The sequence below is a fragment of the Paroedura picta genome, chromosome 1, assembly GCF_049243985.1.
Source record: "Paroedura picta isolate Pp20150507F chromosome 1, Ppicta_v3.0, whole genome shotgun sequence".
Taxonomy (NCBI): domain Eukaryota; kingdom Metazoa; phylum Chordata; class Lepidosauria; order Squamata; family Gekkonidae; genus Paroedura; species Paroedura picta.
The window spans coordinates 58,369,805-58,658,162 of record NC_135369.1 but is presented as its reverse complement, the minus strand read 5'-3'; the positions used below and the strand labels follow the sequence as shown (position 1 = coordinate 58,658,162).

Here is a 288,358-nt window from a genome sequence, read left to right as displayed (position 1 = left end):
GAAGCTAATCTGGTGGCTGCTTTACTAACTTCTAGGTGATGGGCTAAAACAGATCTTTTAACCTGGGTTTTTAAGTAGGAGTTGTATCTTCTCAGCTATTCTTCTAGTCTAAGATCTGTTTTATATAGCTTTTGTTTTTGCAGTTTATGTCTAATGGCTTCTTTTTACTGGCTTGCTTTTTACTGGATTGTTGTTTTACATTGGTATATTATTTTCACTGAAAATTGCCTCAAGGTCTTTGAAGACATGGCTCAAAAATGTTCTAAATAAATTAAGTAATGTTAAATGGGAATTTTGTGCCTCTCAGACTCACATGAATGCTTTTCTCCTTGTGACTAGTGTGAACCGGTAGAAGTGGTACCTGCCATTCTCTACACCAGCTGTCCCCAACCCCCGGTCCGGAGACTGGTACCGGTCCATGAATCAGCAAGTACCAGGCCACGGCTCGTCCTTGTCCTTCTCCCCAGCTACTGCCTTGGGGGTTGCCCTGCCACTCTGCTGCCAACTCACCTTTGGTGCTCTCTGGCAGCTGCCATGGCTGGGGCTCCCCCTCGATGTGGCACTATGCAGCTGCTGCTGGCAGTGCCCTCCGTGGGCGGCAGAAGTCAGGGGCGCTGGTGGGAAAGCAAGTGGATCAGGGGCTCAGGTGGCAGCGGAGACGTCCCTCAGCATAAGACTACCCCCCCCCCCGAGCCTCAGTAAAATTGTCAAGCGTTGACCGGTCCCCGGTGATAGAAAGGTTGGGGACCACTGCTCTACACAATAATGCTGGGCCTAAAAATATAGGCAATATATTATAATATTTTATGTTGTTTCCCTTTTTTCATAACCATTGATGAAAAACAAAAGAAAGAGAGAAACAATGAATTTGTTAGTGAAAGAGGAAGGAAAGGCATAGCACACCCTAACAAAAATAACATCACTGTGATTTCCAGTATGCCAGCTCATGTCAGATTTCTTCTGGCACAGCTAAAACAAACATTACCTACATATATTTTTGATATTGTTGTGGGAAGTTAGACAGCACTAGGTCACATGGGTAGGTTTTTAACCAAACAAGAGCCAGATATGTAATAGAAAAATAGCCTGGGAAAGTTTCTCTCATCTCATACATATGAGAAAGTTTCATGCATTCCCCTGTCCAGTCTATAATTAAGATGAAAGGCATATTTCCATTTGATTTGCAATTTGGTGGCATGGTTTGCATTCCATTGAGGCCACGTCATCTTGATTCTTCTAATGCACTGTAAAGAAAACAAAACAAAATCATCCTTAACGGCTTAATCGGATGACATATTGCAGAAGAGACTATTTTAAACTTGCTGTGAGGAGGGAGGGACAATTTCTTTGCAGCTCCTTTGTTGGACTGAAGATATATCCGGCTGATACTGCGAGTAGAGCTGGAGTCTTGCATCATGTTAGAAGACTATTTCAGTCCTCAACTTTGTTCCAGTAAGTTCCTTTCCCTATTGGGAAACGCAGTTCATGGAGGCTCACTGCCCTCTGTCCAGAATATACCATGTTCAAGGATTAACATCCTTTGTGGCCTTTTTCCTTAATTATCTTATATCAAGTGCTAATAATATAAAAAATTCTACTGACAGTCTGAGTTTCAGAGGGTCCCTTCCCTCTCTCACAAACACACATATACATTTACACACAGAGAGAGAAACTCCCCTCCGTTCCCCACTCCCCACTTTCTCAACCTCCTCTTTGGTTCCTCCCCCTCCCTCCCTCACAAACACAGGGAGAGAGATACTCACTTACCCCCTCCCCCTTCCCATTTACCTCCTTACCCTTAGGCCGTCTCAGCCGCTGCCATGGAGGTGGCACAGGCGTTGGCTGGGCCTCTGGGGGAAGCGCGGCTGCTGCCTTGGCCTTGGAGGTGGCACAGCCACTAGCTGGTCCTCTGGCAGTGGTGCAGTGGAGCACCGTCTCAGCTTCCTCAGCTGCCTTGGTCTCTTCTCATGTACTTCCTTGGGCGAGACTATGAACATCATGTCCATATTCATACCTGTTTGAGGAGGCATGCCAGAAGATGTTCCGAATCAACAAGTCCTATGTCCATTGGAACATACAGAAGCCTGTTCCACATACCAAAAACTTACCTCAACTTCTATGTGTTCAAGTCCCCAGTTTAGGAATTGTTCTGGGATCAATCACTCTGCACCTCCTCCCATATTACATAGTATACTGTGTTTCAAATCAAAGTCTTCCTGTTCCCACAGGTTACAGAAAGTAGGTTTAAACAGTTTTAAAATCTGAGGGTAGCAAACATCAACAATTTCATCATTGCTGGTATCAGAATGCCTCTTCACCTGTTTTTTGGTGCATGCGCCAAGTGCTGCGCAGTAACACAAATTTTATTAAATGCCTACTTTGAAAGCTAAAAATAACAATAGTGGACAAAAATAGTACTTTTATGAACTGGCAAATTGTAGTAGATAAGTAAAAATATAGAATCACAGAATCATAGAGTTGGAAGGGGCCATACAGGCCATGTCATCCAACCCTCTGCTCAATGCAAGATCATCGTAAAGCATCCTAAAGCATCGTAAAGTGTGTATCCAACCTTTGCTTAAAGACTGCCAGTGAGGGGGAGCTCACCACCTCCTTAGGCAGCCTATTCCACTGCTGAACTACTCTGACTGTGAAAATTTTTTTCCTGATATCTAGCCTACATCATTGTACTTGTAGTTTAAACCCATTACTGCGCGTCCTTTCCTCTGCAGCCAACGGAAACAGCATCCTGCCCTCCTCCAAATGACAACCTTTCAAATACTTAAAGAGGGCTATCATGTCCCCTCTCAACCCCCTTTTCTCCAGGCTGAACATTCCCAAGTCCCTCAACCTATCTTCATAGGGCTTGGTCCCTTGGCCCCAGATCATCTTTGTCGCTCTCCTTTGTACCCTTTCAATTTTATCTACGTCCTTCTTGAAGTAAGGCCTCCAGAATTGCACACAGTACTCCAGGTGTGGTCTGACAGTGCCGTATACAATGTGACTATGACATCTTGTGATTTTGATGTGATGCCCCTGTTGAGACAGCCCAAAATGGCATTTGCCTTTTTTACCGCTCCATCACACTGCCTGCTCATGTACCCCCTGCTACTCACCTCTCTCCAGTCTGATTAAACACCACTGACAACAACTCTTTGAGTGTGCTTCTCTAACCAATTCCCTATCCACCTATCTGAAAATCCAGACTGCAGTCCTTTAATTTATCCATCAGAACATCATGGGGAACCTTATCAAAAGCTTTACTAAAATCCAAGTAAACGACATTTCCACGATCCAGCAAACCTGTTACTTGGTCATAGAAGGAAACCAGGTTGGTCTGACAGGCCCTGCTGGAGACAAATCCATGCTGACTTCCTTGGATCACCAAATTGTCCTCCAGATGTTTGCAGATTGCTCCCTTTAATAATACGTAGCCGTGTTCATCCTCTAAATGGATCATTATATTAATACACTATTACTAATTTTGTATTATAAATAAAAAAATTGTTGGTTGGAGAGAGCAAGGGAGAAGATTAAAAATAATGATGGGTGATTGGAGGCTGAAAAATAGCACTGTTATACACTATCCAAATTGTATATGGGTAAAAATACATAGCTATGATCATCCCCTTAATGGATCATTACATTAATGCACTATCACATGTTTTATCATGAAGGAAAAAACCTGCTGGTCAAATAAGGCAAGGAGAGAAAGGGCTGGAGAGGGGAGAGGATTGAGGGAGAAGGTAGAAAAAAGAAAAAGGGCCATGGAGCATTTCCAAGATCCACACCAGAGAAAAGAACTATTTAAGTGGTTCGCACATGGGATCAAGCCAACTTGCAATCAGCTTGAAAAGAAAAATTGCCCTATAAGTGCTTGCAAAAAAAAAAGTGGAAACAAACGAGGAAAGACTGACATTCACTCAACATGGAGAAAACAAGTTGCAGAACAAAAAATAACAATATTGTATCATGATTACAAATCCAAAATAAAGTTCATATGCAGAACATGCCAGAGTCTGATGGATGAGCTAATTCAAATGAGAACTATGTGATTTTAAAAATCCATATATGCATTGTGCATGGCTTAACCTTACATAGACAAGAGCCTATTTCAACTGATGCAGTAAAAAAAGTTTTAGGAAGTGAGGGTAGCAGGTAAATGGACACATCCTTTAAAAAGAATCATAATGATTCAGTGAGTTGAGAATAGCATCACCAGGTTCTGTCCACAACCACTGAGAAATTTCTAGAGATGGGCCTAGAAAAAGTTTGTGTCTCATCCAGAAGTGATTTAAACTCTGGATGATACTCTGGGAATTGTCCCAATCTCCATGGTAAAAGATCTGGAGATCAGGGGGATTTATAATGTGTAACCTTAAAGTTATATCACTTCCAGGCCAGATGATGTATATACATCATCCTTCTACCACCACAAACATCAACTGAGGGAGAATATGAACACAGCAGCAGAGGATCACTTGCTGGAAACAGGCACTTGCTGTACTCAACAAGATCTCCCCTCAGCTTGCTGGGAGGTAAACGGTAATGACTGGGGAAGGCACTGGCAAACCACCCCGTATTGAGTCTGCCATGAAAACGTTAGAGGGCGTCACTCCAAGGGTCAGACATGACCCGGTGCTTGCACAGGGGATACCTTTACCTTTACCTTTAATCAGTCAAAAGACTATACCAATCAGACAATACAAGCTGTCCCCAGGATCCTGTGTTGCAGATAAAAAGGCTCACTTCATAGCTAATTGGAAGGAAGCCCCAAAAATTCCTGCTCAGCACTCCCCAAATACCACCAGATACGGTCACATTATCCACGGGGGAGGGGAAGTTGCAACAAAAGCTCACTACAGAGAGCAATAGCTTTTTCAACACCCTTTGGATTAGCTGCTCTGCACAAGAGCCAACAGTACTCTCGTGCCTTATTTAAAACTGGGACTGTCATAAATCATGACCACAGCACAATTGGCTGGGAACTTCATTAAATTAGCATGATTAAAGTGAACCTGCAGAATGACTTGCAATATGACATCTGCCCATGCTTTTTCTGGTGTGGTCACTCATCCTCTCCTGCTTATGTACCATCATTGGAGCTTCACAGTTACTCTTATACTATGCTTGACACTAGTCAGCCATGCCCATATTTAGCTGAAACATTGCTAGGGATGGGCACAAACTACATTTTGAAGGGTCATTTTGGTTTATGGCTGAACCATGAATTGAACCACAAACCAATATGAACTTAACCTGTTTTTAGCAGTGGAATTTTCATGGTGGCTCTTCAGTTTATGAATTTTGATTCATGAAACATGAACCTGCCAAAATTCATCATAAACTTATGTTCATGAACCAATTTGTGCCCATTTCTAAACTTCACTACAGTAATGAGAAAGAAGAGCAATGGCAAGACTGTTGAACAATTCCACCTCCCACTGGTCTATAAGAAATGTCCATCAATTCCCTGTTGTGGTAAATTCCATATTAATTCCACTGAGCTCTTCCTTTTGAAAGCTGTTATCATGATGCACTTGCAGTTGTTAGCCTTTACATTTACTGTTGCTAGTCTAAGAGTCTAAGTGTGTTTTTTGATGCCTCTCTAAGTATGGAGGCTCCGATCACATAAGTTGTCTGCCAGGCATTCTACCACCTACACCAAGCATGACAACCTGCACCTTACTTCTCGACATCCAATATACTTACCATGATCCATGCAACAGTCCCCTCCAGATTAGGTTACTGTAACTCACTCTACGCAGGGCTACCCTTGAAGTTGCTCTGGAAATTACAACTGATTCAGAATGCAGCTGTCCATTTATTTACTGGGACACATTGGAGGGCACATATTTGACCAGATCAGATTCAGAGTTCTGGTATTAACCTTTAAAGTCCTCAACCATGGATAGCCAAACTGGCTCTCTAGATGTTCATAGACCACAATTACCATGAGTCCCTGCCAGTGTGGCCAGTGGATGGGTGCTCATGGGAATTGTAGTCTATGAACATCTGGAAAACCACAGCTTGGCTGCCCCTGCCCTAAATGGTCTGGGACCCTAGTTTCTATGGGGCCATCTCTTCCAACATATCCCCCCCAAAACATTAAGTTCTAGCAGTCAAAACTTGTTCAGGGTCCCCCTACCTCAAAGAGGTGAAATTGTCCTCAACCAGAGCCAGGGACTTTTTGGCTTGGTGGAACACTCTACCCGAGGAGATCAGGGCCCGGGGCACCTTAATCAGTTTTGCAGGGCCTACAGTTGAGGCCTCGAAATAACATTGAGATGTTGGCTACTCACTTTGAAAGTCCACCCCAAACAAGAACTTATTTGGCCCCCTTCAGTTCTGCAACCAGCTAACTCCCACAAAGAGGAGGTCACCTGAAGGTGAAAAAGACAGGTTTGATTTTAAACTTAATGAATGTTAGAGTTTTAAAACCTATTTATTCATATTGTATATTTTAAACTTCATAAGTCAATCTGAACCTCTGGGGAAGGATGGGGTGTAAATCTAAAAATAAATAAATCCATAAAGCTCTTTCCTATTTTGTCTGCTGTTGTTAACCAAAAAAGTCAGAGTTCTAAGGGAAAAAACCTGATATACTGATTTATAAGTAGTATCTGTGCTGTAGCAGAAATAAAAATGGTATGTTGCTTTGGTACTCAAGAAAGAATCAAAAGTATGTACAAACATGTTTCTGTGAATTGAGGGCATTTGCAATCTGTTTCCAGTCTTGGGCATCTTATTAATGTGGCATGAATGCATGCACAACTGTTGAATCTCTCAGGAGGCTCTTCCTCCAGAAATCATGGAAAATAAATATACTAATGAAATTAGTTGTTTTATACTCACGAAGAATGTAAACATGAATTCTCCTAATCTTTTTCCTATTTGCCTAAAAGTTATTTTTGGTTACTGTAGCTCTTCAATTGCATTGGAGATATATAAGAGAAAAAGCTGGTGGAATGCAAACACATCTTCAGAGCACATGAGAAAATATCTGCTGTATTTACAATGTTGTGGAGGGGGTTTTTTTTACACCATAGGTCTCCAAAGAACTGGAGGGTGCCTGGAATGCTCAGATGTATAATATACATTCTGGATGAGGCCCCAAAAGTTGGGTGTGCATGTGTAAGCTTATCTGCACATATCTTGGGATTCCCTCAATTTTCTTTTCTGACTATAGTTTCTAACATACATTGAAAATTACTTTCCAGGTCCCACCTGCCCAACCTTAGCAAAATGGATGCATACATTTCTTCAGCATTTTGGCAAACAGGTATGTGTTTATCAAGGAGCATTCCTTGAGTGCCCTCCATCCACATCAGTCTACTTTCCAGAAGGCTCTGCCTACATTATATTGTAGTAATGTATATATATACATTATATATATACATTATATTGTGTTCATTTTGTCTGCAATTGCCTGTCTCCTAGCAATTTGAAAAGCAGGAGACTTCTTTTGGTGAAAGATGTATCAGCAAGTCCTAGCCATCCTAAAATGGTGTTCTAGATGCATCCAATCCAGATTTTGAGAGTTTATTTCCCTAAAAAAAATCTAGTGAGGGAAGGATGACTGCATCCGCTCCAAAAAGCAAGAGGCAATGCCCGAAGACAATGATTAGAAAACAGGGACAGTGCTTAATCAACAGAAACAGCTGGAGAGTATATTATGACATATCATAAGGGACTGTAATTGGAAGGTATGTCGTTTACATAGGAAGAATCTCTCTCCATGATATTTTGGAATCTTGGCCAAAGCTTTAAACTAAATTTAAAAAAAAAATCTAGCCCTCACCTGGAAGTCAACAAGCCTAATTTGCCCCAATGGGCCAAATATAAAAGTCCAGTATGGATGCTGTTATGTTTTAAATTATTGGTAGATAATGCTTTTGAAGATGGCCTGCCTGGCCCCTTCTAACTCTATGGGATTCCCTGATTGCTTCAGGGCCTAAAAGGAATTGTTTTTTGGTGATTGTCTCTAAGAGATTCATTTTTTTTACCTGCCTTGATGGGAAAGGGAAGGCTAATATTTAAATAGACCTGGTCAGAGTATTGTTGGTTTGTTAAAGTAAATTAGCAAGCGCCCTGAGCTATCTTAGGTTAAGAAGACAGAGCCCTACCAGTCATTCCAGGCTATCTGAACCAAGTGCCTGGTCATGGACCTCTCTCAGTGCCAGATGTCAATACCTAATCCCTAATGCTGACCTGTGGAGGGGAATGAGCATCATGGGCAGCCACTCTCAGCACAGTTTGGTATGCAGGCAAGGATCAGTGAATGTGTATGTTATTGCCCTGAACTTACAGAGGGGGATTGCCCAAATGTGAAATCCATTGGATAGTCTTTCAGGGTATCCTCACTAAGAGAAGTAAAGAATCTACCAGATGCCGTTCAGCTGTTTAAAAAATGTAATGCTTAGCTTAATCCAGTCTTCAGAGCTAGGTCTTCCTTGCGGTGGCTTTCAACAGTAGGATCAACTTAAAGTAAGCCGGTTTCCTTTTCCCCACTGTCTAGATTAGGTCAGTGTTCTCTACAAAGATATTCACATAGCCACAGCAACAGAAAGATAACCAATCTTAGATTAGAATTTAGTGCAAAGTTAAATTTAGATGCAGGGTAATTCATGCCATTACACAGAGCAGGTGATGCCGAGATTGTGATGAAATGATGACAGGCAAAGCCCTGTTCCATTTTGAAGGTCTGACTACTGAATAGCAAATGCACAATGTCATAATCGTCATTGCTGCATTTCTCCAGATGGAACAGCTGCACCGGTGCTCCTACTAACTGAGGAATTTGAGTGAGTTTAAAAGTAGGAAACCCCACTGCTCTCAGCTGAGTTTTCTGACCCAAGTCCATTGTTGGGTCTCAAACAGCTAGACACAACTCTGCTTTGCTGAAGGGGTAGAGAATATGGTGACTTACTGCACCTGTTCCTGACAGAAAGCCAAGTTCATAATTCAAGTGGAACCGGGAAATGACGAGAGTCCTTTACTCTGCCCTGTGCAGATAAGCCTTACAACAAGTGGGGGCATCAGACAAGGGATGCTCCCTCTCAAAAAACCTCAGCCTATTTTACATATTTATTAATTACTGATTAAGATATTTGAACCTCCAACATTCCCTCCCCAAAGAGAGCCTGAGGAATTCACCATTTTTAGTGATGTTTGCATTAAGGTCCTGCAGTAGGACCATTAGTATATTTTATGGCAGATTTACAGCAGCTTTGCAGCACTGTAATCAGCAAAGCACACACTTCTTTTCAATCAGTAGCCAAATGACAGTTCACGTAAAAAGACATAGGAGGAGCTAGACTCAGAAAGTGCAAACTAGAAATAGATAACTTTTGTAATTTTGTTTTTGATGACTGTAGCCAGGCCTGATCCAGGTACATGTATGTACTTTAGAAGCCCTAGGCCTCAGGTTAGAATTCCTATATCAGATCATCTCTCTTCTGACAATAAGTACATACATCTCAACAATATTTTTGGGTCATTTGGGGTATAGTCCACAAGCTGTATCAGATAATCTTTTCTTCTATTTTGAATTTTATCTATTAACTAACTTAAAATAATATAATACCATCCATTACTTCTACATAGATGGGGGCAATTACTCAAGACTATTAAAACAGCTTGATAAGCAGGTCACAAGCAATGAAATCCTCTCTAAGGAGAAGCTGAGACTGTATAAGTTCTCAAAATTGTCTTCCAAAAATACTTTCCTGTCCCACTCAGTAAGGGTAAACCCACAACTTCAACACCATTTAAAGCTATCTTTAATGGTAAACTTGCTGCTATAATAACTAGCTAAGGGCTAAGTGGGTGGAGATTGGGTGTGGCCTGTCCAATCAGCCTTGTGCAGGCCACACCCACTCCTGCCCACACAGCCGGCCAGGGGCTCTCTGCTGCCATTGCCAGCAGTTTGCCCCTGGACACTTCCCAGGACACATGTAAGTGCCTTGGGGTTGGGGGCCTCTATTCCTGTTGGGCTAAGAAGCCCTCTCACCATCTCTGCTTCTCGGCTAAATGGTACGCTGGTGGGGGGGGGGTTCCCTTCCAACTTGGGCCGAATGGAAAAATAGGAAGCCAGTGGGACAGTCCTTCAGCTCCTGCACTGTCCCCCATGCATTCTCCCACTCTCTCCGCTGCTGCTCACCAACTTTGCAGGCGGTCCTGGCCATTGTGCACAGTTCTGCCCCTCAGCCCACCATGCCTGTCTTTGTGCATCCTTCAGTGTACCAGCTCCACTCCGTGCCGGGCATTCAGTGCAGAAAAGCCCTCTCAGGTGGTGGACAAAAATCTTGATGTACATCTCCAATTAACAATAATTCTGAAGACTTGTTAGTAAGGTGAGTAAATGGTGTTACAGCCATTGATGAGTGTGTGTTGTCACTTATGGAAAAAACTCAAGTGATATCATGGAGGAAGGGCAGGAAACTTTATGGTAAAAATATTTTATAATTATAGGCCACCCATATTGGACCAGTCATCTCGGGATAGTTTACTGCAATATTATCATCACTATCACTAGACATTATAAAGTTAAACTTGTGTGCAGCCAATGCACTCCCTACCTGATTGGCTCTCCATTGGGATATGCTGCCAATAGGGAGAGAGCACTCTGACAATAAAGGCCAATGACTTTTTAAATTGCACTATGCCAATGAGGGCCAATCAGGTCAAATTGTGTGCATACAGCCATGAAAAGCCTCTACGTTTAATCATGAGTTAGGGCTAATCAGTTCAAATCACACTCCACCAATAAGGGCATTAAGATCAAATTGCATGCAGACAGCCAGGAAAAGCCACTACCTGGAAATATTTACTCACTAGAAAGAAAGCCCATTTGTGAAAATGGGCAATAAGGAGAGGTTTGGGGAGGTTGAGCGGCGGCGCTCGGGAGGGGTGGGTGGAGGGCAGAGTGTGGGGCTGGGCCGGTGTGGCGTCGGGCAGCAGGAGTCGAGCGGGTGGTCGGGGTTGGGTGGAGGGGGAGGCGCAGGAGAACCACGCATGTCTGCACATGCGTGGTTTGGCGGACTGTGGTGGGCGGGGGTAGGCTGGGGGAGCTAAGCGATGTATGCGCAGGACGGCGTGCATGCGTGGCTCAGTGTGTTGGTGTCGGGCCAACCGCGCGGTTGGCGCGGCCTGGGGGCGGTGTAGGAGCGGTTGGGAGCAAGGCGTGTGAGAACGGAGCAGTCGGTGACCCGGCAAGTAGGGCGTGTCGGAAGGTGGGTGGGTGTGTTGAGGGGGAAAGGATCGTGTGGGGGGTTGAGGGTGTAGGGTGGGAAGCGTGGCGGAGTCGAGGCGGCTTGTTGGGGAGTGGGTGTTCGCACGGACGGCGAGGAAGGAGGTGTGGGGTGTGGGGATGGGGCGGGATGTGAGGGGTGGTTAGCCTGCTTGGGCCAGGAATGACAGTCGGAGGGGCGAATCAGGAGCCGCAAAGCGGCTCCTGATTCGCCCTGCCAAGTTTTTATCATGGACAGCGTCCGCCCTAACTCCTCCCAACTTGCCCTTAGGCTTTTATTTTTAACCGCGGAGCGGTTTACAGATGAGTGAGGGCCAATCAGTTTAAATGACACTCTGCCAATGAGGGCCAATCAGGTCAAATTGCATGTAGACAGCTAGGAAAAGCCTCTACCATGGAATATGTATTCACAAGTAAGTCATGCCCCCTGCTCTGGGAATGTTTACTCTTGACCAAATCATATGATGTTTGCAATTTGCAATCTGAAAAAGAAGGAATGCTTTGGAGGAGACATCACAGGCAATTGCAGCAATGAAAATAATGCTGATGTCAGTGCAACTGGGAACCTATAGACTTTTTCTTTCAATATATTCCACCGTGTGCTTCTTGAAGGATGGGGGGGAGGGATAATAATTTGAATGAGAAGGAAGGTTCCTGTTTACCTTTGTCAAATGTTAACAGATAATTCAAAGCAAGCACGAGAGACAGAAACTGGACAATGGCTTCCCGTCTTGCTGGCTCAGATCCTATAGTAGTTTTCCAGAGCCAGCTGTATTTTTTGCACAATGGGCATTATTGATAGTTTTGTAAACAAATCATTCTAAATTACAAGGTTCTTAATTGCATTGCTCTGTTCTCACAGTACATTAAGGGGCAGTGCAGACTTGGGCACCCACCCAGGTATAGAAATGACTAGTCATGGCACTCTTAAGAAAGAGAGCTGAAGTCATTTTGCAGCCCCGTCTGTGAGCCACTGTGAGCACTGGCACAATGAGGCTTTCAACACACATCTTAGCGTAACCTTCTAGTGTCACCAGCAATAACTCAAGAGCCTCATTGATTTTGAACTATTAAGGAGCACATGATCTAAATGCATCTAAATGCAAGCTCAGCTTTTTACAACTAATATAAACAGTTGTTTGCCTCCTTGTGTTTTCCAGATTCTGTGAAAGCAGCACTTGGGGCATTAAGCAATCTCAAATCCCTTGATGGAGTCTTGGCACCAAATAAGCGTCACCAATATATAAAGCATTAATCATAAAACTATAAATATCAGATTGTTTCCATAACGTTTTACAGGGGTAATTGCAGCATACATATCCATTCAGCCTACAGACGAAAATGTTGAAACAAGAGGTTACAGTAATATGTATGAGGCTATAATCCTTCCATTTAACGCAGAGGTTACCGCAACAACTCATATGTTCCACTCCTCCTGATAATGCTGAAACTTTACCTTGATCTACTCTCCCATTCCCAATCTAGAATTTGTCCTTCCCTCCTCCTCCATCACCTCTGGTAGTCTCCTTCTTTCCTATTGAAGAAAAGCTCACATGCTGTGCACATGCTGCATGCCTTTACAACTCAGCTCTTGGTGGTAGAAGTGCTGCAGTCACAGCTCCTCTCCCATTATCTGCAGCAAACAAGTAAGTGTGAAGGGCAGGCGTGTATTCCTAAACAGTCAATAGAACCAGAATCAGAATCCACAAACTGCACAATGAAGTTCTATTATGGAATCCAATTGTCTTTTCTCAGTGATTTATTAGATGCACATAAGCAAGCATAACCATGAAGGAGCCAACACGAGTTCCCGGGTACAGTCCTCGTTTTCAGTACTTACCTCCTCAACAACGGTGACCGTCTATGATTCTGTTTGTTCATATTTAATCATTAACTCAATTCTATAAGTGTCACATTGGCATATAGCTCTTTTCAAACAGCAACTCCTAAACATACAATGGGCACACACAGGGCCCTAGGAACTCAGACTTCCCTTTTGCACTTCATATGCTGCAGCTAACAATAGTGCAACTCTGGAGTATTTACAGCAAACATGCAAATGGTTGTATGTTAATATGTCCCTTTTAATTCTTTTTAATGCCATTTGTACACTGGAATTTTTGTATGGAGTGAATGCAGAAATGGATGTCTTCAGTGGGCACATTCGTATTTGATGGTATTGAGCAGCATGTCAGAAACTGGTGTTTGTTTGTTTGTTTGTTTGCCACCCTCCCCTGGGGCTCAGGGTGGTTGGAACTGAAGAAAAACAGTACAAGTAACACAATAAATTGAACAGTAGCAATGATATTTAATCAATTCTGTGAATCAATTATGGGGCAATTGAGTTAACTTTTCATGTTTTCAATCCAAACCATTAGGAATATGCAGTACTTCGGTCTGGATAAATATTATTGTGGGTTTTTCAGACTGTCGCCAACTTTTGCATGTTCTCATGTATTGTGCTGCTTCTGACGATTGTACTTTCAATGGGATCAGTTCTGACTTACCCATTTACTCTCTAAAGCACAGTAAATGAAGCACACAGACTCTGTCAGTTATAGCCTAGCTAACATAAAGAGATCCCCCCCCCCCCAATAATGCATGATGAACTGGGCCCAAAAAAATCTCTTTGTTTTGCTTCCTTCGCTTATTTTGAGCAAAAATGGGAAGAAATGCCTATTTGACTCTAACATGGAAACCTGCTGATCCTATGCTGTGCTGTCTTCTATCACATTTAAAGCAAAGGTACTATGGAATACGGAAAACTCAACAATGGCCACATGATTGGAAAAGGTCAGTTTACATTCCAATCCCAAAGAAGGGCAATGCCAAAGAATGTTCAAACTACCGCACCATTGCACTCATTTCTCATGCTAGCAAAGTTATGCTCAAAATCCTACAAGCTAGGCTCCAGCAATATGTGGACCATGAACTTCCAGAAGTACAGGCAGGATTTCGAAGAGGCAGAAGAACTAGAGATCAAATTGCCAACATACGCTGGATCATGGAGAAAGCTAGGGAGTACCAGAAGAACGTATACTTCTGCTTCATTGACTATGCTAAAGCCTTTGATTGTGTGGAGCACAACAAATTATGGCAAGTTCTTAAAGAGATGGGAATACCAGAGCATCTTATTTGTCTCTTGAGAAATTTATATGCAGGTCAAGAAGCAACAGTGAGAACTGAACATGGAATCACTGACTGGTTCAAAATTGAGAAAGGAGTTCGGCAAGGCTGTATACTGTCGCCTTGCCTATTTAACTTGTATGCGGAGCACATCATGAGAAATGCGGGATTAGAGGAGTCACAAATTGGGATCAAGATTGCAGGGAGAAATATCAACAACCTCAGATATGCAGATGATACCACTCTAATGGCAGAAAGTGAAGAGGAACTAAAGAGCCTGTTGATGCGGGTGAAGGAGGAGAGTGCAAAAGTTGGCTTGAAACTCAACATCAAGAAAACAAAGATCATGGCATCCGGCCCTCTCAATTCCTGGCAAATAGATGGGGAAGAAATGGAGATAGTGACAGATTTTATTTTCCTGGGCTCCAAGATCACTGCAGATGGGGACTGCAGCAAAGAAATTAAAAGACGCTTGCTCCTGGGGAGGAAAGCTATGGCAAATCTAGACAGCATCCTAAAAAGCAGAGACATCACCTTGCCAACAAAAGTGCGTTTAGTCAAGGCTATGGTCTTCCCAGTTGCAATGTATGGCTGCGAAAGTTGGACCATAAGGAAGGCCGAGCGTCAAAGAATTGAGGCTTTTGAACTCTGGTGCTGGAGAAGACTCTTGCGAGTCCCTTGGACTGCAAGGCGAACAAACCGGTCAGTCCTAGAGGAGATCAGCCCTGACTGCTCTTTAGAAGGCCAGATCCTGAAGATGAAACTCAAATACTTTGGCCACCTCATGAGAAGGAAGGACTCCCTGGAGAAGAGCCTAATGCTGGGAGCGATTGAGGGCAAAAGAAGAAGGGGACGACAGAGAATGAGGTGGCTGGATGGAGTCACTGAAGCAGTAGGTGCAAGCTTAAATGGACTCCGGGGAATGGTAGAGGACAGGAAGGCCTGGAGGATCATTGTCCATGGGGTCGCGATGGGTCGGACACGACTTCGCACATAACAACAACAACAACTATGGAATACAAGGCTTAAACAGCTCTGGGCTGTAAACCTTCAACTGGTTGGCCTAGACAAAGAACAAAGATGCTTCTAAAAACCCAGCTTCTCATCAAGGCTTTATACCGGGGAATTCCAGCCAGGGGTCCAAGGACCCCAGGGGATCCATGGGAGTTCTGAACGGGGTCTATGGGAGGTCTGAAAAGGCATGATATGGGAGGGGGGAATCTGTGCTGTCTTCTCAGCTCCTACTCTTCTTTCTGCCATAGTAGTAGTAAAGGTGGAGGGAGGGAGCAAAAGGAGGGCTAATGGTACGGGTAATGATATCACTTCTAAGGGTATGGCAGGGGATGTGGCCAACTGGCATCACTTCCAGGGCTCCTTGAAATCTGCCCAATTATCTCAAGGTCTCCTCCATGGTCAAAAAGGTTGAAAAAGGCTGCTTTACACAAATTAGAACAGGTTAAATAACAAAGAAGATATATATATATACAACTTTTGCCTCAATTTAAATGGTTAGGGATGCCAGTCCCCAGATGAAACTTGAGGATCTGCTGGACTTATAGCTCATCTCCAGACTAAAGAGTACAGTTCCCCTAGAGAAAAAGGCTGCTCTGGGCAGTGGACTCCATAGCATTATACTCCACTGAAGTCTCTCCCTGCCCCCAAATCTTGCCTAGTCCCAGGTTCATCCTCAAACTCTCCAGGCATTTCCCAACCCAGAGCTGACAACCATAACCCTTAATCAGCCACTATCCAAAGCTTTCTAAACTGTGCAGCTTTACCAAACCTCTGGAAAAGTCACCATGACTTACACCGGGCCGCTGCTGGTGGCTTGCAGTGGGTTAGCATGCCCCATCTCTTACCTAGGACACACGGGAGAAGGAATCCCCCAGCACACACAGGCAACCCTGACATTGTGTGTGTACACACACAATGCCTGGGCTGGATGAGGCCATTGCACTGTGTGGCAGCTGGGGGGGGCAGGGGCATGGGGGCCACAAAGCTGACCCAGGCTGTCTTCCATTATGCATGGGGCTGCACTGGCAGGGCTGCAGATGGAGACTGCGGTACCACGGGGAATGCAGAAGTATCCACATTCCCTTACTGCGGGCCATCTGAGGCCCTGATTTGGGCTAGAGCTGGGAGGCAGTCGGGATGGTGGCGACATCATACATCAACTGGGATTAGACCCCCCCCCCCCCCGCAGCCCTGCCACTGCCAGCCCAGCCTTTCTGCCCTGTGCATAATTGGTCCATGTGAATCCTCCTGATCTCTCCAGGAACACTTTCCCAAAGAACTGAAACCACATCCCCTCCCAAAAAAGGGGCAGATGTAATAGATATGAGTGAGGACAGAGCTGGGAGAAAGCTCATCAAGATCTAAATTTGGGTATAGGTTCATACCAGGAAAGATTCTTCAGATCCCACATTATGTAATGCAACCCAACGTTGCAGTTCACTTAAATGACAACAGCACAGACTAACACTTCTAGCGCATACACAAACACACACCCAGAGCATGCAAAACATTTGTAGATGGAGGGGAAAAAATGTCCTGACCACATCTGTGGCTTGAAATGCTGCCGACCGTTTACATTTTTCAACTCAAACCTACTGCAACTGCAATTAGGGTTCTCCCTTCCTGTGCAGCGAGGTCACTTTAACACTACAAATAGTTAAATCATCCTTGGCGAGAGACTGAGCTTGGCAGCAGTTTGCTAATGACAAATCCAGATTATGAGTATTTGTAATATGAGTGACCAGCACTTAGCTGGTACCATCCCCCCCTTTCTCCTCCCATTCTAACAGCAGTGCTTTTAAACTGTGCATCTGACCAAAAGTCTTTTAACAGCTTAAAAAGTGTTTTCCAAATCTTTCTTTAAACCTAAACTATTTAATAAAAATTGGGTTGTAGGTCCTCCCACTTCCCATGACATGCCAGGTGGGAAAATGAGTGGCCAAAGCTTCTGATCCCAATTCAGAACCTAGCAGTGCAATCCTAAACAGAGTTCTACTCTTCTGAGTCAATTGAAGTCAATGTAGACCACCACCACTGACAAACTGCATTGCATTTCTGATAGCATCTCTAGGAGTAGCCCTTCTGTGACCGACCCAAGCCACCCACACTTCCTTCCAGTGGTCCCCCTTCCCAGAAAGTAATTCCAGATGGGTATCCATGTTAGTAAGTATAGTGTGACTGAGCAAACTGTTTTCCTTTATTTTCTTTTTCCAAGAAGTTATCCAGCAAGGACTTACAAAATTGAGGAGGGTTCATAGCAGCATTTGTCAGATACAATTTATCTTAGACACAGTTGTATGTGTGCAGGTACAGTACCTCCTCCACATGTAGCCAGCTAGGTGACCTTGGACCCGTCCTCTCAGAATGCTCTCAGCACAACCTTTTATTTGTTTGTTTGTTTTTGTTTATGTATTTGTTCATGTGACTTTTAGACAGCCTACTCCTCAAACAGGTTCAGCACGGTGTACAACATATGGATATAATGAAATCACATTAAAACATTATGAAACATTTTTTAAATTATGATTCTGCCAATCTACTCACACTGTTATCTTACTAGCTATTCTATATTATTATCACAGTGGGATGATATTCAAAAGCAGTGGGGAGTCTGAAATAAGTTAGGACCTGAGATTGGGGGGGGGGGGGCAAGGGAGGACACCAGTTGTTCTTCCATTGGCCTGGCCTGGCCTGGTGAAAGAGTGCTATTTTACATGCCTTGCAGAACTTTGTTAGTTCTGCCAGGACCTGGGTTTCTACTGGCAACTCATTCCACCAGGTGAGAGCCAGAGTCAAACAACAGGGTTCCAGTTGTGGGGAGAGGACAGGTTGGCGATTGTAAGCTGCTTTGAGACTCCTTTAGATAGTAAAAAGCAAGGTATAAAAACCAACTCTTCTTTATCACAGTGCCAGGAAGCATGAGAACTGCGTAAGCCTAATTCTACAGTCTGTACTGTTATACTCCAATAGCCATATGGGAAATGTGCTCATGCTTACTAGCATCAAGGAAGGCTGGTGTTATCCTGCTCTTCCTCCAGGGAGCTTGGAGCAGACCACAAGGTTCTCCCCTTTTCCTTTTGTCATCACAATTCTGTACATTAGTTAAGGCTGAGAAGTAATGGTTGGTTACTCTGCATATTTCCCCTAGAACTAATCCAGCATTCTAACCATTATACCACACTGGCTGTGACAGTATTGCACATGCAGGCAACAGTGTGCATTGATACCAAAAAGTATGTACACCCCTTTGATGTAAGGAAACTTCAGTAGTAAATATGCCTAAATCTCTGCCTGATGTCTCCAAACACCCTCATCACTGTCTCTGCCTGGATATGTTTGGGCAAAGGAGAGGCTAGTGGCAGGAAGGGACATTGATATTGATATTGAATCAGGCACACTTGGGATTCTTGATCAACACAAGCTATCATATCAAAATTTGCCATTATTGTCCATGATCATTTAAGTTTGTATTGAACACAGATTCTCAGAGAATCTACTGACTCATCTCGGCTGGGAGAAGAAACAATTCCACAGTAAAGAGAGAATTTACCCTAGACTCACTTTTCCAGTGCAGGGATTTCTTTCTTTCTTTCTTTCTTTCTTTCTTTCTTTCTTTCTTTCTTTCTTTCTTTCTTTCTTTCTTTCTTTCTTTCTTTCTTTCTTTCTTTCTTTCTTTCTTCTTTCTTTCTTTCTTTCTTTCTTTCTTTCTTGAAAACCCCAGGGAAGCCTGCTATGTCTTTAAAGGAGATGCTGTGGTATATCAGATGGCTCTGATGGCACTGTTTTCTGCCTGACACAGATGGTCCAAAAGTGCTGAGAACATGCCCAAGATTCAAAATGTGTTTAATGGGCCCTATGCACACATTCAAAGGTGTGAGGAGATGTTGCTAGTGAGTTATTGACCTTTATGGTGCAGCTTGAAAGGTAACAGCACTGAAAAAGCAGATGTTCTGTTCACAAAGATCCTCGGATTGGATAGCTGAATAATAAGAGTTAGAGCACTTGGTGACATGTCTAACATTTTGTATTATTTTGCAACATTGGTCTGTAACATTACCAAAAGTACAAAAACTGCAGAATGTAGAAGGTGGGGAGCTTTTGTAGGCCGCATGTAGGAGGGGAACTATGTTTCCTGTCCTGTTGCCTCATCTAATTTTGTTTAGGCAAAAGGGGCTACAGATGTCTGGCTTTTGAAGCCATAAGGATAATGGAGTCAACCTTCTCGTTACATCAGAGCTTCAGATGGAAAACAGTTTTCTGAGTGACTTTTGGCATGATTTTAGGATTTCTCAGAACAAATTAAGAAAAAAGAGACTATTTCAAAACCAGTTGTTTATAGGCGTTTCTCTGCTATTTTTCTCTGCACTTTACACAATTTATTTTCCTGTGTGTGTGTTAAATGCTGCAGAATGGAAAGAATGTTGTTCATTTTTAATGTTGCTCATATTGCATTGGGGTGAAGATCAAGTCCTGCTTCCGAACTGATATACTTTGATGCCGTTTACATGGGTGGTTTCTTAATATATGATCCCAAAACCAGAAGTATTGATCCCCCTCTTTGCTTATTCACGAACAGAACATTCCTCCTCTCTAAACATATACCACCCACTAAAATGGTGACTTGTAGAGTTTCATTTTAATACATTTTGTCAGAGGAAAAAGGAAGAGGAGAGTCAGAATGCTTCAGGTCACTAGCGGTCCTCAGTTCACAAATGTCTGTTCGTGCCAAGACCTGCTTGACCTCATCTTGAATATCTAAAAAATGTTTTGTTTTTGTTTTTAACCAAAGACATCGATTCTATTCTAATTCATGGTATGGTACAGTTTTTTTTCCCCACCAATCCTTTTTTTTTTAGTCACCCCACCTCTGCAAATGCCAGACCATTTTTAATAGACACACATAAAATTTAAAGGGCTGTTTGGTGATCCACTGGGTATGGGGGATGGAGGGGGGTGCATTGGGATCGGCTAAGTGGGAAATAAAGGAAACAGCCAGATGCACACATGTTATCCCCTCAGCTGGATCGCAGCCATAGTTAGCAAAGTATACGATGAGCCTTATTAAAAAGTTGTAGAAGAGGACATTTGTCTGGCCATTCCTTTTCCTCTTCCAGCCATCTCTCTCCCTCTCTATCATCATGGTATGTCTGAGAACTGTTTCTCCTTTCCTTAAGGGGTGCAACTCAGCAAAGTGTGTGGCTTCCCATTTCCTAGCAAATGTTAAGAAGCTGGGGTGTTGCGCAGGTGCCTTGTTTTCCTTTTCTTTTGCTGAGTTCTCTTGCTCTAAAGTAATACTGTGGACTCTTCTGAGCCTCCTTTTGCCTTGCTTTGATCTGTTTTCTCCCCTTTTGCATGGCCATTTCCATAGCCTTTGGCTCTGGGCTCCCCTTAGGTAGGGCTGCCAATTTCCAGGTGGCACCTGGAGATCTCCCGCTATTGTAAGATCTCCCACTGTTTTTTTTTTTAACCAAATATATTGTAAGGTTAAATGGGAAATGAAGAAAACATGCAATAGTTTGTAGGCCACTTTGGGTAGTGAAAAGCTCTCATCTTCTTATTACAATTGATGATGTCCAGGTGACCAAGATCAGTCCCTCTGGAGAAAATGGCTGCCTTGGTGGATAGGTCCCATGACATTATATCATTCTGAGGTCCCTCCCCTGCCCAAACAACAGGATCTGGACAGAGCCTCTAATCTGGAGACCCGGATTTGATTCCCTGCTTGTCCTCCACATGCAGCCAGCTGGATGGCCTTAGGTGAGTCATGGCTCTCTCCGAGCCCTCTCAACCTCATCTACTTCACAGGGTGTCTGTTGTGGGGAGAGGAAGGGAAGGCAATTAGAAGCTGCTTCAAGACTCCTTCGAGTAGTAAAAAGTGGGGTACAAAAAAATCAAACACTTCTTCCACCCCCCCCCCAAATCGCCAGGTATTTCCCAAGCCAGAGCTGGTACCCCTAACCTTATGATTTGTGGTTTCACTCTTTGCAGTTTGTGCCACTTTAGAGTACAGGTAGGGGAACCCCAGGATAAGTGCAATGTACTCTGAGAATAGCAGGCTTCTGCCTAATCACCACTCTTGCAAAAAGATGCTGTTGCATTGCAGAAAAAGGCCCTGAGGGAGATGGTGGAAGCCCCTCTGCCTGACTCATTCAGAAGCAGACCGGACAACACATTCAAGACTAATCCTATCTCTGGCAAAGAACAATTGTGCTTTGGCGGGGAGATGGAAAAGATTATCCAATGGGTCTTTTCCATGTCTGATTTCAGTCAAGGTATGTTACTATGTGTCATATATCAGGGCATGCCCAGGCCATAAACTCCCAAGTTCCACCTCAGAGTGGAAATTTTGAAGAATCGGTTTGGCCAAGACAGAGATTAGAATTTTAGTAGACGCTGGGGGTTTTATGTTCCTAATAAGATTTTCATTGTTGTCTTGTGGCATAGACTGGTAATTGTTTTGACAGCATCTTTCACAAAATGCTACTTATACAACAAAGAATGTTTAAGGGGAAGGTAATTTATTTTCTTTCCTGAATTCTTCTCTCCCTCCCCTTTGCATTCTTATGCATCTGCTCATTTTTATTGATGAATGTGAATACAGAGCACATACTTGCGCCTGAAGCAGCACAATCGGAACCCGCTTTAGAAGGGGCAGAGTTCATCACCTGGGTGCCAGCTGTGTTCGGCATGCATGCTACTTAAGACAGAAATTTCCAGACCGTGAGCCACAGCATACAAGAACATGTGTAAATCAATTATTCTGTTAATGACTCACAAGATCACAAAATATCCATTCACACAGGAGGGAACCCCGGCATCTTTGCATGATTTTGACAGCCCAGCCTAGTCTTCCTCAGTGGAGGTATAATTCTGTAATTTTTCTGGATGGCTAAATAATCTAAGGTTCCAGACTTAGCCAGCTGTTTTAGGGTGTTCTGATGTGGGGGGGGGGAGAGATTCGTGCACACTCCTGACAGTGGGGAGAGGCTATATTTCAGTAAAAGAACATGTGCTTTGTATGCAGAAGTTCCTTGCCATCTTAGGTTTTTGTTTTGTTTTTTTAAGAATCTTGGCTAGTTAAGACTGGGAAAGTGTAGGATTTGAAAAGCCATGGCCAGTGAGAAAAGACCATGGCCAGTGAGAAATTGGACCAAGAATCCATCTTCTACTATGGAAACATCATGGAGCATTATTATATGGGTAAGATTGGAACATTTGTGAGGACCCAACAGGATTACCTACCTTTAGGGATAAACGACACATTCATTTTTTTTTAAACAAATCAGACTGGGGTTCCCTGAATCTGGCATGTAATTTCCTGCAGCTTGAGAGAAAGACATATTAAAAGTCAAGGGACTCAGTTTTGCTCGGAACTGCAGTGTGAGAAGAAGCAAGACTCCTAAGTATCCCCCTACATGGCAATTTCCAAAGGTGAAATGGCCCCTGCAGGGAGTTATTTATCTAACTCAGGCTTTCGCAACTGAGGTTTCATGAAATGCTGGGGTTTCTTGATGGCCCTGAAAGGGTTTTCCAAATGGGTGGGATTTAATTATTTATATATATATATATATTTACAATTTTTAAACATTTATTGGGTGATATGACCAAATATGTTCATGTCAACCTGCCCCTCCCTTCCAAAATTGCCATTGATATGCCTGGAGGGGGTGGGAAGGGGAGGGACCCTGGGTGGGCATATACACAGCTCTGCTTTTAGAATCATAGAATCATAGGGTTGGAAGGGACCTCCAGTGTCATCTAGTCCAACCCCCTGCACAAAGCAGGAACTCACAACTACCTGCCCACACAGAGTGACCCCAATTTCATGCCCAAGTGATCCCCCCCCCCAAATCTCCAGAATCCAGTCTGGCCTGGAAGAAATTTCCTTACCATCCCACAGTGGCAATTAGCCCTGGGTAGGCAAGAAAGGGCCACAAGAGACAAACACTGGCACATCTCTTCCTGGCCACCCACTCACAATCTGTCTAAGTTCATAAAATCAGCAGTTCTGCAAATTGACTATCTAGCCTCTGATTAAAAACTTCCAAAGAAGGAGAACCCACCACCTCTCCAGGAAGGTGAGAAACTGCTCTGTCAGGAAATACTTCTAGATATTCTGCAAGGTCACACCACCTCTGGTAAAAAAAAGTTGAGAAAGGCTGGCCTAACCTATGCAAACATCTCTGCTGACCCAGTTCAGCCTCTGGGAAATCATGGAAGGTTAGACAGGAGCCGTCATCCCCCCTTCTTCCATTGCAGTTCTAAGCAGAACTGGGCTCCTATGGATTTTTTAAAAGCCAGGAAACCCCATCCCAACTCACCACAAAATATAACATGGAACTTGGCCATTAGAACTTAGTGATGCTGTATCTCTGCATGAATCGGTGCATTGTCCCAGCAGTCTTCTAAGAGCCAGCATGGCATAGTGGTTAAGAGCAGCGACCTCTAGTCTGGAAAACTGGGTTTGATTCCCCATTCCTCCACATGCAGCCAGCTGGATGACAGTTCTCTGAGGGTTGTTCTCACAAAGCATTTCTGTTAGAGCTTTCTCAGTCCCACCTACCTCACAGGGTGTCTGTTATGGAGAGAAGAAGGGAAGGTGACTGTACGCAGCTTTGAGACTCCTTTGGGCAGTGAAAAGTGGGGTATAAAAAACAACTCTTCTTCTAATCAAAAGGGATGCACAGTACAATTCACACTGGAACACAAGGAGTAGTCTCTAATGCAAGCAGCTAGCCATCCTTTAAAATAAACCTGTTTGTACAGAAGTGTGCCTTGAAACCTGGATTTTTTCATTTTTATCACATCCCAACAAGGGAATAATATTGTTTAGGGCTCCCCTCCCTAAACCCTCCCCACACACACCCGCAGTTCCAGGGCTGGGCATGGTGATGTTGTGATAAGGAACCCTCCCCCCAGTCCAACAGTGTCTTGGGAACTAGTCTGGGAAGCAGCAATGACATGGGCAGGGCAGGAGCAGCCCTTCTTATTCCCATCAGCAGTGCTGGGGCAAGGCTAGGAGTCTGCAATGGCTGCTAAGCAGAAGAATCCCTACCCACAGTCACAAGGGCTGTCATGATGGTGCTGGAGGGCTGTGGCGCTGGAGGGCTGTGGCACTGAGAAGCAGCAACTGGAGGAGGCTGGCATGAAAAGCCAGAGGCAGACTCCCCTGCCATGAGGGACCTGAAGGGAGCAAGGAGGAAGACTTGCTAGCACACCCTGATTCAGCAGTCCTTGTGGGCGCAGGCCTGGAATGGGTGGAATGGACCGTTGGCAGGAGCCCTGGAGACAGGCAAAGCTAGAGGACTGTAAATTCCCTGGGAGCAGACCATTGTAGTGCCTTGGATGAGATGGTGCCAATGGGGGAGGGGAACCCAGACGAAAACATATTGGTTCCCATGGCCTCAATATGGCTGGGGAGAAAAGCCAGTGGGTCGACCAAGGGCTTGGGGGTAGGATTGCCATGTTCTGGTTTGAAAAGGACATTTGGGGAATGGAGCCTGGGGAGAACCTCAACAGGGTATAATGCCTTACAGTTTATTCTCCATACCAGTCATTTTCCACAGGGATCTGAGCTCTGTCATGCAGAGATCAATTGTGATTCCAGGAGAAACCCTAGCTGGCAACCCTAGCTGAGGGAGGGTGCGTTAAGGGTGTTATTAACCCCCAACTTCTTTTCTGAGGCTTATGTGGGGTGTGTTATAAAGAGAGGATACTGGAGGATGTGCCCATGCCAGATATCAACCCCGCAAAAGCAGAGTCTGACAAATATCTTGGCATAGCAAGGAAAATAATGCACATGTTCCAACATGGTTTTGAAATGTGTCATTCCAGATAATTATGAAGCAGGCCTTTCGTTTTATGTTAAAAGAAAAATACATGCTGGCTATCAGACGTCTTCAAAATGTTTCCCTAGCAACTATGATGCCCCCCCCTCATGCCTGCTAAGTCTGCACCTTTTCTGTTTACTTTATTCCTGTACTTGACACGGGGGCATATTGTCTACCTTTTTAATACGGAAAACAAGGGTTTTCTCTGCTGATGTAAGTTGCTCCACAGGAATCACATCATCCACATTCATTAAGTCATCATTCAGAAAGGGGGAGGGGGAAATATATGGCTTTAGCCAAAAAGAGAAGGAGTTAGCAAAACACAGTGGTTCATGGGACTGTCTGAGACAAGCTAATCGGGATCAGATTTCATCAGTGAAATATATTCCACAATCCATCTCCTTCGTGGAATAATAGCCCCAGCGAAGACAGGTAATAACTAGAGAACCGTCTGGGTCTGGTAACATGAGGCTTTAGCAGATCCTTGTGCTGAGTAAAAGAGCCAAGTGAACAGAGCAGACATCAGGACAACTTGCGGATTTGTAGGATGCTCCTTAGAGGGCTCGATCTCATAAAGGCAATGGGAAACATCAACTTACCAAAACAAGGTCTGTTCTGACATACAGGGACACTTTTTATGACAGCCCATAATTCCAAATGATGCCTTCCTCCTGGAGTTTATTTCATTTATTTATGGAAAATGACATCCATCACTTGTCCAGCATTCATAAGGGTTCCACGTGCCATTATCAAATGGTTTGTTTTCAGAAAAGGGAGCATCTTGTTTTGTAAGATCACAAGGAAACTCAATTAACAATTTAAAAAAAAAGATGTCATAAAATATAGCCAGATACACTTGAAAAAGGCCCAGTGCAATGGAAAGATTTTGCTGCCTCTAAAAAGATCAGAGTGAGATAGCCTTCCTCATCTTTCCAGGATCTTTCTCAGCTATCATTATTTTTTGGTGGGTTGATGGAGACACCCATAGTCATTGCTGTTCTGACCTAAGACAGTGAGTGGGCACATATGGATTAAAACCAGTACTTTGAAGGGCATCCCTTTATGCACGTGGTAGTAGTTAAGCCTGCAAGTTACAAAGGCATGGCCCCTATAGAAAGGTCAAACTATAAGGCCTAAGAATCTACATATTAAGTGTAGAGTGCTATCCTTGGCAGAGTTACACCCTTCTAAGTTAATTGAAGCCAAGAGTCTTCGAAAAGTGCAACTGTGCTAAGAATGGCAGTGTTAGTAACTGTTCCCACCAGCTTTTCTAAGATCAGGACCTGGTCCAAGACTACCCATAACCACTTCACGTAGTCTGAGAGGGAGACCTGCACCCTATCAATCATACCTAAATTATCCCTTCCAGAAGAGTAACATTCACAACCAGCACAATCTCCATTTTGTCATCTTCAGTTTGTTCCGCTTATCTAAACTGAGGGATTTGGAAGAACTACTCTTTAAGATGCAATAATGACATGTCAATTTATATATTTTTAAAAAGCTGAAAGAACCCCACTGGTGGTATGAGGGGGGTGGGGGTGGCTAGAGGGGTAGAAGCAAGGAAAAAGTCACCAGTCTGCATGGGTTCTGCAGAAATGTCCATCTTTCCATCCACATGCTGTGCGAACATGCTTTGACTCTGGTTTTCCCTAGAAGGTCATACCACCCAGGTTCGTAAAAGCCTGCAGTAAAGCAGGAAAAAATAAACAAAGGGGCAAATAGGGGATGATGTCACATGGATGTTCTTTGCTGTCATTTGGAAGCCAAAATGGACCCAAACCTCTGTGTAGAAGCAGTGGTATTTTACATCTGGCTACTGTAAGTATGGCTGTGAAGGATGAACTATTCCCATACTTCTATAGTTGCCAGAAAACGTTTTGCCTTCCATATCTTCTCATCCCACGCTATGCTTACTAATATCACCCTTCAGTGAGAATAAATACTGGATGTTTCCAGTGTAAACTGACTATCCACATGCTTGTGTAAAAGCCAAATCCAATCAGAATCAAGAATCAAGCCAAAGTCAATCAGAATCAAGCAAGAGTGGTCAGAACTCCCATGTGCTTCTTCCACCTCTCTCCATGTGGTTGAATCAGCCACCACCGAAGCTCATTTCGTGATCCTCATAAAGTAATCCCAGCTCAAATGAAGTCTTGCACACAAGCCCACCACCGCATAGTCCCCTGGAGGACTGCCTAGTTGCTTGTGTGCCCATGAGTGGGGCTTGTGTACAATGGCTACGGAGGAAGGAAGGCTGTGATTTTGTCCTGAAAAAATAAGAGAGATTTACAGAGCTGGTTCTCCTTCATCAATTAGGCTGATGCTAATTGAAAGCTGTGAATGGTGGTTTCCGCAAGCATGATTTAATGGTAATAGGAGAAAACGCTTGCAAACAATATGTCATTGTTCACCAAAGGACATAAAAATAATTAATCTGTAACTTGGCCCTTGTGATAAGTTTACGGGATCCAGTTTTTCAGATATTTTATTGACAAAAATGTGTCCAATGTCTTAGCAATGTGTTTGGCTTTGGTGCCTGGCAGTAGGGAAGTTAAAATACCGAAGCCAGAAATGTCCCTGGAGCATTAAAAACAAAGTACAAGTTTGCATCTCTATTCTCACTGTAGGTCTTCGAGGTTTACAGAAAATTGGAAAAATGTTTGTGGTTGTTTTATTATTCAGTTTGATTTGTATATGAGTAGTTCTGACATTTCTGCTGTCAGACATTTCCATGTTTTACCTTCTATTACTAAAATATTACCAAAAATGATTTTCAAGAAGTTGCATCAGTTCTGGAAGCTGAAATGAATGTCAATCCGTTTCTGTGAACAAGTCATCAGGAGGTTTTCCCATTGAGTCAGCTCAATCTGCTGAGAAATTCTCCCATGAGGGAAAGAGGCCCTGTTGTGCTTTTGTGACTTTCACTTAATGTTTCAGTGATGTTTGTATAGGATTTGCCCCACATTTGTGATTTTAAATTGAACATTAGGGACTTCCTTTTTTTAAAGCCTGGGTGAGAGTTTCATGTGTATTGGCCTGTTTGCTTGTTTTTAATCAGCATTGCAAACAGCAGTATGTCTCCATGATGGTTTAAATTCTGTGAACTAGTTTGGTAATGACCTACGGTAGTCACTATTTTTTTTAAAATGTGTATATATGACAATTTGGGAGGGAAGGAGGCGTGGTGTATCCAGATATCATCACATTTTGAAAGCTAAGCAGGGTCAGTTCTTGAATGGGAGAACACGGAGGAAGGCAATGGCAAACCACCTCTCCTTCTCACTTGCCTTGAAAGCCCCTTGCTGGGGTCAACATAAGTCAGTTGTGACTTGAAAGCTGGCAATTATTAAAGAGAGCATTTAATAAAGATGATCTTTAAACAGCCCCGCGGCGAAGCGGCTCCTGATTGTCCCCTCCGAGTGTCCATCCCGGCCCAAGCAGCCATTGGCTGCTTCACCCGGCCAGGGAATCACCACATAGACTGGACTGCCAGCCGATGCGGTGAGTTCTCCGGGGGGCCGCGCCGCCTTCTCCCGGCCACTGGAGTGGCCTCGCCGCGTCGCAGACGTGGCGAGGCCGCTCCAGCGGCTGGGAGAAGGCTCACGAGAGACGCCGGTGGGGAGGGAGCCGTGCCGCCTTCTTCCGTCTTCAGGGAGGGTGGGGGGCCCGGGAGCTGGCCTTCTCTCAGCCCCGGGAGCAACCTCGCCCGCCGAGGCCACTCCCGGGGCCGAGAGAAGGCCATTTGTGTCTTTCGGGAGGGTGGAGGGGCAAGAGAACGGCGTTCGTGTCTTCGGGGAGGGTGGGGGGGGCGGGAACCGCCTTTCTCTCGGCCCCGGGAGACGCCTCGCCGTGGTGAGGCTGTTCCCGGGGCCGAGAGAAGACCGACTCCTAGCGCCCATTTTATTAAATAATAAAATGGGCTTTATTTCTAGTTTTGAATAATTTTGTTCATGCTCTGCAAGTGCTGCCCAGGTTCAAGTAACTGCATAATATATACCAGTTGGTGTAGTGGTTAAGGAGTGGCAGACTCTAATCCAGCTTGGTGAAGTGGTTAAGAGCCAGCTTAGTGTAGTGGTTAAGAGTGCCGGCTTTTAATCTGACAAGCCAGGTTTGATTTCCTGCTCTTCCACATGCAGCCAGCTGGGCCACCTTGGGCTTACCACAGCACTGACCCCTAACACATGGATGTGCCAAATGACAGGGGGGAAATTCATTAGTGACCAGTTATTAAAATGGAATAAAATGGAGAGCCAGTTTGGTGTAGTGATTAGGAGTATGGACTTCTAATCTGGCGAGCCGGGTTTGATTGTGCACTCCCCCACATGCAGACAGCTGGGTGACCTTGGGCTCACCATGGCCCTGATAAAGCTGTTCTGACCGAGCAGTGATATCAGGGCTCTCTCAGCCTCACCCACCTCACAGGGTGTCTGTTGTGAGGAGAGGAAAGGGAAGGCGTTGTGAGGAAAGGGAAGGCGACTGAAAACCACTTTCTGGTAGAGAAACGCGGCATATAAGAACCAACTCCTCCTCCTCCTCCTCCTAACGGCTTCTTCAAAACAGCTAATCCCATTACATGGTCAGACCACTATGCCCTGCAAAGTCAGGCTAAGAATACCCCCCCCCCTCCCGCTCAGTTGGGTGCCGAGAAAAATTTGGCTTGCCTACAGAGACCTATGGATCCCAACAGATTTCTGAAACCGGTGGGAAAGCAAGTGGAGCAGGGGCTCTGGCACCATTGTCCCTCGGCAAACCCCCCCTCCCAGGACTCAGTAAAATTGTCAAGCATTGACCGGTCCTCAGTGATAAACAGGCTGGGGACCACTGAGCCAGGGATTTCTTAGTCCTGGCCCTAACCTGGTGGAATGTACTCCCAGATGACATCAGGGCCCTGCCAGAGCTAAAACAATTCGGCAGAGCCTGCAAAATGGAGCTCCTCCACCAGACTTTCAGTTGAGACAAGTGAACCAACCAACAGCCACAGCCAAGAGGTTCCTCCCACCATCAACTGCACCCACAGAAGAACTGTTAAGGAATTTCAGCACATTTTTCCTAGTTCCATTACCTGCTATAGTTCTTATTGTATGAACAGCACAAAATCTATATTGGCAACTAGGAAATCAGCTGCTGTTTTAAGCCACTTGCAATTTATTTATTTATGATTTATTTGCATTTATATACTACCCTCCCTTATGTCTCAGGGCACTTTACAAAGAATGTTAGATGGGTAGTGGAATACAGTTAAATTTGGTAATTGTCAACAATTTTAGCATCAATTTTAACAACAATCATAACAGCATGTTCGATAACTGTTATCAACAAACTTAGTGTCTACAGCATGTTTCAGGGGGTATTTCTTCTGCATGTGCTTGTTTGGATAAGAGCAGGGTGGAAGCCCAGTAGATATTATCATTGGCCTCAATCAAATGCCTGGCGGAAGAACTCTATTTTGCAGGCCCTGTGGAACTGTGATAGCTTGGACAGGGCCTGGATCTCCTCTAAAGGCTTGTTCAGAATTGCCTGGAAGCTACAGGACAGCCAGTGGTCTGTGGTTTTAAAAGATTCCACTATAATTTTACAGTTTTTTTTTCAGCCCTAGCTCCAAGCTGGTAGAATGAATTGCTAGTCAAAATCCAGGCCCTGATGGAGCTGTCAAAGTTCCACAGGGCCTGCAAAATGGCAGTCTTCTGCCAAGAAGTTGAGTCCATGGCTGGCTGGGAACTGATATGGACCTCCATCCTTCTCCTTGGCTCCCCACTTTGTTTTAGATCCTTCAGGTCTGATTAGCCCAATGGAGGGTATTTAGGGAAGTGCGCATGTAGGAGGTGAGGCATTGGTTTTATCTGTATTCATTTTCATTGTAAACCACCCTGTGCCCACTTGCAAAGAGGAACAGTATATTAATCAAATAAATCAATAATAGGCAAGACAGATTTTTCTACAGAAAAATGTCTGTTTGCTGAAAAAACAGAAATCTTAACATGGGGGCGGGGCTTAACCCCAAATAATAGCAGCAATTATTGTACCTTTAAGAATGGAGGTCTCAATAATCACTATGCGAGTTGCTAGGCAACCACCACAATATTGCCAACCTTCAAACCTTTGGCCAGTAAAAGGCTCTTTCTGGGACTGTTGGCTTTTCAGTTCACCATTGCACCTCTCCTTCCTGTGTTTAAGAGAAGACTAATCAGGACCAAGACAGCAAAAACTAACAAGCAATTTGCTACCATGCAGTTTGCATGACTCGCTCTGGGACAGAGGTCACTACTTGATGACTTGATGCCATACAATATCTGAGTCCAATTCTATGAGCATTTTGTCTTATTTTGCCACTGAAACAAATACACATTGTTCCATTAGTAAGGATGGGATGCCACTTTTAGCATATCAGGCCTAAACATGTATCAGAAAAGTATTATATACATTTTGTAAATAAATAAAAAGACATTTTGTGAAAATGAAATGAAATTTTTAAACAGAGGCTGGATAGCCAGCTGACAGAGAGGCTAATTCTGTGAAGGTTCAAGGGGGTGGCAGGTTACAGTGGATGAGCAATTACTTAATCTGTACTCTAATATAGAAAACCAAAGCTTTCTTCATGGAAACCTTTTATCTGGAAGAGACAGTACAGTAGAGTTCCAGGTGAACCCTCTCTTCTAGGGACTGGAAAATGAGCAGCATGTTGCTTTCTGCCAGTCAACCGCCGCACGCCCCGCTAAATGAGGTTCATACTTTTGTGTCCTTTCTGCTTAAACTAAAGAACCATTGCCCACTGTCCCCATTCCACCCTTTTCCCTTTTTGCTTTTATTTTAAATAGAAAAATTGCTAGAGTGTTCACTTCAGATCTGAAGTAAAGCCAGCTGGATGTTAGCCTCATGACCCAAAGCCTATAAATGCCTGTGATCTTAAGGCAGGAACATTCTAGAATTCTGGATTTCCCATTATGGCTGGTCTGGTTCTGTGATGTTATCAACAAGCAATTGTTGAGAGCATTCCACCAGCCTCCGCATCAAATCTCTTGACATGATGGAAATTTATATTAGCTGTTTCCTAAGCAAAGGAATACTCAGATAATGAGAGCTGGGGTGCATTTGCCATTCGTTTCAGCTGTAGAGCAATTTAATGGATTGTTGAGATGGGGCTACATATTCCTGAGAAAAGTTGATATCCAGCTTACATAAAGAACTCCTGTAAGGCTTGTTTTCATGGCTAGATTGTGATATTGTAACCCAAAGACAATTTATTTGCCATGAAGTCACCCAGTCCTTTGCCTGGAACCCACAATAGTTCATTGGAAGAAGAGAAGAAGAAACCCTTGATTGAGGCAAAGCTGATTCAACGAATATTGGAGGCAAGATATTGGTTGGGGGTCTCCAGCTCTTAGCATCATAGAAGGGCTCAGCAAGCTGCAACAATTAACTCATTTTATATCAGGGATCCCCAGTCTTTTTGAGCCTTGGGCACCTTTGGAAATCTGACACAGGATGGTGAACACAACTACAAAATGGCCTCTGTGGGAGACAGATCCCACTACAATATAGCGATTACATGACACGGAGCCACACACACACACACACACACATACAGGAAGCCCAAGTGCAGGGAACAAGCATAATAATTTTAAATATATACTGGGAAAGAGAAATAATACAATTACTACTGTTGTTGCAATGTTGAAACAATGTTATTTTAATCTGCACAGCCAATGAGTTCTCCAATAGCCAATCTGAAGCCCTGCTGGGGCTTCTAAAACATTTGTCAGGAGCCTGAAAAGTTGTGGGCAGGTATCATGGCACCACAGGCAATGCATTGTGGAGTCTTGTTCTCTGTGCTAGAGGAAATACATTTCTATATATTTAGAGAAAGAGTGGGCATGAACATAATACTCCAGGGGTAATCTTAGGCCCATTCTGCACCATTGCAATGTGGCAAATTGGTTTTGGAAAGAAAAAATGCAATTTTAAGTAGGGGAATTCATCGTTATGCATACCTGCCTTTGTAGTGGAATCCAGTTGCGTTTCAATCGTTTCCCACAGGTTTCCGGTCTCGGCAAAAATCGCTAGGAAGGAAGCGATATTTGCCGTGCTCTGTCCCACCCCTGGCCATCAATCAAATGAGCAGCCAGTGGGCGGTTGTTACCATGCTCCGAAAAAGCCCCTTTGCCTTTAAGAACAGGTTTTTAAAAAGCACACACATGTCGCAACGAATCTGCGTTGATTCATTGCAACAGAGAGACCCATCTAGCTGGCAGGTGGTGTATGAGCTGGCGATTCATCGTTGCCACACTCCCCCGAGTGAAAAAAAAATCCCCCCCCCCATGCACGGGCACGATTTTCTGCTGAAAATAAAGGGAACTAGCAAACGGGGCTTGTGTTGTGCTTGGTGACTTGAGGTGAGCTTTAAAGAAGTTCTGTGGAGGGACTGCAGCCGGAGAAGCCTTGCTGGGTGAATGAAGGCTCGCCGGTTCATTGCTCTCCGCTCGCTCTGAGGAAAAAAAATGTCAATTGCTTTGCTGGAAGTTCCGAGGAGAGAGCCAGGGGGAGAGACTTTGCAGAAACCGCAGCAATGGGAACGCACAGGTCTTTTTCAGAACTGTTGCAGATTGCTTGCAAGAGTGTAGCGCTTTTCGGAGGGTGAATCTACCTTTTGGGATTTCCCTTTAAGCGCTACAAAGAAACGTTTTAGCTGATCGTTTGCAGGAGTGTGGCAGATTGTGTGCGACATCATGCATAACTGCAAATTAGTAGTGATTACAATTTGCCACACTCCTGCTACTTTGAACTCGTGCGGAAAGGCCCTTAGTCAAGGAGCAGCTGTCCTAAGACTCATGCTGGACATCCATGTTCATACTACAATGGGGGCGGAAGAAAAGATGAGGGCTGTCCCTTTCTTTAGCCTGAGGTAGCTCCAGAGAAAGGGGCAGTGGTAGGGGCGATTCTGGGCCCCATTTTGGCCCAGTGCCCCAGAATTACTAAGATCCCTTCCTTCCTGCTTGCAATCAACTGTCTGTGAACGTGGCACCAGTTCAAATACAGTGAAAGTGTGAATAGGTTCTGTTCCTCAGTCAAGAATATATTTTGACAGTTAGGTTGGGAAATGAGCCGATATGTGTACTTCATACTCACGATGACCCAGGGATTGCATGTGGACAAAGGTGGGGCACAATGTTTGTACTTCTGCCCCCTAAAAACACATAGAAAGCAATACATGTTTTAAGAGAGCTGCAGGCTTCCTTGGGTAGAGGGGAAGGGTGGAATCTTTAGAAATGTATGTGGTTTCTTGGCACATTTGAAACAGCTATAAGGATTCATATAAGAGGGATAACATTTATTTGTTAAACATAATTGTTAACTGCCTTCTGTTGAGGCACAAGACAGTTTCAAAACAATATACAAACATAAACAATAGTAACATCCCTTGACCATCTACAATATTTTTTTTACAAAATAACACTATATTTATTAACCCCAAAATATTACCTATTTATTTATTTATTATATTTCTATACCGCCCTCCCCGGAGGCTCAGGATAATAATGCCTAGAATAATGCCAACCCCATCCAGCTGTCAGTGAAAAGCCTTGTGAGCTCTCCTAAGGAAAAGCAAGAATGGTTGACCTTCACCTTACTTGGCAATCCATTCTATAAAATCCACCACTGAAAAAGCCTTAGCATGAGCCATGGCTAATTTCATCTCCTTAAAAGAAGAGACAGAGGGGAGATGCTTCTGGGAAGAACAGAATTGGTGCACAAGCTCATATATGGAGAGGCGGTGCTTTGCAATTACAACTCATCCAGTCATCAAACCATCTTTAGGATGTGTTCCAGTGACTGGAGGAAATATTCATTGTGCCAAAGAGGAAAACAGTATGTAAACTATTAAATGTTACTGCATAGATTGGTACGGCATCCTGACTTCCTCCCACCATGCTTATTTCAGTAACTGTATGAGCCATAAAGTTGGTGAAAGGAATATAAATCTGGCATTCCTTCTCAAGAAATGGAGTGCCCATATATGTGCACATAACACAGTTTGCCCAGCTTGTCAAAGGTTTTCAGATGTACTCTTGTGCTTTAGCTCTGTGACAGCATGACTAATCTGAAAGCCCACTCTTGATTAGTAACAGCATGCCCACTGTTGTTTTTTATGACAGCACCAGTGTTCAAAGAGAATTTTTTAAATGGCACAATACTGAAAATCATAATCACCTATTTACTCTGACACATTACAAATGTTAGACTAGAAAAATAAATCATTTCCAGGTGCAACAGGGAATTTCTTGTCATCGTTTATATGACTGTCAGGCAATTCCAGTTAAGAAACCTGAAATTACATGTATTTTTTAAAAAGTTGCACCCTAAGTGGAGCTTCATAGACTGTATGAATATTGTAAACTGTCAGTGGATTTTACTACATCAAGTCCACTGCAGATTTAGGTTCAGAGGGTAGCTGTGTCAGAGACATTTGAGTCCAGTATCACCTTAAAGACCAATTGTTTGGGTAGTATAAGCTTTTGAATGAAAAAACTATATCAGATGGATATTTAGGAACTCCAATTGCCCTAAGAACATGACAAAGGTGAAGATGAATCAACTAATGCTGACTGTTTATAGTGGCACTCAGGAACCTATGATCAAAGTGGTTAAATGTGGTATACAAATCGGTGGAGAGACTTGGGATGCCTTTGGAGGCCTGCAGAGCAGAATTACATTTGTTCAGAAATGACTCATTTCAGTCTACGGAACAAAGATTGGAAATCAGAAGAAAATGTAAAGTATACCAGAAAGATGGATGTGCAGAAATATGCACAAATCTGCCCCCCAAAATTAAGAGGGAAAAGGCTTGAAATCTCATCCTTCCTAATAGAATTCTCTAACAAGCCCCTTCCGCATAATTACTTGAATTGTAAAATTATGTGACCGTTTTAACTGCCTTCTTCAGAGGCTTAGTAATTTTAGGGTCAATATAAAGTGAAAAGTTGCCCCAATGTACACAGAGAGGTCACCCTGTTGCTTTCTGATCCAGTGTTTTCCCTCATATTTACACTTTACATATTAGACAAACATTTATAGCCATCAGATACCATGCTTTGTCTGAAAATGCAGAAAATACAAGGAGACAATTTAGGTCTAGACCTGATGAAGCCCTAGTTTGTTGCCATGCATGTGAAGAAATGTATTTTCTGTTATTCTGTTATTTTCTCAGTGAAAGTCTGAGTTGAGCATTTTTAGAAAAGTTTCTCTTTTCTTTGTGCAGACTAGGCAGACCAAACCAACTGGATTCTTGTTGTGGTTCTCTGTAAAACATAGACCTCCGCTATCTTATACATGCCATTATAAAGGAGAGTCCTAGGAAGGGAGGGAGGCTGGCAATTGGCAAGCAGCTATTCTTGTAGGGATAAACCCTGCAGTAAACAGTCCCCATTGTCGCCAAGCAGTGAGCAGTGGGAGACACAGAAGCAAGATTTAAAAAAGGGAAACTGTGATCTTAACCCTCTCATTGGGCAATTCCACATAAAGGTAAATGGTGGCAGTAGCTACCAGAGAGAGAGAGAAATCTCTGTGAGAGGTAGGAACCTCTTGTAGTGATTAGGGCGGAATAGGGCCTGCATGCCAAATCTGGCCCCTTCCACTACAATTTGGCAGAATGTTGTGATAAGGGCAAGCAGAGAACTTGATTGTCCAGGAATTGTGAAGCTGGTAAAATGTGGTATGGATCCTCATACTGTCAGGTGGATCAATAACTGGTTGACTGATCGTACCCAAAAGGTCCTTGTTAATGGTTCAGCATCCTCTTGGAGAAGAGTGACAAGTGGATTACCCCAGGGATCTGTCCTGCAGCCTGTGTTGTTCAACATATTTATAAATGATTTGGATGAGGGTTTAGAGGGGGTACTTGTTAAATTTGCAGATAATACTAAACTGGGAGGGGTAGCAAACACAACAGAACAGTGGTCCCCAACCTTTTTCTGGCGATTTCGGCTGCGCATCGCGCATGTGCACATGCGTGGCCTAGCCTCGCATGTGCGAGGCGCGGCGTGGCCCTGATTCCCTCTCCCCCCCCTCCCGCAGTAAGAAGCTTCCCGGGCCGCAAGCTTGCGGCCCGGGGAAGTTTTTTACTGCGGGGGGGGACGGGGAGAGGGAACCACGGCCCGGCACCGGGCTACAGACCGCAGGTTGGGGACCACTGCAACAGAAGACAGAGTCAGAATACAGGATGATCTTAATAGCAGTGGTCCCCAACCTGTGGGCCGCGGCCCGGTGCCGGGCCGCGAAGGCCATGGCACCGGGCCACGGCTCCCTCTCCCCACCCCCGCCCCGCAGTAAAAAACTTCCCCGGCCGCAAGCTTGCGGCCCGGGAAGCTTCTTACTGCGGGAGGGCGGGGAGAGGGAATCAGGGCCGGGCCGCGCCCGTGCGGGCCACGCCTGCGGGTGCGGCCCGATGCACGGGCACGGCCCGCGGGTGCGGCCCGATGTGTGGGCGCGGCCCGCGGGTGCGGCCCGACGTGCGGCCACGGCCCGCGGACACGGCTCCATCCGCGGGTGCGGCCTGTGGGCGCGGCCAGTGGGCGCGGCCCAATGTGGGCGCGGCCAGCGTGGGTGCGGTCCGCGCGGGGGTGCGGACCGATGCCTTGCCGGTCCCCAGCCACAGAAAGGTTGGGGACCACTGTTAATAGGCTCGAGAACTGGGCTAAACTAAATAAAGTGAAATTCAATAGGGACAAATGTAAAGTTCTACATTTAGGTAGGAAAAACCATAGATGGGTGAGACTTGTCTTGGCTGTAGTATGTGGGGAAAGGATCTAGGAACCTTAGTAGACCATACATTGAACATGAGTCAGCAGTGTGACTCATTGGCTAAAAAGGCAAATAGGATTTTGGGCTGTATCAAATGCAGTATTGTGTCCAGATCACAGGAGGAGATGGTACCATTTTACTCTGCTCTGGTTCGGCCTCACTTGGAGTACTGTGTTCAGTTTTGTGCACCACAGTTGAAGAGGGTTGTAGACAAACTGGAGAGTGTCCAGAAGAGGGCAACGAAAATAGTGAGGGGTTTGGAGACAAAGATGTATGATGAAAGGTTGGGGGAGCTTGGTCTGTTCAGCCTGGAGAGGAGACGACTGAGAGGGGATCTGATAGCCATCTTCAATATTTAAAAGGCTGCCATGTAGAGGATGGAGCAGAGTTGTTCTCTCTTGCCCCAGAGGGATGGACTAGATTCAATGGGATGAAATTAATTCAAAAGAAATTCCGTCTAAACATCCAGAAGAAGTTTCTGACAGAGCGCTTTCTCAGGCTTCCTCGGGAGGTGGTAGTTTCTCCATCTTTGGAAATTTTTAAATAGAGGCTGGATAGCCAACTGATGGAGAGGCTGATTCTGTGAAGATTCAAGGGGGTGTCAGGTTACATTGTCAGCGATAGGGTTGTGGATGTCCTGCATGTTGCAGGGGGTTGGACTAGATGACCCAGAAGGTCTCTTCCAACTCTAAGATTCTATGATTCTATATTTTTCCAAAAGGTACTTTAAAAGAACAACTGTCTCAACTCTGCATGTAACACTGGAGCTCTTCCTGCAGCTCTTGCCTTGTTATATTAAATAGTCTTAGTTCTGCTATCTTAGCTAGTCTAATCTCATCCTACTCCTGTTGACCTGGAAAAAAACATTAAACTTCCATTGCTGTTCCATAGAATCATAGAGTTAGAAGAGAAAGGGTTCCAAAGCGGAGGAAAGATAGGTTCTCAACCTAAAAGGGAAGGGACTTCTATTCATTCAGGTCAAGAAAGTCCCAGATTCAGCTATTTGGAATTGGCCCCAAATTAGAAAATGCTTTAACTGTGGAACCATTTGCAGACTGCCTTTCCTTAGTTAGAAGCAGAGACCTCTGAACCTGTTCCAAAAGCATCAGCTACCCAAAACATGAGGAACAAGTGTCTATAATTAACCACGAGTGCTTCTTTGTCATCTTGGAGCCAGCAGAAGCCTGGGGATACTACAGGGAACTGGCCCAGCTAAGATACCAATTTGTTTGGGGATAACCTGACTCAGGGGCTTTTTGCACGCCTTCAAAATAGCACAATGGTTGCCAATTGAAAACGCTACTGATTTGCTGTTTTGCACAACGTCGTCGACAATCTGCCACACACCTGAAACCAATCTGCAAAAAGCGCTTCCTTGTAGCGCTTTCAGGGAAATCCCCAAAAGTGGATTCACCCTCCGGAAAGCGATACACTCCTGCAACCAATCTGCAACACTAGCGAAAAAGACCTGTGCGTTAACATTGTTGCGGTTTCTACAAAGTCCCTCCCCCTGGCTCTCTTCTCTGATCTTCCGGCGAAGCGATCGCCATTTTTTTTTTCTCCGAGCGAGCGGGGATAAACGCACCAGCGAGCCTCTTTCAGTTTAGAGGCTTCCCCGGCTTCAGTCCCTCCCCTTCAGTCACTAAGCACACTTCAGTCACTAAGCACACTACTAAGCAGTCACTTTATTTTTTACACATTCATTCAGCCGAAAATCGGGCCCGTGAGAGGGGGGGGGATTTTTTTTTTCACTCGCAGGGAGTGTGGCAACGATCAAACGACAGCTCAAACACACCAGGCAGCTGGATGGGTCTCTCCGTTGCAACGAATTAACACAGATTCGTTACAATGGGTCTGTTTTTTTTTTTTTTAAAAACCTTTCTTAAAGGGAAAGGGGCTGTTTGGGAGCATGCTAACGGCTGCCCATTGGCTGCTTGACGGCCAGGGGCGGGACGAGCTCGGCAATAGCGCTTCCTTTCTAGCGATTTCTGCCGAGACCGGAAGCCTGTGGGAAACGCTACAAAACGCAACTGGATTCCACTACAAAGGCAGGTATGCATAACAACGAATTCCACTATTTTAAATGGCAATTTTTCATTCAGTGACCAATTTGCTACAAAGATCCCAGTGTGTAAAGCCCCACAGTCTCCTCTGTAACCCGAGTGGGGGCTCACCTAGTGGCAATATCTGATATTGTGCCCAACGAGGCACTCAGAATCCAGGGACTTGGTAGGGTTGTCCTGCGGCATGGATGCCTGTGGAATGGAGGGGGCTGGTAGGCCTCACAGAAATGGAGAACCTGCCATAGCCTGTGATAATTGACTGAGATCTCCTTGGCAGCCAGTATTCAGTGAACATGGTAACATTTAGCCAGACCCTAGAAAAGGGATGTGGGGATAAAACTGCCTTTGCAAAAACCAGTTGGCCACCAGCCAAGGGGAGAAAGTGACTCAGGCTACTGCATGAGAATGGGACCCCGGTTGACCCAGGAGGGGGAGGGCAAACCCATATCAAACCCTGAGGGAGGGGTCTCCCTAGAGGGGAAAGGGTACAGTTCTATCTATGTGTAGCAGAAGGATGTGAGTCTTCCTAGCGAGGAAGAGGTTCTGTCTTGGTCCAGTGAAGTACAGGCTGAGGAGACAACAGGGGAAGAGTGCATTTCCCCCCAGGTGCAGCAGAAGACTATGGATTTTTCTAATAAAGAAGAGGATCTGTCTTGCTTCAGTAAAGTGAAGACTGAGGAGGCAGAGGTATAAGATGAAGCCTTTGAGGGCAGCAAGGCTAGTGTTGGCTCACAGGAGCAAGCTGAATTCTTGGGGAATGGTAGGGGTTCCTAGAAGAGGTCCAGAGTGAAATCAGTTTACTGGGTGGCTGAGGATTGAAAGGGGAAATCTTCTGATACCCTCTCTTTGCAGGTTTTCTGGAATCTGGGCACACAAGAGTCTTGTGAACCAATTAGACAGCTTGTGGTTCCTGAGATATACAGAGTTGGCACAAGATATTCTATGCACAGGGCAGCTGGGAATGAATAAGACTACACCAAGCCTTCTGCTGAATTCTTACTGACTCAAGTTAGCACAGGATGTAGGAGACTGTTGTAAGTCTGATGTGACGTGCCAGAGAGTGGGCAAAAGTGGATGCAAGGTAAGGGCACCTGTGCAGTCATCTCCCACTCTGTGAGAATTTGGGAGGCATGTCAAGGGACTGCTGGATTTAGGGAAGGATAGATGGAGCAGCTGTGTTAGGGAGAATCTGATGAAGATGAATCAGAGCAGCTGGAATGATAAAACAGGCCTCTGATTTTTGAGCTGTGTGACAAGGTAAGGATTTTTCTGCCTTCATACACTGACAAACTGATAGCTGGATGGGGACATCCTGTAGATGTCGATTGGCCATACTATGTCAAGTGTACTGTCCCTTAGGAATGGTCAGGAAAGATGAACAATCATGATTATGTGAACAGGTAGAAACCCTATCTTGGTAGGGGCATGATAGTGTTGAGTGTGAGAGAGAAAGAAGAAGGCGATATGGAGCCAAAGGAAAGCTTCACAGATGTTTTGACTCAGTTTTCTGGACTGGCTCAGTGGGAGAAACTGTAGAGGCTATCAAGTTGGTCAGTTCAGGGCAGAGAGAAATTTCTTCAGATGTGCATAAATTTCAGACTAGTTTTAGGAAGGAACCAGGGAAAATGGATTTGGTGAGGCATGGAATAGATGCAGGGTCACACCTGCCTGTCAGGTGGCCCCCTTACAGAGCAAATGTTGAGGGCTGTTGGCAAATGGAATTGGAGAAAGAATCCAAAGTTAAACCTGTATTCATCACTCCTGAAGTTACCATAGGCATGTTGGACTCAGGAACACAGGTGCATCTGGTCAGAAGTTTATATATTTGTTAAATTTAGAACCCACCCCTATCAGCCCAGCCATCTTGGGGTGGTTCACAATAGTCAGTAAAATTAAGAGTTAAATCAACTAAACAGTTAACTAAACTAAACAGTTGATGACATCAATATCGATTTTCCTTTTTCAAATGGACAGGGGGAGCTGTCTGACTTAACATCAAGGGAGGTCTGTAAGTTGGTATATTCACTTGTCTGGCACTACCCTCAACCATAGGCCCTGCGGAAGAGGCCCTGTGGAACTGTGACAGCTCTGTCAGGGCTCTGTTGTTTTTGGAGAGCTCATTCTACGTCCATGGCCAGGGTATGCCATTGTTTCGAGTGTTGTAATAACTTGCATTTCTGCAATCTCCCTTTCTAGTCTGTTCTTGAAGTTCTCTTGGTATCCTTCTGGCTTTGTTAATCTGTTCCTTGACCTCACTGACTGGGTCTTTCAGTTCTAAAAAGGTTTGTTGTAGATCATTTAGATGGGAATCTCTATCTATGGGATTGGAGCAGATGCAGTTGTAACATAGGGCCTGGCTGTACACAATGGTTTGTTTGGTATGTTTAGGATGGTAGCTAGAGGCATGCAGGTATGTTTGCTGATCAGTGGGCTTTTGGTATAAGGTGGTCTCTAGGCATCCATTGTTTATTTTTACAGTAGTGTCCAGAAAATGTTTTGTGTGTAGATTGGTTCATTGGAAGGTTGATAGTAGGGTGAAAGTCATTGTATGCCTGGTAGAAAGTATCTAAGGCCTCTTTACCATGATTTCCAGGATTGGCAAGGGTCATCCTACAAAGTTCAAAGAGATAAGAGTAACAATGCTTCCATTTTGCTTGGCCAGCTGAGAGGATTCACAGCTAGATTTGTTTGAAGCTTTATCTGCATAGTTAGTACCACCATCTCTCATTGTTAACATAAGTCAGTAGGTAGAACCTGAATAGGTTTCTATTGGTTGGAGGAGAGGGAGAACAGGAAGTGGAACCATCTGATTTTTGGCAGACTAAGAATACAGTCTAGTGGATATTGCTGAAATTAAAAAAATATACTGTAGTTATTCAACAAAATATAACTAAACCTGAAATATATGAAAAACAACTAATGGCTAGGAACTGAAGACCACTCTGTTGTAGTGAGCTGTTATTGACTGACAAGTTAGCTAATCATAAATAAATATATCATAGAAAATGTTAAAATGAACTCACTTGATAATCTGAGATATCTCTAGGAGACTACAGGATTCAAAAATGCAAACAGCTAATTCCTATCATAGTTGTTTCAAGAAATATTTGGAATACTTGAAAATTAATGCATATATGTTGAAGTTTTGCCAAACTATGTCCTGAATGAAGTATTTTTAGACTTTTGAAAGGAAACAGAATGTGTCCTACAGATGTATAGTCTCTAATATAAGAGAGGTATAATATTTGTGGACTGCAAATGGATTTGCTGCCATTCCTTCTCCACCAGAGACTTGCTTGAACTGACTTACAAATCAACATGGGCACAAACCAGGAAAATGTGATATGAACCATGAACCATCGCCATTTTTTAGCTGCCTCATAAGCCAGTTTGGTTTCTGAGGTTCATAGGGCAGTAGAAACAGACCCCAAACTTTCAGGGAGTCTTCAGCTGACTCTGCATTACATGCTTTCCAAGGTTGGTGAAGATTGGATTTATGGGGTCCAAGTTATATCACCCTAAGAAGGTGCTTTCCAAGAAAATGTATGTTTCTTGCACCATCCTGATAGCACATCTTCCTGATTCTGCACATCTCCCTGATTCTGTGAAGGTTCAAGGAGGTGGCAGATTACAGTGGATGAGCGATAGGGCTGTGAATGTCCTGCATGTTGCAGGGGATTTAACTAGATGACCAGGAGGTCCCTTCCAACTCTATGATTCAGTCTTGAGTCTAGAGAATGAGAAATAAGCCATTGAAACAACTAGTCTTGATCATACCTGGATGTGGAAGAGGCTTCTTGATGTGGGCCCAGCTGGCAGGCAATGTTGAGAGCGCTGCTTTGAAAGCATGAAAAACTCCTGTCATTCGCTACCACTTAGCATCTTGTAATTAGATAAGACTGACTGATGTGTGTATTTTGTGCTAATATAATAGAAGAACAACATGTGGCATGTTACAATATTCCAACTGAGGGAGAGGTGATTACTGGCTGTCAGATAATTATTCATTAATTAAAGCAATTCAGTTTATGTAATGCAATATATAAGCTGCAGAAAAGATGAATATAATTAGACAAAAGCATTTGACTCCAGTTGGTTAATTTCTTTCTCAAGCGTACAGTATTAGTTTAACACTTAAGAATCCTAAAGCCTCATTTCATTAATATTTATTCTTTGTCTGAAGTGGGTTACTTATTCTGTTGACAGAATGGACGGATATGCAAAACCATGCCGGGCAAGGAGCAGAAATGTTCCTCTGTATTATTGTAAGAATGCCTTAATCCGCTTTCAACCCCTCTTTCTTTAAACATCTGTCACAGAAGGTTGCCTCGAGCCAAAATTCCGCATAATGTTGAAAATTCTTCACTTGGAACACACACGAAAATATGCCAGTTCCCACTGAAAAAGAAAAAAAAACATTTCTAGACTTACTTGGGAGAGGGTAAAAGAATCCAAGCTGCAATGTGAAGATTAACTGCCTTTCTTAGGAAATCCTGTCCAAAGTTTTCTAATGGATCTTTTTTGTACTTATGATGGTTATGATGTCCTAGATTTTAGCTGCAATTGGTGGTCTTAAAAGATCCATTATTAATTTACATTAAGATTAAAAATGATGAATGTAATGCGAGTAGTGGTATGTTGAAACACTTTTTTTGCACTTTAAAAAACTCTCAAGATGGTTTAATGTGCCTGGCGCTTAAACCAATTATAGCTATTAAAGAATGTTCTCTCCCCCACCCCCTTCCTTCATTGTTCTGAGTTTTTCACCAAAAACTCTGGAAGAAATCTTCCCATATATTGAGCCCCCTGTGAGGAATTTTGAAACTAGAGATGACCATTGTTCATGGGGCTGTATCCCAGAACTTCCTTGTGTTACCAACTTCTTATTCCCCCTCCCCCCCCAGCATTAAATGGAAGAGCAGATGTCAGCAATGTTTTTCAAAAACATCTTACAGTGTATTGCAATTTCCTATCATACAGTTTGGAAGCAGCAAATTTCCTTTGGTGTAATGTTTAAGCGTGGTGGCCTCTATTCTGGACTCTTCACTCCACATGAAGCCAACCTTGGGCTAGTTACAGTTCTGTTAGAGCTGTTCACACAGAGCAGTTCTTCAGAGATTTCTCAGCTCCACCTATCTCACCGGGTATCTGTTGTGAGGATAGGAATGGAAGGCAATTGTAAGCTGCTTTAAGATTTCTTTGGGTAGTGACAATTGAGGTCTATAAACCTTCTTTTTATCCCTTTCAGGGTCCTTCAGGACAGAAAATGGGGAGGGGGTGCTTTCATGTGCATGCACACTTCCTCACATTGAATAAATGTTGGTCTTAAAGGTGCCATTGGACTCAAATTTTGTTGTACTACTTCAGACCAACACAGGTATCCACTTCTTTTGTCACAGCATTTCTTATTAATTTAAATTATGCAACCTACTCCAGATTTCAGCCAGTTATAGACAGGTATTCTGAACTCTGCCTCTCACATCCCTATTTACCCTTAGAAACTACATGCTGATAAATGTTAATTCTTAGGGCCATTCCGCACCAGGATCTATGTGGCAAATTGGTTGTGGGACGAAAAAACGCCATTTTAAATAGTGGAATTCGTCGTTATGCATACCTGGCTTTGCAGTGGAATCCAGTTGTGTTTCTATCGTTTCCCACAGGTTTCCGGTCTCTGCAAAAATTGCTAGCCAGGAAGCGATATTGCTGAGCTCTTCCCGCCCCTGGCCGTCAAGCAGCCAATGGGCGGCTGTTAACATGATCCCAAAAAGCCCCTTTCCCTTTAAGGAAGTTTAAAAAAAACACACACACACGTTGCAATGAATCTGTGTTGATTCGTTGTAATGGAGAGACCCATCTAGGTAGTAGGTGATGTTTGAGCTGCCGTTTCATCGTTGCCACACTCCCCCCGAGTGAACCACCCCCCCTGGCACAGGCACGATTTTCGGCCGAAAATGCAGTAAAAAATAAAGGGAAAATAAACCAGCAAACGGGGCTGTGTGTTGTTTCGTGCTTAGTGACTTAAAACAGCTCTGCAGCCAGGGAAGCCTCACTGGGTAAACGAAGGCTCGCCGGCGCGTTTATCTCCGCTCGCTCGGAGAAAAAAAATGGCGATCACTTCGCCGGAAGATCAGAGGAGAGAGCTAGGGGGCGGGACTTTGCAGAAACAGCAACAATGGTAACGCACAGAACTTTTTCGCTAGTGTTGCTGATTGGTTGCAAGAGTGTAGCGCTTTTCAGAGGGTGAATCCACTTTTTGGGATTTCCCTGAAAGCGCTACAACGAAGCGCTTTTTGCGGATCGGTTTCAGGAGTGTTGCAGATTGTTAACGACGTTGTGCATAATGGCAAAACTGTAGCGATTTCAATTTGTAACCATTGTGCTATTTTGGACGAATGCGGAATGGCCCTTAATGATGCCAATGAAGCTTATAAAAGGGCAATAGCAGTTGTTTCTGAAGTACTCAGAAGTAACAGAAAATAGGGCAGAGGGTTTCAATGAATTATCAACACAGATAATAGTACAAAACATATCTGCAGCATCACAATAGGGGGGAAAAATCGATAAATCAGTGCCTGGAACAATCGGGAAAACCACAGAGAAAGAATACAAGAATGTCACTGATGTGGTCTGAAACTAAACTTATTTAAAAGTTTAAAAAATGGTCAAAAGTTTAAAATGGCACATTTTTAAAATGTGCTTTACAAAAGTTACAAAAAAATCAATTAAGCTTGGTGTAGTGGTTAGGAGTGTGGACACTCCGCCACATGCAACCAGCTGGGTGACCTTGGGCTCAACACAGCACTGATAAAGCTGTTCTGACCAAGCGGGAATACCAGCGCTCTCTCAGCCTCACCTGCCTCAAAGGGTGTCTGTTGTGTGGAGAGGAAAGGGAAGGTGACTGTAAGCCGCTTTAATCCTCCTCCTTCAGGTAGAGAAAAGTGGCATATAAGAACCAACTCTTTTTCTATAGTACTATCAGGGCTCTCTCAGCCCCACCTGCCTCACAGGGTGTCTGTTGTGGGGAGAGAAAAAGGAAGGCGACTGGAAGCCACTTTGAGACACCTTCGGGTAGAGAAAAGTAGCATGTAAGAACCAACTCCTCCTCCTCCTCCTCCTCCTCCTCCTCCTTCTAACGGGGGGGGGGGGGTCTCAAGATTCACAGCCAGACTATAACTCATAAAGTTGTAGTTAAACTCTGGGACCAGTTCAGTCCTTCCCTTTAAAAATGTAAACAGCCAAGGGTGGAGGCCAGGTCTACATGTGCATTAACTGTTAGGTGAAGTCTTTCTTGCCAAATAAGAGCTCTTTTCTGGAACATCCTCTGACCCTCTCCCCACTCCTTTCTTCCCCCTGAAATGCCAAAACACGCTTAACATTTCAGGAAATAAATGTTCTGGAATGTTGGGAGTGCTTCAGTTATTTCAGGTGTCCCTGAACCAACCAGAAACAGCTATTGTCAGGTAAAAATTTGGCTTAGGTAGATCCAAATATGGGAAGGAAGGCAGCATGTTATGGCCTGATCTTGCCAGATCTTGAAAGCTAAACAATCTGAGTACCAAGGAAGATTCTGAAGAGGAAAGCAATGGCCTTTTCTGCTTATCACTTGCCTTGAAAGCCCCTTGGAGGGGTCACCATAAATCAGCTGTGACTTGCCCGCACTTTATACCCATGCATATCCAAGCACATTGCCCTAATTGACAGCCGGAGTAGTTCATTTAAGACTAGAAATATGTTTTATATGATGTATACCAGTTAGCAATCTGGGTGCTTTGTTTTGAGGCCTATGAACATCCCGGGAAAAGGCACAGAGTGCTTTGCAGCAATCGCTAACTAGAACACCGCCATTCAGTGACTTCAGTGAACATACCTCTCTTTCGAATTTCCCTGCTAATCACCGAAACCTTCTATACCTCACAAATAATAACACCTGGGGGAATTACCTAATTTAGTCTACACAGAACATTTATCTCAGTGCCATTGCCATTTCTGCTTAAAGTCAGTCCCTCTGCCCCTGCATCAGGATCCCAGAAGCAGAAAGGAACAGAGAAAGCGTTTCATCACCAAGCTTCCAGGTGCTCACTCTGCAAAGAGAACATTAATAAAATGTACCATAGTGACCTCTTCTCTCATATATCTCTGATTAAACCTACTGCTTCACTAGGGGTGATTCTGCACCAATGGCAGCACTCCAGGGCACCGCTAGCACATTGTGGTGGAGCAGCATGCTCTGCCGTTTCTTGTGTTCCCATAGGGGACTCATTTCGGTGGTGGAGCTGGTCCGCTACTTTCTGCATCCCCACAGGGGGCACATTTCAGTGACACAGTTGTGGCAGAAAGGTTCTGCTGCATGAGAGGGGGGGCAGTGTGGAGGGTGTTGCAGGGCGGTGGGATTGCTTGAGAACAAAATCCCACTTTCCTGCATGGTGCCATGGAGCCAAGTGGGGCATTTTTTGCCCACTCCAGGCCTCCATAGGATGGGGAATAGCTGGGTCTTCCTGTCCACACAAGCCCACACCTGGCTAGGCCCGATTGGCCCCCAGAGCACTTAAGGGAATGTGGAAAATAAAATATCTGCGTTCCCTAAAAGCAGGGCAACAGTGGCGTAAAGCACAGCAGGCCCAGAAGGAGGCAACATCCTATGGAAGCAGGGATTAGCCCTGCCTCCATACGAGCACCCTCCCGGCCTTTTCTGCCCATGCAGAATCATCCTAGGGATGCCAGTTCCCAGATGGGACATAGAGATTCCCTAGAATTATAGTTCATTTCCAGACAAAAGAGATCCTTTCCCCTCGAGAAAGTGGCTGCTTTGGAGGGTAAATGCCACAGCATTAAACTCCAATGAGGTCCCTCCCTGCCCGAAATCCCACCCATTCCCAGATTCACCCCCCAAATCTCCAGGCATTTCCCAACCCAGAAATAGCAACCTTACTTCAAATTCAAGAAACTACATGAATAGTGGAGGGGAATTTCTTTGCTGTGAAACTAAATTTTCCTGTCTCACCAGTACACAAATAAGAAAAGAAACTGAAAGACAAATATTGCCACAGAAAATCCTCTAGAAACTTCTACAAAGGCTCCTCCTTTCCCCCAAATGCTCTCACTAATCCAAAAAGTAAGCATATCTTGATAAGCACAACTGGGAGCCATCTCCCCACCACCTATTAAAGCTGAAGCTGAAATACTTGATGCTTCCTGGCTGAGCTAAGTAAAGAGATAACAGACATTGGTTTTCTTGTGTCTTCACAGTTTCTGTAACCTCATTATTCTTTGAATTATCTTGTCTCGTTGTCATTTTTTAAGTTGAGCTAGTGCCATCTGGTCTGTAAAGTTTGCAGCCCGTGTTTCAATACAAAAAAAAAGGTCAATGCACCAATCATTTAGCATCTGAGGGATTCATTTTTTAATTCCTGAACTATTCACAGTTCCTGGCTCTCTATTTTTCATTCCTTCATAACTGTCAGATATTATCCTGTCCAAGCAATTCAGCAATAATGTTATCTGAATTCTGTAGCAATTACATGGCTTTGGTATTTAAGCCTCTTGCCCTGCCTACTTCCATATAATTTCTGCAACTAAAGCACATGATACAGCAGCACAGGACAAAATATGCATATCTCCTGAAACACATTAAATAAAATGTTTAATACCCCTTGGCTTTCTGTTGGGAGATATTTACCAAGCAATAACTTGACCTAGAAGTTTTAAGTAAGGGGGGGAAAAGGTGACGGGAGGAATTTACTGAAATGACCACTCAGACTGCAGTTTCAAAATTTCAAAAGGTAATTCAGCTGTGACTTCTGATGCCTAGATTTATCTCTTTTAAACTGGTAGGGGAAACATATATCACATTTTTATTCAACTCTTCCAGAATCTTGGAGTAGCATACATGAGGTTGGATCCAGCAATATGTTAGGAGATGTTTCCTCTGTTCCCCTTCCATGAGTAGTCATTTCCAGACCTGTCATAATGTCTGGGAGGTGAAATTAATGGCTCCTCAAAAAAAGCCTCAATGATTTTTCTTGTATAGATTGTATAGACCTTGTACACAAGGAATTATAAACTATAAGGGATAGATGTAAAAAAGACCATGTATTAAAATAATTTTTTTAATTATAAAAACTTGTTATTAAATAAAAAGGTTTGTAAGATGATGTGCCCTTTCAGCCTCTTCCTTCATACAGCTCTGCTGACAAAAGAGGGAAGAGATGGCAGTTTCCTTCCTTTCCTTCTGCTTCCCAACCCACATGGCTATTGCATGCCCAGGAATAAACTCCCCACCCAGGCCTGGAGAGAGGGAGAGGATCATGGAAAAGATCTGCAATCTTTGAACACAGAGATTACTGCATGCAACTCGTGTCTCTCACATTCACCATCTTTTCTTCAGAACAAACTTGAAAGGAAGGTTAGCCTGAGAGTCAGTGAATAGTTCAAGATCAGCCCATGGCTGAGTGGGTTTTTTTTTATCTGGATCTCATGTAAGGATGTGTGATTTGGCTTGGATAAACTCCAAAAAACTCAAATCTATGCTGTTTTATCTGAACCAAATTGCAAACTCCCATGAGTCCTAATAGGCTGAATCAGAGAAGCCTGAAGCAATTCAGGCTTGATTCAGCTGATTGAGAAAGATCCCCAACATACAGGTGATTCTCAAACCACCTCTCTATCTATACCCCCCAAAAAATGCTCCGTTCTTCAAATACTAACCTGTCCCTGGCCTGAAGGAGGTATTTCTGGCCTCCACCAGGGCCAGGACATTTTCTGTCAGGACCCCTACCTGGTGGAATGAGCTCCCAGAGCAAATCAGGGCCCTGCCAGAGTTAGTACAATTCTGCAGGGCCTGTAAAATGGAGCTCTTCTGTGAGGTTTTGGTTTGGGGCCAAAGTTAACACCTATCTATCTACCTATTTATGGCCCTATCTACCCATAGACACCCTGTGGAAGTATCGGTGCTGTTTTGAACCTGCTATTATTTATTCAAATTAATTTTAAATCTTAATTTTAACTTGGCCTTTTATATAATTTGTGCACCACCCTTAGCTGGCGTGCTGAGAGGGCGGTCTAAAAATCCAATAAATAATAAATGGATAAATAAATCTTTCTCACCAGCAGACCTGTGTGAGACTGTGGAGAGCCTGCTCTCTGTAATTTCAGATGAATCTGCTAAGGAGACATTTAAAGACCCTGCCAAACAGCTGCTGGAGCCAGCTACAAGCTGGAATCAGGGGGTGAGTGCAGACCTGTCAAGTCAGCCCCATGCCTGCCCTCCCTGACCCTGTGTGGGCCAGCTGCAGATTGGGATCAGGAAAAGTGGACATGGAACGGACATAAGGTGACCAGATTGTCCCACTTTTGGAGGGACATCTGGGGGTACCTGGCAAATTGTACTTGTGTTGAAATTAAAATATATATATTACAATACTATTTTTGTGTTCTATGCATTCTATTAAACTTTTTGTTGCTCCATATAGACCACACTTTTAATCAAGAACCCTCCCACCCAGTCAATGGTGTCCCACTTTACCAATGTTAAAATCTGGTCACCTTAAACTGACATGTCAGCTCCATACCTGCCCTCCCAGATCCTGCTGGGGCCGAATTAAGCCTGCCAGCTGCTCTTCCTGCACCACCTAGGCTGTATGTGAAGGGCCATAAGGAGGCATTTAAAAGGAACTAGTTCACATTAAATGCCTCCCAAGCTACCAAACAGCTGATCCCAAGAAAGACTTCACAGCAGTATAAGCTGTCTGAGAGCTGATTCAGCTGAATCGGTTCAAGTTTCCTGAATCAGCCAAGCTTGAATTGATATACTGAATCAATTATTCAGTTGATTCAACTTTTACCAAATCAGTAAAACTTTAATCTGAAAAGTACTTCCCCCATGTTGTTCATTCCTACTCCCATGTCCAAGTTTAATGCTCTAAACTGGTCCTTTTAATTTATGATGCTGGGGACTGAACCTGGAACATTCTGCATACAACTGCAGACCTCTGGTGGAGCTCATTCCACTGCAGAGATTCTGTCCCCCAAGGAGGCTTTTCTTACCCCAAGAAATCTGAGGTTGCGGATCTATATAATGTAGTAATTGTTTTCACTCAAAAGAGAGAAAGACTAATATTGCTCTTGTTTCATGTATCAAAGAAGTTGATGGTAGCAAAGAAAGAAGAGGGATGTTTTCATCCCTTCTTCCTCATCACTTAAGGCCATTGACCATGAGACTAATGAACTCTGTGGGCCCCATATCCCAAGAAATCAGTATTCCTAAGGATCATTGTACCTGTGAGACTGCCTCTTCCTATATTCTCCCCAAAGGGTATTAAGAATGAACCAGCAAAATTTTCTTAGGACCCCAGAGAAATCAAACTGGCCCCAATCAGAGCCAGGGCCTTTCCAGCCTGGCTCCAGCCTGGCAGAATGCTCTTAGCAGGTAAAATGGAGCTGTTCAACCATGCCTGTGGTTGAGGCCTAATAAATATTGCTGAATAAAACTGGCCTCCCTATCAAAGCCTCATTAATTCCATCTGGGGCTAAGACAAATTCTCTGCCCTCTCCACCTCCTGCCACTCATAAACTAGAAATAGGTAATGAAAGCCAGATTACTGTTGTTACCTGCCACAAGCCACTCTGTGTGTGTGGTGAATTATAAATTGAATTAATAATAAATTAATAAAAGAAATGTTTAGCTGGTAAGATTTTAATTATTTGTCGATTGTATTGTAGATTATATTTTTATACATCTTATGTTGCTACTAGTAAGCAAGCCCGCTGTAATCACAATACAGTGGCCGCTAGGCAAGGGAGCCCCCAGCAGCCAGGCACAGCGCAGCTGGCGGGGGCTCCCTGGCCAGCGGCCTGACGCAGCGAGAGGCGTCCGCTGCGTCAGGCCGGTGGCAAGGGAGCAACTGTGAGCCGTGCATAGCACGGCTCACAGTTGCTCCTTTGTCGGCAGGGCGGGAATCGGAGAGGCCAATCGGCATGCGCTTTGCGCCTGCCTATTGGCCCCACCGATGGTCTGTCCAGAGGAAGGGGCCAATCGGCACCCTTCCTCATCCCAGACAGAGCCCGCCCTAACTCCTCCCCTTAAGCCCTTACGGCTTTATTTAGTCTGCGGCGCCCGCGGCGCTGCGAGCGGGGTTAGGATATGTTACTTTGTTGTATCTCACCCTGAATCTGTAGAGAAAGGGCATGTCACAAATATAAATAATTAACAACAACAACAACAATAATAATAGGGTCAGAAGGAACTTTTGGTAGGATAGGAACACAAAAAAGTACTCATCCTCAAATGCACAGACTGTGGGATCCAACTTGACATCTAAATTGATATAGTTGCTTATAATCTAAATTAAAAGGTTATCAGATTTTTAATAGGTGGTCCAGAGTCTATGAGGAACCCTCCATAGAAAGGCTAAAATTGCCAGATGTTATCTTTAATAGTGTAGAAGTAACAGGAGCAGCTTCACCTAGTACAGCGGTCCCCAACCCCCAGTCCGGAGACTTGTACCGGTCCATGGATCAGCCAGTACCGGGCTGCGGCTCCTCCTCGTCCTCCTCCCTGGCTGCTGCCTCAGGGGCTGCCGTGCCTCTCTGCCACTGGCTCACCTTTGGTACTCTCTGGTGGTTGTCATGGCAGGGGCTCCCCATCAGCCTGGCAGTGTGTAGCTGCTCCTGGCAGCGCCCCCAGCAGGCAGTGGGAAGTCAGGGGGGCCGGCGGGAAAGCAAGTGGAGCAAGGGCTCAGGCGGTGGCGCCGTCCCTCAGCAAAAGGCAAAAAGCACATTTCAACCCAGCTGTAGAAATAGTGAGGCACATTGAATCCACAAGTGAGCAAAATGAGTAAGAAACAGATGTCTTTGCAACAGAGAGTGTTAGTGGTCGAGAGGAGAGGAGTAGACTACCCCCCCCCCACCGGGCCTCAGTAAAATTGTCAAGCGTTGACCAGTGATAAAAAAGGTTAGGGACCACTGACCTAGTATATTTCCCCCTGTTCACAGCATTGTTTTCCAGATCTAACCCCTGAATTTTCTCCTTGCATGAGCTTCACAAAATAATCAACGCATTGGTTGAATCAACAGGTAGCAACATTTCTCAAACAATTATGTTGGGAGGTAAAAACGTGGGGGTGGAAAAGGAATTTTGTCTCACCTATTTGGCTTTGTTACAGCTGCTGGTGAATCACTGTCTGGAAATGCAGCAATTCAGTGCATGAGTTATATTGTCTCAGTTCTTTGTATGAAATTATATATGAGACTTACTTTCACCACCCAAGCAAAAATATTTGGTTACCTGTTTTATCAGTTACATTGTCTGAAATGATCCAGTCCAAATTGAAGTGATCTATTCCCAAAGAGACCATCCTCAAAGTAGGACATACTCATAAAAGCCTTTTTAAAATTCCAGGAGCTGTCCCTTTTTAAAGCTGTTCCTGTGTCTGTTCCCTTAGCAGCAACTTGATCAGCAGAAATTAGCAGGTGACAATATTCATTTATATGTTCCAAAAAATCATTACTTGCTGATTTTGGCAGACAAAGCTAGAGTTAAAGGAGGAGGAGTTGGTTTTTACACCCTGCTTTTCACTACCCAAAGGAGTCCCAAAGCAGCTTGCAAACACCTTCCCTTCTTCTCCCCAAAACAGGCACCCTGTGAGGTAGGTAGGGCTGAGAGACCTGTAAGAAAACTGCTCTATGAGAACAACTCTAAGAGAATCATGACTAGCCCAAGGTCAACCAGCTGGCTGCATTTGCAGAAGTTCTCAAGATTAGAGTCTATCTGCTTCATCATAGCTTGCTATATGCTCCAAACAATTGATATTTGTATCTGTTTTCTGTTTTTCCACAATGGAGGCCCAAAGTAGCTGACATCATTCTCCTCTCCTATATTTTAATCACAGAACAACCCTGTGAGGTAGATTAGCTTGATAGTATGTATCTGCCAAAGGTCACCCAAGAAGCTTCCAAGAAGTTGTGGGGATTCAAATCTGGATCTTCTAAAACTTGGTACAACACTTTAAGCAATACACAATGCTGTTTGTCATTGTGATATATTTTATGGATGGTCCCCAACTAGTGACCAGTGGTTACAAATTTGCATATCCAGAAACACTATGTTGCCATTTTCAAATTGCCTTTGAAGAAGAAGAGTTGGTTCTTATATGCTGCTTTTCTCTACCCAAAGGAGTCTCAAAGTGGATTACAATCCCCTTCCCTTTCCTCTTCCTCACCCGGTGAGGTGTGGGAGGCTGAAAGAGCCCTGATATTACAGCTCAATCATAACAGCTTTATCAGGGCCATGGTGAGCCCAAGGTCACCCAGCTGGCCGCATGTGGGGGAGTGCAGAATCGAACCCGGCTCGCCAGATTAGAAGTCCATACTCCTAATCACTATACCAAACTGGCTCTCCATTTTATTCCATTTTAATAACTGGTCACTAATGAATTTCCCCCTGTCATTTGGCACATCCATGTGTTAGGGGTCCTGGGATGTTGCCTCCCAGAATGCCCCATCCATGTCAAGCTGAGCCACAGGACCTTCAGGAGGTGGAGGGAGAAAACCTGGAAGAGGTGCAGAGACTCTCTGCAGAGAGCCATAACAGCAGAAGATGGCATCACCCCATACAGGAGACCCTGATACCATTTTAGGAATCAGTGGCTAGTGGAATTTATAATAAAATAATAATAATAAAACTGTATTTATTTTTAACCTGCCCTTCCAGTGTTGCTTAGAGCAGGTAACAACATATAAAAGTTAAAACATTATTAATCTTGCTGATTCCCCAAATTAAGTTTTTAGACAAGGATTTTGTTTGGTTTGGTTTTTGTAACAGTAGCTGGTCGTTCCAATTCTCCCCCTCCTAGCAGTGAGGCCAACATTTATTGGTGGATGTAGACAAGCTGGAGTGTGTCCAGAAGAGGGCAACAAAGATGGTGAGGTGTTTGGAGACCAAGACATATGACAAAAGGTTGGGGGAGCTTGGCCTGTTTAGCCTGTCAAGGAGATGATTGAGAGGGGATTTGATAGCCATCTTCAAATATTTAAAAGGGTGCCATATGGAGGATGGAGCAGAGTTGATCTCTCTCTCTTGCCCCAGAGGGACAAATCAGATCCAATGGGATGAAATTAATTCAAAAGAAATTCCGTCTAAACATCTGGAAGAAGTTCCTGACAGAGCAGTTTCTCAGTGGAACAGACTTCCTTAGGAGGTGGTGGTTCTCCATCTCTGGACATTTTTAAACAGAGGCTGGATAGCCATCTGACAGAGCGGCTGATTCTGTGAAGATTCAAGGGGATGGCAGGTTACACTGTCAGAAATAGGGTTGTGGGGGTCCTGCATGTTGCAAGGGGTTGGAGGTCCCTTCCAACTCTATGATTCTATGACTCTATGACTTCCAAAAGGAACTTTAAAAGAACAACTGTCTCAACTCTGCATGCAACACTGGAGAGCTGCTGCCAGTCAGAGAAGACAATACAAATTTTGATGGACAAATAGTCTGACTCCATGCAAGCCTGTTTCATCAGCATTTATGTTTTGCTTTCAAAACAAGAATAATTTCTCTGAGCCCTGTACATACTGTACTCCATTGCTCTGAATATATGGCCTCTATACTTTGAATAAAATTTCCTTCTAAATCTCTGTTGTGCAATATTTTTTTCATAAACATCCAAGAAATATTATCAAATGCCTTCTCAGTGTCAGCAAATATTATTGCTGCTTCTTTGTCTGGGTTTTTATCATAATATTCTAAGATGTCTAACACATATCTAGTATTCATTCTTAGTTGTCGATCAGGTATAAAACCTGGTCTTCATGAATTAGTTCCTTAAGGGCATTCTTAAGTCTAGTAGCAAATATTTTATAATCGCAATTCACAAGAGAGATAGGTCTATAACTCTCTATTTCCATTGGATCTTTATCAGGTTTGGGTATGAGGACTATTTGCCCCTTTCCACGAGTCTGGAATCCTTCCCAGCTCTAAAATGTCATTCATTGTTTTTTAACAATATATCCACTAATTCTTCTTTAAAAGTTAAATAATATATCATATTATATTATTTATCATATATATATCATATGAGAGGCTTTTTCATCCAAAGCAATACTATAGAGAAAAAACAAAAGGAGTTAGAAAGAGTAGAACTTATGGAACTTCTGCACTCTAAGGAAAATCAACTTAAGAAGGCTAAGACAGAGAATAAGGAACTATTACAAGAAATTAATTTGATTAAACAACGACTTGCTCAGAAAATGTCAAATGGAATATATTGGAATTTAAAATGGGCCAAACAAAGAGCATTCGAGGGTGCCAACAAACCGGGTAAATATTTGGCTTGGAAACTAAAACAACCTAAACAATATAAGTCAATAGTTAAAATCAAAAGTGGCCAGAAAATAATATGCAAACAAAAGCAATTAGAAAAAATCTTTCTGGAGTATTATAATAAACTATATTCAATTGATGATACTAGAGAAAAACAAATGGATGATTATTTAGGCAATCAACCATTCAAAACTGTTGGAGAAGAGTTGAAAACAATCTTGAATGCAGAAATCACTAAAGAAGAATTAGAGGCGGTTCTTAAACAAGTAAAGACCAATAAGGCACCAGGGCCTGATGGGTTCTCTACGATCCTTCTTGAGATTACTCTGAAACCTACCCAATCTGGAAAGAAAGGGTACACTCAAATTTAGAACTGTGAGCTGAGTTCTCAAACAGACTGCAAATATGCATGTGTGTTATTTCTTTACACATTCTCAGTTTGGCCAGATTTTACCAATTGAGTGTCTGTATATGTTTCAAAATATCTACTTTATAGGCAAGCACAGAACCATTTGTTTCAGTGTTCCCACAATACTATACCGGACATGGTAATGAAATAAACTGCTGATCCTCTTTCTTCAATCTGTTAACATTTTACACAGAGCTGAGTTAAAAGCAAACCCCAAAAAGGCTTTTTGGACCTGCAACAAAGTAGACAATAATAGGAAATCTTCCCAAATTCTGTCTTTTATTGCAGAACTTGAAGAATATAATATATTCCTCTCTCAGGCCTTCAGTGAGTTGTCTCTTGGAGGAGGTTGCCAAGAGAAAGAAGCATCTGGCAAAGCGTTTGGTTTCTCCCACAAGTCTAAACATATCCTGGGTTTTCAGTAGGATTGGAATTTTAATCTATTACAATTGCAATAATGATTTATTAATTAGCTAATGACATTGTCACGCTTTGGAAAAATAATCTAGGCATTAACCACGCGTCCGTCTGGTTTCGCTCAGGTTCTGACAGCAAAAGGCTCTTCACTTTCATCGTTCCAGCCCAGGGATGCCCCAAAGGAAGCTGGAGGAGGAAGATGAGCTCAGGACATGTGTACTATATTCTTCTATGGGAAAATACATCCTTGGAGAACTTCCTTGGAACTTAACAAGTCATTGGATCCTTTTTTGTTGTTGTTTCATTCCCAAAACAAGCTCCAGCGATGCCTGTCTTCTTGTCCAAGAAAGATAAAAGACTACTGTTTAATTGTTTCCTTGCCAGATCCAGGGAGAAACACTTTACTAACCATTAAAAAGGTAATTGGAAGTAAAGTACTCAAGGAGGGATGCTTGCAATGTTTAACCTGAAACATATTTCAATAAAATAGGGTTGTTCATTAATTTTTTGGAAGAAGGTTTAGGAAGGAAATGGCTATTTTTATGTTAAGTGTGAAGCTTTTGAAATGTGTTTAATAATATTTTCAGGTTAGAAAAGGACACATGGGATCATTTTAAAATCAAGGAGACAGGAATAGTTGAGATTTAACCACAATTTGAAATCCTTTGAATGTGGATGTTTGGGATTGTTCTTTGAAAGGCATAGTTGCATTCTTATAAGCTATGCTCTTGTTATTTCCTAGAACAATCTGGTCCTGACTTGAAAAATGCTGTGCAAATCAAAGAACCAATCTCCAACCAAATAACACTCATGGATTTCCAAAGATCAGTTCTTGCCACAGGTGGTTGAACCGGTCACTCTTCAACATACTTCCGTGGTTTTCAAGCCAGGCTGCAATCACAGCTCTGAGAAAGCCAGTGCATGAGAAATGCAGTTTACAGTTCTCTAGATTCCTTCTGCTCAGAGCACAGCTAAGTGTGTTAATCAAAACCAGTGAAACTCTATTCCTGCACTAAATGAAGGGAGGCCCACAAAGCTGGTAGACCAGGAGAGAGAAACTATTGTGTAGTGATATCATCCAGTGGACTACTTTCATTAAAAACAATGCTGCTACCTGCTCTGCTCCTCCCCTCCAGGTCTATAACTATAAAGTGTCTGCCATTAATCACTAACTTTAACATTTTTATTGCCCCAATGTTTTTTCTGAATGACAATTAACCCAAAGGACTGATTGGCTTTTCTAGCAAAGAATGATCATACTGCATATTTGGACTTATGATGCTGCTTATTAATTTGCTACTAATTTACTTTCTCCTTATATTTGTACTCTTATGATCCCTGTTACATTGCCTGAGGAAGTGTCCTGGGGATTCCATTATTTTGAGTGTTGTAATAACTTGCAAATGAGCCTCTTGTGGTGCAGAGTGGTAAGGCAGCCGTCTGACAGCTTTGCCCATGAGGCTGGGAGTTCAATCCCAGCAGCCGGCTCAAGGTTGACTCAGCCTTCCATCCTTCCGAGGTCGGTAAAATGAGTACCCAGCTTGCTGGGGGGTAAACGGTGATGACTGGGGAAGGCACTGGCAAACCACTCCGTATTGAGTCTGCCAAGAAAACACTAGAGGGTGTCACCCCCAAGGGTCAGACATGACTCGGTGCTTGCACAGGGGATACCTTTACCTTTAATAACTTGCATTTCTGCAGCCTCCCTTTGTAGACTGTTCTTGAAGTTTCTTTGCAATAAAATCCCTTACTGAATGTCCTGGAAGGCTGAAGTGTTCCCCTACAGGATTCTCAGTACTGTGATTTTTGATGTCAAATTTGTGTCCATTTATTCTTTGGTGGAGGGTTTGACCTGTGTAGAGAACAGGGGGATATTGTTTGCATTTAATGGAATACACAATGTTAGAAGATGAGCATGTGAATAAACCTTTGGTGGTGGTGTAGGTGATGTTAGATCCAGTGATTATGTTATTGGAGTGTATATATCAGCAAAGTTGGCATCTGGGTTTGTTGCACATTCTGGTACCAGTGTCCGTGTTCAAATTAGATGTTGCATTGTTGTGGGTGAGGAGTTGTTTGAGATTTGGGGCTTGTCTGTGTGCAAGAAAAGGTCCTCCCCCCCAGTACTTAAGAGAATAGTCATTATCCAGCATAGGTTGCAAGTCACTGATGATGCACTGAACTGTTTTGAGTTGAGAGCTATATGTAACCTCTAGAGGTATTCTGTTATTGTCTCTTTGGGGCCTGTCTTCCAACAGGTTTTCTTTGGGTATCCTTCTGTATTTGTCAATCTGTTTCTTTACCTCATTGGGTGAGTACTTTAGTCCCAAGAAGGTTTGTTGTAGTTCCTTTAGTTGAGAATATCTCACACCATCAAAGACTTATTTGCATGCTCATCTTCTAACAATGCCCCTCTGTTCTCTGATCACAACCAGAGCCAAGACCTTTTCAACCCTGGCTCCAACCTGGTAGGATAAGTTGTCAGCTATAATCTAGCCCTGATGGAGCTGTCAAAGTTCTACAGGGCATGTAAAATGACACTTTTCCATCAGGCCTATGGCTGAGACCATGGCTGTCCAAAGCTACATAGACCTACCTCTTTTTTCCTTCTTCTCCTTGGCTCTTCTACCTTTATTTATTTATCCATCTCCAGTCTGGGTAACTGGAAAAGGGAGCAAAGAGGGTGAGTGGAGGATTGATTTTTAACTGCATTTTTTTTATTGTGTTACTAGAGGCAAAGTACATTGTACCAAGGAATACAATGGGCATTAGGATGCAAAACTGCACTGTGGCCTTCCTGGGGGCTGGCTACATGGCAAAAGTTCCTGCCCAGGCTCCAGGTGGGAAACAAAGAGAAATACTGGGTGACAGTAATTGCTAATAACAGTCAACATCAAATAATTCATAGACTTGACACAGTTTCTTCCTTCAATTAAAATTGGCTTAAAGAACTGAACACCTTTCAGTCAGTATGTTCTTCAGTTCAGTTCAATATCAGAGTAAATCAAAAACAATTGTAGAATAATAGAATCATAGAATTGGAAGGGACCTCATGGGTCAACCCCTGCACTATGCAGGACACTCACAACCCTATCACTCATCCACTGTAACCTGCCACCCCCTTAAGCCTTAAGCTCTATGTTACAATCAAACCTGAAAACACTAGTTGGCAAAGAACTTACAGAGGGTTTCTCAATGACTGCCTCTGTGTCAGCTTTGCTCCACTTTTTTACCATTGAGAAACCCCTAAAATATTCTTCAGGCTTTGAGAAACCCTAGAAGTGGGATCTCCAGGCCTCAGCTGGAGGCTGGTATCTCTGACACTGGAGAAATTGTAACAACTAAATTATTTGGTAAAGCTCCGGCAGGCAGTTTTTGCAGGGTGATGGAAACATAGAATCATAGAATCATAGAGTTGGAAGGGGCCATACAGGCCATCTAGTCCAACCCCCTGCTCTACACAGGATCAGCCCTAAGCATCCTAAAGCATCCAAGAAAAGTGTGTATCCAACCTTTGCTAGAAGCCTGCCAGTGAGGGGGGAGCTTACCACCTCCTTAGGCAGCCTATTCCACTGCTGAACTACTCTGACTGTGAAAATCTTTTTTCTTGATATCTAGCCTATATTGTTGTACTTGTAGTTTAAACCCATTACTGCGTGTCCTCTCCTCTGCAGCCAACGGAAACAGCATCCTGCCCTCCTCCAAGTGACAACCTTTCAAATACTTAAAGAGGGCTATCATGTCCCCTCTCAACCTCCTTTTCTCCAGGCTGAAGATTCCCAAGTCTCTCAACCTATCTTCATAGGGCTTAGTCCCTTGGCCCCAGATCATCTTCGTTGCTCTCCTCTGTACCCTTTCAGTTTTATCTATGTCCTTCTTGAAGTGAGGCCTCCAGAACTGCACACAGTACTCCAGGTGTGGTCTGACCAGTGCTGTATACAATGGGACTATGACATCTTGTTGATACAGGCCAAAATGGCATTCACCTTTTTTTACCACTGCATCACACTGCCTGCTCATGTTTAGTTTACAATCCACAAGTACCCCAAGGTCTCGTTCATACACAGTGTTACCTAGAAGCATATCCCCCATCCAGTAGGCATGCTTTTCATTTTTCTGACCCAGATGCAGAACTTTACACTTATCTTTATTAAATTGCATCTTGTCCTCATTTGCCCATTTTTCCATTGTGTTCAGATCTCGTTGAACTCTGTCTCTATTTTCCAGAGTATTTGCCAGTCCTCCCAATCTGGTGTCATCTGCAAACTTGATGAGTAGTCCTTTCCCCCCCCCCTCATCTAGATCATTAATAAATATGTTAAAAAGTACCAGGTCAAGCACCAAGCCCTGAGGTACCCCACTACTCACCTCCCTCCAGTCTGATGAAACACCATTGACAACAACTGAGTGCGGTTCTCTAACCAATTCCCTATCCACCTAAGTATCTGAAAATCCAGATTGCAGTCCTTCAATTTATCCATCAGAACATCATGGGGAACCTTATCAAAAGCTTTACTAAAATCCAAGTAAACGAAATCCACCGAATTTCCACGATCCAGCAAACCTGTTACTTGGTCAAAAAGGAAACCAGGTTTTTCTTTTCCCAGAAAAAGGAAAATAAAAATAAAAATTTTCTATTAAAAAAAAAAAAGGAAACCAGGTTGGTCTGGCAGGACCTGTCGGAGACAAATCCATGCTGACTTCCTTGGATCATCAAATTGTCCTCCAGATGTTTGCAGATCGCTCCCTTTAATATCTGCTCCATTATATTCCCCACAACAGAGGTCAGACTCACTGGTCTGTAGTTTCCCGGGTCATCCGTCCTCCCTTTTTTGAAGATCGGAATAACATTTGCTCTCTTCCAGTCCTCCGGGACATCTCCAGTCCTTAAAGAGGTCCTGAAGATGATGGACAAGGGTTCTGCAAGTTCTCCGGAAAGTTCTTTGAGCATTCTCGGGTGCATTTCATCCGGCCCAGGGGATTTGAACTCATCCAGTTTTCCTTTTCTTTCTTAGTTCCTCTTGAAGTTCTCTGTTCATCCAAATAGGCTTCTTAGAGCTCCTGCAGTGTTTTTTTCTTTCTGGGATAGTCATTGAATCAGCATGCAATAGCTCTTGTTTGAGTAGGGTCCACCCTTCACATGCTCCCTTCCCTTCCAGCATTATCGTCCATCGCATGACACTCATCATGTCTCTGAGTTTATTAAAGATTGCCCTACAAAAATCTAACATCCGCGTCTGGCTAAAAGCTTCCTTGCCTCCTCATCTCAAAAGGAATTCTATGAGGACATGATCACTTCCCCCTAGGTTCCCCACCTCCTTCACCTTATCCACCAACTCTTGCCTGTTGGTCAGTATTAAGTCCAGTATGGCTGAACCTCTTGTTGGTTCAACATTCTCCTCCTAGCAATAGAGCTCCTGTTCAGGTCTGCGAGGGGTTGGGAAATTCTTCCCAGTCCCTTGGGTTGGGGAGCAGTCTTTCACACTAAAATTTGTTGTGTGGTGATTGTTGTAACACAATAACCGATGTTTTTTTAAAAATTACACACACTTTATGGGATGAAGGGGGAGGCAATTGAGGGCAGAGAATGCTTGATAGAACAGGCACACTTAAGTCCAGTGGCACCTTTAAGACCAAGAAAGATTTATTCAAGGAGTGACCTAGATGAAAAGATGGACATTTACCAAGATTCAGCCTACATTGATGCCACTTTCATTCCAGCAGCCACTTGTAGCTCTTATTTTCCCTACCTACTGTGCTATCAAAAGGGATTTTTTAAAGGAGTTTAAATGAATCAGTAATGGCTATAACACTACAGCAGTATAGCAAATCCCAGTGCTCCATTGAAAGCATCCCAAAAGCACTCTACTGCTATATCAGGGGGAAGATACAGGGGGGAAATGACAGCTAAAGTATTCCAGAGAATTGTGTGGAAGGCCCATTGCCAATGTGAATGCCTGTGCATTCCTTATGTCATTGAATGCAAAAAAGGAGAAGCCTCACTATGCAATCCATCTCTATAGGATCCACATTCCAGCCTCATTTCTCTCACCATTTCCTTGATTTTGTTGAAGTGTCTCCAGACTCAGTCTGTAGATATCAGGAGGTCACCTCCTCTGACATTCTGGTTCAGATCTCCACTGGGCCAGGAAGCTCATGGGGTAACCTTGAACCAATCTCTGTCCCTGAATGTTACTGAGACACAATGGAAGAGGGAAGAAACAATCATCTCCTTAGAAGAAGGATGAGATAAAATGTAGTTAATCAATAGAAATGGGGGCTTTTAGAAAATCTTGTAAAACAAAGATGCCCCAGAGGGCTTTTTCTACTTTATTGACCCAAGCTTTTGGGTATTTGGGCTGTTGGTCACCTGGTCTGTGATTATTTTTATGACTTGCATATTCTCTAGCCAGTTGATTTGTTCTTTGATGACAGTCTTGTTCATCTGTTGATGTCTTGATGGCATTTCATATGGAAGATGCCTGGAGTCCCCTCCTTTGGGCATGGAGCAGGTAGAGTATAAATATTTTAAATAAGGGGGGAAAGCTTCAGCAGTGAACCCCACCTCCTGAGCATTAATCAGTATGCCTGTCTACAACCCCTAGTTCTCTTCCTCCCAGAATTCTCAGTAGCACACATCTGCTAGAAGATGTGTCATCCAAACAAACTTTTTAAAAAAAAGATAAATTAGGGACATATATTTGAACATTCAGGATTCCATCCATTAGCTGTGTGAATGAAATGGACAATAGACCAGGCCGAAGAGCAATATGTGGCAGCTGTGATCCCTTGCAAGCACTACTCAAGCCAAACACATAAAAATAGTTTGCTTAACTTAGTCCAAAGTACACTGTACACATAGGGTGCTAGAACTGTACACAAGGATGCGTAAGGACTGTGGAATCTGGTTCATCCAATTGGGGCTGATGGACACCCAAACCAAACAACAGTCCACTTGCTTTACATACCTTGCCCACATTTGAGCCTTTCTCAGTGGATGGTCAATTCTTCACTTTGAGGGGTAAGCTAAGCAAGAATATATAAGATATAAAGGGGAAGCATGCTGAGAGAGAGAAAATTTATACATATAACGGTATTGCTTGCTTTTTGTGGCCATACAATACAGCTACAGGGACTTCTGAGAGAAGTGGGAGCATCATTTCTCAAAGCAGATCATTCAGGGGGGGGAAATAAGACTGATTCTGATCCAGTAGGGGAGAAGCAAACGGGTAAGCAATCAATGGCATCAGAATCAAAAGGATGAGCGACTTCAACCAATGAGAAGTTTCAGATTCTTTTCTGAATCCATCATCTCCTTTGTACTGCAATACTCAGGTGAACATGGGGATGTACATCCTTCATTGCCATTGGTTGATTGGTGACAACTACAGTCTATTTATGATCATTTGAGGGATTGTATAGGTTTCTTTCCTTTTCACATCTAGTCCTATCTTTTTCTACAGTTATAGGCTTGGTTTTTCAACATGATGGCAGTACTCTTGGGATCTTTCATAAGCCAAGTTTAGATGGGACTCTTGGTTGCTTTACATTCAGCTTTAAGATATGAGAGATTCATAGCCCCAGTGTGAATGGTGCCGGAATGCTAAAGTTGTGCATGATAGGTAACAACATTGTACATGTAGCAGTGCTGTTTCAAGATGACAGACACATGAAAAAAAGTTGCATGGGTAAATTCTTCTTGCCTGTCTGCTGGTGTCACATTTAAATCAGGCTCTACTGTCATTCAAGGAGGTGCTGGAATAGTTTCAAAGCTATTTGGAAACAAAATATTTCTTTCGGTCTCTTTGTCCATGTCCAGGTTTTGAATTCTTGTATCAGCAGCTGTCACAGGGTAATCCAGGGCATAGCTGGCACAGAGAGAATGAAACCCGTTCAAATATCAGACAAGGCTGCAGCTGGACAGAGCTATTTCCCTTCCATCTGCCCTCCCCACCCATTTGCAATGTGGGCTGAGCTTCCAGTCTCAGACTTTATACACAGACTGTATCATTATTTGCACTTGAGAGAAAGCAGCTTTTGATCTGAGGAAAATGAATCATCCTTGTTAGTTTTGAAAAGGATGTGTTAATGTTTGCCTTTTGCTGACCTCTTGTTTCTTTCACAATTTTCTCTTCTTTTTTAGGGAAAACATCACATCTCACTGATTTTCTTTAATTTCCTTCTTATATGCCTGGATCGGATTCTTATTCATATGCAAAAATAAAGCACATCCCCTCGAGGACTGTCCTCATTTGAAACGGTCCCCAAACAAGATGAGAATTGTGTGCGCACGTATTTGTTTGCTTGGCAAGGAAACGGTTTCAGGAAGGTTTTCCCCACACTCACAGATATCAAATGAAAAATAGACAATGGGCCTGCTAATGCAAACAGCAGGCAGCAAACCTGTTGCTGGAAGCACTGTAGTCACACCATCGATTGCATGGGGGGGGGGAGCGGAATTAATTACCGGGACAAATGTTAAAAGTGTTGAATGCTTTAAAAAGCCCCTTCTTTCGACATCCAGATGTTGGAAAGTGCCACATCCTGGTTAGCAAAAATATTCTCCAGGCTCTTAGATCTTCCTTGTTTTGAATGAAAGTCAAGGAGAGAGAAATTCTTTCCCACTACTGTCCACTGATCACATTACTAAAATATTTTTCAGTGTTAAACTCCTTTCCTATAAGGAAAGAAATGGAAAGCACACCCACAAATATTTATAGTACTGTCACTATTTATTACTGGAAGCTTATATCTGTCTGTTTATGGAATAACGGTTGCAGGAAAATACCAGAAGACCTTGCAGTAGAGTTCCTTCAGATCCTGGCAGGACTGGCAGACAGTCATCTTCTAGCAAGGGGCTCTTTTAGTGCTCCGGGGCCTGACAACGTCCAGAAACCACTGGCCTTGAATTTCTCATAGGGCAAATGTATTAAAACTTCACCCGTGTCTAGGTTTTGGATCCTTATTTATTCAGCAACAGACCTCTGCTTTTCTCTGGGACCTGACAGTAAACAATGAACCTCATCCTACCACTCCACTCAACAAAGCCTGAAGTCTTTCTCCAGCCCAAGTGGCTCTTCTTTAAATCACTTCAATTGGAGGGAGGCTGCTTAGGCTGGAGGAAGGCTTTGAACTTTGCTGAATGGAATAGTACGATAACATGTGTGCTACTTGTAAAATGTGGTTTAAGAGGCTACTCATGTTGGTATGCATTAGAACTGCTAGATTTAAGTCCAGTAGACCCTTAGAGACAAACAAGATTTACAACTTTGATTCTTGAATACTGATACCCTGGAATTTTTGTACTACAGGACTCCAATCTAGCTGTTGTAAAATCTTGCAGAATGTGAATTAATTGAGATTGGGTGTTTCATCTATAGGGATGGGCATGAATTTTGCCCAGTTCGTGGTTTGTGAAGTTCATGGCAGGTTAACCAGAACAAGCTTTCCATGAACTTTCAAACTGTTCATGGAAGTTTGTCGATAGATACATTTCCAGCCAGACTGTCTCCACTCAATCTGTTTACCAAACTTCAATGGAACAGGGGAGAGTGGAACTGTGAGGGAATGTAGGGAGGCATCCAGGGAGGTCCTCTGCAACTTTGATGTCTCTTGATCCTCCTGAACCTGCGCCTATCATTTCCTCAGAAAGCACTTCCCTGAGGGGCCATAATTCAGACATCATAAATCTATTCTTCACCAAACGTGGACAGTAGCTAGAAGAGAGTCAGCTTGAGGTTCTTAGTAAGTGTCTCTAGCTTACACAGAATTCATTCTATATACTACTGAACCTGTGCCTGTCATTTCCATAGAAAGCATTTTCCTGGGGGCACCTTGTTTGGGGAGCCATAACTTGGCCCTTGTAATTGCAATCCTCATGAACTTCAAGGCAAGATAGAGGAGAGTCAGCCAAAAATTCTCTGTGAGGGCTGTTATACCATATCATGAACCTCACAAACCAAACTGTTTTTTTGGCTGCTAAAAGTTCATGACAGTGTGGTTTGCAAGCTGAGCATACCATGAACCATGAGCTGAACTCATTCAGTGTACATTCCATGTATATGACTCCGGGGAATGTTAGAGGACAAGAGGGCCTGGAGGATCATTGTCCATGAGGTTGCGATGGGTTGGACACGACTTCGCATCTAACAACAAACCTCTGCAAATCCTGTTAGAAGGGAGGGTGGGAGCGGGATATAAATGTTATCAGTATTAATAATAAATATTCTAATTTTTATTTGTGTTATTTCTGACCTGTACTCAAGGCAGATTACATGGAGGGAAGCAATATAAATGATTGTTGGGACATTCAATAAACTGTGCAATAGGATTAAGGTTGTAAAAGCAACCAAAACTTTAAAAAAATAGAACTGAAGTAAAGCACAGGTACTAACATGCCACAGTGGTGGTGGAAAGTGTCAAGTCACTTAGGGTTTTCAAGGCAAGAGATGCTTAGGGGTGGATTGCCATTGCCTATATTTGTGTCATGACCCTGATATTCTTTGGCGGTCTCCCATCCAAATACTATCCTGTGCTGTCTCTGTTTAGCTTCCAAAATCTGATGATATTGTGCTTGCCTGGGCTAGCCAAGTCAGGGCCAACGTGACACATTAAATAACACAAAATTCCATATTAGGATCCTAGTTTCAGCAAGCTATAGGTTGTAGCATGAACCACAGCTACACAAGGAACTTTCTTTAGGAAGTGTCCTCGCACTGAAGGAAAGGCTATTTTTTCCAGTAGATGGATTATTGTACTGAAGGAAGGATCCATACTTAGCTGAGCAGAGTGTCTGGTCCATCCCTATCTGGTGCTAGTGCTTTGTAAAATTCATAGCCTCTGCGCACCTGATTTGGCAAAGAGAGTACATCTGAGTTTCTGTTTTTGCTAAAATGTGATAGATTGCTACTGTTAAGCTAATGTAGGGTTTTCTACTTAAAGTGTTTTCTACTTAAAGTGTTAGTTCTAATGTAATATTAGCAAAATAATGGTTAAAATAATGGTTGGCTATCTCAACAGGCTAGTCCTGGGAAATTAGATTAAAAACCATCATAGAATATGCTTTACAGCATTCAGTTATATCCTGGAAGTATGAAGGTTTGACTTTCATGCAAACACTCATCTTTTGGCAATGCAGCTGATGCAGCCTAATCATGCCAACTGTGTCCCCTGGGACAAATGTTGTCATAATTTATATTTCTTGCTATCTTCCAAAGAAACTTCCTTTTGGTCTAATATAAGACTTCAACCTCATAAGACTTGAGCCTCTTGTGGCGCAGAGTGGTAAGGCAGCCGTCTGAAAGCTTTGCCCATAAGGCTGGGAGTTCAATCCCAGCAGCCGGCTCAAGGTTGACTCAGCCTTCCATCCTTCCGAGGTCGGTAAAATGAGTACCTAGCTTGCTTGCTGGGGGGTAAAACGGTAATGACTGGGGAAGGCACTGGCAAACCACCCCGTATTGAGTCTGCCATGAAAACGCTAGAGGGCGTCACCCCAAGGGTCAGACATGACTCGGTGCTTGCACAGGGGATACCTTTACCTTTACCTTTAAGACTTCAACATTTATTTTTTTAAAAAATAGAGAAAAGCATAAACCAGCTCATGAACTAAAGTTCATGATGAATTTTGGTTGGTTTGTGGTTCATGAAGTACTTCATGGAGGTTCATGTCAGTTCATTTCCAGACAGGCTGTTGCTGCTCAAACGAAATGTTGACCAAACTTCAAAGCAACAGGAGAACAGAATTCTCCAGAATTGGAACTACTCCTGTCAGTTTCAAACTAGTTCCCATCCCCCAGCCACCTTGGTTCATGATTCTGTACATCACATCAGTCCAGTTGAGCTGGGATTGCCACAATGCCAATGGGTTTGGCTGGATACTAATACATTGTACTATTTTTGCTGGGCTTGCAACCCCGCTACACATTTAGAATATGATTCTGTATTAGACATCAGCCCTTTAGAGGTAGCATTGTCACTATTGCACTGGCTTCTTCTGGGCATTCTTTGATTACTGCTGGGCACTCATATATTGTACTGGTTCTGCTGGGCTTGCAAAATGGTCCCTCTACCTTCAGTTTCTACTGTCAGAGATTTTCTGGTTTGACTTTAGTCCTATTTGGTTTGCAATGCCACAGTGTCACTGGTTCAGCTGAACATATTGCACTGATTCTACTGGACTTGCAAAAATGACCCCCGCCTTTGTTTTTTACTGCAGAGATTCTCTGAGAGTTTGATTCTGTTCTGCAGGGCTTCTATTGTCCTTGTTTGTTTGTTTGTTTGTTTGTTTGCTGTTTCTGCCCCTTCATTGTAAATCCAATCCTCGCCAAACTTAGAGGGCAGGTACAGGGGAGTCAGCTGAAGATTCTCTGCAGTTTTAGTGTCTTTAGCATTCCAGGTGGCATTCATCCACATCACAAACTTCATAAGCCAAACCAGTTCATTTGGCTCTTAAATGTTTGTGATGGTTTATAGTTTGTAAACTAGGCACACCATGAACCATGAACACAACCACATTTTTCCAGTTCATGCCCATCCCTAATAAAAAAATGTAGAAGCACACTGAAGCCACAGAGCAGTCTTGACACCATAATGGAAAACTGCTTACTATTCTTTACGCACAAACATTAAATTGATTGAAGTAGAGATCTGTTTTCTGAGATCAACACCCAGCATCTCTTAAATGGCCTCAGAAATCTGCACTGATAGCTGCTCAAGAGTAAAAGTGTTATCATGTGAAAATATACAGCTCTGAACTGAAAAGTCTTCCCAGAATGGCAAGACAATTAAAAAAACCTTTCACCAAAGTCTCCTGTAGTCTTGACACAGGGCATTTTACACGTGCCTCTACATCATTTGAGGTCCTGCAGGATGACCTGCCACTATTAAAAGATTTTATGTTTAAGGGACATGGACTATGGGGCTGGCACTATAGAGGCTAATTTTAAAAATTCAGAAGAGCACTTGATGTTGCTGTGTAGAACACACTTATTTATTAACCCATTCCCATCTTACTTTTCACTCTAATGTGACTTATGAAGAAGAAGAACCATAATTTTAAAAGGCAACTGAAGTATAATGAAAGTGTAAATACATATAACAATGGGGGGGAGGGAAGCTAGCCTCTGTTTTATTCCTTGTTACAGCCCTAATTTTAATTGCCCATCCTCCTGCACCTATATTCTATATGCTCTTTGCCTTGGCAAGGCTATTTTGAGGCTATTTGGACTTGTTCCATCATTTGGGCACCATATAGTTTAAACAAACCCCCCAAAATCTTCAAAAATCAAACCCCTGCATTTAGAGACACTGATTTTTCCATAGAATTTTTAGGCCAAGATCTTCCATCTGTAAGAAAAAGCTACTGCTTATTTTTAGACTGTCTGGTTATATCATCACCATTTAAAAAAATTAAAACAGGAGCCAGAAAGAAATTTAAATAAAATGCTTTAAAGGCTCTGGAATTTCCCAAACCAAAGAAAAAGGCAATTTCTCAAGGTTCCTTGTCACCCTAACCACCACCACCCTTTTTTTTGCACAGACCTTTGAGAAACTACTCAAAATGTAGTAAAAATGTTCACGGGTGGGGGGAGTTTGTTTCCTTGGCTAATGTAATATAATGCATATAAACTCAACAATGCTCTTTGGCATTTTACTAGTTCTTTCTTTCCAGGTCTACATTGTTCAGTTGTCCTCTGCTTTTGGGACTGTCATCCACACAAATCATGCAATGTATAGATACTGCATAGTGTGCACATGAATGCACCTATGTGACCAGAGCTTTCTCTTTGCCAACTTTCCCTAAGAAATCCATCCATAAGGCAATGCTGGCACCTGTCCTTTATTTAAAAGAACCATCTTTTCCCCCAAACATCATTGCTAGTAAGAGGGTCAAGACTTGTCTAGGGAGAAGAGATTCAAAAAGATTCTCCCTTAATCCAATGTCTATTGTATCTAGATTACTTAGAAATAGGTGCAATCGGGAATAATTTTACTATTCCATGAAGGCTACCATACAATCATCTCCCATTACTCGGGATGGGCATGAACTTACTCATGAACTAAAGTTCATGATGAATTTGGGCCAGTTCATGCTTCACAAAGTCATATTCATGGCAGGGTAAACTGGCTAAACTTGCCATGCTTTAAAGCTATTTGTGATAGCTGTGGCTCTGTGGTAGAGCATCTGCTTAGCATGCAGAAGGTCCCTGGTTCAATCTCCAGTATCTCTAGTGGAAAGAATCAGAAAAGATTCAGGCAATTCCCTCCTCACACCTGCCCTGTCCCGCGACTAAACAATCTGACCTATGTTACTGTTCCTGTTAAAATGTTGTTCTGGTTGACATATTATGTTATAATTGTCATACTTGTTTTCTATGTAAACCACCCTGAGCCATATGAAAGGGTGGTATAAAAACCTAAATGAATGAATGAATGAATGAATGAATGAATGAATGAATGAATGAATAAATAAATAAATAAATAAATAAATAAATAAATAAATAAATAGACAGACAGACAGACAGACAGACAGACAGACAGACAGACAAATAGAATGTTGATGAACTAAGGGTCTTATTCAGTATAAAACAGCTTAATGTGCTCATGTACACTCCCAGACAGCCTGTCTCCTCACAGTCATAATGTTTACAAAACTTCAAAACATCAACATGGAGGGCTTTTAGAGCATCCAGAGGATATCCTCTGTGATTTAGATGTCTCTAGCTTGCAGAGAAACCTTTCTATAGAATAGCTGTGCTCTACTCTTTTACCATTGAGAAACTGCTGAAACATTCTTCAGGCTTTGAGAAACCCTAGAAATGGCATGATTGTGTTAAATTTGGTTGGGAAGCATAACTGTTTACATGCCCACCTGGGGCCTCTCTCTTTCCCACACCCTCTAGGCCCATCACTGGCTATTTTGGGAGGGGGAAGCAGATCAACATGACCACATATGGTCATATTACCCAATAAATATTTAACACATTTTAAAAATATATTAAAAATTAATTAACTCCCACCCATTCAGGAAACCCTTCCAGGGTCATCAAGAGCCCCAAGTGTTACAAAAAACCATGGTTGAGAAAGGCTGCAATTTCCTCTAATTGTGGAAGTTTTCTTTTATCACCGCAAGGGAGTGGCGGGCTATAAATCTAATAATAATAATAATAATAATAATAATAATAATAATAATAATAATAATGACTAGTCATTTTGAGACACAAAACTCACAGGGGACATCTAGCTTGCACAGGATCCATTCTATATACTTCTGAACCTCCTGAAACTGCACTTCTCAAAATAATGGTCAGGTCAGGTCATGTTCAGGAGTATATAGAGACATCAAATTCTCAGCGAATCTCTGGCTGACTGTCCTCTACTTGCCCTTCAGCTTTGGTGAAGATTGGATGGATGGGGTCTGAGTTACAGCCCCCCAAAGGTGCCCCCAGGAAAGTGCTTTTTGAGAAATGATAGACAATCATTTCCCCAGAAAGCACTTTCTTCAAGGCACCTTCTTTGGTGGATTATAGTTCAGACCCCATAAATCCAGTCCCTACTAAACTTGGAGGGCAGATACAAGAAAGTCAGTCAGAGATCCCCAATGAGTTTGGTGTCTCTAGTACTCCAGAGGGCCATTCTACTGACCCACAAACCTGAAAATGCATGAACTCCATAGTTTCCAAATGGGGCACATCACAAATCACAAACTGAAGCTTATTTTCTCAGTTTGTGCCCATCTCTACCCACTGCCACCCAGTCTCATCAGGCAAATTAGTGGTGGTGATGAGAAAACCTAATGACATTGCCTCCATGATGCCTTAGATTTAAAGGAACCCAGCTGGATCAGACCAGTGGTCCAACCAGTCCAGCGTTCCATCGCACAAAGTGGCCTTATTCTGGAAGATTAATGCAGGGCACAAAGTCCTTTCCATGATGTTGTTTTCTGGTACTAGTATTCAAAGGCTTATTATTGCTAAATGTGGAAGTTCCCTTTCATTAGCATGACTAGCAGCCTCTGACAGACTTATCGTCCATGAATCTGCCTAATCCTCATTTATACCTGTGATCATCACTTTATCACAAGCGGCAAATTCCACATTTTAATCATTCTTAGTGTAAAGTATTTCTTTTTGCCTATTATTGTCCATATTTGCTACTGTAGAATCTGGGATCAGGAATGACATGAGACTTCCTTGAGTCCCTAACTGTCAAGGAGAATGCAACCCTATGTGCTACTGTAGAAGAGTTTAAGACATAACAGAGGCCCTTTCACTGAGCCTTCTTATCACCATCACTGTGATAACTTGGTGTGATGACTAGATCTGAAGGTGAGAAGATCTCAAATCTACAGGGAATGTTACATAAGCAGGGAACTACTAGCTTACAAGGAAGTTCAAAAACCAAAACTATGAGGTACACAAAGGATGGACTACAATGTCTCTATACTAATGTACAGAGTATGGGAAACAAGCAGGAGGAACTAGTAATCCTAATAGAGGAAAGGGACTCTGACCTAATAGGAATCACAGAAACTTGGTGGGATAAGACTCACAATTGGAATACTAAAATTGAGGGGTACAATATATTCAGAAGGGACAGACAAGAAAAGAAGGGGGGAGGTGTAGCAATGTTAGGAATCTTTATACTTGTGAAGAAATACAGGTACCCGAGCCTGAAAGTTCAGTTGAGTGTATTTGGGTAAATATAAAAGGAGTAGGAAATGTGAGTGGTATCATTGTGGCGGTCTGCTATATACCACCAAGCCAGTCAGAGGACTTGAATGAGATACTGCTAGACCAAATTACACAATTTTCAAAAAGAGGGTAAACAGTGGTCATTGGTGACTTCAATTACCCAGATATCTGTTGGAAGACCAACTCTGCTAAAAATGCAAACTCCGTTAAATTCTTAACTTGTCTTGCCGACAGCTTCATTTCCCAGAATGTAGAGAGGAAAACCAGGGGCTGTGCTATTTTAGACTTGATTCTCATCAATAGGGAAGAACTGGTAGATGAGGTTGCCTACATTACCAACAGAGTTGCACTGTTTGCTCTCGCAGCCAGGAAAATCAGGTCCAAATTGTGCAATTAGGATTAAACCCTAATCATTATGGTTTCTTTTATCTGTGTAACTTTTTATTACTTTTATTACTTTTATTACTCCCTGTGATTTTATCAGTTTGATGTCTTAAACTGACTTTTGTACTGTACAGTCAATTTGCTGGAAATGGCCAATGGCCGACTAATAAACTAAATCTGAATATGAATCTGGTAGATGAGGTGGAAGTAGTGGGCACACTTGGTAGCAGTGACCATGTGCTTTTGGAATTTTCAGTTGTGGGAAAGAGAAAACCTTTACGTAGTCATACGTATAGACTGGACTTCAGGAAAGCTGATTTTAACAGCCTTAAAGGTATGTTGCATAGAGTCCCGTGGTCAGAAAGACTTAAAGAGAAGGGAGTCCAAGAGGGATGGGGATTTCTTAAAAGTGAAGGCTCAATCACAAATAATTCCCTTGAGAAGAAAAGATGGAAGGAGCCTAAGTAAGCCGAGTCCATAAGCAGTTGTCAAATGATTTGAGGTTATTTAGGAAATGGAAGGAAGGCCTTATTACCAAGGATGAGCATAAACAAATAACCAATAATTGCAGGGGGAGTGTTAGAAAAGCTAAAGCTCAATATGAGCTTAGGCTAGCAAGAAATGCTAAACATAACAAAAAAAGGCTTCTTTAGTTATATTTCAAGCAAGAAAAAGAATAGGGACACTGTAGGACCACTGCAAGGAGAAGAAAGTTAAATTATAACAGATGATGATGAAAAGAGGGCTGAACTGCTTAGCTCCTATTTTTCCTCGGTCTTCTCTTGTGAGGGAAATAGTGATCAATGTGGCAAAAATGTAACACAACACGGGGGATGGGAATGGTGGCCTAGGATCACTGTTGGAGCAGTCTACAAACACCTTGTTTCTTTAAGACCGTTTATGCATTGGAGGTTTCATGCCAGGCTGCAGGCTGGAGTTTTAGTCATGGCAGGTTGGCCCACCTCTTCCTGCACCCACATGGGGGAGCATTTGGCCTGGTGCACCTCATCCGCCCCCGTTCCGTGTTCCTGACAGTGGGGTGGGGCAGTGAAGTTCCCAGTGCATAAACGGTCTAATTGAAACAAAGTCTTCTGGGCCAGATGAACTGCATCCAAGGGTACTAAAAGAACTTGCAGATGTCATCTCTGAACCTCTGTCCAATATTTTTGACAATTCTTGGAGAACAGGTGAGGTGCCAGATGATTAGAGGAGGGCAAATATTGTTCCCGTCTTCAAGAAAGGGGAAAAGGAGGATCCGGGTAATTATCGACCCTTCAACTTGACATCTGTAGCTGGCAAAAGTTTGGAACAAATAATCAAACACTCTATGATTCTATGATTCTATGATAAGTTGTGGAAAGCGCATGGGTGGGATTTGAGGAGGGGTAGAGAAGTGTTGAACGGCCACAGGCTTTGTTATAAGATTTTTTGGGAGTACAACTGGACTCGAACATCAGAATGGTCTGGGGGGGGGGGGAATACTTATTTTCTTGATAATTAATTCCTTTTATTGACAAGATTCTAAATCAGGTGGAGGAGCTCAGCAGAAACAAGTTTTAGAACAAATCCTGTAGCAAATGATTTTGTAAGTAAGCATGAATTCTAAGCAATGTAATTTGAAGAACAAATGAAGATGTTCAGTGTATACACCCCACTTCTCCATGTCAATACTGTATTCCCATATCGGGACCAAGGATGATGATGATGATGATGATGATGATGATGATGATGATGATGATTTATTTCCCGCCACTCCCAAATGGCTCGTGGCTGGTTACAGTGTCTTAAAACCCCATTAAAACTCCCATTAAAAGACTTTAAAAAATCACAGCATGGCGGCACAATAATAAAATCCCCTTCCTACCCCCTTCCTAAAAAAGGGGGGGTGGAGGAGAAGGAGGTCAACGATGTTCAAGAAGAAGCCCGGGGGAGAGCAGTCGATGTACCACAGCAGCCCCAGTCTCAACCATAGACCTGGTGGAAGAGCTCCGTCTTGCAGGCCCTGCGGAACGTTGAAAGGTCCCGCAGGGCCTGCAGCTCTCCCGGGAGCTCATTCCACCAGGTGGGGGCCAGGACTGAAAAGGCTCTGGCCCTGGTCGAGGCTAGGCGTGCTTCCCTGGGGCTGGGAACGACTGGGATGGCAATTTGTTTCTATCAGCTGCTGGAAGTCTATTGTTTATTGTCTTTATTTTAATCAGAACTGTTCTATTAATTATAGCATTTTATTGCATTGTAACTAAAATGTAGTTAGCCGTCATGGGATGTGAGGGGCAGGTTATAAATCAATCAATCAAATAAATAAATAAGAAAGTCATGTGACTTAACAATGGAAATATAATTTAGAGAAAAAAGATTTGAGAAAGTTTGAGTTCTGGAATGGACAGCTTGAAGTTAAGTTGTTTGTTAGTGGATCAAGATGCTAAAAATCTTTGAGATAAACCAAATCACTTTCAGGGACAATATATTGGGGTAGCCTAGACTGAAGTGTGGTTTGACCCAGTGTAACTCTTCTCATGCCACAAGTATTATCTCCTTGTTGATTTTACTATATCCAACCTGGAGAACCAAACATTTACTCAGCATTTACTCATTATGTTGTAATTGTTCTAATGAATGTGTTACTCCACTGTTTTTGAAAGTTTTTCAAAGCTACACACAAAGGAAACATAGTGTACCAATCTGGACAGCCTGTACTTCATACTATGCAAGATTAATTGTTCTGGGAGTAGTCGTGACAGATGATTATTTAACCTATTTTGAAAGCCTCCAGTGTGAGGAATTCCCCAAGCTCCAATGGGTAATTTATTTTGTTGTCTATCTGGTCTTATAGCAAGAGTTGTTATTCTTCCTGATATTCAGACCAACCATTTCTTCTTATAACATAAATTCAGTTTGGCCTTTCCAAAGAAGACACATAAAACAATTGGATTTTTGCGTTCTTTCTACTGCAATATGTCACATAACTATAGACTGTGACCAGGCTGTTTTTCAGCTATCTCATCTTGAGACTAAACAGTTCCATTTTTTCCAAGTGTTCCTCATAGATCTGGCATTTTAAACTCTTATCATTTTGGGTGTCACCTGAATTCTTTCCAGTTCATATTTATCTTCCTTGAACATTTCATGAAGTGGGCCATATATTAAATATATCATTACTAAGGCTAGAGGGAGAAGATACAGTAGCCAAGCCCCCTTCCATCTTATTCCAACTGACAGCTCTCCCCTTCCCTAGTACAACTTTCCATCAGCACAACCAAAGAGAGAAGATACAGCAACTTGGTGGTCTAGAATAAGGGTCATTCCGCATGACTTAAATGTAGCAGAAGTCTTACCATTGGTAAACACTACTAATTCAACATTCTGCATGACGGCGCACACAATCTGCAACACTCCTACAACAATCCTGCAAAAATCACTTCGTTGTAGCACTTTCTGGGGAATTGGGAAAAGTGGATTCCCCCTGAAAAAATTGCTACACTTCTGAGCACAAGCTGCAACACATCAGCAAAAGACATGTGCGTTCTCAATGTAGCTGTAGAAAGAATGTCCCTCCACCACTTTCGCCCCCAAACTTCCGGAGAAGTGATCGCCATTTTTTTTCCTTAGACCGGTGAAAGCAACGAACGAGCGAGGCTTCTTTGGCTAAAGTCCCTCCACAGAAGTGATTAAAATTTAAACAAAGCTCCCTACTGCAAGTGTCTTTGAAGTTCCCAAACACAACACAGCCCCCTGTTTGACACTGCCCATTATTTCAGCCACAAATAGTCCCATTGTATACGGCACTGGTCAGACCACACCTGGAGTACTGTGTGCAGTTCTGGAGGCCTCACTTCAAGAAGGACGTCGATAAAATTGAAAGGGTACAGAGGAGAGCGACGAAGATGATCTGGGGCCAAGGGACTAAGCCCTATGAAGATAGGTTGAGGGACTTGGGAATGTTCAGCCTGGAGAAAAGGAGGTTGAGAGGGGACATGATAGCCCTCTTTAAGTATTTGAAAGGTTGTCACTTGGAGGAGGGCAGGATGCTGTTTCTGCTGGCTGCAGAGGAGAGGACACGCAGTAATGGGTTTAAACTTCAAGTACAACAATTTAGGCTAGATATCAGGAAAAAGTTTTTCACAGTCAGAGTAGTTCAGCAGTGGAATAGGAGGTGGTGAGCTCCCCCTCACTGGAAGTCTTCAAGCAAAGGTTGGATACACACTTTTCTTGGATGCTTTAGGATGCTTAGGGCTAATCCTGCGTTGAGCAGGGGGTTGGACTAGATGGCCTGTATGGCCCCTTCCATCTCTATGATTCTATGATTCTATGAAATCATGCCCATGGGAGGGGGGGATTCCCTGGAGCGTGTAAACGATTAATCGCCAGCTCCTACACCAGCAAAATAGGTCTTTCTGAGACAATGAATGAACACAGATTCGTTGGTACGAATGAACACAGATTCGTTGCTACTGGTGTTTTCAGCTTTTTGAAAAACAGTTCTTAAAGGGAAAGGGACTTTTTGGGAGCACGAACACAACAGTTCATTGGCTGTTCCATTTGATTGATGGCCAGGGGTGGGAAGAAGCACAGAAAAATATTGCTTCCTTTGTTGCGATTTCAGCGAGGCCGGAAACATGTGGGGAATGAATACAATGCTACTGGGACTTCTATATTCCACTAAAAATAAAGGTATGCGGAATGACGAAATTCCACTATTTAATATAGCATTTCTGCATTCTGAAAACATTTGGCAACATTGGTCCTTGTGCGGAATGGCCCTAAGAGGTCACTGCAAACCACTTTCCTGAGGATCCTTTTAAAATTATATTTTAATTCCGAGCTGCATTCTTTTGAAGGAACCTTATAAGCTACTCTGAGGGGGTCATTTTTTTAAATGAAAAGGGTGAAAATGCAGCCTCCCTGGCTGGCGAGCAAAGGACCAGATGAGGAAGCATGTCTCCCGTGTCTTGACAGGGTGCAGCAGCAGGTTGCATCATCAGGAACTTGGAGGTGCAGGTCATTAGAGTAGCTGCTAGTGTCCTACCTGGGCACAATGATCCATGCGACAGTCATCTCCAGGCTAGATTAACTCATTCTACATGGGCCTTTCCTTATCCCTGACCCAGAAATTACAACTGGTATGGAATGCAGCTGCCCAGGTCCTCACAAGGACCCTGTGAAGAACTGACATTTGACCTGTTCTCCAGCAGCTGCACTGGCTGCTGGTCGAGTTCCAGATCAGGTTTAAAGTGTTGGTTTTAACCTTTAAGATCTTACACAGTCTGGGACCTCTGTACCTAAGGGACTGCCTCCCTGGATATGCCCCCTGAAGAGCACTCTGCTCAGCAAATTCCAGCTTGTCCTTTTAACCTTGCAATGCCTGTGGTATAGGGTTGCGCTAGGTATTCTGCACAATGTATTTGTAGGGATTCTCTGGTTTTATATTTGTCCTCCTTTTGTTTGCCGCAGTAATGCTTGGTTCTGCTGGGCACTAGTACATTGCACTGATTCTGCTGGGCTTGCAACCCCCTCCCCCTCTTGGAGTGTTTTTCTGTACTTCATATCTGTCCTTTGGAGCTGACATTGCCATAGTGCACTAAGTTCTGCTTGAGGGGGATATACTATGGAAACAATTTGAGAGGTTTGGAGACTCACAAGCGATAAAGGGAGCCAGGAATGCCAATAGACTTGCATGGGCTTCATTGAAAGATATTGCAGCTCAAAAATTTGGAGTTCATTTTCAGCCTCTGGGGCAGATAAACTGGTCTGTGACTGTAATACAGGTCCCAGAGTAGAAAAAACAGTCCCAAGAAATAGATAAGGGTTGGTTAATGACAAGGGCAGCAAGAAAAATTCTTTTCCCAACCATATCCTTCCTCCCCCCCCCCCCAATAAAATTTCAAGTGTCTTATTATATATAGAGAGACTAGAATCTTTTCCTTTTCATTATGAGCCAGTGTATGTGTGTTTGAGGAGGAGGGTTCAATTAGGATCTGGGAGATGTGTTCAAATTTTCAGTCTGCTATGAAGTTTATTGAATGATTATTATCACTATCTCTCAGCCTAACCTAACTCTCAGAATTATTGTGGCAAGTCTTACTTGCCAGAGCCAAGTGAGTGACTACCAGAACTGGATTATTGAGTAAGTCTATTATTACTTGTGCTTTGGAGTGAGCATGTGACTGAAGGCTGGAACAGAGACCTGTTCTCCCAAAGTTCTCAATGGAGCCTGCTTCTGAAATACCAAAGCATGGAAAAGCATTTAGATATCATTTTGCTGAAAGAATTACAAGGAGCCTCTTGCCACACACACACACGGGCTCTGTTGACATGAAAGAATAGCTGACCGTTAGTCTGAATAAACTATTACATAACAGCTAAGCTATAATAAAACCCTGATTCCAAATCAAATAAGACTCCCAGACTGCTCTCAATGAGTCACCAACAGCTTTATAAACATACAAAATACTTGACAAGGAAGTCTCTGATAATTTTTTAGCAATTATGTCTACAAATTGTTCCTTGCTGACATCACCATTTGAAATGGTTTCCCATAAGTTTGTGTTGCCTCTTAATGTCTGCTCATTAATCAAAAGCTTAGAATATTTCTTTTCCAACAGAAATTATCAGAGAATGTACATGGCTCTGAAGATATCTGATCTCTAGGATTCTTAATTCAGATTATAACAACTACCAGTGGCTCTTTAGAATGAGCGGAATTTTCCAAAAGTGTTGGAAGAGTATAGTTTAGTGATTCCTATTATTTCCACCTTGAAATAATGCTTTCTATGTCTGCTGGGGAGCTCCTCTCAGTTGCAGAGTATTCCAATGCAAACTTTAAGGTACCAGGACTAAAAACATGGAGATGGGTCCTGGAGTTTTCCAGATTACAGAGATCAGCTCCTGTGGAGAAAACTGGAGCTTTAGAGGATGGACTCTATGGCACCACATCCATACTTAATTCTTTCCCCTCCCTCAAACTCTGTCCCTGTTAAACACAGCATCCCAAATATCTAGGAATTTCCCAGGTTAGAGTTGGCAACCCTCATTTACATAAGATAAATTGCTATACTTGCTGAGTATCATTGTGGTCCAGCATGACAATGCTCTCCCATGGTTTTGTATTGCAAAGAAAGATTAGGAGAGACAGGTCTTCTTTTAGAAGGTGTTGGAAAGGTCTTACCTGCAACCTTAGAGAGCTACTGTCACTCAAAGTAGACAGTGAGGAGCATTGGTTAAGATGGCTTGTAATATTAGGAGAATTGATGAAAGAGAATACATCAATAATTGCTAATCACAATAACTAAAGTTGACTCTTTATGTTGAGATGCAGTAAATTTTGAATGCCAATTTCAGCAGGCAACCACTTAGCATGACCTTGATCACTGTGTCCTGCTTGCAGACCTTTTAGTGGTATATGATTGGCCATTATACAAAATATGATACAGTGCTATTCTATATGGATTAAAATGATGCATGATTGGTCTGGTCCTGCATGGCTCAATCAATCAATCAATCAATCAATCAATCAATCAATCAATCAATCAATCAATCTTTATTTTATGGTCATTCAGGCCAAAATTGGTCCTGCATGGCTGATGTTATCTTCTAAGCTAAATTGACCCATAGTCTCCCTCTATATAAGGCAATTTTGTAGCATTTCATAATATTTCATAGTAGTGTTCTGAGGCTTGGTTCTGACAGCATGCTCCAATAATTTTTGTCCATGTTTATCTGGGTCTGGAAGAGGTCCAACAAAGGTCATCTTGGGGGCAGGTTCATCTGTCTGCTCCAGCAAACTGCCTGCCATATTGGCAGCAGATGCATGAGTAGTTCTGATGAACAGCTGGAATGGCGAGCTGGGATCAAGCACCATTCCCAACCCCAGCTATAAGCTGATTAACAGACTTGGGTAAACCCATGCCAGTGCTGGGCACTCCCACTGAATGGCAGACCCTCCTCCATGCCTGGAGGAAGGAAAGAGGCCATCCAGTGGTTGTCCTGGCTACACCCAGAAGCTTAGCTCATCTTTTGTGGGGTCTTGGAGGGTTATTACAATGTTCTTTTCAACCCAGGAGACTATAGGATGTTATTTAAAAAAACTAGGAAATTAACAAATATCAGTTACCTAAGGGTAAATATATGTTTATTGTTGTTGTTATGTGCGAAGTCGTGTCCGACCCATCGTGACCCCATGGACAATTATCCTCCAGGCCTTCCTGTCCTCTACCATTCCCCGGAATCCATTTAAGTTTGCACCTACTGCTTCAGTGACTCCATCCAGCCACCTCATTCTCTGTCGTCCCCTTCTTCTTTTGCCCTCAATCGCATTAGGAGCATTAGGCTCTTCTCCAGGGAGTCCTTCCTTCTCATGAGATGGCCAAAGTATTTGAGTTTCATCTTCAGGATCTGGCCTTCTAAAGAGCAGTCAGGGCTGATCTCCTCTAGGACTGACCGGTTTGTTCGCCTTGCAGTCCAAGGGACTTGCAAGAGTCTTCTCCAGCACCAGACTTCAAAAGCCTCAATTCTTTGACGCTCGGCCTTCCTTATGGTCCAACTTTCGCAGCCATACATTGCAACTAGGAATACCATAGCCTTGACTAAATGCACTTTTGTTGGCAGGGCGATGTCTCTGCTTTTTAGGATGCTGTCTAGATTTGCCATAGCTTTCCTCCCCAGGAGCAAGCGTCTTTTAATTTCTTTGCTGCAGTCCCCATCTGCAGTGATCTTGGAGCCCAGGAAAATAAAATCTGTCACTATCTCCATTTCTTCCCCATCTATTTGCCAGGAATTGAGAGGGCCAGATGCCATGATCTTCGTTTTCTTGATGTTGAGTTTCAAGCCAACTTTTGCACTCTCCTCCTTACCCGCATCAACAGGCTCTTTAGTTCCTCTTCACTTTCTGCCATTAGAGTGGTATCATCTGCATATCTGAGGTTGTTGATATTTCTCCCTGCAATCTTGATCCCAATTTGTGACTCCTCTAATCCCGCATTTCTCATGATGTGCTCTGCATACAAGTTAAATAGGCAAGGCGACAGTATACAGCCTTGCCGAACTCCTTTCTCAATTTTGAACCAGTTAGTGATTCCATGTTCAGTTCTCACTGTTGCTTCTTGACCTGCATATAAATTTCTCAAGAGACAAATAAGATGCTCTGGTATTCTCATCTCTTTAAGAACTTGCCACAATTTGTTGTGCTCCACACAATCAAAGGCTTTAGCATAGTCAATGAAGCAGAAGTAGACGTTCTTCTGGTACTCCCTAGCTTTCTCCATGATCCAGCGTATGTTGGCAATTTGAACTCTAGTTCCTCTGCCTCTTTGAAATCAAGCCTGTACTTCTGGAAGTTCTCGGTCCACATATTGCTGGAGCCTAGCTTGTAGGATTTTGAGCATAACTTTGCTAGCATGAGAAATTAGTGCAATGGTACGGTAGTTTGAACATTCTTTGGCATTGCCCTTCTTTGGGATTGGAATGTAAACTGACCTTTTCCAATCCTGTGGCCATTGTTGAGTTTTCCAAATTTGCTGGCATATTGAGTGTAGCACTTTTACTGCATCGTCCTTTAAGATTTTGAATAGTTCAACTGGAATGCTGTCACCACCACTAGCTTTATTGTTGCTCAGACTTCCTAAGGCCCATTTGACTTCACATTCCAGGATGTCTGGCTCCAGGTCAGTAACTACCCCATTGTGGTCATCAGGGATGTTAAGCTCGCTCTTGTATAGTTGTTCTGTATAATTTTGCCACTTTTGTTTAATCTCTTCTGCTTCTTTGAGGTCCCACCATTTTGGTCCCTTATCATACCCATCTTTGCATGAAATGTTCTCTTCATATCTCCAATTTTCTTGAAAAGATCTCTGGTCCTCCCCATTCTATTGTTTTCTTCTATTTGTTTGCACTGTTCATTTAAGAAGGCATTCTTATCTCTTCTAGCTTATCTCTGGAATTCTGCATTCAATTGGGTGTATCTTTCTCTTTCTCCCTTGCCTTTCACTTCCCTTCTCTCCTTAGCTATTTGTAAAGCTTCCTCAGACAGCCATTTTGATTTCTTGCATTTCTTTTTCTTTGGGATGGTTTTAGTTGCTACCTCTTGTACAATGTCGCGAACCTCCATCCATAGTTCTTCAGGCACTCTGTCTATCAGATCTAATTCCTTAAATCTATTTGTCACCTCTACTGTGTATTCGTTGGGGATATGATTTAGTTCATACCTGAGTGGCCTAGTGCTTTTCCCTACTTTCTTCAATTTAAGCCTAAATTTCGCAACAAGAAGCTCATGATCTGAACCACAATCAGCTCCCGGTCTTGTTTTTATTGACTGTATAGAACTTTTCCATCTTTGGCTGCAGAGCACATAGTCAATCTGATTTCTGTGTTGACCGTCTGGTGATGTCCATGTGTAGAGTCGTCTCTTGGGTTGTTGGAAAAGAGTGTTTGCTATGACCATTGTATTCTCTTGACAAAATTCTACCAGCCTGTGCCCTGCTTCATTTTGTACTCCAAGGCCAAACTTGCCTGTTATCCCGGTTATCTTTTGGCTTCCTACTTTAGCATTCCAATCCCCCATGATGATAAGCACATCATTTTTTGGTGTTGCTTCTAGAAGGTGTTGTAGGGCTTCATAGAACTGATCAACTTCATCCTCTTCAGCAGCAGTGGTTGGGGCTTAGACCTGGATCACTGTGATGTTGAATGGTTTGCCTTGGATTCGAACTGAGATCATTCTGTCATTTTGGGGATTGTATCCCAAGACTACTCTCTTATTGATTATGAAGGCTACTCCATTTCTTCTGCGAGATTCTTGTCCACAGTAGTATACCTGATGGTCATCCGAATTAAATTCACCCATTCCTGTCCATTTTAGTTCACTGATTACTAAAATGTCGATGTTCAGTCTTGTCATTTCTTGTTTAACCACGTCCAGCTTGACTTGATTCATGGATCTGACGTTCCAGGTTCCTATGGAATAAAAACCTTTATAGCATCGGACTGTCTTTTCGCCACCAGTTACTTCCACAACTGAGAGTCCTTTCGGCTTTGGCCCAGTCGCTTCATTCATTCTGGCGCTACTCGTACTAGCCGTCTGCTCACCCCCAGTAGCATATTGGACACCTTCCGACCTGAGGGGCTCATCTTCCGGTGTCATAACGTTTTGCCTTTTGGAACTGTCCATAGAGTTTTCATGGCAAAGATACTGGAGTGGTTTGCCATTTCCTTCTCCAGTGGATCACCTTTTGTCAGAGCTCTCAGTTATGACCTGTCCATCTTGGGTGGCCCTGCATGGTATAGCTCATAGCTTCACTGAACTACGCAAGCCCCCTTGCCACAACAAGGCAGCGATCCTTGAAGGGGGGTATGTTTATTACCAAAGGCCAATTGAAACAAAAGTTTTTTCACTTCTTTGTAAAACACCTTACAGAGTGAAACCCATTAAATCATCTCAAGAAGGTCATTCCAAAGCTGCTCCAGAATTCAACTACCAGATAATTTGTACCCACTGGCTCTAACAAGTCTCTAGGCACATCTACCTTCTGTTCTATTATAGCTATACTAGGTTTTAGTTGATTTTTTGGTCAAATTCAAAGTTCTCTTTTCAGTTGACAAAGTGTTCTTGAACCAGACTACCTTCGTCCACAGAGTCCTATCTGGACAAAGCCCACTGGAGAGACCCTTCTTGATTTACCTTCCACTTCAGAGGTAGAGTCCATGGTCAAAAGCGTGTGTCTTGTCAACATGAACTCATTGGTTGGCACCAATCTTGCCAGCACAAACTATGTCTTGATTTAAGTGCTTTGTCAGGAAACCTCTGGGGAACTGTATGTATTTAGCCTTGCTGCTGATGATGGAAGAAAGCAATAATGAATCCAGGAATGGACAGTACTTATTTTCCAATTGGCAAAATTTCTAGAAAGTTGAGTTCTTTGAATTTGAAGCTCTTTCTTCTCATCCTGCATTGGGGTTGAGGAAAGATACTTGGTGTATGCTCAGATATACAGTCCATTATTAAACTGACAGTAGTTGGCAGAACAGGGTCTGAGAGCAAGTCTTGTAGCGCTTCAACGTCAGTTAGGTCCTGGGAAAGTACAGCCAAGCAAAAGGCTATCTGAGTCTTGCCTCTGCTTGCTTAAAAGCACAAGCAGTAATTCATCTTTCTTATCTTTTACAAGAGGCTCAACATTTTGCAGTAACATACGATTAGGAAGCAAAAGTTGAGCCAGGCACCAATGTCAAATAGTAAGCTCCTTTTAATGGTCTGGCACAACCAGCATGAGTTAAATACAGATAAAAGCATCCAAGAAAGGAAGAGAATGGAGCAGAGCCGGAGGAAATGGCCTCATCATGGGAAATGTGGATTTGAAAGGCGCGTGTAGTCCAGTCCTTTCAGTTCTGTGCATGGGAACTAGAAAACTGCTGAGTGCAACTGGAGAGTGAGGCACCAATCAGTGTGCAACCTCAGGCAAGTCATCTGATGCTCTCCAAGTCTCAGTTAGCCCTGGATTCAACTCAAAACCAGATGTTGCCTGTGCACTGAACCATCCTATGTAAATAAGTTGTAAGAACATATGTGCTTTCAAAACATGCCGTGACTGAAGGAAAGATGAAGGTTTAAAAATGGCAGGTTAACTAGAGTGTTGCTCAGATACATTTCCCAGTCTGTGCTAGCTTAGCCTTGGCATGGGAGAGCTTGCCCAGTAAGACCTAAGCAGTAATCCCATTTACCCTTCCTAGGAAGTGGATGCATTTCTACATAATTTAATAGGACTTGAGTAAATATTACATGCGTGAATTTGGGGGCTTTGGTTTTTATTTCAAAAATGTCATTCATTTTCATTTTAGTAAATAGTGCTGCTTTTTTCCCCTTTTTGTTTGTGCCTTTGGTCAATGTGAGAGAATATGACAAGTTTCTCTGCCCATGTTTTGAAATTAAATCACAGTGGTCATTAGGGAGTCTCTTCCCTTTGATCATACCTGTTGCCCAAATAATGTAGCCTCTATACCATGTCAATCAGGCCAACCAGATAATATTGAGCAGACCAACGAAAAAAATATTTATTTTTACTATTGTTACCACCACAGCGACAGCTAAACAAGTTCTAGCTCATGTTTGGTTCCCCTGAACTGAGTTATCTCTGTGTTCTACAAATCGGCCAGAGTCTCAAACAGAAGCACCAACTGTGTATGTTCAAGAAACTTTTCCAGAGCCATGAGGATCCATAGAATCATACAGGCCATCTAGTCCAACCCCTTGCTCAATGCAGGATCAGCCTAAAGCATCCAGGATAAGTAACTGTCCAGCTGCTGCTTGAAGACAGCCAGTGTGGGGAAGTTCACCACCTTCTTAGGCAGCCTTTTCCACTGCTGAACTACTCTGACTGAGATATTTCCCCCCTGATATCTAGCCAATATTGTTATTCATGTAGTTAAAGCTACTACTGCGGGTTCTATCCTCTGCTGCCAACAGGAATCATTCCCTGCTCTCCTCTAAGGGACAACCTTTCATATACTTAAAGAAAGCATTCATGTTCCTTCTCAACCTCATATTCTCCAGGCTAAACATTCCCAAGTCTCTCAGCTTTCCGCATAGGACTTGGACTCCAGGCCCCAGATCATTCTCGTCACTCTCCTCTTAACCCTCTCAATGTTGTGCATGTCCTTTTTGAAGTGAGACCTCCACACATGCACACAGCACTCCGGATGGGGTCTGACCAGTGTGGTATACATTAGGACTAGGACATCTTGTGATGTTGATACGATGTCTCTGTTGATACAGCACAAGATTGCATTTGCCTTCTTTACTGCTGCATCATACTGTCTGCTCATATTTAGCTTACAGTCCATGAGTACCCCAAGATCACGTTCACACTCTGCTCCCTAGAAGTGTATCTCCCATTCAGTATACATGCTTCTCATTTTATGACCCAGATGTAAAACTCTACACTTCTCCTTACTGAATTGCATATTATTCTCATTTGCCCCCTTTTCCAGTAGGTTCAGATCTTGTTGAATTCTATCTCTGTCTTCTGGGGTGTTTGCTACTCCTCCCAATTCGGTGTCATCCACAAATTTAATGAGGAGTCCTCCTATCCCCTCATCCAGATCATTGATAAAACTATTGAAAAGTACTGGACCCAGTACTGAGCCTGTGACACTCTGCTGTTCACTTCCCTCCACTCTAATGAAATGCCATTGAAAACCACTCTTTGGATGCAGTTTTCTAGTCAGTTCCCTATCTACCTAACCATCTAAAAATCCAGTCTACACTCCTCCAGTTTACCAATCAGAACATCATAGGGAACCTTGACAAAAGCCTTACTGAAATCTAGGTAAATCTAGATGCAGATCAGTCTAATGAATCCCCTATTCCTGCAAAGTGACAGCAAGTCAAAATCTCACAAGGAAACTGTGTTGTCTTTTACACAAGATGGTAGGAAATACTTCCTCCAACAGACCACCCAAAATCCAGAGTATATCTTACCATAGGTGTAGGGATTTTGGAGCAAGCACATGGTGAGCAGGAAGTCTGGAGTTGAACCTGACATATTAGTATAATCCTTACAAGAACCCTTAAAGTTTGGTAGCTATGTAAGAACAGTGTGAAAATCTAGTCTTCTGGTTATCTTAACACATATATGCTGTGGGGCAATTCCTAGCAGATGTATCTAATTGTGGTGAGACAATTGTATACATCTGTACCCAGGATGGAATTGGTTTTCTGCTTTCCTCTGCAAGTAGTTGATAAAGCACATTTGTGAGGGTGGGGGCATGCCAAGAAGATCAGGTTGAATTCAGCTTGTGGTAGCAGCATGACTTCTTCATTGTGAGTTGATGCAACTGAATCCAGGTGCTTTTTGTTTTTTTGTTTTGGTAGCCACTGATTTCTAGAGAAAAGGTTAAGAAGGCTGTATTCAAATAATGGCCTGCTTTCAAATATTTTTGTGATGATTAAAGTATCAGTTGTTGGGTAATGAGAAAGGATCTTGAAACAAAAAAGGTCAATTTGATTTAAAAGGTATTATGTTAAATGGGAGCGCCAAATGAAAAACAAATTTTAAATATAAAATGGCCAATTTAATATCTAATATCTAATAAAATGGCCAATTTAATATAATGAGATAAGATGAATTTTTGCACCAGATTATACAATTGCCAGTCTTTCAACAAGCCATCTATCTGTGCCAGCTAGATTCAAATCTATGCATAGGTGAATTCCAATGTACAGGTTAATCCACTCCAGTCTTGCTCCATCTACAAAGGCTTCCAGTTTGTTTCTAGGCACCATTCAAAACGCTGGTGCTGACATTTAAAGTCATGTATGGTTTGGGACCAGCATGCCTGCAAGACTGCCTACTTCCTTATGAACTTACCTGTGGTCATTTTCTGAGGGCCTGCTTCAGGTGCCCCATCTTCTGCGATTAGGTGAGCGGCAACCCATGAGAGGGCTTTCTCAGTAGTGGCATCAAGATGCTGGAACCTTCTTCTGATGGAAATTTGTCTGTCCCCTTCCATTGGCCTCTTCCACCAGTGGGTGAAGATTTTCACTTGGCATTCCCTCAGTGATCCCTCCTTACTCCTGTTGTTTTTACTTTTTGTATGTATTTTAAGATTAACTTGTTTTAATGATGTAGTTGTACATGGGTGTTAATGGGTTTTAAGATAATGTTTTAATTTATATGTTTTAATTGGATAACCACCTTGGGGTCCATATGGGGCAGAAAGTTGGAATAAAATCTGGTTAATAACATGAGATAGGCACACAATAACTTACAATTGATCACTGTCTGTATATAAGATTCATGACTGCCACCATCTCACAGATAATGTACAAGTTCTGCAGGCCAATTGAATGTTTTCAAGTATGTCCAAGGCAACAGCATCTGCAGTATGACTGTAACTTCAGTCTTTCTTCTGAGTAATGTATGAATCAGGAAAGAAAGAGATAGAAATGGAGAGACAAGATTTTTTGAGCAGGAGTCTACTTAGGCCAAGATCACTGGTCAAATTTATTAGTTGGTATTGGCCCATCCTTCCAGTCATTTAAAGGGCATAGCAGCAGGATCTTCATGAATTATAACTACTTATGGGAGAGAACTTGAAACTCTAGCATAGTGCTGGCTCCAATGATATTGGAATTTTTATGGCAATGATGACTGAAAAGCCCATTTTCATAGCAGCTAAGGTCAGCTCTAGATGATGACTCACTTGCACCACTGATCTACGCAAACAGCATGTGCTAAGATTGTCATCTGGTATAATAATCTACATCACAAGACTCCACATTTCCTGTTACTTGCTGTTCAGTAGTGCAAGCCTGAGGGAAAATCTTTGCAAGTTTCCTCAAGTACCTTTATGGGGGGGGGGGGGAAGCAGCTTACATGGTGTTGTATGAAGAGGAGGGTGAAAAAGAGAATGGAAAATTATGAGATAACTGCCTTCCTCCCACCCTCCCCTTCAAGACAAAGAAGGAAACTATATGAAGAGAAGGCATGTTTCACTGAATATCACATATAACAATACTCTGAGTCTGGTGACCTTTAGGGCAGAACCTGCCAAGCACCAGCATGATGCAACCTTGATTCTGAGTAGATTTTTAGTAAAAATAATGCCACTCATTGTCAGACTCCAGAGAACTGAACCGAAGAAACACAGCAACTCTGCCAAATTTCAATCTATTTCTCTCAACCCCTCTAGATTCCCCCTTCCGATAATAAATACTCTGATGGGCACTAACTGGCTGACAAATTAAAGTTCATCACAGGTTTTTATTGGTCTGTGGTTCATGAAACAATGTTCACAAACTGAAGAACTCCTCTGAACTTTTATTAATTTGGATGTCATTTTTGGTGGTTTAATCCCCTGCATTTTGCTCTTCATGAAAAACAGCTGAGTGGCAGAGAGCTTCCCACTGCTCAGCCATTTGGTTTAAATGGCCCCAATTTCTGCTCCCCACAGCTTTTCATGGGGAGCAAAACACAGAGGATTACATGGCCTGGAGCCATTTAAATCCTTGCTCCTTGTTCCCCATAAAAAACACAAAACCCTTTCCACCTGCAATGATAAACTACTTAACAGTAACATAGACTCTGGTCCCAAGGTCTGCAACAAACTAGGATGCCTACTTTGCTCTCATATAGATCCTAGCAATACCATCACTGGGCCCAGCCACATCAGCCATACCATCTCAGGCTTACGTCATCTCATGTCAGCAGTGCCCTTCCACCCTCTATACTGGAGAAACAGTCCCTTTGACAAAGAATTATTAACTGATATAAGTCTGATGTTAGAAACTACAACATTAAATAAACAGTGGGGGAACAATTTAATCTTCCAGAACATTCAGTTGCTAATAAGATTGTTTCTACATTGGGGGGTTTGTGCTGGGCTGCAGGCTGGAGTTTAAGTCAGGGCAGGTTGCCCCACCTCTTCCTGCTCCCACATGGGGAAGCATTTGGCCTGGTACACCTCGTCTGCTCCAGATTTGTGCTTCCATGTGGGAGCCAGGGCAGCGAGTAGCAGTTTTCTTACAAAGGAATTTCAAAGGGAGATTAAGGACAGAAAATGCTGAACTGCAACTGACAATGAAACTCCAGACAATGCACCCTTCTGGACTGACTCAAGTCCTAGGTTTCCTGTCTTGTTCCAACTGCTGATTTCTTCATGCCTGCTACTCCTCTGCATATCATACCTAATCAATCTTGCCTGCTATTGCCATTCACCTGCAATTGTCGTTTGCCTCACAGAAGCTTATACCCTGCCGCAAGGTGCTATTGGACTCTTGCTCTTTTCTGCTGCTAAAGATTAACTAAGTCAGCTACTCATCATGATCCATGTACCCACTGGGATGGGAATTTACTAACCGTGTAGACCACTGCATGCTGACACTACAGCAGTTAGCAGAAGTAGAAAAGAATGTCATTTGTGATAGAGTGAATCACTTCCATGGGGAAAAAAACCCTGAAAATAGCACCTGTTTTCTATAAGAATGTCAGAAAGCTCTGTAGTCAAGCCATAATGATATTTTTTGGAGGGGGCTCCTTGAAATTGGCATTATTGACACCATATTTGACAACATCCCCCTGTCCCACCCCCACACTTGTTGTCCTTTTCCCTTCCCCCAGCCATCTAGCAGGTTGCCAGGCATGGCCTGTCAACCCTAGTTTTTTTTCATATGATGGATGTCATTTTTAAAGGAAGATATATTTACATTATCAGATGCAAAGAATTCTTTAAATAAACACTTGCACCAACTTTGCATCTGATAGTATAAATATATCTTCCTTTAAAAATGATTTTAAAGATAGTTGAGTGGGTCACAGCAGACCAGCTCCTGGCATTTTGGGAAGAAACTTTGGCCCTAGATCCAGATCAGTCTGGCTTTCATTCTGGCCATGGGGTGGACACTGCGCTGGTCTCCCTGATGGATGATATCTGGCGCCAGCTGCACTGGGGCAGTTCAGCCATCCTCGTACTTTTAGATCTATCGGCTGCATTTGATGTGGTCTATCCCAAGCTTTTGGCCTACCACCTCGCTGGGGCCAGGATTAGGGGGACTTGTCTAGCCCCTTTGTGCTCCCATGTGAGGTACCACAGGGGGCAATATTCTTTCTCACACTTTTTAACATCTATGTGCACCCTCTAGCCCAACTGGTCCAGGGCTTGGGGCTGGGCTGTCACCAATATGTGGAAGACACTTAGCTACATCTCCTAATGGATGGATGGCTAGACTCCCCCTTGGAAATATTTGCCAGTTGTTCGGAAGCAGTGGCTGGATGGCTCAGGCAGAGTTGTCAGAAACTCAACCTCTCCAAGATGGAGGTCCTGTGGCTGGGTTGAAGGGGGCAGGACCAGGAAGCACGTCTCCCCTGCCTGGATGGGGTACAATTGACATCTGCACCAGTTGCCAGGAATTTGGGAGTGATCTTAGGTGCCTCCCTTTCAATGGAGGCTCAGATCACAAAAGTAGCCAGAACGACATTTCTCCATCTGCGCCAAGCATGGCTACTAGTGCCCTGTCCTCAGCACACTTGGCCACAGTGATCCATGCAATGATCAGTTCCAGATTAGTCTTCTGTAACTTGCTCTACATGGGCCTGTGAGGGTCCTCACTCAGATATCTTGGAGTACCAATATTCAGCCAGTGCTGCATCAACTGCGCTGGTTACCAATTTACTTCCGGATCAATTTCAAGGTTTTGGTTTTGACCTTTAAGGCTATATGCGGCCTGGGTCCTACCTATCTGAGGGACTGTATCTGCTTATGCCTCCTGCAGGGCTCTTTGCTCTGTGGGTATAAATTTGCTGGCTGTCCCAGGCCCTGGGGACATTCACCTGGCCTCGATCATGGGCTAGGGACTTTTTGGCCCTGCCCCAACCTGGTGGAATGAGCTCCCAAAAGAGTTGAGGGCCCTTACAGAACTATCTAGGTTCCACTGGGCCTGCAAGATGGAGCTCTTCTGCCAGGCATTTGGTTGAAACTGGGCGGATGACCAGGGTTGTCAGCTTTGGGTCCCCCCTGTTTATACATTGAGATCAACCCCCAGGCTTATACCCTCTACGTTATTCCCTACACCTCCAAGGCTGGAATAGTAGAGCTGGGACTGGGGTATTCTCTTTTTGTAGTTATGCCAGCATTTATTGCTCCATTTGTTTTGTAAATTTATTGGAGGATTATGGGGTTTTATTGCGATTTTTATTGTAAACTGCCATGAGACGGCTGTCACCATGAGTGGTATATAAATTAAAATATAAATAGAATAAATAGATAAAATATTTTTATACCTTGCTTTTCACTAAACATTGGAGTCTCAAAGCAATCACCTTCCCTTCCTCACCCTGCAACAGGCACCTTGTGAGGTAGGTTGAGCTGAGAGAACTCTTGACAGAAATACTTTGTGAGAACAGCCCTAAGAGAACTGTGACTGGCCCAAGGTCACCCAGCTGGCTGCCAGGAATCAGACCAGATTAGTGGATGCTGCTCTTAACCAATATACCTCACTGGCCCTTTATTCGGTTGTTAATACATGGTGAGGAAGCTGCTGTGGTGCCCAATCCTGTGTACAGACGTTTGGTCCACACACTTCAGAGGTAACTGAAAGTATGCTTGACAGAAGCTGTGCTTTGCATGTATGTGCTCAACAAACTTTTTCTACACATCAATTTTGCTAAGGTGGATTAGTTCCAATCTACTCTACTTGTGTTCAAGAAAGGGAATTCAGTTGCTTTATTTCTGTGGATTTCGAGATACAGCAGCTTACTGCCTGTGTCTGCTGAAGATATATGCGATTCCGAGTTGCCTTCAAAATATCTACAATGATATGCTCAGCCACGCCCCCCCAAGAGCAAATGATCCAACAGCATTGCCAGTTAGTCAAGCTTTTGTGGCGCCCAAACCAATTTGTAACTCCATCCTCCCCTACATCTGTCAAGTTTCATTCCAAACGGAGCAGTCCCCTGTATGAAATCGTCTATTCCCATGGAGAATTACATTACCAAATGATGCTCCATGCGAGTAGCAATTTTGTTTTATTTGCCTTTCACATATGGGAATATTTATCTTCAAAGTTTTCTCCTCTGGCTCAGAGGCTGCTTTGTAAACCAGATGGTCTTGTGTGGCCTAATTCTACGATGATTTGTTGTGTGATTCAGTAGCATTGTTTATTTGTACAGTGGTTTGATGGAATTTGTACACTGCATAATATCGTTCTACACAGCACTTTCGTTGAGGAATGAATCCCATCTTACTCCAAGATTTGTGGCTGCAATTGCAATTAGATGGGGTTCTCAAAACCCTTTGATCTTGGTTCACTTGTTCCATTGAACTAGCAAGAATAAAGTCGATGATCCTTTGTTTAAACCACACTTGCCCACTGAGTTTTGAAGTTGGGAGCATGATCGAGAAGAGTCTTTGGGAACCAACATCATATAAATGAAGATGCCATGTTAAATGATACTCAATATTTGGTGTTTTTCTTCCAGGAAACATGATGACCAATCCAAGTATTTGAGGCCCAGCACACAATAGGAATACACTGAAAATCTGGCCACAGCTATCCAGAACACTTTTTACTCTTAGTGGCCTAACTTTCTTAGCTTCTTTATCTACACCCTTACTGATGTCAGCAGCTGTTTTCTGCTTCCATGTGCAATGCTGCTGTAATGCAGAGATCACATTGAATAATGCACATTCAAAGTGCTTTTGCAGCTGGCTTTTCCTGTGTGAGACAGGAAAATATACTTCCAAAGTGCATTGAAAGTGCATTATCCAATGTGTACAGAATGAACCCTAGATATCTGACGACTATTGCAAAAAAATTCCAAAACCATGGCAGTGTTTGTTCCTTTTCTTTGGCATGTTTATTGATAAACATGAAAATGGATCTGTTACTATAGCCTTCCATATGAGTATTACTAGTGGGTATATTAATTTTTCACATTTAACTTGCCAGATTCTTAAGAAGCAAAACCAGGATCTTTGAAAATATTCTGGTGAGTGGGGATCTTTCAAATGTCTCATTGGCTGTGACTTGATATAAAATGCCTCCTTCTATCCTGTATTGCACCACAGAAACACGAGGAGAAAGAGACAGTGAATCCCAAAACACCCTCAAAAACCCACCCCACCCACAGAAACCAAAAGAATAGTTTGGAAGAAGTCATTAGGAAAAGAAGGGGGGAAAAAGTCAAACCTCAGTCAAACATTGATGTCCTACAAGCTGCCAGCTTTCAAGATCTTTGCAGAAGGCAATGGTTGGCTGGGAGCAACTAGCTCACTTGCAAAAAGCTCAGCTGCAAAAAGCAATACTACAATTGGCTGGGAGCAGGTTGTAATTTCAATTACCCACATATAAGCCGAGGAGGGCTTTTTAGTGCTAAAAACTGTGCTGGAAAACTCGGCTTATATGCGAGCATATACAGTAACTGATACATATTTGTCACATGTGGATAGCTATTGTATATAATGTTAACAGATTCCAAACAAAGAAAAAATTCAATCAAAATGCACACCCACCACTTTGCAAACTAACAGAAATATCTTGTTCAGCCAAGGAAATAGAATGTAGCATGACATTTTCCAGTGATTCCCAGAGGTCTGGTGCCATTTCCAGGTTTTCTCAAACTGACACTTTCTATTACAGACAGTGATTTTTTAAAATCTATCTTTCTTTTTCCATAGGCAGCTGGAGTGTTGACAGTCAAGGCCTCACTAGGGGCAGGAGATCTTCTACCTTGGGCACCTGGCAATTCTAGTAGGATTGGATGTATTATAAGAGCTTGCAGAAGAAATGAAAGGAATGCATCTTTTCCTGCCTTGAGGGCCATATGAATAAAATGCACCACAAAAGGGGAGGCAAAGACTGAAGTGTGGAAGAGGAACCAGGTGAAACTTTCTCCCTCTTATTTTGCTACAGTTCATCCAAGATACTCAGAACTCTAGAGGAGCTAGTCTAGGTCCCAAATCAGGGTGATAATGTTTGTTTTCTTGCCACACTTCAAATTGTCCTGAATCTTGCATAGAGTTTCTTTGGTTAATATCTGGGCTGTGCCAACTATTCATTCATTCATTCATTCATTCATTGGAGGTAACCTCTTCTACTTGTTCTTAGAATTATTACAAATAATGGGGAAGTATAACTGGGACCTCTGGTGCAGCTGAAACTTCCCCAGATGCACTTTGTGATTACACAGAAATACAGAGCCATGCCCATAATTACCTAAATTTCCCCTTCTTGAAACTCAACTTTAAAAAACATTAATACTATAACCTCTTTTATTCTTTTACTGCAGATAATTAGGGGAAATCATGAAGGAAAGGTTCTACTTTATGTGCACAATGGTATAAATTTGCTCTTGCTTTACAGCATTAAAAGCTACTTTTAAACCAAACTTATGGTCCTTAAGCCAGCTGTAACCAACTGTATGCGATGAATGTGCTAACTGGGGCTAAGAACCACAAGGAGTTCAGATGCAATTGTACAGCTGAGAGTGGCAGTTGAGGGTAGCAGTTAGAAAAGTTAAGGTTCAGTTAAGCAGAGTGAAGGATCAAAGAGAATCTTGAAATAGGGCAATGAGAGCATTGTCCTTCCCTGAGGGAAATAGTTCCTGGTAAACGGGGATGATTCCTATCAAATGTTTAAGAAGAAAAACTGGAACTTGTGTGCATGTTCCTGCCTTCAAAGACTCAAGTAGTTTTGAGGCAAAGAAGCTCATACTTGTTTATTTAAGCAGTGACTTCCAAGAGGTCTCTCTTCACAGTTTTAAAGACCTGTCTGTATAGCAAAACAGGAGTCCCTGCTTCTCCCAGCAGTGGGGTGAGCTGCCACTGCTGTGGTTAGGTAGGATAGTGGGTGCCACTGCTGCTGGTACAGCAAAACTGGATTTAGGCAAGCTAGGGTGAATCCTCCCCTGCAGTTCCCATGGGTCTTGTTTGGACAATGATTACACTGAAAAACAGATAAGCAAATAAGTCTTCACCTGCTGAAGACATAAGCCCTTATTAGTAATCCTTAATACTATTTTGCTTCCTTATATATTTAGGAAAAAGCCTCCTGGGAGGAAACTGTCCAGGGCCCTGTCCATCCAGGTCCACCCTGATCGGCCCTCTGCCTCCAGCTCCCACCCTCCCTCCTTGCCTGCTAGAAGCCTTGTGGCTGTGGTCTCCATTGTCACCCATGAGGAAAGAGGCAGAGACAGGGCTTTGCAGTCCACAGGTATGCTCCTGCTGGGAGGGAGCTGGGGGAAAGTTTGCAGCCTCCCTGTGGGCTGCAAAGCCCTGTTGCCACTGGCGGCGGGGGGGGGTGCTTTTCATTCCCTTTAGCCTGCTTTGCAAGCCAAAGGGAGACGTGGCCACCCTCTCATGCCCTCCTGCCTGTTGCCCCTTTCAAAGCCCATTTTTAAAATGGGCTTCGATACCAGTTAGTAAATATAAACATCTTTGGTATACCGCTTTTGACTGTTCAGCATTGGTTTCTACCTCTATGTACCCATAGACCTCCTCACAAAATATATGGCTAGAAGCCCAGAACAGTTTTGATGGTACCCTGTTTTGGATAAAGATAAGGGGTAGGATCATATGAACTGTAAATAGCAAGAGTTATCTCTTTCTCTTGGATCACTTTCTCTTTTCCCCCAGCAAACTCATATACCGAGAAGACCTTGAGAACTGAGTGAGATACAGTTTGAGGAGAAACAAAAATTTCTTGCACAAAGTCTTCCAAAATTGTTGCTTCAAGCCCCATGTTACACACCCATCATGTTTTCGGGCAGGAAAGGGGATAGGGCTGGAGGTGACCATTTTATACGTTATAAAGTATTGCCATAATGGCTCTTTGTTATGTATTCAGTGTCCTTGGTGTCCGTGGGGGGCATTATAAAGTGTGATATGCAGAGAAATGTCAGATCTGTTCCTGGATAGATTCTCATAGCTCAATGTCAGAAAATTCTTTTCATATGTATCCTGAGAATTTGGAGTGATAAATTCTAAGCCTGATCAGTATAGCACAAGACGGAGAATATAGTTAACATTAAGGTTTGGGTGATACACACACACACACACACACACACACACACACACATGCCTGGATTCAGAGATGGGTAGTTAATAAATAAACTGAATAATAATATGTAGATATACCTCTGCCGAGACACCAGATTTGTGAGAAAATTGCCTGTTTTTTCATTAAACTAAATAGTTTGAATGGATCATTAATAAGAGTCATTTCGTTTTCCCCAGACTTGCATAAGGAAATGATACATTTTGTAACATAGTTGGTATAATGCAGCCGTACTTTTTCCTAGATTAATTCAGATAACTGAACAGAATGGCATTGCAACCATTTCTCCATCTTTAATACATAGCTATTTTTCTGAGGGTTGATCCCCCAGTCAGCTTTGAGTCAACCTCTGATAGGCAGCTGCAACCTTTGGCAGCTGTTTGAGTTGTCTAATAATGTTGGGACATATCTGTGAATATATCAGAACATAATGGCTCATGGTCTGACCATGTTGAACAGGGCACCTCTGACTATTGAATGGATTTGTTGTGAAATTTGTGAAATCTCTACCAAATGTGGAGCTGTTCCTAGACCATATTTCCATATGTATTCTTGGTGTTTGGTTAATGTTTCACTGGCCTAAATAGCATTGGCCAGACTCGTAGGATTAAGATCAATTGATTAAACATCACAATGAACTCCAAATGCTGAAAGAAACTGTAAATAATACTGAAGTTTGTAGAAACAGAACAAAAACCCAGGAACTAGTGGTCATTGATCTGCTCTTGCCAACATTTTGGTTTGGCTTTCAGTGGTTCATTCAAAGGCAAGATTAGATTCCTGGACCACCACAACATGGTTTGCTTCATACCCCTGGGATTGACTCTTAGATTCCAGCAGGTTACTTCATTAAGCTAGCATATCAAATTTGATCAGGAGTTCTCATCAATTTTTTTTCCTGTTTAATTTTATTTTTTTATACAGATGAAGAAATTACTGTTACACCCATGCCCAGTGACAAGCCAACTACATGACTTCACATCTACTTTATAACCACATATAATTACATAACCTCGCAGTTTATTTTCTCCCAGAACTCATGGCTCCTGATAGACTCTGTTCAGTCTGATCTAAGAGGCAGATTTTGGACTAAAAATAAAATTAGTTTTCAAGACACTTATACAATTAGGGTTCCCCCCCCTTTCCTTCTATATCAAATATTCTACTTTTATTAACCACATTTTGACTTGATTCAACCAGTGTAGCAGGAATGTTTTGTGCAGACTGTGTAGAGAAAAGACAAGCCCAAGAAGTTGAAAATTTGGCACAAGCCGCCACCTTTTAATAAAGTATATTTACTTGAACACATTTCTTTATGATGGGACAACAGTTGTCATGCTTCCAGACCTACATCATAAACTCTTTTCAGAGTACATTCTGTTCCCTTTACTATCTTTCCCCCTCTAGTTTATATGCATTGCGTGTTTTTTGTAGCAGTCAGGTTACTGGACGTAAACCAGAATGATCAGGGTTCAAATCCCACACAGTCATAAAATTTACTGGGCAAGTCTCTGGTCCTTTTGAGATGCTTATAGTGTGTACAGTGACCTGCAGAGTGAGAGGCTTCGATGGCAAGATCCACCCCTTACCTAGGACATATATAGGATTCTCTCCTAACAACCAGAAATTCTGAAAAAAGCAGATGCGATCACACAAAATAGCTACATGTACATAAACACATATATACATGAACTCTCTAAATGCATTTCAACTAACTTCATCTGGGTCCAGATGAAGTTTGCCACTGTAATCCTAATCCCTTCCATGGACACTCATAGTACACACTTTAAGCATCTGAAAAGGGCAACTGAGTCAACTCTCAGTTTACCAGATTGTTTTATTCTGCAGCAAGCCCCTGTGAATACCATTCTTGAGTGTCTTGGGGGATGTAATCAGTTGATGTATAAAATAACAAGGCTTCAGCGTGCTACTGCTTTAAGGTCCAATCCATTTCTATGACTTTGGAGCTCAAAGCATGTTGAATCAGACAGCCATTTTTTTAAAGCAGTTCCAGGTGGACCTCTTGGCTAGCAGCTAGAGGTGTTATAATGAGAGGGTATAAGAATACCCTTAAAAAGGGGTAAGGGAATGAACTGCTAAACCCTGAGATCCCCTGTGTGGGATGGGAGGATGACACTCTTGTCATGGAGTTGGGAGGGATGCTACACTGAATGGCAACCCTAATGGTAGCACTTCCACATGGCTAGACATTGCATCACATGACGTTTATGAATATGTGAAATCACAATCACGTGGGTGTCAATTAAATTTGTTTTAAATGTGGAAATTAACTATTCATAGAATGAAAAAGACCTGCTGCTTTACAAGAAAGAATTAAAATGCAGCTAAATTTAGCCTGGTTCCATTTCAGAGCTGTAAGTTCTTTATATTGTCTAGAGAGGCGTTGCTGTTGAAAAAATCTTTGGTAAAACGAGAGTGTACCAGAACCTTGTCCAGCATTGCTTGATGTATATATTTGTGAATATTTTCCTCTGGATTATTTTCATTGCATATCAAGATTCAAACAGGAAATAAAAGACATTTATTTATGCTTTATTGTATACATAGATAGGTACTGGCCACATATGGATTGTTGGTTTGTTTTTGTTATTGTTTTTGTGTGCTCCTGTGCTGTCCGTTTTGATAGTTTGGCCATTAAGACTTCTGCCCCAAGTTCCTGGAGGAGTTGAGATGAACCCACTGAAGGCTAGATTCCCACCCACCCCCTCCATTCATTGCAAGGCGCTTACCATGTGAACTCCTTTTTCCAGAATCAAGAGAGATCTCTTTATAGAATGGCTGGTATTCATGTGAGCAAATGCAATTGCTCTCATCAGTTTATTCCTTTCTGGATTTATATAACAACTGGATCACTATGAAAATTATTTGTGTTTGCATAATTAGCCACTGTGCATTTTAGGGAGACTTCAGTGTGTAAAACTTTGCAACCGATTGCTGCCAAAGGAATGATATATTCCAAAGTAACACATTTTTTCTATTGCTGTGGTGATATGGTGGGGCCTGGGAATATGAATTGCTGTGAGTTTCCTATGGCAAAAGAGAAATTTGAGGTATGAAAATAATCATGATAGAATAAAAATGGTTTACCACTAAAATGCTCTGAACACAGGCATACATTGAATCAAAAATATAAAACTGGTCAGTCAATAAAATTCAAGTTTCTCATATGAGAATTCTGTTTAAAACCAGTAATAGCTGACCCTCAGCCAATGTACTGACATGGGCACAACAAGCTAAGATCCAAGCAGCCAATGCACTGGCAGCACTGCTGGAGCCAGTGGTGAAGAAGCCAGCAAGCATGGCTTACACCTAGCCTTGTCTCTGCAGCCACCAGCTGGCAGCACTGCTGAGGGGACTGTTGTATGGAAGGGCACTTGAGCCAAAATAGTTGCCTACCTTCTTTTAAACTATTATTATCCATAGAATACCGTTATTGCTTATTCAACAAACAAACACATTTGAACTGTCTCAACTAGAGATTGGCTGAGAATTGCCTGATCTACCCCTGTTATCTGGGTATGGTCTTGCAAATTTAGTACAGAATTGTGAAGTCCCAGATGTTTGTCTTTCCCAATAGGCATTGGCACAGAATGACAGAAGATCCTTGCGTAAGGCGTTAGAAGAAATCATTGCTCCATCTTAAGCACTATCTTTTTGTGAAGAGGAACAGGTATAGAGGATGGTTTTGATAATTAAATAGCAGTGGATGATTGTGATTACATATTTCTGTGCCATTCTTTGAAAATGAACTATTTCTGAAATCAGCATTTCAATAGTATGTCTGCACTTAGTTCTGAAAAACAAAATGTAATGCTGGAATCCTAAGTCTGCCATCCGAAAAATAGTTACCTGTAAATAAACTTCAAGCCCTTGAAGGTAACATGACTGTGAATTTCAGAGCAGCTTCATATCCACAAGTCCTCATTTGGTATTCTGTCTATCTGGCTTTCTCCACCCAATCTTCTTTATAGTTCCTTCTTCCTACCGAACCTCAAAAATGGATTAAAACACCACATTGTTTTGAAGCTTTCAATTTTAAGCTGCACAGATGATGGGAATAGTTTATGCAAAATAATATTTTAACCTACCTTTTGGCAAAAGCCCCCTCCCCCCCTTTGGGTAGTTTATATCATGATGATGAAAGACAACATACAAAGCATGTATATCGCAAATATTATAAAACATGTATTTGTAGTGCAAGTCAAAATACAGGGACTCTACTCATACTGGCCAGCTAGAGGGAAACACATGATTCTGAGTGATCAACAATGAGCCCCCAAATTCAAACTCTTCAGAGTTGACAGTATTACAGAATACAAAAATATGGTGAAAATTTACACATTACACATAAAGTACTTAATTTTTTAATCGTTTACAATAGTCATCTACAGATATGTTTCCAATTACGCTGGCTTCTTACTACCCCCCTATTGTAATACTATAGGTATTATTACATATACCAGAAAAAAATCCCAAAGCATTATACAGCAACAAATCAGGGCCTGAAAATTAAACCAGTACATGTTAATATTTTACTAGTTTACTAATTGGACAGTTTACAGTTTCTTTTTAAAAAAAAATCTTAATAGACTTGTCTTTGAGACTTAAACACAATGTCTTTTATTAACAAGTTTTTCTGAATTTAAAACAAGGGTATGAGGCTTTGCAGAAAGCTTTCCTAATGTCTTAGCACCCCCCACCCCCAAACAACGCATGTGTGGCTTTTTCTTTAGACAATAACAACAAAAAACAGACTTCCCTGCAATACAATACCGGACTACGATTTTAATTGACCTAAAAATGATTGCTGTTTTCTGGACTTGTGAGCACATGTTTGCTTAGCATTAAACATGCTTGTGGAAGTTTATTTGGTCTCCAACTTTTGCATCCCCCCCCCCCCCGGCAACATGTTCTTGTTTGTTTGTATTACACAAAAATAAATAAGGCGTTCATTCTAAAAACTACAAGAAACAGATAGGGAGTTTATGGCATAACAACACTGAGATCAAGTAAGCCACGGGACAGATACAGCAACTCCACTTAATGGGATTTTTTTCCTGTTTTTTTCCTTTTCACATAAGAACTCTAACAAATTCTTCCAGTGTTTAAATTTAAAAGGTTTCCTTTTCCTTTCCTTTCTATTTTGTTAGTATTATTAATTTTGTGTGTATGGTTTTTTTTTTAAATCTTCTTGTCTACCTCACTAACCAAGTAGGTGAAATGCTGGATAAGGACTTAACGGTTTTGCTTCAGATGCCAGTTTAAAGTGAAACACTGACCGAAACAACGAAACAAACTCTCAAAATGTTTCAGACAAGTACCATTCTTTTTTTGCTTGTTTTCTTTCTTGAAACACTGCCGATCCTATGTGTTCTTTTTGTTTCTTCCTCTTTGTCATTATATTGCTTCCTCTTTTTTATCCAGGGAAAAACAAAAAAATGCACACATTGTGCTGTCCCAGATTTTTCTCTAGCTGCACTTGCAAGACTTTACAATCATGTTAGAAAGCTGTTCAATTTTGGGTGTTTTGCCAATGTAATACAAAATGGTGAGGGGTTCTAGATCCTGGGATACACAGCATGGAGATGCAGATGCTTCTGGGTTTATGGTGTTATACAAGCTGAGTACCTAGAAGGAAAAAAAAAGGACAATGAAGCTGTTTCATACATCGCATTGTAGTTTAGTTATTGAGGACATTTCTAGCCTGCTTTTCCTCATGAATAAAACAGCAATGAAGTGACACATTTGTTCAGATATGACATTGGATATCACTTGATCACTGTAATATTCAGTGATCTTTCTATGAGTTCATTGCTATTTTGACTTGTTTACAATGATTGGAATGCTCTTCCAAGAAAAGGTGCATTTGGTACTTACAAATGCCATGAACTATTCCAATGTCCACAGAGTTTATGCCTTGGAAATTTTTGTAACATTTTCAGAATATCTCATCATGTTCTAGTTGGCCAAATTCTGAGATGACTAGGCATGTACAAAAAAATTATAATTCTGATAATTTTGGATTTAGCCCTCATTAGAATTCAGCTGTATCAATTGGGCACCATAGAAATCAATGGTTTTGATTTCCATCTATTTTATAGTTTGGGGGCCAACAGTTGGAGGCAGAGGGAACAAATTTCCCATGTAGCTGTGGGAACCTTTCCTCTAAAGAACCCCCAAGTTTCAAAAAGAATGAATCAGGGAGTCCAATTCTTTAGACACCCAAAGAGGGTGCCCTCATTCTACCACCATTGTTTCCAAAGGTAAGGGGGGGAATTCCCTTTTCTTGACTCTCTACCACCACCAGTGGAAATGATGGAGGTTGAATTGGGGCACCCTCTTTGGATGCCAAAAGAATTTGATCCCTAGGTCCAATCTTTTTGAAACATGGGGGTTCTTTTAAGGAGAGGCTCTTGCAGCTATGCTTCAAATTTTATGCCTCTATTGCAAACCTCTACCCCTCAGACCACAGAATTGATAGAAAAGGGAAAAAATTGGTCCCTTTAATCTGCCCAATCTTCACATAGCCAAATCACACATGAGAACAGGGGAAAGAGAAACCTGGAAGGTATCTGGGGGCTTTATATTTTGATTTTTCACCCTTTTAAGGGTATTGCCATTCTTAGGGCTTCTGGTATCCCTTTGTTTTGAAAAGCTGGCATCCATAATCATAATATTAAGAATGATGTGCCACAATGACACATTTGATGACTTAAGAATACTGCTATATTTTTAATCTAAGTATCCCACTATACCATCAAACAAAGAGAGATACTTACTCTACTGTGCTGAGTATCTGAGCTCCATAAATAGGGACAAGCGCCCGCACAGAAATTTGCATGGTAGCCTTTAGGTTCATGTATCCATTTCCACCCAAGATCCCTCTTGAAGTCAATATAAAATGGTCGCAGACAGCAGTTATCCTGTACATTCCTGTAAATAGAATTGCAGATAAATACATTGTTATAATCATGTCCTTTCAAACTGGTGGAAGTTGCAGCAAACTCACTGGGTAGCTCGAAGATAAATTCAATCAAATACTCAAAAAGACTTCCCCCCCCCTAAACCTCTAGCACCTGAATTATCTCCTGTTTTAATTTGACAAAGGTGCCTAACTCAGGAAACACGAATATGCTACAAATGAACTATTAGTGGTAATGCCAAAAATGATTTTAAAAACCAAACAAAGTCTCCCATGTGGCCACCAACTGGGGCAGTGGTTCACTTTATTGGCTTCGTCTTCTTCCAGCTAACCTCCAGAAGGAAGGGGCCTGCTGATTGGAATTTTAGTAAAATTATCTGCACTCAAAGGCAGGCATGCTGATCAGAGGCACATGAAGCTACTCTGGGAATTAACTTTCTGTGTAAATGCTGTTACACTCCTGCTTATGTTATTGAGGACATGATAGCTCTTGAAGGACTCTCCATCCCTAACCAGATTTGCAATTCTACCATGCTACAACCTTTCCTTCCTCAAGAAATCTACCTGGTGGTAGTGTCTAAGATGCAAAATCCATAGGAAGGCTGCAGCGCCTCCATGGGCCCCAAATCAAGGAAGTCAGAAAACAAAGCCTTCCAACTACCACTGCAACTGCCACCAGACAAATCTGGATGGAAAGGGAAGAGGGTAGGTGTCATGAGGGAAACTGGTGTCAGGCATGTTCTATAATGAATCTAAATTTTGGTTGTTTTTGGGCTACATTTGTAGCGTTTTGGGGGGGTTAAACATTTTGTACCCCCTTTTCAATAACAAATCTGAAATAACTTCTATTTTTGAGAAAGGAGAAAGATACAGGTGAAAAAGTTTTTGATATCAGAAAATCTAATTCAAAAGAACATTAATTTCTAGTAAAGCCATTTGAAAGAAATGGGAACTCCCAGCCCTCTGACTTACTGAGATTCATCATGGTCCCCTGCCAAAAGATTCCCTGAGGGACCTTCCTCACATCATCTAGATCAGGGGTAGTCAAACTGCGGCCCTCCAGATGTCCATGGACTACAATTCCCAGAAGCCCCTGCCAGCGAATGCTTCTGGGAATTGTAGTCCATAGACATCTGGAGGGCCGCAGTTTGACTACCCCTGATCGAGATCATATTAAAGAGGAAATGCCTGGGAGACGGAAATGGGGAAAGCTGAAAACAGAAGGGCAGATAAAGGTAGGTTGACTGCTGGATGAGGAGAGAAATAAGCAAAAAAAAAAAAATGGGGCTACAAGGGAAGGAAAAGAGAAAATAATAGGGAAGATACAGAGGGAATTGAAATCCCCCCTCTCATCTTTAAGGGTCTCCTGCTTGTCTTTATACTTTATATATGATATAAACTGAAAGGTCAGTTTCTATTCTTTCACCTCACAAGGTGCCTCAGATTTCTAAATTAATCTTCCCTTCTGCATGCAACCATTTCCCCCCTCTCTATCTTGAATTATATCTATATGTGCAAAACTGAGGTTGTTTGGAGGTACCATATATACTAGCATATAAGCCGACCCACATATAAGCTGAGGCAAACTTATTGATTTGTTTATAAGCCAAGGGTGGGAAATGCTCCATCATCACAGGCTCTCCCATCCAGCATTGCCATTCAGCTTGCAGTACACATTTGCAAAAGGTTGGCTGGCTGGAGCAGGCTTTTATTTCAATTACCGTATATAAGCAGAGAAGGGCTTTTTCAGTGGGAAAAGGTGCTGAAAAACTAGGCTTATATGTGAGGATATAGGGTATTTTAAGTTTTTCTTATGTCTTACAATGTGGTTTATATTGTTAAATTTAAGACTTCTTCTGCTCACCTCATTCACCTCTAACAAGGGCTGGCTCAACTTTAGTGTGGATTTTAATTCTTTTTTGGCCTTCCCTTCTTTAATTGACCTTTGTTCATGTTAACAGATCAAGGATGAGCACATGGTTAGTTTTTTGCTGGACCACTGAAGATTTTCTAATAGCTACTAGTTTCTGTTTCTGGGATTGTTCTATAAAATTCTTGACGAGGTGCTGACATGATGCACCAAGGCTTACCTTGTGGAGACTGCTCAAGATCCCTCATATTACATACTTTAATGATCCAGAGACCCTATATACAATTTAAAACACAATGCTACACTAATGGCAATGCCAGTAAAAAAAGGCTCTGTAGGATAGTTAGCTCACCTTTGATTTAGAATACGTAGCCCCAACATTCCCAGGTAGATTTATCAAAGAAAAACTAAGAGCTTCCTGAAGGCCCTCCTGGAAATGAGCAGGCTATCTGGCTGCCCAGTCTCTTTATATGATAAGGCCCTGCATGGAGAAACAGCCTGTTTCACAGTAAGCTGCTTAGATGGTGGTATCATGAGGCATAGGCACAGGATAAAACCAGAAGCCAAGATTATGTTTGGAGAGATCTTCAAATATGCTATTTATGCTCTTATAGAAATATCCTTCTTGTTATTACTGACCCCAATCCAGCCAAAATTGAGCATCTTTTGAAAATGGTGAGGTGAGACAATGGTGCTTACTCATGCCTATTATTATTACAATCATTATTAATCCTGTTTCACGTTTCAGAAAAGAAATAAGGTTTCAAAAATAATCACAGGTGGCAAAGAAACAAAAGGCACTGATCTTCTGCAAAATGACTGAGGGGAGACATGACATATCTACAAAACTATGCAAGGTGTAGGGGATGTACACAGGGAGATTTTTTTCCCTCCCATAATGACAGATTTCAGGGCCACCCTACAAAAATCCACCAGGCATTTGCTTGAGACTGACCAGCCCAAAAACACTCACTGCCCCCTCCCATGACTGAAAAATCTGAACAACTGTGTCAATGTTCTCGTTTAATCATTTTTCTGGTTGACATGTTATTTTTGTTATATTCGTTGCAATGTTCTGTGTAATTACCCCATTATGTTATATGTAACCCGCCCAGAGCCATATGGAAGGGCGGTATAAAAATCTAAACAATTAAATAAAAAATTTTGTCTGGAAAGAATTCAAAACAGACAAAAGGAAGTAGCGCTTCACACCACTGGTGGAACTCACATTTAAACAATGTAGTGATGATCACTGGCTTAAATGGATTTGGGGGATTCAAAGACATTTCAAATGAGGCTGAACAAACCTATGAAGGATATGTCTGTTGTTGGCTATTAAGCATGACAGTTCAATGAAGTTTCCTACTTAATAGATGAATGCCTTTCTTTGACAGGCACTGGGAATCAGCTAGAAAATAAGAACTATTCTCTATAGTCTTCACTTGTGGACTTGTCTGAGGCTTCCAGTGGGCCGTGGTGGGAAATAGGATGCTGCCCTAGATGGACCATTCATCTGATACAACAAGTATACTCTTATGATAAATGAAAAAGAACTTTGACCAAATTTTAATTGGGGGGGGGGAAGACTGAATCATCAAATGATTTGAATCCATATTTTATGTTGTGATATTACATACTGATGATAAAGCTAGTTTTTGCCCATGAAAGGTGTGTATTGTGCCAAATCTAATCACCAAAAGTAGGGTGGAATTGCCACCAATATGTGGATGGCATGTACTTCCAGCGGTTTACTGATTTTGACTGAACATGTGCATAAGTATTTCTAACATAATTACATCCTAAGATGTAATTATGTTGCATCCTAAGATGTAACATCCATTGTTTAGGATTTTCTGCTATTTAAGAATAATTCAAAATAGTATAAAAGGAGGTAAAAGGCGAAAGATTTATACGATCTGAAGAGAAACCAGAGTATAAAATTACTAATAATTTTTTTTAAAAAATAGTATAAAAGGAGGCATGAATTCTAAGTTTTTGGCAGTGTTTGAGGAAATTGTCTTTCCTAGAACCTGTTATCTGAGATTCTTAAAACAGATTGAACCTGGAACCTTCTATGTACAAAAGACATCCTCAGTCACTGAAATACAGTTCCTCCTTATTAGTGAGATATGATCTAAATGAGTTTTTTTTTTACAGTTTATTGTCTTCTTTCCTCTAGTAAACAGTGATACCAAATCTTGCTCTGCCTTTTGATGGGAAAAGAGCTTAAGGTGGAATGTCCTACCAGTGCAAGAATACTGTGTTTACTCAGAAGTAAGACTTATTTTAATCAGTGGGGCTTACTCCCACTTTGTTTTTAGGATTACAGCCTTGCCACATCAAATAGTCCATTCAAATATTAATCTTTGTTGTTGCTTTCCCTTTCAGAATATGCTGAGACTGTAAGCATCCAGCAGTGCAGGCACCTGTCTTTCTAACAGCTCTGTGCAGAGTTTAGGTTTGAAGTGGCAAATAAATGCAGAAGTGTGACCATGAAGGAAACACTGTGCTTGGAGCCAAAATGTTACGTGCTGATTCTGCTGCATATTTGCTGAAAAGACAAGGTACCTTGAAAAATTAACAGATTGGATTGCAGTCTATGATAATATTGTCATTATTGTGCTGAACAAACTCTCAAAAATCTTGTCTTCTCAGTGACATATTGATTAACTAAAACAGAAGTTCAAATTCTTCTTCAGAGAGCAAAATGCATTCTTATTTTACATTATTTTTCCATGTGGAACCAGCTCCATCTTCTCCTAAAATGCTTCTGACTACTACTTGTAATCCAGGGAACGGGGCAAAAAATAATGAAAATGGACCCCAGTATTTATGATTTCTGTGGCAGGATGCATGGCCCAGACAAAATCATCCAAAATAACCTGAAGGTCCTACATGGCCCTTCATAGGTACAGCTGTGATTCCTAGGTAACAGCTGCTGAGATTACAGTGGCACATTTCCCAGCTACTGTGACCACAGTTCTTGCTTCCAGAAGTTCACATAGCACTATCTGTGGAAGGTCTATACTTGGGACTATGTCTGTGTGAATATGAGCTAAGGAATGATACACCACTCTGGAGGAAAATGTAAATTCTGGACCCATTCCCAAGATATCCTCGAGCCAATATGAATTGCACATGTTTTACAAAACATAGTCCCTCTTGTACTAAGTGAAAATGCATGCGTGTGCATGCGTGGATCAGTACAGAAATAAGATACATTTCAGAAATATTTAATACTGCTTGCCTTCAATATTCAAATAGAAAAGTTCATGTCACAATCAATCAATTCTGAATCAGTGAGGTATCTTGGGGAGGAGGCGGCCAGTAGAGAAATGTGATTCTGCAGTTCTTACTGAGAACTGTAAACAGAGACTGTAGGGAGCTACTGGTTGCAAGAGAATGCAACCTTTATTCTTACTTATGGATGGATATGATAAAGAATGCAACTAAGAAATTATTGGGCTACACTGATAGCACACAAAGAATAACATATTTCTATGCTTGTACATAAATAAACTCTTCTTCCATAGTTACCTAAAACAATAGGCAGCATCTAGAGCACGCTTCTTCCGTCGACTGGACTGTTGCGACTCAAGTCTGTAGGAGGGTAACAACATTAGCAGAAGATGTGGGTTCTTCCCACTGTATTTTTTCCTATTGGACTTTAAAGTTTTCTCAGCACTGTGGTAGTCCTCAAGACCTTCAAAAAATACATTTTGGTAATAAATATTGTGTTGCTTTTCTGGAACAAATTATATAAACCATTTCTTTATTAGAAACCTGATTCACGGAAAAATCAGGGATGCTGGTATCACTTGGATGCACTGATCACACACGCTCGTATGCCTGTGTGAGTGTGGAACGGAGCCCATGCAGGATTATATGAAGATCACTGACCCTCATATTTATCATTGTGGCTCAGTATGGATGCTTCTTCAGGCCACAGTTCGGAGATATAGTAACACCCTGCAGCCTCATGTGCTACCACTTTGTCATACTTCTGCACACACATTCACGGCTACTTGCTCTGCCCCCAATGGGAAGGTGATTGTTTATAGTAGCTTTCATACTATTATTAGCCCAAATTTCCACTATGGGCATCATGGATGGCCATGATTTGAATAACCAAGAAATAGATGTAAGAGGACAGACAGGGAGTGTATGAGTCTGCAGCGATCCTTCACACTGTGGCTTGGAGAATTGTCCAAACTGAGCTTCTCTTCACTTAATCTAAATAACTGTTTTTATATAATTCAGTAGAAATCTGAGGCAGAAAAATTTGTACTATATGTCAGGTTCATGCATATTAATAATTACTCATCAAATGTAATATGAACATCAGGTATTCATATATATTACTTCCTCTGTAATTATCATGCACCTTGATTTAATCAAAAACAAAATTGACTCTTATGCTATTTTTCTTCCTTTTTCAAGTTTCATATGTTTACAGCCACCATCCATCTAAAGTTACTCATGGGTATGTAGTTAAGTCATGATAGCCAAGCAAGGTATTGGACTAGAACCTGGGAAACCCCGGTTGGAATACCCACACTGCGGAGGGGGGGGGGCTTGCTAGATGACCTTGGGTCAATGTCTCCCTCAGCCTAATCTTTTTCACAGGGTTGTTGTTGGAAGATAAAATGGAGGGGAGGAGAACAATATTGTAAGCTACACTGTGCCTCTATTGTGAAATAAAATAATGATATAAATATCTAAATAAATAATGTTCTAATTAAGCTGGAAATCAGTGAGATTTAAATTAGTCAAGCTTAGTTTGCTCTTTTGGTTTCACTGGGACCTAATCATGACTAACCTTAGCCAGACTGGAGCTTTAACCCTTCTAATCACTATTGTTTGTTGCATCAACCATGTACACAATTCATGTACCCTGATTAAGAAAGATCATGACCTCATTTTAAGTTTCAGTAGAGGATACCCAAAACATTTGGATAATGAGCAACTCTTAGAATCTAAAATATAATGTACATAGTTACATTGACAGGATGATACAACGGAAATATATTAGGACTGTGGATAATTAGATTGGATGCAATCCACTTCTACTGAAATCATCCAGAAAAAAATGATTCTAATGGCATAGGATTACATCAGAGTTCTACAAAATCCAACAATGAATCACTAGAGGAAGTATACAAACACACACACAACACATTTTTCCATATCCCCATATCTGTGACTCTGTGGTCTAGCTACACATGACAGCAGCAAACCTGTGTATTTATCCATCAGTCTGCCCGCATCACAAGTGTAATTTAAAGGATAAAGTGCTTACAGGTCGCAGGACTTTCCCTCTACCTGCAGCTTCCCCCTCTCAATTGAGAAAAAGCAACCAAGAGAAAGCACAGGAGAATTCAGCTCCTATCACATACCAGTATGTCTCTTTTTGTACTGTGTCCATGCAATCTTATGCAGTGAGCTTAGACAGAAGCAACGCTGTATAGGATAGCACTGTAAATTGCACACCAACCCTGCTGATGTGGGCTGGCCTGTAGGAACTGGCTGCCCACTTCTCTGGCACTTAGCAACCAGCATGACACATACCTGCTCTAGAACAGTTCCTTTTACTTCAATAGGCTTAGTCTTGTAACTGATTTAATCTCTCCTCGCTCATTCATCCTTCTTAGAATCTCAGTGAACAACCAAACGGGATTTGTCTACACTACACTGATATGTTCATGAAGTAATATGCAGAATTAAGAACAATTTTCTTCACCAAAAGTGCTTTGGTAATGTAAGTGGTAGAAATGTGTACAGAAGTTAATCTTCCTAGATCCTGGCTGAAGATTAATGTAGACCATCTCATTAGAATGCGAGAAGAATCATTCTAGAAAACGGAAATATAGATTAGTTGAATGAATGTTCCCACTATTACTTGCAAAGTGAATGTTGGGAAAGGGCAGGACCATGTAGCTGTTGACTCTGTTCCAGCATGAACAGTCTAACATAGTGGTCCCCAATCCCCGGTCCGGAGACCGGTACCGGTCTGTGGATCATTCGGTACTGGGCTGCAGCTCCTCCTAACCTCCTCCCTGGGGGCTGCCCTGCCACTCTGCCGCCAGCTCACCTTTGGTGGTCTCCAGCGGCCGCCACGGCTGGGGCTCCCCCTTGGCATGGCAGCTGCTACTGGCAGCGCCCCCCCCAGCGGGCAGCGGGAAGTCAGGGGTGCTGGCAGGAAAGCAAGTGGAGCAGGGGCTCAGGCGGCAGTAGCGACATCCCTCGGCAAAAGACTACCCCCCCGGGGCCTCAGTAAAATTGTCAAGTGTTGACCAGTCCCCAGTGATAAAAATGTTGGGGACCACTGATCTAACACAGGCTTTCTCAACCAGGGTTTCATAAAATCCTGGGGTTTCTTGACAACCCTGGATGAGTTTCCTGAATGCATGGGAGTTAATTAATTTGTAAGATTTTTTTTAAAACTGTTAAACATTGGGTGATATAACCAAATATGGTCATGTTGACACCCCCCATGGCTAAATGATCAATGATGGGCCTGGAAGGGGTGGGAAGGGGAGGGGCCCCAGGTGGAGGTGTACAAAGCTATGTTTCCCAAACATATTGTACACAATCATAACACTTCTGGGATTCTGCAAAGCCTGAAGAATGTTTCAGGGGGTTCACACTGGAAAACAAGTTGACAAGGGCTGGTCTAACAGCTGATAGTGGACAAAAAAGAAGGGTAGGTTTTTATGCTCCATTTTTGTCTACCCTAAGGAGTCTCAAAGCAGCTTATAATCGCCTTTCCCTTTTACAGACACCCTGTGAGATAGGTGAGGCTGAAAGAGTTCTGAGAGAACTGTGACTGACCCAAGGTCATTCAGTAGGCTTCATGCGGGGGAGTAGGGAATCAAACCTGATTCTCCAAATTACAGTCTGCCACCCTTAACCACTATACCATGCTCCACATCTTGTACTCAAAAATATCACAAAGGATATTATTATGGAAGGCAGAAATAAACATCCTATGTGGACTGGCAGGAAAGAATGTACCTGCTTTTGACACGAAAAGCAAGAAGACTTAGGACCACTGTACCCAGTTCCTGGTTGAACAGGAATGGAATAGTCTCCATATATGGTAACCCAACAAGTGTCACATGCTATGTGTGCAATAAATATGAAAGTATTTGACCCAGACTTTAAAACTATCATGTTACTCCTACAATTAACGAGTTATAATGCTGCTTCCTTTGTGGGGCAAATAACACCAACAAATCTTAATTTAGAGATCAGGGAGGGCATCTCCTGGCACATATACTAAAGAGCAGCACGCCAAACCAGCCTAAACAACTGATGCAAGGCTGAGACATTGCTGCTGAGATTATTGGCATGGGAGAAGGCAACAGGCACAGTTTATGCTGCTCACTGCTGCCCAGCCCAGCCAACAGCAAGGTCCACCATAAGTGTCTGAGGCACTGGCAGTAAGGTTGTGGCTTATCTTGTCTCCACTTTCTTTGTGTGCCAGTACACCAACATATTTATATGTCTATATTATGGTTTCTTCCCCAGCATTCAGGCCAAAAAGGTTATCTACCTCTATTACAGATTGTCTTTGTGGTACAGTTGCTGCATTTCCATAGTTAGGCTTATCCACCACTTTGATAATATCTGGAGTTCTCGATCATGTGACTACTTTCCAGGCTAGTGCCACAGCCCACCGAGGCCAGGATTCTGTCAGGGGAGGGAAATGGAATTCTTACTACTTCTTCTTCTTTTTAGATTTAATATTTAAAGCGGTTGCCTCTGGGGGAAAAGTCGGTCCTGATAAGTTTCAGGTGGAGAGTGGATGGGTCAGCCTAAGGTACAGAAAGGGAAAAAGTGGGTCTTCTTGAGGATCCAGAATAATGAAACTTTAAAAGAGTTTTTGAGAACTGAAACTTAGAGAACTGTCCTTGTTGATTAGCGGAGTACCAGGGCTAAACTATATAAACAAGAACCAAAGACCAAAGAAGTGAAACACTGCCAAACACTACAGGAGAACTTGTCTGCTGTATGAAGGATAGGAGCTGACCTAAGAATATGCCAGGATCAAGACCAGCCTATTTAGATTTATCTGGATGCATTTTCCTTTGTTATTTAGTTGCCCCAAATGCTCAATGGTCTTTGTATATGCTGTTTAGCAGCCCTTTTTAGTATGTTATTGACAGTTTTAAAAATCTTTAATAAAAACTTGAGTTTGTTGTGCAAGCAGCTTAGTCTCTGAAGTTTTTCTTTCTACTCTACCTGGTAGCTGTGTATCCTGTACAGTAGGTCCTATAACAAACCCATATAAAGTTGTGAAGGCTGTCAGACAAATGCACAGTGATGGGTGTGGTAAAGTCCACTGGCGCAGAGAAGACAAAAGAGGACTATGGGAGCTGTTGCCTGACCTTCTCTTCTTCTCATTGTTCAGTATAGTACCCCAAACATGACAAGATGTACTAATAAAAGTCAAGTAGTCCACATGATACAGACATCCAGATATTAGTGAAGCAGTAAGAGAGTGGCCACAAGAACGAAGCAGCAACACTACAGAGATCCTTTCTGGTGAGGAAGTTCCCCATGCAGAAACAGCTGTCTAGATCAGTGACTAGGTTCACATGAAAATCTGCCTCTGAGAGTGTTTTCCTATCTGCACTGCAACCTCAGTTGTGACTACCAGATATATTACACACAGCGCCTCATGCACAGTGGGAACTGGAATAGGCTCAAAGTGCAAATTATGGCTCTGGCCCCTTGAGTTCCCATGATCATCACTTAAACCCATTATGCACGGGGGTTTTAGCGCACATTCGGGGTGGAATGGCGGCGACTAAAATCACGGATAACGCACGGAGCCGGCTGCAACCGGCTGCAGCTTCGGTGCATGCCGCCGAAAAAGCCGCGTCAGTGAAACGCGGAAGAAAGCGCAGCTTCCGGGTGAGCGGGGCGCAACCAGAAGCGGCGCCCGGATCGGCGCGTGCATAATCGGTTACTCTGGGTTTTGCCGCCGTCGCGCCCCGCCCCGTGTATAACCGGTATGCGTCGCGTCTTCCCCCTCCGCGTTTTCCATGTGACCCGAAATCGCCGTTTCGGCGGCCGTGCATAATGGGCCTTACAGGACACATTTTTGCATCTACAGGTTCAGGCTGAATTGCTTGTTAGATTAATTGATTTCAGTCAATCACAATCTGTACCTTTGTTCTTAGCAGAGCTACAGGGCAAATCCAGATAAATCACACAGATCACTGCTGGTTGAATGCTTTGCATCAGTACTAGTATGGTTGGGGACGAGCCTGTCCCCTTCCAAAAGCTTAAGAACTTCTTACTTTTGGTGTTAGAGATCAGTTGTCCACTTGAGAAATGGTTGCTACACAGGAGGTTCTAAGTAGATCTTCTAGGATTTCCACCCTCACATACATGCACATCTTCTCCAGTCCCTTTATACCATTTTGGTTTCATATTTTAAGCAGGCTGTGAAAAACTTATTTATGACATAACAATATGTTATTACCTGCAAAACTTGCTTCTAGCACTTCACTTTGGTTTGGGATGATATAATTATTTGAAGGCACGAATGTGCAGCATGGACAATGCAAGCTTATCTTAAATCCAAGATTCCTGTCTGCAAAACACAAGATTGCCCTTAGGTCAGCAGCAGATCTGAGGCAGCTCACAATTAATGCAAGGAGGCTCTAAATGAGCAATGATGGACTTTTTACTGTTTTGGTTTTACTGTTTTACTGTTCTGATTTTGTTTTATTATGGTTTTAAAGGAAAATGCTGTAAGCTTCCTTGGGGCTTTGTCCAAAGGCAGATTAAAAAGGACTAACACACACACAAACAAAGAGAACGGTATTGTCTGTCACCTCTATGATGGAGCCATTCATGTACAGCGTCAGTTACATCAAAAGATAGCCATTCACCTTCGGCTCTTGTTTTAACTACCTTGCTATCAATGTAACGTTGCATTGGGGATGTTAGGTCTTTGCTTTTGAGAATCTGAAAGAAAGAAGAGAGACAATGTACAGCTTCTGGGCTTTCAGTAATATATTCATAGAAGACCGTTATGTATACACACACACACACACACACCCATTGAATATGTTCAGATATAAAAAACTGGGCAAACAGGGGGAATCAGAATTGGATCCAGGGCCCAGAAATACCTTTGCAAACTTTCTGTCATTCAGGGTAGTTTGGTTCAGACATAATATGAAATCATGATTTATTTTAACTCTGATTAACGTTGAATTTTGGGACGGTCCTTCAGATCATGACCCGTCATGCTCAGGTGTTTCATCGGCTTTTATCGCCTTCAGCCTGGCCAAGTGTCTCTGTAGGCAGACAATGTGTGAAGGCAGAACCAGAGAATCAGCAAGAATGTCCATGTTTGCATGTTACCCCAAGCCACAATTTTAGGATTGATTGTGGTTAGTATACCAGTTTCAAACCTGGTTTATGATACTGGTTTGATGGACCATAGCTAACCATGGTAAGTGGAATGCCCACATTCAGACTATAGTAGCTTGACTAAACCTCAATTTCACATTATGCCTGAATTAAGTTTAAATCGGAGTGAACCGGCTAATAAAGACACCTGAGAGCCATTATTTGTAGACTTCACATATGCAGAATAAGGTAGAAAGGAGATGGCAGAACATCGGGGTGGAAAACAGACTGTACAACATAAGTGAGCTAGAACATAGGGGGGATTTTATTTGCTTGCAAATAAATCAAGATGGGTACCCATGATAGCCTGTCTGTAGCAGCAGAAAAGAGTACACTGGCACCTTAAAGACTAACAAAATTTGTGGTAGAGTATGAGCTTTTGTGAGTCACTACTCACTTCTTCAGATACAGCTAAAATGAATATGCTTGCAAAGGTTTTCTTTGCTTTCTATTTGCAGGTTGTTTTTGACATAGGTAAACATTCTGAACTGTGACTTTGCACAATCCTCCACCTTCAAACTAAAGTGGTACGGTCCAGTCTACTTTCTTAGGTATCTGCTAACACTGTTTCACCTCACTGCCCTTTCACATGTGAACCAATTTTTATATGCAAGGGAAGATCAAAGCACTCCCTTGAGCTGCCCTGGGGCCATAGCTTTATCTTATGGCTCTAATGAAGTTTTGTGGTTCAGATGATTAGGACTGTTTTCACACAAGAGTGACAGTGCTATGATCCAGAAAGAAGAGGCCAGAAGCTACTGCAGGATGCAGTGAAGTGGGTCAAGGATTCTACCACAATCAGACACTGCAGAAGAATAAATGTCCATTTCAGACAGAAGGTACGTTCTACCTTACCTGCGCTAACTTCTTTATTTTGGCTATATGCAAGAAAATGCTAGCTTTTAAAAATCATTTGTTGAGTTCAGTAGGATTTTTGAAACTAAGTATATTGATGTTGCTTCTGCCAGTAGACTGTTAGAATAAATATAATTCATTAACATCTCTCTCAGATGTGGCCAATTCAGCATAACAGATAAGCTGGGATCTAGGAGGCTCATGTTCAAGCTCTTATTCTTCTATGAAGCTCTTTAAGTGATCTTACGCCAGTCTTACGCTGTCAGCTTAACCTACTTCAATGGATTGTTATAATGATAAAATGATGAGGAAGAAAAAATGCTATTCTTTCTTCCTCGATAAAAAGGCAGATTTATCATATACTACATTAGAAAGGTTGTATCATATAGTAACAAATGCTACCAATATGATAAAATGTCCGTAGCTTTCATAGTTTGCCAGCATTATTACTAAAAGCCATAATGTATGGTGGTGTGGCCAAACTGGCTCTCCAGATGTCCATGGATTATAATTAGAAGAAGAGTTGGTTTTTATTTGCTGCTTTTCTCTACCAGGGTGTAAACTGCACGGAGCTTTTATTCCAACCCCAGATCGATTCAGTCCCTGCCCTCTACACAGAATGTGATTTCTGTTTGGATTTTGGGTGATTAAAATTTTCCTTCTGCAGCAAGAAGGATTGATCCGGAGTGACCCTACCTTTATTGTGCGATATCTCAGACTGCTTTTAATCCTGAATATCCAGCTTGGGAAAGAAAGCTCTGTGGTAGAGAACCTCTGATAGGCTACACCTGGTCATGTGACACGCTTGCCTTAAAGGAGAAGCCCCTAATTTCTCTCAACTTCTGTCGGTCCTGGATTTTTCCTCCCTCCTCTGCCTTTTTCGATCCTCTCCCCCTCCCCTCCAAGAAAAGAAAGAGGCTCCCTGCCTAGCTCCTCTTCCCCCCCCCCCTTCAAGAAAAGAAAGAAAGAGGCTTGGCTCCCCCCCACACACACCTTCTGAGCCTCCCTAACCATGTACAGAAGACTTTCCTGTTTCAATGGGGAGGAGGGGGGGAGAAGAAGACCCGAGTTCAAAGCGATCTGAATTCAACTGGACTGACAATGGAATAAACAAAGTAAGTGCAGACTCTGCCCTGGAGTCTCAAAGCAGCTTACAGTCGCCTTCCCTTTTCTCTCCGCACAACAGACACCCTGTGAGGTAGGTGAGGCTGAGAGACAAGCCCAAGATCAGCCAGCTGGCTGTATGTGGTGGAGCAGTTAATCAAACCCATATCACCAGATTAGAAGCCACTGGGCATGTATAAATGACCTGGTCAATGCGATGAATGGAGGAATCTTGGAATGCAGGATTTCAAGGTATGCACTGAAGCTTTCATAGATCTATATATCAGAACTACTGACTTGTTTTGTCTTAAATTTAGTAATGTTCTACATCTCCAATATACAAAACATAACACTTCATTTATTAGCGGGCAGCTTTTCCAAACAACACAATACTTTACAAGTATGTCATAGTAAATGAACTAGAGGCCCGTTGGCCGCCTTTGGAGGTAACGTTTGATGGCTTCAGGCGGCTCTCTTTATCCAAAGTGGACGGGTTGCTGGAGAGGATGAGGGCAACCACCTGCCCCCTTGATCCCTGTCCATCTTGGCTCCTTAAGGGGAGGGATGGATGGATAGGTGAGCAACTCAGGGATATTATTAACTGCTCTCTCCAGTCAGGGGAGTTTCCTGAGGTGCTGAAGGAGGCGATGGTGTGCCCTCTCCTAAAGAAGCCATCTGTGGACCCACATGATCCTGAAAGCTACCGCCCAGTAGCCATTTAGCGTTCCTGGGTAAGGTGGTGGAAAGGGCTGTGGCGGACCAGCTCCTAGCGTTCCTGGAAGATACTTCGGCGCTCGATCCATACCAGTCTGGCTTCCGCCCTGGTCATGGGGTGGAGACTGTGTTGGTCTCCTTGTTGGATGACCTCCGTCGCCAGCTTGACCGAGGTGGCTCTGCTGTGCTAGTTCTTTTAGATCTGTCAGCCGCGTTTGATGTGGTCGATCACGAGCTGCTAGCGAGCCGCCTCGCCGGTACGGGGATAAGGGGTACAGCGTTACGCTGGATACGCTCCTTCCTCCAAAACCGGACACAAAGGGTAGCCGTAGGAAAGGAAGTATCGGGCCCTTACCGGATCCCTTGTGGGGTCCCACAGGGCTCGGTGCTCTCTCCTACATTATTTAACATCTTTATGTGCCCTTTGGCTCAACTGGTACGGAGTTATGGGCTGGGTTGCCACCAGTACGCTGATGACACCCAGCTCTTTCTCCTCATGGATGGCCACCTGGACTCCCCCCCAGATCCATTTGCCAGATGTTTGGAAGCCGTAGCTGGATGGCTCGAGCAGAGTCGCCTGAAACTCAACCCCTCCAAGATGGAGGTTCTGTGGTTGGGCCGTGGGGGGGCAGATCAGGAAGCGCGCTTACCCTTTCTGGCCGGGACGCAACTTAATATCGCATCTCAGGCCAGGAATTTAGGGGTGACCATTGATGCCTCACTAACATTTGAGGCACAGGTTAAACAGGTAGCTAGCCGGGCATTTTTCCATCTTCGCCAGGCTCGGTAACTAGCACCCTATCTGTCCTCCGAACACCTGGCCACAGTGATCCATGCAACGGTCACCTCCAGACTAGATTTCTGTAACTCGCTCTACACCGGCCTGCCTCTGGGCTTGATCCGGAAACTGCAACTCGTCCAAAATGCGGCTGCTAGAATCCTCACAGCTACACCATGGAGGGCTCACATCCAGCCAGTTCTGAGGCAGCTGCACTGGTTACCGGTCGCCTTCCGGATCAGGTTCAAGGTTTTGGTTCTGACCTTCAAGGCCATCCGTGGTTTAGGCCCAGCATATATGAGGGACCGCCTTTCGCCCTATATCCCCCACAGGGCTTTACGCTCTGCGGGGGCTAACCTATTGGTTGTTCCCGGCCCCAAGGAAGCCCGCCTGGCCTCGGCCAGGGCCTTCTCGGTCCTGGCCCCAACCTGGTGGAATGAGCTCCCGGAAGAGCTGAGGGCCCTGCAGGAATTACCAGCATTCCGCAGGGCCTGTAAGACAGAGCTCTTCCGCCAGGCTTATAACTGAGGCTGGGCAGAAAGAAGATCAGCCCCCCCCTCACAAACTGGCGGTAAAGAGTGTCACCCCCCTCCTGTAGTTGAGGATGCGGAGACCAAATGAGTAAGATTAAGCCATCGTTGTTGCCACTATTGTAAATTTATTGGATCTTATTGTTATTTTATGGTTTTAGGGGATGGGGTTATGTAAGCCGTCTCAAGCCTTCGTGGGGAGGCGGGGTATAAATATAATAATAATAATAATAATAATAATAGTAGTAGTAGTAGTAGTAGTAGTAGTAGTAGTAGTAGTAGTAGTAGTAGTAGTAGTAGTAGTATACCCATGCAATACAATTTTTTTCCTTGCTTGTACATATATAAAGTGTGGTTTATGCACTTAGGATGAAAAGCAGAGGGAAACTAGAAGAGGTGTGAAATGACTGAAAACTCTGCTCTCTTAAATTTTGTTGAAAAGAGAAGATACTCATGAAATACACTTGGGGCTATTTTTCTGAAAATAAAACTAGTCTTCTGCAGTGTCTTTTCATTATTTTGTTTTGTTTTGTTTATGTTGCTCATTGATGCACCTCTCCAGGTTTTGGACTGTCTTGTTATGCAATACTTCCCTTTCTGAAAGGAAGTTCTCCAAGGAGCTCAAGATACTCTAACTGCTGTTCCATGCCATCCTCACAAAAATCCCCCTAAAGTGGCTTTGGTTGAGAGGGATTGCAGATTTGAAAGCATGGAGAGGATCTCATTTCGAAACTGGCTGTACAAGCTTCCCAACTGGATTTAGTAGGTGGATGCAGCTCTTGAGCATGCAACGAACTGGTATTGTCTTGTACGCCCCAATAAAACATGCTCCACAAGCAAATAAACAGAATATTAAGACACTAGGGGCAAAGCCTGTTGTATCCAAGAATACAACGGGCGCTAGAGCTTGGCAGTGGGAAGAGGAAGGGGAGGAGTTGTCCAGTCTGTAAGGGCATGGGGTTGAATGTGTGTGTTGTGTGGGAGGTTGTGGTGGCATGGTGGCAAATGAGGGCATGGGTGTGGAGATATGGGTGTCAAGAACCCATGGTTTGCAATATTCATTGAGTGTGGAACAGGACTGACCTTTGGGAATTGAGGCATAGTGGTTACAGATGAGCTTTCCAGAGCCATGTCATCAGATATGTGAAGGGAAAATCAGACTGGAGACTCTTCTTAGGTAAGATGACCAGATTGTCCCACTTTTAGAGGGACATCTGAGGGCATCTGGCAAATTGTACTTATGTTGAAATTAAAATATATATAGTACAATACTATTTTTGCATTCTATGAAAATTTTTGTTGCTCCATATAGACCAAATTTTAATCAAGACCCCCCCCCCCCCCCAGTCAATGGTGTTCCGCTTCACCAATGTTAAAATCTGGTCACCTTATTCTTAGGGTAAGATTACAAGGCAACCAATTCCTCCCTGTTCTGCGTCATTTCCCTTCTTGTGTGAATTAGGCCACAGACACTGAAATGCCCCTCTGCCCTAATACACATGGGGTAGTCACAGTACACAGGTGTCCACTCTGTTCATTCTTTTCCATTTTTTCACTGTTGATAAGGACACCTTAGAGTCAGCGATGGTGCTCTTTGCCGCTGCAGGGCAGGAGCACCGGCTTAAGGCGCTGGCTGCTACGCTGTCTCTGTCACCGGCAGCTTCCAGCATCTTGCTGGAGCTTCGGCAGCAAGACAACTGGGAGGAGCAGAGCCGTTCGCGCGGGCATCTCCTTTTATGGAGCGTGCTCTGCGAGGCTTGTCTCTTTCCCTCCCCAGAGCCAGCCAAGCGAGACATGCTCACATGCTCAATAAAGGCTGTGGCCAATTTGTTGGCAAGGTGATTGTGCCTGCATCTTATTAAGGTGCGATTTGGCCCCTGCAAGGCAAAATGTTATGTGCCCACATGCTTCTTTCATGATTGCTCCTTAGAAGAAGAACGGATTGTTGTAACCTGTTGTTTACTACCCAAAGGAGTCTCACCAAACTGAGAGCCAGTTTGGTGTAGTGGTTAGGAGTGCGGACTTCTAATCTGGCATGCTGGGTTCGATTCTGCACTCCCCCACATACAACCAGCTGGGTGACCTTGGGCTCGCCACGGCACTGATAAAACTGTTCTGACTGAGCAGTGATATCAGGGCTCTCTCAGCCTCACCCACCCCACAGGGTGTCTGTTGTGGGGAGAGGAATGTGAAGGCGACTGTAAGCCGCTTTGAGCCTCCTTCGGGTAGGGAAAAACGGCATATAAGAACCAACTCTTCTTCTTCTTCTTCTTCTTCTTCTTCAAAGCAGTTTACAAACATCTTTTCCCTTTGTCTCCCTACAATAGTCAACCTGTGAGGGATATGGGGCTGTGAGAGGTCTGAGAGAACCGCCGAGAGGTCTGAGAAATGGGCCGCAGTGACCCAGCAGGCCTCAGGTGTCTCAAAGCATTTTCCAATCATCTTCCCCTTCTCTCCCCATAGCAGACTCCCCATGAGGGAGGTGGGATAGAGAGCCTCACATGGAAGCTGGCAACCCTAAGAGGAAGACTGTGCACAGCAATCTTGACCTTTGTAAGGTTTTTTATACTGTTTTTTTATTTGCCAGGCCAAGGTTGAAAAAGTCATTGCAGTTCCCATGTCTCTCCAGCCATTTACTTGTTCACTATTTACAGTTTCAGGCTGTAAATATTTATTTAGATCTTCCTGCACTTTCCAGACTCACAGGTCTGATGCTGGTCTGCCTGTCTGCGCCCCAGAATACAAACAGTTGCTGGTAAGGGCTGGCCATAGCCCATAGCCCAGGAGGGACACACCTGCACCACTCCCTCCCAACTGCAGCCAAAAATGGGTCCTTTGAAGGCTGGACTCTGAGGCATTGTACAGTTTTGAAGTCTAATCTCCAAACCACCAGGAATATTTCCAACCCAGGGGTAGCCAACCTCCAGGTGGGGCCTGAAGAGCTCCTGGAATTACAGCTCACCTGCAGAGTATAAAAATCAGCTCCCCAGGCAGAAAGGGCTACTTTGGACAGGGTTGTGGTAGAGAAAAAACATTTAAGGCCTCCCACAGAGGTTGTTGAATTTAAAGACTTGAGGCCTACTGCACAGGGTTGTTGTGCAGATGAAACAGGAAACAAAAGAAACTCTGCAACAGCATTCAGTTTCGTCTGCAGAATAACGCTGTGCAGTAGGCCTCAAATCTGCAGAGAGTTGCAAAGAAGAAAGATACATGGCTTAGCTGTGTCTAACCCCCAGCCAGGGCAGTATTTTATTTGAGAAGGGGCTTTTCTGTGGCCTCCCTGTCAGCTGTTTGGCAGAGGAGGAAAGTTTACCCCCTCAAAAGGAATGTCTTCAGGCTCCCTTGGGTTGCTCTTGGAAATACCTCCCTTCCCTCAGTCAGGGCCTGTCAAAAGCTCCTTCGCAGCAGGCCTGAAGGCGGGGACGTGACAGTTAGGACAGCCTTGGGGCGAAAAGGGCTGGCGCATCCTGTCCAAGCCTCTGTTCTCATTCCCCTTGGCAGCCCTGCTGACCTCCTTGCCCTGCTGTGGTCAGGAGCAGACTGGCAGCAATGTCTCCTAATTGCCCTGGTCTGTCCAGGGCTTTGCGCCTTCCGATTGGCCCCTCCTCTTGTCAGCCTGGGGCCAAGGGGCCAATTGTTGTCATAATGCCTACAGATCCTACCACAAAGAGGTAAATATAGGTATAGATAAATTTGTCTTCTTTGTGTTTTTCCAGGACTGCAGCTATTGCAGCCATTCACATCTCACAGCAGCTTATCATCCTTGATGAGGTATATGACCAGTTTATGCATCCTCAAATTAGGGCTGTGTCCTGAAGCCCGGACTGTGTTCTATGAGGCTCCATTGGATATCTCCAGGGACTAAGGCATGGGTGGCCAAACTATGGCTCTCCAGATATCCATGGACCACAATTCCCATTATCTGGCAGGGGCTCATGGGAATTGTAGTCCATGGACATCTGGAGAGCCATAGTTTGGCCACCCCTGGACGAAGAAGTAGCATGGGTACTTCAGTAATCATTCCTTTTGATGGGCTTCTGGATTATCAGGATTAATGACTTGGTAGACTTCAAAGGCCATGGAATGAAACAGTGGAACTGTGTGGTTTCTGTGCACAGATGCTGACTGATTTGGTAATCAGTCAGCAAATAGCTGATCGTAACTGTATATCACAACGATGGGGCAATAGTATATTAGCCAATGGTATATTAGTGTATTAGTCTTCCAATTTAAAAAACTGTGAACATGAGCCTGTCAAAGAAACCAAAATCCTAAATGGAATCCCTGAAGCAAAACACCTTGACTGCTGACTTGTAATACAATAATTGCTGGTCTCTGATCAACATAAGCTGGGATTTAACTATAATAATATAGCAATTGTTTCACCACTGAGTTAAAAAAAGCACTTGAGCGATCTTTCCTCCTCCTCTTTGGTAATATTAAATTTCAATATTATGTCCTTCATATCTTTCTTGGTCACCACAATGCATAAAATCTCCTCTTTTTGCTATATCCACATGCTAAAATGTGGTCAGATCTTTCCCTCATCACTAGCCAATTTCCTTTACTTTCACGGACATCCGTTGGGCCAATACAAGATAGTCTTTACTGGTTTTCTATCATTTCAACCAGTATCTCTGTCTATGAAAACCAGTTCCCAGCATTCCTTCAGAGAGGGATGGAACTCTACAGAGGTGAATAGGCTTGATGGTCATTCACCCAAACCATTCCACATTTGCTAGTATGCTGAAGTCAGGATAAAACCTGTACTCCAACCATGTTACTGAGTAGCTAGAGATCCCTCAGTGAAACACTGTGCTCTATGCACTTTCAAGTTTCCTTGCAATATACAAGCCAACTCTCCATACACACCTTGATCATCATGATGATGGACATTTTGCTAGCTGCTAATATTTTTGTGCCAGTTTCACATGAGGAATGCTCTACCTATAAAGCATTAATCACCCAACAATCTTGTGAAATCTGAGCTGCATCCCCATTGTGTAAATGCGGAACAGAAGCTGAGGCCACAAATGCTCTACTGACCCCAGAGCACACACACATATGGAGATTCGAATGGGTAGCCGTGTTGGTCTGAAGTAGCACAATAGAATCAGAGTCCAGTAGCACCTTTAAGACCAACAAAGATTTATTCAGGGCGTGAGCTTTCGAGTGCAAGAAGAGTGCTTGCACTCAAAAGCTCACGCCCTGAATAAATCTTTGTTGGTCTTAAAGGTGCTACTGGACTCTGATTCTATTACACATATGGAGAGTAACTCATAACTGGAAACTTGTGTCTAAGGTACATTGTTGTGGTTGTTAGGTGCGAAGTCGTGTCCGACCCATCGCAACCCCATGGACAATGATCCTCCAGGCCTTCCTGTCCTCTACCATTCCCCGGAGTCCATTTAAGTTTACACCTACTGCTTCAGTGACTCCATCCAGCCACCTCATTCTCTGTCATCCCCTTCTTCTTTTGCCCTCGATCGCTCCCAGCATAAGGCTCTTCTCCAGGGAGTCCTTCCTTCTCATGAGGTGGCCAAAGTATTTGAGTTTCATCTTCAGGATCTGGCCTTCTAAGGAGCAGTCAGGGCTGATCTCCTCTAGGACTGACCGGTTTGTTCGCCTTGCAGTCCAAGGGACTCGCAAGAGTCTTCTCCAGCACCAGAGTTCAAAAACCTCAATTCTTTGACGCTTGGCCTTCCTTATGGTCCAACTTTCACAGCCATACATTGCAATTGGGAATACCATAGCCTTGACTAAACGCACTTTTGTTGGCAGGGTGATGTCTCTGCTTTTTAGGATGCTGTCTAGATTTGCATTAGCTTTCCTCCCCAGGAGCAAGCGTCTTTTAATTTCTTTGCTGCAGTCCCCATCTGCAGTGATCTTGGAGCCCAGGAAAATAAAATCTGTCACTATCTTCATTTCTTCCCCATCTATTTGCCAGGAATTGAGAGGGCCGGATGCCATGATCGTTTTCTTGATGCTGAGTTTCAAGCCAACTTTTACACTCTTCTCCTTCACCCGCATCAACAGGCTCTTTAGTTCCTCTTCACTTTCTGTACTGTACTTCCTGCCTGTAACTTCTGGAGGTTCTCGGTCCACATATTGCTGGAGCCTAGCTTGTAGGATTTTGAGCATAACTTTGCTAGCATGAGAAATGAGTGCAATGGTGTGGTAGTTTGAACATTCTTTGGCATTGCCCTTCTTTGGGATTGGAATGTAAATTGACCTTTTCCAATCCTGAGGCCACTGTTGAGTTTTCCAAATTTGCTGGCATATTGAGTGTAGCACTTTTACTGCATCGTCTTTTAAGATTTTGAATAGTTCAGTTGGAATGCTGTCACCACCACTAGCTTACCACAAGGTACATTGCCCATGCACAAAACTGGTGATGTTGAGTAAGCCCCTGGATATTCTTGTGCGACACATTTGTCATAATTATTATTCTTACTTTTGCTGCTAGGAAGTAAGCCTGAGAGTCTGCCAAAAATTCTCTTCCACAATCAGTTCAGGATCTGAATGACTAGCATCAAGATATATATTCAGTGAAATAAATTCTATTTCAATTTCTCAAGTTTTGGTTGCCACTGGTCAAAAAGAAACACACATGTTCTTCATTTAGTATGTCCCAATTAATTGCAGCTCCAGTTAAAGGATCATAGGTAGGAACAGAGCTAGCAAAACTTCTTCCTTAGGCCTTGGAGCTGCTCTCTGGTGGAGTTAACAGTAAATGGCTAAACGAACACGATATAAACCAGAACTAGGAAATTTCATACATCCTTGTTCTGTGATGCAACAATGCCTGTGCAATCCCACTGTTTTTACAATAAGGTATCATCTGTATTTGACCTGGCCTAAATATTGTAGTTTGCTATTTGAATTAGCATTAGCATGAGGTTTCATACAGTTCTCAATTAGCTTGACAGGGTTGAGTGTAATGCTTTAACATGTTCTACACCTCTCCATATTATAGTACCAAGATACTGGAATTCTATCAATATATGTATAAACATAGAAAGACAGTCCTATTTGCTGAAAAGCTTCTTTCCAGTGCATTTTGCATTAGCACTTTCAGTGATATATTAATTATGGGGGGGGGGGGGGCGGCAATAGGCATTAAGCTGGCGAATATTCTTGTTCCTGCTCTTCCTAAAACTTGACATCCTATGAAGTTGCAAAGGGAAATTGACCCGGAATCCAACAGGGGTCTTTCCTTTGGCTTCGATTAGTTTTGGATTTGGCAGTAATTGAGAGCTGAATGTGGTCCTTATAAACTATTGTACGAGGTGCAGCATACTTGCCAAAATACAAAGGTACATATGACTTGCCAAATGTTTTAAAGCCTGTAGTTCCATGATCTGCTTCCTGAGAAACTGCCAAACACGTTCATCATGCAAGATTGCAAATAAAGCGTACATACTGCACACAGAGCTCAGACCAAATTCCGGCTTGGGTGGAAGTAACACAGCTGCAAGGGATGATATTGGTCCTTAGTCACAATCACATCTGTGGATTGTTCTGTTCTCTGCATTTATGCTTAACTGTGAAATTTGACATGTTTTTAAAGTGGATGTTTCTAGTCCTCATGACTGAAGAGATGAGATTTTAAATATGTGCATAGGGTCCTCTAAAAACAGAAAAACAGGGGACAGTGATGTTGAGATTTTTATGCCCTACAGAGTTACCAATTTTCTTCTTCTCATGGGCATCTCTATGTTAGCCAATATGAACATTAAGCTTTATTTAATTCCTTTTATATTTCCAAGTTGTCTAATAATTAGAGGCACAAAACTGCTTTATGATTATTTTATCTTCTAGATCAGGGAAGAGCCCTCCCCCTATCAATAATACTTCAAAAAAAACTAGAAATCTCTAAGAATTGTTGTTTGTGCTGAGTAAAATTTTATGTGCCTATTAAAATGTCCACTGCCAACTACACAGTCATTTTGCCTGTTTTTGGAATTTATTAATTTGAATATTATCTATTACCTTCTCTTAGGTAGCCAGACAAGAGCATGGGGTGGGTGTGTGGAGTCAGAGTTGGATGGATTGGGTCAGCAATATGTATAGCTACTTACCTATGGTGCTGTTCTGTACCTTGGTGGTAAAACAGAAAATGGAGGAAGTAGTACTCCCAAAAATTTAGCAGCCTCAACTACAACAGTGTTCCTCCATGTGGATCAGATCTCCTGTACTAGCATGCCCAACCTGAAGCCCCAATAGGCTACTGGGAATCACTGTGTATTATTTTCCTTAATCATAACGGCATGAGCTACAGGGACTGCAACTGAGTCAAAGACAAAAGTGCCTTATGAAGGAGTATTTATCCACTTATGTAGCCAAGCAAAAGAACATCTATGAAGCTGGGAAGACAATCAAATGTCTCAAACATCATTTCTGCCTTGTTCACTTTACAGTGATTTAGTATTGTCAAATGAATTGAGAAGCAGCAACAATTTCACCCCAGGAGAACTCTTAAATCTTCAGTGCAATTTCCTGCTGTTTAGGACATTTTTAGATTCTCAAGAACAAAGATGTAATGCAAAACAAACCTTTTCAAAAGGCACTAGTTATTTATTTAGTTGTTACTTGCCATAGGCAAGTTGGGGTTTTTTATTAAGGTATCAGCCACAAAAGCCAAAGCCACAAAAAGCCAGAGTAGTTCATTCTTTTTTGTTCCTAGAGATGCTGTGTTATGCATGACTTTCAATCATTGCTGGCTTTCTTCATTTAGGCATGTCCCATGACCTTCAAATGAACATGCTGTCCATTAGTTGATTGCTAAGCAGAAGTCATCAACGAAGGTCATGTGCATTATAATACAATATAGGCAGTGTTTAGCACAGCCGTACTCATGGCAGGACTTTCCATTGTCTATGGTGGAGAAAGACTTTTCCTTAACAACTCACTGAACAAACATATTAACCACCTTCAAACATCCCCCCACCACCACCCCCCGCAGCAATATTCATACAGCCTTTTTTAGAACTAATCATTCTGTCTTTGTTTAAACAAACGTACTATTTTAGAAGCAGCTAAACCTCTCTAGGAAGAGGTGTGATGGTTTGTGATGGAAATTGCCTGCCAATCAGTGCTGTTCACTGTCCTTTTGCAAATGGCACAAACTACTACCTTAGGGAGCACTCATCAATTAATAGTATATCTGTAACAGTGTATTATGTGTGCTCCCATAGCAACTCAACAGCTTGCTCTATAGGCCTTTATTCCCTTCTACATGAATAATTAATCAATTATGCAGAAATATATTCCAATTAATCAAGCAATTCCCAGAAAGGAGACAGTGGTGTGTGGAACATCGTGATTTGGAGGGATACATGTGCTTGACTCCAAACCTTACTCCTGATGCCAGAAATCAACTTGGGTGAGCTGAGGTGGAGAAAGAGAAGACAATGCTTTCTCACAGTAAACTTTTGTAAAGTCAAGGCAAAAGGAATTTTGACTGCAAATTATGTGTTTCCAAACTCTGAGGCACATGTACAAAAAAGTACAGTTATACAAAAGGGGATCTGCTCAGCATTAAGGCTGTCTATACTATATGAATCACCATTGTCAAAGTGGAGAAGATGTTACTTGTATGTTAAGGAGTTTGTCCCAAATGATCTTCCTTCTCCTCTACAATGTTACCTGATGCTGTGGGACTGTATTCTTAATCACTCCCACACAGGATCTAGCCTTGCTTTATTTTTTTTAACTTGGAGAGTCAGCATACTGGTTAGAAGGTTGGACTAACCTGTATCCTACTCCTAACTCAGCCAAGAAGCTCATTGGGACCGTTTCCACCCTGGAGGCTTTGTCAGGCTGCAAGCTGGAGTTTGAGCTGGGGCAGGTTACCCCACCTCTTCCTGCTCCCACATGGGGGAGCATTTGGCCTGGTGCAGCTCGTCCGCCCCAGATTTGTGCCCCTGAATGGGAGCTGGGGCAGCAAATCTTTCAGTGTTGAAACAGTCCTGGGTGACACTGGACCAATCATTCTCTCTCAGCCTAGTTTGCCTCACAGTGTTCTTGTGAGCATAAAAATGAAGAGAGGAAAGCCATACATGCTTCCTGATCTCTTCCAAAAAAGGATAAGATGAAAATATGACAGAAAAATTCAAGGAGAACCAGTATCACAATGCTGAAGAACTGTGAAAATGAAACAATACTGTCCTCAAAATCTACTTCTGAGCAAGCTCTGTCTTATTGCAGCTGTCAGTGTATTCTGAAGGCTGAAACTATAAAATGTGGTGGATTGTATAAGTGATTCAAAACCACACCAATGAAAGAAGAAATGTGCCTTAAACCTCTTGCCTCCTTGACTCCTTCCATGTAACACAATGTCCCCCTGGGGTCTGAACTGCTGCTGGGCGCTCTCTGCAGCTCAACATTTTCCTCCTTTCCATATCATATAGTACATTCCTCCCTTCCAGCCAACTATCAGGTACCACAGAATGCTAAAGCCTCAGATAACAGTCGTAATAAAACCCAGAATTTCAGCTCCGTTCTTCATGATGCTTTATGATGTGTTACCAAAACATGGCACCGTTTCCATAGGAAGTTATTTGAACATATTATTGTTTTATAGTCTGTAGCTAATAAACTACCATAAAAACAATATCACTGCAACCACTCCAAACAATGGAAACCTTTTTTTGCCCTGCTCCATTTCCCCTCCTGCTCGCCCTAGTTTGCCATGGTGCCTGTTTCTTTTTGGTATGTTGATTCACAAAATAAGAAATGGGGCAAAGGTTGATTTCCAAATACAGAAGCACCTTAATAAAATAAAGATGTGACAAACTCTACAAAAGGCTGCTGAGTAGATAGGTTCAAAGACATTCTCACAACATTTTATCTGATCAAATTTCAATAAATCCTACATTTGGCATCCGTCTTTAAAAACACAACAAGGGATGAGGGTGGGTGCTCAAGTCAGTTTATTTAATCAGTTTATTTTCCTTCCTCCATTCAAAATACTTTTATCCTTCTGATGGTAGTAGAAGAAGAAGAGTTGGTTCTTATAAGCCTCTTTTCCCTACCCGAAGGAGGCTCAAAGCGGCTTACAGTCGCCTTCCCATTCCTCTCCCCACAACAGACACCCTGTGGGGTGGGTGAGGCTGAGAGAGCCCTGATATCACTGCTCGGTCAGAACAGTTCTATCAGTGCCGTGGCGAGCCCAAGGTCACCTAGCTGGTTGCATGTGGGGGAGCGCAGAATCGAACCTGGCATGCCAGATTAGAAGTCCGCACTCCTAACCACTACACCAAACTGGCTCTCTACTACCTCAAGTCTATGTAACAGTGGATGCTGGGAAGGAGGAAGGGAGTTTTATGTCTGTTCCCTTTAATGGACAGATGGAGGCAGCTCAACAATGAGACAGGGAAAAAGGCTCACTGGAAAATTTCCAAGTTTACAGGTTTGTTTTTTAGTGCCAGGTACAATGGCACTCTTGCCAGCTAAAAGTCAGAACTGGAGAACTTACCTGGCATTACCACCAACAAAATCCAAAGCTCTGCATCTCATTCTCTCACCACCCCACGAGACATGGGGCCTATTACGTATGCACACTTACCGCAGAGAATCTGAGCAGTCAAACCTTTAAGCTTGACTTGGGAGTCTGTGCCTACTGTACAAACCATCCCCCCTACCAGTGCATATATTCTGCAGTTACAATTTTTAAAATGCAGTTTTTATCAACTGGGGTCGGAACCTCACTTGTGTTGTGTGTGTGTGTGTGTGTGGGGGGGGGTGTTTAAATGTTTCTTTAAAAATGTATGTGATTGCCCTATCTCAGCTGCACATTAGTGTCAAATAAGTGCCTTCCATTTAAATCCTGGTGGTTCATGCCCTTGAATGAAAGGAAACACAAAGAAACCTAAGTATAAAAGTGCACTGAGCTTTTATTCCAATCTCAGGTCGATTTAGTCCCTGCCATCTACACAGAATGCGATTTCTGTTTTGATTTTGGGCAATTTAAATTTTCCTTCTACAGCAAGAAGGATTGATCCAGAGTGACTTTATTGTCTTATACCTTAGGGTGCTTTTAATGCTCAATATTTCAAGATTCGGATTGAGAAAGGAGGCTGTTTTGAATCTGGGCTCTGCTCCATGGTAGAGAACCTCTGGTTGGCCAAAACTGCTCATGTTAAAGCTTGCCTTAAAGGAGAAGCCCCTAATTTATCTCTACTTCTGTCAGTCTTGGATGTTTTCTCCCTTCTCTGCCTTCTTCGATCCTCTCCCCCCCCCCTCCAAGAAATGAAAGAGACTCCTTGCTTGGCTCCTCTCCCCCACCTTCAAGAAAAGAAAGAAAGAGGCTTGGCTCCCCCCCCTTTCTGAACTACCCTAACCACGTGCAGAACACTTTCCTGTTTCAATGGAGGGGGGGGGGGAGAGGAAGACCTGAGTTCAAATTAATCTGAATTCAACAGGATTGACAATGGAATAAACAAAGTAAGTGCAGACTCTGCCCTAGGCAGAATTTTTAAAAAAATAAATCCTGAAACTGACAAAACTATTTTTGCAATTGATTAGAGCAGCCACAAAACTCCTTTTTCTTACTGCCAAGCTCTAGTGGATTTTCTGTTGTGTTATCAGCCACTGTGATCAATGGAAAAGAGACACTACATTCAGTTATCACTATCACACAAACAACAAATCTACATGGGCAGGAGAATACAGGAAGAGATCAGAGGAAATGGCTGGCTCCAGCATGACATCCCAGTTGATTTCTAAAAAGGAGCTCAGAAGCATTTTCCCACTTGCTGGAACCAAATTATGTAAATCCAGTTTATTGAGAGAATGAAAAGAGTGGGCTTGTGGTCAAAGCACTTGGAAGACTTGCTGGGTATTCTGGGATACTCAGCTGGCTGTGTTAAAGCTTTCTTTCCATTTCTTCTATTTCTGAGCATTTGGTCTGGTGCTCTCTGCTGGGCTTCATCAGTGGCATATAACCCAATGCTCGTCTTCCCCTCCCCACCCCTTTCAAAGCTCTGGCTCCAAGAGCAGTCAGAGAAGCATGTTTTTCTGTTTTTTTTTTTCACTGACTCAAGACTAGTGATAGTTTAATAATGCTAGACTCAAGCCACTGGCAAAAGAAAAAGTAAAGTGTAAAACAATAAGGGATTGCACACCAAGTGACCATTGAGAGATGCAGAGTGGGTGGAACAACCTCAATGTGGCTGGGGGAGTGACCTTTGAGGGGCATCAAAGGAGTAGGGAGGAATCCAAAAGAATATGTATGATTTTGAATTACCTTTGGATTGAAAGTGAAACAAAGGGAAAATTGGCACAAAATCCCTCTCAGAGAAGCTGGGGAAACAATGACCAGAAAGCAAACTGAGAGCTGAAGCGGGGAAAAATCAATGCAGAATGAAAAAGAAAACCTGACAGAGATGCATGGCAAAAAACAAGGGAAAACCCCTGTGCAGGATAGGTCTTAGTGATACTAGAGGTACAGTGATTGTCACAATGCACATTTTCTGCATCCATTTCACCTCACTGCCTGCTGCTTCAGCCAGGGTGGCACAATAATGTCATCAGAACATAACCAGAACCCTGCTGGATCAGACAAGTGATCTATCTAGCCAGCATATTGTCTCAGAGAGTAGCAAAGTATCAGGTCATAGAGGCTTTCTCCTAATATTGCCACCTGGTACAGGCATTTCCTTCTGACTATGGCTACTTATTTATTTTCTATTTTTATTCTGTCCTTTCTCAAAAAGACTCAGAGTGGATTTAATCATTATGACTAGTAGTTGGTGATAGACTTATTCTTTGTGAATATGTCTAGCCTCCTTTTAAAGCCTGTATTTGTGGCCATGTCTACATTTTGATCATGAATTGAGTAACGTTACACAGTCTGCATTACTAGGGGGAGTCTTAGGAAGAAGAGTGCTGGACCTCTCTCTAATAGACAGACAATTCAACTCAATAGAGGTGAGACAGACAATTGCTGTTTGTGAAGGGTAATTCACCTAACTTCTTTTCGGAATTATTTCCCAACCATGAGTTTTGTTTCTTCAGCCTTGATGGAAAGTGGAAATGGTAAATCAAATATGTAAGTTTTTAATTGGGAGTTCAGATGCCTTGTGGAACTGTATCATCCACACATTCAATCAAAGCTGAAAAAAGCCACCAGAGGTAGCCCAAAACATTTAATGCTTGAGGTACAAAACTGAAACAAAACCCCATAGGATGGCAGAAATATTTATTTATTGATTGATTGTATTTATATACAGCCCTCCCCTGAGGCTCAGTGCAGTTTACATAAAAACACAGAAAGCAGATGGAACTCAGCTTTTCACATATCAATAACATTAACATTAAACTATAACAGAGGTAACAGAATATAACAGGTCCAGAGCAGAATGCATGGGTGGATCTCTGGAGGGAGGGAGCAGGGGCCCTGTAGATGTTGCTGGTCTCCTGGTCTCAACCAAATGCCTGGTGGAAAATCTCCCTTTAGAAGTCCTGTGGAACTGTTTTAGCTCCATCAGGGCCCTAATCTCCTCCGGGAGCTCTTTGCACCAGGTGGGGGCCAGGACAGGGATCATTAGCCAGTTGGTGGTGGCAGAGCATACAGCTCTTTGAGGGGCATAGGCAGGGAGCGGTCCCTCAGGTACACTGGGCCCTGACCACATATGGCCTTAAAAGTGACTACCATAACCTTTAGCCTGATCCAGAATTCAACAGGCAACCACTGTAGTTGATGGAGAATGGGCCGAATGTGAGTCCTCCATGGTATTGCTGTGAGGATCTTGACTGCTGCATTTTGGACCAGTTGTAGTTTCTGGATAAAGGCTAAGGGCAGGCATGCATAGAGCAAGTTACAGATGTCCAGTGTAGAGGTGACTGTCACATGGTTCACTGTGGCTAGGTGTTCCAGGGCCAGGTAGGTCACTAGTAGCTTGGCTTGGCGGAGATGATAAAATGCTTGCCACACTACTTCTGTGACCAGGGCTTCCATTCCTCCATTTTTGAAGGACTGAGCTTCAGACGACTATAATAAAGAAATGAAATATCTCATACATGCTCTCCTCTTCCCTGTGCCCAGAGAGGGAACTCAGGATAGCATGGCAAAATCCCAAGACTTTGGGAACTCTCATGTATGCCTTCTGTAAATGTTATCAATAGAGAACACAGCATACTGATGTACATGGATCATGCAAGTTTCTGGCTGAGTTATCTTATCAGTAAAGAGCAAAATAACAGTATCACTTAACCAAATTCCAACTGGACACACAGAACTGATTTGTTCTAGACCAGTGGTCCCCAACCTGCGGGCTGCGGCCCGGTGCCGGGCCGCGAAGGCCATGGCGCCAGGCCGCGGCTCCCTCTCCCCGCCCCCCCCCCCCGCAGTAAAAAACTTCCCAGGCCGCAAGCTTGCGGCCGATGCCCTGCCGGTCCCCAACCTCGGAAAGGTTGGGGACCACTGTTCTAGACCACCTATTGGTACTCATTTAGCTTTACCCTTAATCCACATAATGAAGAAGTCTTCCTTTCCTGTGTCTCTTCATTCAAGCAGAACCCAAATGATAAGTAACCCCAGGATAGCTACCACAATTGTGACTGTGCAGACACTGAACTGCCCTGGCAAATAGTTGTATGTGAGGCTTCTTATGTGAAACTACTGATCCTTGCTAAATCAAGGGAAATAACTAAAAGAAGGGTCTGCAAAGGTGTGCTGAATAATTTATTTTTTCCAAAAAGCAGTAGCTGCTAAATTATTAATTAAATATGCCACTACTACCAATACATCACAGAAGACAATTTTCAACTAAACTCAGGTCCCTCTTGACAGATGCCTATACTTTACCTTAGAGCAGATATTGCTTAGGCCTATCATCACCTCTCATAAAATAATCCTTTTCTATTTTTAAATTTCGATTGCCCTTGATCCCCCCCCCCCTTAACTTGCTATTTACCAAAATGCCCAAAGGCAGGTAAAAATACAGATATGTGTCTGTGCCTGATAAAAGCCCTGCTCTGCAAAAGCTTTTGTTGTTGTTGGGAAGGTCAAATGGGCATTGAACATTTATTAAAGACATGAAGAAGGAGTCAACCAAATCCATCTCATCTGGAAAAATTGGCTTGATGCTTGATGACTTCCCAGACATGATTATGGGATGATTATGGTCCCAGAGCTTTCCAGGGCCTGAAAGTTCTGTGCCTTAGTAAATGAATGAACAACTCAAAATACATTTTTGGGATGTCTGATGAAAAACACCCAGAGTTAGAAGTGGCAATCTTTCCACTTATTTTCAGCAGGGTATTTTATTTGCAAACAGGGCATAAAATGGGGAGAAATAGCCCTCTCTCAAAGGACTGCAGAAAGTTTTGGCACTCTCCCCCACCCAAAACAGATACTCAGGGCTCTGCCAACACTTCTTGGAAATAAATCTCTACTATTTCTATTTTACAGCCAGGAGACTAGCAGAGAGATGGTAACTAGCTAGCATCCACTTGCTGGAGTCTAAAGCCTCCATATAATTCACTTTGTCATGCTCACTCCCTGGCAACCTTATGAACAAGAATTTGTTAAGAAGGTAAGAAGGGACAAGATTAATGATGGGTCTACTGTAGCACCCTGTTTCACACAATGGCCAAGTAAGTACTGTAAAACTCCCATAGCAGGGAACAAAATATCTCAACTTATTCTTAGCCCCCAAAGCCTGCTCCAGCACTTGGTATTCAAAGGTATATTTTCTCCATGCATGGAGGTTGGCTAATAGACTTTGATGGACATATCCTCCATGAATTTACCTACTTTCCTTTTAAAGATATCTCAGTAGCTGTCAATACATTGTAGAATTGAATCCTACAACTTAATTATGAATTGTATGAAAAATAATACTTTTGTCAGTCTTGAAAATCTACTACCCACCAACTTCACTGGGTATCCATGTTCTATTATCACAATTCAAGGAGATAAAAACCTTTCTATCCATTTTCTCTACAATATAGGATTGCTTTATATATATTGCTTTTAGAATGCTTTGGGCTGATCCTGTGTTGAGCAGGGAGTTGGACTAGATGGCCTGTATGGCCCCTTCCAACTCTATAATTCTATTACTCTATGATTCTATATCATTTAACCAACCTATTATGCTCCTTCCAAAGTGTCCTTGGGATGTTTGAATCATAGGAAATCTCACTGCAATTTTAAATGTTTTTTTTTTACACACATGAAATGCATTCTTGATTCAGAATAACATTATAGCTGACACAGGTGGTCCTAGAAATATATAACTTAGAAGGTGGGCGCCAAAAAGGAACACTTTCGAAACATTGGTTGGGGCTACACCAAACTTATTTCTCTTGACCACTCAGCAAAACTTATACTGATCACTGAGGAAGACCCCTGTAGGTCAAAACACATTTGGGCTGTTATTCACGTGCAGTTAGATATGTATTGTTTTTAATTGTATTTAATATATTATTGGTGCACTTTAATAAATATTTGTAATAATTGTTAATATAGTTTTAACATAGTTTTGCAGCTCAACTCTTGAGTTCTCAACTTTATACTCTACAAGTGCCTTTCAGAGGCAATAAAGAGCAGACGTATTACTCTGTAACATGTGAACTGACCAATATGATCCAATGAGGTCTACAAATGGAGATGTTTTAGAATGTGATTGAGAAACATTATAGCAATATATTTGGTATAAATCTGTCAAATGTTTAAAAGTATATATTTTAATCAATGAACGCATCATTGTGGGGCTCAAGAAACCCCTGTAAGAAATGCAAGTTGTAACTTCCAGAGAAATGTTTTACCTGCTCAAAAATACACATGTACTCTACCACAATCTAGCTCTACTAACATGGCCCAAAGACACAGAATGTTACACACATCCCTCAATCTATCAAAAGTCTAGAACCCCTTCCAAAGGTCATGAAGTACTTAATAACTATTTACTATAAAATAAGTTTAGCTCACAATTAGTTACCATTGTTTTCCATATTAAGCTCAACCACTTCAGCAGGAGGTACTGATGAGGAAGGAGGAGCCAAATAATCAGAGCTTCAAATTACTCAGTCTAACTGCATGCAAATAATTACAGCTCTCAAATTAAGTATAACTGATTAGATCAACAAAATGGGTTGCCCTACTGAACCCAGCAAGACACTGCTATCAAAAATGCCCAGCATATATTATTCTCATAAATATAGTGGTCTCCATATATTATACAGAAAGTATGAAAGGCTCAAATGTGCTTCCCAAGTCACATCTACAAATTTGTCAGTTTGATTAAACTATCATGGCTTCTCCAAAAGAATTGTGAAACAGTTTAAAGAAGTACTGAGAATTCCATTCCCAATTCCAAGCCCTTGACAAGAGCGACAATGAGCAGGAAGAAGAGTACCACTATTAAACCAGTTAAGTCCATAGTGCAGATCAACCCTAGATATTACATGGGGACAACGCAGTAAAGAGCAGCGATCATCACTGCTTTACCTGATATAATTCTATTCGCTGTTCTGATACACGAGCCTTTGGATTCTGCAAGCGAAAGACTCTAAACTCTGCCTTCACGAGGTTGGAAGCATTTTTCTCCATGGCTGAGACGTCAAATCTCACTCGTTTAAAATAGGCGCTGGGTTGCGGTGATTTTTGTGGAATCTTGTCTGCAAGAAGGTAGAATAACAGTTTTAAATTGTAAATACGTTTATTTCTCTTTCAGTAGACTGCAGCACAAGACAGCCTCCAGAACAGTGACGGAAATGTCTGAAGGATGATGCAGCTTCCAGCATCCAATTTTGGTATCATTAACAATTTAGCCAGATAAACAAACACATGTGTTTGATTACAGAAACAGCAGATTAATAGTGATCAGCAAAGCATTTCCAACTTTCTGTCAGGGGCATGCATTTAACGCTGTTCTTTGAAAGCAATGGTGGAAAATCCTGGATGATTATAAATTGGAATAAATTCGTGACAGCTGATGTTTCACAAATGACTTCAGACTTACATACGCTTAATCACCATTGCCAAGAAAATAGGAATTAATGGCAAGACATTTGCCCTGTGTTGCTAGAGTAAAAATATCTAAACCCTTGACAATGTGTTTTGTGTTTTAAGTATTTTGAATGTCATGATTCTTGACATGAATAAGTGAATATTAAGGGCCAAACTAGATTTACAAGCAGATGTGAGTAACATTACCCTTCTGGTGTGTTTTAAATGGGAAAATCCACCTGTGAGATGACCAAAATCATACAGGTGGTGGGCAGGGGGAGTTCTTAACTCTTTCCTTGCTCAACATTTCCCAGTGACTTTCCTCCTCTCACTGCAATGTTCCCAATATACAGCAGGCCCTCTCCTGGCAGAAAATGTGATCTGTTAGCTTTTCTCCAAACAATTTTCTTGACCTAAAATGGTCCTGTGAACTGCTATGAAACCTCTTGGGGAAACTATACAGTTGTGGATTTCTCCAGTTTTCCAAATAATGCACCCCGGGGTCTACTGCACTTCAGCAATTCGCTGAAGTCGAAGGCTGAAGCCACTTTTCAGCACACACTACAGAGACAGTCCCACAGGGTTTTCCACATGTGTCACTTGAGGAAGCCACATATGTGACTGTCAGATAGGACATATTACTCTGTAACATTTGAACTGACCAATACAATCAAATTGAAGCTCTACAAATGAAGAGGTTGTAGAATGTGATTGAGAAACATTACAGCAATGGTCACACATCTCCTGCCATGTCTAACTCTAGTCATGAGCACCTACTTGGTATAAATCTGTCACATGATTAAAGATATATATTTTAATCAATGAAAACATCATTGTGGGGTTCAAGAAACTCCTGTAAGAAATGCAAGTTACAACTTTCAAAAATAAGTTTTACCTGCTTAGAAGCACAGATGTACTCTACCACGATCTAGCTCTACCAACATGGCCCAAAGACACAGAATATTACACGCACCTCTCAATCTATCAAAAAGTCTAGAACCCCTTCCAAAGGTCATGAAGTGCTTAATAGCAATTTAATATGGAATAATTTCAGCTCACAATTAGTTACCATTGTTTTCCATTTTAAGATTAACCTTTTTAGGAGGAGATACTGATGAGGAGCCTCTTATGGCGCAGAATGGTAAGGCAGCAGACATGAAGTCTGAAGCTCTGCCCATGAGGCTGGGAGTTAAATCCCAGCAGCCGGTTCAAGGTTGACTCACCCTTCCATCCTTCCGAGGTCGGTAAAATGAATACCCAGCTTGCTGGGGGGTAAACGGTAATGACTGGGGAAGGCACTGGCAAACCACCCCGTATTGAGTCTGCCATGAAAACGCTAGAGGGCATCACCCCAAGGGTCAGATATGACCCAATACTTGCACAGGGGATAACTTTACCTTTACTGATGAGGAAGGAAGAACCAAATAAACAGAGCTTCAAATTACTCAAAGTCTAACCGTGCATGTGAAAAAGTATAGCTATCAAATTAACTAAGTATAACTGATTAGATCAGTGTTTCCCAATCTTTTGATCATGGAGGATGCCCTGAAATATTCTTCAGGCTTTGAGAATCCCCAGAAGTGATGTCAGCTGGCCACACCCCCAGAAGTCATGTATCACTGGAAATGACATCACCCAGACACTCCCATTGGATGTCCCATAATCAGACTACTCCCACATCACAGGAAGTGTTATTACCAGGTCTCTTCCTATGTCACCAGAATTGACATAGGTATTAGACTTACCTCACCTACATTTGACTTTAATACATTTGTAGAGATGCCGATCTCTGGGGAGGGGGTGAGCTCAAAGAAGTACAAACTAATCTCCTATGCACAATGAACAGAACAATACCTCCATTCTGAGTGGCTGTTTGCTCTTTTTCAGGGAAAAGGGGCCTGAGATAGATTCAAGAGGCTGTAGGCAAAGCCTGAACAACAGGGCTGGACCTCTCTGGGCAGAATAAGGTATCCTCTCTCCACAAGAAGCCTCCAGTCCATCAGCAGTAGGGGGCTATGAACTGTTAAGAGCCAATCTCATCTCTCTCTCCCTACCCTGCCCCCCAGCCACCATCCCCTCACAAGCCCTGGATCCCTTTCCTTCCCAAAGCTCACAGGTTTAGGTAGAAAAACAGAACCTCACAATAGTGCTGCAGGAAAGAAACATTCTCCAAGGAACACTAACAAGCAGGCTTGACAAGGACTGTGGGTGGGAGAGAGACAGGAAGCAGTTTAAATTGGGAATAAGTATGCAGGCTCCACCTGCTTTCAGTTGGAAAAACCATCAGAGGACTAATCCACTCATACTCGAGGGGAAAGGGGAACAAGGAAAATGGCCAGTTCCCAAGCCTAGCTAAGGCAGCAGAGGAAATTACAGGGACCCCTCCCGGCCCCCAGCCCCCTGTGGGCCCTTGGGAGTCTTCAGAACCCCAGTTGGGAATGACTGGATTAGATCAACAAAGTGGGTTGCTAATTCATCAAAGTTCAAGTGCACCTTGCCATTCGACATCAGAGGACACTTCACATTCAATACTTTTCAGATTGCATTGGTCAACTAAAGATGACGCTGTGGCACTGAATGCTTTGAACGGAATCTGTAATTGTGGGTAGAGATGTAAATACAGATTGGGCTGACATTTACTACTGTCACTGTAGATTCCTTAAATTATGTTCTATACCACAAGCAGTCAACTTTGGTGCAAGCCAAGCCTCACCTAATCTTCTTTGATCTTGCATCACATTTCACCACAGAGATGATGGTCTGGTAGGCATTTAAGAGAGGGTCTTTTTTTTTTTAGCAACCCTATGATTATAGACATGGGTATAGTCACCTCACTTTTAATTTTCAGGAGACAGCAAAAGAAATGTTTATTTTTATTTAATGTGATTAATTAAGTTTTTATTTAATGACAGTCCTGAGATTTTAAATTGTAGTCTTTTATGTGTTTATCATTGACACTGATGTTTTATCTAAATTGTAAACTGTCTTGAATTCTACAAGGTCAAACAGTGGCTAACAAATGTTTTAATTAAGTAAGTAAAAGTTCACTGCAAATCTGGGGATGTAAGGGGGTACAAATCTATGCACGTCTGACAACTGATTTAAAGGAACTTGTTGAAGCCTATGCAACCCAAAACAGTTGAAATTCTTTTTAAAACCATGATCCGATGCTCTCAAGCAACACCGTATTTAGATATATCTAGTAAGACCAGAATTAAATCTTGAGCCAGATGGGTGTATGTGAGTAGTACAAGAATTTGTCAGGCACAGACATTAGATCTTTGTGCTGCGTCTTCCAAAATGCACTGAGCTTATTTCTACCATGCACAAAGAAAATGTCTGATTGGATGCATGCAATCAGTAAATATAACATACACAGTAAATATAGTACACACACCCTTATAATCCAGTTCTATGTACTCAGCATGGTGTTACCAATCTGTGATGTATTCATAATATCGAGGCAATTCTGGCATAAAGGACATGATTTGCACAGAGAAAGCCATGAGTTCAGTCTTGTCATTCTTGGTTAAAACTTGCAGAACAGCAGGGCTGGGAAAGACCTACATCTACAACCCCAGAAAGCTTGAAAGAGTCACGAAGCAGACATTACTGGGCTAGATTCACATAAGGCATCTTCATAATGTCATGTTATTTGATGGTATCATGTAACAGCTGCTGATATGCCCCACCCACAGCTATTATAGGAATGGAAGTTGCTCTGACAGGCAGCAGCCCTTCAAGGTTCTCAGGGGAAAAAAGTTTTTTCCTACAGTTGCTACCTAAGATACTTTAAGAGAAGATGCTGGGAACTGAATCTGGGATCTCTGAACCCCAGGTGTGCGTGGAAACAACGTTTTCAATGGTGCACACCCCACCATAAAGCTGAAAAGGCTGGCAGCCATTTCAAACCTCCATTTGGAAGGGGGGGGAAGCAAAATGGAGAATTTAAATGGTTGGCAGTCATTTAAACCTCACAACGGATGGGTGGACTTATCCAGCTGTGAGGTTTAGCAGCCTGGCAGCCATTTTAGCCATCTATTTCATGCCCTCCCAACCTGGAAACGGGAGGAAACAAAATCTACCACTGAAATGGCTAGCAGCTGCTTCAGCCTTACAGAACAGCTTATGACGTACAGCTTCCAAGCCGGGAGAAAGCAAAATGGCTGGGCTCAAATCAACCAGTTCGTTTTTTGGCTTCTGGATTTATTAGGTGTGGGGACACCCTGAACCCCAAAGCGAACTGGAATTTTCCAGTTCATGCCCATCCCTACTACTGGCATCCATATTGTAAGCAACTTAGGACAGAGACATCTACCTCTTCTTTTTTATGCTTATGATAGTCTGTAGAGTGCCACAAATGTTGATGGTGCAATATAAGCAGTAATAATAGCACAAATGATGATTGTGGGCTCTTTTTCACTTTCCTGATGACAGCATTCTAATCTTGTTATGCAGGAGCCCTGAAGTGAGTCTGGTCCATTTCAACTGCAAGTCCAGATTTCTTGCCTAGAGAGCAGAAGCCCCAGATATTCTTTGACAGACCATCCTAATTGACTGGAACTAACTCAATATGTTTCCTGTTGCTAAGGAAACATAAGCAACTTTTCTCGTTTGTACAGACCATCCGGGATGCTTTCAGAATTTTGCTCTCTCTCACACATGAACATACATACACATTGATGCTGGAAAACCTGAGAGAGCTCCAAATCTATGCTTGCCAACAAATGCCGGTAATAAATGCTCTGAAGATTTATTTTTATTTCCTGTTGTTTGTTAAACTTTGGAGGGATCTCCCTTCCACAGCAAGTCTCCTTTCTTGGTACTTTGCCCATCCTTAATCACAGCAGCCACAAGTCATGGAGGCCCCATTGCTTTTCACTTCTCTTTTATGACCAAATCTCATGCATAAGTCATGTACTGGGCTTTGATGCCGTATATGCAAATATTTATAAGAGTCACTTGATTGTGATTAAAAGCGGTTGCACTGCTTTCTTTACTCTGGCTGGCTTCCCTAGACCTCTGCCTAGTAGGACTGTTTAAGTTTCTGCTGATAACAAAAACGGATTATAAAAGAGAAAAGGAAGAAACCCCAAAAGAGCAGAAGCTACTCACTCTGGTACAAGGTGAAATAATTTCTTTCCCCTCATTGTTAACAGTTGACTCCCTGATCTACATAGGGCTTCAGTCCAGAATAGTCTCCTCCTTATAACTAACAATGAAATGTGATAACTGACATTGTTTATGTGGGAAGCAAATCCAAAGGGAGAGGTCATTATGCCGTCACCACAAGTCTTTCCGGCAGGGTCCTCTCCTTCCTGTCAGACATACAAGGGTCACAAACCTTCTCCGCCTTTTCTAGGGAGGCCTTCTCCAAGAAATGAAAAGTGTGTGTAGCCCAGCTGGACTCACAACACTAACTGCAAATTAACACTGTTCCTCTCTTGTGTCCCTGATGTAACTTGGGATCAGATGAGACTGAATGCAAATAAGTGCATGATAATGCATATCGGAGCATTCACCCACCCCACCCAATATCTGACATGCACATGCTAGCTTAAACTTGACATTATGTGCAGATGCGTGCAACATACCCAAGATGCTCTCTTTAAACAGGGAAAGCAACTTCCAGGAAGTAGCTAAAGAGTAGAAAAGCAGCACGGCAAAAGCTTTTAAACTTTTCCCTTTCCTTCCCTGCTCCAATCTGCTCTCCAAGCAGCTTCCCCTTCCCCAGAATTTCACAGGAATCACATGAACAGAACAGATATTTAGTAGAACTCATTTGGAATGAGAAGGTGATCAAAGAAAGGATTAAAGATCCCTCTCCAGTTCTGTTCATGACGCTGGAAGTGGCTTTTCCTGCCTATAAGGACTGCCTCTATCTGCAATTTAGTTTGGTCCTAATGGGTTCTGGATTGCACCAAGTACCAGAAAAAAGATTTTGGTATATCTAATAGTCAGCCTACACTGGCCTTGGATACTTATATCTGCAGATCAGGACCCAGGGTCCCCAGGTTTGTAGAAAAAACTGAAACCTTAAAAAAATAGGGTGATGGGTTAGAAAACCTAAAGAGCTATTACATGAGCTTGCACACACAATGCTCCTCCATTGGCCTGACAGTGTCCACCCTCCTACCCAAGTGCAACAGATATTGAAGGAGGGGGAGACACCACTTCTCCCAGTGTCCAGGAAACTTATAGTACCGATATGCCTTCCTCCGTGACTGGTAAAACTTCCCCCATTGCTTGCTCAGCCAGTGCACAGCTTCCTTCCTTGCCCGCATACTCAAGGCTAGGGGCAGGTGGGGAGACAGGTGTACATGTGTATGTAAGGGTTGGAGGGTGGGGGGCAATCTGGCTTAAAGCGATGATCAGAATCTACATGAGGGGGAGAAAAGTGAGATAGCCAGCAAGTGGGAGAGATTAATGGGGTGGAAGAAGAGTTATAGGGGTGGGGGAAGAGAGGAATGATAGTAGGAGTGATAGAGAGAGAAAGAGATAGTTATATATAAAAGAGAGATAGTTATATAAAGTGTAAGAGAAGCAATGGGAGGAGATAGACTGAGTGAAGGGATTGTGGGTGAGGGAAATAATCCAAGGCACAGGAGTAGGATGGCTGCTCCTGCAAGTTCCTTGTGTGTTAGCACTTGTAATTCCATGAAGACATTAACTTAATGTGCAGCAACTGTGAAAAAGATCTTCTCTGTCCTAAGAACTGAACAAAAGCATAGCTGGCTCTACAATGAGGCACACTGAGGAGATAGCTTAGGTGACAGAGTTTGTGGGCAGCAGCAGACTTTGCCCTGCCCTCACCCCAAGTAACCAAAACTTCTTCTTTCCTACAAGCTACTTACATCCAGTATGGCTTCTTCACAATACTTTGTATTTAAAAAAATTAAAATCCTGATAATATTATGGATAATCACAGGCCAGGAAGAGACCTTAGAGAATTTGGGGAGTACTCATACATTTAGGTAGCAACCTGAAGAAGATGTGCTCAAAAGTAAGTTCCATTTTATTAAATGATGATTCTTAGCCCATGGAATGACTGGGGAAGGCACTGGAAAACCACCCCGCATTGAGTCTGCCATGAAAACGCTAGAGGGTGTCACCCCAAGGGTCAGACATGACCCAGTGCTTGCACAGGGGATACCTTTACCTTTACCTTTAGCCCTTGGAAAGTGTAGCCTTAGTTCAAATTGTCCTCCACTTAAAAAGAAAAATCATCATCATACTGAATCTCCACAAACATTCAGTGTCTTTGGTAGTCATATTTTCTTGGCACCACCTTTTCCACATCCTTACAAATATTTGCTTGCTTTGGATAGTGCTATTACTTGTTATTGTCAGAGTCTCATTGATTAGTGGCTTCCAGTCTGAATTCTACCTTTTACTCTCTCAAGCAGTTTTATTTTAAAGCTGTAACAAAATCCAATTGCCTTGCTTCTTTGAGTAGGCATGTTTAGAATGAAGAAACTACAAACACAGAGACACACAAACCAATGTGACTGACCAGGGTCTGAAGGGTGCAGCTGGAACTGATAATTACACTTACAGAAGACCCTCACCATTCCCAGAATCATAGAATCATAGAGTTGGAAGGGGCCATACAGGCCATCTAGTCCAACCCCCTGCTCAATGCAGGATCAGCCCTAAGAATCCTAAAGCATCCAAGAAAAGTGTTTATCCAACCTTTGCTTGAAGACTGCCAGTGAGTGGGAGCTCACCACCTCCTTAGGCAGCCTATTCCACTGCTGAACTATTTTGACTGTGAAATTTTTTTCCTGATATCTAGCCTATAGTGTTGTACTTGTAGTTTAAACCCATTCCTTCACGTCCTCTCCTCTGCAGCCAACAGAAACAGCATCCTGCCCTCCTCCAAGTGACAACCTTTCAAATACTTAAAGAGGGCTATCATGTCCCCTCTCAACCTCCTTTTTTCCAGGCTGAACATTCCCAAGTCCCTCAACCTATCTTCATAGGGCTTGGTCCCTTGGCCCAAGAACATCCTCGTTGCTCTCCTCTGTACCCTTTCAATTTTATCTACGTCCTTCTTGAAGTGAGGCCTCCAGAACTGCACACAGTACTCCAAGTGTGGTCTGACCAGTGCCGTATACAATGGGACTATGACATCTTGTGATTTTGATGTGATGCCCCTGTTGATACAGCCCAAAACAGCATTTGCCTTTTTTACCGCTGCATCACACTGCCTGCTCATGTTTAGTTTACAATCCACAAGTACCCCAAGGTCTCATTCACACACAGTGTTACCTAGAAGTGTATCCCCCATCCAGTAGGCATGCTTTTCATTTTTCGGACCCAGATGCAGAACTAACTTTATTAAATTGCATCTTGTTCTCATTTGCCCATTTTCCCATTGTGTTCAGATCTCATTGATTAGTAAAATTGATTGGTAAAATGATTTACCATGATTGGTAAAATCACTATGATTGGTAAAATCTACAACCACTGGAAGACATGGATCTGCTGGTTCCCAATAGCAAAATTCCTGAACAGTGATATTATAGTGGTAGAAGCAAAAACAGGCCTGACCTGAATAGCCTATCACATCTTGGAAGCTAAGCAGAGTTGGTCCTGGCTAGTGGTTGTATGGGAGACCTCCAAGTTGCCTTTAAAACCCATAAGTCAACTGTGACTTGCTGTCACTTTCCATCACCACCAGGAGTAAAAGTAGGTTGGAGACCATATCACATGATCAGACTGCAGCCCATGAATATGAAATCATAAACAGACCAAAAGCTGTACAGAGCATTCATGACTAGTCATGTGATAATCACTCCCTCTGCAATATTCCTGTCAATGTCTGGAGAGGCTTGGGGCTAGGGAAACTGCCACTAACAAACTTGAACATAAAATGGCTAATATATTAGTAGATACTAAATGGAAAGAATTAGCTGCTTGTTTCAGGAGCATCTCCTAGCTCTGTAGTTATTACTTCAATTATATCCCACCTTTCTTATAAAGACTCCAGGAGACTTTCTGCTGCCATTACTCAGAGTTCTTCTTTAAATGGCCCACTTGAGAATACTTTACCCATTTCCAGTGAAAGCCCCATTAATTACTTCTTGCCCTGCCCTTCGTAACTGGGGAATAGGCATGAAACTACTCCATACAAATTTCTGTATAAAGAATTAATTATTTAGAAAAACAAACACAGAATATCCAAATTTATGCAACAATTACCCACGAATCTGCTATTATACCATTGCTCTTTTGCAACTGGCAGTGTCTGCTCCAACTAGCAGCAGCTCTTCAGGATCCCAGATCTTTCACATCACCTACTACCTGACACTTTTACCTGGAGATGCTAGGGACTGAACTTAGGGCCTTCTGAACACAAAGCAGATGCTGTACAAGTGAACCATGCAGATGTTATTCCACTTCCCCTTGATTTTAGCAAACTGATTTAGCATCACAAGCAAATTGATTGATTCACTAAGTGCTTCAGTAACCATTTAGACTAACTGAAAAGCACTAACAAATACAAAACTTCATGCATCAGACCAAATGGAAATCTAAACAATTTCTGCTTTATGCTACTTTCTAACAATAACCCCCCTTTCCCTTTCTAACTCCGTGAAGGTCATCATTCCCTTCTCTCCCCCCCCCCAGTCAATTTTGATCTCCTAATTCTCTTCCCCAAGATTCTAAAAGAGGTCTCTTAAGCATGTATCTTTTCAACTTATTTTAACTATAATTACAACCAATTAATATTATTATTACTCATCATAAACCTAGGTATATCTAACACATATCAAAAACTGTATGGGGGAAGTGATTTAATCAAAGCTGCAAGTGGCTTGTGACCTAATCAATAATTCCCTTAAGACTGAAATTGATCCGATTTGCAACATTTCTGCTTCGAAGGAACTGCTGATAATGAATAGTTTTAGCTTACCACAAGATGCTGCAGGCTAGAACTCATTCCATTTCTAGCTCATGCATATATTTACTTTCCCTTGAAAGCATACATCAATACAAATGCCCCAGGTTTGACAAGCTACAGTCAACTAACAAAAAACCAGTAGGATTTACTGCCACATATAGTGGCACATATAGGATATAGTGATTGTCACTAGTTTTGATACCATTAAAAGAGCATTGCAATAGGTTCAGTGGAGGATAGGTTCAGTAAAGGCTAAATGGACTAACTGGAACCTCTTAATTCAGCACTCCTCTGAATACCATCTTTGGTATCTTTGGTCTGCATGCCCTGTTTGTAGGTCTTACGGACCATGTTGTGTGAAACAGCACGTTGGACTACTGGTCAGATCGAGCAATGGCTGCCATTCTGTACACTTAGGCACTCATAAGTAAGTCAGTGCTATCTATTGCAACCTCACACACAAAAAGTCAGAGGAACCTATAGGAGAAAGTTTCACAACAGTTTCACAGCTGCAGGCTACTGGGTCTGTATGTACCCTCATGCTAGGGTTTTCTAAAACAGGATTGCTGCTATATGTTCTCCATAATCTGATACCTAAATCTTAACTCCTATAGCTTTACATCTCTTCTAGAAGCAACCTGTTAAGTACTTGCCATCTACTCAGGGAACTGATAATTACAAATTCATTATCTAGTTCAAAGCCTCTTGCACCAAACCCAAACGATGACAAGAAAAAGTGGGGCAAATGCAAGGGAAGTTAACGTTTTCACTTTAAAAAAAACTGGCAACAAATCTGGTATTCCAACGGTATCAATACATCATATCACATGTCCTTGGCAATGTTATCTTTTTTGTTGTTGGCTTTCTACACTAAATTCAAATCCACAGAAGAAATATTTGAAGTCTGTTTCCAAGTTCTCAGTGTACTAACTGAATATGCAGGGTTGTGTCTCCAAACACTGAATTAGACCTCTATTAGTATACTATAGGGAAGGGAAGGGAAGTCAGCATGGTATAGCATTATATCAGATCCTGTAAACTAAGTAGAGTTGATACTTGGATGGGGGATCACCAAGAAGATTGTAGAGGAAGGCAATGGCAAGCTTCTTAATTGCTTAAAAGCCCCTTGCTGGGCTTGCTATGTCAGCTGCAACTTGACAGCATGCATGCATTTTGTGTACTTTGGTACGTAATCAAGTGATCAGCAAGATTTCAAACAGCTCTTTCCATTCTGGTTGATGTGAGTCATCTCTGTATATGTTGAGGAGAATGGCACGTAAACCAATCATGGGACATTTGTTGGGATTGCCAAAGAAATCACTGGGAAAGCAGCTCCCTTCTAGCTATGGGCAATATAATTTAACACACATTGAAATTAGCTGAAATCTACAGTGGTACATTAAGCATAGGTTTTCTGGCTGTAGAATATCACGAACTGTACTTAAACTCCAAGAATTAGTGAAAATGAAAATATTTTTAAAATTAATTAACAATCCAGATTTTCAACAGAATGTAAAACTGAATGTACTGAAACCAATGAAGAAGACACCAGCTGACATTAGCTGATGTCAATGGATTAAAAAATATTCAGTAACAAGAAAACCCCTTTTTGGCACAGCCACCTCTTTCTTAACAAATGCAAAAGGGTTAAAAGAAACATGACAAGTGAAATATATGGCTGGATCAAGAAAGCACTTGGCTGTCATGACAATTACTTTAAATTCAGGGTGCTGCTCTTTTGACACTTATACCAATGATCCTATGTATGTCTAATTACTGTCACAACAAGAGAAGAGATTTTGTGCCCTGAATTTTACTACCCCAAAGAATCTCAAAGTGGCTTACAACTGCCTCTCCCCGCAACAGACACCCTATGAGGTAGGTGGGGCTAAGAAAGCTCTGAGAGAACTGTGGCCGACTGAAGGTTGCCCAGATGCCTACATGTGGAGGAGGAGTGGGGAATCAAACTGGGTTCTCCCGTTTAGAGGCCACTGCTCTTAACCACTACACACGCCAAATGCTACTGATCAGTCAAGCATGGTAGACCATCTCCTCTTGTTGCCTACCCAGTAATAAGTGCCAAATTGAGTAGTTTTCTCTGAATTTGAACCTATGCTTTAATTTTCTATCAATGGATGGTGGTCAGGCGGTGTACCAAGATTGCTCAGTAAGTGAAAATCTGTCTCTTCTGAATAGCTGAAGGGCATACCTGAAGAACAGTCTAGTCGGTTATGAACCTGCTGGATTACTATGATCATAATCAGAGACTGCCCCCACCTCTGAGATTAGGCAGGCAGCAACCTGAGAAAGGGCCTTCTTAGTCATGACACCAAAACACTGGAATTCTGTCCTCAGGAAGATTTGTCTGCCCCCTTCTGTTGCCCTCTTCTGCCAGTGGGTGAAGACTTTTAAATTGTGTTTACCATTCAATAACAGCTGTTTTTATGTTTGGTGTATTTTAAATCTGCTTTAATGGTTTTAATTATGTGTCTTGGGGTGTTTAATTGTAATGGCTTTAAAATATGATTTTATAGAGTACATTTTAAATTGCTGGCTGCCTTGGCGGCCCATGTAGGAGCAGAAAGGCAGGATCCGAATTTTGTTAATAAATAAAATATTCTAGTGTAATTCCAGCAAATACAGCAAATTCTGTTTCTGTGAAGCTTTGCTTAAGCAATATATATAGAAATTCAAAGTTTTTTCTAAGACACCAGATTACCAGGTACCAAAAAGCCATGTTTTCCATGATTAAAAAGAAATACCCTATCAAGACGCTGTATCCAAATACTACTAAACTCATACACCAGGTCTAATTTTTCTTCTTTCTGACTACAATTTGAAGGAGGAAGCTGTTCTGTAGTGTCCTTCAGAAAAACTGTTTCTTTCTACCAAGTTATCCATCTTCTAGGCCTCATCTTTCTTCGCCCCTATGCTAGACTATTACATTTGCCACTTGAGTGATGGATAAGGTTACATCTCAGGGATTACAGAATGATTAATGAAGTTCTATATCCCTGCCCAGTGCACAGGGAATACATCTGGGTCCAAGAAATCACTGTTGGTGGCACTGTGACAGATTGAAGCATTGGCTCAGCCTGGTCAGTGGGGAATGCTTTGCTTTCTCCAAAACAAATGTGGAGTCAGTCCCCTGATATGAATCTGTCTTTCTGCTTTATACTTTTCTTGCTGATCAGATATGAATGTGGGGATTTAACAATTATTATATTTAGATAATTGTTTTTTTTTACTCCCTCCTTTGCATATCCAAAAGGCCACTATGCAAACACTTGTGTAGTCTTGACAAGCACACGTGATTTTGTTCTGCATCTCCTGATGCTGCCTCCTAGATAGCTTGGAAATAAATACCAATTTCCATGACCCAAACAGCATCTTAAAATGTGGATGGAGAAATGTCTGTTGAGTGGTGCTTGTGGAAAGCTAATTGTGATATGACTGTTTCCTGGGAAATGCAATTAACAAATCAGTCCAACTCTACCACATATCAGTTTTGGTAATTCTGGCAAGAAATAGCTCTAGACTTTGGTGAGGAACATACAACATATGTAATGCAATCCAATGCAGAGTGGCACCCTTCTAAACTCTTTGATTTGAAGGGAGCAACTCTGCTTAGGAGTTGTGCCAACAATTAGCAATCAAATAAAGGGAGTTAGTCAAGGTTAAATACTTGCAAGAGCACAATTGTAAACACGTGTAATTGAAAGATCCACTGGAATCAAATGGTGTGAATAAAACTGCTTGGACTTTGGCTGTAAATCTTATTAATCTCAATAGAAAAGCCGCCTTCTCCTTTTGTGTGGGAGATGGGCCAGCCAACTGCCTCCCCCTCCTTGGAATCTGAAGAATCAGGCCCCGAATTGAAGCAACCCCACATAAGTAGATAGATCTGGCAGAAGACCCAACAGGAGAAGAAACAGGAAACAAAAATACTTTCCAATCATGGCCAGGCTGCTTAATCTTCCAGGAGAAGAACGGGACACCATAGAGGCCAGCTTCCCCACCAGCCCCTTTTGAGCCAGTAGAGTGTAGAAGAAGAAAGTACTTGGTGGCTCAGAAGAGATGTAGGAGTACCTGATCCTCAGAGATGTGAAGTAAGAGGTACAGATAAAAGGAACATGCTAAGCAAGGCTTGATGCAGAAGTAAACTTTACTTGCCACTTTTGACAACCTAGCTCTGTTCTCTCAGTCAGATGCAAGGTTTTCCTTCAGTTTTTTTTCTAGCTGCTCAGTCCCTTTTGTATTTTCTTCACTTCTGATATTTTGCTACTGGCTTAGTCCAGAAACTGGGGGAAAGAAAAGATTACCCTCCTAACTTAAACTTCTGAAATGGAACATGAAATTAAAAAAATAACAAAACATTTTACTCAACATTAAGGTGACCAGATTGTCCCACTTTTGGAGGGACATCTGGGGGCACCTGGCAAATTGTACTTATGTTGAAATTAAAATATATATATATTACAATATTATTTTTGTGTTCTATGAAAAATTTTGTTGCTCCATATAGACTAAAATTTTAATCAAGAACCCCCCCACCCCACCCCGGTCAATGGTGTCCTGCTTTACCAATGTTAAAATCTGGTCACCGTACTCAACATAGAGAGGGGAAAGGTCAGGTGAAATTAGGGATAAGATGTCTGAGATAAATCAGTAATGAACTTGGAAGTAAATCAATAGAGATTACAGTTCCTATGTTCCAAGCAATCGAGTGTTCCTTAAGCTTTTCACACAGTTTTATAATGCCCTGATTTGGATAGCGCAGGGCCGACCCTGGCTACTCTTTCAATGGAAATCCCTACAAGGATTTGGGGTAAGAAATGGCAGAAGTCAGAAATGGCAAACCATCTCAGAATGTCCCTTGCCTGGCTGCCAGGTAATCCTAGGATCTCCTGGTAAATACTGTATGATGAATCTAGTCTCAGAATCTTTAAGATGAGAGGCTTTTGTTTCAGAGTTTTCTAATGGAACACCTTGTATACCTTGTGTTTAACTGACTCTTTGGGCTTCAGCACGCAATCTCTAAACATACCAGGCCAGCAGTCACTCTACTCCGTAGAGTTATTTCCCCTTTTAACCGGGTAAGGGATCTCTTCTCTCACTAGAAGATCTATCCTTTTTTCTGTCCGAAATGGGAGTTTTCATTGATCTACCCACTCCTCCTTGCCAACCTTTCCAGTTCGCCATCCGTGTTAAATGGCTCTCAGTCACAGTTAAATACAAACGCAGTCAGCATCCGACTCTTCTTCACCACAACTAGATAGACTCAGAATGATTTCTCAGAATGATTTCAGAACTTGACCCTCCTATTCTGACCATTGGATTGTACCTTTAGATAGCTTGCTCTGGACCAATTTGTAGACCTTATTTTTGTACTTCTTGCCATTGCATTTAAGTATCCCAGAAACCCTGGATAAAGCAATAGCACCAGGCTTAGCCCTAAATGCCAAAATTATGGAAACAAAAAATTATCTTTGGCTAGACCAAATAATATAAATAACAAAGGCAGAGTTGCTTCCTAATTATGCTTATGGGGAAACATATACATGGTTATTGAACACACCTTAGTCTGAGTATACATACTCAGTCACTTTTCTCATTCAGCCAGCTTCGTTGAGCAAATCTGGCCTTAATCATGTTTTCAAGTGTTCTTTCTGCAAGATTAGCTAATGCAGAAAAGAGGAGGGATATGTGGGGTGGTGGTGAATGAAAGCAGATCCCTTCTTAGCTATTTAGACAATTACCCTGTAATCTTTCTACATCCTGAAAACAGTTCTTCTTATGGTGCTAATGTCCAACCATAGCAAAGCCATACAAGGAGCAAGACAAGGTATGTAGGATGTACTACTGCAAATGAACAAGGGTTGACATCAATGGCCATAAAGCTAAGCCAAGTCCTTAGTAGTCAGTAAATCAAAATAAGGCTGCAAGAGGTATTTTAATGTAATGTGGGCTCTCCATGTTCTTCTGTGCCTTTTCAGACAAGCAACAACAACAAAAAAGTTTCCCATTTTTGCCAGAACATTTGAGAAAGGCAGACACTCTTCCAAATCACCATCAGATTCGCATCCTTGGATTGAAATCCCAGCTTCTCATGTATCACTGCTGAAATCAGATATGCAACTAGATGTGTGTTGTGTTTGGAAAATTCTCAGGTATGCACTTTGCTATGCTGCTTACACTGGAATCTTAAAAATAAAAAAATCAAATAAAAAATACCCAGAACACTTTCATCTCTTTCCATGAATTGCTGCTCCTTTTCCAGCTTGGATTAATGTGTGTGAGTCAGAACCTGCCTCCTATCTGCTCTTAGGAAAATGAGAAGAAAGATACAAATTGACTTTCATTTGTCAAAGGAGTGATCCTCTGGTAAATTAAAGTGGTCACAGCTTAAAAAACAATGAGTATTACCTACTATTATATCTGCAACTTTTAAACTGCTAAAGCTTTTTCTTCTTCGCGTGATGATACAGGAACTAAAATAACATTTTCAAAAAGGGATGTGTGTGACAGGAACATGTACCCCCTAATGTTATTATTGCACAGTATGGTATAATTACTGAATTCCCATTGAAATCAGGATGACTTACATTTGAATCAAACTGCTTTGGCCTTAAACTGTAAACCTCATTAAGTTCAGTGGAAGACCTTCTGTTTGCTGACTCAACTTGAGGGGTTTCTAAAATCAGAAATAAATTAAATAAATGGCATGGACCTAATAATGTAAGTACATACAGGAAGAACTGTTTCAACATTGAGCTCATGGATAAACATCCACATAATTACTGAGGAGGACACTGCTGCCCATGTCTGTTTAACGGATTTTCCTGCTTGGACAGCTTGATTCCGTGAATCAGACCTAGCTCTGGTCAGAACCTTTCTTGCCAAATCATACTCTAAATGGATTACAGCAGCTATGGGTTTGTATTAACAAAACCTAGAATCAACAAGTGGTTATTCAAGAGCTTTTCCCGAATACCGAACCCCAGGATATTTTCATCCATGGTTCCATAACTTGAAATTGAGTATTGAAAATATCCTGGGGTACGTTATTCAGGAAAAGCACTTAAATATTGAAACTGAATATTTCAAGTTAGTCTCATTGACCCATGAATGAAAATAACTCGCTGTAGATTTTTTATGGAAATGGAGACAGACATCACAGCCCTCCCATTCTCTTACAAGGGCCTCCCCATTCATTATTGCAGCAGTATCAGAACTCATTCCCCATTATACTTTCCTACCCTGCAGTAGTAATTTTGCAAATTATGCAGATCTTATCCACCAGACTTTTGTACTCCTGCCAAGGATGAATATGACTGGGATTGACCAAGGGTTCCTTCTTTCAAACATGATTACAGCTTTGCAATATGAAGCCACAAGTAAGTGTCCCTGTAGAAATGTCCTCTGAGGGCCAGTCAAAATAATTCTGTATATCAGTACATGCCTACTGGAATTAATCAGTTCTCTTTCATTCAACCTCAGATTTACAATGTGGTCACGAAAACAAATAAGAAAATTTAGTAAATGGAAAAGGTGTTACTGTCTGATCTCTGCTAATGCACAGGCCTGTGTCTCCAACAGGTACTGCCAGACCAACCTGGTTTCCTTCTTTAACTGAGTGATGGGCTTATTAGATCGTGGAAACTCAATAGATATTGTCTGTCTGGATTTCAGTAAGGCTTTTGACAGGCTTCCCTATGATGTTCTGGGTAAACTGGCTAGAAAACCATACCTAAAGAGTGGTTGTCAATAGTATTTTATCAGATTGGAGGGAGGTGAGCAGTGCTCAGTCCTGGGTCTGGTACATTTCAACAGTGGTCCCCAACCTTTTTCAAGCTGGGGACCGGTGGCAGCAGGGAGGGCGATTGCCCGGCTGCGCACGCCGCTGAAAACGTGCAATGCGCACGCATGGCCGAAAACGCACATGCACGGCACTTTCATGCATGCGCGAAAGTGCCACGCATGCACGTTTCCAGCTGCGCATTGCACATTGCGTGTGCGCGGCCCTGCTTCCCTCTCCCCCCTTCCCACAGTAAAAAGCTTGCCGGGCCGCAAGCTTGCAGCCTGGGAAGTTTCTTACTGCGGGGGGGGGGGAGAGGGAGCCACGGCCCGGTGCCAGGGCCTTCACGGCCCGGCACCAGGCCACAACCCCGTGGTTGGGGACCACCGCATTTCAACATTTTTATCAATGATCTGGATGAGGGAGTGGAGAGACTCTAAGAAGATATCGAGTTCAGCAAGATCTGAATGCACTGGAAAAGTGGGCAAATGAGAACAAGATGCAACTCAATAAGAAAAAAGTACAGAGTTCTACATATGGGTCACAAAATGAGAAGTATGCATATTGGATGGAGGATATGCTTCTGGGTAGCAGTATATGCCCCCTTCAAGGATCGCTGCCTTGTTGTGGCAAGGGGGCTTGCGTAGTTCAGTGAAGCTATGAGCTATACCGTGCAGGGCCACCCAAGACGGACAGGTCATAGCTGAGAGCTCAGACAAAAGGTGATCCACTGGAGAAGGAAATGGCAAACCACTCCAGTATCTTTGCCATGAAAACTCTATGGACAGTTCCAATAGGCATAACGATATGACGCCGGAAGATGAGCCCCTCAGGTCGGAAGGTGTCCAATATGCTACTGGGGATGAGCAGACGGCTAGTACGAGTAGCGCCAGAATGAATGAAGCGACTGGGCCAAAGCCGAAAGGACGCTCAGTTGTGGAAGTAACTGGTGGCGAAAAGACAGTCCGATGCTGTAAAGATTTTTATTCCATAGGAACCTGGAACGTCAGATCCATGAATCAAGGTAAGCTGGACGTGGTCAAACAAGAAATGACAAAACTGAACATTGACATTTTAGGAATCAGTGAACTAAAATGGACAGGAATGGGTGAATTTAATTCAGAAAACCATCAGGTATACTACTGTGGACAGGAATCTCGCAGAAGAAATGGAGTAGCCTTCATAATCAATAAGAGAGTAGGAAAAGCAGTCATGGGATACAATCCCCAAAATGACAGAATGATCTCAGTTCGAATCCAAGGCAAACCATTCAACATCACAGTGATCCAGGTGTACGCCCCAACCACTGCTGCTAAAGAGGATGAAGTTGATCAGTTCTATGAAGCCCTACAACACCTTCTAGAAGCAACGCCAAAAAATGATGTGCTTATCATCATGGGGGATTGGAATGCTAAAGTAGGAAGCCAAAAAATAACCGGGATAACAGGCAAGTTTGGCCTTGGAGTACAAAATGAAGCAGGGCACAGGCTGGTAGAATTTTGTCAAGAGAATACAATGGTCATAGCAAACACTCTTTTCCAACAACCCAAGAGACGACTCTACACATGGACATCACCAGACGGTCAACACAGAAATCAGATTGACTATGTGCTCTGCAGCCAAAGATGGAAAAGTTCTATCCAGTCAATAAAAACAAGACCAGGAGCTGATTGTGGTTCAGATCATGAGCTTCTTGTTGCAAAATTTAGGCTTAAATTGAAGAAAGTAGGGAAAAGCACTAGGCCACTCAGGTATGAACTAAATCATATCCCCGACGAATACACAGTAGAGGTGACAAATAGATTTAAGGAATTAGATCTGATAGACAGAGTGCCTGAAGAACTATGGACGGAGGTTCGCAACATTGTACAAGAGGTAGCAACTAAAACCATCCCAAAGAAAAAGAAATGCAAGAAATCAAAATGGCTGTCTGAGGAAGCTTTACAAATAGCTAAGGAGAGAAGGGAAGTGAAAGGCAAGGGAGAAAGAGAAAGATACACCCAATTGAATGCAGAATTCCAGAGAAAAGCTAGAAGAGATAAGAATGCCTTCTTAAATGAACAGTGCAAACAAATAGAAGAAAACAATAGAATGGGGAGGACCAGAGATCTTTTCAAGAAAATTGGAGATATGAAGAGAACGTTTCATGCAAAGATGGGTATGATAAGGGACCAAAATGGTAGGGACCTCACAGAAGCAGAAGAGATTAAACAAAGGTGGCAAAATTATACAGAACAACTATACAAGAGCGAGCTTAACATCCCTGATGACCACAATGAGGTAGTTACTGACCTGGAGCCCGGCATCCTGGAATGTGAAGTCAAATGGGCCTTAGGAAGTCTGAGCAACAATAAAGCTAGTGGTGGTGACAACATTCCAGTTGAACTATTCAAAATCTTAAAGGACGATGCAGTAAAAGTGCTACACTCAATATGCCAGCAAATTTGGAAAACTCAACAATGGCCACAGGATTGGAAAAGGTCAGTTTACATTCCAATCCCAAAGAAGGGCAATGCCAAAGAATGTTCAAACTACCGCACCATTGCACTAATTTCTCATGCTAGCAAAGTTATGCTCAAAATCCTACAAGCTAGGCTCCAGCAATATGTGGACCGAGAACTTCCAGAAGTACAGGCAGGATTTCGAAGAGGCAGAGGAACTAGAGATCAAATTGCCAACATACGCTGGATCATGGAGAAAGCTAGGGAGTACCAGAAGAACGTCTACTTCTGCTTCATTGACTATGCTAAAGCCTTTGATTGTGTGGAGCACAAAAAATTGTGGCAAGTTCTTAAAGAGATGGGAATACCAGAGCATCTTATTTGTCTCTTGAGAAATTTATATGCAGGTCAGGAAGCAACAGTGAGAACTGAACATGGAATCACTAACTGGTTCAAAATTGAGAAAGGAGTTCGGCAAGGCTGTATACTGTCGCCTGCCTATTTAACTTGTATGCAGAGCACATCATGAGAAATGCGAGATTAGAGGAGTCACAAATTGGGATCAAGATTGCAGGGAGAAATATCAACAACCTCAGATATGCAGATGATACCACTCTAATGGCAGAAAGTGAAGAGGAACTAAAGAGCCTGTTGATGCGGGTGAAAGAGGAGAGTGCAAAAGTTGGTTTGAAACTCAACATCAAGAAAACAAAGATCATGGCATCCGGCCCTCTCAATTCATGGCAAATAGATGGGGAAGAAATGGATATAGTGACAGATTTTATTTTCCTGGGCTCCAAAATCACTGCAGATGGGGACTGCAGCAAAGAAATTAAAAGACGCTTGCTCCTGGGGAGGAAAGCTATGGCAAATATAGACAGCATCCTAAAAAGCAGAGACATCACCCTGCCAACAAAAGTGCGTTTAGTCAAGGCTATGGTCTTCCCAGTTGCAATGTATGGCTGCGAAAGTTGGACCATAAGGAAGGCCGAGCGTCAAAGAATTGAGGCTTTTGAACTCTGGTGCTGGAGAAGACTCCTGCGAGTCCCTTGGACTGCAAGGCGAACAAATTGGTCAGTCCTAGAGGAGATCAGCCCTGACTGCTCTTTAGAAGGCCAGATCCTGAAGATGAAACTCAAATACTTTGGCCACCTCATGAGAAGGAAGGACTCCCTGGAGAAGAGCCTAATGCTGGGAGCGATCGAGGGCAAAAGAAGAAGGGGACGACAGAGAATGAGGTGGCTGGATGGAGTCACTGAAGCAGTAGGTGCTAACTTAAATGGACTCCGGGGAATGGTAGAGGACAGGAAGGCCTGGAGGATCATTGTCCATGGGGTCGTGATGGGTCGGACACGACTTTGCACATAACAACAACAAAGCAGTATATGTAAATAAGATATTGGGGTACTTGTGGACTCTACAGTAAATATAATCAGACAGTGTGATGCAGCAGTAAAGAAGGCAAATGCATTCTTGAGTTGTATCAATGAAGGCATCACATAAAAATCGTAACATTTCATAGTCCCACTTGATACCACATGGGTCAGGCTGAACCTTGAGTACTCTGTGCAGTTCTGGAGGCCTTACTTCAAAAATGATGTGGATAAAATTTAGAGGGTTCAGAGGAGAGTGACGAGGTTGATCAAGGACCAGGGAACCAAGGAAAAGCGGAGGGACATGGGAACGTTCAGCCTGGAGAAGAGGAGGTTGAGAGAGGACATAATTGCCGTCTTTAAGTTTTTGAAAGAGAACAGTACCAGCTAGGTATCAGGAAAAAAACATTTCACAAAGTGGTTCAGCAGTGGAATCGGCTGCCTAATGAGGTGGTGACCTCTCCCTCACTGGCAGTCTTCAAGCAGAGGCTGGACAGATACTTATCCTGGATGCTTTAGGCTAATCCTGCATTGAGCAGGGGGTTGGACTAGATGGCCTGGATGTCCCCTTCCAGCTCTATGATTCCATTAACTTTGCAGTAAAGGGAGCACTTTTGACAATCCAGATTTTTCTCCACATATACAAAAGTTTGATTTCACATGCTGTAGACAAAGTTTCTAAATGGTGGAGGCCTTGGACAGTTTATTTTCTTACGACACTGATAAACATATAACTATTTTCCATTAATGGATATCATAGTCAGCCTCTGAAGTGAGATATTTTCTACTGCTCCTTGCAAAACCAGATTACGAGCGTTTATGGAGGAATATTGTCACTTTTCTTCTTGTCACTTCTCTTAACATTTCCATTTGTACTGATACTCTGGCCAGCAAAACTAAAATTGGCCTTGAGATGTGCCAATTTACTAATAAAAAGTATTGAGGGAAATACAGCACTCTGAATCTGTTGTTAAATCCAACAAACCGACATAATGTGTCATTCTATTATAAATCTATCTTGTTTGGTGTAGAGAATACAAAACTCTTGGCACTTCTATGTTTAACTCAGTATGTTATGAATATTCCTGTCTTCAAAGCCCTGAAGACTTAGACTGTTTGGAGCACAGCATTTGGAGCAGACCCATAGGAACCACGGAATTCTAGCAGCCTTCATGGGGAACCTGTTAGACATAGACAGGATGCACCTGCAATGGGAGACCAGAATCTGATGCCAATATGGCTTCTTGAGCCAGGCTCTCAAGCAGAAAGAATGTACTTCACAAATTTCAGGCTGGTTTCCAAGAGGATATGTTGCTATTGCATATTAATAAACTAAAAACTAGTTGGGGGAATTACAATGTTATTTCAACTATGTCTAAATCTTTCAAAATACACAATGAATAGCTGTTGTTATCTCTTCATGATCTCAACAAGGTTTTCTGTTTACGAGTCAAGTCAGTTGATCAGATATATCCACTACTGAACTATTGCAGGGAAAGTCATAGGACCTTAATTTGTTTATTTATTTATATATTTATTATAAAATTTAGGTGTTTTTGAAGACACAGCTGAACTTGATCCTGGAAATTCGATACGACTTCACAACTAACAACAACGCATTCCTTGCCGTGACGAGGGGGCGAGCTAGCCTATTGCAGAAGCACGACGATGGGTCCTGGGAATTCTGATCTAACTGATGTGCTAGAAACAGGGATGTGCTAGAAACAGGGATTTCCAACTGGAGGAGTCAGTTGATGGCTTCAGAAAACAACTAGCAACAAATATGGTGGACTTGCCCACTTCAGGGAACCAATCTGCTTTATTACATGCCAGATTGGGTTGTATCAATTGGCCCTTCGAACACAATTTAAGCATGGTACACATATGCTCACATGTGTTCCACTGGCATGATTGCAAAGGCACCATTACAGAGCATGTCCCCAAAATGCAATCAAATAAAATGAACTGAATAGCCTTTATCATTTGCTTTTGGACGCCAGTACTGAAGCAGTCTCTTAAATGCACAGTAATTCCTGATTCTTTTACTTCCCTTGCACATCACATGCAATAAGATGAAGAAAACTGACCTAGAAAGCAAGCTCATGTGGAAATTACAGATTTGGTTGGTGGCAATGGTGGACAGATGTGTAAAGCATCTGTTTATGATTAGGAGGGTGCTCTAGTGGATGGGTTGAGGTTATAGGAAGGTACATGGAAGTTCTGTAGCAATGAGAAATATTAAAAGGCAGTAGTTCTAGGGGATGTGACACAAAAATATGATATGTGTAGGAAATGTAGGTGATTGTAAGCCACTTTGAGACTCCTTTGAGTAGTAAAAAAGCTGTGTAAAAAAGCCAGCTCTTTTCTCTTTGTGTCAGGAGCGTGATATAAATATCAAGAGTGTAGGAATTGGGTTGCAATTTTTTTTAATTCTTCTTAAATTTCAAAAATATTTTCCTTTTTTAGGCTACTGAGTTAGTAGTAGTATCCATCTTTACTAGTTTATATTATATTAAAACTCAATAATTTATTTATAACTATTTCTTTCCTGTTTGATCTAAAAAAATCTACAATTAGAGAGTTGTGAATCCGAGAAGGGCAACATGGAACTGGGAATTTCTTTCAGAACTAGGCTCAACCTTATGCAATTATTCTCAGTTCAGTCAGAATATTTGAGGATGCTGATGGCAATCCAGCAGTCTGTGAAGGAACTTCCTGAAGACTTCTCTCAGCCCTAGCCCCTGCTTCAGAAGATGTGAAGGATTTGGCTGAGGCAAACATTATTTCTGGATTAAAACTGAATCTTCACTCCCATGATTGGAAAAGTGTCTGCTTTTAGACTAAGAAAGAATAAGAATAACCTGGCCTGACAGCAGTCTATCTCTGAATAAGCCACTGCTTCGGACTTTTCATTTCTCTCCCCTCCCCAACCCCTCCCCCCAAAGCTATAGACATAGAATCATGACCATGCACCCTGACAAAATGCTGAATGTTCCAAAGCCTCCTACTGGTGGAATCTCCACACTTTAGGGTCAATTGCTCAGGTCAATTGCTCCACACTTTAGGGTCAATTGCTCTTGCTCAGGATCCTCCCCCCCTTCCCTTCAAGCCTGCTGTGAAGGGAACGTCTAACAGCCCCTGATTGAGGCGAGGGCCCTCCTTGGAGATTGGCTACCCCTGGTTTGGAAATATTCCTTGAGGTTTGGAGATGGGGCCTCAAAACAATACAATGCCTCAGAGTCCATCTTCCAAAGCAGCCATTTTTGCTTGCAGAGCTTTATAGTCTAGAGATGAGCAATGAAAGTAGAGATGATGGCAGAGCTTTGCAGGCTGAGGCTGAGGTGGGATGGTGTGGGTGTGTCCCACCTGGGCTTTGGGCTATGGCCAGCCTTTACCAGCAACAGTTTTTATTTTTTTTGTACAAATAGACAGAATAGCAAGCATCCTGAGAGTTTGGAAAGTGCCGGAAAATCTAAATAAGGAATATTTAGACCTTGCAACTGGCTGGAGACATAGGGGCTGAGGTGACTATGCTCAAGCCTGGCCTGCTAAATAAAAATCAGTAATTGCCATGAAGATCCTATGAAATAAAAGGAATGAGGCCCAGGATTTTAAGTGGCGTTAGATTTGGAGTTTGCATACACAAGGTTAACAGGAAAGCAGACAGTGAGACTTTGGAGGGAACTAGGTTTTCCAATTTTATTAGCAACAATTTGTCTTTGCAGACAACAACGGGAACTGTAATTGCCAGCAGTAGGCCTCAGGCTTCAACAGGGCAGACAGCAACAGCCAACCAACAGACTGTGCTAGCTAAACCCAGTGAAAGCAATTTTTGGTAGTAGGGCTTCAAAAGGGTAGAATGCTTCAGAGTCTACCCTCCAAAGCAGCCATTTCTGCCTGGGGAGCAGACCTTTATAGTTTGGAGATGAGCAGTAATTCCAGGAGATCACCAGGCCCCACCTGGAGGTTGGCTACCCCTGGGTTGGAAATATTCCTTGAGGTTTGAAAGCAGAGCCTCAAAGGGGTATAATGCCTCTGCAGCTACCAAACCAGCCACATAATGGTCCCTGTCCTATTTCAGATCAAGAAACATTGCAGAGAAGAGGTAAGGTTGCCTGATAGGTGTACATTCATGTTCAGGAATTCCACACTTCCTAGGTGTGTTTCAACCTGACTTGGGTCAGGACTGCTGTGCACAGAGAGACCTCTTCTTAGGGTTGCCAAGCTTCCAAGTGAGGTTCTGGACCCGAAGCAAAACATCATCAGGACCTCCTCTCCACCCACTAGTAGTGGGAGGGAGGGGGGGGAGTTGAGCTGCCATTCTTGCCATGCCGGCAATATTGGCAATGTTATTATTGTTTTATGGGGTTTTAATGGGGAATTGCGATATTGTTACCCGCCACGAGCCGCAAGGGAGTGGCGGGCTATAAATCTAATAATAATAATAATAATAATAATAATAATAATAATAATAATAATAATAATAATAATAATAATAATAATAATAATAATAATAAACCCATACCAAACCATGAGCTAGTGCCCGTTGTACTACACACGCAACGGGCTTTACTACTAGTATATTTATATATGGCAGAGTGGTTTCCATTCTGAGTAGTTTACAGATGTATATGAGAGTGAAGGCATGAAAGAGGAAGCAACGCCATGGAGGGCTTTGAGGCTAAGAACATGCTTCCTTCCAGTAAGTGTGAGCAGTCTAAACAAGAACTGTGAAATATTCAGAGGTACAGAATGCTGCCTACTATATGGGAAGGATTTTGTCAGCGGTGGATTCTTTAGTTATTTAATCTTGGTTCAGTTATCATACACTAACAGTTATCTTGCAGCACACAGTTGATTGTACAACCATAATTATAAGACTGTACACATCTAGCACCTTATTATGCTGAAAATTGGTTCCCATAACCAAATTTTAAAAGTGCTACAGATACCTGCAAAGCAACTCATCAGATATCAGATGCTCTGTTGTTCTGTTATAGGATGGGGGTTTTATAATGTTTTATGGGGGGGGTTATATCGTATCCCACAAGTCCCTGGAGGGTTGAAGGCTAAAAATCTAATAAACAAAAATTTTTATTCCTCAAGACACAGCTTTGAAGCCAAGACACAGCTTTGAATCTCTTTGTATGTACATTTTAATTGACTATGTCAAAGAAACTGTAATTCCAAGTGCTTTTACACAATCAAAGCACTGCTTCCAACTGCCCAACAACAAAATAAGAAGAAATTTGATAGTTGCTCTTTTTGCTTTACGAAATGCATGACAGTATTGAAGCATGTGGTGCAAAGGGAAAGATAAATTGAAAACATTTTAAATTATTCAGAGAGCTAAATAAACTTTTCCTAAATCCAGTTTTCTCCAGCAGTGTCACACGAACCACAAAGCCATCATCCATAACAAATTTACTAGCATTAAAATCAAGAGATGGCAATAAAAAGGCATTCCCAAGCTATTTCACAATTCAATTTGAGATCCTTGGACTGTTGTGTTTATTTGTCTCCACCTCAATGAAGGGGAATCCAATCCATATCTGGTTTGTCCAACCTTCATAATGTTCTTGGTTTTGTAAAATAAAATAGAAACATTCTATTTAAACTGTTCTTGATTAACCTATGGGGAGTTCCAGGTAATTGGAAATGAATGTTTGTGGGATTGGTGCATAATAAAATCATGATGAGTGTCCAAACTTTAAATAATAATACATTAGTAATAAAGGAACAGCTCTAAAAACACAAACATATGGCCGTGGTAAATATTTAAAATGCAAACTCCAATGAAATTAGCTTGAACACAATATGGTAAATAAACAGACTGAATCAAATATTTTTGGAACTTTCTTAAATCAATGTCTGTGGCTGACAGGGGGGGGGGGATTATGGTTTTGCTTGCAACCATATCCCTCCTTTTACCTGTGGATAATATTATCATGCCAGTGGATATTGATACTTTATGTTTCTTTTGCAGAGTACAAAAACTTAAAACTACAATAGCAAACCTAATTCTTGGTTCTGTGCCTGCAAATTTCTTACTGTCTGTCCCCAGCTATATGTTTCTCCCTTCCTGCAGCATCATAGCAGACATGACTAGGACTGACTGTAAGTGCAGGTTTGGTGATACCTTCCTAAATGGAACCAGAGAGAGAGAATGCAGAAGGCAAAGAAGACAGCAGAAGGGTGGGTGGAGAGGAGGACCGAAGGCACAGGACCTACTATATTTGCATCCAACCTTTCCTTGATAGAGCTTATTAAGTTTTATTCAAACATTTCTCCTCTGAACAATGAGGTAATGACTATTTCACAATCCCCTTCTTGGCTGAATAGCAAACAGCCACCTAGAGAGAGAGAGAGAGAGAGAGAGCAGGGCAAAGGACAGTTTAGTTCCACTATGGCCTTTTTCAAACTTTCTGGTTTTCAGTGTATACCTGTTTTGAGGCAGTCTGAGCCTGTACATGGGGGAAACCTGTGGGTGAGTAGCATAAGCTAGTTTTAGACTAGTTTTCATATACTTCATAAGTTGCTATTAGTTTCATCAAAGCGGGGGGTGGGTGGGTAGGGGAAGGTTTCTTCATTCTCTACCAGACAACTTATGGAGGAGGGAGAAACACTTACTGAAAAATGAGACTAGGCAAAATTTAGGTTCTCCACAATGGTTTTCAAGGAAAATTAGAACCAGGAATCTCCATCAACTTTTCTAGTTGTGGCATGAGTATACTCAGGGGCAAACCTAGGTTTCCCTCCTGATAAAGACAGCCTTCAGCCATTGTGATATACTCTGATTCATTTGAACTGTGCTTTGTAAAATAATGTGCTAGATTATATGTGCAGCAAAATCCCAGTCTGTGTATGAGCACTAGCTTGTCTGCTTCTTGCTTGGTGTAGTGGTTACGAGTGCAGATTTCTAATCTGGTGAGCCGGGTTTGATTCCTCACTCCCCCACATGCAACCAACCTGGGTGACCTTGGGCTCGCCATAGCACTAATAGAACTGTTCTGACCGAACAATAATAGCAGGGCTCTCTCAGCCTCACTTACTTCACAGGGTTTCTGTTGTGGGCCGATGAAAGGAAAGGCAATTGTAAGCCACTTTGAGACTCTTGGACCGTTTATGCACTGGAGGTTTTATTCCAGGCTGCAGGCTGGAGTTTTAGTCATGGCAGGTTGCCCCACCTCTTCCTGCACCCACAGGGGGGAGCATTTGGCCTGGTGCACCTCATCAGCCCCCGATCTGTGCTCCTGACAGGGGGGTAGGGCAGTGAAGTTCCCAGTGCATAAACGGTCTTGGTGGAGAAAAGAGGCATATAAGAACCAACTCTTCTTCTTCTTCCTTCTAGCAAGGAGGATGTTCTCCTATGACAGTCTCTATAGTCAGGTGGGCAGAAGTTCTGGCCAATGAACTCTGGTTTGTTAATTCAGACGACGCTATGAAACTGCACTTAATAAAACAGATCACACCCTAACCTGAACTCTTGGTTTGGTGCCAACCAACATGTTTTTATCTGTTGGATTTCGGGCATTCAGACTTCAAAACTAGCACATGTTTAATCAAACCAGTTTATAGATTTTGCTTTAGAATGCTTAGGGCTGATCCTGCGTTGAGCAGGGGGTTGGACTAGATGGCCTGTATGGCCCCTTCCAACTCTATGATTCTAGATCTTGGTTTATCATGATATCTATATGCAGGCAGAGTATAAAATGGCCTTTAAAGGTTTCTGAAAAATTAAGACATGAATGGCTGATTATCTAGCATCAGAAATTAGCCTTTGGGGCAGTATGCACATTATAGTGGTCTGGTCAATTCTGACAATAATCACATCATTTTAACTGTGTCACAACTGAGGGAAGGGCATAATCTCACTTAAGACAATCTCTTCTTTTCTCCCTCAGACCTACTGGCTCATTTAGCCTCTTAATTAATCTATTGCAATAAAACTCTCCCTTGTTTTTAGTTTAATAGCTGTTCTTCCAACAATATGTGTGTTGTGGCATCTTTCACAATATTAAAGCTAATATTCTTGTATTTGCTTTAATTTGCTATAGAATATAGAATATATCACTCAATAGGAGGACAGACTGGTTTACTTTCAGAATGGAAAGCTAGTGAAACAATGCAAAGTTTGTCACATGTGCTAGACTCCTGTGAATGAAAGTTGTTTATGGCGACTACTTCCTGTGTTGTGGTTCTAATTACTATGAAAATAAATGGGAAGGATTATAGATTGTACAATTGTATCACTCTCTTTGGAATTCCAGCCTTTAAAAAAAATATCTGCAAACACATTGGAGTGGAGGGAAATCCAGCTGAACTGTGACCAGCTCCTTCTAAAATTACAGTTTTACTAGGAACTGCATGAAAGGGTCATCTACTGGGACTCAAAATACGTAGGTGATTTTGTAAAACATCCTCAGTTTTTCTCCAAAAAAACTTAGTTTATAAATTATCTTGGTGGTCATATAATTTTCTGGGACTGTTTCTAATCACCCAAATGACCATAAATCTACTCACTCCGTACTCAGCTGTAGGAAGCCTTGTGGCTAAACAGTCTTCCAAGGCATCTAAGCAAATTTATGGATTAAGGTTTAGATCATTAGAAAGAGACACAAATGAGATTACACACAAGAGGAGTACTTCTGCTGTTTTAAACTAGCCTGACATGATTTTTAAAATTTATTTGGGTTGATTTCTTTATCTTGAAGGCATTTTTCTGTAAATGGGTTCAAGGTGGCTTACAATCTGTTCCAGAAACATATAGTTCATATCACAAAATGGAACCAAGAATATATCAACTACTAAAGGCTAAAAAGCAAACCCACTAAAACCTCTTGGTGTAGTGGTTAGGAAAGCCAGCTTGGTGTAGCGGCTGGGAGTGGAGACTCCTAATCTGTCCAGCCAGGTTTGATTCCCCACTTCCCCACATGCAGTTAGATGGGTGACCTTGGGCTCGCCACAGCACTGATAAAGCTGTTCTGATCGAGCTGTAATATGAGGGCTCTCTCAGCCTCACCTTCCTCATAGGGGTCTGTTGTGGGGAGAGGAAAGGGAAGACGATTTTAAGCTGCTTTGAGGCTCCTTCGGGTAGAGAAAAGCAGCATATAAGAACCAACTGTTCTTCTTCTAATATTTTACTTTGCTATCATAAGAACTTGTTTGAATTTTAGTTCAAGTGATAGTGATGTCAGTGTTATCAACATACTGATGGCACCCAAGTCCCACATTCCAGAGGATCTTATGCAAAGTCATCATATGAATATTAGAGAGCATAGGCATTAAGTAGAATCTTGTACCACACAGGAGACTCCTCCAATGGAAATTCTACTACCAGTCCAATAGGAAACAATGATGCCAAAAAAGAGCAGTACCACACATGACTGGTTTTCCATGCTCATATGTGACTGCACATCAGGGCTAAAGGTATGCAGAATTCACATGTCCCTATAATCTGTAGTCTGCCAGTGGTGTGAACCTGGGGGGGGGGGATGGGGCCTCCTTCTTCCCCCTGTGAAAGGTTTGTAAATGAAAAAATTCTGCATTTCATAGTTTGGTGTTCCTTTCCAGCCATACACTATGGGTTCTTTTGTCTTCAAATGAGGATTCCAGTCATGCCTTCATTCTGGTTTGAAAGGAAGAGAATACATAATCTTTTCTGTTTGTGGGTAACAACAAACTGTAATCTGTTATGAATAGAGACATTATCAATTTCTGATCTGAGCAGAAACAGAGGATGGGTAAATTATACAGAAGCTTGGAGCATTCCCTGGATTTGTTCCCTTAACAGCAGACCACATTTTCTTGATACAGGTGAACCGTGCCACTGTCTCCTTTCCCTAACGTACCCATTGTGCATTACACTCTCCAACCAGCAGCACAGGAAACTGCCATGTAAACATGCCAAGAGAAGGCTAGCTTTAGCCTACAGTTGACCTTACGTGACACTGTTTATTCCCAGGGCCCTAGAGATCTGCCCAGTCTCTGCCAAGCAGTGCTTCACATGGGCCCATTATGCACGGCCGCCGAAACGGCGATTTCGGGTCACATGGAAAACGCGGAGGGGGAAGACGCGACGCATACCGGTTATACACGGGGCGGGGCGCGACGGCGGCAAAACCCAGAGTAACCGATTATGCACGCGCCGATCCGGGCGCCGCTTCTGGTTGCGCCCCGCTCACCCGGAAGCTGCGCTTTCTTCCGCGTTTCACTGACGCGGCTTTTTCGGCGGCATGCACCGAAGCTGCGGCCGGTTGCAGCCGGCTCTGTGCGTTATCGGTGATTTTAGTCGCCGCCATTCCACCCCGAATGTGCGCTAAAACCCCCGTGCATAATGGGTCATGTACAAATTCACTTGTACTACGGGTACAAGTAAATGTCTGTAGGATACCCTGTAATGTGTGAGATAAAAGAAGATGGGACTAGTTATACGAACAATTCAACATAGTAGACTCATTTATGAGAAGCATGCATTCCTTTCGTATAGGTACACAATGTATATGTGGTGTAGCCATTAATTCTGTAACATTAATCAGCTCTTAGCACCACCTGACCATACACCAGCAACCAGAAACTATGATCTACACAGAAATGGCATACACTGTTAAGGGAAAGCTGTGATGGTACAATGAAAAATGACACAATGTTCCTTTCTTTAGGAGACAGATTCCTCCAATTCAACTTTATTTTAAAGGGATGAAACAGAATCACACCCTGTTCTCATAGATGAATCTGACAGTGGGGCCTGGCTCTTTGAAAAAAAGGGGAAAGTATGTAAGGAACTGCCACTGCCTGATAGCCCTCTCACATAACTAGTAAAATAAGGGATTTTAGTCACAATCACCAGCATTTCTCTTCTGCATCAGTGCCAATACACTGTGTCCCCGTCCGGTTTCCCTCCCCCCTCCCCTTTTCTCTGCAATCTACATTCCTAGCTAAAGTGAAACCTGGTAAATATTACACTTGCAAGAAAACAGGTTTGGAATGCAAAGCATCCGGGCAGAGTCTCTTCTTGGCATCTTACTGCATAGACATGGCTGCCTGGTGCCAGACTGTATTCAATTGGCTGTACACCACTCAGATAAAGACATTAAACCTTTGGCTGCATTAGGCAGTCCCTGTGCTTACCCACTATAACAGCGGTCTGCAATCTTCTTGAGGCTGCGGACCGGCGGTGGCGGGGAGGGCAATCGCCTGGCCGCGCATGCTGCGCATGCACAGCTGGGTCACGCATGCGCGTTTGCGCCATGCACAGCCCTGCTTCCCTCTCCCCCCCTCCCACAAAAAGAAGCTTGCCGGGTCGCTTTTGCAGCCGATTTGCTTGTGGCCTAGGAAGTTTCTTAGGGGGGGGGCGGGGAGAGGGAGCCGCGGCCCGGTGGTTGGGGACCACCACACTAGAAGATAAGTACCCTCCTACAGAAAATGAGAAAGCACCTTTACACAGTGATTGCAGGCCTCATATGAATTCTTCTATGCACAAACAATTCTTGCTCTTGCCAAGGACGAAATCAAAGCACAACTTTCTATTTGGCATAAACACTCATTTCTGTACCATCCTCACAAAAGCTGAGAAGATACACAGCAAAGTGCCACTCTCCTTTATCACATGTGTAGGATGTAGCTTGTTGGCCTTGGTTAAGAGTGGCAGCCTCTAATCTGGAGAACCTCGTTTCATTCCCCACTCCTCCTCATGCAGCCACCTGGGTGATTTTGGGCCAGTCACAGTTCTTCCAGAACTCCTCAGTCTCACCTCATCTGGTGTTTGTTGTGGGGAGAGGCAGGGTAGCTGATTGTCAGCCACTATGAGTCTCCTTCAGGTACTAAAAAGCAAGGTACACAAATCTAACTCTTCTTTTTATACTCAGCGAGCAGGACCTTTGAAGTTTCATAGAGCAGCCTGTTGATATGACACTTCTTAAAGGATCACTACAGGACTCTGAGGACTCATTCTGCCCAAACTACTTTCAAAGGGCAGCCTTTGACAACTTAAACCAGCTGCGCTGTGGACAGCGGAATATATAAATGTGAACAATAAATGTAAAAAAATAAAGCTTCTGGCATGTCCTTAGAGTATCCAAAATGCTTTTTTTTTTAACCATGCCAGTAATGCTTGTTGATACTCATACTACATAGTAAAAAGAAAAGATCAGATAGGTACAACTTTGGCTCTCCAAAACAAATATAGAGTCCACTAAATGTCAGATACATATATGTTCTTATCAAAAAATCCTGGTCTTCCAGCAAGGCATTTCAAAATATTTTATATGGAGTTCGTCTTATTTTCAAAACAACTCTGTAAGACAGGTGAACTGAGAGAGAATAACCAAAAGTCTAATCACAAATCTAGGATATCTAGGAGCTCAAGCATCAAGGTACTGAATATTTTGCCAATCTGAAAAGTAGGCACCCTTTCTTCTTACAAAGAAATTCACCACACATTTCAGAAAGTGTATGTGAAATCTTGCAATGGACTGCCACAAATATCACACTGGCAAAAGATTCCTACATATACAGAGCTTAACAGCAAAATGAAAAATGTCAGATCTCACACTTCCTAGGACTACAACCTCTGCCTTGCATGTCCTAATCCAAGATATGTAGGCTACAGACAATGGTTGCTCTCAGGCTCAAGTGTCACCACAATATTAGCTTTGTGCAGCAGAACAATTTGCAGCCAGCAAGAAAACAAATCTTATATATTAACTATAATTGCAAACAAGGAAAGGCTCTTTAAATGGTAGAAAGAGAAAGTCTTATGCTCTCTGAATGTAGATAATGAGTGTAGTGTAGTGGGCACAATGTCAGATCAGGATTTGGGAAGCTCAGGTTTAAAGCCCAACTTTGCCATGGAAATTCAGTTGGATCAATCACTGTATCACCTTGAAGTACAATACAGGATTGTTGTTGTCATAAGGATAAAATGGAGGAGAGGGTGAATGATGTGCATAGCTGCTTTGGATGCCCACTGTGGGGAAAACAGAACATTAAGTCTAAAGTATAAATAAATATTTTTAATTTACTAGCCTAACTGTGCTTGCCATTAAAAAAAACTGGCTAGACACCACTTTTTAAAAACAAAAGTACATTATTTTATTGACCCATTTGGCCATCACACATCATTCTGTGACCTAGACAGTCTTTCGAGTTCTAAAACAGACCTTTTTAAAATCCTGGTTACTGTAAACCTGGAGGCGTGCCCTGTCTGGAATAAACTTGTAGGCACATTGAAAAAAGATTAAGAATTTGATGCAACCTGCAGCTTTTTGGACTATCTGTTGCAGATGCAGTTACGGCAGATGATAGACAAGATGATAGACAAGAGGATCAAATTATCTTAACACAGCTTGCGGCGCCGCGGACTAAATAAAAGGATAAGGGCTTGGGAGGCGGGATGTGCCCATGATGTGCCCGTGATGTGCCCGATTGGCCCCTTCCTCTGGACAGACTACTGGAGGGACCAATCGGCAGGCGCAAAGCGCCTGCCGATTGGTCCCTCCAAGTCCCCGCCGGAGCAACTGCGAGCTGCGCGCAGCGCGGCTCGTAGTTGCTCCTTTGCCCGCAGCCTGACGCAGTGAGAGGCACTTTGCGCCTCTCGCCGCGTCAGGCCGCTGACCAAGGGAGCCCCCGGCAGTCGCACGGAGCGGGGCTGCCGGGGGCTACCTGCCCGACAGCCTGACGCAGCGAGAGGCGCAAAGCGCCTCTTGCCGTGTCAGGCCGCTGACCAAGGGAGCCCCCAGCTCTCATTCCTAGCGCCCGCTGTATTTTACGTACAGCGGGCTTGATTACTAGTATTTTAATAAAGCCACTATCAGGAAATGACTCAGTTTTCTGTGTTACAAGGCTAAAAGTTCTGTGTTTGAGAGGAAACTTTTGTCCAAGGCTCTCTGATAACCAGGAGTACTTGGGAACTTAAATATAAGGTACAGTCCTCTTAACGCAGCCCTCTTTGGAGGCAATGGGGTGGCATTTGATGATGTGGCTGTAATGAACAGAAAGTGGACTGGACCTGCGTTTATGGGATGTGATGGAACTGCTGAAGCCAAGATAGGTTCCAAAGGACCTTGGGGTGGAACTATGGCTGAAAGGGTCATCTCCCATACAGCCACCGTTGGCTGCAAAGCACAATCAGACTGGGCTTTCGCAGTGAGCTTCTGACTCATAGGGCATGCCTCCATGCTGTGGGATTTGCTAAATCATAAAAGACACCACTCATATTCATCGGAGGGATCTTCACCCCACACTGTGGACACTTTTTAAAGATGACTCTAGACACTATGATGGGACTACAGTATATGGTGGAAATACTATCAGCTTAGTAAAATACACTGAGAAGAAAACTTGCCTGAAGACAAACTACCAATAAGCCAGTAAAGCTTAAATATGAAGTAGAAGTAGAGCTAGCTAGCAACCCATCTTCCTCTCACAGTGGTGAAAAAGGAACTGAGGGGAGGGGCATCTTGCCTTCAAAACATGTGACTTGCTTGGTGGTAAGACTGGTGCATGCATGGTTCCAAAGAAGTGGGATGTCCCCTTTTGGAGCTTTTAAGCTAGTAAAAAAGTTTCTGCAGCTAGCCTATGCAAGCGCAGACCCAATGTGAGGCTGCAGCAGAAGTCAGATGATGAATCCATGTTATGCATCATTAATATTTAAACTGAAATATGTTTCAGAAGTCCCAGATTTTGGCTGAGGTTTTTTCTGGTATCAAATAGAGTCCTATGTAGTTTATGTACTGGACCTGGAGAAATGCCCACTGATTCAGCTATATCTGGAGAGAATTAATTTCTAACACTGGCATTCAGTAGTTTAGAGAAACCTAGAATTCCTGAAGTAGCATAGAAGGAAGATCTCACTCTGATGGTTTCCTTGGCAAAGTTCCCACTGACATAGAAGAGTGGAGGGAAGAGACCCACTACGTACCCAAGGGGCTAAAGAAACAGCAGATTAAACTGAAAGGGGGAGGGAGAGAGAAGGTGGCAAACTGATTCTGGACACATATTTTAAAGCTCTTCATGCTCCAAACACAGGTCAACTGTCATCAAGCTTCATTCAGGAGTCTTGACAGTGAAGCAAAACCTGTTCCAAAGCATAGTGCACTGTTACAGCCTTGTTTTAAAGCCTGGATGTTATCTGAGAAAAAATCTGAAGAAAATCTGGAGGTCAGCAGAACAACAATGGAGAGATGGTATGAAGTGCAAATGACTTAACAGCTCAGCATCTCAGGGCAAGGAAACAATTGCTAAGAGGAAGTGAAGACATTCCCTCATTTGGGTGCAGTTCATACATCCATCTCATTTTATTTCAGTCTTCCTTCAAGGAGCTCTTGATGGTTTATATTGTTCTCCCCTCCTCCATTTTACCCTCACAACAAAACCAGTGAGGTTGGTTAGGCTGAGACAGTATGCCTGGCTCAAAGTTACTCATGGAGTGTCATGGCAGAGTGTGTTTCTCTGTCTGTTGCAGAAAAACCAAAATGGACTCTTGGTGGTTCCTAGGGGGATTCCTAAACAACTGGACCTTCCCACCTCCAACAAGAGTCCCTCAACATTGGACAATCAGAGGGCACACTATTATGGGGAAAATATCTTTCTTCTGCTGCAAAATATTTAACACTTGTACACTTGGATAATATGGGTGGCACCATTTGAGATATTCATAGCAGAGTGAAACCCTGCCAGAATATAGTATATGGTAACCAACAATAGAATCATGGTCAAATGAGAAATATGTCCCATATCAAAATGTATCCTAACCAAGTGTTAACTTTTATATGAACATCTGCATGGAGCAAGCCATTATCCCAAATAAACACTGAAGTGATGCATTTTAGTGAAAGGATTTGATCAACTCAATCAGTGAAGAGGCCATCAGTCTAGACAGAAAGATGGAAGACAATCTCCTAATGAGGCAAATGGTATGTGCTTGGCAGGACAGCTAGAATTCCCAGACTACAGGCTAAGCATATGTGAATACTAGAAGTCTTCATAGTTATTCTTTGATGCAGTATAAGCAGTGGCAACTTTATTAGGTTATTTGAAAAGGAAAGGAGAAAGAATCCTAGAGTAGTACTGAAGGGTTATTCAAAATGGTTCACCACTTCAGTGCAAAGCTTCTGCATCTTCATTACTACCCTTCCCTCTGTCCCAGCCTCCAGCTGTGCTTGTTTCTTTCTGCTCCCCTAGAGCAGAATCTGTTGGAGGTCCCTGGCCTGAGGGAGGTTCGCCTGGCCTCAACCAGGGCCAGGGCCTTCTCGGTCCTGGCCCCTACCTGGTGGAGTGAGCTCCTGGGAGAGCTAAGGGCCCTGTCGGAACGGTCTCAGTTCCGCAGAGCCTGTAAGACGGCACTCTTCCGCTAGGTCTTTGGTTGAGGCAAGGGCTAGGGAAATCTGGGTACTCTGCTAACTAGTTAACCCATCAGCCCCTGTTTTCCCCCTGCAACACTTGATACTGGAAGGTCTGTTGAGCAGGGGGGAGGTTGGATTATCGCCACAAGGAGAGGTTTATATTTTTAAGGGGATTTTATGTTGGTTTTATTGTTGTGAATTGCCACAAGCCACTGTGAGGGGGTGGTGGTATATAAATTGAAACATAAAGATGTTCACATAAAACTAAAATCTCTGTTTTAGAATACACATTCAATGCAAGCGAGATGGCAGAATGAAACAATTTAATAAAAAATGCAGAAACAAGCTTGCTTCAGGTATTTGGAGTTGGTGCACAAGTAAGACATCTACAACAGCTTCCATTCAAGCATGAGACTCTATAATCTTTTATCTACCCTTCCTGTTGTGACATTTACATTCTACTACTGTGATCATTTGCTGAAGCCCTTTCTAAGAATTCTACTTTTAAAAAAGCTCACTGAGTAAAATAAATCCTAAAACTACTCTTTTCATGGTTTATCTATAAATCTCAATAGCCACCTTCAGTTGCATTTAGCCCTTTCAGTCCAATCAGTTCCACACACATTTTGTCAAAGCTGCCCAAATACCTCCTTTCTGCATGTTCCTCCATTCTAAAAGAATTATGAACAGAACACTGCTGATTTGACAAGAAGAACTGTGTGTCCTTTGTAAGGAAGGATGGTGACCACAGCAGTGGAGACAGAAAAAGAAAACAAAAATCCTCCCTTGAAGGAAAAGGTGAAAGGAAAGTATAGCAGGCCCCAAATAAGGCCGAAGAAGTCTGTTCACAGAAAGGGAATGCCTCCTCCACCCCCTTTTCCTCAAGTGGATGAAAAGTTAATATTTCAGGCACAGACTCCAGGGATCTTGGTTAGCTCAAGGTCAGGCATGATATTCTGTGAGACTACTGGGTCAGCAGCTGGAAACTTAAACAGCTGCTGAATTCATTCAGTATGCAACTATCAAAACAGTACCATTTATGCTTCTATCAGGGTAGATTCATCCTTCAGATTACCCCACACACACCCTTGAGATCTGCTTCAAAAATGGAATTTCCATCTTAAAGAACATTATGATGTGCCAAAAGTTTTCTTCATTCTTAACAGGGACAGAATGTCAGAACATTTCCATTAAAAACAAACAAACACATAGGGCAGGCACATATGATACAAGATTTCTCTTCCCACACTTTTTAAACTAAAAGCATTCTGATGACTATAGCTTCTGATCCAGCATGCTAATAAAAACACCCAGTGACAGATAAACAACTGCAAATGGGTTTCCTTATGTTCTCTTTCCCATTTATTCTTGCATTTGGCAATAGAGCAGAAATCCCAGATTAGAGACACTGCTCTGAAAGCGGTATTAGACTTTTCTCTTACTATAACACAGTTCCACTGCCCGAACCTATATTTAAAAAATAGGCTTTATGTTAACCTCTTTCATGTATCTAAGGCAGGTATTTCACAAACAGGGGGTCCACAGCCTTTCCACTTTGGCCACACACTAGAGAACCAGCTTACTTCTATTGCTCCCCCCCCCTCCCAAATGTAAATTCTCTTGTGGTTTCTGTGCCTGGGAGGGGTTGGAGCCTACATGCCTACTCCCACCTCAGACTGCCTTCTCTTTCTCCCCCAAGTCCTCCTCTAGCCTGCCTGTTAACACAGGTGTTCACCCCCTGTGATATGTCACTTCCGGAGGTGTGGCAGAGAGGTGTGGCCAGATGACATAACTTCCAGGGCTCCTTGAAGCCTGAAAAATTGTTTCATGGGTTAGCTCCAGAAAGTTGATGCTTTTGGGACATCATTATTTGTTGATGCAGCTCGCATGTGGCATCATGTTCTTTTAGAAACATCTCTGAGACATACTTCCATATACAGGTCATCCTTCCATACAAATCTTGATCTATATATATCAGGTAAGATGGGGAATGAGGATGATATTTCTGGGTCACCTTGATTTCCTCAAGGTATACATTGTCTGAAATTACAGGACAGGCTCCTTGTTTGATATTAAAGCTGAGAAATTAAGATCAAGCTAATCATGGTAATAAAGTCATGAGGAAATAACCATGAGGAAATATAAAGGCTGGGTGCCTTTATATTCCACGGTCAATAGTTCCATTCTTTGGCTTCCTGTAAATTCAAGCAATGGTTAACTCATGAGATCTGCAGAACAATAATCCACCTCTTAGAACCATCCAGAAATCTGCCTTACTATGGTCTTTCCTGGAAACCTAATCAGGGGTGAAACCATAGGCATCAGTTATGTCCTCGCCTAAGTCAGTCAGGCTTGCCACTAACTGATGTTAGGAAACCTTCCCTATGGCCTCATGTGGCATCCAACATTTCCACCAGGACAAGTTTTTGTGTAAACTGAGGGGATCCACACAACTTCCCATGATTTTGAGGGGTCTGATATATTTGGAACCATAAGCCTTCCCCTCACATTACAAGATGTTCCTAGGGTAGCAAGTGTAAAGGCTGTGAGTTTGCTGCTGGAAGGTAAGTTTTTTCACAACCAGAACACAAAAATCACTGTGGCATGAAATATATGTAAATACCAAAGAAGATTTTACTTATGTGCAGGTTGGTTTTAAGGGAAAAGATCTTCAACCCAGGTCTCCAGACAATCAAAGGAGAAGCTCAACTGAAGCATACAAATTTAAGGTAGTTAGGGCTTCAGGGGGTTGTTTGAATTTTATTTACTGCTTTCAGGTACAAATAGGCCCTTACTGACTAGCCAACAAGTTGGATCATTTCACAGACACAGAATGTCACTCAAACTGGTCTGTGCTTTTCCAAGAGTCAGACTAAATGGTGTGAAGTCTTCTCATCTCCAGAGACAGTCCTCACAACCAGGTACACTGTCCTCTCACGGAGGTAGAGCTAGACCACTCTGCAGTGTATCTGAGAGACCGCCTCTCTGCCTATACCCCCCCCCCAAAGAGCCTTACGCTCTGTCACCTCCAACTGGCTGCAGATCCCTGGCCCCAGAGAATCACGTCAGACCTCAACAAGGGCCAGAGCCTTCTTAGCCCTGGCCCTCACCTGGTGGATCGAGCTCCCTGAAGAGATCAGGGCCCTGTCCGAACTCTCACAATTTTGCAGGGCCTGCAAAAGGGAGCTCCGCCACTAGTCATTTGCTTGAGGTCGAACAGCCCCAAAACTCTGTGAGGCGCCCCCTCTCCCCCCTCCCCCCTGTGGCCTCTCACTTGGGGCCCTGGACGTGGAGTGGCAGAGTCGCATAAGTGCCTGGCTCTAACAGCCAGGCATGTCTGTGAGGTGAGGGGTGAGGGCTTGGTGAGAGAGGGCGGGAGCTGTAGGGGCAGGGCCAATCAGGGTGCAGCTGACTGCACCTTGATTGGCCCTGGAGAGGCCGGACCGTTCATCCCCCAAGGCTGTTTCACAATTATTAAGAGGCACCAAATGTATGATTGTTATACTTGTTATATTTGTTGCAGTGTTCTATAGTTACCCCATGATGTTATATGTAAACCGCCCCGAGCCGTATGGAAGGGCAGTATAAAAATCTAAATAAATAGATAAAACTACCCTTCAAACTGCCTGCCCTTTTACTGAAGCAGATCCAGACTATTAATGAACTCTCCCTGGGCCAGAGCACCCTCCTGCTGTGCTTCCCTCTGAGATTCCATTCCCCTCTGAATCGTGATTGGATGCTGAAGCAGTACTCACACAGGATCAGTACCTTTACCCAAGGACAGAAAGGTTCCGAAAATGCCACCAATAGGATTTGGCTTAGTAAACACCAAAGGATAATAGGATAAAGAATAGCATCCCAAAATAAGGTTTAATCTAATCCCCAAGGATTGCTCTTCCACTACTGAAATCATTGGACAGAGACCTCTTCTTCACCTGGATCCTTTCTCTCCTCCTCTTCTAGAATGCCTTCAATCACACACTTTGGGATTTCTGGACCAGGCAACATATGAAAATTTCTTTTTTCTTGCAGCATCTAACTTTTTCTTCTTCCCATTCACCATAATGAAACATTACTCAGAAAAACAACTGCATCATCTGCCTTCCTACCCCTCCACAAATTAGGTGAATGGCCAACACTATAACCACCTTGGTGTAGTAGTTAAGAGTAGCAGCCTCTGATTTGGAGAACCAGGTTTGATTCACAGTTCAGTTGCAGCTATTCTTGCATATCAGGTCTATCAGAGCTCACTCACCTACCTCACAGGGTGTCTATTGTGGAGAAAAGAAGGGAAAGTAGCTGTAAGTCACTTTAAGACTTCTGATAGTGAAAAGTGGGGTATAGAACCAACTCCTTTTCTTCTTCAAGTAAAATTCAGTGTAGATAAGTATAAGGTGATGTTAATGGGGCCTGAATTTGCTGAAACTGGGAAGGAAAATGACCTTGGGGTCATAATGCATAGTTCAATTAAAATACTAACCCAGTGTGTCACAGCAGTAAAAAAAGTCACTGTAGGCTGGGAGTTATTGGAAAAGGAATTGAAAATTAAGCAGTTAATAATATAATACTCTTGTAGGTACCTTGGAATACTGTGTGCAGTTCTGGTCATCAGACCTCAAAAAGGACATTACAGAGCTGAAGAATACCAAAGGAGACAAAGATGATGATTAAGGGATTAGAGCATCATTCCTATGAGTCCAGGACTTCTTGGTTTCGAAAAATATATAATGAAGGTAGGACATGATATAGAGTGAACAGAAAACCTTTCTCTCTCTTCCTAAATACTAAAACTTTAGGGCAGGTGTAGTCAATTGCTGGCAGGGACTCATGGGAATTGTAGTCCATGAACATCTGGAGGACTACAGGTTGACTACCCCTGCTTGAGGGCATTCAATAAAGTTGATATACAGTAGATTCAAGATGGAGAATAAATTATTCAGGATGGTGAAAACCATGACTGACTGGAAGTGCTCCAAGAGAATCACCAGAAATTGGGTGAATGGGTGTTAATGTGGCAAATAAAGTTCAATGTTGGTAAATGCAAAGTGATGCACATTGGGACAAAAAATCCCAACTTCAAGTATAGGCTTAATGGGATCTGAAGTTGCTGACATTGAGAGGGGAAAAGCTCTTGGGGTTGAAGCAGATAGTTCCATGAAAGAATCAACCCAGTGTGTCGCAGCAGTGAGAAAGGTTATTTTCCAATAACTCTATGTTAGGGACTATCAGGAAAAAGACTGAAAATAAAACAGCTGTTACTATAATGTTCTTGCATAGGTGAGGCCTGATCTGGAATACTGTGTCCAGTTGTAGTCATCATAACTCAAAAAGGACATTGCAGAGCTGAAACAAAAACAACAAAGAGGGCAATCAAGATGATTAGGGGGTTGGAGCACATTTCCTTTGAGGGAAGGCTGAAAAGTCTGGGACCATTTAATTCAGAAAAGAGACAACTGAGGGGGTGGGACACATGATAGAGATTTATAACTGATGCATGGGGTACAGAGTGTTGACGAAGAGAAATTTTTCTCCTTCTCCCAAAATACCAGAATTTGAGTATGTCCAAATAAGCTGATGGGTAGTAGACTCAGGTTGGACAAAAGAAATTCTTAATCCAGAAAGGGATTAAAATGTAGAATTTGCAGCCAGAGGATGTAACATAGACAGCTTTGCAAGTTAATTAGATTCATGGAGGACAGTTCTATCTGTGGCTGCTCATGGTAATTAAAGAGAAGTGCCATGTTCAGATGTAGTCCACATATGAATCCCAGTTCCAGGGGACAACATCATCCTCTATGCCAGGGGTGGCCAAATTGTGTCTCTCCAGATGTCTATGGACTATAATTACCCTTGCATGCATGCAGAGGCTCTTGGTAATTATTATTTATTAAATTTGTATACTGTTATTAGAAGTCTAGACTGGAGGAGACTTTTGCATGGATCACTGTGGCAAGGTGCTTCAGGACAAGGTAGGGCACTAGTAGCTTAGCTTGGCGAGGTGGAAAAATGCCAGCTGCGCTACCCTTGTGACCTACACCTCCGTAGAGAGGGAGGTGTCAAAGATCACACCCAGATTCCTGGCTGAGTGTACAACAGTCAGCTGTACCCCATCCAGGCAGGGCAAGCACACTTCCTTGCTTGGTCCCTTGCTATCCAGCCACAGGACCTCCGTTTTTAAAGGGCTGACTTTCAGATGTCTCTGCTTGAACCATTCCATCAATACTTCCAGACATTTGGCATAGGACTCTAGGAGTGAATTCAGGCAGCTATCCATCATGAGGAAGAGCTGGGTGTCATCTGCATATTGATGACACCAAAGCCTAAACCCCTGGAACAGCTAGGCAAGAGGGAGCATAAAGATGTTAAATAAAATTGTAGTCCATGCTGTATGCCCTGCTGGTTGGCCACTGTGTAAGACAGGATGCTGGACTTGATGAACCACTGGTCTCATCAAGCAGGGCTCTTCTTAAATGCTTACACTTGCAAGTAAGCCTGGAGTAAATCTTTTATTTTCCTAAATATGTTGGTTTATAGAGATCTAAAACACTTTCAATTGGTCAGGTTTAAGGCATTATGTGAAATTGGGCAGGTATCATGTGAAATGCATCACTTCCATGCATAGGAATAATAGAAGCATCTTTAAACCCCCTCCCCACTCCGGAGGAGTGGGAGGAATAAAAGAGTAAGCGCAAGTGGGGAGGAGTTAGGGCGGGCCCTGTCCAGGATAAAAACTCAGGGGGCCCAATCAGGAGCCACAAAGCGGTTCCTGATTGGGCCCCCCGAGTGTCCATCCAAGGCCAAGCGGCCAATGGGGAGCCGCGCGAAGCGAGGCTCCCCATTGGCCACTTGCCCAAGCCTCACTTGGCCTGGCTGGGGAGTTGCCGCACAGACAGAGGACGCTGCCTGCCCGGTGAGTCCTCCAGCCGCCCTCCTCCCACTAGGGAAAGGAGCAGGGACGCCGCGTCCCTGCTCCTTTCCCGCCCCGGGTCCCTTCCTCAAGAGCCTTCTGCCGGGCCCTTGCTGCTGCGAAGGAGCGCCTAGGCCCGGCAGAAGCCTCGCCCGCCCTCTGCCGCCGTTCCCCGGCTTTTGCTGGGCCCAGGCGCTCCTTCGCAACCGGCTTCTTAGGCTTCTGCCGGGCCCCGGATGCCCCTGGGCCCGGCAGAAGTCCACACAAACACACACACACACACACACTGCTCTTCCCCCTGCCCAACCCACCTCACCTCTCCCTTAACCCTCCCCTCCAAACCCACACAAACGCACGCACACACACACATACTGCCATCTCCCTCCCACTTCCCCCCAATCCGCCCCTTCATATATACCCCTCTCCCATCCCATTCTATCTACCTCCCTGCCTGCCTTCTTCCCTTCCTTCCTTCTTTCCTTCCTCCCTTTCTCCATCTCCTTCTTCTCTCTCTGTCTCTCCCTCTCACTTACTTCCTCTCTTAATTCCTTGATCCCTTCCTGTTCTTCTCCCTTCTATCCATCCCTGCAAAATCCTCTTCCCCTCCTTTCTCCCTCCCACTCCTCCTCCCCTCTTCTACCTTCCTTCGCGACATTCTTCCTCCCCACGCACTAGCGCCTGCTGTATTTCCCTTCACAGCGGGCTTTATTTCTAGTTTAAAATAAAGTCATAGGAGAAAGACTGACTTCAACATCAGCAAATGCAACAATCTACAATATAATACAGTAAGATTAGGAACATCCCTGTAGTTCCTCATATGCTATATCGGTCAAGTGAATGAAGAAATTATATGCTCAACTTATCATACTGCAACACTGGTATACTCAACAATAACAAAGCAATGCACTAACCTTACAGAACCTCATTTATTCTTGGCCTCTCAAGTTTTCTTCCTTGTCACAGTCCAATCAAAATTCAAAATAATAATAATAACAAAACAACAGATATAATTGGAAGTTTTCAGGCATCCAGTGAGCTACCATGCATGGCTGAGAGATTGGACGTGGTATGTTCTAAAGCTATCAGACTTGTGGCGGAAGATGAAACGTTACTCAATTCCTCTGTCAAACTGTTTAATACAACCTAGAACATCACAGGAAATACACAGTTTCCTCTGAAAACAGGAACCTCTCCTCTCTTACCAAACACAGAAAAACATAACAGTTTCCCACTTTTGCTTATTGGTACATTTCTGGAGGCATGGGAAACTTGGAACTTAAGGAATTGGCATAGACTACAGTTTTGGTGGGAGTCAAATGTCTTCAGCAAGTCCTAATTTCAACCTCAATAATTTAAGTCAGCAGGGAATCATTTCAGGTAAGCACAAAAGCAGAGATCTCCCCCTCCTTAATTTAGAATGGTGCACGTATAAATAAGACTTACTTAAAATTCACATAAGTTAAGGGCTTAGAAGGGGGCAGTGCTTTAGGATTGCTCTGTTAAGTCAAAGCATTAGGGAAAATATTCCTCTTCCCCAATTATATATGATAATAACTAGTAGTGAAGCCCGTTGCATGCTGCAATGCAACAGGTACTAGCTCATGGTTTGGTGTGGGTTTTATGCCTCACTTGGAAGCTGGCAACCCTAAGAGGAGGTCTCTCTGTGCACAGCAGTTCTGACCCAAGTCAGATTCATGCACACCTATCTGGAAACCTTACCTCCTCTCTGTTTTCTTGACCTGAAAAAGGACAGGGGGTGCTATGTGGCTGGTTGGGTGGCTGAGGAGGATATACTCTTTCGCTTCCCTACTTCCAAATCTCAAGGAATATTTCCACAGCAGGGGTAGCCAACCTCCAGGGGGACCTGGAGATCTCCTGGAATTACTGCTCATCTCCAGACTATAAAGATCAGCTCCCCATGCAAAAATGACTGTTTTAGAGGAGGGAAGAAGAATGTAGCATTTTACCTCACTGAGGTTTAGGGTTCCTAACCTCCAGGTCGCCCTCTGTGACACACACACAGAGGCAGGCAGGCAGTAAGGCATTGCACACGTTTGATGGCCCACTTCCAGATCACAAGGACATTTTCCAAGTCTTAGGGTAGCCAAATTCCAGGTGGGGCCTGAAGTTCCATCAGAATGACAGCTTATCTCCAGACCAGAGATTCTCAATCAGAGGTCCATGGAAACTTTGGAGGGAGTTTGTGGCCTTTCCCCCTACTATCTTAGTGGACTCAGCCACAAACTAAGGAACTGGCTGCCCCCATCCAGAGAACTTGGTGGTGAGGCCATGGGTATAAAAATCAAAGGGGGGGGGTGTCAGTTGTGCCATAGTATGGGGGTGTGGGCTGTCTTCTCAGCACCGAAAGGAGGGCTAAGGGTGTGGGTGGTGATGTTACTTCTGGTGATTTGCCACTTCCAAGGGGTGTGGCAGGGAGGCATGGACAGCTGACATCATTCCTGGGGCTCCTGGAAGCCTGAAAATTTATTTCAAGGGCTCCTCCACAGTCAGCAGGTTGAAAAAGGCTGCTCTAGATTATAAAGATCAGATCCCCAGGCAGAAACAGCTGCTTTGGAAGGTGGACTCTGAAGCCTTGTATCCTTTTGAAGCCCCATCTCCAAACCTCACTTTTGCCGGACTCAATTAGCACTGTCTGTTGCTTGGTTGGTGATGTCTGTCCTTCTGAAGCCTGAGGCATACTGCTGGCAACTACAGTTCCTGTTGTTGTCCACAGAGCCAAATTGTTGCCTAATAAAAGTGGAAAACGGAGTTCTCCCCCACCCCCGAGTCTCACTGTCTACTTTCCTGTAAACTCCCAAGCAAATTCTGGACCTCTTATGCCTTTGATTTTGCAGGACCTTCCTGGCAAATACTGATTTTTATTTACCAGGACAGACTTGAGCAAAGTCCCTTCAGCTCCTATGTCTATTCCAGTCAGTTACGGCTCTCCCTGCACTTTCCAGACTCACAGGACCCTTGCTGGTCTGTTTGTTTGCATAAAAAAATATGAACTCTGGCTGGTAAGGGCTGGTCAGAGTACATAACCCACACCACTCTACCTCAACCTCAGGCTGCAAGCCTCTACCAGTGTCTCTACTATCACTGCCCCATCTCCAAACCTCAATGAATATTTCCAACCCAGAGGTAGCCAGCCTCAAGATGGGGTCAGGAGATCTGGAATTACACCTCATCTCCAGACTATAAAGTTCAGCTCCCCAGGCAGAAATGGCTGCTTTGGAGTGTGGACAGAGTTGTTGTGCAGAAGAAACATTTGAGTCCTCCACGCAGGTTATTATGGAGATGAAACATTTGAGTCCTCCACACAGGTTATTATAGAGATGAAAAATTTGAAGCCTATTGCACAGGGTTGTTGTGTAGATGAAACAGGGGCAAAAGAACCCCTGCAACAGCATCCAGTTTCATCAGCACAACAACCCTGTGAGGTAGGTCTCAAATGTTCAAAAGGTGGCAGCGATGAATGGCTTAGCTGCGTTCTCCTTCCTGCAGTGACACCAGCCACAGAAGTATTTTAAGTGAGAAGGGGCTTTTCTGTGGTCTCCCTATTAGCCAACTGTTAGGCAGAAGAGGCAAAGTTTCCCCCCTCAAAAGGAAAGCACACCCATGCCCACAGACTGCCCTGCATTGCTCTCGGAAATGCATCCCTCACCTCAGTCAGGGGCTGTCAGAGGCCCCTTCACAGCAGGCCTGAAAGGAAGGGGGGGGCTGCGGAATCCTGAGCAAGAGCAGCAATTGGTCCTGCATGGGGGAGATTCCACCAAGAGGAGGCATGTTGTCAGAATTCCGTGGAACATTTTATTATACTAGATGCTGCTGCATGGTCTCTTGAAATCCATAAACATTATACTCTCTCCCGCCTACAATATCTAGACCATGCACATTTTCTATATGTACATTGTCAAAGTTTTCCTTGCAACGACTTGGAAGAAATTTAGTGAATTATGTACCCTGTAACTCCCCTATAGAGATGGGGCTTGAACAGAAGAGGATCTTTGTTAGTGTCTCCTCTACAAAGTCAAAGGAAGCAGTGCATACAAATGGCACTCCGTTATGATAACTGGCACCATTATAGGAAAAAGTGATTCCCGACTTTGGGGCTCTCTCCCATCTTGAAATTTACTTACTTTGTTTTTGTAGTGGCTTCATTAGCAAGCATTTTATACCGATGAGAGAAAGCAACAACAAAAAAGACGGTAATAGTTTACACATTGCTCCTATTATAATAGACAGTGGTGGCACAATTGTTAAGATAGTTCATGCAAGGTGATATTGATGGTACTTCAGCTGCTTGGCGTAGCATATTTTCCCCTAACGAGTCCTCAAAAAAATCACACTCAGGATGGAGAAATTCACTCTTATGCTGGATGTTTGCCCCTTGGCACAGACTAACTTAACATTTTTACTCAATTACTATTTATTTTTAAAGGACAGGATAGTTTTCCTTTGGTCTTTAAAAACAGGACCACAGTGGTCTAGCAATCCTAAACAAATTGAAGCAACCCAGTGAAGAGATATGAAGATGCAAATGCATTCCATTGCACAGATAAATCCTGTTCCACAAACTTCCCTGCCCCCCTCTCTGCCAGGAAGAACTCCTGTTCTTCTTGGCACTCTCTAGCAATGGCTGGCTTTGGAGATTTAGCCAGGGCTCCAAAGAACAGAATTTCCAAACCATTCCCTGGCTGCAGAAGGAAATGAAAGTCAGTCACTTTTTTTAAAAGCAGGTTAGGCTGGCCAAGGTTACAATTCTCTAAAAACCAACAGGAGTACTGCCATTAATGTCTATAAGCACTTCAGGTCTTTTGCTCTACAGGAATTATTTAAAGGAAAAGAGGAAATACACAAAGAGAAAATAACATGCAATAAAAATGAAAATTAAAAGTAAGTCTAAGGGGAACAATCTTTGGAAGGGATTCAGAATCTCAACCGAAGACCCTTATTTGAAAGACCCTAGGATGCTTGAAAAAGAAACTTGGGTGACAATGACTCTAAGTCAAGTTACGACAAATATTTTAATAGCAATAAGATCTTTGATGTCTTTTATTTCCAAAATGCAAAAAACAAACAAATGAGCCCTATAAATAGCGCTTGAGTTTACCCTTGAAGTAGAAACATTTGTCTGTAAATTTCACTGTAAGTTTTGTTTTGTTGACAGTTACCTGTCAAGGCCTACTATACTACAAAAAAATTGCTAACCACACAGACTAATGTTAAAACAAGTCTATTTAATACTGCATGATCTGCCTGTAAAATAGTTACTAGTTACATTATCCCTCCTACAATATGGGCTTTATAGAACCTTAAAGACTAACAGATGTTCAGCGACATAAACTTTGAGGGACTAAAAGACCTCTTCATCAAATGCATAAAGTGTTCCTATGCATATCTCTCCCTGCATCCCGTTCCCTGAAATGCCAAGGCTGGGAGATAGGAGACTCTACAGAGGTTACAGGGGAGGGCAGTGAGAAGACAATTTAGCAGATATCATGTTCCCTACATTTTCTCTAAATGCAATCTCAGTTTGTGCAACATTTCTACAAAAGGGAGGGTAATTTCTCCCATCCTCTCCTCAATAAAGGCAGGTTAGCTACATAGTGCCCTTTATCTCTATGCACAGAAAAATGCAACTTTCATTTTCATTTCATGGCCAACTCTCTCCATTGCTTATCACATGTATTAACAACATGCATCTGAAGAAGTGGGCTGAAATCCATTAAATTGTATGCCACAACTCTCTTACAAATTCATATTATTTTAGGGGTATATGTACAAAAGATGACAGTCTTAGAATAGGCATGCTTCTTTCTCGCCTACTTCACAGGAAGTTGTTTTTCCAGAAGGGTGACTGCTGAGATACACACATTTGTGATTAGAAAAGATAGAAGGATGCTTTTCTTTTGAGCAGTTTTATTCAGATACAGACTCCAGCAATTTAGTAGACTGCTTATTTTATTTATTTATTTATTACATTTATATCCCACCACTCTCACAAGGGCTCGCGGTGGCTAACAAGAAAAAATCCCAATACATAAAAAAACCCAATAAAATCAATACAATTTAAATCAGCTAGCCAGTGGCAAAAACATCCATTTTGCAGCGGAAAATCCCCATACTGATCGTATTAAAAACCTCAGGGTGGACAGGGTGGACCATTAAATCTGCCCTTAAAGTCTAAAAGGCTTAGTAGCAAGGGGGGGCGGGGGTCCAGATCTTCTTCTGCGAGCCGGCCTCAACCATAGACCTGGTGGAAGAGCTCCGTCTTGCAGGCCCTACAGAATGCTGAAAGTTCCTGCAGGGCTCACAGCTCTTCCAGAACCTCATTCCACCAGGTAGGGGCCAGGACCAAAAAGGCCCTGGCCCTGGTCGAGGCCAGGCGCACTTTCCTGGGGCCGGGTATGACCAACAGATTTGTCCCCGCTGAGCGGAAGACCCTGCGGGGAACTTAGGGCGAGAGGTGGTCCCTCAGGTATGTGGGTCCCAGACCGCGAAGGGCCTTAAAGGTAAGAACCAGCACCTTAAACTGGATCCAGGCAGCAACTGGTAACCAATGCAGCTGCCTCAGCACAGGCTGGATAAGGGCCCTCCAAGCTGTCCCAGTGAGAACCCTTGCAGCTGCATTTTGCACCAGCTGCAACTTCCGGATCAAGCTCAAGGGCAGGCCTGCGTAGAACGAGCTACAGAAATCTATTCTGGAGGTGACTGTCGCATGGATCACTGTGGCCAGATGTTCAGAGGACAGGTAGGGCGCTAGTAGCCTAGCCTGGCGAAGATGGAAAAATGCCTGGCTGGCTACCTTCTTGACCTGGGCCTCCAGTGTCAACGAGGCATCCAAGGTCATTCCCAAGTTCCTGGCCTGGGACACGATGGCCAGTTCCGTCCCTGCCAAGGTGGGTAAACGCACTTCCAGTCCTGCCGAACTACCACCCAACCACAGGACCTCCGTCTTAGAGGAGTGGAGTTTCAGGTGACTCTGCTCAAGCCATCCAGCCATGGCTTCCAAACACCTGGTGAATGGTTCTGGGGGAGATTCCGGATGGCCGTCAATTAGGAGATAAAGTTGGGTGTCATCCGCATACTGATGACACTCCAACCCGTAACTCCGCACGAGCTGGGCCAGAGGGTGCATAAAGATGTCGAAAAGAGTGGAGGAGAGAACCAACCCCTGTGGAACCCCACATGGGATACGAACAAGACCTGATAACTCCTCCCCCACCACCACCCTCTGGGACCGGTTAAGGCAAAAGGAGCATATCCAGCACAAGGCTGTGCCCCGTATCCACGTCTTGGCAAGGTGACTAGCTAGCAGTTCGTGGTCAACCACATCAAACATGGCTGATGGATCTAACTAGCACAGCTGAGCCGCCCCAATCCAGCTGACGATGGAGATCATCCATCAGGGTGACCAGCACCATCTCCACCCCATGGCCAGGACAGAAGCCAGACTGGTATGGATCGAGCGCGAAGTTTCCTCCAGGAACGCCAGGAGCTGGTCCGCCACGGCCCTTTCAACTATCTTACCCAGAAATGCCAAATGCGAGACTGGGCGGTAGCTGGCCGAGTCACACGGGTCCAGGGATGTTTTTTTCAGGAAAGGACAAACCACTGCCTCCTTAAGCAGCTGCAGAAACTCCCCCGATTGGAGGGAGTAGTTGACAATATCCAGGAGCTGCTCTCCTATCCGAGGGCCCCCTCCTTTGAAGAGCCATGACGGACGGGGATCAAGGGGGCAAGTGGTAGCCCTCACCTTCCCTAGTAACCTGTCCACTTCGGGTAACAAGAGCCACCTGAAGCCATCAAATGTCACCTCCAAAGGCAGCCAACAGGCCTCTAGTTCATTTACTGTATCAAATGTGGCCAGAAGATCGAGGCAGAGCGACAAGACTTTATCCACAAAATAGGTTGATAATGCCTCACAGCCAAGATCCAATTTCCTACTATTTTGGCGCCCTTCCTCAAGGGTAGCGAGAGACCTAACTACCCTAAATAATTGGGCCGGGCGAGAGCTTGCGGACGCAATTTCAGCAGCAAAAAATTCACGTTTCACCGCTTTCACTGCCATCTCATATGCCCTCATAAGCGTGCGATGAGATGTTCTTGCAGCTTTGTCCCGATTCTTCCGCCACACTCGCTCCAGTCGTCTCAACTCCCTTTCCTTCTCCCAGAGTGCCTCTGTATACCAAGGTGTCCGCTTGAATCAAGGTCAGAGAGGACATCTAGGGGCAATCATGTCTATAGGGGCCGACAGATGGGACTACCAGTCCTCCACCATGGCCACCAACAAGTTGCCAGAAGGCATCGGGTCCTGCAGAGCATTCCGGAATCCAATAGGATCCATAAGTCTCCGCAGGTGGACAAAAATATGTCCACCAGCCAACTGGGGAGGGGGTGGGATCTTGAACTTGGCCTGCAGGGCATATTGGTCTGACCATGGCATGGCCAAAGCCACATCCAGATCCACCTCTGTCCCCTGCAGCAAAAATCAGGTCAAGGGTGTGGCTGGCTTGATGCATGGGCCCAGCGACAAATTGCGAAAGCCCCAGTGTCACCATGGCTGACACCAGGACTGAGCCATGACTTGAGGGCAGCGCGTCCACATGGACATTGAAGTCCCCGAGGATTAATAGCCTCGGGAACTGCAACGTCCAGGCGGCCACCTCCTCCAGCAAGCTCGACAGGACATCTGGCAGTATGTTGGGCGGACGGTATTCCAACCAGATGGCCAAGCTTTCGACAGAGTCCACACTAATGCCGACACATTCCTCTCCCCCAATCTCTGGCCGCGGTGGACCAAATATGCATATTTGATTGATGTATTTTCCTTAATTAGCACTACTTTCACTGGGAGAAAATGAGTCTTTATAATAAAAAAATTAATAAAAACCTGCACTCGTGAAGGGTTTTTTTCAACTCATTTATAGCTTGCCTGTCTCACTGAGAATCTGAGAAAATTTACAGTGTTGATCTTACTTGCCTTTTTATCATCAACGGCCAGGAATGGATTAACCCCAAAGTCTTACATTCATTTTATTGGATTCTGTTATCAATTTGTGCTTTATAATCATAGAGTTGGAAGGGGCCATACAGGCCATCTAGTCCAATCTCGTTTGTATAATACTTTAACATACCTACTGCTCCCTCTTTATTTACCTTCTTCTTAAACTTATACCCCGCCCCTCTCAACTTGTCAACTCTTGCATTATTTTTGGTTTCACATTATATTGTTCAAAAAATCTTTTCTCTGTTAACATTTACACCTACCCACATACACCCACTACTTGAAGTACACTTGAACATACACCCTTTTGCTACTGCTAAAAGCAGATCCTAATCATGTATGGTTTTTTGTTTGTTTTTTGCTGGCAGAAGACATTCTGTCCGATGGACATGGGGGAAAGTATTTTCACTAATCACCTGTACACCCATTACAATGTTCTGAGCAATCCACCAACCCCGGGGTACTGTCATGGGACACAACAAGCTATAGCAAGAAAACAGGAAAGCTTGCTTGAGCACCATTCCACTGAAGCTATGAAGGATCCATGCCCTAGCCCTTAAGGTGCCTCACCACTGTTTTTTGCTACAACATCTGAAATGATCCCACTGGGTAGTGGAGCTCTGGCATCTTTAAACCACTCCGCGGGAGCGGTATAACTAAAAGAGTAAGGGGGGTAGGCGCTGTCTAGGACGGGGGGGGGGGCCAATGAAGAAGTAAAGTGCCTCTTGATTGGGCTCTCTGCTTGTCAGTCCGGGGCCAATCACCAGCCAGGTGCAGATGTGCCTGCCTAGCTCCTTCCCCAGCTAGGAAGCAGGGAGGCTGGGGTGGAAGCGGGGTGGGGGAGAGCCCCCCCCCCGCCACAGCCCCTTCCAGCCCGCTCCTAGTGTCCATTGCATTTAAAAGCGCAATGGGCTATATTTCTAGTCTAATATAAAGTCGAGCATCTGTTCTTCAGCAGTCAAGCACAATTTGTGACTTGCCAAGCAACTATATACCGTGACATTAAATGCTTGATCATTCTCCCTGAATTTGGCTTGGGGGATCACAAATTGTAAAGGCCTGATTGAAAATGAAACCTGAGCATATAACCTAGAGAAATCTTGCTGCCGGTCTATAGCTTCCTATCCTCTCCCATCTTCCTATATTGTTCAATCTGTAAAATGGGTACTATCAGGGCTCCAGTTTACGTAAGAGGTTCCCTCCCTCTGGCAGTATTGGTAGCAATTTCTCAGTGGTAATAGGCATATATTCTGTATTAATGTAACAGATACTTGATTGTTGTTTTGCATCTTGGGGGGGCTGAACCTTGCCCACTGAAAACAGTTCTGGGTTCCACTACATAAAGGATCCTCATCATGGTGCACATGGCACCAACCTAGACCTTCCCTGAAATCTGCAAAATGTTTTTAGCAAATGGGCGGGGCCCAGCATGACATCTGTTGTTTCTAAGTTGCTTTTACAGCAACTGTCACCACAGCATAAGGATTTACACTGCATGAGTGAAGGTAAGCTGTGTATATGTAAGAAACTATTTTTTAAAAAATATGTTTCTTTTAAAAGGTATCCTGTTAAACAGAAAATGTGCATGACATGTTGAAAAGTTACTTTCAAAGTTATGCATATCCTCACTCCCTGACATTTTATACCTGGCTCTGCCTCCCACTGCACCCAGTTTGTGGTTCTGCCCACCAGCCTGCCTCAGAATTCCAAGAATGCCCAGAGGCCCCAAAGGTTTGGGTATCCCTGCACTAAATCATTTGGTAGATCTGTTGCAAGGTTCTAATCCAACTGAACTGCAACAAAAAGTAATACTGTGATGACTCTGGTAGCAGGTTTACTCCTACAGCAATTCCCCTGGTGCCATAAAAAGACCTATGCAACTAGCATCAGTTATGCCTGACCACCATGAGACTTGGAAGCATCTCAAAACATGCAACTATATAGAAGCCAAATACACATTACTTCTGTTGGCACATGCCTTCTTCTTCAATTGCTTTGCTTTTAAGATGGTTTATGGTGTATACATCTTGACTCCAACTGCTCCTTTTCAGCAAGTGGCTTCAGCCAGTGTTTTCAGTTCCAATAAGTGCAAACTTTGATTATGTATAAAGACTTCACTCATGAATTTCATCCTTGCTTTTCTTCCCAATCATCACTTATTTGTAGCAATTGGAAGGTTCCATACTCATACATATTAAAGGTGTGGTTTTGCATGTGTTCTTGGAGGATCTTTTAGATATACAGCCCACCTTGGCTCATAGATTAGAAACAGCTTTGAGAGAAGGAATGATGGAAAGACATTAAAATATGTTTATTTGCAAGGTCTTCATGGTCAGATTGTCATTTATTATGGGAAAGGGTGTGCATGTGTGGAATACCAAGGAGGTACAGTGCATAAACTCATGCTTATTCCCCGAATTCTGAAACCACATGCAATGGCCATATTGCTGCCATATGGGGCTACCAGTTGACATCTGCTATCAAATACTGCTACCAATAACCTGCCATGTTATTTATTTTTCCAACATTTTTACAGCTCATGTATAACTACAGCTCTAACAGTGATTCATCAAAGGCAAAGAACCACATTTCAAAAGTATTTCCAAAATATCCAGCAACAGTGTTTCTTTCTTACAATGATGGGTACAGTCTACAATAGGACAACATACCAAAGAGCAAAATTTGTGGTAGAGCATCTGCTTTGCATCCAGAATTCCAGGTTCAGGTCCCGTTATTGCCTTTTAAGAAGATCAGATAGCACCCATCTGAGAGCAAGTGTGGTATCATGGTTAAGAACAGGTTTGATGTCCCACTCCTCCACATATAGCCAGCTAGGTGACTTTGAAATAGTCACAGTTCTCTGAGTGCTCTCAGCCCCATCTACTCATAGGGTGTCTGCTGTGGGAAGAGGAAGGTGTGTAAAAGCCCCTCTGGGACTCCTTTGAGTAATGAAAAGTGGAGTATAGAAAAACACCTCTGCTCTTCTTCTATACCCAAAACCTTGGAGAATTGCTGCCAGTCAAAGTGGACAGAAGTGACCTTGATAAGCTAATAGTATAAGACGAGTTATGTACTCGTGACAATGCTTTCCCCTGTTTTGCTCTATCAATGTGCATATATGGTCATCTTCTTGTGATGCAATCAGGAATGTGCCAGAGAGAGAGAGAGAGAGAGAGAGAGAGGCTCATTTCAGGTTTGGGTTAATTCAACCCTAATCCAATTTGGCTAGCCCAAATCAAACTGAGGATTGCTGAATTATTCAGCTCCAAGGAATTTGAAAATTCTCCAGAGTCCCCAAACAGCTGATCTGCAGAGAAACATCTTAAGAGGATCAGCTGTTTGTCAGGCTGTGAATGGGCAGCTCATACCACCCTCCCCTTGCACAGCCTGGCCAGCAGCTGATCTGGGGAGAGAAGCCTCTCCATGGATTCTGCTTGGGCTTGGGGGGGGGGTGTTGAAAGCTGCCCCCCCCCCGAGCCTGCCAGCTGGCAACTAAAATTTCTTTTCACTTCCCTCCCTTTGGAAAGGGAATGCACAAAAAAAGAGGGTTTAAATGGTTGTTGGCTTTTAAACTTAACTGCTGGCTGTTGGACCGGTCAAGCTGTTAAGTTTAATGGCTGGTAGTCATTCCAGGGCTCCCTTTTGCTTCTCCCCATTCCAAAGTGAGGGAAGCAAAAAGGATCACTAGAATGACTTGGAACCATTACAGCCTTACAGCAGGATGGGTGCGTCCCTCTCTTTGAAAGTGGGGGAGCAAAAGTGAGAGAGCACAGGATTGGATTGTCCCATAGCCAATGTCCAGGCAGTGGAAAGAAAGCAGAAACTGGGAGGGACCAACAATCAAAATCTTTACACATGAAGAAATTTGACTAAAATTCAATTGCTAGGAAAGGATCAGAGTAAAAGTGGTCCTAAAATTACCCTTTGCAATCTGTGCACGCCTGTTTGATAGCTGCTCTCAAGCCCCTATCCCTCATCCAAGCAACTCTACCTCAAAGTCCTCCTATACTGCTGGATGCCTTGCCCTCCTTCAGTCACCATATTCCCTTGCTTTGTGTGTTTTCCTCTTCCTTGTGCTATTGTCCTCCAAGGAAAGTGATTGCTGTACCAAATGATGCGCCTGCATACACTGTGTATGGGTTTTTTGCTACTGATTCTGCTATTGAGAATGTTAGACATAAGTGGATTTCATTGCCTCAAAAAGTGGGACCCCCTTTATTCTACCTGTCCTAGATTTAGAAATGTGGATGCCAAAGGAAATGCTATATTTCCCCCTGAGCTTTGTTCAGTTTGGATGGAAAGCCATGTCGGTACAAACCCAAAAAAGGCCAGGGGAGTCTTCAAATGAAACCAATGGGAAATAGAGTTATGAAGCACAATGAAAGAAACAGCAGTAGCAAAAAAACATATGAAGCATCCCAATAACAAAACAGTCCTGCTTGGAATTAATTTTTTTTAAATGAAGGAAGCTAACTCCCGTGCTCAAGTTGAGTCAGCAGTAACCTCCTGTCTTTTTCCTAAGCCTATTTTGGCACACTGCATATCCACATACGGGACCACCTCTAAGCAAGTTCCTGAGGCATTTTGATCTGTGTAAATTGTTTTTTCTGTTACTGATAAACCAAATTTCATTCTAATATTTATAAAGTGCAAGACCTGCAGAGAACCATACCTCCCAGAAACACAGTGGTTCAGATTCTCCATTGTACTCCAATAGTGAATACAGGAAATTGCTGACTTGGAAATGTTAAATGCAAAAAAGGGGGGAAAACGAATTAGAAAAGAGAAAAATCTTCAGCAGAAGTCAGGCTGCCTTTTAAAATTCAAAGCAGGGTTTTAAATGAGAGGAGGCCAGTGTAAACACTCTGATACTGACATTGGCCAAACAAGAAAAATATCATGAATTTCTACAAGTGAAAAGAGAGGAGTTGGAAAGAATGAGAGATTTACTGCTACATTTTGCTGTGAACGTACAATCATCACTGATAGACTCTCCCCAGGAAGTGTCGAAATTGCCATTTCTGACACTGATCCAACCACTAAAAATTAAATTATCGTTCCCAGAACATTCCGATTTGAGTTTTGGCAACAACAGATGGTTTAATGCCTTTAAACAGATTTAGGAATACTTAAAAATATATAATACTGTATTCTCATATAGGCAAGACCTCCCTCTTGGATACTTTTGCACAAAGAAGGGGGGGGGGATCAACTAAGGTTTGAGGTCCATATTGTGAGGTCTGGATTTAGCACCACAACATGGAATCCAAAATTGTGGAATGCATTTCAGTAAACAGCTCAGTGCTATAAATGAGCATTTTCATGCACCGAGATACATTTGTCAGTGCAGCATGGATGTGACAACGAGCCAAATAAACAAGACCAAGCTCAACTGAACATTTCCCCCATATACTGTTGTATTTGACTATAAGGATGCTGCAGTGAGTTAGTATTTTCATTTCTGACAAGATTTTTTTACCCTTTAAACCAAATGCCATCACATAGATATTACATTCATGAACCATTACTGAAAATAGCACTCATCGAAGATGTTTGCAGAAACAAAATTCCAGTCAAACTGAGCATATAATTTCATTTGGATGGATTCTGCTCAGGATTCTTACTAATTGCTGTAATTGAGCACAGAGTGGAATATTCTCCTGAATCACATTGGTTGGAGAACATGACAGCTTTGTGGACTTTCAACGTTTCTTTACAACAAGTGGCTTGGCTCACCTACCTGAACCCCCTGAAACTATTTGCTCTGCAATTAACTCCCTGTGCTTGTGGCATACAGAAGTTTGGACTGCTGGAAGACTGAAAGTCAAGATGGTCCTACCTTACCACGGTGGTTGATCTTGTGGTTCCCTTCAGTTCCAGGATGCCAAAGCCCATTCAGAAACTATCTGCTGTCTTCCAAATATTACAGAACAGCAAGTGTGTTCAGAGAAATCCAAAGCTTGTTTCCTCTTCTGCCAACAGGGGGACAATTTTCACTGACTCTCCCTTTCTTCTGGAAACTCTTGTATCACACCAAGCACTTCCCAGGAGCCCCCTCAACATCAGGACAGTGTTTTGGGAGGCAAGGTGAGCTGCAGCAGGGGGAGAGCCACAAGAGTTCCTTTCCATTAATAGACCATGGCATACTGAACTTTCTCTTTGGAGTTGTTGCTGTCATCTAGAAATAACTTCCAGGTATTTGGGTAGTACTGAAGGATATTAAGAGTCCTCTTTGGAGTTGCTAAGCTAAAGACAAGTCCATATGGGTATTTGCAAAGATACTTTCTCTGCAGTAGCTTATGCAATGCATTTACTCTGCATCTAACTTTGCAGCCTACAGTTCTCATTCTGATTCATGGGTAAAAGCTTCCATGCACATATCGATTGGCTCTTTCCACAGAAAGGAATGGTGGAATGGAGAAAACATCCACCTTTCCTACTAGTTGCACATTCCCAGGCACACCTAATATCCCCCTGTGCTCAGAGTGCATACTTCCACCTCTGTGCATTGTCTGTCTAAGCAGAAGATGAGACAGTACTTAGAGAAAACACTTAATACTAGGCTACCTTTCAGTTACAGGGAGGATTCTTGTTCATTCTCTGGGGATTTTATTTGACAATATCTACTTTGGAGTTTAAGAATCAGAAGTGCCTGTCGATCCAGAAAATAACCTGTGACATGGGTATCAACTGTTCCAAGAATCTGGTGCTGAAGCCATCCAACCTTCTCCTTTTCTTGCCATGCTCCTGCCAACTCCTGCCATCTACAGTTGTGAGTAACCTCAAATTTTAAGAAGACAAAGGTGATTTGGGGAGCAGCCATTCCAGGAAGCATACTGGCAGGAATTGCGCCATTAAGCATCCCACTCAGAGATAGCCTTGTTTTAAAAAAGAAGCAAACCAAACAAAATAAACTAAGTTGCCCTTGCAAGTAGGAAGCAAGCATATTCTAAACAAATGAGCAACTACATTGTTTTGGTCTAAACAATGATGTTACTGCACTCCTAACCCATTATTAAATTAAAGTAATACCTGGAAAGCGTATCATTCCCAGGCTGAAAAATGCCTCTCTTTAGAAAAAAAACAGAAGAAAGAAGAAAGGATAACATATGGTTTCGTAATGGGAATGGAAACATTTGTGTATTCTCACTAATGACTTGTTTTGTCAAGATGCACTGAGAGCCTCCACTGAATCTGCAATGCAGAAAGACTTTGAGATGAGAGACACTGAGCAGGCAAAGGAAGGGGCCAACTGGAAGAGGTTCTTTGGGATCACACTGTCACTAAAGAGAGAGCACTTTTCAAAAAGAAAAGTCAGCGTTTCTGTTTCCTGTGAAGTTAATCGCATATGGCGTGAGAAGCAATTCTTTAACCTCTTAACCACACAAGTGACTGGGTGAACAAATACAAGTTTGTGCATAGAAATCCAAACTTTTGCAACTAGAAATTATATACACTGAGGGCCCATTTGACATTTGTGCAAATGTATGTATGCAAACTACTCTTCATCTTATTCTGTGGTATCCAAGAAATGAAAACCAGTACAGGTTATGAAGAAGAGTTGGTTTTTATACCCCACTTTTCACTACCCACAGAAGTATCAAAGCAGCTTACAATCACCTTCCCTTCCTCTCTCCATAACAGACCTCCTGTGAAGTATGTGAAGCTGAAAGAGCTCTAAGAGAAGCGGCTCTGTTGAGAACAGTTATAACAGGACTGTGGCTAGCCCAAGATCAGCCAGCTGGCTGCATGTGGAGGAGTGGGGAATCAAACTCGGCTCTCCAGATTAGAGGCAGCTGCTCTTAACCACTCGATACTAAGCTGGCTTGATATAGTGGTTAAGATTCAGTTTTCCTTGGTAGCCATTAGATGTACATTCAATTCTCCTTTGCAAACATTAAAGTAAGGGTATAATACAACAATAAACAAAAATGCTGGTGGGAACCCTTGAAAACTAGATTCTCAAGAAGGTTGAAAGAAGGACATTAAGAGAGCAGCCCAGCCATAATGGAGAAATGCAGGATACCTTGATTAATAACTGAGCATAGGGTCACTCTCTTTCCCAGGAACAAAGCAATAAACTCCTTGGCTTTCAAGCTGAGAAGAAATTGTTTCCCTTAATGGAGACAAATCTGTAGCTGGATATGACCCACCTGCCAAGAAGCTGTAAGATAGATTCTAAGTGAGGGTCCTAAAAGTTGAGGACATACACATTGTTATGATTTAGGGGAAGGAACAGGGCAGCACGTGCAGGAACTTAAAACCCAATTTCAGGATAGGCCAATGGAAATCCCTCCCAGCTGAGAGGGAAGAATTCAAAGGTTTTTAAAACAAGCCGCATAAGGAGAGCAAGCCAAGGGAAAAGGGAGAATGACTCTCTGTTTCAAAGTTCCGGCTTTGCTTGTGTCCATTCTTTGGGAAAGGAATGTCAAGGCAAAAACAGTGACTTCTACAATTTAGATAGCTTCTTGGTTTGGTTCCTTTTGATTAGTTTCTGTAGTATTTCTGCTAAATATTTAAGTTTCCTATGTTTCTGTGTTCTTAGAAATTAGATATGTTTGTTAGCGAGTAAAGTTTCTTTATTCTGAAGTTCTCAGACTGACCAAATACTCTTAACCCAAGCACCTGGTTCAGTATATGAACTGAAACTCTTAACCAGGCTAGACTACTTAGCATGGAATGGAGAAGAGAGCTTGTGTGCCCACTGACCCTCTCTGGACCTGGAGCACCCGGCCACAATAATCTGTGCACAGCTGCAGTATGGCTGCTAGTCCCCATAATTTGTACCATGTCCTTTAGAAATGCATGGCACTTAGGAACAATATAGCAGAAAGAGCAGAATTGCCTTTCAGCCCTGCCACAGTAAAGCCTACTTTTAACATTTAGGAATCCCACAACATGTAGAGTATACTTTTGTGTGCAGAATGCACAGAACACACACTGCATCACTAAATTTGTTTCTCTGCATTAAAAGCCACTCAGCATAACAACAAGGGACAAGATTTATATTCACAAGCTGCTAGTGTCTTTTGTCATTTCTTGTCAGCATATCCATTGATTTTGTATGTCAAACTGTTTTAGAATCATAGAGCTGGAAGGGACCTTCGGGGGTCATCTAGTCCAACTCTCTGCACAATGCAGGAAATTTGCAACTACCTGCCTACCACAGTGACCCCAATTCCATATCCAGATGATGCCTTCCCCAAACCAGTATCAATGGCCAGTCTGGCCTAGAAGAAATTTACCTTCTGATCGCTAAGTGGTGGGACCACAAGAGCCAAGCACCAACACAATCCTTTTCTGTTCACCCACTTACAATCTGCCTTAGTTCAAAGAATCAGCATGTCTGCATTACACCATATCAGTTGCAGCTAGAGTTGAGAGCACTAGGATACAATATCAGGACTCAGGTATAAAGTTGGCAGATGATCCCCCCCCCAAACACACACACACACACACACAAATCACACAAGAGCCAGCTTGGTATAGTAGTAAAAAACAGCAACCCCTAATCTGGAGAATTGGGTTTGATTCCCCACTTCTTCATCTGCAATCAGATGGGTGACCTTGGGTCTGTCACAGTTCTTTCAGAGCTCTCTCAGAATTACCAACCTCATAGGGTGTCTGTTGTGGGGAGAAGGAAAGGAGATGGTAAGCTGCTTTGAGACTCATTTGTTTATTGAAAAGCAGGGTACAAAAATCCAGCTTCTATATAGCAAGGTGAGTTTCTGAACACCAGGTGGCTTTGTTATTGATTTCCTTCCACTGCCCATCTTTCACCTGGGATTGGGACTTCAAATAGCTCACAACTCCTGGCAGTAAGAAAAATTAAGGGGGGGGGGGCAGTAAATCTCTTGTCAGCCACCATAAGTTCCGTTCTGATTAACAAACAAAAGTAACAAAAAAGTGTAATATGGTTTGGCAAACGCATGGAAAAATACAATATGAAAGAATCTTCAAATACCAGAATGCACTGTACTAATTCAGATTTGATTTGTCAAGGCTTTTGTGCATATATATGAGTGGGGAACTCCGTACACAGAAATCTAGTGAAGAAACACCACCGAATTGGAATGTTTCTTCCAAACACGTGGGTTTTCTTCCTGCATGGAGATTTCTCTCTACCGAGGGAGGCTTTCAAACAGTATCAGCCATCTGCCACTTGAAGTGGCACAGACAAGTCGCACTGCTGGCCAGCAGTCTGTACTTTACCACTCTGCCAGCCTGAGGAGGCTTCTTTCCTTCCATTCAAGAGGCACTTGGGCTCTTCGGACTTACTGAGAGGAGTGGTGCAACACTGGCTACTAAGGGAATGAATGGGAACAACTGGGCAATGTTTAAGCATTTCCTTGCAGGCTGGAGAGGGAAGGAAGTAGTCAGAAACTAGAAGATGTTGAAATTTGTACTTCACTGCATCCTGCTCTTTGTGGAAGACAAGCGACCACCCTTGCAAATACAGCTGAGAAGAACTAGTAGATCATCTCATTCAAACACTGGTCCTGAATTTGAAAATCCTACAGCCTGTACGATGGCTCGTTCAATCTTCCTTGAAAAATTCCCAGGAAGACAATTCCACAATATTCTCAGAGGGTAGTGACATTTAATAGCTGGAGATCCTGTGCACAACAAAGTACCATAAGCAAGTCACATAATCCTTTCTTTCTCCTTCTCAGTAAAAGGAAAACATAACGTATTGCACATATGTACACTACCTTTGTCACATGTTATGTCAGGCACAAGTGTCAGTTCCTCTATTATCCTATGGGACCTTCAAGATTAGCACACTTATTGGGGGCAAGAGGCTACTTATATGTCTGATGAACTGGGTTTTGCCTCTTCATTCCCGATAGCTTTTGCCTTTATAATTTGACAAAAGAAGAAAGACTTCAAATCTTCAGACAGTCCAAGTCTGTTTCATGTTGAAGTACTTGGTCAACGTCACAGATGACTAGTTTTCACTCTTTTTGCTCAAGGGCACTGGGCATTGGAATGTACTGCACTTACAGCCTGTAATACTTTCCCAGATGTGAGTCATTTTCGAGTGTCTGGATTTGTCTCTGTTCCAAAATGAAATTTGGCCATTGTCAAATGTGGTGATGTCCTAGAATCCCATCATCAGGAACATTAGAGGCAGAGCCATCAGCATCAGGCAACAAAGAGGACTATCTGCTACTCAGCTTGATGATACTGTTCAGCAAATGAGCATAAAAGTCAGCATGCTGTGCCTGCTTGGCCAATAATACACATCTTATTTCCTTGATGCATATGGAATTTCTAATGTTTTCTGTGCCATCTGTATTACACATTATACACAAGTATTTAATTTCCATCCCCAGTTTTGAGCATATGGACTAGTCCCTAGCCTAAAATAGGTATCAGCAGCTGACAGCCTTGGGCCAAATCTAGTTTTTTCTGCAATTCTGCCTCTCCCACCACTGTCATTCCAGAGAGAAAGTAATGGACATCTGAGAATAGAATCACCACAAGCCATTGCAGGCTTTGAACATACCATCATACTTCTTTGTCAAAGTAGGCTTCTGGGAAAACTAGATGCTGACCAGACTTTGAAAACAGGTGGAGGGCACATTCTTGCCCACCTGCAGAGACTTATGGATCCAGAAGGATTCCTGAATACTCTGTGGGACCCAAGACTTACCAACGACTCACTAGATGCAATGGCTGACAACGGGAATGGCCAAACATCAGCCGCCATAGACATTTCCAAATGTCCTCTCCACCCTCATCAAAAAGCATCTCCCCGGTATACAGAGGAGCTGCGTGGGAAAAAGAGGGAGTTAAGATGACTAGAAAGAGCTTGGAGAGACTCGTGATGAAGCATCAAGAATATCCTATGGGATGGATGGCAGTGAAATCTGCAAAACATGCTTACTATACAATTTCCATTGCATCTGCTAGCTCACACCCAGGGTCTAAAATTGTTTCTCTAACGACCCTTGTTGAAGGAGACAATTGAACAACAAATTGGATATCAAATGCGAGGCATTTGTGAGTTTTTTTGCAGATAAAATCTCTACACTCCGCCGTGACTTTCTCCCAACCCTTAATACAGTAAAAGAACTAGAGGTCCCTTGTCTGTCTCCAAGAGAGGGATTTAATCACTTCAGGTGCCTATTGCAGGTTGAAGTTGACAGGCTGCTAGATTCAATGACACCTACCACTTGTCCTCTGTACTCCTGCCCATTGTGACTCCTCAAAATGAGCCATGAGAAAGTAGGAGGCCAACTTCAGGAGATTATCAGTCCTTCCCTGTCATCAGAGATCTTCCAGAGTAGGCTGAAGGAGGCAGTGATATGACCCCTATCAAAGAAAGCATCTCTAGACCCACAGGACCCTGCTAGATACTGCCCCATCTTACACCTAGCATTTCTAGGGAAGATGATGGAGAAAGTGGCTAGGGACAAGTTACTGGCTTACCTGGATAAAAGTCCCAGCCCTTGACCCTTTCCAATCTAGCTTCCGACTTACTTGGTCAAGGGATGGAAACAGCACTGGTCACCCTTACCTTTGGCACCAACTGTAATGAGGTAGTTTGGCACTGCTGATATTACTAGACTTGACAGCAGTGTTCAAATTGTTGACCATAAGCTTCTTGCTTGAACTTCACTGACGCAAGGATCCAGGGGACAGCCCTAAAATGTCCCTCTTCCAAGGCTGAGGACAAGGAGTAGTAATTGAGGAGAACCAATCACACCACTGCAGACTCAAATGCAGAGTCCTACAGGGAGCAATTCTCTTCCCAACACTATTCAACATATTAATGTGTCAACAATATACCAATGACACCCAGCTTTACTTCCTAATGGACGGTCAGCCTGATAGCCCCCCTGATCTCTTGGCTAGATGCCTGGAAGTTGCAATGTAATTGTTTCAGCATCATTACATAAAGCTCAACCTCTCAAATACTGAGGTCCTTTGGATATGTGGGAAAGGGTCAGACTAGGAAGCGCACATCTCTAGCTTGAACACTTGTTTTAAGCGTGCAACTTAAAACAACAAAATCAATCATAAATCAGCATGATCCTTGACTCACAAGAGTAGCGCAACTGGCATTTTTCCATATCCACCAAGCTACCAGCACCCTATTTGGCCTCAGAATGCCTCACCACAGTGATCCATGCAATGATTACCTCTAGACTGGATTAGATAACTGCAGATAGGGACTGCAGCAAAGAAATTAAAAGACGCTTGCTCCTGGGGAGGAAAGCTATGGCAAATCTAGACAGCATCCTAAAAAGCAGAGACATCACCCTGCCAACAAAAGTGCGTTTAGTCAAGGCTATGGTCTTCCCAGTTGCAATGTATGGCTGCGAAAGTTGGACCATAAGGAAGGCCGAGCGTCAAAGAATTGAGGCTTTTGAACTCTGGTGCTGGAGAAGACTCTTGCAAGTCCCTTGGACTACAAGGCGAACAAACCGGTCAGTCCTAGAGGAGATCAGCCCTGACTGCTCTTTAGAAGGCCAGATCCTGAAGATGAAATTCAAATACTTTGGCCACCTCATGAGAAGGAAGGACTCCCTGGAGAAGAGCCTAATGCTGGGAGCGATCGAGGGCAAAAGAAGAAGGGGACGACAGAGAATGAGGTGGCTGGATGGAGTCACTGAAGCAGTAGGTGCAAACTTAAATGGACTCCGGGGAATGGTAGAGGACAGGAAGGCCTGGAGGATCATTGTCCATGGGGTTGCGATGGGTCGGACACGACTTCACACATAACAACAACAACAAGACTGGATTAGTGCAACTTGCTCTACAAAGGTCTTCCCTTATCTCTGCTCTGCAAAGTAAAATCAGTCCAAAATGCAGCTGCTCATATTCTCACCCAAACATCATGGAGAGCCCCCATTACCCTGATCCTCCAGCAGCTGCACTGACTACCAATCGAATGTTAGATCAGGTTTAAGGTGCTGGTACTCACCTTCAAGGCCATATGCAGTCAGGGTCTTGTATACCACAAGGACCATCTACTTGCTTTTACTCCCCAAAGAGCAACATGCTTTATCTGCTCCAACAATCTGGTGATCCCTAGTCCCAAAGTAATCCGCCTGGCATCAACCAGAACCACAGCTTTTTCATCTGTGGATCCAACCTGGTGGAATGAGCTTCTCAAGGAAACCAAGGGCCTATCAAAACTCAAACAGCTCTGTAGGGCCTGCAAAATAGAGTGCTTCCACCAAGCTTTTAGGTGAGGCCAAGTGACAAGGATCCCCCCATCACATACCGAACATATCCCTAGCTGCAGCTGTTTTTGATTGCTGTTGTCTATAATTACTATGTTTTTTTCATTCATATTGTTGCAAATGTCTTAATATACCTTCCAGTTCCCACTGTTCTATGTACACTGCCCCAAGACATCAGGGTGAGGGTCAATATTTAAATTGAACGAATAAACAAATAAATAAAAAAATAATAAATTCCCAGTGGAACAGTTCATATCTACTAGGTCTAGCTTGATAACCCACTGCTCCTTTCCTTCCCTCCTGATAACATATGGACCAGACTTACTATGTACTGAGACCACTTGGAGAGGAGCAACTTATAAGTCTAAAATTAAATAAAATATAAATATGTAAATACCCAGAGGTTGCAATTGACTTATGGTGACCCCAGTAAGAGAATTTCTAGACAAGTCAGAAGGAGAGATGGTTTGCCATTGCCTTCCTCGGCATAGTCTTCCTTAGCAGTCTCCCATATAAGTACTGAACCTAATTAGCTGATGAGACTGGGCTATGCTTCACAGGCCCTATTCTATGACTGATTTTTGGGACTGAGTTCTCCAGAGGTTCACTTTCGTGCTTGCTTAGTAAGTGTAGTACAAGTGCAGCTTCAGTTCCCTCTACCCACTCTTGCCTGGGTATTCCTCCATACTGTACTGGTAACTCAATTCCTCGGAAGGCAAGAACTGACCCCCCCCCCCACATACACATAAACACCAGTAAATCAATTCCTTGTTGATAAAATAGAAACATGCCATTGTATGTAGCTGGTTTATAATGTTTTCTTTCATTAGCTAAAATACTCAGCAAAGAAAAAGAAAAAAAATATGTGAAGCAAATATTCATGCAATAGAGGTAATGGAAGGATAAATCACACCAGTGGCTCTCATAAAATTGAGGTGTAGACTAGAGATTCAATTTAAGGAGTAGAGGTAGGGGGGTTTGAGCTGTTCTGCTTTAAATTAGTTTAACTTTCATGTGGAACTGCTGTGAAAAATATAAACAGTTGCAATTTTTCAGGACTCTGTAAATTTATACCCTGACTTCCAAACATCAAAGTGATAAGTTATTCTCTAAACTTAAGCCCAGTTCTTACTGAAGCAAAACTCTCATTACAGTGAACGAACGCTTTTCCTAAAGAAGACATAATTGACCCATTTATACCTATTAGAGACAAACTGTACAATCTAACCCAAATTCCTAATTTTAACTGATTTTTCTCCTAGTAGTTCTAGTTCTAATAGTAAAGCCAAGGATGCAAGCCTTGTCCACAGAAAGGCTGGACAAAATTGTCATTACCCAGTTCCAAGTATTTATATACTATTTGCTTGCAAATAAGGTTGGTTCATATATGCAAGGGCATCATTAGATGGCTGAAAAAGAAATGGTGATATATGAAGCGTCCGTCACACAAAGAACACCACATGCCGAACATCGTCTCAGCTTAAAGGCCGTGCTTTTCAATAGGCAGTTCATGCATTTGGCGATCACATGTTCAGAAATGAAATAATGAGTAAATGAAGTCTGAATGGGTGAGCTTGTTCCTGTGCAAAAGGTGATACCCCCGATCCTAAGGCATACAAAACTCTTTAAAAATGGCCAAGTATTTTAAATCCTAATTCTCAGTTTAGTCCCATCTGCAGATACTTAAATCAAAAGATTCACTAGGTGGAGAACAATGAAATTTTCTATAAACTTGCAGGGGGGGGAACTTATGCCCAAAGGAGAGGGATGTTAATCCCCACCCCCTCCTAGTAATGTTCCTGCACCTGTGCAGAACCAACATGCTGCCTGCTCTATTATCACCACCTTTCTTTAGCAGTAACACTGTGCATGGAAACCAGCAGTGGTGCTGCTGCAGGCGGAAGGAGGAGAAATCATTGTTGCTGCCACCAAGCCCACCATCACTGCCTCTCTGGCAGTGGCACTGCGCATGGAGGAGGAAGAGGAATCATTGCTGCTCCAGTGACAGTGGGGGAGGGGAGAACCATGGTGGGTCAGTGAGAGAGAGAGAGATCATATAAAGAATAGGAGGGAGAAAGTGAGCGAGTCTGACAGTAGGCATTGGGGGAAAGAGAAAGAGACAGGGAGACAGAAAGTGGGAGAATGGGCAGAGAGAGAAGGAAGGAAGCAAAGCTGGGATGGAATGGAATGCCTGCTCCTTATTATTATTATTATTATTATTATTATTAGATTTATATCCTGCCACTCCCTTGCGGCTCGTGGCGGGTAACAATATCACAAATCCCCATTAAAACCCCATTAAAACAATAATAACATTGCCAATATTACCGGCATGGCAAGAACGGCAGCTCAACTTTCCCCCCCCCTCCCTCCCTCCCTCCCTCCCTCCCACTACTAGCGGGTGGAGAGGAAGTCCTGATGATGTTTTGCTTCAGGTCTGGAACCCGAGTCCCCGGGGGGGGGGGGGCCTAGATCTATTATCATAGATCTATTATACGTGAGTGAGTGAGTGAGTGAGTGAGTGAGTGAGTGAGTGAGTGAGTGCATGGAATACCGGTACATCTGAGACCATGGAATAAAGTGTGACCAAAGCATGGTTTTAAATGCAGGGATTATTACATGGCTCAAAGCCACAATTTGTTGATTCCCTTCCCTCAACTGAAAAACCTTTATCTGATACTCAACAGCATGTTTGCTGGCCTCAGCTACTGACTCTTGCCAAACTCTGAACATGTGAAGCAACCTCAGGCCAGTAGTCTACCCAAGAGCGTTTTCTACTCTCACTGCCAGCCACTCTCCAGACACTTCCGCATCACCTTCTACCTGATCCTTTTAAGCAGAGATGCTGGGGGTTGAAGCTCAAAAAGTACACAGAAGGGCAACCAAGATGGCTAGGGAATTGGAGCGCCTTCCCTATGTGGAAAGGCTGAAGAGTCTAGGAATTTTCAGTTTGGAAAGGAGATGACTAAGAAGTTTATGCATGAGGTGGAGAGAATTGACAAAGAGAAAATTTTCTTCTTCTCCCAAAATGCTATAACTTGAGGGCATTCAATGAAACTGATGGGCAGTAGGTTCAGGATGGACAAGAGGAAATACTATAGAGTTATTAAAATGTGGAATTTGCTGCCAGAAGAATAAAAAGCTTTAAAAGGGGATTAGATAGAGTAGAACCCAAATGCCAAAACTTACTTACTAGAAACATCCATGCATGTACAGACATCAGTGAAATAAGACAGCCCAGAGTTTGGGAACCATTTTGGATTCCATAGCAATCACAATGCAGATCTGGTGTACGATCTTGGAGGTGGTGACCTCTTGGAGGAAGAAGAGGCAGCAGTGGTGAGCATGAGGAAGAGGAGAGGCTACAGAAAGCAGGAAGATTAATGCAGATGATCAGGAAATGGTAGAAAAGAAATAAAAGGGGAATTTGAGTTCCCCTCCCCTGTAAGTTGAGTCCCTTACTACCTAACTAGTTGAGCTTGGCAGTGAGGCTTACTTGATACTGGTTTAATTGTGATGAGTGGGCCCTGTAGCTTGGCATGGTGTTGGAAATCCCATTAGTTCAGCAGTGGAATAGACAGCCTAAGGTGGTGGTGAGCTCCCCCTCACTGTCAGCCTTCAAACAGCAGCTGGACAGATATTAGATGCTTTAGGCTGATCCTAGATTAAGCAGGTGGTTGGACTAGATCAGGGGTAGTCAACCAGTGGTCCTCCAGATATCCATGAACTACAATTCCCATGAGCCCCTGCCAGCATTTGCTGGCAGGGGCTCATGGGAATTGTAGTCCATGCACATCTGGAGGACCACAGATTGACTACCCCTGGACTAGATGGCTTGTATAGCCCCTTCCAACTCTGTAATTCTATTAGAAGATATCCTCAGTTCTCTTGACAGTTTCTAAAAATCCCTAGGAAGATGTGTTCACTGTAGCTTGTCTGTGACATATCATCCTACACATGCCTAGGGTGGAAGACAGATCCATTAACATCCATAGATGTTTCTCCATTGACTTCCATATGATGAGGCTACAGTTTTGAACTTCACATCACTTTAGATGCAGCACAATGGAGGCTTCCTGGGAATGAGTAGGAGGGCAGACAGCCAAAATCTGAGAGGAGGATATGGTCCTAAATTTGGATGCTGACACTTGGTGACACTGCCTTGTCTATATTTTCCAAACCGAGTGTGTCTTTAAGCTCCCCTAAAACATCAGCCAAAAGCCCAGAACTCTTATTCCCTCAGTGCAAACTATCACCAAAACCTTAGCACAACTTCACTTTGAGTCTTAAACTAACAGCAAGTGAAATGATTAATTCGAATAAATTCTGGACTAATCAGATCCCTTCTTTAAATGTTGACACAGTATTATTTATATCCCATAAATACCTTCTTGACTAAAATTCATCCCAGGAGATTGGCACCATGCCAGCGCTATTCATATTTACTGTATTTATATAGTACAGTTGGCCAAGTATAATATTTAAGACAAAATATGCCTTGGGATATATACAATATCTCTTTGCATTTTCCTTTTAAATCTCTCCATTGCTAAAAATATTTAGACTGAACTTTACAAAATGTCCCACAAAGACCTATCAGGGATCTGGGCAGTGATATATAGCCGACTGTGAGTATAATTAGAGCATATTTGTAATACTTGGGCTACAGTTGGTTACCAAATGCTAACATCTCTGTGGTAAAATGATTTCTGGAACAAAAAAAAAACTCTGAATGATGGTTCTTTCCCAGGCCTTTCACTCTATGACCTCAATATATTTCATAGAGATCTCCCTTCCCCTCCCTCACTACTGCCTCACCCACTAGTGCGGGAACTTGAGAATCAGAAGGAAAGTGTGTGAAGCAGTCCTGCTTCCAAGTTTTCAGAACTCCCAATGCATATTCAAATTTAATATATACACACGTGTGTGTGTGTGTGTGTGTGTGTGTGTGTGTGTACACAAGTACACACACAAGTACACACGCACAGGTATTTCTTCTTCCTTTTCCCCTGCTCAGCATATGTTGCCTGGCCTGGTATATACAACTAAGTAGCTGTGGAAAAACAGTTAACCCACTTACTATGATCTTCCTAACCAAGTATTGGCACAGCAGGACTGCCTTGAAGCAAGAGGGCCTTCAGCTCTTAAACTTCTGATGCTCTCTATTGGTGGATACCTGTAATCTACACTTGTCCTCCACTGAATTTTTCTACAGCACAGGCTTCAAAGTGGATTTTCAAAAATAGTAGAACTTTTATTACTGGCACAACACTTCATTTTATTCCAATATTTTAATTTCCCAGAAAGCAAGGCTGGGGTTTATTCGTTTTTTTGGCAGCGCTAGTTCTTGACGTACTTGTGGAGAAAGCAGCAGCAGCAGTGTGGTCAGAAAGATTAGGGGAGGTTACCTCAGGGGAAAAAACCCTTCCATTAAAGGTCATCAGTGTAGCTCTTCTTGCAGCCTCATAGTCTTCATCCATGGGTAAACATTCTCAGAACAGGGCCTCTCTGGGTGCAAATAAAGGAATGACTTCTTTCTGAAATGCCAGCCAGTGTGGGTGGGTGGGCGTCTATATGCATTTTTTAGAAACTGCCTTGAGTTGTTTTCTCTGTCTCAGTGTTGTTGCTACAAATTACGCTCAGGGATCTTGCACACACTCCCTTAGCTCCAGCACACTTCACAAAGCCTTCCTTCCCGGAGGGCAACAAGGGAGGAGTGTACTTAGCACAGCCATTCTGGATGGTGTCTTAATTGCGGTAATAAAACCCTCTGCCTGGCAGGGTGTCCTCTACCCTGAGACTGTCATTTACCAATAAAAGGAAGAGGAGGCATCTACCAGCAAATGGGGAGGTTGGAGCTCTTGAGCTGGCATCCTAAGACTCTCACCAGCAAGCCCCAGCAAGCCTCAAAGCTACACCTTTGCTACATTCGAAATAAACAGCAAAGGCTGCAATTAGAATGTCTAGGATAAAGTTACTATTTCAACAAAAGGTACATGCTTTTGAGGGATAGACCAAGCATGCTGAGCATCAAGAACCTTGGAAGCTACTGGCAAGGGGCAGGGAGAAACAAAACCAGGGAGCAGATATAATTTTGTTCAAGGCATGTTTTTCTTTCTTTTATTCCTGGGACAAAGTTCCCTGCCAGTTCTTTTTCAAAAACTTCTCCCCCCCCAAAAAAAAATAGGAGGTGTGGCATGGCTATCAAACAGCCTATGATAGAAACTCGCACAGCACTCTAAATTCATCACTCCCCCACCATAATCTTTAATGTGTACATTTTACAGCTGGGGAATGAAAACTACCAGATTCATAAAGGCCAAACCATTGTTGGAGATCAAAATTGCAGCTGGGATTTGAATTCATATCTTCCACCTTGAAAACTCCAATTTAGCCTCTGGTTCTCAAACAAGTTATCAAGCCAACTCCCCCCAGACACTAATTTATTTTTCAGAAAACAGTACATGGAAGCAGTTCCAGTTGAGATATTCACAGGCTTTGTCCATGAAGATGTACTTCTTTTGCTTAAAAAAAGCCCAGAGTGTCATTTGCTACCTGGAAATGGGGTCCCCATGCCTGGAAGGACTACTGAAGTAGAAAGGGAATCTGAAGAGGCACTCCCAATATCCATCCTTCTTGGCTGTGCCATTTTTAACAGTGATCCTCAGGGGAAACTTGTTTTTGGAGTGGAGACACTTCTGCATTTGATTCTTTTAAACCTGTGGTACATTGCAACGGAACCCTGTCCAGCTCAGACACAAATCAGCCTTGGAAAGTTCCTTTTCAGAGGCTACCAACTTTATGGGGACTGAAAAGTGATAAGAAGAGCAAGAAGAGCGCTGGGAGGGAATGGTGGGACAAGTAAACTAATCCTATTTGAAGGACGTTTGTTGACCCAGGTGCTGGCAGAATACTAGGAGGGAAGCCTACACTGATTGTTGGCTGCTGAAGCAAAGAATGGGGGTGGGGAGCATCAGACAGAACATGGGGAGGAACAGTTTTCCCACCCAAAGGAGAACTATGAAAGATAAACAAGAGTTTGAGGATGAGAATGCAAAGATCAGATAAGGAGGCTCTGGCCTTTCAAGGCACCAGGCACTGGCAAACACAGGGGAGGGGTACGCTGTGGGGGTCAGTGGCCCTTTGCATTCAAAGGTGACTCTAAAATGAGAAGGGTCAGAGACAAAGCTTGTTTGGGAGTCAGGCCCACTCTCCTGGAAGCCCTTCCTCCTGGCAAGGCAAAGGCACTCTGCCTATGCTCAGAGTTACCCTCCTCTGTCATTTCACCTGTCCCAGGACTAAGTTCAAGTAAGTCTCTTCTTCCCCATCACCCCTTCACCAGAGGCTCTCTCCCGTTCCCCTGCAAGTACAGACCTGATAGGATAATTCCACACGCTATCTCCTATTATTTGATTTTGATCTCTCTCTCTCTCTCTTGCACACAGTCACGAGACTTACTTTCGGAATGGAAAAACGGCAGGTCGATTTTGTAAACCTCTTTGGCGTAATATTCCTCCTCGCTCCGCTCCTTTTCGCAAGTGGCCGCTCTGTGGTTCGCTTTCTCCTGCAGCAGGTCCCTTGTGCTATTGTAGATTGAAATGACCTCCGGGGGAACCTCCTCGGGCTCCGGGAATTCTTCCGGAGGGCTGGTAAGTTTCAGTTTGCTTAGGATTTGCCCTCGGATAGCTTCGATCCTCTTGCGCATAAACTGATCCATATCGAGGGTGCTGCAGGTAGACAAGGCGAAGGCCACCGTGGCAAGATCCAGGGTGAGGAAGACACTCAGAAGATAGCAGTGCATTTTAGAGAATGAAGCAGCAACCCCAAAGGAAATCGCACTTCTCTTCCCTTCCCCCAGAAAGGTGAGAGGGATACTTCGCTCAGTTTCTTAAGTGGCAACGTGCAAAGAAAACTGAAGCTTTTTCTTTTTTTGACGATAGCTATGTACGTTTTTTTTTTTTTTTAAGAAAAAGAAATAACAGCAGATCGCCAGTTCAAACACCAGCGGGCACCGGTCTGCTGGTCCGAAGTTGCAAGATTTCGAGCGCCACAGGTCGCTATTCCCGGTGCAAAGCCTGCGAGCGACCGTTTGCAGCAGATGCCGAGTGAGACCCTGCAATCGCTATTAAAAACGGCAACAGGTTGATGAGAGTGAAAACAACAAGAAAATGCAACAGGTTGCGAGATTACTATTTTTTTTAAAGGCTGCTGTCACGACATAGATTTCAAACAGGGAGGAAAAAAAGATTCCTTTGCCCCTTTTACTTCTATATATTAAAACCCCGCTCTGGATAATAGAGCCCTGACAAGTCCCGGTCGTCCCGGAGTTGCTTAGAGGGCGACAGGAGTTGCGTGGAAGAGGCTGCGGCGGGCTTCTTCGGAGCTCGGCTCCCGGCTTCCCTCACGCTCCCACGCGCCTCCAGTGGGATGGCACCGGCTGGCAATCGGCGAGCCCGTCCAGGGGGAGCCCCCCTTCCCGGAGACGGCCCGCGGCTTCCCTGGGGCCCGAGGGGCTGTTGTCCAGCAGCGGCGACAAGCGCCCACGTGGATGGACGTGCGTGCGAGGCCGGGCGCCGGAGACGGGCGGAGGACGAGGGTGGCTCTGCTGGCTCCTCTCCCGCCAAACGCTCGCCTTTGGGGGCCCCCTCCCCTCCTCTCCTCTCTCTCCTCTCCTCGTGGCGTGGGCAGCGAGCGGAGCGGAGCCGACTTCCCCGTGGTCCGCAGGCGGCCGCTACTACGCTCGTTTGCGCCAGCCAGCTAGCAGAGCCTCCCTCCTCTCTGGCTACTTCTGGGCTGCGCAACTTTTCCAGCAGCTCCCTCTTCCTCCTCCTCCTCCTCCACCACCACCATAAAAAAAAGAAGAAAAGACAATCCAAGCCACAGTCAACAAGGCAGAGCCGCTGCCGGTTGCCCAACCTCGAGGTTTTTAGAGGGGACTGCCAAGGCTGGTGTCTCCTTTTCTCTGGCCTTGGCACCTTTCCGCCCTGAGTAGGTGCCTGAGTTTTGTTCCTTCCGCCTCGGCTCTGAGCGCAGCCCTTGCGCCGTGAGGCTCACTTTCCCTCCTCTCTCTTCGCTTCTCCGGAGCCTCTACGAGCCACTCTGCTTTGCCTTGCTGCTAGGCAGAGGGGAGGTTTTTGCCAGCAGATAACATCACGGTCTTGCTGGGAGAGGGAGAATTTATAAGGTCTTTCCTCTCTCTCCCCCCCCCCCCCCCCCCCCCGCACCATGTGTTTGCCTCCCAACAAAATGACGTGGTGGGATTGCAGGCAACGGAGGATTCCTCCAATTACCATTGCCGTTTCCTTTAGCTCAGACTGGTCACCCCCCCTCTCTCTTTCTTTCTTTCTTTCTTTCTTTCTTTCTTTCTTTCTTTCTTTCTTTCTTTCTTTCTTTCTTTCTTTCTTTCTTTCTTCAAGCAGACCTAGAGGAAATGGGGGGAGGGGGGTCAGCGACCATAACAAGACAAAGATGGGAGTCGAAGGTGATTTCTCTGACCAGGAGAGTTGGGGTCTTAAAGGAGACGTTGCTGTGGTAGAGAGGGCAGAAACAGTGGATACGTTTCAAAATGGTATTTTGCTCCTCTTTATACAAGAAAGGAATGTGCTGAGACTTAAGTGTGTACTTTGGTATAAGGAAAGAAGCTGAATTGATCCTTAGGGTATTCATTTATAGGACAGATGGCGGAGGAAGGTAATCAGCTGGCTCTCCAACTTGGCAGTCTCTAATTAACCCACACAACGTTTTGACTTTAAAAAAACACCTTTTCAGTCACTGTACAGTGAGATCCTCATATAATTGAGTTTCTCTCTCACACACACACACCTTTGCTTGGAAAAGGTTTAATGTCCATAGAACTGTACTGGATGTTGAACTCCCATGGAATCGCATTGTCCCCAAATTGTTCCTTCTGGGAATCTATTCTTCATCTCCATTTTTCTTCGTAAATGTTCTATCCCACCATTTCTACTTTTCCTAATTTTGTTACTTTCACAACCAACCTGTAAGGTAAAACTAGCCCAGGGCCACCCAGTTAGTGTCAACCTGGCTCTTTTATAGTTAGGGTTGCCAACACTGTGTTGAGAAATACCTTGAGATTTGGGGGATGGAGCCAGGAGAAGGCAGAATTTGTGGAGGCGAGAGACCTCATAATGCTAGTTGGTATAGAATGAAAACATAAGAGAACCCATGGCAGATCAGGCCAATGGCCCATCCAGTCCAACAGTCTGTGATACACAGTGGCCAAAATCCAGGCAGCATCTGGAGGTTGGGAACCCTACCATAGTCCACCCACCCACCCACAAATATACTAAATATTGTACAATACTGGGGAGACCAAAGTAACCTGGGAAGGGCCCTGCCTTGCTGCAGACCCTCCTCCCACCATACCACCACATTGATGGAAGCGATGAAGCTGGAGAGTCATGCCTGGTGCTTGTCTTGGCTGCTGCCCAGGTTGCCTGCCAACTGTCTGGTGGCTCTTTAGTTACCTCATGGTGGCTCAGGCTCCTCCATGCCATCCTTGTTGGAGACGGGGTCAGGAGAGGAGCCCCCCCCCCCCCCACATACACACCAGCCAACTGGAATTTTCTCCAGTGATCATAGTGGCCAGTCCACCCTAGCAGCACAATGACCTTGAACCATAGATCTAGATTGGCCTCTCTCACCTCTTTAGGGATCCCATCCCACAGATGGGAATGGCCCCAGGTTTGGTCAGTGCTGGATGGGCCACCATAAATAATGGGATAGCCAATAGATGGCTGCCCAGTGACCATAATTGGTGCACAGGGACATATGGAAGGAGACAGCCCTTCAAATAGGTGGGTTCCAGGTCAAGAAGGGTTTTAAAGCACCTTGAATTGGCCTTGGAAATAGACTGGAAATCAGGGTAACTGTTCCAGAATAGGCTTCATATGGTCCTAGTGGCTAGCCGTTGATAACTGTGGGGCTGCTACATTCTGGACCAGTTGTAATTTGGGGGCTGTCTTCAAGGGCAGCCCCACCGAGTGGATTGTAGTAATCGAGCCACAAGGTTACAGAAGCATGGATCAATGTGGACAGATCAGCTGAGTCAGCAAGTTGGTGAATCAGACACAGCTGACAGAAAGCACTGCTGACCATCAAGCCAGCTTGCATGGACCAAGGTATGGTCCATGAGGAATATCAAGCTCTTAACCTGCTCTGAAAAAAACAGCATCATCATCATTCAGTCCCTCTAGAACAGAATTTCTCAATCAGGGTTTTGTGAAAGCCCTGGAAAGGTTTCCTGAAGGTGGGGGTAATTGTTTTTAAATATACATTTAAAATTTATATAAAATTTAAATTTAATTTAAAATAATTTAAAATATATTTAATATTTTCAGGTGATGCAACCATATATGGTCATGTTGCCCCCTCCAAAATGGCCAATGATGGGCCTGGAGGGAATGGGAAAGGGAGGGACCCCATGTGGGCATGTACATAACTAGGCTTCTCAACCGTATTCTACACAATGGAGCCAATTCTGGGGTTTCTCGAAGCCTGAACAATGTTTCAGGAGGTTCTCAATGGTAAAACAGTTGAGAAAAGCTGCTCTAGAATATCAGCCTTCCCAATCAGCATTAGCTTTGTCTTGTCCATTATTTATTTATTTATTTATTTATTTATTTATTTATTTATTTATTTATTTATTTATTTATTTATTTATTTATTTATTTATTTGGATTTTTATACTGCCCATTCTTTACATCTCTGGGCGGTTTTACAGCTTCAGCTTGTTCTAGATACAGCCTTAGTTTGTCCTGCCTTAGCCACCTGACCATAGGATTGAAAGTATAGGATCTAAAGCTCCATTCACTGCTTCCTCTGTAAATACAGCAGAGAGGCGTAAATGTTCCCATGTTGCCTACAACATGACATACGATGTGGCTATGTGCTCAGATAATGCCTGCATCCTTTCAGTCTAAGGGAAGGGAATGGTGAAGTAAATAAACCTTACATGCATTCATAGTAATTGTGGTGAATATGCATGAATATTGATGCTTCCTTACTATACCTACTGAAAGGCCCTGCAGTGATTATCAAACTTTTAGGAGTGCAACCCACTTCTAAACTTACCGTACTTTATCAGGCTTATTTGCAAAGGTAACTCCATGCTACTTTCCTCCTCTCCAACATGAAATGCCAGTTAATATTGAACAAGCTTTTATTTTACTTTTCATGGTTACTGTTTATAGCATTACTGAGCAACAGATTGTATTCATGGCCATTTAGTAAATTATGTTGAACCAATCTGAAAACTGTCATCAAGCTACCCAGAATCCCTCCTAGAACTTACACTTTTCTTCCTCTTTCCTAGCTACATAAAAACCATGAAAGAGAATCACAACCCACTTTTGGATCCAACCCACCATTTAAGAAGTATTGGCCTAGTATGAACTAGATTCTTGTTAATTTGCATGGCTATCCATTAATTGCAGAATGTAGCATCCAATGAAAAATTTGCTCTATTTTCAGCAGAATCCTGGACAAACTCCATTATATCAGAAAAAGTTTAGCCTATAGTTGTGTGGCCAACAACCATCATGCTATGACTTTAATCCTATATGGCAATACTGCTAAATTGTTCCCAAATGGATGGATGTTCCCTTCAGACGTTCTTCTACTTCTCCATGTATATAGCAATATGCCAAGACTTTGTAGGTCAAAAAGCCAAGCCAACAAGAACAGGCCCCAATAGCACGTAGGAATGTTCATAGATGCTCCCTGAAGTTCTTTGGACTAAAAGGGATAATCTCGTGTCCTGGAACATGCAGCCAAATGTCTGCAGCACTAGAGTATTATTATCATGTAAACCATCAGCCCTCATAGTACCCCTTTATGTTTACATCACTCCTTTCACTAGAAAGAGAGGAGGCAGCTTAATTTAAATCTGATTTATGAATTATGACGGTTTATATGTAATATTTATATGTAATGTTTAATGTTCATATTGAATTGTTATCCACTCTGAGCCTTCAGGGATGGGTGGGCTATATCATCATCATCATCAACAACAACAACTCTGGACTCTACCTTTGCCATCAGGACACTGGAAACGGCTACCATGGATTATGTTCTGTTTACAAAAAAAAAACAGAATGACCCACAAGCTTGAAACATTTATTGTGACATGAATTTTGTGACTCCTTTTATCAAACACAGCTGATGAATTGTGCTTTTGCCTGTTACTTTTTGGAATTTAATTCCTCCATGACGATTCATAATTGGAGAAAACAAGAAGGAACTCAGCTCGTCTTTCTCCGACAACCCAAGCCCATTTTATATTGTCGTACTTGGTCACTGTCCCAGATGACTAGTTTTCACTCTTTACACTAGAGGGCATTGGGCACTGGGATGTACTGTACTTACAGCCTGTAAAACTTTCCCAGATGTGACTCATATTCAAGTGTCTGGATCTGTCTCTGTTCCAAAATGAGAGAAGCCTCTCTGAAGCCAACTTCCCAACAAACTCAGAACTAATGACAGATTTGGCCATTGTTGAGTGTGGTGATGTCCTAGCATCCTGTTCTCCTCAGGCATGTTACAGGCAGGCGACCAGCATTTGAGAACTAAGGGGACTCTCAACTAAAATCACCGGTTTAGGATGCTTTGGGATATTAAGTTTGATAATATCACCTGGTGAATGAGTATAAAAGCTTGAACATTGCTAAGCATCAATGCGAATCATCCTTTCCTGACAGACCTGGAGCCTTGGAGCCAGTTAAACAGTTCCACAGGGCCTGTAAGACAGAGCTGTTCTGCCAGGCCTGTGGTTGAGGCCAAGAAAATTCAAGATTCTGGCCTCCCTACCTAAAACGCCCAACATACAGCTAACATGATAATGGATGCACTTTGTGTCCCTCTCTCCCTAAAAAAAGATGTGCCTTGTGTGAAAGTCTAACAGAAATGCTAATTCTGTGTACTTAGGCAGATTGTAAGTGGGTGGCAGAAGGGATTGCGTAGGTGCTTGGCTCTTGTGGCCATTTCCTGCATTCTACAGGGGGTTGGACTAGATAACCCTGGAGACCCCTTCCATCTCTATGATTCTATGACTCTGAGAGACTTAAACATTTAATTTTAAACAGTTTTTAGTAGCCATGATGGGCAAGGGTCTAAAGGGCATGTGGTTAGCTTCGCTGCCTTTAGCATCTTGTCCACTTCTGTCAGCATGAGTCATTTGAAGTTAATCAGTGTAATCTCCAAAGATGGCCAAGGGGCCTCTAGTTCACTTTCTGTATCTAAGGTTGGAGGTAGGTCCTGGCAGAGTTTGTCCAGAGTTTGTCAGCAAATCCTTCACAGCTGATGTCCAATTGGTTATTTTGCTGCCCTTCCTCCAGGGCAATAAGAGATCGAACTATCCTAAATAATTGCACTGAGTGTGAGTTAGCAGACATGATGGTGTCAAGCAAAATTTGTGTTTTACCGACCTCACTGCCATCTCATAGGCTCTTAACTGCATTCTATAACATATTCCCAAAACTTCAACATGAGCCGACTCATTTCCTTTTTTCTCTTCAGTGTACAAAGCATTCTGTCATGCCAGTTGCTGACCAGACCATTTAGAGAAGTGCTGGGAGGCACTGGGTTCCGCAGAGCATTCAGCAATCCAGTTGGATCCATAAGCACCTCTGCTTTTCAATATTTATATCAACGATATAGTTCAAAGACTATAGGGCCCAGAATTCGTACCCCCTTCTGTTGGTCAGCAAAAGGTCTCTATCCTGCTTTATGCAGATGACATGGTCCTGGTTTCCCTTACAAGAGTTGGTCTGAAAAAGCTACTTAACAACTTGGGTACTTATTGTAAGGAAGAGTCCCTTTCCATCAACCACACAAAAACAAAAGTTATGGTTTTTGGGAAAAGACCTAAAAAAATTATTTGGAGTATAAACAATATTCCTATAGAACAGTGTAGTACATTTAAATATCTTAGAATCACTTACAGTGAGACCCTAAACTTGAATGACCACCTTGCAACTATAAAAGCCTCTGGTCTAAAAATCATTGGAGCCATTCTGAGATTTTATTATACCAGGGGAGGGTTTCTAGTTGACCCAGCTCTAAAGCTCTTTGCAGCTAAGGTCATTCCTCACCTACTATATGGCATTGACATCTGGGGCTGGAAAGAACAAATAATCAATAGCTTGGAGCCCATACAGAACTTTTTCTTCAGACGTATCCTGGCTCTTCCAAAAGGGTCCCCTGCAGCCCTGATGAGGGCAGAGCCTGCTTTTCCCTCACTCAAAGCCCGTGCCCACTTAGCTATTCTGAAATCTTGGAAGAAAGACATCATAACTAAATTAGATTCTTTAAGCCATCAAAGTTTTAAGATCTTATTGAGCAAAGACAGGACTCGGTCTGATTTTTTTAGATCCATTCTTTCACGCTATACCATACCAGATGACTTACTGCATACATCAGCCAATATTTCTGATTTACATGACTGGGTGTTCAAAGCTGACTCACTGATTGACCACTCTTCAATTCAGCTATCACAATCAGCCCCATGGTATAAAACAACTTAAAAAGACCATTCTAGAGCATCATATTTAGTAAATATAACAACACGTAATCTTAGAATGGCCCTAACATCTTTGCGGTTTGAAATGATGCCATCAGCCATGCTCTCTGGGTGATATCTCCGAATACCCACAGCCCAACGCATGTGTATATGTGGAAATCTATCTGTGGAGGACCTGCCCCAATATGTTTTGGCTTGTCCCCTGTAGTCCGAACCCAGGGGCAAATTCCTTGCCAAGTTATTACCAAACTCGCACCCTATTTCTGATTTTAACAGTCACCTATCTGTTATCAGATGACAACCCCTATATCTCATATAGGGTGGCACTTTTTGCTCTGGCTGCCAGGAAGATTCGAGCTAATGCATTTTTACAGGAGCCTCCATCTTGATACACCATTTTATCCCTTTTATTGTAACTTAGTAGTCCATGTTTACATTTTTAGGTACACAATATTGGAGAAATATTGTTTTATGTATTCATATTTGTGCCATATTGTTTTAATTGTGTTTTGTAACAGCCTTTGGCTACATACAATAAATGTTATCATATCGTAAGTCACTGCAGGTGAGCTAAAATCTGCTCAATGCCCAACTGAGGAGGGGGTGGTAACCTTAGCCTGGCCTTCAGGGCATAGTGATTTGACCATGGCATGGCATTAGCTGAGACCAGATCCATGTTCAACCCCACACCAAAAATGGGGTCCAGGGTATGGCCTACCTGATGGGTAAAGCCAACAACAAATTATGAGACCCCTAGCTTTGCCATGGCTGACACTAGGTCCAGCCCATTTCTAGAGGGTGGTAGCTTGGCATGGACATTAAAGTCTTCCAGAATTAAGAGTCTAGGGCAGTGGTCCCCAACCTTTTTATCACCAGGGACCACTCAACGCTTGACAATTTTACTGAGGCCTGGTGGGGGGTGGTGGTGGTTTACTCCTCTACTCTCAACCACTGCCCTAACGCTCTCTGATCGCTATGGTAATGTTTAAACATCCCTTCAAAATAAGATACAGACACATCACAGCAATGAACATAAGGAACATTTTATTTTCATGGAAATTTTAACTCATGACAATGACAAGTCAATGGGAACCCTGAGCTTGTTTCTCTGCAATGAGATAGTCCCATCTGGGAGTGATGGGAGACAATGACACCCGAAGTGTGTTGTAAAGGGCCGGGGGGGATGAAGTAAAGGGCCGGTGGGGGGAGAGAAGGCATCCTTCGCGGCACACTTCCAATTAGTCGACGGACCACATGTGGTCCGTGGCCCACAGGCTGGGGATCAGTAGTCTAGGGAACTGTAGCATCCAGACCACCACCTTCTTTATCAGGGCTGGCAGGGCATCTGGAGGTGCATTGGGCACCAGATGGCCATGCTCTCAGTTGAGTCCCACCTGAGGCCTATACATTCAATTCCTGGAATTGACAGTGCGAGGAGAGCCCTGAAGGAAAAGTTCTCTTGGATTAGGATTGCCACCCCTCCCCCTGCCTCCCAGTCCAAGACTGATGGAGGACAGAGAATCCAGCAGGGGCTAGCTCTTTAATGGTGATTGTCTCACACTCCTTGACCCAGGTCTATGTTGTTATTTGCAAAGTAGTTTTGCAAAGTGCAGGTCTTCTTATTAATCACCTGACACTGCACAGCATCAGTATTGGAGGCAGGTTGTTCACCTTTGCCTCCACCCTTGTGTCCCGAGGGATGGGCCGGAGGTTGGAAGGGGTCCAAGCATGATAAAAATCAGTTACTTCACTGATGAAAAGGATCTTGTTGTTGTTAGTTGCGAAGTCGTGTCCGACCCATTGCAACCCCATGGACAATGATCCTCCAGGCCTTCCTGTCCTCTACCATTCCCCGGAGTTCATTTAAGTTTGCACCTACTGCTTCAGTGACTCCATCCAGCCACCTCATTCTCTGTCGTCCCTTTCTTCTTTTGCCCTCAATCGCTCCCAGCATTAGGCTCTTCTCCAGGGATGTTTCCTTCTCATGAGGTGACCAAAGTATTTGAGTTTCATCTTCAGGATCTGGCCTTCTAAAGAGCAGTCAGGGCTGATCTCCTCTAGGACTGACCGGTTTGTTCGCCTTGCAGTCCAAGGGGAACCAGCACCAGAGTTCAAAAGCCTCAATTCTTTGACGCTCGGCATTCCAACTTTCACAGCCATACATTGCAACTGGGAATAGCATAGCCTTGACTAAATGCACTTTTGTTGGCAGGGTGATCTTTCCTTTTTAGGATGCTGTCTAGATTTGCCATAGCTTTCCTCCCCAGGAGCAAGTGTCTTTTAATTTCTTTGCTGCAGTCCCCATCTGCAGTGGTCTATTTATAAATATAATTATATTTATACATTTATTATATAAAATATTATTTATATTATATCTTATATTTCCTCTTAAAATTAATAGGATCAGGATTTTTAACCACCTTGTGGTTTCTTTTTACATTGTCAAATACAAATGCACTGTGTAAAATAAAAAGGTAATAATTTTAGTGAAACCCTTGACGACCAAACCTTTACATGAGATGGATAGCTATGTTTCATACCCTATAAAGACTTTTGCTGGAGGAGGAATATGGTTTGAAATTTAAGAGATAATTTTCATAAATTGCCTCGTAAGGAGCAACTCATAATTGCACAATTTCCATTCTTGCAACAAGGTACCGAAAAGGATTTGATGTTCTCAGAGTTCCTGAAGATTCATTTAGTTTGTCCTTTTCTATGTCCCTCTCTTAAAAGTTAAATGCTAGGACTGGAAAAGCCCCTTGTAAAAGTAAAAATTCTAAACTTATATCATAATAAAGTGTGTGGGGGTGTTACTAGATTTGTAATAGTCTATGTGGAAATTTTGCAGCACTCTTGAATTCTCTCCAGCACTGGCAGTGTCAGTGTGTTGTCATGAACATTCTAATTGCTCAAATCTGTTAACAATATAGTCTTTGCAAAAAGTCCAGCTTTTGTGAGCAAAGTGACAGTCTGTCAAATATAGGCCTTACACAAAAGAAAGGGGGGATAGGATGGCTAAAACAGTGGTGGAATGAGCCCCAGAAGGGCGATATTATCTCCTTCCCTCCTATTTCTTGCTTTCCTATGGCAGAGGTTCATTTCTATAAAGTTTACAAGAGCAAAAATGTTTAAAAAGAGACTGCATAGTGGCTGGTCAAGCAGTATCCAGATTCTTCCTCAATGGGATATTCCAGGCTGGCACAGTGTGTAGTAGCACCATTTGGAATATTGTGTACAGTTCTGGTCACCACACCTGAAAAAGGTGCTATAGCATTGGAAAAAGTACAGGAAAAGCCAACTAAAGTTATTAAAGGAACACCTTCCCTATGAAGAGGTTAAGAAGTTAGGGCTCTTCAGCTTGGAGAGATGATGACTCAGGGGTGACATGATAAAAGTGTTACAAAATTATGCCTGGGATTGAGAAGGTAGAGGAAGAAAGTACTTTTCTCCCTTTCACAAAGAACTTGTGGGCACTCAATGAAATTAACAAGCAGTAGGTTTAGAACAGATAAAAATAAAAACTCATTCACCCGAAGAGTAATAAAATTGTAAAATTCACTGCCATAGGAAGAGGCAGTGGCTAGAGGCACAGACACACCGTTATCATGCTCCCAAAAAGCCCCTTTCCCTTTATGGAAGGTTTAAACAAAACACACACACATTGCAACGAATCTGCGTTGATTCGTTGCAAGGGAGAGACCCATCTAGCTAGCAGGTGGTGTTTGAGCTGCCGTTTCATTGTTGCCACAGTCCCCCGAGTGAAAAAAAATAACCCCCCCCCCCCGCACAGGCGCGATTTTCGGCCGAAAATAGAGTAAAAAGTAAAGAGAAAATAAACCAGCAAATGGGGCTGTGTGTTGCTTGGTGCTTGGTGACTTTAAACAGCTCTGGGGAGGGACTGCAGCCAGGGAAGCCTCGCTGGGTAAACGAAGGCTCGCCGGTGCGTTGATCTCTGCTCGCTCTGAGAAAAAAAAATGGTGATCGCTTCACCGGAAGATCAGAGGAGAGAGCCAGGGGGAGGGACTTTGCAGAAACCGCAACAATGGTAACACACAGAACTTTCCCGCTAGTGTTGCAGATTGGTTGCAAGAGTGTAGCGCTTTCCGGAGGGTGAATCCACTTTTTGGGATTTCCCTGAAAGCGCTACAACGAAGCGCTTTTTGTGGATCGGTTTCAGGAGTGTTGCAGATTGTCAACGACGTTGTGCATAACAGCAAATCAGTAGTGAATTCAATTTGCAACCATTGTGCAATTTTGAATGAGTGCGGAATGGCCCTGGGAAAAAGCAGTTTTCCTCAAGAGCAGTTTGACCACGCTTTGCTAACCCGGCACAAGTGGATATGTATAAACAGGTAAATAAATCCCACTAGCAGCCAGTTAATAAAAATAGGTCCGTCTAAAATGACTGAAAAAAATCTGTTAGCAACCACTTACTAAAACAGAATACATCAGCAGTTTGGAAATGGCCAATGTCTGGGGCAAGGACGCTCTTTATTTGTGCTTGGGAGAGGGCAACTTTGGGGAAGCTTCTGGGATTCTGGCCCCATTAGGAAACCTCCTGATGGGACCCAGTTTTTGGCCACTTTGTGCCACAGAGTGTGGGACTAGATGGGCCAATGGCCTGGCCCAACACTGTAGTACAGAGCCAGAAGAGGCAACAGATACAGCTTTGGATTGATCTCATTCTAGACTGGGTTGCTTATTTTTCTTGATGTCACCAGTAAATGCACCTGGTGCATTTGTGTGGTGCTAGAAGGTCCCTCCAACATAAGATCCATCATTGGGTAAGAGAAGACTGGTATTCCTGTGAGTGAGAGTCCATTGGTTTTTGAATATCTAAGCAGAGTTACAAAGGGATTTTTGTAACTCAGCTTAGTTACAAAGGGATTTTTAAAAGATTGTTCTGGTTCACTAGGTAATTTACTTGAGATAGGTACTAATTATATGATAGGGATTTCCATTTACCAAAGATGTGAGTACTTCAGGGGCAGAATCAGGATAAGAGCAGTGTTGGAATGCAGCAATTCCAAGGGCAGACTGTTCAAAATCCTATCCCTGGGTCATCCTTCCATATGTTAATAAAGAATTTTCCCTGAACTACCACCACCACCCCATCCCCACACACATAACAGTGTGAACTGGATGTTAAATATTGAATATGTCAAACCAGGTGTTCATTGTGGAAAATTAGCCTGGCATGTGTACTGAAACCTGGATGGAAGATAATAATCTATTTTGTCTCACATGAGACAAAACTGGGTATTCAGTCCTTAGGAATCTTGAATGGGGATCCTTCCCTTCCTTTCTATCCTGGTCATGAGGCAGAAATTATTTTGGTTGCAGTAATAGATGATCTGGTTGAAGACAGATAAAGGAAATGCCTGGCTATTGAATTGTTAGATTTGTCTTTCATATCCTTATCCGTTGTTCCTCTTAATATTTGTGAAACAGACTTGGGGGTGGAGAGTGTCGTGGCTGTCCGAGATGGAATAGGGCCAATCAGGGTGCCTGATTAGCCCTCCCTCTACAGCTCCTGTCCTCCTTCCCTAGACGCTAGCCACTTTGCTCTCAGACACCTGAGAGAGACAATGACCCATTATGCACGGGGGTTTTAGCGCACATTCGGGGTGGAATGGCGGCGACTAAAATCACGGATAACGCACGGAGCCGGCTGCAACCGGCTGCAGCTTCGGTGCATGCCGCCGAAAAAGCCGCGTCAGTGAAACGCGGAAGAAAGCGCAGCTTCCGGGTGAGCGGGGCGCAACCAGAAGCGGCGCCCGGATCGGCGCGTGCATAATCGGTTACTCTGGGTTTTGCCGCCGTCGCGCCCCGCCCCGTGTATAACCGGTATGCGTCGCGTCTTCCCCCTCCGCGTTTTCCATGTGACCCGAAATCGCCGTTTCGGCGGCCGTGCATAATGGGCCACACAGAGACACAGAGAGCCCTGCCGAACCGCAAACAACCCCTGATTACCTGCTATGGCTCCTGCTGTGAGGGAGAGACAGACAGACAGAGACAAATTGCAAACGACCCTTGCTTCCCTGCTATGAAGGAGCCCTGATTACCTCCTATGGCTCCTGCTGCGAGAGAGAGAGAGAGAGAGAGAGAGAGAGAGAGAGAGAGAGAGAGAGAGAGAGAGAGAGAGAGAGAGAGAGAGAGAGAGATTTGCGCCTGCCGGGGTCCCCTGGGTCCTAGCGCCCATTGTATCCCTGGCCTTCTTTCTAGTTTGATATAATCCAACAAAACTGTGAAACTTTCCCCAGAATTACTTTAAAGGCAGAGCTGTGTGATTCTGGTATTAATTTTTGGCAAGCTTATTGGTTCCATATACTGCTATAAACAATTGCATATGCCTGTGTCCTAAGTATGTATATCAAAGATGTATAATGCATAAAAAAGATGGTGTTTGATCTATGGCGATAACAATACCATAGTTATTCTAAAGTAAATAACTAACCATAAAATACAGCTTTCCCCCCTTTTTTTGCAGTTTAGTCTTCGATGTAACCAAGGATCAGCTTTAAAAGCTTGCTCCACATCTTGTTCCCTGCAATGAAATTTGAAATTGGTCAGCACAGCATTCTCTTTGTCAAAACATGGGCGTTTCTAAATCACCATAATACACACTTTAAAAAAAAGTCATTTCACTTTCATTCAGCTGTTCAACTGATTCGGTTTAGACCCCTTGGAGATTATTGTACAGCATTCCAAAATTAATCCACCTTTAAATAAAGTGGGTAAACAGCTGCAAAGGCCACCCATGCTTAAGGTTGTCTCTCAGCTGTCCCCTATTCAAAATCTTCTGTTTATTCCAATCCATATGACATGGCAGAGTTCCTTTCATTGCCCTCAAATCATTGATATTAGGAACTAAAGTAAAATTAAGAAAATATATATTATTTATAAAGGTGTCATTAAAAGGCCCTTGTCTTAATATCTGGAAATGTTGTATACTTGTGTTATACAGTGTTATACAGTGGTCAGTGTCAGACAAGGATCTGAAAGACAAGATGTTCGAATCCCCAATCTGTAATTGAAGCTTGCTGGGTGACCTTGGGCTAGTCATATATTCTCAGGCTAGATTACCTCATGGGGTGTGGTAAGGATAAAATGTTGCCGAGGAGAACTATGTAAGCTACTTTGGGTTTTCATTGGGGAGAAAGGCAGGGTATAAATGAAGTGAATTAATTAAAATACTGAATTGGAGCAGTGTCCTTAAATAGCTGATACTGTGATCTACCTATTTCATGTGCACATGGATGTGCTAAGGAACAGGAAAGAGTCTCACCATGCCTGCCTCTGAGATCTTCAAAGAGGAGCAGCATTGCAGTTTTGCATCTGAGCAAGGACCATTTAAAAAAAATTCTGTTGGTGCTGCTACTGCTTTTGGTTTTATTGGTTTTCATTGTTTTTTTAAAATAATTGTCTATAATGATTTTATCCTTGACTGACTGCATCTTACATTGCAGAACTATCAATCAGATCCAGATATAAAAGGGCAGAGAGTCTGTAGTGCCTTTCATCACCAAATAGATGGCTACAATTATCAGCGTTGTTCTTTTCAAAATGCTAATCACTTTACTGAAGGATCACACTTGCATTTACCTCCCAGGAGGTCATCAGTGCTGTAAATGGACTGTATTGTTGACTCGAATGTGCATAATGTACAAATACCTTGTGTCAGTGTTGAGTCTTGGCTTCCCTTCTCCCCCCCAAACTAAATACAAATACTTCAACCAGTTTTTGAGATTATTATGTTTGATTGTACACTGTGTTCCATTTCAGCAGTTCAAAACCTTTCCTTGGACCACTTTCACTTATTTGGGGTTTCCAGCTAAACTGCAAATGAAAGATGGTCAACAGCAGGACCAATGCAACAGGCACAACTAATGAGCTAATTAGAATTCCCAATGAGGTTCAGGGAAGGGTGGCATCGAAACTGGATACATGAATAAATCTTCAGCATCAAGATAAATAATTCAGTAGTTAAATAGGCACATTCTTGCATCTCTTTCCATCCATTCCATGTTTCACCAAGCATAATGTTTAGAGACAATCTTTGGCTGTTTTCCCATGGTTGGAAGCAGATCAAAAGGATAGGCTACTTGGGCAGAAGGTTATACTTCTTAAATTATTAAAATCCAGGGAGAAATATAGAAACAAATTAAATCTGGGTATTTCCCCATTGGCATCAGTTTTAAGAAATCTGAAATTTAATTTAGGTGGTAGTCTAAAGGCCTCTGCAACTGGGGAAACATAATATTGGTGATAAATTGTAGTTTTATCACCTGATATTAAATGGGGATGAGAGAGCAACATTGGATTGCAAAATGCTTGATACCTCCAAGGCAAGATATTTCTTTTTACAAGAATTAGTTCTCTCACATAAATTAGAGTTAATCTTCACTTTAGGAAGAATCTCTTGTTAACAGTTGAAGAGATGAAGATTTTCTTCAATATACACATTATTGAGTTTCAAAATATGTAAAGACTCATTTAAATATCTTGGATTCATTTTAACTATCTAAGAGTACAGGATTTATCAGTGTCACTTGGGGATGAAATGAAGATTTATGAATCTGTCTCAATTTGAAATATTTCATTATATTTGTCTTAAAAATAAACACAATATAAATTACTCTGTCATTGGTTTTCAAATCATTCCCGGCAAGTTAAATACATTTCCCTTAAATGACTGGGACATTTAAATGTTGAGAATGCAATGTTGATTGATCATGTGGTTTTCATCTCTGATAGGACCAAACATCTTGGTTTCAAACATTTCAAACATTGGAAGTTATGTTCTAAAGAACTGCCATCATCCGAGAACAGGTTCGTTGTTTGTATGGCTTAAATTTTGGATGATTATTTTCAACATCATGGTTAGTAAATATCTGTCAACAGCTAAGGGTTTTTTTTTTAATCTCAGTGTGGAAAATCAGCAGCAGTTCCAATGGCCACAAAGTACACTGCAGACATAGGAAAGTTAGTAGGTTGTTAGTGGGTCACTCGTTTAGCTTTCCATTCCATCTCGCTTATCTTTCATCATTTTAAAATGTGCTCCAAAGTTCCAATAACCTGGGAATCTATGGAGAATAAACAGGCAACATGTTATTCTTGAAGCATCTCTGTATTTATTTATTGCTGCCCCCTTCTTGGAAGCATAAACACCTTGTAATGTTAGGGGCAACAATACTGGATAAAAAAAACTGCTTGAAAACAGGTCTTTACCTGGGCAGCTGTCCTGTATTTGTAAAGTGTGCATGCTTTATAAACTGTCTCATATTAAATAATATTTTGTTCCCAGCTGGGTGTAAACTGTACTTTATATGCACTTGTGGTTTGGCTAAGCAGGCTTGTCAGAATTATCAAGAAGAGAAATAATCAACTCTTAACTACAGGGTATTTATTTACAAGGATTCTGAACAACGTAAAAGCAAGATGTTAGGATTAGAAGGATAAATAATTTCTAGTTGGCAGTGTCTCCTGGCTAAGCCTTTACAGAAGGCATAAGGAGTAAGCAGTTAAGGATGTTCTAAAAGGCAGGATTGCTTAAATTAGACTTTCATGGTGTTTAATTGTTGACACCGAGGGTGGTCTCGTGGTTTGTTGAACAGTGGGTTGGTTCTCTGCTGTTTGATTTTCTGTACGGCATTTTAATCTGAATAGACTGCATTACATTTTTATGTGCAAACCACATGGAGCCTCATTTTCAGAGAAAAGTGGTACATAAATGTATTAAACAAATAAACACTTTTAGAGTTACACTGGGTGATTTTAAGAAATACCCAGCCCTATGGGTGTGGGAGAGTCTTATCCATTACACTTGTCTCAGTTGTGATCCCAACAGGTGTCTGGCCATGGTATAATATTCCACACTATAGGCTCTGTTGAGCTACTAGATTAAATGTTCAAAATTTAATCACATTGGATTAAATGTAAGCATGCTAGGGTAAATGGAGTTAAAGCATGTTCTCCTTTCTGTTGTCTCTGCTCATTACTAAGTAGAATCATAGTTTATATGACTCATGTATTACCTGGCCATATTTCAGATTTCCAACAGAAAACTAAACCAGCTTCTGCCCCAAGGAACAGAAATTGCAGAAATTTTGTACAGCACATTCCCTGTACCCTATACATAACCACTGACTCAAAATGAAAACTGAACTGAAAAGAAAGTGCAATGTGCCATTTTATACTTAGCCACTAGCAATCTAAGAATTACAATATTATACAAGTCAGGGACTCTTAGTCAATACAAGTTGGGGACCTGCAAGAACTTGCAGTGGGCATCTCATTCCTCCCCTGCGCTTTATTTCTGTCACTTGAAAGCCTCCCTAGATCTTCCTCATTCTCATCTGCTACTTAAAACTACAGGTTCTGTTTCTATCATTTTGGAGGGTTTTAACCTCCTCCACCTGCCGTGTATTTTTTTAAGAGTTCAGGTTTTTCTGCAAACCTGAGGCTTGTCTTACTTGTTGAAGGATCTGCATACTCTGCTCTCCAGGTTTAAGTATCCATAGATTTGGCCAAGTTGAAAATTAGATAAATTAATGACAAACATTTTCCCCCACATTATAGTACAGCCTTTTTCAACCTTTTGACCATGGAGGAGCCCCTGAAATAATTTTTCAGGTTTCATGGAACCCTGGAAGTGATGTCAGCTGGTCACACCTCCCTGCCATGACCCCAGAAATGATATATCACTTGAAGTGACATCACCACCTGCATTAACTGGCAGGCTTGAGAAGGACTAGTGGTGGTGGGGAGACAGGTAGTGGTTTAAGAAGGGAGTAGGCATGCAGGCTCCATCCCCTTCCAGGCACAGAAACCACTCACACTTGGGATGGGAGGAGGTGGAGCAACGGAAGTGAATAGTTCCCCAGTTTGTAGCAAAGTGCATTAAGGCAGGATGGGAAAGGCCATGGACTCACTCTGGAGCTCCTGTGGACCCCCGGGGGTCTATGGAACCCTGGTTGGGAATCCCTAGCATAGGGTCTAATTAACACATGGAGGTTTGCATGAAGCCAATCCTGGAATACTTTCACTGGGGCATGGGAAACTAGAGTTAATTAGTTTTGTACAGTAAAGTAGTACAATTTCAGGCTAGATGTCATTTAAAGAAAAAGCACATTATATATGCCTTCATTTGTTAGTCTAATTGTCCACTAGTGCAGTGGTCCCCAACCCCCGGTCCGTAGACCAGTCCTGGTCCGTAGATCAGTCGGTACCAGGCCACAGCTCCTCTTCGTCCTCCTCCCTGGCTACTGCCTCGGGGGCTGCCCTGCCACTCTGCCGCCGGCTCAACTTGATGCTCTCCAGCGGCTGCCATGGCTGGGGTTCCCCCTTGGTGTGGCACTGTGCAGCTGCTGCTGGCAGCGCCCTCCAGCAGACAGTGAGAACTCAGGGGCGCTGGTGAGATAGCAAGTGGAGCAGGGCTCAGGCGGTAGTGACATCTCTCAGCAAAAGACTCCCCCCCCCTGGCCTCAGTAAAATTGTCAAGCGTTGACTGGTCCCTGATGATAAAAATGTTGGGAACCACTGCACTAGTGGACTGCAGTAGGTGCCTAAATGGGCTAAATTTATGCATATCCTAACTTTAGAAGTAGACAGAACATAAAAGTTTGAAGTTACTTGACTTTTGAAGTTACTAGTATTCCTTGGGTCAAATGGCTTTTCTGAGGGTGGGTGGGGAGTTTACCTTTATTGTCTCTTGGGGGGTTATGGCTCTACTGATCTGCTTTTAAGATAATGAAGATAACACTAGAGGCAGGTGATGGGGCCAATCCCAGACAAAATATATGTCTCACAATTATGGCTAGCCTGGGGGTGGGGGTGGGGGTGGGGGTGGGGGTGGGGGTGTTCAACCCAGGCATACTATTAAATAAGCCATAGGCAACTGTAGGCAACTGTAGGCAGGAGTGCCTTTTATCACCTTCAATTGGTTAGGCAGCTGCAGCCTTTCCTTGGTAGAAAATATTTGGCCATTTTTGTGCATACCCTAATAACATCTAGATTAGTTTGTTGTACATTTGTTTGTACATAGGGCCATGAAAAAATATTTGGACAAATTAGTACAGAATGCTGCAGCTAGGGTGTTGACTGGTGTTGGTCACAGGGACCATACCACTCCAGCCCCAAATTGCTTCTGAACCCAATTCAGGATGTTGGTATTGAACTTTAAAGCCCTATAAACTTTGAGAGCAGCATACCTCAAGAACATCCAACTCCCATATGTACTTACCTGACTCCTGGAGTCATCCTCAAGCCCTGCTTAGAGTGCTTTTTGAGGTTAGACAGGCAGCAACCCAAGACAGGGCATTCTTGATCATGGCCCCATACTAATGATATTCCTTCTCCATTTGTTTTCAACATTGCTTCTGCCAGTGTGTATTATCCCAATTATCTTCCTTCTCTTTTTATGTTTTAGTTTGCTGTCCTCTTATGTATTAGCTGTCTTTAATTTGATTTATTGTGTATTTTATTATGTTGTTTTAACTGTTAGGTTCCTTAATAGCTGCCATTTAGGGTTGTCAGTCCCCAGTTGGGGCCTGGGATTCTGCTGGTTGGGAGCTTCCCCCCCACTTCATGGGTTTAAGAAACTGGGGAAAATCTTCCCCAAACAGTCAAGAAGTCTGAAAAAATGTGATGTTTCTACATCACTTAGAACTGACATAAGGATATTGGTGACATCAGGGGTTGATGTTCTGTTTTTTGGACAAAACTCTACAGTAAGCTACTAATGCTATCATAAAGCTTTGTCCAAAAACCAGAATGTTGCCCCCAACATCATCAGTGTCTATACCTTGCATTTTTTTAGGTGTCTTCCCTTCCATCCTGGTAAGTTCCCCCACCCCAAATCCCTGATCAGCTAGTCCAACTGTAACTGGTAATACTATCACTGTTGGGCAAAAAATCTGCATAGAAATGTTGCAAATAAATAACCTTCTAAATATATGCTTACTTTCCAAATGTATGGCTTCTATTTTGATCTTTGCATCTAGATCCTGGCCCAGTAGTATTTGTTTAGTTTTCTTTCACTCTTAGGCTTTTTGCTGTTAACATAATATTCACATTTATTGTCACTCACAGCCCATGTTATCTTGCTGGAAAATCTCACTATTTAAATAACATGTCTTGCAGGGAGAAACAAATTAATCTAAATTATACATTGCCATGTGGATAAGTTTATTAGGATGATGAAAGCAGGTTAATTAGGAAGAGAAATTGCCTGGAATTCACATGATTATATCATGACTGCAGGATTTTGAAGAATAATGGCTGATAGTATTAGATAAATAATTACATTTTACACAACCTATAGGTACCAAATTGGCGCAGCAGAGTTTCATGATGTGCAGCTGCTATAAAAGTGGAATAAATTCATTATATGTCCAGCCTCAATCGCATATGGACATAGACACAAGAAATCTTTGGTCCCAATCCTTAGCCAGCCAGTTTTCTTCAACTGATCAGTCTTACACAATGACAATTAATAAGGATTTATAACCTAAGGGGCTTTAACTTGTACACATATTCTAATTTATAGCCTGGGGAGAAAAAGTGTGTAAATGAAGGTTAGCACCAAATTCTAGACCACTAGTAGGAAGCTAAAGCAGGGCTAGCCCTGGCTGCTATTTCGATGAGAGACCACCAAGGAAATAAATCCAAGATCATGACATGGAGGCAGGCAATGGTGAGCCACCTCAGTTTCTTGCCTTAAAAACCCTACAGGGTCTTTGTATGTCAGCTGCAACTTGACAGCAAAAAAAGAAAGTTGTTTTTATTGAAGCCTCTTCTTATCTCTAGGTTCTTCCTTCCCTCCCAATGCTTTCCTGCATGTTATTTTAGCTGTTTGTCTTCTTGTGTACTAAATTACATCAGGCCATGTACTAATAGGTCTTTAGGTATTTATTATGCTTAATGCTCAAATCAGCTTGAAAATGGCACGGAACTCATCTCTTTGCTTTGAGCTCTCCTTGAAGAATTGGGCTACAATAAATTCCAGATGCTTGGAAAGGACTCACAATAGCCAGTTTGGCAAGTTATCAGCTAGGTTTTCTCTTTCCTTTACTCAGCTCCTCCTACATAGTCTTGAGAGATGAAAACCTTCTGGCACACTTCAACATTATTATGAATCGGGTTACCTGAAGGTGTCCAGACTATATGTTTAGGGAATGTAGAACTGAAGAACACAAATAGAATTATGTATAATGGCACTGGGAACTGCATAAGTTTTAATATTCTAATATTCTGCAGCAATATTCCCATCTCTTATAAAAATATATTTACTACATTTTTGTCTCATGTGGGAAACCTGTCACAGTAGGAATGTACAATGTACTCTGTCGGTAGCATAAAGAAGCAAGGGCAGTTAAGACATCTGAGCCAGGCAGAAGCTAGAAAGCCACACTTTTTTTTTTTTTTTGCAAAGTACAGGTAATATACATATGCTGCACAAAATTGGCACTGAACATGATCAGCACAGCTGCATTAACTCAAAGCCACAGATGTCTTCTTCTTTCTGCTATCCAACTCAAGCAGCTGCTAAACACTTTGCATTTCCTCCTCTCTCTTTTTTGGCCAGTTTGGCATCTGCAGAGTACACTGAATCTATTCCCTCCCAGGGTAATGGATGATCTGGCCATTAAATGACACATAGGAGGGAGGACTACATCTCCCATAGATCTGTGCACAAAGAACACCAAATTGTAAGCATGTTTTTGTGTTTTTTAGTGTTTGTAAATCACCAACTGACTGGTTTGTTCATGGTTTATTAGAACAATTGACCATGGAGTGGTATGTGGCAACAACAGATCTGCAGGAGGGCTAGAACTGCCATAGGGTTATGTGAGAATTCACATGCATGAAATGCTGCTTATTGCACTGCACTATACTGTCTGAATATGAGGCAAGAATCCAATTGAACAGGCTCCAGCTGCTCAGAAACACTGGGACTGCTTTATGAAAACTGGCTCTCTGCTCATGATTGGCAAGTGTAACAAGCTGAAAAAGCATGCTTTAGAGCATCCATAGTAATATACTGACAGCCACTAAAATGTATTTATTGTCTTCAATTCTGAATAAAACACATATTTTCAAAGAGGTAGGTCATATCAGCATAGTCAGGGTCTCAGTAAGGGTTGCTTCTTATTGGCCTCTGTGCCTGTAGTCTAACCCAGCAATGTTCATACCCTGCTAACTAGATAATCACGGATAGGCAACTTTTTGCTAGATTTTACTATTACCAAAACACATTCATATTGGTGCATGGTGAATATAACAAGAGCCTGCTGCATCAGACCATTGGTCTGCCAAGTCCAGCAGCAAACCCCGGAGGGCAAGCAGGGAACAGAAGCTGAGGGCTTTCCCTGCTGCCATCTCCTAGCACGAGTATTCAGAGGTCTGCTGCCTCTGGATATGGAGATTTTCTTCAGTCACCATGGGTTCCAGCCTTTGCTGGGCCTCTTCTCCATGAACCAACCCCCCTTTTAAAGCTATACTCTTTCAAATGAGTCCACATCATAGCTTCACATAATTACAAAACTGTCTGTTTCATTTTCAGACCTTTTCTTAGTAATTTCTACAATGGAATTTACCTTCTCCCGTTATGACATACGGAGTTGATATTTCCACTGAGCTTACAAGATCTCTTGTAGAACCCTACCACTCACTTCCCTCTATCGTGTAGACTTTACATTTATCCTTCTCTTGGCTTCCTGCTATTCATCCAACTTTTCGTCCATTAGAGCAGTGGTCCCCAACCTTTTTATCACCGGGGACCACTCACCGGGGACCACTCAACGTCTTTTACTGAGGCCCGGTGGGGGGGTAGTTTACTCCTCTACTCTCAACCACTGCCCTAGCACAGTGGTCCCCAACCCCCAGTCCGGGGACCGGGACCGGTCCGTAGATCAGTCGGTACTGGGCCGCAGCTCCTCCTCGTCCTCCTAGCCAACTGCTGCCTCAGGGGCTGCCCTGCTACTCTGCAGCTGGCTCACCTTTGGTGCTCTCCAGCAGCCGCCATGGCTGGAGCTCCCCCTCGGCGTGGCGCTGCACAGCTGCTGCTGGCAGCGCCCCCCAGTGGGCAGCGGGAAGTCAGTGGTGCTGGCAGGAAAGCAAGTGGAACAGGGGCTCAACAAAAAACTACCCTCCCGGACCTCAGTAAAATTATCAAGTGTTGACTGGTCCCTGGTGATAAAAAGGTTGGGGATCACTGCCCTAGCGCTCTCTGATCGCTACGGTAATGTCTAAAAATCCCTTCAAAATAAGATACAGACACGCCACAACAATGAAGTGTGTTGTAAAGGACTGGGGGGGATGAAGTAAAGGGCCGAGGGGGGGAGAAGGCGTCCTTCGGGGTCCACCTCCAATTAGTCAAAGGACCACATGTGGTCTGCGGCCCACAGGTTGGGGATCGCTACATTAGAGGATACATCTTTTTATTCTTCAGGAGACATTGGAGAGGTACCTTATTAGAAGCCTTTCGGAAATCCAAATATATGGTGTCTACCAGACTGCCTTTATCCACATGCTTGTTAACCTGTTCAAAGAGTTCCAAGTAGTTGGTGAGGCAGACATCGCTTTGCAAAAGTCATGCTGATTTTCCCTCAGGAGGCTTTATTCCTCAATATGTTTATTAATTCTTGCTCTCTAATAGCACTTTCTACTACTTACCTGGAACAAGTGTGAGGATAACTAGAGAGTAATTTGCAGGATCCCCTCTGGACCCTTCAAAAATTGTAGTGACATTTGCTATAGTTATTAGTAGTTTAATAATGTCATATCTGTATTCTGTAAGAACCTTCCGGTGTATGCTATCTGGACATGCAGACTTACTGTTATTCAATTTGCCTAGTAGTCTCAGTTTGACTCAGTTCTTCAGACATACTCCCCAAAACAGTGGTTCTGGCATGGGTATGTGCTTCTCATTTTCCACAGGGAAAGCAGTTGCAAAGAATTAGTTTAATTTCTCTGTCATCTCTTCCTCTTTCTTAAGTAATCCTTTTGTCCCTTTGTCTTCCATAGGCTCAACCACCTCCCTAGCAGGTTTCCTGCTCCTGATGTATTTGAAGAAATACTTATTGTTTGCTTCAGTATTTTGGGCCATCTGGTCCTCAGATTCTTGTTTTGCTCACCTCATGTCAGCACACATTTGTTTTGTCAGAACTTGAGGGTTTTTTTTTTGGTTTATCTTGATCAGGAAAGTCCTCCACTATTTAAATAAAACCTTTCTGCCTTTTATAGCTTCTTTGATTTGTTAACCATGCAGGCATCCTTTTAAAGTGGTTGGCACATTTCCTGATTTGAAGAATGCACTATATCTGGGCCTTGATCAGCAATTTTCAACACCATGTTGGTGGTCACTGGCATACACTGTGAACTTGGGATATACCACCAACACTGTATGCATCGGGGCGTTCAGATTGTGCTACCATAAATTTTGTAATTCATGTAATTGTTCCGAAGGACTATGCCTTCCTATATGAATTATTAAACAAACTGTATTCAGCCTCTCTGTCTGTTTGAGCATTTTCTATCACTGTTCTTAACCCCTTGGAAAGGGCTTTTGGATAGCTATTTTATTTTAAAAGGTCTGTGGTTGACTGAGGACATGAAAATATTTGCTGATTGATGGCTGCACCTTTTTTGGCAGAGTTTATTTTGAAAAAGCTTCGGTTTTGTGTAAGCTCATTTTATCTTGTTCTTCTGTAAGCCATTCAGAGCTGCAGAAAGATTCTCAATAAAATATTCAACATAATACATTGAGAGATATTAGGAGCGTCTATGTGTAAAGTGCCATCAAAGTTGCAGCCGATTTAAGGCAATCCTGTAGGATTTTCAAGGCAAGAGACTAATTCAGGTGGTTTGCCATTGCCTTCCCCCTGCATAGTAACACTGAAATTCCATGGTGGTCTCCCATCCAAATAGTAACGAAGGCCAAGCCTACAAGATCTGACAAGATCAGGGTAGCTTGGACCTTCTAGGTTAGGTCATGTGGTAGGAATACTTAACTCCTATTTGATGCTTCCTGAACGTTTACTGCAGTATAACCAGAGTGGACAATATAATTCATATTGAAGCCAGTGCTCACATAAAAAAGAATTTATCCCACAGGCAGCCACATTACTGGGAGACCCCTGCATTGTCTTCCAGAACTCGTGTACCCCATTTCACCATATTATCCATTTAAATCCACAGGGCAAGAATAGAAAGAGGCTTTCATGGCTCTCTCTCCTCCCCAGCCCTAGCAGAAGACACAAGAATTACAGTGCAATCTTCAGCACAGTTGCCTCCTTCTCAGCTCATGGATTTCAACAGACTTAGAATTACACTGTCAATCTGGGCTGCCTTAGGGTGGTCAGACAAGGCTGGTATTTGAAATTCTGGTATTGACATTGTGTGGGCTTTTACTCTGATGTTTTATATTTCAGCTGTTTCTGTTTATTTTTTTATAAGAACTGTTGCAACCTGCCCTAAGCCTTTAAAAGTATAAATCACAAATAAAAAAGAGTTTGCATCTGGTGTAAGAGAAGCATTCCAAAATAGCTGGCAATTTACCATGCCATCCAGATGCTCAGTATAATTTTCCCTACATGCCCTGGGAAAGAGGAAGATTAACCCACCCTGAACATGCATTTGGCATATCAAACAAGGATCTTAGTAAGGTATAATTGGCCTCTCTTATATTCAACAGTGGCTTGCATGAGTGAATTTCTTACACATCTCAAAACAGATGGAAGATGCAGTTTTCAGACAGATATAAAGAACAGCTGGATACAAATTCTACTTCCAAATAACTTTTTGAACTGTCCATCTGAAAATTCCATTTCTCCAACCTGATATATGCAGCCTGTGGGGTTACTACCAGCATGCCAGTCCAATTCATTTAAATGCCTGATGGTCAGCAAATGATTTTTAAAATTTATTTGGAGAACAAGAAGTTAAGTGTCAGCCACACTCGTGTGGTACATGCCAAGGTACCGGGCTTTTGAGGACCTTCCTTTCCACTACATTTCTATCCTGACCTCCTTCCAAAGAACTCCATGCAATGCATCTTTCATTTAATTTGGCGCAGCCCCCCCTCCCCCAGCAAGCCTCATGGTTGAATCAGGAACTGAACCTGTGTCTCCCTAGTCCTACTCTGATTCTCTGACCACTGTGTCACCTTTCCACAGTATAAACCACAGAGGAACTGTCAGAATTTCTTCCATGGCCCCCTTCTTATGAAGAAGCCAAAATGTAGGCATGTGGAAGTCGGCAATAGAAATTAATTCACGAAATGCCAGGTGTGACAAATGGCACTTTTAAGAAGCTCAGAAGTGCTGTACGAAGAACTAGAAACAGGGAGCCTTGAATGGCAAGCCATTCCAAGCAATCTGATTGGTTAGCATGAGCTGAACACAGAAGTCTCGAGAGAGCGGCATGTTGGGGAAAGAATCAGTCAGATTTCTGCCTTGACTGAAGAGGGTCTGATTTCAGCCTTAGTAGAGAACAGTTTAACACAGAGAGAACTGTTGGGGAAAGTTGGCAAGGAAGTTTGGGAAGCCCTTCCTGCACTGAGGCCCTTCATATCTCATCCATCTGGGTAACATCTCCTTTCAGCGGGTGCTGGTAGCCAGGGGAGCGGGGTGAGGTGGAAGAAGGGTAATTTATTGTTTTATTATATTGTGTTCATTGATTTTAAGTTTGTATCCAGAACAATGATGTTAGCTGTCGTGAACCTGCTATGCTGAAAGTGGCGGCCTACACATACAATAAAATAAATAAAAATATATAAGGTAGACGAAAACTCCCATCTCAGTCAAGGATAGGAAATAGATCTTCTAGCAAGAGAAGAAAATTCCCTACCCAGTCAAATAGGAAGTTAGCTCTGTGGCTTGCATGAGAATCCCAGTCTGGTTAGTTAGAAACTGCCTACAGAAACCTTGAGTTAGTTAAAATCTCAAGAAGAGAACTGGTGTTTCAAGATAAGAGGTTTGGGTACTTGAAAGAGTGTATCAGCCTTCTGGAAACCAAAATAATGAGAGTATACGAAAAGAAAGTAAATGTAAGTGTTTGGGGGAAACACTGGGACAAAAAGCCTCTCAATATAAAGATTTAAGTCACTGTGAAAAGCTTGAGAACTAAAGTCTGTGCATGTACTGATCTTATCACAGAATTTCAACCCCTTCCCCATCTATGTTAAATACAATTGTTAATTATTAATTAATTACATTTATATACTGCCCTCTTGAGTCTCAGGGCAATTCACACGAAACATAACAGAACTGGAAACAATACAGAGAAATCAATAGCTAAAAATAACAATAATAACAGTAAATAGTAAATAACAATAGCACAATAGAACAATAGAGAGAACAGTAATAATGGCAGCATGCTGATAGACCCAGGGTTGGTTGGATCAAATGTTGAGTTTCATGGGTGGGAGGCTCGGGGGCCCAGTGGGCGTTGGTTCTGGTCGACCTCAACCAAATGCCTGGCAGAAGAGTTTCCTTTTGCAGGCCCTGCAGAATTATTCTAGTTGAAATGCTTCAAGTGCTATTTAAGTTGTTTAAGTTAAAGAGAGTTCCTGATCTTTCCATCAGGATCCTAGGCTGTGTCAAAATATCATATACCATGGCAGGGTAGGACAGAGTTCTTCAGAAAGGAAGAAAATACAGTATAAGGGCAGCTATGTCACAGAAGGAAAATATAAAAGGAAAATCTTACATCTGAGGGAGGGAAGTGAATGGGGCCATCATATCAGGACTGCCTCTTTACTTTAGGGATTTAAGCAAATGACTGCAAGGAAATGCACTGGTGGGTGCCATGTTGGGGATTACTGCAGTATACTATCTTCTGCTTACAAGTATTAAGGATAGCTTCTTGTAGCACTAGAGAAAACATCTAATAGACTATGAAGGATTAATACCAAGAAATTTGATTGTTTAGCATCAGTTGAGCAGAGAAGACTTGAGAGCTGAATACTGAGATATCAGTCTGAGTCTAGCCCTGATGGAGAAGAGTTGGGTACTGACAAAAGTGTGAATTCAGTCCTGACTGAGAAAGTCTAGTACCAACAGGTCATAAGAATGTAAGAGTAGCTGTGCTGGATCAGGCCAATGGCCCATCTAGTCCATCACTGTCACACAGTGGCCAAAACTCAGGTGCCATCAGGTCTACCTGTGGGACCAAAACTCTGTGCATGCCCAAGCGCCGAGAACATCACTGCCCCAGACATAATATTCCATCTATACCCTATGGCAAATAGCCACTGACAGACCTGCTCCATGTATTTATCCAGTGCCCTCTTGAAGCTATGTTTGTAGTTACCACTACCTCTTGAAGCAGTGAATTCCATGTTGATTACTCTTTGGTACCCCTTTATCTGTTCTAAATCTATTGCTCATCAATTTCACTAAGTGCCCACAAGCACTTTTACTGTGAAAAGGGAAGAAAAGTATTTATTTCTATACCTTCTCAATCCAATGCATCATTTTGTAAACCTCTGTTATGTCAAAAACTAGTTGTTATTTTTCCAAGCTAAAGTGTACTAACTTCTTTAGAGTTTCTTCATAGGGAAATGGTTCTTGATATTTATCAGTCTGGCTTCTGACCCGGCCATGGGGTGGAGATGGTTCTGGTCACCTTGACGGATGATCTCCAGCACCAGCTGGATGGAGGTGGGTTGGCACTTCCCGTGTTGCTAGATCTGTTGGCAGCGTTTTAAGTTACTGACCACAAGTTGTTAGCCTACTGCCACACTGGGGCCGCAATTCGAGAGCAAGTACTTCAGTGGCTGGTCTCCTTTTTCTGGAACCGGACACATAGGGTCACGATGGGAAAAGAGAAAAAGCATTCATACCATCTTCTCTGTGGCGTGAAACTCTCCCCAATGCTATTTAACATCTTCCTGCGCCCTCTGGCCTAGCTGATCTGGAGTTTGGGGCTGGGTTGTCATGAGTACACTAATACCCAGTTGTCAGTTGGTTGGAAATGGTGACCACTTGGCTCCGGCAAAGTTGGCTGAAATTCCTTTAAGACGGAGGTCCTGTGGTTCGGTGGACCTGGGCCAGATCTGAAAGCATGTCTCCCTACCTTGGCTGGAGTACAACTTAAGACATCACACATAGCAAGGAATTTGGGAGTGAACATGGATGCCTAATCAACGGAGGCCCAGGTCACCAGAGTAACCCCGCTGGCGTTTTTCCACCTACGCCAGGCATGGCTACTAGCATTCTATCTTGGGATCACCTGACCATAGTGATCCAAGCAACAGTCATCTCCAGATTAGATTTCTATAACTTTCTCTATGACCGTTTATGCACTGGAGGTTTTATGCTGTGCTGCAGGCTGGAGTTTTAGTCGTGGCAGGTTGCCCCACCTCTTCCTGTACTCACATGGGGGAGCATTTGGCCTGGTGTAGCTCATCCTCCCCTGATTTGTGCTCCTGCACAGGAGCTGGGGCAGTGAAGTTCCCAGTGCATAAACGGTCTATGTGGGTCCTCACTTATCCTTGATCCAGAAGTTGCATCTGGTGCAAAATGCAGCTGCTAGGGTTCTCACAGGAACATCTTGAAGAGCCCACATCCAGCCAGTGCTGAGGCAGCTGCATTGGCTGCCAGTTGCTTACCATATCAGGTTTAAGGTTCTGGTTTTCACCTTTAAGGACATCCACCATCTGGGTCCAATGTATTTGAAAAACCGTTTTACTCCATATGCCCCCCCCACAAGGCTTTGTGCTCTGCAGTGTCTAATTGGTTAGAGGTCCCTGGCCTGCTCGCAGTTGGCAAACAGTTATACATCTTACGCTCAATGGAATACATTGGACAGACCCCAACCCCCTGCTGGCATTCTACCTTCTTGCTTTTAAAATTATTTTTTGCTCTCCCTTTTTAAAATAAAACTTCCTAATTATGTAGATTTCTTTGTGCAAAGTGAGCTTACCCTTTTAGGGATGTGGAGAAACTAGTACCCTGATTTCCCCACATTGCTGCTGAACTTGCACACCTACTAAACTCACCTGGTTATTCTGTTCCAAAAACTTTGTCACTGGAGCACGGCCTACTACCACAAGTCTGAGTCTAGACTTGACAGAAAAGGTTTTAGTACTGACAGGATTTGTGTTTTGCCCTGACTGAGAGAAGTTTACCACAAACAGATTATTGGGAAGGTTGGCAGAAAGTGTGGGTAGTTAGGTAAAGACAGACATTTGGGCCAGAAAAGGGGACAGATCTTCTAATGAGAGAAGAATTTCCCTACCCAATTACAATAGGGAGATAGCTCTAAAGAATGGAGAGATCTGGTGTTTTTAGAAACTGACTTTAAATTCCTGAAGAATCACTAAAAAAAAAAAAAACTCAAGGAGAGTACTGGTGTGTTTAGTGAAGGAATTTGGTTATTGAGCAAGCAGCAAAATACCATATGGTGACAAGGTGGGAGAGCCACTGTTCTTCATAAAGGAAAAAATAGATAAAATGTGTTGCTCAGTCAGAAGGGAAGAGAAAAACGGAGAGAAAATCTTGCCTCTGAGGGAGGGAAGTGGGCAAGGTCCTCACAGCATCCAAAAGACAAAGGACAACCCCTGGCACAGGAGACAACCCCAGCATAAAAGAGCAGCATTCAGGCACAAGCTCTGAGATAGCTGGGAGTGGATATTCAGCAGGCTGAAAAGCAAGTAGCATCCTTTTGGTCAAAACAAAACCCAAGGTGAGTTCAAACCAAGGCTAGTAACCTTGTTAATTCTCCTGCCCTCCAATTCCAAACACATCCCAGTGAATGAGGAATCTTTGATTCAGGAGCCCAACTGAACATGGCTTAGCCAGTGGCTACGAAGGCCATGGAATGGCAGAAGAAAAAAAGGAAGCCCTGAATGCTCTCTGCAAGGCCTGGATAGCAAAAGCATTTTCCTGCCTTCAACCTGCCTCAATTTCCATACAGGCCCTAAACCAGGGGTGGTCAAAACTGCGCCCCTCCAGATGTCCATGGACTACAATTTCCATGAGCCCCTGCCAGCATTTGCAGGCATTATCATTTTCTAAACCTGATTCCACAATTCTGTTTCCTCCTCTGAATATAAAACATTTAATACTGCAATTTCAGTGTGAAAACCTTTTATATTGAAGTGTCTTCTGAAATTTCCCCAATCATATGTCTCTCCTCTTTCATGTGTATACAAAAATGATATGACATGTCGATATCCCAGCTTTTCCTCTCTCTCTTAAAGTGACTTTCCATGGTTGTCTCTAACCCCTATCATCACGTAAAGAGAGCAAAACTGTCACATTAATGGTTACTGTAGCACAAACAAAGCCTCTCTAAACCCAAAGATCAAATATCCATAAGAGATGGCTAATTTCGTACAAGTTTCTGGTATTCCCAATATTTATTGTATAAACTGATCAAAACCTAACCAAGTTACAAAAATCAAAATGGAAAGATGAGCACAACATTAAGCAGTATTTAAACTTATAATGAACTGGACAAAATCCTCCCCTTTCTGATTGGAAAGGAGTCAGTCTCAACTGTACAAAATGTTTTGGAAATCAATAAACAATTAGGCCTAATGAGTGAGGAAATACCACAGGATTTCAGGATTGTTAGACAACGCTTTGTTAAAACAGTTTTTCTTCAACCCTTAACAAGTCCTTGCTTTTGTAGAATAAGGCTGCTGGGATGGACAATATATTTAACCATGCTTTCAAGTTCATCAGTCCGAGTCACTTCTGCTCTCCTGTTTGATTTCCCCATCTTGACCAATGTTGTCTTCCCCAGCACTTTCCTTGTCCCAGTCTTTCATTGAGGCTCCCATCATGAAATCGTCTCGCAATATACTCCATGCTGGTCCCTCTTCAGATTTACTGTCACCCTGAGAGTTGGGAAAAGGAGTATTTATGGAAAGATAAATAAATTAGGATATCAAACACCCTCCCCCCACACAAAACATTTTTTGCCTTGAATCATCCAAGCATGAATATACTGTGATATATTAGAACTGGAGTTATTGGTATCTGGTTGGGCATTCACTGGCCACAATGCATTATTCAGAATGATGAAAAGCAAAAAAAGATCCCTCCAAATGAGATGAACAGGCAATAATGTAGCAAATGAAATTAATGTCAATGAAAAGTGACACACATAGGGGTGAGACTGAACTGGGGGTGACCAACTAGGAAATAGCTTTGAAACTGCTGTGGACGACTGAATGAAAATGTTGACTCAAGGAACAGCAGTACCTAAAAAGTCAAAAGTCTTTGCTGAGGTTGTTAGGAAAGGGATTGAAACACAAAATGGACAGTATCATGCCTTTGTATAGATCCTGGCCAGCCATATTTAGAATACCACATATAGCTCTTGACACCATTCAAAATGGATATTATAGAGCTGAAAGAGGTGCGTACAAGGATAACTGGCCTATCAGGGGCTTAGAAGAGATAACTGGACAGAGATAATTGTTTCTCCTTTTCCCATAATGGCAGAACCCAGTGCACAAATAAAGTACTTCAGACAAAGAATGGCTACATGGTGATGGCCTGATGAAACATTCATGTAGATAGCCACAGAAAATCATGAAGAATGAAGTAGAATTCTCATATTCAGCAACAATGCACCTCTTATTCTAACTACTAGTTGCTAGGGGAAAAACAGCAAGTAGTTTTCAACTTTCTAGCATTATATATCCTAGGTTTAGCTACTGTGGAAAAGGGGCTGCTGTACCAGATGGACCAAAGATTTCATCCAGCAAATCTGTTCTTAGAGAGATGCTCCTACTATATATATTCTTCTAACAATTGACACCTGTTGAAATAGAAGACTGCACGGAAAACACCTGAGTGCTACAACATTTTGAAAGAAAGGAGGCTCCATGAGGGTGGACAATAAGGCTGGTTATATGGCTAATTCCCCTAAACTAGAAAATTTCAGCATTACAGTAGTAAAAGGTCTTGTGTGGGTCTATTCTAGTTAAATGTACGAGGGTTTATTATGGGCCCTACATTTTTTTTGTGATCATCGCTGGTATTTTACCCAGCGATGCTTTTGAACACCATCACAATTCATTTCCTAGGTTATCAATCAGTCTCCTTCATTGTCAATTGGATACCACCCAAAAACTATGGCCGGAGGAAGCCAGCTCACTTTAACTCTTTTAAGGACTGAAGAAGAAGAAAAGGATTGTGGGAGACTAATCAGCAGCAAGTAAAAAAAAAGTATAGTGTCAAAAGAAGTATAGTGTCCAGATCACATGAGGTGATTGTACCACTTTACTCTGCTCTGGTTAGACCTCACTTAGAATATTGTGTTTTGTTTTGGCTACCACAATTGAAGAATTATGTAGACAAACTGGAGTGTATCCAGAGGAGGGCAATGAAAATGGTGCGGGATTTAGAGACCAAGACGTATGAGGAAAGGTTGAGAGAGCTTGATCTGTTTAGCCTTGAGAGAAGACGACTAAGAGGTGACACGATAGTCGTCTTCATAGGGCATGAAGCAGATTTTTTTCTGTTCCTCTAGAGTAGCGATCCCCAACCTGTGGGCCGCGGACCACATGTGGTCCTTGGACTAATTGGAGGTGGGCTCCGAAGGACGCCTTCTCCCCCCCCTGCCCTTTACTTCATCCCCCCCCCCCCCCCCGTCCTTTACAACACACTTCATTGTTGTGGCGTGTCTGTATCTTATTTTGAAAGGATGTTTAAACATTACCATAGCGATCAGAGAGCGTTAGGGCAGTGGTTGAGAGTAGAGGAGTAAACTACCCCCCCACCGGGCCTCAGTAAAAGGCGTTGAGTGGTCCCCAGCATTGAGTGGTCCCCGGTGATAAAAAGGTTGGGGACCACTGCTCTAGAGGGTCAGACCAGTACCAATGGGATGAAATTAATTCAAAAGAATTTCCTGCATTCTACAGGGGATTGGACTAATGACCTTGTGGGTACCTTCCAAATCTATGTTTCTAATAAGAACCGTTTTCAGGGAGCCAACTACAAATAGAAATATGGGATAATACATCACCAGTCACACATTGGATATACCCTAAAGTGGATCCTTAGAACTGCTAAAGGCACCCCTAATCTCTGTCACAAGAAGTCAGCTGAAGATGCATGTGGGTGGAGGAATCCTCCAATTCAGATGCAGTCTATCTCTGAATACCAGAATGAGAAGGCAACAGCAGAGAAACCTCTGAACTGTTTTGGTACCCCCAGAGGATCTGTCTGGCCATTGCAAAAGATAGGATGCTAGACAAGATGGATCACTGGTTTATACAGCAAGACTTTTCTTATAGTCTTATGAAAGAACCAGCCTTAGGAGAATGGATATAGGAGGATCCAATCCTTTCTTTATTAAAATCTTTCTTGCAATTAAATCAGTCCCATTGCATCTTGCATTATTCTTACAATATTGACTTGTTCCAAATGTTTATGGCACAAGTAACACAGGATCAAATAAGACCTCAATAAAAGGAAGTTAATATTCAGCACATTCTGCTGCTTGTTAACCAAGTCATCTTCTTAGGCTAGTCATTATTAACCAATGGCAATGCAGTTCAAAGTTCCCTCCCCAAAAGACAGCAATGCATTTGGGACTATTATTCCAAATTTGTTTGCCTGGTGACAGGTATTCAGAGATAGCATTTAACAGAAAAGATGAGAGGTAAGCAGTTGTGCTTTAGCTAAATATGTACCGCCTGGATGCCAGTTCTCAAAGCCAAAAGAAAAATATTTTGTACAGTGCAACAGCACCACTGTGTGGCCATAATTCAAAAACAACAGAGTATCACTATGGCATCTAGTTCTTTAAAGCATTTTGTGAAATGTAAAGGGGGGGGGGGAGAAGACCACAACCTGAACACATTTTCACATTTGAATCTCCTAACAAGCAGCTTGATTTTAAGGCAGCATATCCCTGCATAAGCTATTAATTCTTTTTGCTCTATGGCTCTAGTATTTAAAAACGTTTCTGCTGTTACTTAACAAGGGCTTTCTCGTCAGTTTCCATAAAATAAAAGGATGGCCCAAAATTTAAACAAATTTCTAACCCCTTTCTACACAGGACATCTTTTTACTCCACATATTATACTTGCCATGTTTAATTTTAAACGTGTTTTTTTTTTCCTGAACTGATGGTTTCTTTTTAGATTTCCATATAATGGTTTAAGCCTTGGGGGGGGGGGGGTAAACATTGTAAATCTGACATCCAATGGAAATTCCTCATATGATCATATTAATCACAAAAACATTAAATCTAATCTTGCCCAAGCTCTCTTGTGTTCAAAGACTATTCAAATATTTATTTTTATCCAAGTCTTTCATGAATTAGTTCCTGCAGATAGTAATATACAAAAAGTTTAAAAGACATACCTTCAAACCTTTAACAACACAGCTATTTCACTACTACTTTCCAGATCCAAAGATTTGATGTGGTCTGATATTACTACTCTGTTCAGGTAATTATGGCAACTTCCTTTGATGTACTGGAGCCTCCTTCTGATGCAAGAGACCATGTTGGCAGTAAAGGAAGACACCGACATTAACTGAGCAGAAAAGGAGAATAACACCCACTAAAATGTATTAATTTCACTGAAATATCTATTTCCGTAGATAATGAGAGATATTCAGCTTCTAAACACAAACCCTTCTGGAGTTCTGACCCCACTGGTGAACCTCCTGATGGCTCCTGTGCGTTGGTCACTGTATGACACAGAGGGATGGATTGAATGGACCACTGGCCTGATCCAATATGGCTTCTCTTATGTTCTCTTATTATTTTATTTCTAATAATAATAATTATTTATTTTCAAATTTGTATACTGCTGCTCTCCTTTTGAACTCACAGTGGTTCTGTCGTGGTTCGGTCCTTGGTGGCTTGGGAACCGGACCGAACCCCGCCATCAGAGGCGCCCGCGATCACGGAGGTAGGGCATGGTGATCATAGGCAAGCCGGCAGCTGGGCGCCCCACCCGATCGTTGAGGTGGCAATGGCCGCTAAAGAACCTCAATGTCCCCCTCCACCTTTTGACAAGGGCCCGGAGATGGCCCTTTGTTCCAGGAAAATGGGCCATCAAGAACCCCGGAAAACCTCGCATATGTGCATGAGTCATGATTGTATCAGCATGTTCCCTCCGCAAGTACTGGGTGGGGCAATACAGCCTAAGGAGGTGGGTTTTGTATAAAAGGGAGCTTCCACCTGGAGTTCGGTGGAAGCTCTTACTCCATACCAGCGGACTCCACGTTGCTGAAATAAAGCTTGTTCCTGTTGTATCGTTCACCAGGCCTGGCGTGACGTTTTCTTCAAAGGGGCACCCTGTTTTTTCAGTTAGCAAGCGGGTCCCCGACATCGTAAGAGCTTCCCACCGAACTCCAGGGTCGGCATCGCATCCGAGCGCTTATCGGGACGGATCCAGAGATGGCGTTTTCAAGCAACGGGGCGGTCTCGACCCCCACGAACCCCGGGAACATGAGTTTAATGTCCCCGGGAGATTTCCTCCGAAAATCGGGGGGCCAGGAGCAGCTGTCCGGGACCCCGAGACCCTCGGCAGCGGCGGCCAAGGGAAGGCGCCGGGCCATGGGGTTCCCAAGCACGGCGGGGAGCGCGCCGAGGTCTGGGGGGTTGGCCCCAACCTGGGACACCCAGCTGAGGCAGGCGCTTCGCCCGGTAGGACCTGAGGAATCCCTAGAGGACCTGCGGCGGGCCATGGCGGACTTGGCCAGGCGCTTGCAGGCAGCTGAAGCCCGTGAGCAAGCTCGGGCCGGGCCCGGAGGGACCGGTAATACAACGGCGGAGGGGATCGCGTCGAGTGAGGACGTCTCCAGCGACGAGGACGAGCCCGGCACTGGTGAGCGGGCCCCGGACCCCGACCCGGAGCAGTTTTCAGTCCCGAGTAGGCGAGACGGCCAGCGGAGAGGCAAGATAGCAGAGGATCTCGGGGGAGCGGGGGAGCCGACGGGGCGGCGAGAGCCGGACCAACGCAGGAGCGACGTGCAAGGCAGGGAGCGGCACGGCGTCGTTGGGCAAGTTGGTAGCCGGTGGAGCGGGGCAGGACGAGACGGCGGACGCCGAGAATCCCGGATCCGGAGGGGGTCGGACTACTCTCCAAAACGTTCCCCCCCAGAGCTTAAGGCGCGTTTCGACGGGACGCCGGACGACCTCCCGCAGTTCCTCCTCCACGCGCTGACGCATGCCCGGAGGTATGGAGACCGGTATGAGGACTCCGAGGACTTGGTCTGGGGGGTGGCCTCGTGTCTCCAGGGCAAGGCGGGTCAGTGGTACCTAGGGTTGGCCGAGCGCGGCGACCCGGCAACTCGGGACCTGCAGGACTTCATGGTCGCGCTCCGCCGACGATTCCAGGACCCCCAGGCTGAGGACAAGGCAAAGAGTCGGATCAAGGGACTTCGACAGGGTACTAGGGGGGTTATGGACTATATAGACATTTTCCGGAGGGAAGCAGGCAAGGTGTTCTCCTGGAACGAGGAGACCCAAATCGAGTACTTCCGGGAGGGCCTTAACCCGAAGCTCAGGGAATGGGCCGTGATCAAGGGGACGGAAGAAGATCTGTCTACACTGGAGGGGTGGTGTTTTGTGGTCGCCAAGCTGGAAGCCAGCCTGGGTTGGGCCGCCGCACCCCCCCGGGAGGCCAAAGGCGGGTCAGCCGAGGCGCCGAGACCGGGCCCCGACAACTCTCGCCCCAAACGACCCCCGAACCCCGAGCGGGAAAGGAGACGCCGGGAAGGTCTGTGCCTGAAATGCGGGGGGTCAGGACATTTCGCAGCAGCGTGCCAACGGCAAGGGGGGGAGGACCGCGGGCTCTCCCAGGGGGGAGGTGCGACACGCCCCCAGCAGGCACGCCGGGCGGAGGACCTCCGCAACGAACCGGGAAGCGCCCAGGCGACGGGAAACGGCCAGGACCTGCTGTAGACGGCGCCGGGCAGCAGGTCCCGCGGTGCGAGGGAAAACCCCTACAGCATGAGGCGCGACCTCCGAACGTGGTAATTTTAGAGCTCCGGAACCCGGAGAACGGACTAAGTTGGGTGGGGGAGGCTCTTTTGGACTCTGGATGCGACCACAGCATGGTCCACCCCCAGATAGCCCGGGCTTTGGGGCTACCGAAGCGCATTCGGAAGGTTCCCCTGGTTTTCGTCCAGATGGACGGCAGCCCGATTCAGGGGGGACCTTTCGGGGAGGAGGTGGGTCCTATCGCCATCCACATAGGGGACCACCAAGAGCTGCGGTGGCTGATCCAGGTCCCCGTAGCGGGATATCGGGCGGTGTTGGGCCTGGATTGGCTGAAGGAACACAACCCCGTGGTGGACTGGCGGGCGGGGACCCTGAAGTTCGACTTGACGGTGGGTGCACGGCATCGGGTCCCCCACGAGAATTCCAGCCACAAGAGGACGGCGGCGCGTCCCAGGGGAGCGGCGGCGGCGCAGCAGGAGATACCAGAGCCCGAGGTCCCGCCAGAGTACCGAGACCTCGCAGCCGTTTTCAGCGAGCGGGAAGCGGACGAGCTACCCCCACACCGCCGCACGGACTGCGCTATCAACGTCCCAGAGGGGGCGGTACTACCCAAAGGGCGCATCTACAAGATGAGTGAGGGTGAGCTCAAGGACCTCCGGGAGTTTTTGGGTAAAAATCTGGCCCGAGGTTTCATCCGGCCCGCTTCCAGTCCCATGGGAGCTCCAGTCTTGTTCGTCCGGAAAAAGGATGGGTCCCGACGGCTGTGCCAGGACTACCGGGGCCTCAACGCCATCGCAGCGGGGAACGCTTACCCCCTCCCGCTGATCCCGGATTTGCTGGCCCGGCTGGGCAAAGGGACTCTGTTCACTAAGCTGGACCTAAGGGAGGCGTACTACCGGGTACGCATCCGGGAGGGGGATGAGTGGAAAACAGCGTTTAACTGTCAATTGGGACAATTCGAATTTAAAGTGATGCCGTTCGGTTTAAGCGGGGCACCTGGGGTTTTCATGAGTCTAATTAATGAGGTGTTGCAGGACCTTCTGTTTCAGGGGGTGGTTGTTTATTTGGATGACGTCCTGATCTACAGCCAAGATCCCCAAGAGCACGTGACCCTGGTGAGGGAGGTGTTAAAGCGCCTGCTGGCAAACCACCTATACGTGAAGCTGGCTAAGTGCGAATTCCACCGTCCCTCCCTGGACTATTTGGGCTACCGCATCTCAGCCCAGGGCATAGCTATGGACCCCGAGAAGGTGCAGGCGGTGCTGGCCTGGGAAAGGCCCCGCACCCGGAAACAGCTACAAAGCTTCCTGGGGTTTGCTAACTTTTTTAGAGGCTTCATCCCCAGATACTCCTCCGTAGTGGCTCCCCTCACGGACTTGCTAGGTACCAAGGGGAGAGGTCCTCGCGCCACGCGGCCCAGCGCAGCGCTCGGCTGGAATGAGAAATCGGAGGCAGCGTTCCTGGCCCTCAAGCAAGCTTTCGCGTCTGAGCCCACGCTACTGCACGTCGACCCAACCCAGCCGATGGTGGTACAAGTCGACGCCAGCGACGCAGCAGCCGGGGCGGTTCTCCTGCAGCGAGACAAGGCGGGACAGCTGAGGCCGGCGGCCTACCTCTCACGAAAATTCGCCGAAACGGAGCGGAACTGGTCTACCTGGGAGAAGGAGGCGTTTGCGATTAAGTTCGCCCTCACCGAATGGCGGCATTGGCTGGAGGAAACAGAGGAGCCGTTCGAGGTCTGGACGGATCACAAGAATCTGGAGGCGCTCCGGCAACCGCGATCCCTGAACGCCAAGCAGATGAGGTGGGCGGAGTTCTTTTCGCGGTACAATTTCAAGCTTGGTCACATCCCCGGCAAAGAGAATTTCCTCGCGGACGCCCTCTCCCGTCTGCCGCATTATGGGGAGGGGTACGCTCCCTGCACCAGGTCCGTGTTTGGTGAGGAGCAGCTGGGACGGGGGGTCGTCACTAGGCGTCGGGCCAGGGAGGAATGGGAGCCCGACCCGGCGACCGCCCCGCTCCGAGACCGCCTAGTGGCAGCCTACGGGACAGACGAGGAGCTGGCTGAGCTCCGGGACTCTTTGATTTTGGACTCCGGTCTCTGGCGGAGGGGGGAGGCTGTCTACGTCCCGGAAGGGCTACGACGGGAAGCCCTCAGCCTCTGCCACGATGCTAAGACCGCCGGGCACTTCGGTTTCGTAAAATCCTGGAAGTTGGCCCGGCGGCGGTTTTGGTGGCCCAGTCTGCGGCGGGACACAAAAGCTTACGTCAGTGGTTGTCCTGTCTGCCTGACCTGCAAGCCGGGGGTTGGCAAGCCGAAAGGTCTGCTGCACCCGCTCGAGGTCCCGACCCGGCCGTGGTCAGTGATCTCCATGGACTTTATAACAGACTTGCCTCCCAGCAAGGGGAAAACGGTGATCTGGGTGGTGGTAGATCTATTTTCCAAACAGGCCCATTTCATTCCTTGCGCCAGTGTCCCCAGTGCTTCACAGTTGGCTCGGATGTTCCTGGATCACGTGTTCCGACTGCACGGGCTGCCGGACAAGGTGATTTCCGATCGGGGCTCACAATTCGTGTCCCGGTTTTGGCAAGCTTTCCTGCGCCTGTTAGACATCGAGCAAGGGCTGAGCTCCGCTTACCACCCCCAGACGGACGGGCAGACCGAGCGGGTTAATCAAGTACTGGAGCAGTACTTGCGGTGTTTCGGTTCCTATCATCAAGACACCTGGGTGCCCCTGCTCCCCCTGGCCGAGTTCGCGTACAACAACGCAGACCACAGCAGCACGGAGATGTCGCCTTTTGCCGTCGTCTACGGGACAGACCTGAGACACTTCCCGGAGCTTGGAGAGGTCCCCGCCCGGGAATCGGCCGACCTTCGCGAGTGGGGGAAGCGTGCCGGGAGCTGCTGGAAGTCGCTGCAGGAGCAGCTCCACAAAGTCAAGGCAGCGCAGAAAGAGGACGCCGACCGGAAGAGACGACCAGCTGAAGAGATCCGACCGGGGGATCGAGTTTACCTTTCCACCCGGAACCTACGGTTGAATTTGCCCAGCAAGAAGCTAGGCCCTCGGTTTTTGGGGCCTTTCGAGGTCTTGGCCCCGATCAACGAAGTTTCGGTCAAGCTCAAGCTCCCCAAGAACCTCCGGCACATCCATCCCGTCTTTCACGTGAGCCTTCTAAAAAAAACTCCGGACGGTGACGTTTGGCACCCCGTGTTTTCCCCGCCAGCGCCCGAGGTCCTGCCGGGGGGGGAGCACCACGAGGTGGCGGATATCCTGGACTCTAGACTCCACAGGGGGAAGTTGCAGTACCTCGTGGAATGGAAGGACTTCGCTTTGGGGGACCGGGAATGGGTCTGGGCAGCGGACGTCCTTGCGCCCCGACTCACTGAACGTTTCCACAAGCGGTATCCTGGCCGTCCCGGGGGGTTGGAGAATGGACCTTTGGGGGGGCAGAATGTCGTGGTTCGGTCCTTGGTGGCTTGGGAACCGGACCGAACCCCGCCATCAGAGGCGCCCGCGATCACGGAGGTAGGGCATGGTGATCATAGGCAAGCCGGCAGCTGGGCGCCCCACCCGATCGTTGAGGTGGCAATGGCCGCTAAAGAACCTCAATGTCCCCCTCCACCTTTTGACAAGGGCCCGGAGATGGCCCTTTGTTCCAGGAAAATGGGCCATCAAGAACCCCGGAAAACCTCGCATATGTGCATGAGTCATGATTGTATCAGCATGTTCCCTCCGCAAGTACTGGGTGGGGCAATACAGCCTAAGGAGGTGGGTTTTGTATAAAAGGGAGCTTCCACCTGGAGTTCGGTGGAAGCTCTTACTCCATACCAGCGGACTCCACGTTGCTGAAATAAAGCTTGTTCCTGTTGTATCGTTCACCAGGCCTGGCGTGACGTTTTCTTCAAAGGGGCACCCTGTTTTTTCAGTTAGCAAGCGGGTCCCCGACAGGTTCACAATGAAACAAAAACTAGTACAACCCCCTAAAAATCCCTTAAAAACATTAAACAACACTGAGCATTAAAAAATGGCGATGCAAGAGTTCGAACTCCCACCCTCTGTCCAACTAGGGGTCAAGAGTTCTCTTTCATTGACAGTGAGGGTCCTGATATAACCAGTGGTAAGGGATCCACCGATGGTAACTCCAGGACCCACCATGGCCTCAACCATATGCCTGGCGGAACAGCTCCATCTTACAGGCCCTGTGGAAAGCTGACAAATCCAATAGGGCCTGTAACTCTTCGAGGAGCTCATTCCACCAGGTTGAGGCCAGGTGAATGTCCCTGGAGTCCAGGACAGCCAACAAATTCATACCTGCAGAGCAAAGTGCCCTACAGGGGCATAAGGAGATAAGTGGTCCCGCAGATAAGTAGGGCCCAAGCCACGGATAGCCTTAAAGGTTAAGGCTATATTAATAACCTATCAGTTTAATTCAACTTAATTTTGAAGTTTTAGTGGCTAGTTAACAAATCAAGTTTTTCCTGGGTTCACAAAAATATCACTACAAGCACAAAACATTTTGCCCCACATATGAAAGAAGATGAAGAGAAAACAACTCTGAACCTTATTAAAAAGGCATTCCAGAGCCCTTGGCCAATTGCAGTAAAGGCCCTACTCTTCACAACCAACTGATGTTCTTACCTCTTAATGGCCCATTATGCACAGGCCATAATGCCCATGCTGGCGGCAGCAGCACTTTGGTTAAAATCACCGATAACACTCGCTGCCGACACCAGTGTGGGCACCTCCCGGCTCAGGGTTACAGAAGACCTGCGTTAAGCGAACGCGGGATCTTTCGTAGCTTCCTGGGTAAGCCAGGGCTGCGGCAGGCCAGCGCTGTGTGTAATCGCCAGGGCCAGGCCTGTTGGTCCGCCCACCCCAAACATACGGTGTCCCTGCGTGCCCCTGCAGGCTCCCCGGAGCCCCAGAGCTGGCAGGGGTGACCCCCTGCCCCCACCTGAGCTTGCTCCACTTCCCACCCGGGCCGTCCAAATCTCCCCCCCCCCCGCCGCACCAGCTTACCTTCTGGTCCCAGCATTCAGTGCGCGCGCTACTCTGGGGCAGCCCAGCATGCCCCACCCCTGTGCATACATGGGGAATGGCGGGGCATCCTGCCCTACCGCAACAGCCCAGCGGCAGCACACAGTAGCTGCCACTGTGCATAAGAGGCCAATGTAATGCCTGATCTGCTGAACTTCAGACTGCCAACTGCTGTTGAGAAAACATCTGGTCTCTTTAATACAGGTTTAATGTATGGAAACTGACTGCTGAAGCTTTTTTTGTGGCATGGAGATCACCTGGTAATCCTCTATGAAAGGGAGGGACAGGACATTTTCCTCAAAGTCAGTTGGCAATCTGATTGACAACTTATCAGCAACCTTTAAATTGCTTATGACAGGAGAAAATGTATTTGGCATGAATGCATCTTGACTCCTTAAATGTTGGGCTGGCACCAAGATCCAAAGGAAATCTGTCAGGTCCTGAATTACCTAGGAAGCAAAAGATTGGATCTGAATAAATATTCCTCTCAACAGAATTGAGGAGCCCTCAGGAACAGTCTAGAACGCAATGCAGGATGCTGAGGCTCAATTTGAACATCTGAAGAAGCGCTTTCTGTGCATCCAAACCCATGATGTTTTAACACATTGAAAAAAATCATGGGACTACATTGCATCGAGAGAAATCCTGTCTGATATATTAATCCTATGAAAAACTAGGCAAACTGCCACCATTATTAATTGGTCCAATAAAAAAGATAACTTGGCAAGAGTTTCACTGAATTGTTCCTCAGAACAAGTTTATGAGTTCGGTTCAAAGACGCATTCAGTGGCAGCTCAACAAAATGTGGCACCTAAAATCATCACCAGCAGCTGCCCATCCTTTCCTCCTCATCACGCAGGAGCCAGAGCAGATTACTACTCCTTTCTTCCTCATTCCCCACGCATCATTTGAGCATAGCATAGCAAGCCACACATGTCCAACAGGGTTTCTGAAATTCTCAAAAAACTTCTTTGTCTCCATACACAGCCAAGATAGACCACCCTACCAAGCACTCCCAAATGGGTTGCACTGAAGCATTAAATTTAAATAACATGACTATGATCAGAAATGCTTAAAGTTTCTGCTATCTGATGAGAACTGATATATGAAGAACAAGTTACAGTAATGCTACTTTCTTCCAGGGACCAATTTCTTCCAGCACCCATTATAATCTTTGATGGTCTTGTCCGTTCACATGTGTATTTTGCTATGTATACAAGCAATTTGAGGACCCTGCATTCTCTCTGCAAAAATATCTACATATCATTAGTGACATCTATCTCCCAAGGTGTCTGTTGTGGGGAGAGGAAAGGGAAGGTGACAGTAACAAATTTAATAACAACAACAACAACAACAATAATAATTCTCTATGAAAGGGAGGGACAGGACATTTTCCTCAAAGTCAGTTGGCAATCTGGTTGACAACTTATCAGCAACCTTTAAATTGCTTATGACAGAGGGGAAAATGTATTATTATTATTATTATTATTATTATTATTATTATTATTATTATTATTATTAAAGTTGTTTCACGGAAATCAAAATGTGACTTGTAAGAAAACATGTTTTGAACCAAGGTGTTAATAGCTTTTTTGCTCATTGCTTTGAGGACTCATTCAGCAAGGCAAACTAATTTTTTGTTTATTGGGAACATATTTGGCATACTAACATGTTCAATTTGAAAACAAAAACAAAGCCAAGATCACCCTTTGTGGACAATAAAAATGAAGACCAGTTAGGACATGACTTTTACTGGGCAGTAAACGCAAAACATCCGACAGTGTCCAAACTTGCATTAGAAAAAAAAAAACTGCTTGTAACTAGTCACTGAGGAATTTGGAAATCTGTATCCTGCCCTTCACAGGACTGCAGCCAGACTCAAGAAACCAGTAATTCACCTAAGAAGTGAAAACACTTTCCAACTGTTGTCTCAATCACTGAGCTTAGCTCAGGAGTCTTCTATCCGTTTTTCTGGCTCCTTGATTGCATGAACACATATGAAATGTGTGGACAATGGTCTACCTGGGTTTTGAAGAGCAGTGGGCGGATACAATCTAGGGGCTGGGGACCAAGCCCTATGAAGAAAGGTTGAGGAACCTGGGAATGTTCAGCCTGGAGAAGAGGAGGTTGAGAAGGGACATTATTGCTGTCTTTAAGTATTTGAAAGGTTGTCATTTAGAGGAGGGAGGAAAAGGTTCCTGTTGGCAGTAGAGGATAGTACCTGTAATAGCGGGTTTTAACTACATGAAAAACAATATCAGCTAAGTATCGGGGGCGGGGGGGGGGGTCACAGAGTAGTTCAGCAGTGGAATCTACTGCCTAAGGAGGTGATGAGCTCCCCCTCCCTGACAGCCTTCAAGCAGTGGCTGGACAGATACTTATCCTGGATGCTTTAGGCTGATCCTGCCTGTATGGCCCTTTCCAACTCTCTGATTCTACAGCTTTTCTCAATTTAATAGATAGCTTCAGCTACTGAAACTTTAATTGCAGATTTAAAATTTATCGCCTAATAATTCATTAGGACGGAGAGTGGAAGGCTTCCTCCTCTGAATATCAAGTGTACATAATCAGTTTTTTTTTCTTTCTTTCTAGGCTATTTACATAGCCAGCAGGTAGTTTGTGCTTCTAGTACAAACCATTGTCTCTCTACAGTTGCCAACACTGAGTTAGGAATGTCCTGGAGATTTGGGGACACTACCTAGGGAAAAGCTTCTGTTTCTCCTAGGGCCTATGGCAGTCTTAATCAAACTTTCGATCGTGGAAGACCGCCTGGAATGATTTTCAGGCTTCAAGAAACCCTGGAATTGTTGCCAGCTAACCACACCTCCCTAACATATCCCCAAAAGTGAGCCATATTGGTAGGGCGGTATAAAATTTAATAAATAATAATAATTCCCACTGGATGTGACCAGGCCACTCCTGCTGCCACTGCACAGCAAGTAATGTTGTCAGGCTTCCCCTTTCCTTCTGCATTATCAAAATTGACATATCTAGCCCCAGCCCATCCCAACCTACATTTGACTGCTATGCAATAATGTAATAACAGCAGAACAGCATTACTAGAGTTGCCAATCTTCAGATGGTGGTTGGAGATCTCCTTCTCTTACAAGTGATCTCCCAGTGATAAAGATAAGTTCAACTGGAGAAAAGAACTGCTTTGGAAGGGGGGCTCTGGCATTATATCCCACTGAAGTCCGTCTCTTCCCCAATTCCTCCTCAGGCTCCACCCTCCAAATCTTCAGGAGTTTCCCCAACCCAAAGCAAGTTAGTGTGAGCCTCTATTCTGCATCCCTGCCCAACCATGTCGTAGCGGGCAGCCACCCAAACGTCTGGGAAAGTCTGCAGACCCCTAGGGAGCTCTCACGGAATCCCAGGGTTCCCCGGAACCCCTGTTGGGAATTTCTGATCTATAGTATATCACAAAGTCTGCCCTCCAAAGCTGTCATTTTCTGGAGGGGAACTATTTTCTGCAGTCTGGAGATCAGCTGCAATTCCAAGAGAATTTCAGCCCCTGCCTTGAAGTTGGCAACCCTAGTCTTACCTTCTCTCAGTATGAAAAAGCAACTGTAACAGGCAGGGCTCAGTTGAAATCAATATCAATCTCTATTTTTAATCTGTAACTTCTATAATACTGATGGAATTTGTTCATTTCAACATCATTTTGGCTTTGATATATTACTGAAATAGGAACTATTCTATATTTTTAATAAGATGTTCCACAGGGTTTTCAGGATAGAACTGTTTTGCCAGGCCTATGTTTGACTATTGTTAACATCTGCTGGCCTCCCTGCCGAAACTCACACCATTTACATCTATTGAAACTCCCCATTCCCCTTTCCTAAAAATAAATGTTCCAGATGGAACTGGTACCATCTATTTTAAATTACTGTAATGTTATTTTAAATTTTATAATACTTATACTTTATTGTACTTTATATGCTATGTATTTTAATTTTGTGAGTCAACCTGAGTCATCGGGAAGAGCAGCATACAACTACTACAAAAGCTGTAAATACATACATAAATTCCAGTGTCCCAAAGATAAAATACTAAAGATGAGGATCCTTCAATTTATTAACTGAAGTTAAAGAGCCATCTTGGGATAGTGGTTAAGGTGGCTGGGTGACCTTAGACTAGTCATGGTTGTCTTGCAGAGCACTTCTGCTAGAGCTCTCTCAGCCCCACCTGCCGCACAGGGTATATGTTGTGGGGAAAGAAAGGAGAAGGTGTTTGTAAGCTGCTTTGGGACTCTTTTGGGTAGTGAAAAATAGGGATATATAAAACCAACTATTCTTTTAAAAGGTCCCAAGAAAGCATTTGGAAACATGCATGTTTATTGGTCAAAAACCAAGCAATTTCCCCCCTTAAACTACTTTAAATATTGCAGAGTAAAAATTTAGAACTGGTCAGAATTATCTTCAGTAAGGACAATGCCTAAAATCACATTGTTTGGCATCTCTAGCAGCAGCTAAACACACAATTATCTTGGGACTCCAAACACAAATGCTTAAAAATCATGCACACAATTGATCATCTTAAGCCATCAGCAGCTTTTAATCAGAGGGCTCTGCTGCAGATGATGGAAAGCATCAGAAGCTATTGTTTATTGCACCTGGAATCTATTTGGTCCTGGATAACTTCATCTGAAACACACAGCAAGTGTTCTTTTCTGCTACTCAGTGGATAATTAAGACAGGACAAACACAGGTTTTCATTTCAAACATAGCAAGAGGACCACCCAGGGAACAGGCCTTCTCCACCAATCTGTTCCTCTCCCCATTATTTTCAGTTTCCTTTTGGTGGTGTTGCAGTGGTTGATATGTGAATGAGCCAATGCTTCTGGCTAACATTCAGCACAGCTTAAAGGCCCTGCTAAATTAATAAAGCTTAGCAGTGGATTACAGAATAGGAGTACTACACACACAATTAAACACTATGTGCCTTGGTTCAGTATTTCCATACAAAGAGTTGTACGAAATTCTAACCGTTGTTAAGAGCATTACTATTATTCTACACATGGAGGGGGGGAGTCTACAACCCATGGAAACTCAAATACATCCACAAACATGTGTTTTCTCTGCTTATTCATGCATGGGTGCATTTCCTTGACTGGATCTGTATATTGGTTTTTGACCAGATTCTGCTCACAATGTTCATAGAACATAACATCCTATTCACAAAACAAGCCTCCTTTCAATGAAAAAAAAAACAAAAGCATAAAATATGTAGAGCTAGGAAGAGAATGGTGGTAGGGAAGAGAAGCACTAAAATTCAGGATCTTTGATGAACTCAAGAACAGCTCCTCCCATCCTGAAGCCTATATAGTTAGACAGGAAGCATGAAGAGTCAGTCATGATCTTATATCAGCCTTTCATGAAATGCTGGTTGAAAAAGCCTGTATACACACACACACACACACACACACCCCAAGTAATTTTTCTCCTATTCTGAATTGAGATTTCCCAGCAGTTGCTGCTAACACCAGCATATCCAATCAATCAATGGTGTTCAGCACTTTAGCCTCTAAGACTCGCAACACTCTTATTTCTAGATCTGAGTCTCCCCACAAAGTACCTCCAGTTACTACATGGAACAAAGCAGATGACCGTATTATAATTATGTCTGATTATGACCCAAAGTATTTGGCTCCTGATAAATGCTGGACCAGACAAAACCTTCCTTCTAACTTAGTAAGGCGATTCTTATGTTCTTCCACATAATCTATGTTGCCCTATGTTAAACCTGCGGGTTAATATTAGTGTCATGCCTGGGAGGACATGCCATCGGATTGGCTGGAACATCCGAGTTGGATTTCTGGACCATTAGAGTTATACCGCCATCTTGATACTGCACATATTATTTTTTGGCACTGATGTTGTAATTTTAGGAATTTTAATGTTTTAAGTAGTTTTATGAGGATTGTGTGACTGTTTTATATTGTAAACCGCCGCAAGGCAACATTGTCATGAGTGGCAGGGTATAAATTAAAGTATAAATAAATAAATAATTCTCAAAAGTGCTGGAGAACAAAGAATACTCTTTGCACATGTTCAAAGGTATTCTCAGTTATATTTCTAGTTCACATATTCCAGTAATCACTGGCATGGGAAATATAGTCCTGGGTTTACCTAATAGGCAGTCAACATTGCAAGTTGCCCAGTGCTTGCCCTTACCCAGAAATAATACGAAATGGCAAGTTTTTTTCATCATTAGGTTGATCTTCAGAAGTTCTTGGGAATGCTTCTAAACTGTATTGAAGGTTATGAATGACCCCCTCTACCGCATTCATACTCTTCCCCAGGTCCAAGTTTTCATGAACACCTAGAGCTTATACATGTCATACTGCACTTCTGAGTTCCTCCATAATGTGGTACAAATTATCTCTAAGAAACCTAGAACCAAGGCATAGTTTTACCCAGTGACACTACATTTTGAAGGCTGAAAACCTCAAAAGTGTAGCATGATTGCTGGGGTATTCCCCTTCCTCAGCTTAGGAGAGAGACCGAGGCTTACCAAACTCGCCAAAAATGGAGAGAGACATTTGGTGTAATTCATGGGTACCTTTGACTGGAATCAAGCCCTGGTGACCTTCACTTGAAAGTGAAAAGAAGCATACATATTTTCATCTATGATTCCCACATATTGTTCCTTTGTTCTCAAACAACACACATTTTCTACCAGACTTGGTTAGTTATCCTAAACAGCCACAGTTGAGAGTAATTCTCTCTGAAGTTAATGGCAATTTCTTCTTGGTAAATATTAAGTTGTACAGGCAAATGTATACTTTTCAGTTTACAGAACTGGGGAAAATTGAAGTTAGAACTTGACCTGAGAGAAATACACATCCGGGCAGTCGCTTCAAGAAGATAAAGTTAATGAGAAACAACAAGATACCAAAGAAACCACTGGATCACAATAGCAGTCTCCTCTTTTGATCTAAGCAAGGACTCATCAGTTTGCTGCAAGGCAACTGCGATTCAGACACAGCTGACTAGGCAAGTGTCAAACTGCATCTCAGGGTTAATTTGAAGAGACTCACATGACAGCCTTAGGATAGGAGCACAGTGATCTTCTCTAGCCCTAGGACTTCATGAAATCCATAGAACTAAGTCTCATGTGACCCACTAGTAGGTGGTTGAGCTGCCACTGGAATTCAGTGTTCTAATTATATATATCACAACACTGTTCCAATAAGCATTTTTTTCTGGTCTGCATCACTAAGCTTGAGAGTCTCTGTAAAAATCCTTTCTTTAAAAAAAAAAGTTTAGAACATACTCCTTATTAAGGGAATGTTTGTAGATTCAGTAAAGAGACTGGCAGTACTAAGGTCTGAATTCTCTGTTCACAAGCCAGGTAGGGTTAATGAAGTCTTAATGCTTTGTTGAACATCTTAATCCCGACCTGGAAAGATCAGCCTGCCTATCGGAAAGAATCCATTTTTATGCTAGCTTAGCCCTTGGCCTCCCTGGAGAAGAGCCTGCCAAATCCTGGCTGTTTTGTACCAATTCCTAAAAGAGCCAGTTTGAGATACAGACCATATAAAAAACTTGAAGGACGTGGTGTGTTGCCAGCAAATTCCAAAGTGTGGGATCTCTCCAGGTTGGGATTAAAATGCTTGACAAAGCATTTGTAAAAATAAAAGAAAGAACTATGTTCCCCACTAAAACCAGAGAAGTTTCTAGTCTGGCCTTAATAGGGGAGTGCAGGGTTCGCAGCTGTTGTGCTACCACATGAGAAAATGACACTGGTACAATGGGACATGAAAGAACAGAAATGCAATAGTACGAGCCAGAGGATGGCAGAAAGCATGAGTAAGACAGTACTGTTCACCTAAAACTGGGCAGATAAGGGGGAAAAAGTAGGATCTTGCCCAGATTAAGTCATCTAAGAGAAAAAGGGATCATCTTTTCATCATTTATTTATTACACTTATAACCCGCTCTTCTCCTGAGGAACTCTAAATGGCTTATGCACAGTTCCCAAAGGGATTCCCAGCTTAAAAGGCCAGACCTGCTTTACTTCAACTGTGGAACAAAATCATGTGCTTTCAGACTACTCTCCGGTATTTTCCCACATACATTCTAAATTTACGAAACACAGACGGCAAGGAAACTAAACACATCTGCTCATATTTTGTCACGCAGCCTACAGGAACAGCAATCACCAAACTGTTAATTAAAGGCAGCGCTGAATGGCAGAAAGGAGGAAGGGTTTGGAAGACAAACATTTTGCCTTCCCCCCCCCCCGCAGCCCATTAAAAACCAAACACCAACTCATGCCGGTGTTCAGACTGTAGTTGAAATGAGCACACCAGCAGCAGCAGCCCATACAATTGTCACCATTTCCTACACTCAAGTTAATCCAATGGTGGTGATAGTAGCCGTAAGGAAAAAAGAGTGATGTCCTAAAACACAATTTCAGTGCTGCAGATGTCAGGTATTATGGGGAGTGTTGTTGCTAGCACCCTACCTCCTCTGTATTAACTAGGGACTGAGAAGTCCTGGACACTACACCTTTTAGGTAGATAGAGCAATGGTCAATTCTGTGGCAGAGTTCTATGGCTATAACAGAGGCTCTAGCAAATGAGCCTTGTTACTAATGGGTAAATCTACTAGAGGGGAGAAGTTAAATATGGTGGCCCATTATATTCCCAACATCCCTGTAAATGCATTGGGGCCAAACTTTGGAACAGGGTTGCAAAAGTTGAAGCAAGATAAGCATCAGCCTCAATTCTACAGGAAAATCATCCTGTAGTAATAGAACCAAAATGAGTGATGATCATAACCAGAATGGCAGTGATAGAATCCTAGTTTTTGAACTGATTTGATGTTCCAAAGTTCCCTCAAAACTAGCTAAATGACAGGATGAATTCAGAATGATTTATTTTAATGTATATTTTATTGTGATACTCATAAGTATTTTGCTTATTGTCATTACATATGTTGTTATCCATCCCAAGCCTTTGGGGAAGGATAGGTTATAAATAAAATATTATTATTATCATTATAAAAGTGAGAAGTCATTTTGGGACCAGAAAGACAGCTAACTGAATGTTCAGGGATTCTTCAATGCATTTATTTATTTAAAATGTATTAGTGATGCTAACTAAAAGCATCTGGATCATTTTACAGGACAAAAAAGGTTTTGCCATTTTTGAACTCACGTGAAGAGCATTCCAGGAAAGAGGCCAGAGAAAGATAGAGAGAGAAACCTTCAAGATCATGATCACATGAACAATTAAAGCTGCGTGGAGGTTCCAAATAAAATATCTGTGGTTATTTCACTTCTGAAGTTTAATAAAGCAGTCCTAATCGGATTAGATATTTTGGATGTCTGTTCATGATGCGTCTACAGGATCAAAAGATATCACAGGCTGATCCAAAGTACCACTCCCTGTACCCAATTTAAACATTACTTTGTTTCAGTCTTTGTTAGCACAGATATCCAGATGGAGGGGAATAAGTCAGTCACCGGAGCTTGCACTGAACAAACCATGGAATTTACATTGATTTTAATGTCAATTAAGTGACACACAAAAACAATTAACAGCCATTTTTTCATTACTACAGTGCGGCATCAACTGATCTATTAATTTTTTCCCATTAAGTGTCTACAACTTAGTCCTAATTTCCAAATTGGCAAACATTAGCTTGGATCTATAGATGTGCAAGCAGAAACATAAACAAACTTATTGCAGTACTGCTTGTGCTAGATCTTGTGCAACACCTAGTGCTTTCCTCCATACTTATTATGAAGCCCATATTATGGTTTGCATAAGATCTTGTGCAAGCGGAAGAACAGGTGGGGATATAATACATTTGACTTCATGAAAGTGGTTGCCACAAGCTTTTTCTTGTATTACTACTAACATAAGACTTTTAGCGCCAGCAATGAATCCACTTAATTGGGTGGAATCAACCCGTTTCTTCACTTAACTGAAAAAGGAGGATGAGGCAGGGAGTGCCAAAAAGTATATATTGAAGATCATGGCACATGCATGGACAAAAGCCATGTGGGTCAACTGACTGGATCCAAAGCATATTGCAACATGTCCCATAACAGCAAATGTGCACTTATAAACTACAGCAACAGTACAGAAATGCATGAGAAATTTGAGAATGAGTAAGTATCCTCCACATTTACAGAATCATAGTTTAGACTGTGCTGATTTCCAAGGTAGGTCTGGTATTTCTGGCATGTCAGGCTGGCTTTACTTGTTAGGATTAAATGTGTATCCATGTGTTGCTTTTAAAGTGCAGAACATAAATCTAAATTCTTGAGCAGTGAATTGGAAGAGAAAGGGTGCAATAATTATAAGGTATGGGTTGATTTTGCAAGAGGACACCTAATGGAATGTGATCTCTGAATTTTTGCGCATGATTCTTCCATCAGGTGTAATCTTTCTGTACGTTGGGTGGGGGTAGAGATGGGGCTATGGCTCAGTGGCAGAGCATTTGTTAGGCATGCAAAAGATCTCAAGTTCAATCCCTGGCACCTTTGGTTTTAAAAAAGGATCTGGTAGTAGGTGATTTGAAAGACCTCTACCTGAGACTCTGGAGAGCTGCTGCCAGTCCAAGTAGACAATATGGACCTTGATGATCTGACAAAGCAACTTCAAGTGTGTTCAGAAGACAGCAACAGTTCCAACTGCCTCAACTGCCACAATCCAGCATTATAGTCTTCAGTATTAATACATATAATAATAAACAGGGGGTCCCCAACCTTTCTGAATTTGCTAGCACTTCTATAATTTGGATACAGGGTTGTGGACATAATAAAATGGCTGCTATTCTGACTGCAAAATGTCTTAAGCGCTAGAGTTCTCGGAAATTTCCCTGCAATGGTACTTGGGCTCCGCAAAATACTCCATGGCATGAAGACCCCTTTGTGTTCCTGAGCATTTTGACAGCTGCAATGGATTTCTCAAAACATCAAAGCACACAAAAACTAAGCCACCTCTGATCCAAAGAAATACAGGGAACAGGAATGGATTACATTTGAACATGAATGGATTACAGTTATTGTTTATTTATTTATTTATGTATTTATGTATTTATTTAGATTTTATATCATCCTTCCATATGGCTCTGGGTGGTTTAACTAAAACATCATGAGGTAATTACATGGAACATCACAACAAAAATAACAAATATAACAATCATAACATAACATGAGAAAAACCTCAGTAAATAGAAACTGCAGAAGGAAAGAGGGGTAAAGAAAAACCTAAATATTACAGGAGGAGATTTAATACCAGCCTTTGGCCTTCTAATGAAAAACTAGATGTTATTCCAGAAAAGTTGACAAAAAATTCTGATCTTCAGAACTGATTTTGTGAAACCTTTGGGAATCTCACAGAAGCAGACACATCACATATTTTCTCACAAATAAAGTCAAGGAGACCATCTCAACTCTATTTCCTTTTGGTTATTTACAGTCCCGCAAAAATCCAATGCTTATATTTACTGGCACCCATTTTTCTCATCTGTTTTGCAAATAAGATACGCTGCTTGGTAAATTTATTTCTTTATACATAGATGTATTTATATCTACATCATTGCCAAGTGGAAACTATGCACATGAACTAGATAATGCACCAAATATGTCAATTCTTTTGGCAGCCAAGATCCACCTGACCACAGTGTTAGCTATGCAATATTCCCTAGTTATGTACCAACAGATCACAAAAAGCATTGTTGCTAGTGGAAAACTGCTATTACAACACCAGTTATTGTTCTTTCAGTCTTTGAAATGAAGCAAGCTGGATAGATTTAAGAAGAAATAAAACACTTGGCAACCGTCTACGTTGCTCTTATTACCCACTGAATTTTTAAAATACTTTTATCGTACACTTGCGTGAAATTCAGAGGGTTCTTCATGCCACGGAGTGTTTCAGCATGCTTCCCGAAAGAACACTAAACAAAGAACACATGACAAACTGTTGTCTCCCAACTGATTAAAGTATGTGTTCTTGCTGGCACAGGAAAGCACTTAGTTAATTCCAATGGCTTGGGGCCAACAGAAGTATTCCACCCACTACGAAGCACAAAGTTCAAGTATGAACACAAATATATGTGCATTATAAAACATGTAGCTTCTGAAAGCTTAAGTCTCAGACCCCTGATCCTGCTCCCTTTAGAAGCTGACCAATACAACATCTTTGTCCCCATATGACTTTTAAATATACTCCTCTTGAAAGGGATTAAATGTTAGCAACCAGCCTGCAACTATGCCAGAACACAGGTAATGAAAATAGCTCCACACTCGGTTTCAGTGAAAACAACATAAACAGAGTTTCATCCCAAGTCAATGCAACCAACTGTCTTCCTGGGGTCAGTCCAAATATCTATGTAGCCCAGGGTCCTATTATTGTATGGCAAGTGGCAGGTGAAGCAAAGCAAAGAATAATTACTTCACACCCCCCCCCCCCGGAGCTCCATTCTTCTATAAAGCCTAACACTCAGAGCACAAGCAGTTCTACAAGGCTGGATGAATGGCCAATCATCCATGTATCTATAATGAGAGATTTGTGAACTTGACAACAGTGAGAACCAGAACCATAAATGTCATCACTTCAAAAGAGAGGAGCCAGATAGCCAAAGGACAGGAACAGTGACGTGAAACTGGAATAACAGAATTACTTTATAACCTACCGTATTTGCCGGCGTATAAGACGACTGAGCCTCTTGTGGCGCAGAGTGGTAAGGCAGCCGTCTGAAAACTTTGCCCATGAGGCTGGGAGTTCAATCCCAGCAGCCGGCTCAAGGTTGACTCAGCCTTCCATCCTTCCGAGGTCGGTAAAATGAGTACCCAGCTTGCTGGGGGGTAAACGGTAATGACTGGGGAAGGCACTGGCAAACCACCCCGTATTGAGTCTGCCATGAAAACGCAAGAGGGCGTCACCCCAAGGGTCAGACATGACTCGGTGCTTTGCACAGGGGATACCTTTACCTTTACCTAAGACGACTGGGCGTATAAGACGACCCCCCAACATTTCATCTCAAAATACAGTACTATGGGCAGCTATGTCTATCCCAACTGAAGTGCACCCGGCGTATAGGACGACCCCCCCACTTGGAGGCATGTTTTTCAGGGGGGGAAAGTAGTCTTATACGCCAGCAAATACTGTACATCTCCCTTTCTGCCTCTCCAACTGACAGTGGACCGCAAGGATTCCTACATTAAAGGCATAGTGGCCTAGGTGGGTTATAAGCATGGAGCCTTCCTCCAGAAGAACTTCCCTTGCACTAGTGAAGTAGAGAGTGGAGAATCCAACTCAATACCCCTTATGCCAACACCATGATGGACTCTTAAGAGATTCAAGCTGCTCACAGCTGGACTATATCCAAAAATATGATATGAAGAGAAACCAAAAAAGGTAAGTACATCTAGCATGGTTGTAATATCAAATACGTGTACCATTTCTAAGGCCCACAGCAAAATCACCAGGAGTCTGCTGAAAATGGAAATCAGGTGGCAACTATATAGAGATTCTGAACCCTCATTTAACATTAATAAGAGGAAACTCCTGGAACAAAATCAAGCTATTTAATGGTATACTCTGATTTGGACAATAACTTCAGCTGCTCCAAACCTCTTAGTCGTCATTACACTGCATCACAACAGAAAGACAGCTGTACAGGTCAAATGTGGTTTGCATGAAAAATTGGCATGATTTTTCAATTCCCACTTTAAGCCAGCTCACAATATTTTTTTCAGCATGTCCAAGCATCTAAAACAATGCTTTATGTATTTATGAAGCAAGAATGTCACTTGAAATTGCTGCAGACCCAAACCTGCAGGTGTCTGATTATGTTTCTCTGCAGACTCAAGGACAGCTTGTCTGAGCCCAAAAGCTCTTGTGTGAACCAGCATCAAATGAAAGAGGCAAAGTTCTAGTTCTAATTTCAGACCAAGACAGCAAAATTACATGGATCACCATATTGTCTTTATCATGTGAGAAAAATCACTGCAAGAAATAAAACCCACCTGTTTGTTTTTCAAGGACTTCCTAATTGTGTTCTGCTCCACTTCTGTTCCTTCCATCCCTCTTAGTACATTAATAAAGTCTCTCTTTGAAACAGATGATATCAGTTTGGCCCGTTTTCTGTCGGAACTCCCTGCCTCTTTTGCCTTCTCCTCAACATTTCTTTGGTGCTTCCGGACAGCATTAAATAACTGGACCACTCCCCTGGGAATTAAGAAGAAAAGGTTAGACATCTAACTATTATCACTGAAATATTAACAAGGTAAGGCATGTCTGGGTGTTTAAAGTATATCTGCTACAGGGCATCAGACATACACTGGGGGACAGGAAAAACACAAGGCTAGTATAAAGTAAATGGCTACCACAGAAAATAGTATTCATAAACCAAAAATCTTTCTAATCAACATATTTTTCACAGATATCTGGATTTTTCATATTCCCTGAACAACTCTGGGTTGGATCCAACAATCAGCAAGCATAGATCCCCTGATGGAATTGAAATTGCCCTTCACCTCTCCTGCCGCAGTCCCAAACATAGCCTCCAGAGGACAGAGGCCTTCAGAAATAACACTGGGCATGATGTGGAAGTCTGTGCGTGTGCGTTGTGTGTGTGTGTGTGGGGGGGAAATAAATGAAGGAACACACCCTCCACAAGTTAACATAAGAAAGCAATCAGAACACAACCTTAGGATTCAACCCACCATGTACAGTTATAACCCAAACACAAGACACGTAATTATGACCACAATTTGTGAAGGCAAGACATATAATCTCTGACCCATGTAATAATGTTTACAGAACAGCTTGATGTAGTGGTTAGGAGTCAGCTTGGTGTAATAGTTATGACCATGGACTTCTAATCTAGTGAGCCAGGTTTGATTCCGCTCTCCCTCACATGCAGCCAGCTGGTTGACCTTGGGCTCACCACAGCCTCACTCCCTTCCCCAGCCTGGGAATCGCCCCCAACAGCCGCCACGCGAGGCCCGGGAGACGCCCGGCAGCCTCACTCCCTTCCCCAGCCTGGGCATCGCCCCCAACAGCCGCCACGCGAGGCCCAGGAGACGCCCGGCAGCCTCACTCCCTTCCCCAGCCTGGGCATCGCCCCCAACAGCCGCCGCGCGAGGCCCAGGAGACGCCCGGAAGCCTCACTCCCTTCCCCAGCCTGGGAATCGCCCCCAACAGCCGCCGCGCGAGGCCCGGGAGACGCCCGGCAGCCTCACTCCCTTCCCCAGCCTGGGCATCGCCCCCAACAGCCGCCGCGCGAGGCCCGGGAGACGCCCGACAGCCTTACCCCCTTCGCAAGGACGCCAATGGCCCCCAAAAGCCGCTGCCGCTGCCGCCGGAGGCCCGGGAGACGCCCGCCAGCCGTGGGGAGAAGCCCAACCGCCGCCACGCCCTGCAACGACTCTTCACCGATCTGGAGCTCCACCACCTCGACACCAGCCGCCCGGTGAGTGAGCTGGGGCCAGCAGCGCTCCGCGCGGCTGCCAGGCGCTCCCTCCGGCGAGAGGCTAGCGCCCATTGTATTTAAACATACAATGGGCTTTTTTACTAGTCTTGAATAAAACTGTATTGGTCTTAAATGTGCCACTGGACTCAAACTTTGTTCTTCTAGTTCTGCAACCCAAGATCAGAGAAGACCTAAGCTACATTATTGCCCTCTGTCCTTGGCTATTAAATGTTTTGAATGTATTAAGTATAAGTTGTTGTGGATATATTGTATTCTTACTGTTATGTTATGTGGATTTTAAAACGTTGGAAACTGTTGCGAGACGGTCCACTGAGAGGGGCAGAGTCTAAATCTCAATATAAACAAATAAAATTAATATATAAAAAGCAGCAACTGGTAGCAACTGGTCTCTTTAGTCCAGATGAATATTACATCTGCCTGCAAAGGTAGTGAAAAATGCCACCACGTCACAGCTGACATGGCAACTCTGTAGAGTTTTCAAGGCAAGAGAAATTCAGAAATGGTCTTCCATTCAAATACTAGCCAGGGTGATTCTGCTCAACTTCTGAGATCTGGCAAGACTGGACTAGCCCGGGCTAAGATAGTAATCACTATTCTCTCTTAGAAGAACGTGGAAACATTTGTGTATTTGTGTATGTGCTCAAGGTAGTGGTTTGCAAATATGTGCATATTATCTTAGATGAATGCATGAAATGCGCTTTTATTACACTATGCAGTGTCTGCCAGAAGAGGTCAAGAGGGATCCCACACTCCTATCATTCTACAAAATATGCAAAACTGTAATAATTTTCAAAAGACCAATCAGAACTGAAGTAGAATGGAACAGTCAAGGAGAAGAAACAGAATAGTATTGTAATCTACTGCAGTACTTACTGCAGCTGCCACCTGCTGTAACTGCATTGTCTTATACCTTGTAATCCACTTTCTATGTTTTTATAATATACCTTGGTCTTAGTTTATTGCCTGTCTTGTTCTCTAATTCTGCAATCCTACTCCTATTGCATTGCTCACTGACTGTTTTATGCCGCCATTATATCCTGAAAACACAGCACAAATGGAAGACTATAAAGTAAAGCAAATAAACAAAATAAAGTACAAAGATTAGGGCAGGCAAAGTTAGTGGGGGGAGTGGAGAGAAAGAAGCAGCAGAGAAGAAATGGGCAGGCAGCTGCAGCTAAATTACTCTATGAACTACACTGCTGAACTACTCTATGAAAATTTTAACTAGTCGATATCGTTCTACATGTAGTTACTACTGTGGTTCATTTGATATTACTCTGAATTATAATATACTTACCTTCTTGTAAACCACCCTGAGCCACAAGCACAATCACAGGGTGATATATAAATATAATGAATAATAAACAAACAAAAAAACAGTTTAAGCCCATTACATGCCATTCCTAACCCCTGCTGCCAACAGGAACCTCTCCCTGTCCTCCTCTAAGTGACAACCGTTCAAATACATTTTGTTTCTTTGATACTGCCTTCTTGATCTCAATCTCTCTCTATACTTGAGGCTCACAGTGGTTTACATAGAATGTAGGGATAAATGCAGTTCAACAACTTCAAACAACACAACAGTAACAGTAGACTCAGCAACCAGTAACAACAGTTCAAACACTTCAACAATTCCAACACCAATGAAGACAGCATTGTCAATTTTGATCCCATAGGTTAGTCAGTTCAAGGATCAGTTCATGGGGAGGGATTCCTGAGGGGCAGGTATTTTGATCCCAGCAGGTATTTTTGGTTTGGTCAACCTCAACCAACTGCCTGGAGGAAGAGCTCCATTTTGTAGGCCCTATGGAACTGTGGTAGTTCAGGCAGGGCCCTAATCTCTTCTGTGCTCTACCCCTAGCCTTCAAGGTATAAATATAAATAAAAAGAGAACAAACACAAATGTTCTCCATTCTTGTGTTTGGCTCTATCATACGCGAGACCCAGCTTGCTAGACGGCCTGCTTCTCCTCCCCCTTGGCACATTGGGTAGTAAATATTAGTTTCATGTGACCCAAGTGCTCCCTCTTTCACACCCAATAATTTTTTTAAAATTTTCTCTGTATGGCTAATTCAGATGTTGTTAGGGACCATTTTTGGTTCCAATAAAATTCCTTTTTATTAATTGCCTCTAAGATTTAACTGCCTCTATGATTTCTTGCCAGATGCTCTTTTCATCTGCACAGGTGGGGTATCTCACTCATTACTTCCTCTAACATTGCTTATTGGTCTCCTAGAATTGCTAATTTCCCCATCATAAATTTAAGGCGACAAATCTATTTCCAGAAGCAGTAAAGAAGGGTTGGGCGATTCAACCGCCAAAGTGGCCATTCCCACCTGCCGCAGCTAGCGCTGTGGTGCGGGCAGGGGGGGGGAGGTGCCAGCACCAGCATGCTGGTTGACACGCACACACACACGCAGAGTACTGCGCCTGCATGTGTGCGCCCACCGCCACCCGCACCTCCCTGCCCGCAGCATAGCGCTGGCTGCGATGGGCGGGAATAGCCGCTTCTGCGGTCAAATCACCCAACCCCAAGTCCCTCCAAATGACCTGTGCATGATCACATGCAGTACCAATTGTTTATGTGAACCAGCCTTTAGAAAGCCAACACAATTGTACATACTGGAAAAGCAAGTCAAGGAGTCTCCGTACCCTTCTAAGCAAAGGTCAGAAGCAATGCTTTAAAACAGCCTTTGCTGAGGTACGGATGTCAAAAGAAGCCCATGGATATAATCAAGGGAGCACATGGGCAGCTATTATACTAGAGACACACAGTTTATGCAAGATGGTAATCTGACCACAAGAACAGCAAGTTTTAGGGAATGCGTTTTAGAGAAATACAAAGGATGTGCCAAGTGATTGATCTGTATATTTTGGAAATATGGAATTAACAAAACGATCAGCTCAGGCCCAGAATCCCTGCTGGGTGAACACTTAACACGTTATACTCTCATCTAAATTTTATGCTTTCATAAGACTTCTGAAATCTTCTATTGAACTTGATACTGTACAAGGCAGAACCAAGTATAAATCACTTGACTCCCACGAGGCACTTCTTAAGCGTTCTATTTGATTAGAAGCAGATTACTCAGGCATGTCTTTAGATCTGTTTCAAAAGCACAAACACTCTTCTTACCTCGTGGCAATTCTCTGAAGGTTTCTCTCTGTTTCTCTGTCTTTGACAACATCTGGCTTCACTCTGCACATCGCTTCCCACTCCCGCTTTTTATCAAGCTGCATCATAAATATTATTATGAGAAAGAGCATTAGGCGTTTTTAAAATGCAGCACATTCATAAAGGATGTGTGGTAAGAAAGCAAAATGGATAGATCATTTAGAAATTAAGGTTAAAGATGGGGGGAATGTACCTACATTTCAAAGCATTACTCCAATACAGCTGGACAACACACCAATAAGAGTAAATTTTCACACAACAAGCTCTCCATTTGCACCACTCCTAGCGCATTAGGGCTACCAGGTCTAGATAACAGGGTGACAGGCACCCAAAATGGAATTCCAATGTTACAATTCTTTGTAACAAGTACAGAGCTTACCCTTGGGTTCAGCTACTCACCTACACAAAGAGCCCCTTGAGCAGCTTGCAAGATCCTTACTCTCTGTGGCACTTACATAGAACTGGGAGAACTTTATTCTGGCAGATTAATGTTTTTGCTTTTAACTCATCGGCAAGGTGTGTATAGTTTTATCTGGAGTACAGCCTTTTAAAAGGACAAATATATTTTACAGCAAGCTACTAGAACAAAGATCAAACATAGGCCATGTATAGTCTAGTGAATTATTCCAAGGTGGTCTCCAGCCCTGTCTAGCTACTATGACTTGCCTACAACCTCTGCCTCCCATTGGTAGCCGTGGTGAGACCTGGTATAATGACATACCCTGGCATATACATCAAGACCGTCAGCCATCATTCACTAAGGATTTAAAGGTTACCTGTTGGTGATGTGTCATACTCCTTAAATGCTCAAGAACTTTCAAAAATTAAATAAACCATTTAATCAAACGTGATTTCCAACCAATTATATGATTTTTTACATTAAGCTCAAACACAATCATGTTTTGTGTCTTCATCAACATGCTGGTTTTTATTTCATATTAAAGCTGAAGCAAAGCAGCTTTACTGGTTTCCTAAATGAACTGGATGGTGAATTAACCTGGTTCTAGCCCTCTTAAAACTGAATCTATATTACCCACACAGCCTCTTCTGTGAAGTTACGTGGAACTCTTATCTTTATAATCTAGGCAAACTGTGATGGATGCATGTGTTTATAACTACGCTTTGGCCTATGATCAAACAATCAACTTTGTTTTATTTTTCCCTCAGCATGGAACCAGAGACAAGGGAGGCTGTTTTAAATTTACCCCATGGTTAACAAAGCAGTTTATAGCGTAACAACCCACCACCAATTTGAGGTATCCCACTTGTTTATTTGAGAAAACCAGATCTCAAAATCAATCTATGATTGACAAGATTACATATTGCGGTGGACTCATCCTGAACAGTGAACACAACTACCCAAGCAGTTACCACAGTTTGATAACACAAACTGCTATTGCAACAGGATAAAGAAATCTCTATAAAATGGCAGGAATGGAATGGGATAGGCTTAAAGCTCCCACAATCTTTGGGGTTTTTTTTCATGCTTGCAGTCCACCTCTCAAGGTCCACCTTTCCCCTCATACAGATCCAGCCTAAGACAGTCTCCCCAGCAATTTTTACTTTGGAACCAAGTCTGCCAATCAAATACTGCTCTAGCTTAGATCCAAAAGTTAGTGTTTTACAAACCAGAAAAAAAAATTAGCAACAAAAGATTTCTGAATCTCCAGGCAAGGACAGTCCTTTTCAAAGTTAAAATTACCTTGCCAGCCAAAACTATGCTTTGAAAGATCAAGTGCTCGTTACAGATAAAAGATGGGGACTGGATGCACTCTGTCTAGATCCACTAAAACCAGAATCATGGTGGCTCATTTGGACTGTGGATCGGACAGTTCATATCAGACCACTCTGTTTTGTACTAGTATGGTGCATTATTTAAAAAAGAAATACAAGTATAATTTTTAGTTCATCCTATCCTAGTCATTCAAAGAAGTCAATAAAATGAGAAATAGTTGCTGCTCACCAAATACATAGGTATCTTATTCATCATTAATGGCCCTAATAAGTGTTTCTGAAAAGTCTGTTTCCCACTATTTGATAATTAGTAATGCAGGTATATCAAACATAAGCCCCCACGATGATCCAAAGGAAAGACCAAAAAAGGTCTCTTCCCCAAGGCCCACTATGTGTCATGCTGCACCTGCACTCTATGCATATAACTGGCTTATCTACAAGGCTAAGAAACCACCCACCTTGGCCAGGCCCTGATTCACCAAGTGCTTTATGCCACAGTGCCAACTACTCATGGCTTTAATTCCTGATTTGATAGCTAGCTTTTGGAAGATAGGAATGCTTCCTCTTGGGGTCGCTAGAACACAGTAAGGATAATGCATGTTGAAGAACAGATAATTTGCCATAGCCTACAGAAACAATTGCTAATGTTCCTTAATGCCCAGTTGAGGGAGAACTATTGGTTAGAGGCTGAATTCAGAAGACACACATTATTTCATTCACTCACTCATTCTTTAATTTCGAGCCCGCCACTCTCACAATTGGCTTGTGGTGGGTAACAGCACTGCCCTCAACAAAAACCCCTTTAAGACCCCCAATACAATTAACTTCAACAAGCTCTGGCAGCGATAAAAATCCCCCTCCATCCGATCCAGACCCAACCCCACTTTGGAGTTATGAGGAGTAGCCCTGTGTCCCAGCTTAGCCTGGGATCTTACTTGCTCTCGCCTCAGCCGAAGAGCTCTATCGTACAGCCCCTGCGGAACTGTGACAATTTGATGAACAATTTTAGCTAAGGCCCTGGGCTACTGCTGGATTTATCTGCCTCTCTAGCCCACTTGATTTTATTTCTCCTTGGTTTATGAAGCAGAGGTTGGTTTCACTCCTACCCCTACCACAGAACTCCTGCACAACCCACATGCACTCTAGCAACAAGAGGTTTTTTTTTAATAAACAGCACCTCAAAGGTCAACCATCAGGCTGTTTAGAGCCCTAGTAGAACTGGCATCAAGAAGGGCTCCACACACTTGAGGGAGGAGGGCAGGGTGCAATGCCTTCCTTAGGTGCAACTTTCCCCTTACATCTATGATATCAAGAGATCCCTGGTGGACTTGGCAATCTCAGTGATTTAGGGCAACCCCATAGAATTTTCAAGGAAAGAGACATTCAGACATAGTTTGCCATTGCCATGGTCTCTCATCTAAATACTAACCAGGACTGAGATCTGATGATGATGAAGAGCTGGTTTTTATACCTTGCTTTTCACTACCCAAAGAGTTTCAAAGCAGTTTACAGACACCTTTCCCTCCCCCCCCCCCCACAACAGACACCCTGTGAAGGAGGTTGGGCTGAGAGAGCTATAAGAGAACTGCTCTGTGAGAACTGTGGTTAGCCCAAGGTCACCCAACTGGGTACATGTGGAAAAGTGAGGAATCAAATTCGGTTGTCTTGAACTACACCATGCTGGCTTATAGCTGGCACAATTAGCCTATTTCCTCACCTGCCTCCTCTTTTCCAACCTTTCTTGTTTTTCTTTCTTTCGTTCCTTGTCTCGTGCTTTGTTTTTAACCAAGATGGTGTGTTGACTCTTGGGAACTGTTTTGTTAAGCACTTTAGCCATGGCATCAGCCCAGCCAGGGTTTGCTGCATCTTTGGACTCCACTGAAGTTTCATCTTTGGCATCCAGGATTGCAGACTCATCTTCATCACCTTCTAACTCTTCAACCCCAGAAGAAAAGCTGTCATCTGGAATACCTGAGCTTTGTTCAGAGCCTGAAATCAGAGAAGGGAAATCAAATTCTCTGCTATGTATAACCCATCCATTATGGGGATGAAAAAGTTGTCTCAGAGAAAAAAAGGCACTGGAGTTCAGTACTAACCACCCTATATAACTAATCCTAATCAAGAAAAGGCAGCATTTATGAGGAAGTATATTGCACATTATCTGTCCCCTGAACAATTATTCCCGAAGGCATGGGGGGGGGGGGAGGACCTTTGCTATTTATTATTCAATTAATAAAAATTTGGGTAGAGCACATATTTTTGAGAAAAAGCTTTTTTTAACTGCAATACTGACATCTAGTGTTGAAATCTCCAAGGCAACATAGGTTAAAATCAGCCAAACAGGATACATTTTGAATAAGCACACATTCATGCCAAGCTGAACACTAGTCCTGTCTGGTAACAGGACACTTGACTGACAGTTCAGTTTTGAACAGAGGCCACTGAAGGCTTAGGAGTGTAATTCTGTTTAGGATTGCACTGCAAGACTCTCAGCTACACCCTCCCACACAGAGAGAACAAAGCCTCACTTGGTTAGTTGTCTAACTCTTAAGATGTCCCTTACAGAAAAGGCTGGAATCTGTCAGGCATCTGGAGTTTGCATGACACTGTTTAAGAAGATGCCAGGTTCAGTAGTAAGAAAATCAAATACTTTTACAGCTATCATTTCCCAGACCCCAGCTGTGCAACTGAGGGGGAGTGGAAGCCACAAGATTTACATTACAGGACCACCATTCAAAATAGTAGACTCACAGCGTTAATGACCACATATGACAATGTACAAGTGATTCATATAGGAATTCTGTAATATACAAAACAATGCTAATTTGAAGAATGGTTTCCAAAGGAATCATCATTTCCACAGAACAAAGATATGAACTTCTCAATTTCTTTATTGGCAAAAGGTAACCCCCCTCCACCCACACCCACACACCTTTCTGCCCAATTAGTACTACCAGGGGGACTAACTACTAAAACAGAGCTAAAGCGACATATATAAAGCACAAGACAACAAATGAAAACAAACGATTAAAGCAGATTAAAACTATCCCTTCCTCCTGTTCCCACTGTGGGTGTTTATTTATTTATTGTATGGCATGGGCATAATGAAGCTACAAGAGCCTAGAATTGCCTAGCAGCCAGGTAAGAGATGTTTGGAGGTGGTTTGCCATTGCCTGCCTCCATATCACGACTCCTTGTGTTCCTTAGAGCCTTGTGTTCCTTAGAGTCAGTACCGGGCCGTGGCTCCCCAGCTGCTGCCTCGGGGGCTGCTCTGCCACTCTGCCGCCAGGTCACCTTTGGTAGTCTCCAGCAGCCACCATGGCTGGGGCTCCCCCTTGGCATTGCACTGCGCAGCTACTGCTGGCAGCGCCCCCCAGCAGGCAGTGGGAAGTCAGGGGCACCGGGAAAGCAAGTGGAGCAGGGGCTTAGGCGGCGGCAACGTCCCTCAGTAAAAGACTACCCCCCCCCCGGCCTTTGTCAAGCATTGACCAGTCCCCGGTGTTAAAAAGGTTGGGGATCACTGCCTCAGAGGTCTTCCCTCCAAATAGTAGCCAGGACCAACCCTGCTTAGCTTCCGAGATCTGACGACCTTGTGCTTCCCTGGGCGATCCAGGGTGCTAAAAGAACAGGAAGCAGAGGAAGGGGGGGGTCTATTAATGAGAATTGGGGCTTTTTTCAAAAAGTGGCCTTTCAGATATCCAGGCAAACTGGGAAAGGGCAGCCACGATGAAACCAAGGCCGACTAGGAAGCAGCTGAAGCGTCCTTCAGACCAGAAACCAAGCCACCGAGACCACAAACTACAGGGAGCGGGCCTGGGAAGTCTGGAAAAGACCTGCTCAAGGGGCACAAATATAGAGATTATATCAAAGGAAGACGGGGAACACGGGAGGCTGGAGGGGGGTGAGCACACGTGCCGCGCACCTTCCTCTCTGCCCCAGGCTCCGAGGGAACAGTTCCCGCAGCCTTGCCTGGCCAAGCGCCGTGTTCTTCTCCCCCACCCGTCCCCCGTCCCCGTCCCCGTCCCCGTTAGTTTCCCAGCGCCGTCAGCAACCATTACCACCGTCACTTTCCCCGGCGGCGGCGGCGGCGGCGGCGGCTTCTTCCCCACGTGAGGCCGCCATCTTGGTGACTCGGTGCGTCGGTGAAAGTGTCCGAGGTGGCCGCGCAGCCGCCAGGGCGATGCAGAAGCGTTCCGGGGACACGCAGTCGCACTGAGAAAAGGGAAGAGGCGCTGCACGGTCCGGGTTTCTCCGGGCGGCAAGGAGTCAAGCGGCCGCGGGAAGGCTGTACTCGGATACATATTATGTCTGGGAATGAATTCTGTTGAATGCCGTGGGGTTTAAGAACATTGTCCTCTGCCGAGTTTCTGTATTGTATATAGAATATAGAAGTAACGGGGTTTAGGGCGCTGGAAATTCACACAGAATTGCAGTGTACGTTCTTGAGTAAACCTGCAGAGTTACGCTCATTAGAACATGAGAGGTCCTTGCAGCTGCGGTCGATGTTCTCGGTGCTTGTTTTGCATGTTTGAATTTTTGCGCGGAAATTGTCATTTCGCCCCTTTCTTGTGTGCATTTTAGAACTTGCGGGCTCCTGTGTTCATAAGGAGATAGAGAGATCATTAAACCATAAAAACTACACACTTCCGGTTCCAAGTTAAAGATGTCGGAAAGGGGGGGGGCTGCCTGAATCTATTACTAGAAACAGAAGGACTCCCCTAACAGTAACTAATCTATTAAATAAGAAGTTTGTATGGAGAATTGGAAATAGAACGGCTCCCCGTTTCAGTATTAAATTTCTACCCCTCAGATGCCGGTGTTCAAATGACAACCAGAAGTGATACAGGCATGCTGCCTTTTTCTCCCTCTAAGTCTGGAAGATGCGGTTAGAATTTGTCTCTCTTTCCCAGAGAGCTTGATTTCTACAACCAGAAGTGCTTCTGCAAGTCGGGCTTGTGTATGGATGGAGTCTAGTGCCTGCGGTGTTGTTCATATTCACTTAGGTGTAAAACCTACGGAAGCACTTGGATGCATAGAAGGGGGCTGCAAGTGCTGAAGGACAGATATTTCCACACACCTGGGATAGCTTTCAGCTGCTGGCGGAAATAAAACCTGCAGCTTTTTGTGAAGTAATGCCTTGGTGGGAAAGGCTGGGAACTTGTTGAGTTACTGCATATAAATGTACGGTCATATTTGTCCAAATTAATTTAACATTTGCATGAAATATATTTAGAAGAGGAAGTGTGTCATTCCCAGCTGTTAATCAATATTTAACTTGCATATTTCTCCTGAGCTCTGTTGGAAACTTTTCTGGTCAATTACTGTATCAATAAACTGACTTCACATATAAATGTATTTATTTTAAAAATGCAAATTAAACACAAAGGAGATGGGGGGGCATCATGAAATCTTAAGAAAATTATTGCATGCATGTTCAGATTCCCTGTCTTGTTTTCATTAGTTTATATTTTCCTTCCAGATCAGCATCTTTTACAAAGTTTCAGGATTAGTCCGCATCACAGTGTCAATGAGAATAAGGCTCTGCCAGTTAGTGACATTAAAACCCAGAATTCTATGGCATGGTTCACAAAGACAAATTAATCTCACTGTCCATACAGGAGAATATTTATATCAAAACATATTAATGTAAATAACATTAAAGTAATTCAAGGGCAGAAAAAGATTGAGGATTTCAATATAATTTTGCTTGATTTGGCAAATTACTTAAGGAAATGTTCAGACTATAAGATATGTGAACTAGTATTGTAATGTGTGACTTGGAATTATGATGAACAGTTAAAATGTAATAGATGAAATGGACATTGTCTATAGCAGTGGTCCCCAACCTTTTTCAGGCTGGGGACCGGCAGCAGCAGGGAGGGCAATTGCCCGGCTGTGCATGCGCGGCCACGCACGCGTAATGCGTGGCACATTCGCGCATGTGCGAAAGAGCCACACATGCGTGTTTTCGGCTGCGCATGGCAAGTGCATGCATGCAGGGCCCAGCCACGCATGCGCATTGCGTGTGCATGGCCCTGCTTCCCTCTCCCCCCCTCTTAGTTTCTTACTGCGGGGGGGGCGGGGGGTGCCGCGGCCCGGTGGTTGGGGACTACCGGTCTACAGGATTCAAAAGGTTTATGAAGCTGCAGAGTTGTGCTGCGGTGAATTTTGTTTTTGGTGGGGCGTTTCTGTTTATTGTCTGTTATTTATTAATTATAATAAAAATAATAAAAGAAACAAAACATATTAATGTAAATAAGGTTTGGGTGCTTTATTCATGGTGGAGGTTGCGTGCATGGAAGAGAGCCTCATGCCATGCTCAGGATGCACTCTATGAATAGAGAACCTGCACAAAACTGCAGGCATCTTAAGAGTTACCATCTCTGTGACTTTAGAGTGGCCCCCAACCCGTCTTCCTACTATGACTGCTACCAATCTGCCGAACCCACTGGGTCCCAGTAAGAGTTGAGCTGAGGCTCTTTTATAGTTCCATCATTCTCT

General features: G+C 43.2%; 2 protein-coding genes and 1 long non-coding RNA gene across 4 annotated transcripts; all 3 read right to left on the bottom strand.

Moving 5' to 3' along the window:
* Nucleotides 1-728: 728 nt before the first annotated feature.
* Nucleotides 729-12,883, bottom strand: LOC143837713 (uncharacterized). The gene is made up of 4 exons (XR_013231067.1): nt 12,708-12,883; nt 6,303-6,383; nt 1,797-2,014; nt 729-1,244 (listed from the first exon to the last, which is right to left on the bottom strand). It is a non-coding gene; the product is annotated as an uncharacterized LOC143837713 (long non-coding RNA).
* Nucleotides 12,884-101,080: 88,197 nt separating this feature from the next.
* TGFB2 (transforming growth factor beta 2) lies at nt 101,081-219,146 on the bottom strand. The gene is made up of 7 exons (XM_077339637.1): nt 217,446-219,146; nt 141,510-141,679; nt 118,489-118,621; nt 118,134-118,244; nt 112,178-112,343; nt 106,628-106,781; nt 101,081-105,476 (listed from the first exon to the last, which is right to left on the bottom strand). Exons 1-7 carry the CDS (start codon nt 217,786-217,788, stop codon nt 105,318-105,320), a joined length of 1,236 nt encoding a protein of 411 aa, XP_077195752.1. The 5' UTR covers nt 217,789-219,146; the 3' UTR covers nt 101,081-105,317.
* A 30,716-nt stretch (nt 219,147-249,862) lies between these two features.
* On the bottom strand, nt 249,863-286,064 carry RRP15 (ribosomal RNA processing 15 homolog). 2 transcript variants are annotated; one of them, XM_077339616.1, is made up of 5 exons: nt 285,916-286,064; nt 283,575-283,846; nt 280,085-280,182; nt 275,480-275,681; nt 249,863-250,375 (listed from the first exon to the last, which is right to left on the bottom strand). In XM_077339616.1, exons 1-5 carry the CDS (start codon nt 285,977-285,979, stop codon nt 250,217-250,219), a joined length of 795 nt encoding a protein of 264 aa, XP_077195731.1. In that variant the 5' UTR covers nt 285,980-286,064; the 3' UTR covers nt 249,863-250,216. The 2 variants fall into 2 exon arrangements, with proteins under 2 accessions (XP_077195731.1, XP_077195738.1); XM_077339623.1 differs by having other exon boundaries at nt 285,919-286,028.
* Between the last annotated feature and the right edge of the window lie 2,294 nt (nt 286,065-288,358).

Bases quoted from the DNA above. Each gene is read 5' to 3' on its own strand.
- TGFB2 (XM_077339637.1), bottom strand. From the start codon at position 217,788: ATGCACTGCTATCTTCTGAGTGTCTTCCTCACCCTGGATCTTGCCACG. The intron at 118,245-118,488 runs GTGACAGACAAT...TGTGTTTTGCAG, and splicing joins TGAATGGCTCCATCATAGAG to ACAGGAATCTTGGATTTAAG. The intron at 105,477-106,627 runs GTAAGTATCTCT...TTTTCCTTCTAG, and splicing joins CAGATACTCAGCACAGTAGA to GTACTCAGCTTGTATAACAC.
- RRP15 (XM_077339616.1), bottom strand. From the start codon at position 285,979: ATGGCGGCCTCACGTGGGGAAGAAGCCGCCGCCGCCGCCGCCGCCGCC. The intron at 283,847-285,915 runs GTAATGGTTGCT...CTCTGATTTCAG, and splicing joins CGCCGGGGAAAGTGACGGTG to GCTCTGAACAAAGCTCAGGT. The intron at 250,376-275,479 runs GTGGGTTTTATT...CCCAACTCTCAG, and splicing joins AGTCCTTGAAAAACAAACAG to GGTGACAGTAAATCTGAAGA.